This window comes from Pseudophryne corroboree, chromosome 7 (genome assembly GCF_028390025.1).
Source record: "Pseudophryne corroboree isolate aPseCor3 chromosome 7, aPseCor3.hap2, whole genome shotgun sequence".
NCBI lineage: Eukaryota > Metazoa > Chordata > Amphibia > Anura > Myobatrachidae > Pseudophryne > Pseudophryne corroboree.
The window spans coordinates 512,322,415-512,610,772 of record NC_086450.1 but is presented as its reverse complement, the minus strand read 5'-3'; the positions used below and the strand labels follow the sequence as shown (position 1 = coordinate 512,610,772).

Here is a 288,358-nt window from a genome sequence, read left to right as displayed (position 1 = left end):
TTTCAAATGTACTTAAAATCACTGTAAACAACAATGTCCTCTGACACTCAGCGTCCGTGCACTTACCACCCGTTCACTGAGTGTCCTTAATAGAAAAATTACAATATGAGTACTTATAAGACAGACATACAAATATTTAGGTGATCAAATCGAGGAGGCGTTGTTATTTGGACCCCTGGTCCATCTATGGTATCCCGGATACCTGTGCCTTTAAAGATTATATGGACCCCTGGTCCTTCTATGGTATCCCTGATACCTGTTTTATGACGCCTTAAATACGTGGACCCCTGGTCCTTCTATGGTATCCCTGATACCTGTTTATGACGCCTTAAAAAAAATCCTTTACATAAAACTACGTAACATTAAGTCTCGGACTTAAATATTACCTTGTCATGTGTTCCCGGAACACGGAGTGAGTTCAGATCCAGTAGATGGTCGCAATCCCTTAGCGGACAAGACAGACAACAAAATTCTCTATCTTACCGATCAGGGGACGATCGGCTGGATTCCGGACTGAGCCCCCAGACTGTAAGGATTATATCTCTGAACCACCTCGATTTGATGACCCCTTAGGTACCCGTGAGAGTAACTCTTAACACAAAGAGTAAGCACGCAGCTGTAGTTAAGAATCACTCTGTTTATTGTAAAAATTACAGCGTACTATATAGATAAGAAACATGGGTGTATACAATATGTGCAAGCATATGATTGGATAAATAGAAGTAGCATACGACATTACATGCAGGGTATCACGAGCTCTATGTCCATATAGGGGCTTCCGTACACGGACAGGGGTACGTGTCGAAACTAAGACATAGTTTCAGTGTGGGATGTGAAAATAGCTTTGCAAGGTCATAACCACAATAGAAAACATCGAGACATTCTTGTCTCTGTAGCAATACAGCAAGAGAAGAACATAGACCCTTTAACCCTTCAGAAACACGAACCTATATTAGTGAGGAGCAGTAAATATCTTAGTTAATGTGAAAAAGCTTGAATCAATATATATTTGCCATTTAAAGGAAGCTCCTACACCATCAAGTGTATACGGCCTATACAGCATCATACACCGGCAGAACCAGTCCCGGGGCTCTGACAATGATATTCCCCCACAGCGTTACTCAGAGATTGGATATACAGTGTATACGGGCCAATACTGCATCAGACACCGGCAGAACCAGTCCCGGGGCTCTGACAATGATATTCCCCCACAGCGTTACTCAGAGATTGTATATACAGTGTATACGGCCTATACTGTATCAGACAGCGGCAGAACCAGTCCCGGGCTCTGACAATGATATTCCCCCACAGTGTTACTCAGAGATTGTATATACAGTGTATACAGCCTATACTGCATCAGACACCAGCAGAACCAGTCCCGGGGCTCTGACAATGATATTCCCCCACAGTGTTACTCAGAGATTGTATATACAGTGTATACGGCACTATACTGCATCAGACACTGGCAGAACCAGTCCCGGAGCTCTGACAATGATATTCCCCCACAGTGTTACTCAGAGATTGGATATACAGTGTATACGGGCCTATACTGCATCAGACACCGGCAGAACCAGTCCCGGGGCTCTGACAATGATATTCCCCCCACAGTGTTACTCAGAGATTGTATATACAGTGTATACGGCCTATACTGCATCAGACACCGGCAGAACCAGTCCCGGGGCTCTGACAATGATATTCATCCACAGTGTTACTCAGAGATTGTATATACAGTGTATACAGCCTATACTGCATCAGTCACCGGCAGAACCAGTCCCGGGGGCTCTGACAATGATATTCCCCCACAGTGTTACTCAGAGATTGTATATACAGTGTATACGGCCTATACTGCATCAGTCACCGGCAGAACCAGTCCCGGGGCTCTGACAATGATATTCCCCCCACAGTGTTACACAGAGGTTGTATATACAGTGTATACGGCCTATACTGCATCAGACACCGGCAGAACCAGTCCCGTGGCTCTGACAATGATATTCCCCCACAGCATTACTCAGAGATTGTATATACAGTGTATATGGCCTATACTGCATCAGACACCGGCAGAACCAGTCCCGGGGCTCTGACAATGATATTCCCCCCCACAGTGTTACTCAGAGATTGTATATACAGTGTATACGGCACTATACTGCATCAGACACCGGCAGAACCAGTCCCGGGGCTCTGACAATGATATTCCCCCACAGCGTTACTCAGAGATTGGATATACAGTGTATACGGGCCAATACTGCATCAGACACCAGCAGAACCAGTCCCGGGGCTCTGACAATGATATTCCCCCACAGCGTTACTCAGAGATTGTATATACAGTGTATACGGCCTATACTGTATCAGACAGCGGCAGAACCAGTCCCGGGCTCTGACAATGATATTCCCCCACAGTGTTACTCAGAGATTGTATATACAGTGTATACGGCACTATACTGCATCAGACACTGGCAGAACCAGTCCCGGAGCTCTGACAATGATATTCCCCCACAGTGTTACTCAGAGATTGGATATACAGTGTATACGGGCCTATACTGCATCAGACACCGGCAGAACCAGTCCCGGGGCTCTGACAATGATATTCCCCCACAGTGTTACTCAGAGATTGTATATACAGTGTATACGGCCTATACTGCATCAGTCACCGGCAGAACCAGTCCCGGGGCTCTGACAATGATATTCCCCCCACAGTGTTACACAGAGGTTGTATATACAGTGTATACGGCCTATACTGCATCAGACACCGGCAGAACCAGTCCCGGGGCTCTGACAATGATATTCCCCCACAGCATTACTCAGAGATTGTATATACAGTGTATATGGCCTATACTGCATCAGACACCGGCAGAACCAGTCCTGGGGCTCTGACAATGATATTCCCCCCACAGCGTTACTCAGAGATTGTATATACAGTGTATACGGCCTATACTGCATCAGACACCGGCAGAACCTGTCCCGGGGCTCTGACAATGATATTCCCCCACAGTGTTACTCAGAGATTGTATATACAGTGTATACGGCCTATACTGCATCAGACACCGGCAGAACCAGTCCTGGGGCTCTGACAATGATATTCCCCCCACAGCGTTACTCAGAGATTGTATATACAGTGTATACGGCCTATACTGCATCAGACACCGGCAGAACAAGTCCCGGGGCTCTGACAATGATATTCCCCCACAGTGTTACTTAGAGATTGTATATACAGTGTATACGGAATATACTGCATCAGACACCGGCAGAACCAGTCCCGGGACTCTGACAATGATATTCACCCCCACAGCGTTACTCAGAGATTGTATATACAGTGTATACGGCATATACTGCATCAGACACCGGCAGAACCAGTCCCAGGCTCTGACAATGATATTCCCCCCACAGTGTTACCCAGAGATTGTATATACAGTGTATACGGGCCTATACTGCATCAGACACCGGCAGAACCAGTCTTGGGGCTCTGACAATGATATTCCCCCACAGTGTTACTCAAAGATTGTATATACAGTGTGTACGGCCTATACTGCATCAGACACCGGCAGAACCAGTCCCGGGGCTCTGACAATGATATTCCCCCACAGTGTTACTTAGAGATTGTATATACAGTGTATACGGCCTATACTGCATCAGACATCAGCAGAACCAGTCCCGGGGCTCTGACACTGATATTCCCCCACAGTGTTACTCAAAGATTGTATATACAGTGTATACGGGCCTATACTACATCAGACACCAGCAGAACCAGTCCTGGGGCTCTGACAATGATATTCCCCCACAGTGTTACTCAGAGATTGTATATACAGTGTATACGGCCTATACTACATCAGACACCGGCAGAACCAGTCCCGGGAGCTCTGACAATGATATTCCCCCCACAGCGTTACTCAGAGATTGTATATACAGTGTATACGGCCTATACTGCATCAGACACCGGCAGAACCAGTCCCGGGGCTCTGACAATGATATTCCCCCACAGTGTTACTTAGAGATTGTATATACAGTGTATACGGCCTATACTGCATCAGACACCAGCAGAACCAGTCCCGGGAGCTCTGACAATGATATTCACCCCCACAGCGTTACTCAGAGATTGTATATACAGTGTATACGGCATATACTGTATCAGACACCGGCAGAACCAGTTCCGGGCTCTGACAATGATATTCCCCCACAGTGTTACCCAAAGATTGTATAAACAGTGTATACGGGCCTATACTGCATCAGACACCGGCAGAACCAATCCTGGGGCTCTGACAATGATATTCCCCCACAGTGTTACTCAGAGATTGTATATACAGTGTATACGGCCTATACTGCATCAGACACCGGCAGAACAAGTCCCGGGACTCTGACAATGATATTCCCCCCACAGCGTTACTCAGAGATTGTATATACAGTGTATACGGCCTATACTGCATCAGACATCGGCAGAACCAGTCCCGGGGCTCTGACAATGATATTCCCCCACAGTGTTACTCAAAGATTGTATATACAGTGTATACGGCCTATACTACATCAGACACCAGCAGAACCAGTCCTGGGGCTCTGACAATGATATTCCCCCACAGTGTTACTCAGAGATTGTATATACAGTGTATACGGCCTATACTGCATCAGACACCGGCAGAACCAGTCCCGGGAGCTCTGACAATGATATTCCCCCCACAGCGTTACTCAGAGATTGTATATACAGTGTATACGGCCTATACTGCATCAGACACCAGCAGAACCAGTCCCGGGGCTCTGACAATGATATTCCCCCACAGTGTTACTCAGAGATTGTATATACAGTGTATACGGCCTATACTGCATCAGACACCGGCAGTACCAGTCCCGGGGCTCTGACACTGATATTCCCCCACAGTGTTACTCAGAGATTGTATATACAGTGTATACGGCCTATACTGCATCAGACACCGGCAGAACCAGTCCCGGGGCTCTGACACTGATATTCCCCCACAGTGTTACTCAGAGATTGTATATACAGTGTATACGGCCTATACTGCATCAGACACCAGTGATGGTGTAGGAGCTTCCGCAGTATAGCAAATATATTGATTCACGCTTTTTCGCATTGATTAATATATTTACTGTTAATCACAAAATGTGTTCATGTATCCTTAAATATATTGTACAGATATTCAGAAAACTATATACTCCGAATATCTTGTTTAAAGCATGAATTGTTCAAGGACATGCAACGCCAGATGTATCCGATGTGTCCAAGGCTAGTCAGACAGATCGGGAAGAATGTTTTCAGCATATGTCCGAGAGACTGATAATCACAAAGCAATAAACCATATTCAAGAATGTTCTAATTGCTAATTAGAATCTTGTATGACAATTAATGTATTTCAGGTTCTGAGACATACATGGTGTATTCTGATTGGCTAAATGTATTGGCAAGCATGATTCCTTTGTCTTTAAGCTATACAAATAAACCTGTAACGGCCCCTAAAGCAGGTCAGCTATGGTCTGTTTAGGTTACACATAATCCTGTGTCATCTTTTCATTCACTGACCTCCAACCGGTTGCTAAAGGAACAGAATTCTGACTGATTACTGAAGAGAGTTAATTTACCAGACCTGAACAGGTTAAAATACCCTAACATTTTTGGGAGCATCGTCCGGGGATTTTCCAGCATCTCCTCCACTGGCAACAAATCCGCTGACTTTCAGGAACCGCTGATAAAAAAACCGGTAGGTGAGATTTAATGTGTAGATTTCTACCTGCTCACTTGACTCAGCGCTTCTTGAATGTATCTGGGGAAGTCCAGTTGGGAAGATCAGAGAATATCTTAAAGAGCCCAGTGTCAGTCAGAAGACATTTTTTAAGGTACCATACATGTATGTTATATTGTTAAATTGTGGGTAAATATCTTCAGCTAATTTGTCACAAGTGCACAGGGGGAATTAATCAGATATCCAGGAAACTTTTACATTTTTAAAAGGTGGCGTATGGCCAAGGTGTATTCTAATGCTGATAAACAGTTTGAATTGATAAATAACCAAAGAGGTGTATGCATATCTTGTACCTGTGTTGTTGTGTTAAGAAAATACAAAGAGTCCGTAGCACAGAGATTGGTGGCAATTACAAGCACTGAAGTCTCATTTGGTTATGTGGAAAATGATGATGAATTTTATTGTACAATAGGTTGTCATTTAAAAAAGGGAATTGTTGGAACATTACATTGAGAATGATTGGTCTAACATCATAACCTATTGGCCTAGGAACCACATAATCCCAGGTCTAAGACCCATTTGCCCGTACAGCCTCAAACAGCTGCCGTGCACACAGATAACAGACATAGCAGTAAGAGGGTATCCAGAAGACAGAAAACCAGATATGAGGTGGTCGAGAGTGTCAGATATAGCACTTATTGTCATCCTTGTTTTGGGATCCTTGCACTGTTGTATGTACTCTGTCAATATGCTTTTGAAAAGGTGGGGGGGAGTCGGGTGTCTGCTAAATAATGGAACCAGTGTCAGCAACTAGATTCTCCTGCACACATTGTACTGTATATATTGATGTCCCTATGCAAGACATTTAAGGGGTAGGATTGGGTCAGTAATAAAGAACAGCTACTGTCTGAAAGGAAACACAAGGAACAACAGGGGTACTGGTACAAGCAGGAGTCTATATAGGCAGGGGGATAGACCCTTGGAGTGACTTAACAATAATATTAGGGACGCATCTCAGTGATCCAGAAAAAATAATCTATTATGCAGGTCTCACTTGGGGAGCAGTACTAATAGATTTTCCACCAATACAGGGAGGAAGGAGCAACACTACAACCCCAGTCATTTGTCCACAGATGGATTTAAGGAGCTCTTTAGGTACAAGGATAGAAGAGATTCTTCAGAGTCAGTGTCTCACAAGGAGATTTTAATTCCCTCATAAGGGGTTACTAAAATACCACATCAGGAGGGGTTCCGCGCACACACACCCAGGCAAGGGAGCGCGGTCTGTAAAGATGTCAGGGCCCGACAAACCCGTGGATATTGTTAGTAACAGGGAGGGGAGGAAAGCTCTTAAAGGAATAAGTAAAATTTTTCAAAAGAGCAGGTTTTCCGTCAGAAGGGACACTAGACCTAGAGAAATGGGAAAAATTTGCCTCCTGTAACAAGAGTTGGATAATTAAGCATAATTGTAGAGATCAAGCATCCATCTGGATCACTGTAGCAAAAGAATTGGAAGCAGAAAATAGAAGAAGAGATGAGGAAAATGATTTCCCCATTGTACCAGAGTACCCAATAGCACCACAACCAGCGTTAAACTTACTGCCTGTAATTTCAGCAACAGCACCTGCACACTATACCCCACCCCTATACTCACTCAGACATGCATGCACACCCAGGTACCCCTAGTATGAACAGAATTGGATCATCTGCAAGCTCACTAACAGTGAAATTGAAAAGAGATGAACCAGGAAAAGAGTGACGAATAATCAGCCCTATCTTGAAAGGATCTGTGGTTGAAAACCCGAATGATTTACCTGAGCTATGTGTACAGAGTATGCCCCAGTGTCCTGATACTTTATCACAAGAAACCCCAACAAGATCAAACCAAAGAAACTAGCCACCTAAAGCTCCCCTCATGTTTAAACGAGTGGTGGACACCTGGAATCAAGCTATGAGTCCAGTAAACAATAGTCCACAATCAGGAACTATAGGCGAAAGGGTGCAAATCAGGCGGAGAGGAGAAGCAAGGGGTCAAGACACAGCCTCTACAGCTTTTCATGCCCAGGTACATAATGTACAGAATAAACTGACATATTTTCCAGAAAGATTGTGTCCGGTATGTCAGTTTTGCGTTCCAGAAGGATATGAACATTGCCCAAATTGTGGAAACTGGATTTCACCCCATGAACCACCATGCCAAGATATCTATGCGACTAGAAATACTGAAAGACGGTCATCATTGCCTGTTTCTCTGTATCCAGCACAAGTACAGAGAATACGCAACCCAGATAATGCAGCCAGGACAAACGAACCATACATCGTACAGAGCCAACACCACAAACCATGGTATGGCAATGACCTCGCAAATATAGTTGCAGAGTCCCCAGATCCTAGAAAAAACCCAACAGCATATTATGCCTATATGGAAAGAATTCAAACCATATGGACACCGGCATGGGTCGACTACCACCAGTTGTGTGAGGCTATACTAGGACCAGGAACTGCCCAAACAGTAAGCACCATGTTAAAAGCAGATGCAGTAGATGATTGCCCAGCCATAACGGACGTTCCGACAGAGGAAAATAGAACAACGTTTGAAAGTGGAAAGATGTACATGACAAGACTTAAGAGATGGTGTCATGCACAGACACTCAGGGCACCAGCAGCCCCAGACTTGAAACAGGAGAAGACTGAGTCCATCAGAACTTACTATGATAAAGTCACTATACGACACATAAGATGATAGAATATGAGGGTGTGCAACTCCTGTGTCGGCAACAGTGTACTCAGTCATCACTGGCAGTTCGATAAAAGTGACTTTACCCACAGGAGACACAAGGGTTTCAAGAGCTGTTTTTATGCACAACCAGATTCCTCTACGTTTACTTACAGATCAGGCCATTGCAACGACTGGATTGGGAGGTTAAGCCCTACCCCTGCAAGAAAGCAAAGATGTAACCTGAAATACAAGCTGCTATACAAGACTATCTCTCACAGGAAAAGTAAGACAAAGAGGAACAACAACTCCCCGCATGAACATCATTATGTTAAACACCAGCCTGGGTGGACTTGGACTAAGAAGATGACATGCCAGCAGTAGTGAGAAAGAATATGCAAGTAAAGAAAGGACAAAGTATGAAGAATAATGAATGAATCATAAAGAGAGGTGATTGGAAAAAGAAAAGTTGAGAAACAATATGAAGGTCGCATGAACGTTTGGAGACTAAAGGAAGTCTGCTTTAAGAAGGACAAAGAAAGACATCTGACAAGTGGTCAGTACTACATGGCAAGATTACAGAGATAATGCAATGATTTAAAGCAACAGAAGCTCCGGGGTTTAAAGCAAATAATAAGGAACAAGACAGAAAAAGTTCCAGAAGACAAATGAATGATGCTTCTTCTGCCAATATGAAGTACAAGCTTCTTCAGGTACTCCCCAGTGAACATAATGTCTCCAGAGGAAACAGCAGAAGGTATGATTACAGTCACCTTGCCCACTGGAGAAATACGTTTGTGCCTAATGAATACTGGAGCCAGCACACGCAGAAGACAGCAGAGGGAGATACCACAAGAACTGATGATATCAGAAATTCTTAAAAGGACAGGAGATGCAAGAACTACAGTCACCAATACCAGCCCAGTTCTTGACCTCGGAGTACATGTCCAGTGACTTTGCTGAAGCACAATGTACTAAAGCTTATCCAAGGAGAATACAGTACACACCAGCAGAAGTTTAGCTTTCCAGCAACTTATCAAAGGAAAGAACAAAAAGCCATTTAAAAGCAAGTTAAAACAGAAGTTCAGTATTGGCTCATTCCCGCAGTACCAGTTGTAGAAGAAAGGAAGCAATACTACTGGACCAGGATAGCCCTGTGGAGGGGCTATATCACCAAGTGATTTATCCACAAAACACACAGCTAAATACAGGATGTGAATGAACTGCTGATTGCCACCACCACTAAAAGAAGTACCAAGAAGGGGCAGTGTCCTTAGTGAAGTTTCTGGAAGAACAAGACTGCAGAGCCTCAGAAGGAGAAATTGCAGCTAGTCAAGCAAGAGTTAATCTTCCTAGGACACTCAAGGTACCAGACATCTAACAAAAGTGAGAAGGAAAAGATTCAGACTGCAAGCTAAGATGCCAACTAGTGTCAGGCAAGTCAGATGATCATTCCTGGGCCTAGTAGGACACTACAGAACACGGATACCTCTAGCACCAGTCTACATGCAAGCATTGTATGACAACACTGAAAGGGAGGAGGGTCCGCATCCTACATACAGCAACAGATGAATTAAGCTATTGAACAATTGGAAACAGCAGTTGCCTCATCTCAAGCCCTAGAACTACCTGACTATTAAAGAAGGAGGCCATACATAGAAGTCCTTATGCAAAATCATGGACTGAGGTGAAGACCAGTGGCCTACAACTCAAGCAAGCAGACAGCGGTAATCAAAGAGCACCTACCGGCAGTGATAGCAGCAACAGTCCTAGAAGAGTATAAGAGCACAGACACAGTGATGAATCAGAAGTCCTAGAAGAGGACAAGAGCACAGGCATAGTGCTGAATCATGAACTTATCATCCAGGGTCCACATGCAGGTACAGAGAAGCTTCAACAAGCAAGAACCAGACACCTGTCAGTGGCAAGGCTGACCATGTATGAAGTAGCACTGCCAAAGTGCGACAAGTAACCATCAGAAGATGTATTACCCTCAACTCAGCAACCCTTTTCCAACATTAATCAATAAAGGTGTTGAATCTCAAGATTCAAAAGGAGGGAAAAACAGATTATCTACTGATGAATGGGAAAGCCAGAAGTTTCTAACATTCACTCACGAAGGTAAACAATATTGTTGGACACGATTACCCCAAGGGGGAGCAACCAGTCTATCAGATTTCTCAAGAGGCAAAGGCAATGGCATTAATCCTGCAGAAATGGAGACCGCACTTTACAGACTCCCAGTTAGTTCAATATGTCAATGATCTGCTTATTGCTGCACAGACAGAAGAGAAGTGAAAATAAGGAAACAGCATCACTACTCATCTTTTTGGCAGAAGAAGATTGCAGAGTGTCAAAAGCCAAACTACAGCTAGTACAGAAAAGAGTTATCTTTTTAGGACACTGCATATCCCAAGGAACAAGGCATCTTACTGATGAAAGAACAAAAGCAATAACTCAAGCAAAAACCCCAAGAACATTAAAGGAAATCAGAGTTTTTCTGGGCCTTATTGGTTATTGCAGAGAATGGAGACCCTCAGCCTCATTACTGATGCATCCCCTATATGAATTAACAAAAAAGGAGGCGTCAGCAGAAAACAGGGACACCATTGAAGAAGCAGTAAGAAAACTAAAGCAAGCCATAATAACAGCCCCAGCATTGGGATTTCCTGATTACAAAAAGCCTTTTAACCTATTCTGCCATGAAAACAGAGGGCATTCTTTAGGGGTGCTCACCCAGAAATACGGACCAAAACAAAGACCAGTGGCATACTATTCAGCCCAGCTCGATCCGATTATCAGAGGAGCACCATCCTGTGTCCGAGCAGTGGCAGCAGCAGCAATACTGAAGGAAAAGGTGACAGACCTTGTGCTTGATCATCCACTGTGTATACAAGTACCGCACGCTGTAACAGAAATACTAAGTCAAGAAAAAAGCAAGCATCTTTCCGCAGCCAGACTTACCAAATATGAAGTAGCACTATTAAGTGCCTCCCATGTCACCATCACAAGATGCACTGTACTAAACCCAGCTACACTCCTTCCCATCAACGATTCAAAAGAGGGGAGGAGAGGGGGAAATGGTAATGATGGTAAATCGTCAGATGAGGAGGATTATGCTGCTACAGACGCAGAAAATACAGCACAAACATTTCCACATGATTGCCTAGCCCTCATGGAATTAGAGACTTTACCTCTTCCTAATGTCCAAGATACACCACTGGACAATCCAGACATGAACCAGTTCGTCGATGGATCAAGATATTATGACAATGGATCCCCAAGGACAGGATATGCAGTAACAACTGAAACTGAAGTCATAGACTCTGGACCATTGCTACCAAGAATGTCAGCACAAGAAGCAGAACTCATAGCAATGACCAGAGCCTGCATACATGCTGAAAACATGACAGCTAACATCTAGTCCCAGGATTACGCTGTTATTTGGAAAAGTAGGGACTTCAAAGGTGCAAATGGAAAACCCATCAAACATGCCAGTTTGATTATGGAACTCTTCAGAGCATTGGAACTACCTAAAAGGATTGGCATAATCAAGGTACAAGCACATACTAATAGCCAAACCATGGAAGCTAAAGGAAATGCATTTGCAGATGCAGAATGCCTACCTATAGTCTTGTTCAATATTAGGACCACACCCATGAGACCTAGTAAACTGACTCCATATGAAATATTGTTTGGGTCAGCTCTAAGAACAGGTTGATATTATCCACAACAATTACAACATAATCATGGTGATTTAACAGGTTATGTACAGGAGGTCTGTAAAACATTGACTAACCTCCATTGCCGAGTGTTTTCTTCCATTCCAGACCCAGAAGGATCAGCTACGCATAAGCTAAATCCAGGAGATTGGGTCTATTTAAAGAGACATGTGAGGAAGACCTTTGAACCAAGATATGATGGTCCATATCAAGTGCTGCTAACCATGCCTACCTCAAATTAAGGTGAAAGGTCGTGATACCTGATTACATGCATCCCACTCGAAGAAGTTGACAGTGACTCTCCAGCCAGAAGAATGAAGTTGCTTATCCTTTGGTTGTTGTTAGGGGTAATCCCCAAGGTTTGGGCTATAAGTCCAGAGGACTGGTTTACTGAAATGGAATAGTTCAGGCCTAGTGTAGGTAGAATAGGGAGAAAAAGTGGAATCAAAAAGAGGGGAAATGATGGTGTAGGAGCTTCAGCAGTATAGCAAATATATTGATTCACGCTTTTTTGCATTGATTAAGATATTTACTGTTAATCACAAAATGTGTTCATGTGTCCTTAAAAATATTATACAGATATTCAGACTATACACCCCAAATATCTTGTTTTAAAGCATGAGTGTTCAAGGACAAGGCAACGCCAGATGTATCCAAGGCTAATTGGAAAGAATGTTTTGAGTTTATGTCCGAAAGACTGATAAACAAAGCAATAACCATTTTCTAGAATGTTCTAATTGCTAATTATAATCTTGTATGACAATTGATGTATTACAAGTTTTGAGACATACATGGTGTATTCTGATTGGCTAAATGTATTGGCAAACATGAATCCTTTGTCTTTAAGCTATAAAATAAACCTATTATGGACCCTAAGGCAGGTCAACTATGGACTGCTTAGGTTACACATGATCCTGTGTCGCCTTTTCATTCACTGATCTCCAACCGGTTGCAAAAGAAACAGAATTCTGACTGATGACTGCAGAGAGTTTATAGACCAGACCTGAACAGGTTAACATACCCTAACAACTGCATCAGACACCGGCAGAACCAGTCCCGGGGCTCTGACAATGATATTCCCCCACAGTGTTACTCAGAAATTGTATATACAGTGTATACGGCCTATACTGCATCAGACACCAGCAGAACCAGTCCCGGGGCTCTGACAATGATATTCCCCCACAGTGTTACTCAGAGATTGGATATACAGTGTATACGGCCTATACTGCATCAGACACCGGCAGAACCAGTCCCGGGGCTCTGACAATGATATTCCCCCACAGCGTTACTCAGAGATTGTATATACAGTGTATACGGCCTATACTGCATCAGTCACCAGCAGAACCAGTCCCGGGGCTCTGACAATGATATTCCCCCACAGTGTTACTCAGAGATTGTATATACAGTGTATACGGCCTATACTGCATCAGACACCGGCAGAACCAGTCCCGGGGCTCTGACAATGATATTCCCCCCACAGCGTTACTCAGAGATTGTATATACAGTGTATACGGCCTATACTGCATCAGACACCGGCAGAACCAGTCCCGGGGCTCTGACAATGATATTCCCCCCACAGCGTTACTCAGAGATTGTATATACAGTGTATACGGCCTATACTGCATCAGACACCAGCAGAACCAGTCCCGGGACTCTGACAATGATATTCCCCCCACAGTGTTACTCAGAGATTGTATATACAGTGTATATGGGCCAATACTGCATCAGACACAGGCAGAACCAGTCCCGGGGACTCTGACAATGATATTCCCCCACAGTGTTACTCAGAGATTGTATATACAGTGTATACGGCCTATACTGCATCAGACACCGGCAGAACCAGTCCCGGGGACTCTGACAATGATATTCCCCCACAGTGTTACTCAGAGATTGTATATACAGTGTATACGGCCTATACTGCATCAGACACCGGCAGAACCAGTCCCGGGGCTCTGACACTGATATTCCCCCACAGTGTTACTCAGAGATTGTATATACAGTGTATACGGCACTATTCTGCATCAGACACCAGCAGAACCAGTCCCGGGGCTCTGACAATGATATTCCCCCCACAGTGTTACTCAGAGATTGTATATACAGTGTATACGGCCTATACTGCATCAGACACCGGCAGAACCAGTCCCGGGGACTCTGACAATGATATTCCCCCACAGTGTTACTCAGAGATTGTATATACAGTGTATACGGCCTATACTGCATCAGACACCGGCAGAACCAGTCCCGGGGCTCTGACACTGATATTCCCCCACAGTGTTACTCAGAGATTGTATATACAGTGTATACGGCACTATTCTGCATCAGACACCAGCAGAACCAGTCCCGGGGCTCTGACAATGATATTCCCCCCACAGTGTTACTCAGAGATTGTATATACAGTGTATACGGCCTATACTGCATCAGACACCGGCAGAACCAGTCCCGGGGCTCTGACAATGATATTCCCCCCACAGTGTTACTCAGAGATTGTATATACAGTGTATACGGCCTATACTGCATCAGACCCCGGCAGAACCAGTCCCGGGGCTCTGACAATGATATTCCCCCACAGTGTTACTCAGAGATTGTATATACAGTGTATACGGCCTATACTGCATCAGACACCGGCAGAACCAGTCCTGGGGCTCTGACAATGATATTCCCCCCCACAGTGTTACTCAGATATTGTATATACAGTGTATACGGGCCTATACTGCATCAGACACCGGCAGAACCAGTCCCGGGGACTCTGACAATGATATTTCCCCACAGTGTTACTCAGAGATTGTATATACAGTGTATAGGGCCTATACTGCATCAGACACCAGCAGAACCAGTCCCGGGGCTCTGACAATGATATTCCCCCCACAGTGTTACTCAGAGATTGTATATACAGTGTATACGGGCCAATACTGCATCAGACACAGGCAGAACCAGTCCCGGGGCTCTGACAATGATATTCCCATACACTTATGATTATGCGGAGAAATGTAAGTGATTACCGCTGATGGTGATTGGAGCGCAGCTCCTGGTCTCGGGGTCACAGCGATATAATTGGCCGGTTCTATTGGCGTCCAGTCGCTGCAGGGGGGCGCTAACAATTACCCTGGAAGGAGACAATAGTCAGTGTTGGGATTGAAGGTTAGAATGCGTCTGAAGTTACCCCACATTTCATGCACAGAGCCAGAAGCACATATTCAGCCATATGCGGACAAGTGCATATCTATGTGACTGCGCCACCAGTATCTGTAAACGTTCTCACAGCCGCCATCACTATTAGAGCGCACTTACACCAGGCCAATCCATAGAACAGCGCTATCTCTGCGTAGCGCACAGTTCCATCTACGCACCATCGGAATGCCCTCACCAAACCCTGCACACCCTATTACACCCCGTTACGCCCCTGCAGCCTCATGTGGAGACGTGACTGAGTTACGTATGGTGAGCGGCGATAGAAGACCTGCGTAACTAGGCCACTTACTGTCTGAGGACCACCCCATAAGACAGAAGGAAGGTCATACTCTCTCACCATGTGTCCAGCTGTACAACCTGATATCCAAAGCTGAGGTCACTGCTCCGGAAGATGACTGGGTGCTCCGTGTCCACAAAGAGGGAGCCAGCGGCGGAGGACAGGACTGTAACAGAGAGGAGACATTACAGAAACAACACACAGGGCAGAGACACCAAGCCTCGGAGAGAGATAAAGTACCAATCAATCAGCTCTTAGCTGTCACAGACTGTAACACGACAGATAGGAGCATGTGGTGCTGTGGGCGTGTCTTGTTCCTCAGGGGCGGGCCTAGATCTTCTGAGCAGCCCTACACTGAGCATTCCCATCACCTGAGTACGGAGTGACACCAGCAGGAGTAGGTTACATCGCTTATCTATCTGTTCCTCCATCATTCATTGCCTGCTACATCCGTGTAACTGCATCACTGCATGCCTGGTTATCCCTGGTACATCCGTGTAACTGCATCACTGCATGCCTGAGTATCCCTGCTACATCCATGTTACTGAATCACTGCATGCCTGGTTATCCCTAATACATCTGTGTAACTGCATCACTGCATGCCTGGTTATCCCTAATACATCTGTGTAACTGCATCACTGCATGCCTGGGTAACCCTGCTACATCCGTGTAACTGCATCACTGCATGCCTGGGTAACCCTGCTACATCCGTGTAACTGCATCACTGCATGCCTGAGTATCCCTGCTACATCCGTATAACTGCATCACTGCATGCCTGGGTAACCCTGCTACATCCGTGTAACTGCATCACTGCATGCCTGAGTATCCCTGCTACATCCGTATAACTGCATCACTGCATGCCTGGTTATCCCTAATACATCCGTGTAACTGCATCACTGCATGCCTGACTATCCCTGCTACATCCGTGTAACTGCATCACTGCATGCCTGGGTAACCCTGCTACATCCGTGTAACTGCATCACTGCATGCCTGAGTATCCCTGCTACATCCGTATAACTGCATCACTGCATGCCTGGTTATCCCTAATACATCCGTGTAACTGCATCACTGCATGCCTGACTATCCCTGCTACATCCGTGTAACTGCATCACTGCATGCCTGGGTAACCCTGCTACATCCGTGTAACTGCATCACTGCATGCCTGAGTATCCCTGCTACATCCGTATAACTGCATCACTGCATGCCTGGTTATCCCTAATACATCCGTGTAACTGCATCACTGCATGCCTGACTACCCGTGGTACATCCGTGTAGCTGCATCACTGCATGCCTGAGTATCCTTGGTACATCCGTGTAACTGCATCACTGCATGCCTGGGTATCCCTGGTACATCTGTGTAACTGCATCACTGCATGCCTGGGTAACTGCTACATCCGTGTAACTGCATCACTGCATGCCTGGGTATCCCTGGTACATATGTGTAACTGCATCACTGCATGCCTGGGTATCCCTGGTACATCCGTGTAACTGCATCACTGTATGCCTGGGTATCCCTGGTACATCCGTGTAACTGCATCACTGCATGCCTGGGTATCGCTGGTAGATCCGTGTAACTGCATCACTGCATGCCTGGGTATCCCTACTACATCCGTGTAACTGCATTACTGAACACCTGGGTATTCCTGGTACATATAAGGAATAGCGCACCCCATACTGTACATGTAATATAAGGAATAGCGCACCCCATACTGTACATGTAATATAAGGAATAACGCACCCCATACTGTACATGCAATATACGGAATAGCGCACCCCATACTGTACATGTAATATAAGGAATAGCACACCCCATACTGTACATGTAATATAAGGAATAGCACACCCCATACTGTACATGCAATATAAGGAATAGCTCACCCCATACTGTACATGTAATATAAGGAATAGCACACCCCATACTGTACATGCAATATAAGGAATAGCACACCCCATACTGTACATGTAATATAAGGAATAGCACACCCCATACTGTACATGCAATATAAGGAATAACACACCCCATACTGTACATGCAATATAAGGAATAACACACCCCATACTGTACATGTAATATAAGGAATAACACACCCCATACTGTACATGCAATATAAGGAATAGCTCACCCCATACTGTACATGTAATATAAGGAATAACACACCCCATACTGTACATGTAATATAAGGAATAACACACCCCATACTGTACATGCAATATAAGGAATAGCACACCCCATACTGTACATGCAATATAAGGAATAGCTCACCCCATACTGTACATGCAATATAAGGAATAGCTCACCCCATACTGTACATGTAATATAAGGAATAGCACACCCCATACTGTACATGTAATATAAGGAATAACACACCCCATACTGTACATGCAATATAAGGAATAGCTCACCCCATACTGTACATGTAATATAAGGAATAGCACACCCCAAACTGTACATGTAATATAAGGAATAACACACCCCATACTGTACATGCAATATAAGGAATAACACACCCCATACTGTACATGTAATATAAGGAATAACACACCCCATACTGTACATGCAATATAAGGAATAGCTCACCCCATACTGTACATGCAATATAAGGAATAACACACCCCATACTGTACATGTAATATAAGGAATAACACACCCCATACTGTACATGCAATATAAGGAATAGCACACCCCATACTGTACATGTAATATAAGGAATAGCACACCCCATACTGTACATGTAATATAAGGAATAACACACCCCATACTGTACATGTAATATAAGGAATAACACACCCCATACTGTACATGCAATATAAGGAATAGCACACCCCATACTGTACATGTAATATAAGGAATAGCTCACCCCATACTGTACATGTAATATAAGGAATAGCTCACCCCATACTGTACATGTAATATAAGGAATAGCTCACCCCATACTGTACATGTAATATAAGGAATAGCTCACCCCATACTGTACATGTAATATAAGGAATAGCACACCCCATACTGTACATGTAATATAAGGAATAGCACATCCCATACTGTACATGTAATATAAGGAATAGCACACCCCATACTGTACATGTAATATAAGGAATAGCGCACCCCATACTGTACATGTAATATAAGGAATAGCTCACCCCATACTGTACATGTAATATAAGGAATAGCGCACCCCATACTGTACATGTAATATAAGGAATAGCACACCCCATACTGTACATGCAATATAAGGAATAGCACACCCCATACTGTACATGTAATATAAGGAATAGCGCACCCCATACTGTACATGTAATATAAGGAATAGCACACCCCATACTGTACATGTAATATAAGGAATAGCGCACCCCATACTGTACATGTAATATAAGGAATAGCTCACCCCATACTGTATATGCAATATAAGGAATAGCACACCCCATACTGTACATGTAATATAAGGAATAGCGCACCCCATACTGTACATGTAATATAAGGAATAGCGCACCCCATACTGTACATGTAATATAAGGAATAGCGCACCCCATACTGTACATGTAATATAAGGAATAGCACACCCCATACTGTACATGTAATATAAGGAATAGCGCACCCCATACTGTACATGTAATATAAGGAATAGCACACCCCATACTGTACATGCAATATAAGGAATAGCACACCCCATACTGTACATGTAATATAAGGAATAGCGCACCCCATACTGTACATGTAATATAAGGAATAGCGCACCCCATACTGTACATGCAATATAAGGAATAGCGCACCCCATACTGTACATGATTCTGGATATTAGAAGTCATTGATCTATCTTAGAAAACTAGACTGTATAACTGAAAGTTTTTAGAACAAGTCACTTACCTGCGCCCAGCAGCAGGAGGTACAGAGTGGCGTCCATGACAATTAGCAGTCACTGGCGACAGCAGAGTGTCAGCTCTGTGGGTAACTGCTGCAGTCCTGTGAAGTGGATGGGTTATGTCCGCTGGTCCCCTGTACCCTGTGATTAGGAATCAGGCACCACACTGCTTGCCTCCCTGTCCCACTTCTGCTTTCCTGCTCAGACTGTGCACAGGCAAGAATGAGAAAGGGGGACCCTACACATGTGCTGGATTGTGCTGGAGGCTTTAGTGTAAGCTCCTATATAAAGTCTATTATCACTATGTAATATGTATACACTCACTATAGCACAACCAGCGGCACCAGCTGTACCCCTTCCTCATTCACAGTGCCTGCTATAGGAGAGGATGCAAATTCATTTCTGACATCTATAACAGTTGCGTGTGCTGGGGGGGAGGTAGAGCTTTACAAATATAAAATATAGGATGTCATTCCGAGTTGTTCGCTCGTTGCCGATTTTAACAGCATTGCACACGCTAAGCCGCCGCCTACTGGGAGTGTATCTTAGCATAGCAGATTTGCTAACGAAAGCTTCGATAATTTTCTCGTTAGTATTTCCCCGCATTTCCTGAGTAGCTCCAGACTTACTCTGCCATTGCGATCACCTCAGTCCATTTAGTTCCTGGTTTGACGTCACAAACACGCCCTGCGTTCGGCCAGCCACTCCCCCGTTTCTCCAGCCACTCCTGCGTTTTCAGCTAGCACGTCTGCGTTTTTTAGCGCACTCCCATAAAACGTCCAGTTTCTGCCCAGAAACACCCTCTTCCTGTCAATCACACTACGATCAGCAGAGCGATTGAAAAGCTTTGTTACGCCGTGAGTAAAATAGCAAAGTTTTGTGTTAAACTACTTAGCGCATGCGCATTTTGCAACTAATCGCTCCGTTGTGAAAATCGGCAACGAGCGAACAACTCGGAATGACCCACATAGTACTATAAATATCTCCTTGTATTAGTGTAATCATTTTTATAGTCAAAACATGTATATACTGCTGTACCTGTGTATAATGCCCACATGTATTTACCGCTGCACCTGTGTATAATGCCCACATGTGTATACTGCTGCACCTGTGTATAATACCCACTTATATATACCGCTGCACCTGTGTATAATGCCCACATGTATATACCGCTGCCCCTATGTATAATGCCAACATGTATATACTGCTGCACCTGTGTATAATGCCCACATGTATATACCGCTGCACCTGTGTATAATGCCCACATGTATATACCGCTGCACTTGTGTATAATGCCCACATATATATACCGCTGCACATCTGTATAACGCCCACATATATATACCACATATATACCGCTGCACCTGTGTATAATGTCCATACGTATATACCGCTGCACCTGTGTATACTGCCCACATGTATATACCACTGAACTTGGGTATAATGCCCTCATGTATATACTGCTGCACCTGTGTATAATGCCCACATGTATATACCGCTGCACCTGTGTATAATGCCCACATGTATATACTGCTGCCCCTGTGTATAATACCCACATGTATATACCGCTGCCCCTATGTATAATGCCCACATGTATATACCGCTGCACTTGTGTATAATGCCCACATATATATACCGCTGCACCTGTGTATAACACCCACATATATATACCACGTATATACTGCTATCTTTTATTAAGAAAAATTGCAACATACATTACATAAATATGGTAAAACTCATAAAAATAGGACATACAATATACATTGAATTGTTGCCCAATAATCCAAACCAAAAAGCAACAAAACTTGTATAACTATACGCAATGTCAATATTGCTTAACATCTAAGCAAAAAACAACCTACTGTATTCGAACAATACATCTCATAACCATAAGCAATGAAAAGATGAATGAAGTCTTTTAGTCACATGCAAACCGCTTTAATTAAAAAAACAGAAAAAAGAAAATCTACGGGAAGGTGAAGGATAGGAAGCCATTAGATGAACAAGAAAAGGACTTCTGCTACCCACTCAAGGGGGTTTCAGGTGGCGCCAGAGCCTGGACCACCCGACAGCATCCAACCTCTTCCTATCCATATCCATCATCCTCTTAACCTCGTGCAGAATATTTCCCACCACCTCCTCACAGGGGAGGACCTTTGCTCTGAGGGAAACCTGACACGGTGCACCCCATGTGTGAAACCTAACTGCTAAACTAACTATAAAAATTGTGGTTAAATCAAACCTTCTATACCCTTTGAACGCCCCATAAACCCACTCAGGGTAACTAAGCCCCGAAAGGCACGGGATGCGTAAGGCCCTTGATACCGCTCTGTAAACCTTTATATTGAAGGGACACTCAAGGAGGAAATGGTCCATTGTCTCCACCTCCCCTAGACATTCCTCCCGTGGGCAGCCACGATCATTGGCACTTCGACACTTGAGGTTACCCCGCACATAAAGCCTCCCTTGGAAAGAAAGCCAGGCAATATCTCTGAACTTCAGTGGGATTCTTTGAGAATTAATCAAAGACAACCCATCTGAGCAGACACTGCCTGGGCAGTCTCTCAACGACAGCGGAGCATAAAAGTGAGTCCGCAAAATTCTTCTCTCCATCTCCCTTCTAGAGAAGTTTTTGACTTCACCCACCTCCAGCCCCCAAAGCCTCGTCATCTTCAAGCATAGTATAACGTAGATCGGGAGGTAGCCATGCCGGACTCGAAAGGTTTTTACTTGGCCACCATCCATCCATAACCTGAGGAAGGGAAACACCCAGGCCCTAAAACTCTCTACCCATCGGGGGGAGTTCTTAGAAACAAACTCCCTAGATTCAGTTTTAAAAACGTTGTAGCAAAAAACACCACAGGGTTGACCATACTCAGGCCCCCCTGTTCCCTCGATCTGTAGGTGATCCCTGTCTTGACCAGATTCATTCTATTCCCCCATAACATCAGGAAGAATAAAGAATTCATCTTGGTCCACAAAGACTGTGGCAAGAAGCACACATAACTGACATACAGAAAAAGCGGAATCAGATAGGTTTTGCATAAGTCAACCCTCTCCCTGAGAGAAAGTTGCCACCTTCTCCAGGACTGCACCTTCCTGGTAGCATCTTCCAGCCTTTTCTCCCAATTCTGAGTGGCATAATCACCACGGCCAAATTTGATACCTAGAATTTTTATCTCTGGACTGGCGCGGGGGAGGCTATCCGGAAGGGTAAATTTATCACCTTCCTCCCCCATCCAGAAAGCTTCACACTTATCCTGATTGATTCGGGAGCACGAAGCCTCAGAGTACTCACAGATAAGATGTTCCATGCCACGTGCCTCTGCCATAGACGACAGGACCACAGTAACATCGTCTGCGTAGGCCACCACCCTCAGCGGCAACCCAGGGCCCAGCTGAACCCCTGCCACAGCACCGCTCTCAATCCTCCGCACAAAAGGATCAATTGCAAATACATATAGAAGGGGGCTCAGGGGACACCCCTGATGGACACCCGAGTCGACCGCAAAAGCAGGGCCTACCCAGCCATTGACAAGTGGGAAGCTTTCAGCCTGATTGTAAATGACACGTAGCCAATCTACCACCCTCGCTGGAAGACCATACCTCTCCAGCACAGCCCACAGGTACTGATGATTAACTTGGTCAAAAGCCTTGGACTGATCCAATGCCAGCAAATACTTGCCCCATTTTTCAGCACAACATTGCTCCACAGCCTCCCGGATGCCAAGGACAGCACTAAAGGTGCTTCGGCCTTTTACAGTGCAATGCTGAGACGGAGAAAGTAACAGCCCGGAAACTTCCATCAGCCGATTAAAAAGTACCTTTGCCAGAATCTTTCTGTCCGTATTGAGAAGAGTGATGGGGCGCCAGTTCTCAACACGCACCGGGTCCCTACCTTTAGACAATAATATGAGAGCAGAGGATCTCATAGAGGGAGGGAGTGATCCCTTACCCAGGCTTTCATTAAATACCTCCATGAGATGAGGAGCCAATATGTCTGAAAAAGCTTTAAAAAATTCAGATGTTAACCCATCTGGGCCCGGAGATTTTTTTATAGACAAACCGTCTATGGCTCTCTTGACCTCCTCCACTGTCACATCACTGCCCAAAGAGTCAAAAGAAGGATCAAGTTGCTCAAGTCCAGGTGTCTCCCTCAGAAACTGATCCATCCTCTCTCTGATGTGTGGCTGCTCAGACAAAAGGCTGGAGTAATAGGACCTGATGACTCCCAAAATACCCTCCCTGTCTTCATGAAGAGTAACCTGGTCATCAAACAGGCCCCGGACCTCCCTCAAATCAACTGATTTTCTGCAACTCTGGTAGGGATCAGGCGAGTGGTACTTTCCATAATCCCTCTCCAGAATCAAAGAAGCCAGGCGATCGTACTGATATTCCTTCATCTGAGCCTTCACCCGGGAGATTTCCCCACTATCTCCACGCTCAGAGATCAAGAAATCCAGTTTCTTTCTCAGGCTCTGGTAGATACATCTTTTTGTCAAGTTTTTCCTGGCTACCAGCCTTTGAAAAAGCCTTCGAGTCCTCTTTTTACACTCCCCCCACCACTCAGACCTACTCCAACCAGCCTCCAGAAGTGTTTCCTGTAGTTGAAGAAAGTCTCTAAAGGACTGTCTAACTCCCTCCTCCTTTAGGAGCTCAGAATTCAAACGCCAAAGGCCCCGCCCTTTCTGAGGGGTTTCTGAGACGTTCAAAGCAACACACAGAAAAACGTGATCGGAGAACTCTACTGGCTTTGTCTCAGGAGGCAAAGTTTTCGAGGACTCCTTAACAAAAAACCTATCTATCCTAGACCTACGACTACCACAATGATAGGTGAAACCTGTGAGGTCTGGGAAATGGCGAACGTGCACATCCACCAGACCAGCCTCTCTAACCATGCTAACTAGAAAATTGGAGTCATAGCCCAGGGTCGCCTTTGTGTCCCCTCTGTCTTTTGGCCTAATGACGGTGTTAAAATCACCTCCAAAGACAATCTGCCGGGCCGTAAAAAAAAACGGTTTTATCTCCCTGAAAAGACATTTCCTGTCCCACTTTGAATGGGGCCCATAGATGTTTATTAGCCTCAGGTCATGTCCTCTCAGGTTGACATCTAAAACCATGCACCTACCTACCTGTAAATCTATAATCCTGTGCACGTTTACCATATCAGTAAAAAGCACTGCCAACCCACTGGACGCCTCGGCCGCAAGAGACCAGAAGGAAGGCCCCCGCTTCCACTGACACTTGGCCCGATGGAGTGTGGCCAAGTCACCTACCCTGGTCTCCTGCAAAAATAAAAAGTCAACATCAACCGTGTTGAAAAAATCGAAGGCCAAGAAACGAGCACGTTCAGAAAACACGGAAGCCACATTAATGGTGGCACATCGTATAGGTTGGGGATCCATGTTTCTTGGATTATAGAGGTAGGACCCCATTCACTTTTTCTTTGCTTGTCTTTTAGAATCCTCATCCGAGGATCCTACTCTTTTACACGTAACCCCGAAGGGAAGAACATCCTCATCGGACAAAGAGATTTCTTCCACCTCCCCCTCCTCCACCCCACCAACAACTGAGACCGCAGTCTCACAGAACAGACCCTTAGATCCCTGTACAACAACACCCTCCCTAATATCACACCCCTCCCCATTTGCAACCCTGTCTGGGGGAGGATCCGGATCAGGGACTTTTGGGGCAATAAAACAAGAACCGCCCCCAGGATCATCCCCACCAGAGGACGCCAAAGGAGAATAGGTAAGGCTCCCCGCCTCAAGGCTAGGAGTCTCCTCCACCACCATGACCTCTCCCGGCGATTGAGGGGCCTTCCCCTCTGAACTCTGCACTACCTCAACCTTATTTAATAACGGTACCAAGGCCTGGCTTAACCCTGTCCCTGTAGGATCCCACTCTAGATCCCCCTGAGAACTATCAGTGCTTGGTTTTGCTCTGAACTTTACCACATCCCATCTTTTCCTGTTTAGCTTTGACCGTAACTGCCACCCCATCAGCAGACAGATTAGAGGCCTGTTTTGGCTTTTTACTTTTAGAAGTATTCGGAACAAACACTAGCTCTTTTCCCCCAACCATGACTACCTCCCCCTCATCCTCATCATCAGCAGAGGACAAAATGTCAAACCTATTAGAGCATACAACGTCCACCCCCTTCTTTTTCAGCTTCTTCCTCCTGCCTTTACTCACTGCCTGAAAAGATGCTTCCCCCCTTTCGACCTGGACTTTCCCTACCCCACCAGCTTCTAGTTTCCTCAACATATCCTGATGCTGTAAAGCAACTACCAAGTTATCCTCATGACTGGGCCTGATTTCTAGTGCCTTCTCAACCACCCCTGCATCATGATTATGCAATGCTTTAGGGCACCGACTATAGGGATGGTCATCCGCTCCGCAGAGATTGCACCTCACCTTATTACACTCACGGGACCCGTGCCCCATCTGGCCACACAAAGCACATTTAACAACCGTACAATCATTACTAAGGTGGCGAAAGTCACCACACTTGTGACAAGTTCTGGGCTGCCCAGGATAGAAGCACTGAAGCCGGTCACGGCCAATATAAGCAGCAGATGGTATGTGCTTAGTCTCAGCCCCTACCTGGTGCAACCTCACAAAGGTCGAATAGGCACCACCCCAGACCCCCTTAGTGTAATCAAATTTTTCAAGTGGGGACAACACTGTGCAGGACCTGGACAACCAATATACGATATCCGCAGACGGTAGTGACTCATTGCGCACCAGAACAGTAATCTTTACCCTATCCTGCCTGGTGATGGTGTTGGTTTTAAAATGGCAGTACGGCTCCTTGGTCTTGTTCTTCTCCCATTGGGAGCCAAAAGCTTGCAAGCCATTCAGGGAGAGGAAGCTCAGATCAAAGTCAGGAGTTCTCACCGGATGGATGCACGCAAAAAGGTCTGCAGCCCTAAAACTAGAGATGAGCGCCGGAAATTTTTCGGGTTTTGTGTTTTGGTTTTGGGTTCGGTTCCGCGGCCGTGTTTTGGGTTCGACCGCGTTTTGGCAAAACCTCACCGAATTTTTTTTGTCGGATTCGGGTGTGTTTTGGATTCGGGTGTTTTTTTAAAAAAACCCTAAAAAACAGCTTAAATCATAGAATTTGGGGGTAATTTTGATCCCAAAGTATTATTAACCTCAAAAAACATAATTTACACTCATTTTCAGCCTATTCTGAACACATCACACCTCACAATATTATTTTTAGTCCTAAAATTTGCACCGAGGTCGCTGTGTGAGTAAGATAAGCGACCCTAGTGGCCGACACAAACACCGGGCCCATCTAGGAGTGGCACTGCAGTGTCACGCAGGATGGCCCTTCCAAAAAACCCTCCCCAAACAGCACATGACGCAAAGAAAAAAAGAGGCGCAATGAGGTAGCTGACTGTGTGAGTAAGATTAGCGACCCTAGTGGCCGACACAAACACCGGGCACATCTAGGAGTGGCACTGCAGTGTCACGCAGGATGTCCCTTCCAAAAAACCCTCCCCAAACAGCACATGACGCAAAGAAAAAAAGAGGCGCAATGAGGTAGCTGTGTGAGTAAGATTAGCGACCCTAGTGGCCGACACAAACACCGGGCCCATCTAGGAGTGGCACTGCAGTGTCACGCAGGATGTCCCTTCCAAAAAACCCTCCCCAATCAGCACATGATGCAAAGAAAAAGAAAAGAAAAAAGAGGTGCAAGATGGAATTATCCTTGGGCCCTCCCACCCACCCTTATGTTGTATAAACAAAACAGGACATGCACACTTTAACCAACCCATCATTTCAGTGACAGGGTCTGCCACACGACTGTGACTGATATGACGGGTTGGTTTGGACCCCCCCCAAAAAAGAAGCAATTAATCTCTCCTTGCACAAACTGGCTCTACAGAGGCAAGATGTCCACCTCATCTTCACCCTCCGATATATCACCGTGTACATCCCCCTCCTCACAGATTATCAATTCGTCCCCACTGGAATCCACCATCTCAGCTCCCTGTGTACTTTGTGGAGGCAATTGCTGCTGGTCAATGTCTCCGCGGAGGAATTGATTATAATTCATTTTAATGAACATCATCTTCTCCACATTTTCTGGATGTAACCTCGTACGCCGATTGCTGACAAGGTGAGCGGCGGCACTAAACACTCTTTCGGAGTACACACTTGTGGGAGGGCAACTTAGGTAGAATAAAGCCAGTTTGTGCAAGGGCCTCCAAATTGCCTCTTTTTCCTGCCAGTATAAGTACGGACTGTGTGACGTGCCTACTTGGATGCGGTCACTCATATAATCCTCCACCATTCTATCAATGTTGAGAGAATCATATGCAGTGACAGTAGACGACATGTCCGTAATCGTTGTCAGGTCCTTCAGTCCGGACCAGATGTCAGCATCAGCAGTCGCTCCAGACTGCCCTGCATCACCGCCAGCGGGTGGGCTCGGAATTCTGAGCCTTTTCCTCGCACCCCCAGTTGCGGGAGAATGTGAAGGAGGAGATGTTGACAGGTCGCGTTCCGCTTGACTTGACAATTTTGTCACCAGCAGGTCTTTCAACCCCAGCAGACCTGTGTCTGCCGGAAAGAGAGATCCAAGGTAGGCTTTAAATCTAGGATCGAGCACGGTGGCCAAAATGTAGTGCTCTGATTTCAACAGATTGACCACCCGTGAATCCTTGTTAAGCGAATTAAGGGCTGCATCCACAAGTCCCACATGCCTAGCGGAATCGCTCCGTGTTAGCTCCTTCTTCAATGCCTCCAGCTTCTTCTGCAAAAGCCTGATGAGGGGAATGACCTGACTCAGGCTGGCAGTGTCTGAACTGACTTCACGTGTGGCAAGTTCAAAGGGCATCAGAACCTTGCACAACGTTGAAATCATTCTCCACTGCACTTGAGACAGGTGCATTCCACCTACTATATCGTGCTCAATTGTATAGGCTTGAATGGCCTTTTGCTGCTCCTCCAACCTCTGAAGCATATAGAGGGTTGAATTCCACCTCGTTACCACTTCTTGCTTCAGATGATGGCAGGGCAGGTTCAGTAGTTTTTGGTGGTGCTCCAGTTTTCTGTACGTGGTGCCTGTACGCCGAAAGTGTCCCGCAATTCTTCTGGCCACCGACAGCATCTCTTGCACGCCCCTGTCGTTTTTTTAAAAATTCTGCACCACCAAATTCAAGGTATGTGCAAAACATGGGACGTGCTGGAATTGGCCCAGATTTAATGCACACACAATATTGCTGGCGTTGTCCGATGCCACAAATCCACAGGAGAGTCCAATTGGGGTAAGCCATTCCGCGATGATCTTCCTCAGTTGCCGTAAGAGGTTTTCAGCTGTGTGCGTATTCTGGAAAGCGGTGATACAAAGCGTAGCCTGCCTAGGAAAGAGTTGGCGTTTGCGAGATGCTGCTACTGGTGCCGCCGCTGCTGTTCTTGCGGCGGGAGTCCATACATCTACCCAGTGGGCTGTCACAGTCATATAGTCCTGACCCTGCCCTGCTCCACTTGTCCACATGTCCGTGGTTAAGTGGACATTGGGTACAGCTGCATTTTTTAGGACACTGGTGACTCTTTTTCTGAGGTCTGTGTACATTTTCGGTATCGCCTGCCTAGAGAAATGGAACCTAGATGGTATTTGGTACCGGGGACACAGTACCTCCAACAAGTCTCTAGTTGGCTCTGCAGTAATGATGGATACCGGAACCACGTTTCTCACCACCCAGGATGCCAAGGCCTCAGTTATCCGCTTTGCAGTAGGATGACTGCTGTGATATTTCATCTTCCTCGCAAAGGACTGTTGAACAGTCAATTGCTTACTGGAAGTAGTACAAGTGGGCTTACGACTTCCCCTCTGGGATGACCATCGACTCCCAGCGGCAACAACAGCAGCGCCAGCAGCAGTAGGCGTTACACGCAAGGATGCATCGGAGGAATCCCAGGCAGGAGAGGACTCGTCAGACTTGCCAGTGACATGGCCTGCAGGACTATTGGCATTCCTGGGGAAGGAGGAAATTGACACTGAGGGAGTTGGTGGGGTGGTTTGCGTGAGCTTGGTTACAAGAGGAAGGGATTTACTGGTCAGTGGACTGCTTCCGCTGTCACCCAAAGTTTTTGAACTTGTCACTGACTTATTATGAATGCGCTGCAGGTGACGTATAAGGGAGGATGTTCCGAGGTGGTTAACGTCCTTACCCCTACTTATTACAGCTTGACAAAGGGAACACACGGCTTGACACCTGTTGTCCGCATTTCTGGTGAAATACCTCCACACCGAAGAGCTGATTTTTTTGGTATTTTCACCTGGCATGTCAACGGCCATATTCCTCCCACGGACAACAGGTGTCTCCCCGGGTGCCTGACTTAAACAAACCACCTCACCATCAGAATCCTCCTGGTCAATTTCCTCCCCAGCGCCAGCAACACCCATATCCTCCTCATCCTGGTGTACTTCAACACTGACATCTTCAATCTGACTATCAGGAACTGGACTGCGGGTGCTCCTTCCAGCACTTGCAGGGGGCATGCAAATAGTGGAAGGCGCATGCTCTTCACGTCCAGTGTTGGGAAGGTCAGGCATCGCAAACGACACAATTGGACTCTCCTTGTGGATTTGGGATTTCAAAGAACGCACAGTTCTTTGCGGTGCTTTTGCCAGCTTGAGTCTTTTCAGTTTTCTAGCGAGAGGCTGAGTGCTTCCATCCTCATGTGAAGCTGAACCACTAGCCATGAACATAGGCCAGGGCCTCAGCCGTTCCTTGCCACTCCGTGTGGTAAATGGCATATTGGCAAGTTTACGCTTCTCCTCCGACAATTTTATTTTAGGTTTTGGAGTCCTTTTTTTTCTGATATTTGGTGTTTTGGATTTGACATGCTCTGTACTATGACATTGGGCATCGGCCTTGGCAGACGACGTTGCTGGCATTTCATCGTCTCGGCCATGACTAGTGGCAGCAGCTTCAGCACGAGGTGGAAGTGGATCTTGATCTTTCCCTAATTTTGGAACCTCAACTTTTTTGTTCTCCATATTTTATAGGCAGAACTAAAAGGCACCTCAGGTAAACAATGGAGATGGATGGATTGGATACTAGTATACAATTATGGACGGACTGCCACGGTTAGGTGGTATAAAAAAACCACGGTTAGGTGGTATATATTATAATAATAATACAATTATGGATGGACGGACTGCCTGCCGACTGCCGACACAGAGGTAGCCACAGCCGTGAACTACCGCACTGTACACTGGTTGATAAAGAGATAGTAGTATACTCGTAACAACTAGTATGACACTATGACGACGGTATAAAGAATGAAAAAAAAACCACGGTTAGGTGGTATATATTATAATAATAATACAATTATGGATGGACGGACTGCCTGCCGACTGCCGACACAGAGGTAGCCACAGCCGTGAACTACCGCACTGTACACTGGTTGATAAAGAGATAGTAGTATACTCGTAACAACTAGTATGACACTATGACGACGGTATAAAGAATGAAAAAAAAACCACGGTTAGGTGGTATATATTATAATAATAATACAATTATGGATGGACGGACTGCCTGCCGACTGCCGACACAGAGGTAGCCACAGCCGTGAACTACCGCACTGTACACTGGTTGATAAAGAGATAGTAGTATACTCGTAACAACTAGTATGACACTATGACGACGGTATAAAGAATGAAAAAAAAACCACGGTTAGGTGGTATATATTATAATAATAATACAATTATGGATGGACGGACTGCCTGCCGACTGCCGACACAGAGGTAGCCACAGCCGTGAACTACCGCACTGTACACTGGTTGATAAAGAGATAGTAGTATACTCGTAACAACTAGTATGACACTATGACGACGGTATAAAGAATGAAAAAAAAACCACGGTTAGGTGGTATATATTATAATAATAATACAATTATGGATGGACGGACTGCCTGCCGACTGCCGACACAGAGGTAGCCACAGCCGTGAACTACCGCACTGTACACTGGTTGATAAAGAGATAGTAGTATACTCGTAACAACTAGTATGACACTATGACGGTATAAAGAATGAAAAAAAAACCACGGTTAGGTGGTATATATTATAATAATAATACAATTATGGATGGACGGACTGCCTGCCGACTGCCGACACAGAGGTAGCCACAGCCGTGAACTACCGCACTGTACACTGGTTGATAAAGAGATAGTAGTATACTCGTAACAATTAGGATGACACTATGACGGTATAAAGAATGAAAAAAAAACCACGGTTAGGTGGTAGGTATATAATAATAAATAATACAATTCTGGTCGGACGGACTGCCTGCCGTGTGCCGACACAGAGGTAGCCACAGCCGTGAACTACCGCACTGTACACTGGTTGATAAAGAGATAGTAGTATACTCGTAACAATTAGGATGACACTATGACGGTATAAAGAATGAAAAAAAAACCACGGTTAGGTGGTAGGTATATAATAATAAATAATACAATTCTGGTCGGACGGACTGCCTGCCGTGTGCCGACACAGAGGTAGCCACAGCCGTGAACTACCGCACTGTACACTGGTTGATAAAGAGATAGTAGTATACTCGTAACAATTAGGATGACACTATGACGGTATAAAGAATGAAAAAAAAACCACGGTTAGGTGGTAGGTATATAATAATAAATAATACAATTCTGGTCGGACGGACTGCCTGCCGTGTGCCGACACAGAGGTAGCCACAGCCGTGAACTACCGCACTGTACTGTGTCTGCTGCTAATATAGACTGGTTGATATTTAAAGAGATATTAGTAGTATACAACAATACTATACTGGTGGTCAGGCACTGGTCACCACTCCTGCAGCAAAAGTGTGCACTGTTAATTAATATAATTGTACTCCTGGCTCCTGCTAACAACCTGCAGTGCTCCCCAGTCTCCCCCACAATTAATTATAAGCTTTTAATTTATACATTGATGACTGTGCAGCACACTGGGCTGAGCTGAGTGCACACAGACTGAGTCACACTGTGTGACTGACTGTGCTGTGTATCGTTTTTTTTTTCAGGCAGAGAACGGATATAGCAGAGAGAAGTGAACGGATATATTATATTAAATAAAAGTTAACTAGCTGCTGCACTGGTCACTGACTGTGGTAAACTAACTCTGTCTGCGACTCTGCACAATCTCTCTCTATCTAATCTATCTATCTCTATTCTAATGGAGAGGACGCCAGACACGTCCTCTCCCTATCAATCTCAATGCACGAGTGAAAATGGCGGCGACGCGCGGCTCCTTATATAGAATCCGAGTCTCGCGATAGAATCCGAGCCTCGCGAGAATCCGACAGCGTCATGATGACGTTCGGGCGCGCTCGGGTTAACCGAGCAAGGCGGGAAGATCCGAGTCGCTCGGACCCGTGGAAAAAAAAGTGAAGTTCGTGCGGGTTCGGATTCAAAGAAACCGAACCCGCTCATCTCTACCTAAAACCCAGCGAGAATACTATATCCAAGAACTCCGACTTTGAAGGAGCCTCCCCTTCCCCTACCCATCTAAACTGAACCACATTACGCCTTTTTATAGGCTGACCCCCACTTACCCCAAGCTGAGGACCAGTACTAGCCCAACTAGAACCCTCCAAAGTTTTGGCATATGAACCAGATCCTGGTCTAACCACAGGAGGGATTACAGGGAGACCCTTGGGTGCTTGAACATTTACCTTCTTACTGACCTCTATACCCGCACTACAAGCCCCACCAGCCATCCTAGTTTGGTTTGCCTGGATCAAGCCTACGGCCGCTAAAGCCCTCACAGGCATATCCATATCTCCGTAAACTGTTTCTACCAGTGTAGTCTCCTCAGGGGTTAAGCTGCTCTTATCAACTGCCGGCAGTCCTTGGGCCAATCTTTGCCCAGTTTTCAATATGGCTTCATACTCCGGAATTCCCATTGATGCAGGTAATGATGTCACTCGTGATGTCACACATGATGCGTCTTTGGCCCCGCCCCCCTCAGCCACCACAGCGACTAAGCCAGAGCCAGTCGCTGCTGGCTTACAGGGAGAGCCAGCCTCAGCATCTACCACGGCCCGCGCCGTCCCCATATCCGCAGCTTCAGAGACAAGTGCATCGGGAGCAAGTCCACAGGAAGCAGTAGCAGCCACCAGAGCTCCGGCACCTGCCGTCACCCCGGCAGCCACCATGCAACCTGCACTGCCACCACCCAGCACTCTCTCTGGGAGAGACGCCTCCCCCTCATGGAAAGCACAGGATGACGTCATCGCAGGGTTCCCCTCGGTATCCACGGCACCAGACGCAATCCCAGAGGTTTCACCTCCATCATGGCCCACGATATCCACCACTTCTTCCGCAGTCTGGCTGCCCACTTCCATGTCTTCCACTGGAACTATGAGGCCAGATGCCGCCACAGAACCCGCCGGGACCAGGCCGCCATCACATCCGCCATCTTGTCCTGGTATGGACTCTAGCAGTGCTTTTTCCTTTTGCAATAGAGCCTGATCCTGCAACATTTTGATCCTCTTTTTAACTGCAGCCAAAGTGTCATTCAGCTCCCAAAGTTCATCTTTCAGGGCAACTCTCTCCCATCTGCTGCTACAGTTACGCCTTCTTTTTTTATAAGTAATGCGAGAGTATATACGGTTCTGCTCCATTCTTAATTCCTCTAGACTCATATTCATGTATTTATCACTAGAGGTTGATGAATCCTCCAGGCTGCAATCAGAAACCTCAGCATCTCCACCTGCAGCACTAACCCCCGCCCCACCACAGGCAAGTTCATTCACCTTATCACCTCCCTGGGTTACCTCACCCAGAGAGCCGGCATCCTGCGGTTTGGGGGTCTCCAGTTGGGGATCCTGTTTCATCACCGGACCCACAATCACTGGAAACGCTGTACTGTACAAATCCTCCAGCACTGAGGCTTCCACTGCAATCGGTAGGTCAGAATTCCCAGGGCCTCCCTCAGGCCTTGCAGCCTGGGACTCTCCGTCATCCTCCTCCCCAGGAGGATCCATCCTCCCCTGGGAGGCTCCCAGGGGAAACACAGCAGGCTTTTAAGAAGAACCAGGGCCTAGGAGCTATACACTGTGCACCTGTGTATAATGCCCACATGTATATACCGCTGCACCTGTGTATAATGCCCACATGTATATACCGCTGCACCTGTGTATAATGCCCACATGTATATACTGCTGCCCCTGTGTATAATACCCACATGTATATACCGCTGCCCCTATGTATAATGCCCACATGTATATACCGCTGCACTTGTGTATAATGCCCACATATATATACCGCTGCACCTGTGTATAACACCCACATATATATACCATGTATATACTGCTGCACCTGTGTATAATGTCCATACGTATATACCGCTGCAACTGTGTATAATGCCCACATGTATATACTGCTGCACCTGTGTACAATGCCCAGATGTATATACTGCTGCACCTGTGTATAATGCCCAGATGTATATACTGCTGCACCTGTGTATAATGCCCACATATATATACCGCTGCACCTGTGTATAATGCCCACATGTATATACTGCTGCACCTGTGTATAATACCCACATGTATATACCGCCTCACCTGTGTATAATGCCCACATGTATATACCGCTGCACCTGTGTATAATGCCCACATGTATATACTGCTGCACCTGTGTATAATGCCCACATGTATATATTGCTGCACCTGTGTATATGTCCAATGTATATACCCTACACCTGTGTATAATGTCCAAATGTATATACCGTTGCACCTGTGTATATCGCCCACATGTATATACCGCTGCACCTCTGCATAATGCCCACATGTATATACCGCTGCACCTGTGTATAATGCCCACATGTATATACCGCTACACCTGTGTATAATGTCGACATGTATATATCGTTGCAGCTGTGTATAACGTCCACATGTATATACTGCTGCACCTGTGTATAACGCCCAAATGTATATACAGCTGCACCTGCGTATAACGCCCACATGTATATACTGCTGCACCTGTGTATAATGTCGACATTTATATATCGTTGCAGCTGTGTATAACGTCCACATGTATATACTGCTGCACCTGTGTATAACGCCCAAATGTATATACAGCTGCACCTGCGTATAACGCCCACATGTATATACTGCTATCTTTTATTAAGAAAAATTGCAACATACATTACATAAATATGGTAAAACTCATAAAAATTGGACATACAATATACATTGAATTGTTGCCCAATAATCCAAACCAAAAAACAACAAAGCTTGAATAACTATACGCAATGTCAAAATTGCTTAACATCTAAGCAAAAAACAACCTACTGTATTCGAACAACACATCTCATAACCATAAGCAATGAAAAGATGAATGAAGTCTTTTAGTCACATGCAAACCGCTTTAATTAAAGAAACAGAAAAAAGAAAATCTACGGGAAGGTGAAGGATAGGAAGCCATAAGATGAACAAGAAAAGGACTTCTGCTACCCACTCAAGGGGGTTTCAGGTGGCGCCAGAGCCTGGACCACCCGACAGCATCCAACCTCTTCCTATCCATATCCATCATCCTCTTAACCTCGTGCAGAATATTTCCCACCACCTCCTCACAGGGGAGGACCTTTGCTCTGAGGGAAACCTGACACCGTGCACCCCATGTGTGAAACCTAACTGCTAAACTAACTATAAAAATTGTGGTTAAATCAAACCTTCTATACCCTTTGAACGCCCCATAAACCCACTCAGGGTAACTAAGCCCCGAAAGGCACGGGATGCGTAAGGCCCTTGAAACCGCTCTGTAAACCTTTATATTGAAGGGACACTCAAGGAGGAAATGGTCCATTGTCTCCACCTCCCCTAGACATTCCTCACGTGGGCAGCCACGATCATTGGCACTTCGACACTTGAGGTTACCCCGCACATAAAGCCTCCCTTGGAAAGAAAGCCAGGCAATATCTCTGAACTTCAGTGGGATTCTTTGAGAATTAATCAAAGACAACCCATCTGAGCAGACACTGCCTGGGCAGTCCCTCAACGACAGCGGAGCATAAAAGTGAATCCACAAAATTCTTCTCTCCAACTCCCTTCTAGAGAAGTTTTTGACTTCACCCACCTCCAGCCCCCAAAGCCTCGTCATCTTCAAGCACAGTATAACGTAGATCGGGAGGTAGCCATGCCGGACTCGAAAGGTTTTTACTTGGCCACCATCCATCCATAACCTGAGGAAGGGAAACACCCAGGCCCTAAAACTCTCTACCCATCGAGGGGGAGTTCTTAGAAACAAACTCCCTAGATTCAGTTTTAAAAACGTTGTAGCAAAAAACACCACAGGGTTGACCATACTCAGGCCCCCCTGTTCCCTCGATCTGTAGGTGATCCCTCTCTTGACCAGATTCATTCTATTCCCCCACAACATCAGGAAGAATAAAGAATTCATCTTGGTCCACAAAGACTGTGGCAAGAAGCACACATAACTGACATACAGAAAAAGCGGAATCAGATAGGTTTTGCATAAGTCAACCCTCTCCCTGAGAGAAAGTTGCCACCTTCTCCAGGACTGCACCTTCCTGGTAGCATCTTCCAGCCTCTTCTCCCAATTCTGAGTGGCATAATCACCACGGCCAAATTTGATACCCAGAATTTTTATCTCTGGACTGGCGCGGGGGAGGCTATCCGGAAGGGTAAATTCATCACCTTCCTCCCCCATCCAGAAAGCTTCACACTTATCCTGATTGATTCTGGAGCACGAAGCCTCAGAGTACTCACTGATGAGATGTTCCATGCCACGTGCCTCTGCCACAGATGACAGGACCACAGTAACATCGTCTGCGTAGGCCACCACCCTCAGTGGCAACCCAGGGCCCAGCTGAACCCCTGCCACAGCACCGCTCTCAATCCTCCGCACAAAAGGATCAATTGCAAATACATATAGAAGGGGGCTCAGGGGACACCCCTGACGGACACCCGAGTCGACCGCAAAAGCAGGGCCTACCCAGCCATTGACAAGTGGGAAGCTCTCAGCCTGATTGTAAATGACACGTAGCCAATCTACCACCCTCGCTGGAAGACCATACCTCTCCAGCACAGCCCACAGGTACTGGTGATTAACTCGGTCAAAAGCCTTGGACTGATCCAATGCCAGCAAATACTTACCCCATTTTTCAGCACGACATTGCTCCAGAGCCTCCCGGATGCTTCGGCCTTTTACAGTGCAATGCTGAGACGGAGAAAGTAACAGCCCGGAAACTTCCATCAGCCGATTAAAAAGTACCTTTGCCAGAATCTTTCTGTCCGTATTGAGAAGAGCGATGGGGCGCCAGTTCTCAACACGCACCGGGTCCCTACCTTTAGACAATAATATGAGAGCAGAGGATCTCATAGAGGGAGGGAGTGATCCCTTACCCAGGCTTTCATTAAATATCTCCATGAGATGAGGAGCCAAGATGTCTGAAAAAGCTTTAAAAAATTCAGATGTTAACCCATCTGGGCCTGGAGATTTTTTTATAAACCGTCTATGGCTCTCTTGACCTCCTCCACTGTCACATCACTGCCCAAAGAGTCAAAAGAAGGATCAAGTTGCTCAAGCCCAGGTGTCTCCCTCAGAAACTGATCCATCCTCTCTCTGATGAGTGGCTGCTCAGACAAAAGGCTGGAGTAATAGGACCTGATGACTCCCAAAATACCCTCCATGTCTTCATGAAGAGTACCCTGGTCATCAAACAGGCCCCGGACCTCCCTCAAATCAACTGATTTTCTGCAACTCTGGTAGGGATCAGGCGAGTGGTACTTTCCATAATCCCTCTCCAGAATCAAAGAAGCCAGGCGATCGTACTGATATTCCTTCATCTGAGCCTTCACCCGGGAGATTTCCCCACTATCTCCACGCTCAGAGATCAAGAAATCCAGTTTCTTTCTCAGGCTCTGGTAGATACATCTTTTTGTCAAGTTTTTCCTGGCTATCAGCCTTTGAAAAAGCCTTCGAGTCCTCTTTTTACACTCCTCCCACCACTCAGACCTACTCCAACCAGCCTCCAGAAGTGTTTCCTGTAGTTGAAGAAAGTCTTTAAAGGACTGTCTAACTCCCTCCTCCTTTAGGAGCTCGGAATTCAAACGCCAAAGGCCCCGCCCTTTCTGAGGGGTTTCTGAGACGTTCAAAGCAACACACAGAAAAACGTGATCAGAGAATTCTACTGGCTTTGTCTCAGGAGGCAAAGTTTTCGAGGACTCCTTAACAAAAAACCTATCTATCCTAGACCTACGACTACCACAATGATAGGTGAAACCTGTGAGGTCTGGGAAATGGCGAACGTGCACATCCACCAGACCAGCCTCTCTAACCATGCTAACTAGAAAATTGGAATCATAGCCCAGGGTCGCCTTTGTGTCCCCTCTGTCTTTTGGCCTAATGACGGTGTTAAAATCACCTCCAAAGACAATCTGCCGGGCCGTAAAAAGAAACGGTTTTATCTCCCTGAAAAGACATTTCCTGTCCCACTTTGAATGGGGACCATAGATGTTTATTAGCCTCAGGTCATGTCCTCTCAGGTTGACATCTAAAATCATGCACCTACCTACCTGTAAATCTATAATCCTGTGCACGTTTACCATATCAGTAAAAAGCACTGCCAACCCACTGGACGCCTCGGCCGCAAGAGACCAGAAGGAAGGCCCCCGCTTCCACTGACACTTGGCCCGATGGAGTGTGGCCAAGTCACCTACCCTGGTCTCCTGCAAAAATAAAAAGTCAACATCAACCGTGTTGAAAAAATTGAAGGCCAAGAAACGAGCACGTTCAGAAAACACGGAAGCCACATTAATGGTGGCACATCGTATAGGTTGGGGATCCATGTTTCTTGGATTATAGAGGTAGGACCCCATTCACTTTTTCTTTGCTTGTCTTTTAGAATCCTCATCCGAGGATCCTACTCTTTTACACGTAACCCCGAAGGGAAGAACATCCTCATCGGACAAAGAGATTTCTTCCACCTCCCCCTCCTCCACCCCACCAACAACTGAGACCGCAGTCTCACAGAACAGACCCTTAGATCCCTGTACAACAACACCCTCCCTAATATCACACCCCTCCCCATTTGCAACCCTGTCTGGGGGAGGATCCGGATCAGGGACTTTTGGGGCAATATTACAAGAACCACCCCCAGGATCATCCCCACCAGAGGACGCCAAAGGAGAATAGCTAAGGCTCTCCGCCTCAAGGCTAGGAGTCTCCTCCACCACCATCACCTCTCCCGGAGATTGAGGGGCCTTCCCCTCTGAACTCTGCACTACCTCAACCTTATTTAATAACGGTACCAAGGCCTGGCTTAACTCTGTCCCTGTAGGATCCCACTCTAGATCCCCCTGAGAACTATCTAAGTGCTTGGTTTTGCTCTGAACTTTACCACATCCCCCCTTTTCCTGTTTAGCTTTGACCGTAACAGCCACCCCATCAACAGACAGATTAGAGGCCTGTTTTGGCTTTTTACTTTTAGAAGTATTCGGAACAAACACTAGCTCTTTTCCCCCAACCATGACTACCTCCCCCTCATCCTCATCATCAGCAGAGGACAAAACATCAAACCTATTAGAGCATACAACGTCCACCCCCTTCTTTTTCAGCTTCTTCCTCCTGCCTTTACTCACTGCCTGAAACGATGCTTCCCCCTTTTCGACCTGTACTTTCCCTGCCCCACCAGCTTCTAGTTTCCTCAACATATCCTGATGCTCTTAAGTAACCACCATGTTATCCTCATGACTGGGCCTGATTTCTAGTAGAGATGAGCGGGTTCGGTTTCTTTGAATCCGAACCCGCACGAACTTCACTTTTTTTTTTTCACGGGTCCGAGCGACTCGGATCTTCCCGCCTTGCTCGGTTAACCCGAGCGCGCCCGAACGTCATCATGACGCTGTCGGATTCTCGCGAGACTCGGATTCTATATAAGGAGCCGCGCGTCGCCGCCATTTTCACACGTGCATTGAGATTGATAGGGAGAGGACGTGGCTGGCGTCCTCTCCATTAGAATAGATTAGAAGAGAGAGAGAGAGAGAGAGATTGTGCAGACAGAGTTTACCACAGTGACCAGTGCAGTTGTTGTTAAGTTAACTTTTATTTAATATATCCGTTCTCTGCTATATCCGTTCTCTGCCTGAAAAAAACGATACACAGCAGTCACACAGTGTGACTCAGTCTGTGTGCACTCAGCTCAGCCCAGTGTGCTGCACATCAATGTATAAAAGCTTATAATAATTGTGGGGGAGACTGGGGAGCACTGCAGGTTGTTATAGCAGGAGCCAGGAGTACATAATATTATATTAATTTAAAATTAAACAGTGCACACTTTTGCTGCAGGAGTGCCACTGCCAGTGTGACTAGTGGTGACCAGTGCCTGACCACCAGTATAGTAGTATATTGTTGTATACTATCTCTTTATCAACCAGTCTATATTAGCAGCAGACACAGTACAGTGCGGTAGTTCACGGCTGTGGCTACCTCTGTGTCGGCAGTCGGCACTCGGCAGGCAGTCCGTCCATCCATAATTGTATAATTATATACCACCTAACCGTGGTATTTTTTTTTCTTTCTTTATACCGTCGTCATAGTCATACTAGTTGTTACGAGTATACTACTATCTCTTTATCAACCAGTGTACAGTGCGGTAGTTCACGGCTGTGGCTACCTCTGTGTCGGCAGTCGGCAGGCAGTCCGTCCATCCATAATTGTATTATTATAATATATACCACCTAACCGTGGTTTTTTTTTTCATTCTTTATACCGTCATAGTGTCATACTAGTTGTTACGAGTATACTACTATCTCTTTATCAACCAGTGTACAGTGCGGTAGTTCACGGCTGTGGCTACATCTGTGTCGGCAGTCGGCAGGCAGTCCGTCCATCCATAATTGTATTATAATATATACCACCTAACCGTGGTTTTTTTTTTCATTCTTTATACCGTCATAGTGTCATACTAGTTGTTACGAGTATACTACTATCTCTTTATCAACCAGTGTACAGTGCGGTAGTTCACGGCTGTGGCTACCTCTGTGTCGGCAGTCGGCAGGCAGTCCGTCCATCCATAATTGTATTATAATATATACCACCTAACCGTGGTTTTTTTTTCATTCTTTATACCGTCATAGTCAGTCATACTAGTTGTTACGAGTATACTACTATCTCTTTATCAACCAGTGTACAGTGCGGTAGTTCACGGCTGTGGCTACCTCTGTGTCGGCACTCGGCAGGCAGTCCGTCCATCCATAATTGTATTACAATATATACCACCTAACCGTGGTTTTTTTATACCACCTAACCGTGGCAGTCCGTCCATAATTGTATACTAGTATCCAATCCATCCATCTCCATTGTTTACCTGAGGTGCCTTTTAGTTCTGCCTATAAAATATGGAGAACAAAAAAGTTGAGGTTCCAAAATTAGGGAAAGATCAAGATCCACTTCCACCTCGTGCTGAAGCTGCTGCCACTAGTCATGGCCGAGACGATGAAATGCCAGCAACGTCGTCTGCCAAGGCCGATGCCCAATGTCATAGTACAGAGCATGTCAAATCCAAAACACCAAATATCAGAAAAAAAAGGACTCCAAAACCTAAAATAAAATTGTCGGAGGAGAAGCGTAAACTTGCCAATATGCCATTTACCACACGGAGTGGCAAGGAACGGCTGAGGCCCTGGCCTATGTTCATGGCTAGTGGTTCAGCTTCACATGAGGATGGAAGCACTCAGCCTCTCGCTAGAAAACTGAAAAGACTCAAGCTGGCAAAAGCACCGCAAAGAACTGTGCGTTCTTTGAAATCCCAAATCCACAAGGAGAGTCCAATTGTGTCGTTTGCGATGCCTGACCTTCCCAACACTGGACGTGAAGAGCATGCGCCTTCCACTATTTGCATGCCCCCTGCAAGTGCTGGAAGGAGCACCCGCAGTCCAGTTCCTGATAGTCAGATTGAAGATGTCAGTGTTGAAGTACACCAGGATGAGGAGGATATGGGTGTTGCTGGCGCTGGGGAGGAAATTGACCAGAAGGATTCTGATGGTGAGGTGGTTTGTTTAAGTCAGGCACCCGGGGAGACACCTGTTGTCCGTGGGAGGAATATGGCCGTTGACATGCCAGGTGAAAATACCAAAAAAATCAGCTCTTCGGTGTGGAGGTATTTCACCAGAAATGCGGACAACAGGTGTCAAGCCGTGTGTTCCCTTTGTCAAGCTGTAATAAGTAGGGGTAAGGACGTTAACCACCTCGGAACATCCTCCCTTATACGTCACCTGCAGCGCATTCATAATAAGTCAGTGACAAGTTCAAAAACTTTGGGTGACAGCGGAAGCAGTCCACTGACCAGTAAATCCCTTCCTCTTGTAACCAAGCTCACGCAAACCACCCCACCAACTCCCTCAGTGTCAATTTCCTCCTTCCCCAGGAATGCCAATAGTCCTGCAGGCCATGTCACTGGCAAGTCTGACGAGTCCTCTCCTGCCTGGGATTCCTCCGATGCATCCTTGCGTGTAACGCCTACTGCTGCTGGCGCTGCTGTTGTTGCCGCTGGGAGTCGATGGTCATCCCAGAGGGGAAGTCGTAAGCCCACTTGTACTACTTCCAGTAAGCAATTGACTGTTCAACAGTCCTTTGCGAGGAAGATGAAATATCACAGCAGTCATCCTACTGCAAAGCGGATAACTGAGTCCTTGACAACTATGTTGGTGTTAGACGTGCGTCCGGTATCCGCCGTTAGTTCACAGGGAACTAGACAATTTATTGAGGCAGTGTGCCCCCGTTACCAAATACCATCTAGGTTCCACTTCTCTAGGCAGGCGATACCGAGAATGTACACGGACGTCAGAAAAAGACTCACCAGTGTCCAAAAAAATGCAGTTGTACCCAATGTCCACTTAACCACGGACATGTGGACAAGTGGAGCAGGGCAGGGTCAGGACTATATGACTGTGACAGCCCACTGGGTAGATGTATGGACTCCCGCCGCAAGAACAGCAGCGGCGGCACCAGTAGCAGCATCTCGCAAACGCCAACTCTTTCCTAGGCAGGCTACGCTTTGTATCACCGCTTTCCAGAATACGCACACAGCTGAAAACCTCTTACGGCAACTGAGGAAGATCATCGCGGAATGGCTTACCCCAATTGGACTCTCCTGTGGATTTGTGGCATCGGACAACGCCAGCAATATTGTGTGTGCATTAAATATGGGCAAATTCCAGCACGTCCCATGTTTTGCACATACCTTGAATTTGGTGGTGCAGAATTTTTTAAAAAACGACAGGGGTGTGCAAGAGATGCTGTCGGTGGCCAGAAGAATTGCGGGACACTTTCGGCGTACAGGCACCACGTACAGAAGACTGGAGCACCACCAAAAACTACTGAACCTGCCCTGCCATCATCTGAAGCAAGAAGTGGTAACGAGGTGGAATTCAACCCTCTATATGCTTCAGAGGTTGGAGGAGCAGCAAAAGGCCATTCAAGCCTATACAATTGAGCACGATATAGGAGATGGAATGCACCTGTCTCAAGTGCAGTGGAGAATGATTTCAACGTTGTGCAAGGTTCTGATGCCCTTTGAACTTGCCACACGTGAAGTCAGTTCAGACACTGCCAGCCTGAGTCAGGTCATTCCCCTCATCAGGCTTTTGCAGAAGAAGCTGGAGGCATTGAAGAAGGAGCTAACACGGAGCGATTCCGCTAGGCATGTGGGACTTGTGGATGCAGCCCTTAATTCGCTTAACAAGGATTCACGGGTGGTCAATCTGTTGAAATCAGAGCACTACATTTTGGCCACCGTGCTCGATCCTAGATTTAAAGCCTACCTTGGATCTCTCTTTCCGGCAGACACAGGTCTGCTGGGGTTGAAAGACCTGCTGGTGACAAAATTGTCAAGTCAAGCGGAACGCGACCTGTCAACATCTCCTCCTTCACATTCTCCCGCAACTGGGGGTGCGAGGAAAAGGCTCAGAATTCCGAGCCCACCCGCTGGCGGTGATGCAGGGCAGTCTGGAGCGACTGCTGATGCTGACATCTGGTCCGGACTGAAGGACCTGACAACGATTACGGACATGTCGTCTACTGTCACTGCATATGATTCTCTCACCATTGATAGAATGGTGGAGGATTATATGAGTGACCGCATCCAAGTAGGCACGTCACACAGTCCGTACTTATACTGGCAGGAAAAAGAGGCAATTTGGAGGCCCTTGCACAAACTGGCTTTATTCTACCTAAGTTGCCCTCCCACAAGTGTGTACTCCGAAAGAGTGTTTAGTGCCGCTGCTCACCTTGTCAGCAATCGGCGTACGAGGTTACATCCAGAAAATGTGGAGAAGATGATGTTCATTAAAATGAATTATAATCAATTCCTCCGCGGAGACATTGACCAGCAGCAATTGCCTCCACAAAGTACACAGGGAGCTGAGATGGTGGATTCCAGTGGGGACGAATTGATAATCTGTGAGGAGGGGGATGTACACGGTGATATATCGGAGGGTGAAGATGAGGTGGACATCTTGCCTCTGTAGAGCCAGTTTGTGCAAGGAGAGATTAATTGCTTCTTTTTTGGGGGGGGTCCAAACCAACCCGTCATATCAGTCACAGTCGTGTGGCAGACCCTGTCACTGAAATGATGGGTTGGTTAAAGTGTGCATGTCCTGTTTTGTTTATACAACATAAGGGTGGGTGGGAGGGCCCAAGGATAATTCCATCTTGCACCTCTTTTTTCTTTTCTTTTTCTTTGCATCATGTGCTGATTGGGGAGGGTTTTTTGGAAGGGACATCCTGCGTGACACTGCAGTGCCACTCCTAGATGGGCCCGGTGTTTGTGTCGGCCACTAGGGTCGCTAATCTTACTCACACAGCTACCTCATTGCGCCTCTTTTTTTCTTTGCGTCATGTGCTGTTTGGGGAGGGTTTTTTGGAAGGGACATCCTGCGTGACACTGCAGTGCCACTCCTAGATGTGCCCGGTGTTTGTGTCGGCCACTAGGGTCGCTAATCTTACTCACACAGTCAGCTACCTCATTGCGCCTCTTTTTTTCTTTGCGTCATGTGCTGTTTGGGGAGGGTTTTTTGGAAGGGCCATCCTGCGTGACACTGCAGTGCCACTCCTAGATGGGCCCGGTGTTTGTGTCGGCCACTAGGGTCGCTAATCTTACTCACACAGCTACCTCATTGCGCCTCTTTTTTTCTTTGCGTCATGTGCTGTTTGGGGAGGGTTTTTTGGAAGGGACATCCTGCGTGACACTGCAGTGCCACTCCTAGATGGGCCCGGTGTTTGTGTCGGCCACTAGGGTCGCTTATCTTACTCACACAGTGACCTCGGTGCAAATTTTAGGACTAAAAATAATATTGTGAGGTGTGAGGTATTCAGAATAGACTGAAAATGAGTGTAAATTATGGTTTTTGAGGTTAATAATACTTTGGGATCAAAATGACCCCCAAATTCTATGATTTAAGCTGTTTTTTAGTGTTTTTGGAAAAAAACACCCGAATCCAAAACACACCCGAATCCGACAAAAATAATTCGGTGAGGTTTTGCCAAAACGCGTTCGAACCCAAAACACGGCCGCGGAACCGAACCCAAAACCAAAACACAAAACCCGAAAAATTTCAGGCGCTCATCTCTAATTTCTAGTGCCTCCTCAACCACCCCTGCATCATGATTATGCAATGCTTTAGGGCACCGACTATAGGGATGGCCATCCGCTCCGCAGAGATTGCACCTCACCTTATTACACTCACGGGACCCGTGCCCCATCTGGCCACACAAAGCACATTTAACAACCGTACAATCATTACTAAGGTGGCGAAAGTCACCACACTTGTGACAAGTTCTGGGCTGCCCAGGATAGAAGCACTGAAGCCGGTCACGGCCAATATAAGCAGCAGATGGTATGTGCTTAGTCTCAGTCCCTACCTGGTGCAGCCTCACAAAGGTCGAATAGGCACCACCCCAGACCCCCTTAGTGTAATCAAATTTCTCAAGTGGGGACAACACTGTGCAGGACCTGGACAACCAATATACGATATCCGCAGACGGTAGTGACTCATTGCGCACCAGAACAGTAATCTTTACCCTATCCTGCCTGGTGATGGTGTTGGTTTTAAAATGGCAGTACGGCTCCTTGGTCTTGTTCTTCTCCCATTGGGAGCCAAAAGCTTGCAAGCCATTCAGGGAGAGGAAGCTCAGATCAAAGTCGGGAGTTCTCACCGGATGGATGCACGCAAAAAGGTCTGCGGCCCTAAAACCAAGCGAGAATACTATATCCAAGAACTCCGACTTTGAAGGAGCCTCCCCCTCCCCTACCCATCTAAACTGAACGACATTACGCCTTTTTATAGGCTGACCCCCACTTACCCCAAGCTGCGGACCAGTACTAGCCCAACCAGAACCCTCCAAAGTTTTGGCATATGAACCAGATCCTGGTCTAACCACAGGAGGGATTACAGGGAGACCCTTGGGTGCCTGAACATTTACCTTCTTACTGACCTCTATACCCGCACTACCAGCCCCACCAGCCATCCTAATTTGGTTTGCCTGGATCAAGCTTACGGCCGCTAAAGCCCCCACAGGCATATCCATATCTCCGTAAACTGTTTCTACTAGTGTAGTCTCCTCAGGGGTTAAGCTGCTCTTATCAACTGCCGGCAGTCCTTGGGCCAGTCTTTGCCCAGTTTTTAATATGGCTTCATACTCCGGAATTCCCATTGATGCAGTTAATGATGTCACTCGTGATGTCACACATGATGCGTCTTTGGCCCCGCCCCCCTCAGCCACCACAGCGACTAAGCCAGAGCCAGTCGCTGCTGGCTTACAGGGAGAGCCAGCCTCAGCATCTACCACGGCCCGCGCCGTCCCCATATCCGCAGCTTCAGAGACAAGTGCATCGGGAGCAAGTCCACAGGAAGCAGTAGTAGCCACCAGAGCTCCAGCACCCGCCGTCACCCCGGCAGCCACCATGCTCCCTGCACTGCCACCACCCAGCACTCTCTCTGGGAGAGACGCCTCCTCCTCATGGAAAGCACAGGATGACGTCATCGCAGGGTTCCCCTCGGTATCCACGGCACCAGACGCAGTCCCAAAGGTTTCACCTCCATCATGGCCCACGATATCCATCACTTCTTCTGCAGTCTGGCTGCCCACCTCCATGTCTTCCACTGGAAATATGAGCCCAGATGCCGCCACAGAACCCGGCGGGACCAGGCCGCCATCACATCCGCATTCTTGTCCTGGTATGGACTCTAGCAGTGCTTTTTCCTTTTGCAATAGAGCCTGATCCTGCAACATTTTAATCCTCTTTTTAACTGCAGCCAAAGTGTCATTCAGCTCCCAAAGTTCATCTTTCAGGACAACTCTCTCCCATCTGCTGCTACAGTTACGCCTTCTTTTTTTATAAGTAATGCGAGAGTATATACGGTTCTGCTCCTTTCTTAATTCCTCTAGACTCATATTCATGTATTTATCACTAGAGGATGTTGAATTCTCCAGGCTGCAATCAGAAACCTCAGCATCTCCACCTGCAGCACTAACCCCCGCCTCACCACAGGCAAGTTCATTCACCTTATCACCTCCCTGGGTTACCTCACTCAGAGAGCCGGCATCCTGCGGTTTGGGGGTCTCCAGTTGGGGATCCTGTTTCATCACCGGACCCACAATCACTGGAAATGCTGTACTGTCCAAATCCTCCAGCACTGAGGCTTCCACTGCAATCGGTAGGTCAGAATTCCCAGGGCCTCCCTCAGGCCTTGCAGCCTGGGACTGTCCGTCATCCTCCTCCCCAGGAGGATCCATCCTCCCCTGGGAGGCTCCCAGGGGAAACACTGCAGGCTTTTAAGAAGAACCAGGGCCTAGGAGCTATACACTGTGCACCTGTGTAGAATGCCCACATGTATATACCGCTGCACCTGTGTATAATGCCCACATGTATATACCGCTGCACCTGTGTATAATGCCCACATGTATATACTGCTGCCCATGTGTATAATACCCACATGTATATACCGCTGCCCCTATGTATAATGCCCACATGTATATACCGCTGCACTTGTGTATAATGCCCACATATATATACCGCTGCACCTGTGTATAACACCCACATATATATACCATGTATATACTGCTGCACCTGTGTATAATGTCCATACGTATATACCGCTGCAACTGTGTATAATGCCCACATGTATATACTGCTGCACCTGTGTACAATGCCCAGATGTATATACTGCTGCACCTGTGTATAATGCCCAGATGTATATACTGCTGCACCTGTGTATAATGCCCACATATATATACCGCTGCACCTGTGTATAATGCCCAGATGTATATACTGCTGCACCTGTGTATAATGCCCACATATATATACCGCTGCACCTGTGTATAATGCCCACATGTATATACTGCTGCACCTGTGTATAATACCCACATGTATATACCGCTGCACCTGTGTATAATGCCCACATGTATATACCGCTGCACCTGTGTATAATGCCCACATGTATATACTGCTGCACCTGTGTATAATGCCCACATGTATATATTGCTGCACCTGTGTATATGTCCAATGTATATACCCTACACCTGTGTATAATGTCCACATGTATATACCGTTGCACCTGTGTATATCGCCCACATGTATATACCGCTGCACCTCTGCATAATGCCCACATGTATATACCGCTACACCTGTGTATAATGTCGACATGTATATATCGTTGCAGCTGTGTATAACGTCCACATGTATATACTGCTGCACCTGTGTATAACGCCCAAATGTATATACAGCTGCACCTGCGTATAACGCCCACATGTATATACTGCTGCACCTGTGTATAATGTCGACATGTATATATCGTTGCAGCTGTGTATAACGTCCACATGTATATACTGCTGCACCTGTGTATAACGCCCAAATGTATATACAGCTGCACCTGCGTATAACGCCCACATGTATATACTGCTGCACCTGTGTATAATGCTCACATGTATATACTGCTGCAACTGTGTATAATGCCCACATGTATATACCTGTGGGCATTATACCCCAGTGCAGCAGTATATAGATGTGGGCATTATACACAGGTGCAGCAGTATATAGATGTGGGCATTATACACTGGTGCAGCAGTATATACATGTGGGCATTATACACAGGTGCAGCGGTATATACATGTGGGCATTATACACAGGTGCAGCAATATATACATGTGGGCATTATACAAGTTGCTGCGGCATATACATGTGGTCATTATACACAGGTGCAGCGGTATATACATGTGGGCATTATACACAAGTGCAGCGGAATATACATGTAGGCAGTTTACACAGGTGCAGGAGTATATTTATCTGTGTATTGTACACAGGTGCAGCAGTATAAAATCCTTGAAATTTTGTTAGTTTTGATCAGAGATGTGCAAAAAGGATAGGTGGGGGGAGGGGGGGGGGGGGGGGTCACTGCCTCACGTGCCATAGACTTTTTACTCCAGAGTTTTGGCTATAAATATGATTGTAATAATAAAAAGAAGATACTTCTAACATATTCTCTGTATTATACTTTATGCAGTCAAAGCTCTGGTGCAAACGTTAGTATGACAGGACAGGTCCTGCCCCCGCTCACCGCACGTCACTGCTAGATCCCAGGGATTTGTGTCTTGCTGCAGGTGAGATATAGGCACATGCCATGACGCCTCTGTGTTAGAGGTTAGCGGAGTAGACGTTAGATGGCAGAAGCCACTTGATGGCTACAAAAACTCCAGATCCCTGCAGATGAGGCACTGAGCCCCTTCATAGCAGACTGCATGTCGCTGCGCCCGTGGGAATCGGGTGACTTATATAGAAACAGGAAACGTGCCACTTCCCGTGGTTACAGTGCAGCTTAATGACTTCTTTCTCTTTCACAAATAGAAACACGGGACCTGAAAATAGATGTAACCCCTTTTCTGCCGCGTTCACACCTTCACGCCGCTCTGACTTTATGTGACGCACCTGCACTCGCAGAACTGTGTGGGAAATGACTCTCGGCTCTCAGAGAGCTGGCCCACGTCCTAGAGGTGTTATTAGCTTATGTTACAGCAGTGGTTCCCAGACTCGGCATGTTTTCCAGGTCACCTGCAGATTTCTTTTAAATGTGACAGTTGGTCATAGACAGTGCACCTGCCGGGTGACCTGGAAAACATGGCCTGTTAGGGGTCCTTGTGGGCTGAGTCTGGGAACCACTGTGTAGATAGAGTATCACGTCTATCATCAGCGTCCACGGGCATGCAGTCCTGGACGCAGAGGGGCTCATCAGCGAGTTCAGAGCGCCGGCTTGCTTGGCCTACTATAAGCAAACTCTTACTGTGTACTCCCGCAAATAAAAACATACACCAGGTGACTCTGACGCATCATGTGGGCAGGGCCGGATTAGGCCTTGGCGGGGGGGGGGGGGGGGGCACACCTCTGGCCCTCCACATCTTGTCAGCACTGCCCCCACTTGTCATCTTGCCCGCCCCCACTATGGGACTGCACAGTGCAAGTGCGGCAGTGTGCTCCGGAGGGAGGGGGTGGTGTATATTAGATTGCATATATCAAAGTTAAACCAGTGCTGCAAACTAATGGTGTAATAGTGCCTGGGTACACATAGAAAAATAAACTCTATCATCTTGCCACATGCAAGAATAGCAGCAGCCTCTGTGCTACTTACACACTGGGACAGGACTCAGGAGGACTTTATGTGTGTCTCTCCCCAGTCTCAAATGCTCCCATCAGATAACAGGTTACACAGGAGACACCTCAATCTAGCCTGCTGGGTATGGGGGAGGGAAGCTGGGATCCCTGGGTCCTTTTTTGTAAAACACTCACTATCGCCACCCCCTCCTATGGTATTCACACAGGGGGTACAAAACCTCTGTGTTGTCAACAGTGAGGTCCATACCCCATTCTGCGGGTCCTTGGTGAACACTCCGGCCAGGAATGAATCCATCAGGTAAAGCATCTCTCGAAAGGGAACCCCTTAACAATACAAGAGGCTGGCTGAGCCCAGCTCATGCAGTCTCTGCAGGGACCCCCACCAATCTGGCTACCTCCCACTACGCCGGATAACTAAGCACCACCCCCTGTAGCTCCTGATCCGCCTCTGCCCACCACTCGGATTCCTACTCCCACCATGTACAGTGCGGGGAACTTGTATTTAATCACTGCCCAGCGACTTTCCTTCTGGAAAGACCAAAGCAGATGGTGTTATTTCTCCCCTCAGGGGTCAGTGCCTGGCTGGGGCTTCCTGTCTCTGGGAACACAGTCGCCCATTCCTCTGGCTTTTGGATGTATGTCAGACACTACAGCAGCCTCACCACACGTCCCTGCTCCACCGAAGGCCACTTATGGTGGCACAGTATATAGCTCAGTATGCGACATTGGCTTCTGAACTGGTCAGGTAACATTGAGACCTGGTTGTAGGCTTCTGGGAAGGTTCCTTCTCCTGGGAGTGACCTGCGTCTCTTCACAATCTCATACCCTTATGTATTTAAGATAATATTTGTTGCTTTACCTCTGAAAACATCCACCCAGGGCTGTTTCTTGGGGCAGGCAAGAGCAGTGCAACCGCGGCACTAACTGTGGCTCCCTGCTTCCCCCTCCTATTTCTCCCCGAGTAACCCGCACGGGGGGCGGAGTTTCACGGAATGATGCGGTGCGTCGTTACGTCACGACGCAACCCCGTCACTCCGCGAAACTCCCCCCCCCCCACCCCGAGTGGAGTACAGAGGGGGATCCAAGTTAGGAAGAGGGAAAGGCCGGCGCGAGGAGCGACTGGTGAAGCGGGCCGAAGAGCGGTAATCGCCTCTAAGTATTCTCTCTCTCTCAATGTGTAAAATGGGGACACCTGCCGTAATGTGTGAAATGGGGACACCTGCCGTAATGTGTGAAATGGGGACACCTGCCATAATGTGTGAAATGGGGACTCTTGCCTGCCATAGTGTGGGGATTTAATGTATCAAGGGCATTGCGGTGTGTGGCATAGTATGGTGCAGGGGGCATTACTGTGTGGGGCTTAATATGGTAGAATTTTTTTTTCCTGTGGTGGTCGTGATCTGTTGGAGCAGGGTCAAAAACTGGATTGTGAGGTAGTCTCTTCAGACGAGGCCATACCCATTTAGATGAGGCCACGCCCCCTTGCCGAGTGCGCGCGCAAGTTTTTTTTTTTTTTACTAGGTGTGTGTGTGGGGGGGGGGGGGACGGGACATTTTTTTATGTCATGGGGGGGGGGCGCATTTTTAAATCTCGCACTGGGAGCCAAATTTGCTAGAAACAGCCCTGCATCCACCCCTGGCCTCATCCAGCCATCAAACGCGCCCTTCAGACGTATTTGTACATTCCAGCATCCCCCTCTCCTCCTAACTCAGCCCCCTTCTCCCATTGTGTCCACCCATATCCCCTATAGATTGTAAGCTCATGGGAACAGCGCTTTCTCTTTTCTACACTAGCATGCCATGTGTTCTCTGCAGCTGTGTGAATGTATATACTGTGTGTACAGATCGGTACTTATGTATATTGTGGTCACTTTTATCTCTTGGTAAAACACTAGGGAAGGCTGGTGACACCTTATAAATAAGAGGAAATGATTCCCAAGGCGCTGTTCCTGAAACAGAATAAATAAGAATTATCGTCCAATATGTAGGTGACTACCAGGCACTTTTATTAAGGTAGGTACAAGAAAAGGAGGACTGCGCACACATCTACAACAGGTACAGCGTATGGATGGGGCCGTATAGCCGCTCAACAGGACAGGGAGATCCTGGGTATACAATCATAAAAACAGGTATTATCCCCCCTCTCACCCCATTCATAGCTGATCGCCCAATTACCATTACGCCCCCTCCCATCTTCTATCTATATTATTGCTGCTTGCAGGTTAGAGGTCTTCACGTGTAACATAGCAGCGGACACGAGAAGCTGGGGGGCAGCAGATGGCACTATATACTGTGTTGGGGGGTTTCCGTGCCCCTGGGTTCGGGAAGTGCCACAGATGAGGACTGAATTTTACATGCAATGCTGTGATCTGGTACAAAGCTGGCTAGGTAAGTAGCTTCTCATTGTGCTATAAGAGAAGGGAATGGACGCTACGCCATTCCACCACCTTCTTACAGGGCCAGATTAAGCCTTGGGGGTGCCCGGGGCACTTTAGACAGGGGGGCCCAAATGGAAGGGGGGTGGGGGGGGGGCTGTATATAAGATTGTGCACACCTCCCAACATGACCCATTCCAGGAGGGACAACATGCTCTGTACACGGACATCCCTCTTGATAAAGGATTATAGTCACCTGTGTTAAACTATTTAATTGATAAGAAAGGTGTTTCAACACAGGTGATTACAATCATAAGTTAAGAAGGAAGTCCAGGTAGAGAGCATGTTTATCTTGTCACATGCAAAAATAGCAGCAGCCTCTTTACTACTTTTACACACTGGGACAGGACTCAGGAGGACTCTGTGTGTGTGTGTGTGTGTGTGTGTGTGTGTGTGTCTCTCTAGACCCATATTAGATAACAAGTTACACAGGGATCCCACCCTCGGTCACTTACAGCTCTCTCCACCCTCCTATCTCTCCTCTTGTTGGGAAGCTCCATCGATAGTTCATGAAATCTGATACTCCTGTGTCTCTGCCTGTACTGCATACTGTCCTGCTCGCATTCTGGCTGTCTGGTTCTGCTGCTGCATAAGAGGGAAAGCTAGTGATGTCAGTGTGCTCTGGCCGGGGGGGCCCCCTGGCACAGGGGGGCCTGGGGTACAGTATGCCCTACATCCCCCCTTAACCTGGCTATGGCTTCTTACCCAGACATAACACGCTATGGATCACCCGTACACACAAGGCCCCCGGTTCATTTATGGTTGTTTTATTCACTTTTGCCTTTTATTGAAGTGTCCAAACATGGTTTCCAGCAAATGTACAAACCACACGTGAAAAAATAAAAATAGGTTAAAAATACTTCTAAAAGGATTGCAACGATTATAAAAGGAATGCAAATTAGCTAATAATACCCGTTACCAGCAATGTGTCCCAACTAGCTCACATCACACTAATTAGTCAGATTTCTTTATTATATACAGTATATAGTATTTGTACACTGCAGGTATTGTACAGCCTGGGGAAATACATTGTACTAGGCCCAACAGCCTACAAGAATAATGCAACGAGAAAATGGGGAGACAATTTGGGTGTCTTTTTGCACTGCATTTTCCCGGTCTTGTAATATCCAGAACATCTGCAGGTGACAGGTCCATGATCTGTTTGCAGCAAAACCTATCTGTATAGAGAACTGCTGACATTCCAAGCATGTGTAGACACACATGTATGTATAGACACAGGGGTGTAGGCGGGTATCCATATGAGGGGGAGCAAAAACTAGAACTACAGTAGGTGCCAACTGGAAGAATTGCCAATCTCACCATATAGGTAACAGAACGCACAACACAGACCTGTGCTAGAATTTCCAGGATTCCTATGCAGGAGCAATTGGCTTTGTGTGTTAGGTGTATGACTACAGTGTGTGAGGTTGTGAGATCGAGTCCTGGGCATGGCATGCTGTGTTGTACATACAGGAGGATGTACCTGTAGGTGCACATATTATTGGTGTATGGCCATTGTAGAGAAGTAGTTGGAGATGTTTTTGTCTCAGAAAACAAGTAGGTCTATCAGGAGGGGTTTCTGGGTACTTGGAAACCCCCCCTGCATGAACCACTGCAGCATTCAGCCATATCGGAGCAATTCCAGAAAGGATTTACACCATGCCCTGGCTGCAGTACCTCTGTACAGTCACAGTATAAATCAAAGTGCAGGTGCTCACAGCTAATTGTGACACATACTGTACGGGGGGAGAGGTATAAAACCTTAGAGAGAGATAAAGTACCAACTAACCAGCTCCTGTCATTTGTCAGCCACAGCCTGTAGAGTTAGAAACTGACTGGCTGGTACTTTATCTCTCTCAGAGGTTTGATAATCTCCCCCATATAATATATCCTCCAACATTTTACACATAAAAATCGGTACAAATTAGAAAAGAGGGCGTGGCCATGGGTAAAGGGGGCGTGGTCACACCCATTTTCCTATACTTTCAATGGAAGTTTGGAGAGCCAAAAATCGGTACAGACCAAAAAAAAAGGTCCTGTACCTGCCAAAAAGGTGCAGCTGGAGGGTATGACATAGTACTCTATTTTATAATATCACAGCTATGGCGGCTCCCCGCAGAGGGACACATCTATAGCATCTGATGAGACACTTGTAGCGCGGCCGCCGGACCCGTCAGCTGCGCTCTGGCCATGTGGCGCTATGAGTGTCTGCAGGATACAGGGGTCTCTTAGTGGGAACACGGCTGGTAATATGAGGGGCACTGATAGTGGGGGGCGGCTGGGGGGTCCCTGGGCAGCAGTGACAATGGTGGGTACAGGCGAGAGGTCGCACAGCCCACCAGCAGGCAGGCAATAGCTATTGTGTAGACGTTCTGCACACAGATAAAACACTTTATGGAGAAAATGACAATGAGCAGTTATAATGCAGCCTCTTCCTCCTCACTCCGGGGCGCCATTGCTTTGTGGTTCCTGAGCCGCCTCGTTTCCTGCGCCATCATCTCCAGGATTCTCCAGCATTTCCTTGTACTGACGCTTGAAGAACCCAAGCTGTAGAGAGAGAAGACAATGTACAGTAACACAGAGAGGCCGCAAACAGCAACCTGTGTATAAGGAAAGTCAATGTAATGAGACACAGCTGCGGTAACAGACGATCCCCCTGCAGCCGGCTCTGGTAACTGGCACTCCACTCCGGTACCCGACACTGGGGGTCATTCCGAGTTGTTCGCTCGTTGCCGATTTTCGCAACGGAGCGATTAGTTGCAAAATGCGCATGCACTAAGTAGTTTAACACAAAAGTATGTTATTTTACTCACGGCGTAACGAAGCTTTTCAATCGCTCTGCTGATCGTAGTGTGATTGACAGGAAGTGGGTGTTTCTGGGCGGAAACTGGCCGTTTTATGGGAGTGCGCCAAAAAACGCAGGCGTGCTAGCAGAAAACGCGGGAGTGTCCGGAGAAACGGGGGAGTGGCTGGGCGAACACGGGGGCGTGATTGTGACGTCATACCAGGAACTAAATGGACTGAGGTGATCGCAATGGAGGAGTAAGTCTGGAGCTACTCAGAAACTGCGGGGAAATCCTTACGAGAAAATTTGCTAAGCTTTCGTTAGCAATTCTGCTATGCTAAGATACACTCCCAGAGGGCGGCCGCTTAGCGTGTGCAATGCTGCTAAAATTGGCAACGAGCGAACAACTCAGAATCACCGCCGCTACCTGGCACTGCGCTCTGGTAGGGTGACCATATTATCCCTTTTACCTGGGACGCTCATGGATTACACAGGTTCTGTGGCTGATTAAAACCAGCTGAAGTGTAGGCTTGAAGTCAGCCAGCCCCAGAACATAATACATGAGCGTCCCAGGTAAAAGGGATAATATGGTCACTCGAGGAGCCTCTGGTATATGGCACTGCACTCCGCTACATGGCACTGCACTCCGCTACATGGCGCTCCGGTATATGACACTGCGCTCCGGTAATCAGCGCTGTGCACTCAGAGGACTCTCACAAATGTAACCATCTCCCATGATGTAGCCAATGTCTAGCTCACAGGGACAGGGGTTCTCTCTCTGCCTTTGTGCTTGGGGTCTGCTATTTGCAACATAAGGATACATTTAAAAATAAACGTATGCCCTTATTTATCAATGAGTGATACATTTCACTGTGAGTGATAAATTGCACCAGCCAATCAGCTCCTAACTGTCATTTTTTCAAACACAGGAGCAGATGTATTAAGCCTGGTGAAGTGATAAAGTGGAAGGTGATAACGCAGCAGCCAATCAGCTCCTAACTTCCATGTTACAGGCTGGGTTTGAAAAATGACAGTTAGAAGCTGATTGGCTGGTGCAATTTATCACCTTCCACTTTATCACTTCACCTGGCTTAATACATCTGCCCCACTGTCTAACATGGCAGTTAGGAGCTGATTGGCTGGTGCAATTTATCACTCACAGTGAAAGGTATCACTCATTGATAAATAAGGGCATTATTATACTAATTCTGTGTTTATGAAAACTGCTCTGTATGCTGAAAACAATGAAAGGGGCTCATTAAAGGTGCGTACACAGGGTGAGATATTGGGGCTCATTAGAGGTACATACACACGGTGAGATATTGGGGATCATTAGAGGTACATACACACGGTGAGATATTGGGGCTCATTAGAGGTACATACACACGGTGAGATATTGGGGATCATTAGAGATACATACACACGGTGAGATATTGGGGATCATTAGAGATACATACACACGGTGAGATATTGGGGCTCATTAGAGGTGCATACACACGGTGAGATATTGGGGCTCATTAGAGATACATACACACGGTGAGATATTGGGATCATTAGAGGTACATACACACGGTGAGATATTGGGGCTCATTAGAGGTACATACACACGGTGAGATATTGGGGCTCATTAGAGATATATACACACGGTGAGATATTGGGGATCATTAGAGATACATACACACGGTGAGATATTGGGGCACATTAGAGGTACATACACACGGTGAGATATTGGGGATAATTAGAGGTACATACACACGGTGAGATATTGGGGCTCATTAGAGGTACATACACACGGTGATATATTGGGGATCATTAGAGATACATACACACGGTGAGATATTGGGGATCATTAGAGATACATACACACGGTGAGATATTGGGGATCATTAGAGGTACATACACACGGTGAGATATTGGGGCTCATTAGAGGTACATACACACGGTGAGATATTGGGGATCATTAGAGATACATACACACGGTGAGATATTGGGGATCATTAGAGGTACATACACACGGTGAGATATTGGGGATCATTAGAGATACATACACACGGTGATATATTGGGGATCATTAGAGATACATACACACGGTGAGATATTGGGGATCATTAGAGATACATACACACGGTGAGATATTGGGGATCATTAGAGGTACATACACACGGTGAGATATTGGGGATCATTAGAGGTACATACACACGGTGAGATATTGGGGATCATTAGAGATACATACACACGGTGAGATATTGGGGCTCATTAGAGGTACATACACACGGTGAGATATTGGGGCTCATTAGAGGTACATACACACGGTGAGATATTGGGGCTCATTAGAGGTACATACATAAGGTGAGATATTGGGGCTGATTAGAGGTACATACACACGGTGAGATATTGGGGATCATTAGAGATACATACACACGGTGAGATATTGGGGCTCATTAGAGGTACATACACACGGTGAGATATTGGGGATCATTAGAGGTACATACACACGGTGAGATATTGGGGCTCATTAGAGGTACATACACACGGTGAGATATTGGGGATCATTAGAGATACATACACACGGTGAGATATTGGGGCTCATTAGAGGTACATACACACGGTGAGATATTGGGGATCATTAGAGATACATACACACGGTGAGATATTGGGGCTCATTAGAGGTACATACACACGGTGAGATATTGGGGATCATTAGAGGTACATACACACGGTGAGATATTGGGGCTCATTAGAGGTACATACACACGGTGAGATATTGGGGCTCATTAGAGGTACATACACACGGTGAGATATTGGGGCTCATTAGAGATACATACACACGGTGAGATATTGGGGTTCATTAGAGATACATACACACGGTGAGATAATGGACTCATTAGAGGTACATACACACGGTGAGATATTGGGGCTCATTAGAGGTACATACACACGGTGAGATATTGGGGCTCATTAGAGGTACATACACACGGTGAGATATTGGGGTTCATTAGAGATACATACACACGGTGAGATATTGGGGCTCATTAGAGGTACATACACACGGTGAGATATTGGGGTTCATTAGAGATACATACACACGGTGAGATATTGGGGATCATTAGAGGTACATACACACGGTGAGATATTGGGGCTCATTAGAGGTACATACACACGGTGAGATATTGGGGATCAGAGGTACATACACACGGTGAGATATTGGGGCTCATTAGAGGTACATACACACGGTGAGATATTGGGGATCATTAGAGGTACATACACACGGTGAGATATTGGGGATCATTAGAGGTACATACACACGGTATATTGGGGATCATTAGAGGTACATACACACGGTGAGATATTGGGGCTCATTAGAGGTACATACACACGGTGAGATATTGGGGTTCATTAGAGATACATACACACGGTGAGATATTGGGCTCATTAGAGATACATACACACGGTGAGATATTGGGGCTCATTAGAGGTACATACACACGGTGAGATATTGGGGCTCATTAGAGATACATACACACGGTGAGATATTGGGGTTCATTAGAGGTACATACACACGGTGAGATATTGGGGCTCATTAGAGGTACATACACACGGTGAGATATTGGGGCTCATTAGAGGTACATACACACAGTGAGATATTGGGGCTCATTAGAGGTACATACACACGGTGAGATATTGGGGATCATTAGAGGTACATACACACGGTGAGATATTGGGGATCATTAGAGGTACATACACACGGTGAGATATTGGGGATCATTAGAGGTACATACACACGGTGAGATATTGGGGCTCATTAGAGGTACATACACACGGTGAGATATTGGGGTTCATTAGAGATACATACACACGGTGAGATATTGGGGCTCATTAGAGGTACATACACACGGTGAGATATTGGGGATCATTAGAGGTACATACACACGGTGAGATATTGGGGATCATTAGAGATACATACACACGGTGAGATATTGGGGCTCATAAGAGGTACATACACACGGTGAGATATTGGGGCTCATTAGAGGTACATACACACGGTGAGATATTGGGGCTCATTAGAGATACATACACACGGTGATATATTGGGGCTCATTAGAGGTACATACACACGGTGAGATATTGGGGATCATTAGAGGTACATACACACGGTGAGATATTGGGGATCATTAGAGATACATACACACGGTGAGATATTGGGGATCATTAGAGGTACATACACACGGTGAGATATTGGGGCTCATTAGAGATATATACACACGGTGAGATATTGGGGATCATTAGAGATACATACACACGGTGAGATATTGGGGCACATTAGAGGTACATACACACGGTGAGATATTGGGGATAATTAGAGGTACATACACACGGTGATATATTGGGGCTCATTAGAGGTACATACACACGGTGAGATATTGGGGATCATTAGAGGTACATACACACGGTGAGATATTGGGGATCATTAGAGGTACATACACACGGTGAGATATTGGGGCTCATTAGAGGTACATACACACGGTGAGATATTGGGGCTCATTAGAGGTACATACACACGGTGAGATATTGGGGCTCATTAGAGGTATATACACACGGTGAGATATTGGGGATCATTAGAGATACATACACACGGTGAGATATTGGGGCTCATTAGAGGTACATACACACGGTGAGATATTGGGGATCATTAGAGATATATACACACGGTGAGATATTGGGGATCATTAGAGATACATACACACGGTGAGATATTGGGGCACATTAGAGGTACATACACACGGTGAGATATTGGGGATAATTAGAGGTACATACACACGGTGATATATTGGGGCTCATTAGAGGTACATACACACGGTGAGATATTGGGGATCATTAGAGGTACATACACACGGTGAGATATTGGGGCTCATTAGAGATACATACACACGGTGAGATATTGGGGATCATTAGAGGTATATACACACGGTGAGATATTGGGGCTCATTAGAGGTACATACACACGGTGAGATATTGGGGCTCATTAGAGGTACATACACACGGTGAGATATTGGGACTCATTAGAGATACATACACACGGTGAGATATTGGGGTTCATTAGAGATACATACACACGGTGAGATATTGGGACTCATTAGAGATACATACACACGGTGAGATATTGGGGATAATTAGAGGTACATACACACGGTGATATATTGGGGCTCATTAGAGGTACATACACACGGTGAGATATTGGGGATCATTAGAGGTACATACACACGGTGATATATTGGGGCTCATTAGAGGTACATACACACGGTGATATATTGGGGCTCATTAGAGGTACATACACACGGTGAGATATTGGGACTCATTAGAGATACATACACACGGTGAGATATTGGGGATCATTAGAGATACATACACACGGTGAGATATTGGGGCACATTAGAGGTACATACACACGGTGAGATATTGGGATCATTAGAGGTACATACACACGGTGAGATATTGGGGCTCATTAGAGGTACATACACACGGTGAGATATTGGGGCTCATTAGAGATACATACACACGGTGAGATATTGGGGATCATTAGAGGTACATACACACGGTGAGATATTGGGGCTCATTAGAGATACATACACACGGTGATATATTGGGGATCATTAGAGGTACATACACACGGTGAGATATTGGGGATCATTAGAGATACATACACACGGTGAGATATTGGGGCTCATTAGAGGTACATACACACGGTGAGATATTGGGATCATTAGAGGTACATACACACGGTGAGATATTGGGGCTCATTAGAGGTACATACACACGGTGAGATATTGGGGCTCATTAGAGATACATACACACGGTGAGATATTGGGGATCATTAGAGGTACATACACACGGTGAGATATTGGGGCTCATTAGAGATACATACACACGGTGATATATTGGGGATCATTAGAGGTACATACACACGGTGAGATATTGGGGATCATTAGAGGTACATACACGGTGAGATATTGGGGATCATTAGAGATACATACACACGGTGAGATATTGGGGCTCATTAGAGATACATACACACGGTGATATATTGGGGATCATTAGAGGTACATACACACGGTGAGTTATTGTGGATCATTAGAGGTACATACACACGGTGAGATATTGGGGCTCATTAGAGATACATACACACGGTGAGATATTGGGGCTCATTAGAGATACATACACACGGTGAGATATTGGGGATCATTAGAGATACATACACACGGTGAGATATTGGGGCTCATTAGAGATACATACACACGGTGAGATATTGGGGCTCATTAGAGGTACATACACACGGTGAGATATTGGGGATCATTAGAGGTACATACACACGGTGAGATATTGGGGCTCATTAGAGATACATACACACGGTGAGATATTGGGGCTCATTAGAGGTACATACACACGGTGAGATATTGGGGCACATTAGAGATACATACACACGGTGAGATTTTGGGACTCATTAGAGATACATACACACGGTGAGATATTGGGGCTCATTAGAGATACATACACACGGTGAGATATTGGGGCTCATTAGAGGTACATACACACGGTGAGATATTGGGGCTCATTAGAGGTGATATACACACGGTGAGATATTGGGGCTCATTAGAGATACATACACACGGTGAGATATTGGGGCTCATTAGAGATACATACACACGGTGAGATATTGGGGCTCATTAGAGATACATACACACGGTGAGATATTGGGGCTCATAAGAGGTACATACACACGGTGAGATATTGGGGATCATTAGAGGTACATACACACGGTGAGATATTGGGGCTCATTAGAGGTACGTACACACGGTGAGATATTGGGGCTCATTAGAGGTACGTACACACGGTGAGATATTGGGGCTCATTAGAGGTACATACACACGGTGAGATATTGGGGCTCATTAGAGGTACATACACACGGTGAGATATTGGGGCTCATAAGAGGTACATACACACGGTGAGATATTGGGGCTCATTAGAGGTATATACACACGGTGAGATATTGGGGATCATTAGAGATACATACACACGGTGAGATATTGGGGCTCATTAGAGGTACGTACACACGGTGAGATATTGGGGCTCATTAGAGGTACGTACACATGGTGAGATATTGGGGCTCATTAGAGGTACGTACACACGGTGAGATATTGGGGCTCATTAGAGGTACGTACACACGGTGAGATATTGGGGCTCATTAGAGGTATATACACACGGTGAGATATTGGGGATCATTAGAGATACATACACACGGTGAGATATTGGGGCTCATTAGAGGTACATACACACGGTGAGATATTGGGGCTCATTAGAGATACATAAACACGGTGAGATATTGGGGCTCATTAGAGGTACATACACACGGTGAGATATTGGGGATCATTAGAGATACATACACACGGTGAGATATTGGGGATCATTAGAGATACATACACACGGTGAGATATTGGGGCTCATTAGAGGTACATACACACGGTGAGATATTGGGGATCATTAGAGGTACATACACACGGTGAGATATTGGGGATCATTAGAGGTACATACACACGGTGAGATATTGGGGATCATTAGAGGTACATACACACGGTGAGATATTGGGGATCATTAGAGGTACATACACACGGTGAGATATTGGGGCTCATTAGAGGTACATACACACGGTGAGATATTGGGGATCATTAGAGATACATACACACGGTGAGATATTGGGGCTCATTAGAGATACATACACACGGTGAGATATTGGGGCTCATTAGAGGTACATACACACGGTGAGATATTGGGGCTCATTAGAGATACGTACACACGGTGAGATATTGGGGATCATTAGAGGTACATACACACGGTGAGATATTGGGGATCATTAGAGGTACATACACACGGTGAGATATTGGGGCTCATTAGAGGTACATACACACGGTGAGATATTGGGGATCATTAGAGATACATACACACGGTGAGATATTGGGGCTCATTAGAGATACATACACACGGTGAGATATTGGGGCTCATTAGAGGTACATACACACGGTGAGATATTGGGGATCATTAGAGGTACATACACACGGTGAGATATTGGGGATCATTAGAGGTACATACACACGGTGAGATATTGGGGATCATTAGAGGTACATACACACGGTGAGATATTGGGGCTCATTAGAGGTGCATACACACGGTGAGATATTGGGGCTCATTAGAGATACATACACACGGTGAGATATTGGGATCATTAGAGGTACATACACACGGTGAGATATTGGGGATCATTAGAGGTACATACACACGGTGAGATATTGGGGCTCATTAGAGGTACATACACACGGTGAGATATTGGGGATCATTAGAGGTACATACACACGGTGAGATATTGGGGCTCATTAGAGGTACATACACACGGTGAGATGTTGGGGCTCATTAGAGGTACATACACACGGTGAGATATTGGGGATCATTAGAGGTACATACACACAGTGAGATATTGGGGCTCATTAGAGGTACATACACACGGTGAGATATTGGGGATCATTAGAGGTACATACACACGGTGAGATATTGGGGATCATTAGAGGTACATACACACGGTGAGATATTGGGGATCATTAGAGGTACATACACACGGTGAGATATTGTGGCTCATTAGAGGTACATACACACGGTTAGATATTGGGGCTCATTAGAGGTACATACACACGGTGAGCTATTGGGGCTCATTAGAGGTGCATACACACGGTGAGATATTGGGGCTCATTAGAGATACATACACACGGTGAGATATTGGGGCTCATTAGAGATACATACACACGGTGAGATATTGGGGCTCATTAGAGATACATACACACGGTGAGATATTGGGGCTCATTAGAGATACATACACGGTGAGATATTGGGGATCATTAGAGATACATACACACGGTGAGATATTGGGGCTCATTAGAGGTACATACACACGGTGAGATATTGGGGATCATTAGAGGTACATACACACGATTAGATATTGGGGCTCATTAGAGGTACATACACACGGTGAGATATTGGGGCTCATTAGAGGTACATACACACGGTGAGATATTGGGTCTCATTAGAGGTACATACACACGGTTAGATATTGGGGCTCATTAGAGGTACATACACACGGTAAGATATTGGGGCTCATTAGAGGTACATACACACGGTAAGATATTGGGGCTCATTAGAGGTGCATACACACGGTGAGATATTGGGGCTCATTAGAGGTACATACACACGGTTAGATATTGGGGCTCATTAGAGGTACATATACACGGTGAGATATTGGGGCTCATTAGAGATACATACACACGGTGAGATATTGGGGCTCATTAGAGGTACATACACACGGTGAGATATTGGGGCTCATTAGAGGTACATACACACGGTGAGATATTGGGGCTCATTAGAGGTACATACACACGGTTAGATATTGGGGCTCATTAGAGGTACATACACACGGTGAGATATTGGGGCTCATTAGAGGTGCATACACACGGTGAGATTTTGGGGATCATTAGAGGTACATACACACGGTGAGATATTGGGGCTCATTAGAGGTACATACACACGGTGAGATATTGGGGCTCATTAGAGGTACATACACACGGTTAGATATTGGGGCTCATTAGAGGTACATACACACGGTGAGATATTGGGGCTCATTAGAGGTGCATACACACGGTGAGATTTTGGGGATCATTAGAGGTACATACACACGGTGAGATATTGGGGCTCATTAGAGGTACATACACACGGTGAGATATTGGGGATCATTAGAGGTACATACACACGGTTAGATATTGGGGCTCATTAGAGGTACATACACACGGTGAGATATTGGGGCTCATTAAAGGTACATACACACGGTTAGATATTGGGGCTCATTAGAGGTACATACACACGGTGAGATATTGGGGCTCATTAGAGGTACATACACACGGTTAGATATTGGGGCTCATTAGAGGTACATACACACGGTGAGATATTGGGGCTCATTAGAGGTGCATACACACGGTGAGATTTTGGGGATCATTAGAGGTACATACACACGGTGAGATATTGGGGCTCATTAGAGGTACATACACACGGTGAGATATTGGGGCTCATTAGAGATACATACACACGGTGAGATATTGGGGCTCATTAGAGGTGCATACACACGGTGAGATTTTGGTTATCTTCGATTTTGACTATTCGATATTGGCTTTGGGGGTCATTCCGAGTTGTTAGCTCGTTAAAATTTTTCGCAACGGAGCGAATAGTCGCCAACTGCGCATGCGCATGGTACGCAGTGCGCCAAGTTATTTAACACAATAGTTTGGTATTTTACTCATGGCGTAACAAAGCTTTTCCATCGCTCTGCTGATCGTAGTGTGATTGACAGGAAGTGGGCGTTTCTGGGCAGAAACTGGCCGTTTTATGGGAGTGTGCGAAAAAACGCTGGAGTGGCTGGAGAAACGGGGGATTGGCTGGGCGAACGCTGGGCGTGTTTGTGACGTCAAACCAGGAACGAAAAGGACTGAACTGGTCGCAATGGCTGAGTAAGTCTGGAGCTACTCAGAAACTGCGGGGTAATCGTTACGAGAAAATTAGCGAAGCTTTCGTTCGCAATTCTGCTAAGCTAAGATACACTCCCAGGGGGCGGCGGCTTAGCGTGTGCAATGCTGCTAAAAGCAGCTAGCGAGCGAACAACTCGGAATCACCCCCTATGTGCGATTTTGACTATACTTTGCACGGGTCTACTCCATTATACCGGCTGTCGGGATTCCGGCGCCCAGCATACCGCCGCCGGGATCCCAACCGCCGGCAAATCAACAGGGATGTATCCGTTATCTCCTGTGGGGACAGCGCTGTTCCTGGTACTGCCTTTCGCAGCTTTCACATACAATACCCAGAGTGCGTGCTGCACATGTGCCACCGCCATCTGGTAACCCCACTCGCCCTGCGCCTACATGGTGATCGTGTTTGGTTTACAGCACATACTGTATCATATAACTAGGGTCACAAAGCAGGACGTCGGCAATCAGACGACCGGAGGCGCTCACCGGGACACCGATCGCTGGGGACTGTATATTTAATGGTGATCAGCCTGTGGTCTTACTGTGCAGACAGCGCTGATCCCAGGTGCTGGCTCCTGACTGTACCCGTCACAGGGCTCCCGCTGGTAGGATTTCACATTTGTTATGTGAATGTGTGTGCGCTATATAAATAACTGGTAATTATAATAATGCTGCAGTCCCGTCTGCTTTATACATCCTGCAATGTTAGCTCTGGGGCGAGCGTTAGCGTCTTAGGGAATTACGGGTGATTCCAAGCCATGCAGATCTCCACTTGCGATAAGGCGGGTGTTACTGGGCACCACTGGGATATCCGCACGTAGGACACATGACAGAATCCGAGGCAGGCGTCCGCACAGCGAGAAATGACGCTGATCAGAGCCTCGATGCCGCCACCTCAGGAGACACGAGAGGAATAATCGCTTAGTACATTGTACAGGAGCGCTGCCTATTTCTACCTTCCTACGTGTGATTTACCCTGGCCCAACGTCTCGCGGTAACACTTACCTTGTACAGCCCGGCGGCTATCAGGGCCAGTAGTACCAGACCGCCGACGCTGCTGCCGATTATTATAGGGGCGTAATTATACGCAACGTAAATCTCCAGCACCGTCTGCGCCTGCGAGAGATAACACAATGAGGAACTGATGATAGAGGGGCTCACTGCGGAGCACAGAAAGGACAGGGCCGTGTAATCAGGATGCCGGGCGGCGATGACATCTGTGTCCATACAAGAGAAATACACAATCCTCAGCATACAAGGAGGTCCTGTCACTGTTCTATGGGGCCTATTTACTAAGAATAACGATAAGAGCAACTCTATTATTGGCACAATTCACAAACAATCGTGCGGGGTCAGCGTTACTGGCTGATCACCGGGTCTCAGGGAACCGCGCATGTGAAACCCATCTAGGTAGTTCCGGAATGGGCAGCGGAACCTTACACCCAGACTTCGTGTATAGGGCTTTCATTATACTCCCTTGGTGAGGTCCAATTGCCAGCAAGGTCCCCTGCTTAGTGAATACGGACAGAAATTACCCGCGGCCAAATATAGAAATAAGCAGCCAATCTCAGATATGGAAATAATCTCCCCACGCCATATACTGTATATAACTGGCTGACTATAGACATAAACTCAGAGGGGACTACGCCCGGGAAAGGGGAACCCCGCAGGCTGATATAGGACAGGAGTACAGAGGGTACAGTGGGGGGGGGACCCCGCAGGCTGTTCTAGGACAGGAGTACATAGGGTACAATGGGGGGAACCCCACAGGCTGATCTAGTACATGAGTACAGAGGGTACAATAGGGGGGACCCCGCAGGCTGATCTAGTACATGAGTACAGAGGGTACAATAGGGGGGACCCCGCAGGCTGATCTAGTACAGGAGTACATAGGGTACAATGGCGGGGACCCCGCAGGCTGATCTAGTACAGGGGTACATAGGGTACAATGGCGGGGACCCCGCAGGCTGATCTAGTACAGGAGTACATAGGGTACAATGGCGGGGACCCCGCAGGCTGATCTAGTACAGGGGTACATAGGGTACAATGGCGGGGACCCCGCAGGCTGATCTAGTACAGGGGTACATAGGGTACAATGGCGGGGACCCCGCAGGCTGATCTAGTACAGGGGTACATAGGGTACAATGGGGGGACCCCGCAGGCTGATCTAGTACAGGGGTACATAGGGTACAATAGGGGGGACCCCGCAGGCTGATCTAGTACAGGAGTACATAGGGTACAATGGCGGGGACCCCGCAGGCTGATCTAGTACAGGGGTACATAGGGTACAATGGCGGGGACCCCGCAGGCTGATCTAGTACAGGGGTACATAGGGTACAAAGGCAGGGACCCCGCAGGCTGATCTAGTACAGGGGTACAGAGGGTACAATGGGGGGACCCCGCAAGCTGATCTAGTACAGGGGTACATAGGGTACAATAGGGGGGACCCCGCAGGCTGATCTAGTACAGGAGTACAGAGGGTACAATGGGGGGACCCCGCAGGCTGATCTAGTACAGGGGTACATAGGGAACAATAGAAGGTACCCCGCAGGCTGATCTAGTACAGGAGTACAGAGGGTACAATGGGGGGACCCCGCAGGCTGATCTAGTACAGGAGTACAGAGGGTACAATGGGGGGACCCCGCAGGCTGATCTAGTACAGGGGTACATAGGGTACAATAGGGGGGACCCCGCAGGCTGATCTAGTACAGGAGTACAGAGGGTACAATGCGGGGACCCCGCAGGCTGATCTAGTACAGGAGTACAGAGGGTACAATGGGGGGGACCCCGCAGGCTGATCTAGTACAGGGGTACATAGGGTACAATGGCGGGGACCCCGCAGGCTGATCTAGTACAGGGGTACATAGGGTACAATGGGGGGGACCCCGCAGGCTGATCTAGTACAGGAGTACAGAGGGTACAATGGGGGGACCCCGCAGGCTGATCTAGTACAGGGGTACATAGGGTACAATGGGGGGAGACCCCGCAGGCTGATCTAGTACAGGAGTACATAGGGTACAATGGGGACCCCGCAGGCTGATCTAGTACAGGGGTACATAGGGTACAATGGGGACCCCGCAGGCTGATCTAGTACAGGAGTACATAGGGTACAATGGGGACCCCGCAGGCTGATCTAGTACAGGAGTACATAGGGTACAATGGGGACCCCGCAGGCTGATCTAGTACAGGGGTACATAGGGTACAATAGGGGGGACCCCGCTGGCTGATCTAGTACAGGAGTACATAGGGTACAATGGGGGGGACCCCGCAGGCTGATCTAGTACAGGAGTACAGAGGGTACAATGGGGGGACCCCGCAGGCTGATCTAGTAGAGGAGTACAGAGGGTACAATGGCGGGGACCCCGCAGGCTGATCTAGTACAGGGGTACATAGGGTACAATGGGGGGACCCCGCAGGCTGATCTAGTACAGGAGTACAGAGGGTACAATGGGGGGACCCCGCAGGCTGATCTAGTACAGGAGTACAGAGGGTACAATGGGGGGACCCCGCAGGCTGATCTAGTACAGGGGTACATAGGGTACAATAGGGGGGACCCCGCAGGCTGATCTAGTACAGGAGTACAGAGGGTACAATGCGGGGACCCCGCAGGCTGATCTAGTACAGGAGTACAGAGGGTACAATGGGGGGGACCCCGCAGGCTGATCTAGTACAGGGGTACATAGGGTACAATGGGGGGACCCCGCAAGCTGATCTAGTACAGGGGTACATAGGGTACAATAGGGGGGACCCCGCAGGCTGATCTAGTACAGGAGTACAGAGGGTACAATGGGGGGACCCCGCAGGCTGATCTAGTACAGGGGTACATAGGGAACAATAGAAGGGACCCCGCAGGCTGATCTAGTACAGGAGTACAGAGGGTACAATGGGGGGACCCCGCAGGCTGATCTAGTACAGGAGTACAGAGGGTACAATGGGGGGACCCCGCAGGCTGATCTAGTACAGGGGTACATAGGGTACAATAGGGGGGACCCCGCAGGCTGATCTAGTACAGGAGTACAGAGGGTACAATGCGGGGACCCCGCAGGCTGATCTAGTACAGGAGTACAGAGGGTACAATGGGGGGGACCCCGCAGGCTGATCTAGTACAGGGGTACATAGGGTACAATGGCGGGGACCCCGCAGGCTGATCTAGTACAGGGGTACATAGGGTACAATGGGGGGGACCCCGCAGGCTGATCTAGTACAGGGGTACAGAGGGTACAATGGGGGGACCCCGCAGGCTGATCTAGTACAGGGGTACATAGGGTACAATGGGGGGAGACCCCGCAGGCTGATCTAGTACAGGAGTACATAGGGTACAATGGGGACCCCGCAGGCTGATCTAGTACAGGGGTACATAGGGTACAATGGGGACCCCGCAGGCTGATCTAGTACAGGAGTACATAGGGTACAATGGGGACCCCGCAGGCTGATCTAGTACAGGAGTACATAGGGTACAATGGGGACCCCGCAGGCTGATCTAGTACAGGGGTACATAGGGTACAATAGGGGGGACCCCGCTGGCTGATCTAGTACAGGAGTACATAGGGTACAATGGGGGGGACCCCGCAGGCTGATCTAGTACAGGAGTACAGAGGGTACAATGGGGGGACCCCGCAGGCTGATCTAGTACAGGAGTACAGAGGGTACAATGGCGGGGACCCCGCAGGCTGATCTAGTACAGGGGTACATAGGGTACAATGGGGGGACCCCGCAGGCTGATCTAGTACAGGAGTACAGAGGGTACAATGGGGGGACCCCGCAGGCTGATCTAGTACAGGAGTACAGAGGGTACAATGGCGGGGACCCCGCAGGCTGATCTAGTACAGGGGTACATAGGGTACAATGGGGGGGACCCCGCAGGCTGATCTAGTACAGGGGTACATAGGGTACAATGGCGGGGACCCCGCAGGCTGATCTAGTACAGGGGTACATAGGGTACAATGGCGGGGACCCCGCAGGCTGATCTAGTACAGGGGTACATAGGGTACAATGGGGACCCCGCAGGCTGATCTAGTACAGGAGTACAGAGGGTACAATAGGGGGGACCCCGCAGGCTGATCTAGTACAGGAGTACAGAGGGTACAATGGGGGGGACCCCACAGGCTGATCTAGTACAGGGGTACATAGGGTACAATAGGGGGGACCCCGCAGGCTGATCTAGTACAGGAGTACATAGGGTACAATAGGGGGGACCCCGCAGGCTGATCTAGTACAGGAGTACAGAGGGTACAATAGGGGGGACCCCGCAGGCTGATCTAGTACAGGAGTACAGAGGGTACAATGGGGGGGACCCCACAGGCTGATCTAGTACAGGGGTACATAGGGTACAATAGGGGGGACCCCGCAGGCTGATCTAGTACAGGAGTACAGAGGGTACAATAGGGGGGACCCCGCAGGCTGATCTAGTACAGGAGTACAGAGGGTACAATGGGGGGGACCCCGCAGGCTGATCTAGTACAGGGGTACATAGGGTACAATAGGGGGGACCCCGCAGGCTGATCTAGTACAGGAGTACATAGGGTACAATAGGGGGGACCCCGCAGGCTGATCTAGTACAGGAGTACAGAGGGTACAATAGGGGGGACCCCGCAGGCTGATCTAGTACAGGAGTACATAGGGTACAATAGGGGGGACCCCGCAGGCTGATCTAGTACAGGGGTACATAGGGTAAAATAGGGGGGACCCCGCAGGCTGATCTAGTACAGGAGTACAGAGGGTACAATGGGGGGACCCCGCAGGCTGATCTAGTACAGGAGTACATAGGGTACAATAGGGGGGACCCCGCAGGCTGATCTAGTACAGGGGTACATAGGGTACAATAGGGGGGACCCCGCAGGCTGATCTAGTATAGGAGTACAGAGGGTACAATGGGGGGACCCCGCAGGCTGATCTAGTACAGGGGTACATAGGGTACAATAGGGGGGACCCCGCAGGCTGATCTAGTACAGGAGTACAGAGGGTACAATGGCGGGGACCCCGCAAGCTGATCTAGTACAGGGGTACATAGGGTACAATAGGGGGGACCCCGCAGGCTGATCTAGTACAGGGGTACATAGGGTACAATGGCGGGGACCCCACAGGCTGATCTAGTACAGGGGTACATAGGGTACAATGGGGGGACCCCGCAGGCTGATCTAGTACAGGGGTACATAGGGTACAATAGGGGGGACCCCGCAGGCTGATCTAGTACAGGAGTACATAGGGTACAATGGCGGGGACCCCGCAGGCTGATCTAGTACAGGGGTACATAGGGTACAATGGCGGGGACCCCGCAGGCTGATCTAGTACAGGGGTACAGAGGGTACAATGGGGGGACCCCGCAAGCTGATCTAGTACAGGGGTACATAGGGTACAATAGGGGGGACCCCGCAGGCTGATCTAGTACAGGAGTACAGAGGGTACAATGGGGGGACCCCGCAGGCTGATCTAGTACAGGGGTACATAGGGTACAATAGGGGGGACCCCGCAGGCTGATCTAGTACAGGAGTACAGAGGGTACAATGGGGGGACCCCGCAGGCTGATCTAGTACAGGAGTACAGAGGGTACAATGGGGGGACCCCGCAGGCTGATCTAGTACAGGGGTACATAGGGTACAATAGGGGGGACCCCGCAGGCTGATCTAGTACAGGAGTACAGAGGGTACAATGCGGGGACCCCGCAGGCTGATCTAGTACAGGAGTACAGAGGGTACAATGGGGGGGACCCCGCAGGCTGATCTAGTACAGGGGTACATAGGGTACAATGGTGGGGACCCCGCAGGCTGATCTAGTACAGGGGTACATAGGGTACAATGGGGGGGACCCCGCAGGCTGATCTAGTACAGGAGTACAGAGGGTACAATGGGGGGACCCCGCAGGCTGATCTAGTACAGGGGTACATAGGGTACAATGGGGGGAGACCCCGCAGACTGATCTAGTACAGGAGTACATAGGGTACAATGGGGACCCCGCAGGCTGATCTAGTACAGGGGTACATAGGGTACAATGGGGACCCCGCAGGCTGATCTAGTACAGGAGTACATAGGGTACAATGGGGACCCCGCAGGCTGATCTAGTACAGGGGTACAATGGGGACCCCGCAGGCTGATCTAGTACAGGGGTACATAGGGTACAATAGGGGGGACCCCGCAGGCTGATCTAGTACAGGAGTACATAGGGTACAATGGGGGGGACCCCGCAGGCTGATCTAGTACAGGAGTACAGAGGGTACAATGGGGGGACCCCGCAGGCTGATCTAGTACAGGAGTACAGAGGGTACAATGGCGGGGACCCCGCAGGCTGATCTAGTACAGGGGTACATAGGGTACAATGGGGGGGACCCCGCAGGCTGATCTAGTACAGGAGTACATAGGGTACAATGGGGGGACCCCGCAGGCTGATCTAGTACAGGAGTACAGAGGGTACAATGGCGGGGACCCCGCAGGCTGATCTAGTACAGGGGTACATAGGGTACAATGGGGGGGACCCCGCAGGCTGATCTAGTACAGGGGTACATAGGGTACAATGGCGGGGACCCCGCAGGCTGATCTAGTACAGGGGTACATAGGGTACAATGGCGGGGACCCCGCAGGCTGATCTAGTACAGGGGTACATAGGGTACAATGGGGACCCCGCAGGCTGATCTAGTACAGGAGTACAGAGGGTACAATAGGGGGGACCCCGCAGGCTGATCTAGTACAGGAGTACAGAGGGTACAATGGCGGGGACCCCACAGGCTGATCTAGTACAGGGGTACATAGGGTACAATAGGGGGGACCCCGCAGGCTGATCTAGTACAGGAGTACATAGGGTACAATAGGGGGGACCCCGCAGGCTGATCTAGTACAGGAGTACAGAGGGTACAATGGGGGGGGACCCCACAGGCTGATCTAGTACAGGGGTACATAGGGTACAATAGGGGGGACCCCGCAGGCTGATCTAGTACAGGAGTACAGAGGGTACAATAGGGGGGACCCCGCAGGCTGATCTAGTACAGGAGTACAGAGGGTACAATGGGGGGGACCCCGCAGGCTGATCTAGTACAGGGGTACATAGGGTACAATAGGGGGGACCCCGCAGGCTGATCTAGTACAGGAGTACATAGGGTACAATAGGGGGGACCCCGCAGGCTGATCTAGTACAGGGGTACATAGGGTACAATAGGGGGGACCCCGCAGGCTGATCTAGTACAGGAGTACAGAGGGTACAATAGGGGGGACCCCGCAGGCTGATCTAGTACAGGAGTACATAGGGTACAATAGGGGGGACCCCGCAGGCTGATCTAGTACAGGGGTACATAGGGTACAATAGGAGGGACCCCGCAGGCTGATCTAGTACAGGAGTACAGAGGGTACAATGGGGGGACCCCGCAGGCTGATCTAGTACAGGAGTACATAGGGTACAATAGGGGGGACCCCGCAGGCTGATCTAGTACAGGGGTACATAGGGTACAATAGGGGGGACCCCGCAGGCTGATCTAGTACAGGAGTACAGAGGGTACAATGGGGGGACCCCGCAGGCTGATCTAGTACAGGGGTACATAGGGTACAATAGGAGGGACCCCGCAGGCTAATCTAGTACAGGAGTACAGAGGGTACAATGGCGGGGACCCCGCAAGCTGATCTAGTACAGGGGTACATAGGGTACAATAGGGGGGACCCCGCAGGCTGATCTAGTACAGGAGTACAGAGGTTACAATGGGAGGGACCCCGCAGGCTGATCTAGTACAGGAGTACATAGGGTACAATGGCGGGGACCCCGCAGGCTGATCTAGTACAGGAGTACAGAGGTTACAATGGGAGGGACCCCGCAGGCTGATCTAGTACAGGAGTACAGAGGTTACAATGGGGGGACCCCGCAGGCTGATCTAGTACAGGAGTACATAGGGTACAATGGGGGGACCCCGCAGGCTGATCTAGTACAGGAGTACAGAGGGTACAATAGGGGGGACCCCGCAGGCTGATCTAGTACAGGAGTACAGAGGGTACAATGGCGGGGACCCCGCAGGCTGATCTAGTACAGGGGTACATAGGGTACAATGGGGGTACCCCGCAGGCTGATCTAGTACAGGAGTACATAGGGTACAATGGGGACCCCGCAGGCTGATCTAGTACAGGGGTACATAGGGTACAATGGCGGGGACCCCGCAGGCTGATCTAGTACAGGGGTACATAGGGTACAATGGGGGGACCCCGCAGGCTGATCTAGTACAGGAGTACATAGGGTACAATGGCGGGGACCCCGCAAGCTGATCTAGTACAGGGGTACATAGGGTACAATGGGGGGACCCCGCAGGCTGATCTAGTACAGGAGTACATAGGGTACAATGGCGGGGACCCCGCAAGCTGATCTAGTACAGGGGTACATAGGGTACAATGGGGGGACCCCGCAGGCTGAGTTAGAACAGGAGTACAGAGGGTACAATGGGGGGGACCCCGCAGGCGGATCTAGTACAGGAGTACATAGGGTACAATGGGGGGGACCCCGCAGGCTGATCTAGTACAGGAGTACATAGGGTACAATGGCGGGGACCCCGCAGGCTGATCTAGTACAGGAGTACATAGGGTACAATAGGGGGGACCCCGCAGGCTGATCTAGTACAGGAGCACAGAGGGTACAATAGGGGGGACCCCGCAGGCTGATCTAGTACAGGAGTACATAGGGTACAATGGGGACCCCGCAGGCTGATCTAGTACAGGAGTACAGAGGGTACAATGGGGGGGACCCCGCAGGCTGATCTAGTACAGGAGTACAAAGGGTAGAATGGGGGGACCCCGCAGGCTGATCTAGTACAGGAGTACAGAGGGTACAATGGGGGGGGACTCCGCAGGCTGATCTAGGACAGGAATACATAGGGTACAATGGGGGGGGGGACCCCGCAGGCTGAGTTAGAACAGGAGCACAGAAGGAATAATGGGAACATGAATCCTGCCAATACCTGGGCTCTGATGAAACGATGGTTCTGATGATACGTGCTGGAATCATATGCAATCTCTGCTGAGCTCTGGAGTGAGATCTTCTGCTGCTCTGTCTGAGACCAGAGATACAATAAATAATGACAAACTGCTCTAATCAAGCTGGTAACATTTCTCAGGTGCTGCTCTAATAAAGCTGGTAACATTCCTCAGGTGCTGCTCTAATAAAGCTGGTAACATTCCTCAGGTGTTCTCTAATAAAGCTGGTAACATTCCTCAGGTGCTGCTCTAATAAAGCTGGTAACATTCCTCAGGTGCTGCTCTAATAAAGCTGGTAACATTCCTCAGGTGTTGCTCTAATAAAGCTGGTAACATTCCTCAGGTGCTGCTCTAATAAAGGTGGTAACATTCCTCAGGTGCTGCTCTAATCAAGCTGGTAACATTCCTCAGGTGCTGCTCTAATCAAGCTGGTAACATTCCTCAGGTGCTGCTCTAATCAAGCTGGTAACATTCCTCAGGTGCTGCTCTAATCAAGCTGGTAACATTCCTCAGGTGCTGCTCTTATCAAGCTGGTAACACTCCTCAGGTGCTGCTCTAATAAAGCTGGTAACATTCCTCAGGTGCTGCTCTAATAAAGCTGGTAACACTCCTCAGGTGCTGCTCTAATAAAGCTGGTAACATTCCTCAGGTGCTGCTCTAATAAAGCTGGTAACACTCCTCAGGTGCTGCTCTAATAAAGCTGGTAACATTCCTCAGGTGCTGCTCTAATAAAGCTGGTAACACTCCTCAGGTGCTGCTCTAATAAAGCTGGTAACATTCCTCAGGTGCTGCTCTAATAAAGCTGGTAACATTCCTCAGGTGCTGCTCTAATAAAGCTGGTAACATTCCTCAGGTGTTCTCTAATAAAGCTGGTAACATTCCTCAGGTGCTGCTCTAATCAAGCTGGTAACATTCCTCAGGTGCTGCTCTGATAAAGCTGGTAACATTCCTCAGGTGCTGCTCTAATAAAGCTGGTAACATTCCTCAGGTGCTGCTCTAATAAAGCTGGTAACACTCCTCAGGTGCTGCTCTAATAAAGCTGGTAACACTCCTCAGGTGCTGCTCTAATCAAGCTGGTAACATTCCTCAGGTGCTGCTCTAATCAAGCTGGTAACATTCCTCAGGTGCTGCTCTAATCAAGCTGGTAACATTCCTCAGGTGCTGCTCTGATAAAGCTGGTAACATTCCTCAGGTGCTGCTCTAATAAAGCTGGTAACATTCCTCAGGTGCTGCTCTAATAAAGCTGGTAACACTCCTCAGGTGCTGCTCTAATCAAGCTGGTAACATTCCTCTGGTGCTATTCTAATAAAGCTGGTAACATTCCTCAGGTGCTGCTCTAATCAAGCTGGTAACATTCCTCAGGTGCTGCTCTAATAAAGCTGGTAACACTCCTCAGGTGCTGCTCTAATAAAGCTGGTAACATTCCTCAGGTGCTGCTCTAATAAAGCTGGTAACATTCCTCAGGTGCTGCTCTAATAAAGCTGGTAACATTCCTCAGGTGCTGCTCTAATCAAGCTGGTAACATTCCTCAGGTGCTGCTCTAATCAAGCTGGTAACATTCCTCAGGTGCTGCTCTAATCAAGCTGGTAACACTCCTCAGGTGCTGCTCTAATAAAGCTGGTAACATTCCTCAGGTGCTGCTCTAATAAAGCTGGTAACATTCCTCAGGTGCTGCTCTAATAAAGCTGGTAACATTCCTCAGGTGCTGCTCTAATAAAGCTGGTAACATTCCTCAGGTGTTGCTCTAATAAAGCTGGTAACACTCCTCAGGTGCTGCTCTAATAAAGCTGGTAACATTCCTCAGGTGCTGCTCTAATCAAGCTGGTAACACTCCTCAGGTGCTGCTCTAATCAAGCTGGTAACATTCCTCAGGTGCTGCTCTAATAAAGCTGGTAACATTCCTCAGGTGCTGCTCTAATAAAGCTGGTAACATTCCTCAGGTGCTGCTCTAATAAAGCTGGTAACACTCCTCAGGTGCTGCTCTAATAAAGCTGGTAACATTCCTCAGGTGCTGCTATAATAAAGCTGGTAACATTCCTCAGGTGCTGCGGGAGGGGGTTTCTCTAGACAAGAAAAACAAAGGGATTTTTTCCCACGCACTCTGCTGCACTCTTTCTATTACTACATAGTATATAGTTCTTCTTACTAACAGCCAGCAGAGTGCATGAGACCAGAGATATAAAGGTCTCATGTCAGCATATGACGCTGTATATAGACATACCATGTCATGTATGTTACATGTGTGCAGGACTCTTACTGTACATATCTCCCATTTATAGATGTATTTATTAGTAAGCTCTGAGTGTCTGCTATATATCGCTGTAGTGTGTGTGGGTGAATACAGATGTCATATATAGATACACTATCCAGGGTTACCACCTGTGTGGTCCAGGCTTTAGTCACGGAGCCACGGATCGTGAAGGTCACCGATGTCTGAGTCCCCAGATCACTGATGTTACAGACAGTTCTGAGACAGGACCCCACCGAACAATTCTGAGGAATGAGATAGAGACAGAGATACAGCGATGGATCAGACAATAAAGGTGCCAGGGGCCTCAGTACGTATCCCTGATGGGTTGCACTTTATCGGCAGAGCACAGTAAATTAATTACCTAGACGGCACCACGCTACCTGCACTGTCACCACCTGTGATAATTACAAAGGGCCACAGGTCCCCAAAATACTTTATCACCGTTGGTCAAGCTCAGCGACACAGATTACCACGCAGTTGGCTGATCTACCCTCCTGGTTATAGCAATTAAATATATTTATAGTATAAACTTGTAATCTAAGAGTCTCCTTAAAGACTGAGGCCTGGAGTGTATATGAAAGACTAATAGAAAATGTATTTACAAAAGGAGTTCAATGCAATATGATGCATGGTGTTGTGAGATACCTCATATCACTTCCGAGTGATTTCCAAATCACACCTAACCTTCGACTAGACATCAGCCATTTTTAGATGATTTTGCAGGCTCGTAGCTCTTATAGAAAATATTTTTTTTTGTCCAAACCAGATTAAATATGGTATGGCTTTTGATCTCTGCTGTATGTCTAAATACACTTGGTTTGATTAACTCTCACTGGGTTTTTCTTCCAGTCTCTGCAGACACAGACAATGGCTGTGTTTACTAACCTGGGCACCTGGTCTCCACAGTTTCATTTGTTATGAGACGTTGTTGCCTCTGATGCATGGCTGTACATTGGTGGAATTATGTGCGCTACGTCTTAGGAGTTATAGCTCGATGCTACTGTATTCCGTGCAAGTTGAAACACTTCTTAATAAATAAGATGGAGGCTGGTTTTACTCTATACCCTCAAGTAACACAGTGATTGACAGATAGAACTGGCAGATTGTCAGCTCTTCAGGCCTGATTGTAAGACAAGAATACAGAAGCTGATACTTACCAGAATCGGATTCGTTTTCAAGAGCACCTGGTAGTTTGCAGCTCCGGCTGTCTCACTCATCACGGTGCACTTAGTGAGCTGCGGCTGGAATGGATGGAAATACATTAATGTTATTTATTACTAAATCATCTGCCGTTGTCTGTACACTGTTACCCCATGTATGATGGGTGCTTTATAAGCATCAGGTATGCTGAGGGAGAAACTATTACTGTATATACCAGGTTAATAACAACGCATTGTGGTCAGCCCTGGGGCGGTGATTCCTCCTCTGTGTAGTCACGTGACCAGTTACAGCAACCGTCTCATGCAGTACTGAGAAATGTAATATAAGCAGTGCAGACCCAATAACGGCCTAATCCCAGGGAACTGTAACCTCCCCACCATGACACACGTCCGTCTGTTGTCTATGGTGTCTGCAGTCTACTTCCACAGAAGAGTTTCTGGGCCCTGTTGGTCAACGTGCCCTTCTTTGAGTGACATCTTCTGTAGCCAATCGAGTGTGTGTACTGTAACGTTAGAGTCTGGATTTCAGGCAGCACAGGATATGAGCGGCTCACACTGTTGGGCTCTAAAACATACACAAACCGTGTGTTGTCACCCATATACAGAGTCGTACAATTCCTGTAATGCATACAACTCTCTATCAGCCTGGTATACACCATATCCTCAGTGTATATCTATATTATCATCATCATCATCATCATCATCATCATCATCATCATCATCATTATCTACTTCATCACTATCATCACCATCATCATCTACACTATCACCATCATCTACACCATCACTATCATCACCATCATCTTCACTATCATCACTTTCATCACCATCATCTACACCATCACCGTCACTATCATCATAATCATCTACACCATCACTATCATCTACACCATCACTATCATCTACACTATCACCATCATCTACACCAGGCATGTCCAAACTGCGGCCCTCCAGCTGTTGTGAAACTACATATCCCAGCATGCCCTGACACAGTTTTGCTATCAGAAAATGCTAAAGCTGTGTCAGGGCATGCTGGGATGTGTAGTTTCTCAACAGCTGGAGGGCCGCAGTTTGGACATGCCTGATCTACACCATCACTATCACCATCATCTACACCATCACTACCATCTACACCATCACTATCATCTACACTATCACCATCATCTACACCATCACTATCACCATCATCTACACCAACACTATCATCGCCATCATCTTCACTATCACTATCACCAACATCCATACTATCACTATCATCACCATCATCTTCACTATCACAGTCATCACCATCATCTATACTATCACTATCATCACCATCATCTTCACTATCATCACTTTCATCACCATCATCTACACCATCACCGTTACTATCATAATCATCTACACCATCACTATCATCTACACCATCACTATCATCTACACCATCATCACCATCATCTTCACTATCACTGTCACTGTCATCACCATCATCTATACTATCATTATCATAACCATCATCTTCACTATCACTGTCATCACCATCATCTTCTTCACTATCACTGTCACTATCATCACCATCATCTACACTATCACTATTACCAGCACTATCATCACCATCATCATCATCTACACCATCACTATCATCATCATCTTCACCATTATCTTCACTATCACCAGCATCATCTACACCATCACTATTACCAACACTATCATCACCATCTACACCATCACTATCATAACCATCATCTACACCATCACCATCATCTACACCATCTCTATCATCGTCACTATCATCACTATCATATACACTGTTACCATCATCACCTACATTATCAACACTATCATCACCATCATCTACACACACTATCATCATCATCATCATCTACATTCGCTATCATCTACACCATCACTATCATCACATACACCATCACTATCATCATCAACACCATCACTATTATCACCATCATCTACACCATCTCTATCACCGTCACTATCATCTACACTCTCACTATCATCACCATCATCTACACCATCACTATCATTATCATTGTTATCATCACCATAATCATCTACACCATCACAATCACCAGCACTATCATCACCATAATCATCTACACCATCACTATCATCACCATCACTATCCTTGTTATCATCATCATCATCATCATCATCATCATCATCTACACCGTCACAATCACCAGCACTATCATCACCATCATCGTCTATACCATCATCATCATCTACACCATCACTATCATCATCATCTACACATCATCATCATCTACATTCACTATCATCTACACCATCACTATCATCACCATCATCTACACCAACACTATCATTGTTATCATCATCACTATAATCATCTACACCATCACTATCATCACCTACATTACCAACACTATCATCACCATCATCTACACCATCACTATCATCACCATCATCTACACCATCACTATCATCACCATCATCTACACCATCACTATCATTGTTATCATCATCACTATAATCATCTACACCATCACTATCATCACCTACATTACCAACACTATCATCACCATCATCTACACCATCACTATCATCACCATCATCTACACCATCACTATCATTGCTATCATCATCATCACTATAATCATCTACACCATCACTATCAGCACCATCATCTACACCATCTCTATCATCGTCACTATCATCACTATCATATACACTGTTACTATCATCACCTACATTACCAACACTATCATCACCATCATCTACACACACTATCATCATCATCTACACCATCATCTACATTCGCTATCTACACCATCACTATCATCACATACACCATCACTATCATCAACACCACCACTATCATCACCATCATCTACACCATCTCTATCATCGTCACTATCATCTACACTCTCACTATCATCACCATCATCTACACCATCACTATCATTGTTATCATCATCACCATAATCATCTACACCATCACAATCACCAGCACTATCACCATAATTATCTACACCATCACTATCCTTGTTATTATCATCATCATCATCATCATCATCACCACAATAACTATCCTTGTTATCATCATCATCACCATCACCATCATCTATACCATCACTATCATCATCTACGTTAACTATCATCTACACCATCACTATCATCACCATCATCTACACCATCACTATCATTGTTATCATCATCACCACCATAATCATCTACACCATCACAATCACCAGCACTATCACCATAATCATCTACACCATCACTATCCTTGTTATCATCATCATCATCATCATCATCACCACCACCATAACTATCCTTGTTATCATCATCATCACCATCACCATCATCTATACCATCACTATCATCATCTATACATCATCATCATCTACGTTAACTATCATCTACACCATCACTATCATCACCATCATCTACACCATCACTATCATTGTTATCGTCATAATCATCTACACCATCACTATCATCACCTACATTACCAACACTATCATCACCATCATCTACACCAGTGTTTCCCAACCGCGGTCCTCAAGGCACACTAACAGTCCTGGTTTTAGTGATATCCAGGCTTGAACACAGGTGACTTAATTAGTACCTCAGTTATTTTGATTTAACCATCTGTGCTGAATCCTGGATATCACTAAAACCTGCACTGTTGGTGTGCCTTGAGGACCGCGGTTGGGAATGCCTGATCTACACCATCACTATCATTGTTATCATCGTCATAATCATCTACACCATCACTATCATCACCTACATTACCAACACTATCATCACCATCATCTACACCATCACTTTAACCATCATCTAAACCATCACTATCATCATCATCATCTACATTTGCTATCATCTACACCACCACTATCATCATCTACACCTTCACTATTATCATCTACACCATCACTATCATTATCTACACCATCACTATCATTATCTACACTGTCACTATTACCATCAATTTCACCATCATCTACATCATCACTATGATCATCTACACCAGTGATTTTCAACCTTTTTTTACTCGCGGCACACCAAACAATATTTTAAAATTGCCAAGGCACACCACCATCAGTTCCCCACAGGAAAAAAACCAAACACATTGGCCCTCACAGTAAAAAAAAAAATCCACACATACATTGGCCTACACAGAAAAAGCAATGACATTGCTCCCACATAAATCCTATTGCTCCCCACATGAATTATTCACATTATTCCCCCCATAAATCCATAAATCCTTATTTTCCACACATAAATCCTCTTGCACCCCACAGGAGAAATAAAATAACAAATATTAGCCCCTACCAGTCAGCTGTCCTCCTCATTGTCCCTCAGTGGTGGGGTTGTTCATAGTGGAGTGCTGCGAATACTGAGCAGCGGATGGTCGGTCAGGTGTGGACATGGGTGGGCAAGGAAAGCTGTGGATGTAGGCGGGAACTGGAAGATATGCATGCAGGTGGGTGTGCTGGCTGGGTTTGAGACGCGGCAGCTGTGACCTATGATTTCACACCACCGCGTCTTCAAGGCATAGGTCACGACCCTATCACAACTGATCCTCTAAGAAGAGCCCGAGCCAACAGTTCACTCTGAAGGTGCAAGAAGTGGCTCTGGCTCCGCGGCACGCCTTGCAACTGGTCGCGGCACACTAGTGTGCCACGGCACACTGGTTGAAAAAGCCTGATCTACACCATCACCATCCTCTACACCAGGGGTGGCCAACCAGTCAGAGACAAAGAGTCAAGGAATCTTGTTAGGTACATCAAAGAGCCGACTTCGAGCCGAAGGCGCACTTGCAAAAATGGGGTGTGACCTTGTATCTGCTAGGCCACGCCCCTGGTATAAAATACATCGAAAATGCCAGATCCAACATAAAATACAGTGAAAAAGCCACTTCTAAATCAAATAATTTAAAAAGCCAGATCCGCAGAAAATATATTGAAAAGCCAGATTCACATAATACACTTCAGTTTCCCCATGTGTCACTCCAGCCAGCACCCGCCTGTGTCACTCCAGCCAGCACCCGCCTGTGTCACTCCAGCCAGCACCCGCCTGTGTCACTCCAGCCAGCACCCGCCTGTGTCACTCCAGCCAGCACCCGCCTGTGTCACTCCAGCCAGCACCCTCCTGTGTCACTCCAGCCAGCACCCGCCTGTGTCACTCCAGCCAGCACCCGCCTGTGTCACTCCAGCCAGCACCCACCTGTGTCACTCCAGCCAGCACCCGCCTGTGTCACTCCAGCCAGCACCAGCCTGTGTCACTCCAGCCAGCACCGCCTGTGTCACTCCAGCCAGCACCCTCCTGTGTCACTCCAGCCAGCACCCTCCTGTGTCACTCCAGCCAGCACCCGCCTGTGTCATTCCAGCCAGCACCCGCCTGTGTCACTCCAGCCAGCACCCGCCTGTGTCACTCCAGCCAGCACCAGCCTGTGTCACTCCAGCCAGCACCGCCTGTGTCACTCCAGCCAGCACCCTCCTGTGTCACTCCAGCCAGCACCCTCCTGTGTCACTCCAGCCAGCACCCGCCTGTGTCATTCCAGCCAGCTCCTCCGTGTGTATTTGGCTCCCTCAGTTCTCAGTCTTCGTAGTGCTGCTGCATGTCTGGCTGGAGTGCAGCGGTTTACAATCTCTTGTGGTCCACGTGACTTTGAGTGTTGGGAGCCTCATTTGAATAAAGAAAGAGCCGCATGTGGTTCAAGAGCCACGCGTTGGCCACCACTGATCTCCACCATCACTATGATCATCTATACCATCACCATCATTTACACCATTACTATGATCATCTACACCATCACCATCATCTACACCATCACTATGATCATCTACACCATCACTATCACCATCATCATTGTCTACACTGTTACTATTACCATCAATATCATCATCTACAACATCACTATGAGCATCATCTATATTCACTATCATCTACACCATCACTATCATCTACACCATCACTATCATCATCTACTCCATCACTATTATCATCCACACCATCACTATCATCATCTACACCATCACTATCATCATTATCATCACCTACACCATCACTATCATCACCATTATCTACACTGTCACTATTACCATCAATATTATCACCATCATCTACACCATCACTATCATCATCTACTCCATCACGATTATCATCCACACCATCACTATTATCATCCACACCATCACTATTATCATCCACACCATCACTATTGTCATCATTTTCTACACCATAACTATCATCATTGTTATCATCACCATCACTATCACCATCTACACCAGGGGTGGGGATCTTCCGGCCCGCAAAGCCGTTTGGTCCGGCCCACCAGCTTGTGTCAGTGAGACAAGCTGCCGCTCAGTCCGGTGGCAGCGTGTCTCAGCTGTCAGAACAGGGAGGAGAGCGCGGCTGTCGGGTGGGAGCGCGGCTGTCGGGTGGGAGCGGCGGCGTGTAGTACTTCAAACCAGCCGCCGGTCCGTGAGCCAATCAGAGCTCGCGGACCGGCAGCCAATCAGGAGCCGCGGCTGCCGGTCCGCGAGCTCTGATTGGCTCTCGAACCGGCGGCTGGTTTGGAGTACTACACGCCGCCGCTCCCACCCGACAGCCGCGCTCTCCTCCGTGTCCCGCCGAGGTAAGCAGCACGGAGGGGGGAGGGCCTCTGTATACCTGGCACTGTGGGGGCATTTGTATACCTGGCACTGTGGGGGCATCTGTATACCTGGCACTGTGGGGACATCTGTATACCTGGCACTGTGAGGGGCATTTGTATACCTGGCACTGTGGGGGCATCTGTATACCTGGCACTGTGGGGACATCTGTATACCTGGCACTGTGAGGGGCATCTGTATACCTGGCACTGTGGGGGAATCTATATACCTGGCACTGTGGGGGGCATCTGTATACCTGGCACTGTGGGGGGCATTTGTATACGTGGCACTGTGGGGGGCATTTGTATACCTGGCACTGTGGGGGCATCTGTATAACTGGCACTGTGAGGGGCATTTATTTACCTGGCACTGGGGGCATCTGTATACCTGGCACTGTGGGGACATCTGTATACCTGGCACTGTGGGGGCATCTGTATACCTGGCACTGTGGGGGCATCTGTATACCTGGCACTATGGGGGCATCTGTATACCTGGCACTGTGAGGGGCATTTGTATACCTGGCACTGTGGGGGCATCTGTATACCTGGCACTGTGGGGACATCTGTATACCTGACACTGTGAGGGGCATTTGTATACCTGGCACTGTGGGGGCATTTGTATACCTGGCACTGTGGGGGCATTTGTATACCTGGCACCGCACTATTAGGGGCATATGTGTATCACGTCCCATTTTAACTGGCCACACCCTCGCGCACACACAGTACCTCTAAGGGGCAGACCTACTTGGGGGCAGGGTAATTTTTTAAGTTGAGAATTTTTGTATGGCCCCGAAGGATTTTATAAATATCCAAATGGCCCTCGGTAGAAAAAAGGTTCCCCACCCCTGATCTACACCATCACTATCATCACCATTACCTACACTCACTATTACCATCATCATTGTCTACACTGTTATTATTACCATCATTATCATCATCATAATATACACCATCACTATGAGCATCATCTATATTCACTATCATCTACACCATCACTATCATCTACACCAACACTATCACCATCATCAACTACTCCATCACTATTATCATCCACACCATCACTATCACTATCATCTACACCAGTGGTTCTCAAACTCAGTCCTCAGGACCCCACACGGTTCACGTTTTCCATGTCACCCAGCAGCTGCACTGTGTATCACCAACTGTCACATTTTGAAAATCTACAGGTGACCTCCAAAACATGGACCGTGTGGGGTCCTGAGGACCGAGTTTGAGAACCTGTGATCTACACCATCACTATCATCTACACCATCACTATCATCATCATCTACACCATCACTATCATCATCATCTACACCAACACTATCACCATCATCAACTACTCCATCACTATTATCATCCACACCATCACTATCATCATCATCATCATCATTATTATCTACACTGTCACTATTACCATCAATATCATCACCATCATTTACACCATCACTATGATCATCTACACCATCTCTATAACTATCACTATCCTCAGCATTATCTACACTGTCACTATTATCAATATCGTCACCATCATCTACACCATCACAATCATCATCATCATCATCTACACCATCACTATCATCACCATTATCTACACTGTCACTATTACCATCATCATTGTCTACACTGTTATTATTACCATCATTATCATCATCATAATATACACCATCACTATGAGCATCATCTATATTCACTATCATTTACACCATCACTATCATCTACACCAACACTATCACCATCATCAACTACTCCATCACTATTATCATCCACACCATCACTATCATCATCATCATCATCATCTACACCATCACTATCATCTACACTGTCACTATTACCATCAATATCATCACCATCATCTACACCATCACTATGATCATCTACACCATCACTATAACCATCACTATCATCAGCATTATCTACACTGTCACTATTATCAATATCGTCACCATCATCTACACCATCACTATCATCACCATTATCTACACTGTCACTATTACAATCAATATTATCACCATCATCTACACCATCACGATGAGCATCATCTACACCATCACTATCATCTACACCATCATTATCACTATAATCTACACCATCACTATCACCATCACTATTATCATCCACACCATCACTATCATCATCATCATCATCATCATCATCTACACCATCACTATCATAATCTACTCCATCACTATTATCATCCACACCATCACTATCATCATCATCTACACCATCACTATCATCTACACCATCACTATCATCATCATCATCATCATCTACACCATCACTATCATCTACACCATCACCAACACTATCACTATCATCATCATCTACACCATCAGAATCATTATCTATTCTACACCATCACTGTCATCATCTACTCCATCACTATTATCATCCACACCATCACTATCATCATCATCTACACCATCACTATCATCTACACCATCACTATCATCATCATCTACACCATCACTATCATCTACACCATCACTATCATCATCATCTACACCATCACTATCATCTACACCATCACTATCATCATCATCTACACCATCACTATCATCACCACCATCACTATCACCAACACTATCACTATCATCATCATCTACACCATCACTATCATCTACACCATCACTATCATCATCATCTACACCATCACTATCATCACCACCATCACTATCACCAACACTATCACTATCATCATCATCTACACCATCAGAATCATTATCTATTCTACACCATCACTGTCATCATCTACTCCATCACTATTATCATCCACACCATCACTATCATCATCATCCACACCATCACTATCATCATCATCTACACCATCACTATCATCTACACCATCACTATCATCATCATCTACACCATCACTATCATCTACACCATCACTATCACCAACACTATCACTATCATCATCATCTACACCATCACTATCACTATCATCTACACCATCACCAACACTATCACTATCATCATCATCTACACCATCACTATTATCATCCACACCATCACTATCACCATCATCTACACCATCACTATCATCACCACCATCACTATCACCAACACTATCACTATCATCATCATCTACACCATCAGAATCATTATCTATTCTACACCATCACGATCATCAGTATCATCATCTTCAGCAACAGTATCATCATCATCATCATCATCTTCACAATTGTTATCAACATCATCCACACCATCACAATCATCATCTGATTACCACCCTCACTATTATTGTCATTGCTGTAATCATCATCATTAGCAATATAATCTTCTTATCACCATCACCACTGTATCCCCATCATTATGTGCCAGGTGCCACACAACTCTCTATCACAATGAGTAATAGATGAAGGTGCTCCGGATACAAGGCGCAGGTGATACTGCTGGGAGTAGTAGTGCGTGCTGCAGGTAATGAGTAATAGATGAAGGTGCTCCAGATACAAGGCGCAGGTGATACTGCTGGGAGTAGTAGTGCGTGCTGCAGGTAATGAGTAATAGATGAAGGTGCTCCAGATACAAGGCGCAAGTGATACTGCTGGGAGTAGTAGTGCTTGCTGGGGTAGGCTGCAGGTAATGAGTAATAGATGAAGGTGCTCCAGATACAAGGCGCAGGTGATACTGCTGGGATAAGTAGTGCTTGCTGGGGTAGGCTGCAGGTAATGAGTAATAGATGAAGGTGCTCCAGATACAAGGCGCAGGTGATACTGCTGGGAGTAGTAGTGCGTACTGTAGGTAATGAGTAATAGATGAAGGTGCTCCAGATACAAGGCGCAGATGATACTGCTGGGAGTAGTAGTGCGTGCTGCAGGTAATGAGTAATAGATGAAGATGCTCCAGATACAAGGCGCAGGTGATACTGCTGGGAGTAGTAGTGCGTGCTGCAGGTAATGAGTAATAGATGAAGGTGCTCCAGATACAAGGCGCAGGTGATACTGCTGGGAGTAGTAGTGCGTGCTGCAGGTAATGAGTAATAGATGAAGGTGCTCCAGATACAAGGCGCAGGTGATACTGCTGGAGTAGTAGTGCGTGCTACAGGTAATGAGTAATAGATGAAGGTGCTCCAGATACAAGGCGCAGGTGATACTGCTGGGAGTAGTAGTGCGTGCTGTAGGTAATGAGTAATAGATGAAGGTGCTCCAGATACAAGGCGCAGGTGATACTGCTGGGAGTAGTAGTGCGTGCTGCAGGTAATGAGTAATAGATGAAGGTGCTCCAGATACAAGGCGCAGGTGATACTGCTGGGAGTAGTAGTGCGTGCTGTAGGTAATGAGTAATAGATGAAGGTGCTGCCAGATATAAGGCGCAGGTGATACTGCTGGGAGTAGTAGTGCGTGCTGCAGGTAATGAGTAATAGATGAAGGTGCTCCAGATACAAGGCGCAGGTGATACTGCTGGAGTAGTAGTGCGTGCTACAGGTAATGAGTAATAGATGAAGGTGCTCCAGATACAAGGCGCAGGTGATACTGCTGGGAGTAGTAGTGCGTGCTGTAGGTAATGAGTAATAGATGAAGGTGCTCCAGATACAAGGCGCAGGTGATACTGCTGGGAGTAGTAGTGCGTGCTGCAGGTAATGAGTAATAGATGAAGGTGCTCCAGATACAAGGCGCAGGTGATACTGCTGGGAGTAGTAGTGCGTGCTGTAGGTAATGAGTAATAGATGAAGGTGCTGCCAGATATAAGGCGCAGGTGATACTGCTGGGAGTAGTAGTGCGTGCTGCAGGTAATGAGTAATAGATGAAGGTGCTCCAGATACAAGGCGCAGGTGATACTGCTGGGAGTAGTAGTGCGTGCTGTAGGTAATGAGTAATAGATGAAGGTGCTCCAGATACAAGGCGCAGGTGATACTGCTGGGAGTAGTAGTGCGTGCTGCAGGTAATGAGTAATAGATGAAGGTGCTCCAGATACAAGGCGCAGGTGATACTGCTGGGAGTAGTAGTGCGTGCTGCAGGTAATGAGTAATAGATGAAGGTGCTGCCAGATACAAGGCGCAGGTGATACTGCTGGGAGTAGTAGTGCGTGCTGCAGGTAATGAGTAATAGATGAAGGTGCTCCAGATACAAGGCGCAGATGATACTGCTGGGAGTAGTAGTGCGTGCTGCAGGTAATGAGTAATAGATGAAGGTGCTCCAGATACAAGGTGCAGGTGATACTGCTGGGAGTAGTAGTGTGTGCTGTAGGTAATGAGTAATAGATGAAGGTGCTCCAGATACAAGGCGCAGGTGATACTGCTGGGAGTAGTAGTGCGTGCTGCAGGTAATGAGTAATAGATGAAGGTGCTCCAGATACAAGGCGCAGGTGATACTGCTGGGAGTAGTAGTGCGTGCTGCAGGTAATGAGTAATAGATGAAGGTGCTGCCAGATACAAGGCGCAGGTTATACTGCTGGGAGTAGTAGTGCGTGCTGCAGGTAATGAGTAATAGATGAAGGTGCTCCAGATACAAGGTGCAGGTGATACTGCTGGGAGTAGTAGTGTGTGCTGCAGGTAATGAGTAATAGATGAAGGTGCTGCCAGATACAAGGCGCAGGTGATACTGCTGGGAGTAGTAGTGCGTGCTGTAGGTAATGAGTAATAGATGAAGGTGCTCCAGATACAAGGCGCAGGTGATACTGCTGGGAGTAGTAGTGCGTGCTGCAGGTAATGAGTAATAGATGAAGGTGCTCCAGATACAAGGCGCAGGTGATACTGCTGGGAGTAGTAGTGCGTGCTGCAGGTAATGAGTAATAGATGAAGGTGCTGCCAGATACAAGGCGCAGGTGATACTGCTGGGAGTAGTAGTGCGTGCTGCAGGTAATGAGTAATAGATGAAGGTGCTCCAGATACAAGGTGCAGGTGATACTGCTGGGAGTAGTAGTGTGTGCTGCAGGTAATGAGTAATAGATGAAGGTGCTGCCAGATATAAGGCGCAGGTGATACTGCTGGGAGTAGTAGTGCGTGCTGTAGGTAATGAGTAATAGATGAAGGTGCTGCCAGATATAAGGCGCAGGTGATACTGCTGGGAGTAGTAGTGCGTGCTGTAGGTACTGAGTAATAGATGAAAGTGCTCCAGATATAAGGCGCAGGTGATACTGCTGGGAGTAGTAGTGCGTGCTGCAGGTAATGAGTAATAGATGAAGGTGCTCCAGATACAAGGCGCAGGTGATACTGCTGGGAGTAGTAGTGCGTGCTGTAGGTAATGAGTAATAGATGAAGGTGCTGCCAGATACAAGGTGCAGGTGATACTGCTGGGAGTAGTAGTGCGTGCTGCAGGTAATGAGTAATAGATGAAGGTGCTGCCAGATATAAGGCGCAGGTGATACTGCTGGGAGTAGTAGTGCGTGCTGTAGGTAATGAGTAATAGATGAAGGTGCTGCCAGATATAAGGCGCAGGTGATACTGCTGGGAGTAGTAGTGCGTGCTGTAGGTACTGAGTAATAGATGAAGGTGCTCCAGATATAAGGCGCAGGTGATACTGCTGGGAGTAGTAGTGTGTGCTGCAGGTAATGAGTAATAGATGAAGGTGCTCCAGATACAAGGCGCAGGTGATACTGCTGGGAGTAGTAGTGCGTGCTGCAGGTAATGAGTAATAGATGAAGGTGCTCCAGATACAAGGCGCAGGTGATACTGCTGGGAGTAGTAGTGCGTGCTGCAGGTAATGAGTAATAGATGAAGGTGCTGCCAGATACAAGGCGCAGGTGATACTGCTGGGAGTAGTAGTGCGTGCTGCAGGTAATGAGTAATAGATGAAGGTGCTCCAGATACAAGGCGCAGGTGATACTGCTGGGAGTAGTAGTGCTTGCTGGGGTAGGCTGCAGGTAATGAGTAATAGATGAAGGTGCTCCAGATACAAGGCGCAGGTGATACTGCTGGGAGTAGTAGTGCGTGCTGTAGGTAATGAGTAATAGATGAAGGTGCTCCAGATACAAGGCGCAGATGATACTGCTGGGAGTAGTAGTGCGTGCTGCAGGTAATGAGTAATAGATGAAGGTGCTCCAGATACAAGGCGCAGGTGATACTGCTGGGAGTAGTAGTGCGTGCTGCAGGTAATGAGTAATAGATGAAGGTGCTCCAGATACTAGGCGCAGGTGATACTGCTGGGAGTAGTAGTGCGTGCTGCAGGTAATGAGTAATAGATGAAGGTGCTGCCAGATACAAGGCGCAGGTGATACTGCTGGGAGTAGTAGTGTGTGCTGCAGGTAATGAGTAATAGATGAAGGTGCTCCAGATACAAGGCGCAGGTGATACTGCTGGGAGTAGTAGTGCGTGCTGTAGGTAATGAGTAATAGATGAAGGTGCTCCAGATACAAGGCGCAGGTGATACTGCTGGGAGTAGTAGTGCGTGCTGCAGGTAATGAGTAATAGATGAAGGTGCTGCCAGATACAAGGCGCAGGTGATACTGCTGGGAGTAGTAGTGCGTGCTGCAGGTAATGAGTAATAGATGAAGGTGCTCCAGATACAAGGCGCAGGTGATACTGCTGGGAGTAGTAGTGCGTGCTGTAGGTAATGAGTAATAGATGAAGGTGCTGCCAGATATAAGGCGCAGGTGATACTGCTGGGTGTAGTAGTGAGTGCTGCAGGTAATGAGTAATAGATGAAGGTGCTGCCAGATATAAGGCGCAGGTGATACTGCTGGGAGTAGTAGTGCGTGCTGTAGGTAATGAGTAATAGATGAAGGTGCTGCAAGATATAAGGCGCAGGTGATACTGCTGGGAGTAGTAGTGCGTGCTGCAGGTAATGAGTAATAGATGAAGGTGCTCCAGATACAAGGCGCAGGTGATACTGCTGGGAGTAGTAGTGCGTGCTGCAGGTAATGAGTAATAGATGAAGGTGCTCCAGATACAAGGCGCAGGTGATACTGCTGGAAGTAGTAGTGCTTGCTGGGGTAGGCTGCAGGTAATGAGTAATAGATGAAGGTGCTCCAGATACAAGGCGCAGGTGATACTGCTGGGAGTAGTAGTGCGTGCTGCAGGTAATGAGTAATAGATGAAGGTGCTCCAGATACAAGGCGCAGGTGATACTGCTGGGAGTAGTAGTGCGTGCTGTAGGTAATGAGTAATAGATGAAGGTGCTGCCAGATATAAGGCGCAGGTGATACTGCTGGGAGTAGTAGTGCGTGCTGCAGGTAATGAGTAATAGATGAAGGTGCTGCCAGATATAAGGCGCAGGTGATACTGCTGGGAGTAGTAGTGCGTGCTGTAGGTAATGAGTAATAGATGAAGGTGCTGCCAGATATAAGGCGCAGGTGATACTGCTGGGAGTAGTAGTGCGTGCTGCAGGTAATGAGTAATAGATGAAGGTGCTCCAGATACAAGGCGCAGGTGATACTGCTGGGAGTAGTAGTGCGTGCTGCAGGTAATGAGTAATAGATGAAGGTGCTCCAGATACAAGGCGCTGGTGATACTGCTGGGAGTAGTAGTGCGTGCTGCAGGTAATGAGTAATAGATGAAGGTGCTGCCAGATACAAGGCGCAGGTGATACTGCTGGGAGTAGTAGTGTGTGCTGTAGGTAATGAGTAATAGATGAAGGTGCTCCAGATACAAAGCGCAGGTGATACTGCTGGGAGTAGTAGTGCGTGCTGTAGGTAATGAGTAATAGATGAAGGTGCTGCCAGATATAAGGCGCAAGTGATACTGCTGGGAGTAGTAGTGCGTGCTGCAGGTAATGAGTAATAGATGAAGGTGCTCCAGATACAAGGCGCAGGTGATACTGCTGGGAGTAGTAGTGCGTGCTGTAGTTAATGAGTAATAGATGAAGGTGCTCCAGATACAAGGCGCAGGTGATACTGCTGGAAGTAGTAGTGCTTGCTGGGGTAGGCTGCAGGTAATGAGTAATAGATGAAGGTGCTCCAGATACAAGGCGCAGGTGATACTGCTGGGAGTAGTAATGCGTGCTGTAGGTAATGAGTAATAGATGAAGGTGCTCCAGATACAAGGCGCAGATGATACTGCTGGGAGTAGTAGTGCGTGCTGCAGGTAATGAGTAATAGATGAAGGTGCTCCAGATACAAGGCGCAGGTGATACTGCTGGGAGTAGTAGTGCGTGCTGCAGGTAATGAGTAATAGATGAAGGTGCTCCAGATACAAGGCGCAGGTGATACTGCTGGAAATAGTAGTGCGTGCTGTAGGTAATGAGTAATAGATGAAGGTGCTCCAGATACAAGGCGCAGGTGATACTGCTGGGAGTAGTAGTGAGTGCTGCAGGTAATGAGTAATAGATGAAGGTGCTCCAGATACAAGGCGCAGGTGATACTGCTGGGAGTTGTAGTGCGTGCTGTAGGTAATGAGTAATAGATGAAGTTGCTGCCAGATATAAGGCGCAGGTGATACTGCTGGGAGTAGTAGTGCGTGCTGCAGGTAATGAGTAATAGATGAAGGTGCTGCCAGATATAAGGCGCAGGTGATACTGCTGGGAGTAGTAGTGCGTGCTGTAGGTAATGAGTAATAGATGAAGGTGCTGCCAGATATAAGGCGCAGGTGATACTGCTGGGAGTAGTAGTGCGTGCTGCAGGTAATGAGTAATAGATGAAGGTGCTCCAGATACAAGGCGCAGGTGATACTGCTGGGAGTAGTAGTGCGTGCTGCAGGTAATGAGTAATAGATGAAGGTGCTCCAGATACAAGGCGCAGGTGATACTGCTGGGAGTAGTAGTGCGTGCTGCAGGTAATGAGTAATAGATGAAGGTGCTGCCAGATACAAGGCGCAGGTGATACTGCTGGGAGTAGTAGTGTGTGCTGTAGGTAATGAGTAATAGATGAAGGTGCTCCAGATACAAAGCGCAGGTGATACTGCTGGGAGTAGTAGTGCGTGCTGTAGGTAATGAGTAATAGATGAAGGTGCTGCCAGATATAAGGCGCAGGTGATACTGCTGGGAGTAGTAGTGTGTGCTGTAGGTAATGAGTAATAGATGAAGGTGCTCCAGATACAAGGCGCAGGTGATACTGCTGGGAGTAGTAGTGCGTGCTGCAGGTAATGAGTAATAGATGAAGGTGCTCCAGATATAAGGCGCAGGTGATACTGCTGGGAGTAGTAGTGTGTGCTGCAGGTAATGAGTAATAGATGAAGGTGCTCCAGATACAAGGCGCAGGTGATACTGCTGGGAGTAGTAGTGCGTGCTGCAGGTAATGAGTAATAGATGAAGGTGCTCCAGATACAAGGCGCAGGTGATACTGCTGGGAGTAGTAGTGCGTGCTGCAGGTAATGAGTAATAGATGAAGGTGCTCCAGATACAAGGCGCAGGTGATACTGCTGGGAGTAGTAGTGCTTGCTGGGGTAGGCTGCAGGTAATGAGTAATAGATGAAGGTGCTCCAGATACAAGGCGCAGGTGATACTGCTGGGAGTAGTAGTGAGTGCTGCAGGTAATGAGTAATAGATGAAGGTGCTCCAGATACAAGGCGCAGGTGATACTGCTGGGAGTAGTAGTGCGTGCTGCAGGTAATGAGTAATAGATGAAGGTGCTCCAGATACAAGGCGCAGGTGATACTGCTGGGAGTAGTAGTGCGTGCTGTAGGTAATGAGTAATAGATGAAGGTGTTGCCAGATATAAGGCGCAGGTGATACTGCTGGGAGTATTAGTGCGTGCTGCAGGTAATGAGTAATAGATGAAGGTGCTCCAGATACAAGGCGCAGGTGATACTGCTGGGAGTAGTAGTGCGTGCTGCAGGTAATGAGTAATAGATGAAGGTGCTCCAGATACAAGGCGCAGGTGATACTGCTGGGAGTAGTAGTGCGTGCTGTAGGTAATGAGTAATAGATGAAGGTGCTGCCAGATATAAGGCGCAGGTGATACTGCTGGGAGTAGTAGTGTGTGCTGTAGGTAATGAGTAATAGATGAAGGTGCTCCAGATACAAAGCGCAGGTGATACTGCTGGGAGTAGTAGTGCGTGCTGTAGGTAATGAGTAATAGATGAAGGTGCTGCCAGATATAAGGCGCAGGTGATACTGCTGGGAGTAGTAGTGCGTGCTGCAGGTAATGAGTAATAGATGAAGGTGCTCCAGATACAAGGCGCAGGTGATACTGCTGGGAGTAGTAGTGCGTGCTGCAGGTAATGAGTAATAGATGAAGGTGCTCCAGATACAAGGTGCAGGTGATACTGCTGGGAGTAGTAGTGCGTGCTGCAGGTAATGAGTAATAGATGAAGGTGCTCCAGATACAAGGCGCAGGTGATACTGCTGGGAGTAGTAGTGAGTGCTGCAGGTAATGAGTAATAGATGAAGGTGCTCCAGATGCAAGGCGCAGGTGATACTGCTGGGAGTAGTAGTGCGTGCTGTAGGTAATGAGTAATAGATGAAGGTGCTGCCAGATATAAGGCGCAGGTGATACTGCTGGGAGTAGTAGTGCGTGCTGCAGGTAATGAGTAATAGATGAAAGTGCTCCAGATACAAGGTGCAGGTGATACTGCTGGGAGTAGTAGTGCGTGCTGCAGGTAATGAGTAATAGATGAAGGTGCTCCAGATACAAGGCGCAGGTGATACTGCTGGGAGTAGTAGTGCGTGCTGTAGGTAATGAGTAATAGATGAAGGTGCTCCAGATACAAGGCGCAGGTGATACTGCTGGGAGTAGTAGTGCGTGCTGCAGGTAATGAGTAATAGATGAAGGTGCTGCCAGATATAAGGCGCAGGTGATACTGCTGGGAGTAGTAGTGCGTGCTGTAGGTAATGAGTAATAGATGAAGGTGCTCCAGATACAAGGCGCAGGTGATACTGCTGGGAGTTGTAGTGCGTGCTGTAGGTAATGAGTAATAGATGAAGGTGCTCCAGATACAAGGCGCAGGTGATACTGCTGGGAGTAGTAGTGCGTGCTGCAGGTAATGAGTAATAGATGAAGGTGCTGCCAGATATAAGGCGCAGGTGATACTGCTGGGAGTAGTAGTGCGTGCTGTAGGTAATGAGTAATAGATGAAGGTGCTCCAGATACAAGGCGCAGGTGATACTGCTGGGAGTTGTAGTGCGTGCTGTAGGTAATGAGTAATAGATGAAGGTGCTCCAGATACAAGGCGCAGGTGATACTGCTGGGAGTAGTAGTGTGTGCTGCAGGTAATGAGTAATAGATGAAGGTGCTCCAGATACAAGGCGCAGGTGATACTGCTGGGAGTAGTAGTGCGTGCTGTAGGTAATGAGTAATAGATGAAGGTGCTGCCAGATATAAGGCGCAGGTGATACTGCTGGGAGTAGTAGTGCGTGCTGCAGGTAATGAGTAATAGATGAAGGTGCTGCCAGATATAAGGCGCAGGTGATATTGCTGGGAGTAGTAGTGCGCGCTGCAGGTAATGAGTAATAGATGAAGGTGCTGCCAGATATAAGGCGCAGGTGATACTGCTGGGAGTAGTAGTGCGTGCTGCAGGTAATGAGTAATAGATGAAGGTGCTGCCAGATACAAGGTGCAGGTGATACTGCTGGGAGTAGTAGTGCGTGCTGCAGGTAATGAGTAATAGATGAAGGTGCTCCAGATATAAGGCGCAGGTGATACTGCTGGGAGTAGTAGTGCGTGCTGCAGGTAATGAGTAATAGATGAAGGTGCTCCAGATACAAGGCGCAGGTGATACTGCTGGGAGTAGTAGTGCGTGCTGTAGTTAATGAGTAATAGATGAAGGTGCTCCAGATACAAGGCGCAGGTGATACTGCTGGAAGTAGTAGTGCTTGCTGGGGTAGGCTGCAGGTAATGAGTAATAGATGAAGGTGCTCCAGATACAAGGCGCAGGTGATACTGCTGGGAGTAGTAATGCGTGCTGTAGGTAATGAGTAATAGATGAAGGTGCTCCAGATACAAGGCGCAGATGATACTGCTGGGAGTAGTAGTGCGTGCTGCAGGTAATGAGTAATAGATGAAGGTGCTCCAGATACAAGGCGCAGGTGATACTGCTGGGAGTAGTAGTGCGTGCTGCAGGTAATGAGTAATAGATGAAGGTGCTCCAGATACAAGGCGCAGGTGATACTGCTGGAAATAGTAGTGCGTGCTGTAGGTAATGAGTAATAGATGAAGGTGCTCCAGATACAAGGCGCAGGTGATACTGCTGGGAGTAGTAGTGAGTGCTGCAGGTAATGAGTAATAGATGAAGGTGCTCCAGATACAAGGCGCAGGTGATACTGCTGGGAGTTGTAGTGCGTGCTGTAGGTAATGAGTAATAGATGAAGTTGCTGCCAGATATAAGGCGCAGGTGATACTGCTGGGAGTAGTAGTGCGTGCTGCAGGTAATGAGTAATAGATGAAGGTGCTGCCAGATATAAGGCGCAGGTGATACTGCTGGGAGTAGTAGTGCGTGCTGTAGGTAATGAGTAATAGATGAAGGTGCTGCCAGATATAAGGCGCAGGTGATACTGCTGGGAGTAGTAGTGCGTGCTGCAGGTAATGAGTAATAGATGAAGGTGCTCCAGATACAAGGCGCAGGTGATACTGCTGGGAGTAGTAGTGCGTGCTGCAGGTAATGAGTAATAGATGAAGGTGCTCCAGATACAAGGCGCAGGTGATACTGCTGGGAGTAGTAGTGCGTGCTGCAGGTAATGAGTAATAGATGAAGGTGCTGCCAGATACAAGGCGCAGGTGATACTGCTGGGAGTAGTAGTGTGTGCTGTAGGTAATGAGTAATAGATGAAGGTGCTCCAGATACAAAGCGCAGGTGATACTGCTGGGAGTAGTAGTGCGTGCTGTAGGTAATGAGTAATAGATGAAGGTGCTGCCAGATATAAGGCGCAGGTGATACTGCTGGGAGTAGTAGTGTGTGCTGTAGGTAATGAGTAATAGATGAAGGTGCTCCAGATACAAGGCGCAGGTGATACTGCTGGGAGTAGTAGTGCGTGCTGCAGGTAATGAGTAATAGATGAAGGTGCTCCAGATATAAGGCGCAGGTGATACTGCTGGGAGTAGTAGTGTGTGCTGCAGGTAATGAGTAATAGATGAAGGTGCTCCAGATACAAGGCGCAGGTGATACTGCTGGGAGTAGTAGTGCGTGCTGCAGGTAATGAGTAATAGATGAAGGTGCTCCAGATACAAGGCGCAGGTGATACTGCTGGGAGTAGTAGTGCGTGCTGCAGGTAATGAGTAATAGATGAAGGTGCTCCAGATACAAGGCGCAGGTGATACTGCTGGGAGTAGTAGTGCTTGCTGGGGTAGGCTGCAGGTAATGAGTAATAGATGAAGGTGCTCCAGATACAAGGCGCAGGTGATACTGCTGGGAGTAGTAGTGAGTGCTGCAGGTAATGAGTAATAGATGAAGGTGCTCCAGATACAAGGCGCAGGTGATACTGCTGGGAGTAGTAGTGCGTGCTGCAGGTAATGAGTAATAGATGAAGGTGCTCCAGATACAAGGCGCAGGTGATACTGCTGGGAGTAGTAGTGCGTGCTGTAGGTAATGAGTAATAGATGAAGGTGTTGCCAGATATAAGGCGCAGGTGATACTGCTGGGAGTATTAGTGCGTGCTGCAGGTAATGAGTAATAGATGAAGGTGCTCCAGATACAAGGCGCAGGTGATACTGCTGGGAGTAGTAGTGCGTGCTGCAGGTAATGAGTAATAGATGAAGGTGCTCCAGATACAAGGCGCAGGTGATACTGCTGGGAGTAGTAGTGCGTGCTGTAGGTAATGAGTAATAGATGAAGGTGCTGCCAGATATAAGGCGCAGGTGATACTGCTGGGAGTAGTAGTGTGTGCTGTAGGTAATGAGTAATAGATGAAGGTGCTCCAGATACAAAGCGCAGGTGATACTGCTGGGAGTAGTAGTGCGTGCTGTAGGTAATGAGTAATAGATGAAGGTGCTGCCAGATATAAGGCGCAGGTGATACTGCTGGGAGTAGTAGTGCGTGCTGCAGGTAATGAGTAATAGATGAAGGTGCTCCAGATACAAGGCGCAGGTGATACTGCTGGGAGTAGTAGTGCGTGCTGCAGGTAATGAGTAATAGATGAAGGTGCTCCAGATACAAGGTGCAGGTGATACTGCTGGGAGTAGTAGTGCGTGCTGCAGGTAATGAGTAATAGATGAAGGTGCTCCAGATACAAGGCGCAGGTGATACTGCTGGGAGTAGTAGTGAGTGCTGCAGGTAATGAGTAATAGATGAAGGTGCTCCAGATGCAAGGCGCAGGTGATACTGCTGGGAGTAGTAGTGCGTGCTGTAGGTAATGAGCAATAGATGAAGGTGCTGCCAGATATAAGGCGCAGGTGATACTGCTGGGAGTAGTAGTGCGTGCTGCAGGTAATGAGTAATAGATGAAAGTGCTCCAGATACAAGGTGCAGGTGATACTGCTGGGAGTAGTAGTGCGTGCTGCAGGTAATGAGTAATAGATGAAGGTGCTCCAGATACAAGGCGCAGGTGATACTGCTGGGAGTAGTAGTGCGTGCTGTAGGTAATGAGTAATAGATGAAGGTGCTCCAGATACAAGGCGCAGGTGATACTGCTGGGAGTAGTAGTGCGTGCTGCAGGTAATGAGTAATAGATGAAGGTGCTGCCAGATATAAGGCGCAGGTGATACTGCTGGGAGTAGTAGTGCGTGCTGTAGGTAATGAGTAATAGATGAAGGTGCTCCAGATACAAGGCGCAGGTGATACTGCTGGGAGTTGTAGTGCGTGCTGTAGGTAATGAGTAATAGATGAAGGTGCTCCAGATACAAGGCGCAGGTGATACTGCTGGGAGTAGTAGTGCGTGCTGCAGGTAATGAGTAATAGATGAAGGTGCTGCCAGATATAAGGCGCAGGTGATACTGCTGGGAGTAGTAGTGCGTGCTGTAGGTAATGAGTAATAGATGAAGGTGCTCCAGATACAAGGCGCAGGTGATACTGCTGGGAGTTGTAGTGCGTGCTGTAGGTAATGAGTAATAGATGAAGGTGCTCCAGATACAAGGCGCAGGTGATACTGCTGGGAGTAGTAGTGTGTGCTGCAGGTAATGAGTAATAGATGAAGGTGCTCCAGATACAAGGCGCAGGTGATACTGCTGGGAGTAGTAGTGCGTGCTGTAGGTAATGAGTAATAGATGAAGGTGCTGCCAGATATAAGGCGCAGGTGATACTGCTGGGAGTAGTAGTGCGTGCTGCAGGTAATGAGTAATAGATGAAGGTGCTGCCAGATATAAGGCGCAGGTGATATTGCTGGGAGTAGTAGTGCGCGCTGCAGGTAATGAGTAATAGATGAAGGTGCTGCCAGATACAAGGTGCAGGTGATACTGCTGGGAGTAGTAGTGCGTGCTGCAGGTAATGAGTAATAGATGAAGGTGCTCCAGATATAAGGCGCAGGTGATACTGCTGGGAGTAGTAGTGCGTGCTGCAGGTAATGAGTAATAGATGAAGGTGCTGCCAGATATAAGGCGCAGGTGATACTGCTGGGAGTAGTAGTGCGTGCTGCAGGTAATGAGTAATAGATGAAGGTGCTGCCAGATACAAGGTGCAGATGATACTGCTGGGAGTAGTAGTGCGTGCTGCAGGTAATGAGTAATAGATGAAGGTGCTCCAGATATAAGGCGCAGGTGATACTGCTGGGAGTAGTAGTGCGTGCTGCAGGTAATGAGTAATAGATGAAGGTGCTCCAGATACAAGGTGCAGGTGATACTGCTGGGAGTAGTAGTGCGTGCTGCAGGTAATGAGTAATAGATGAAGGTGCTCTAGATACAAGGCGCAGGTGATGCTGCTGGGAGTAGTAGTGCTTGCTGGGGTAGGCTGCAGGTAATGAGTAATAGATGAAGGTGCTCCAGATACAAGGCGCAGGTGATACTGCTGGGAGTAGTAGTGCGTGCTGTAGGTAATGAGTAATAGATGAAGGTGCTCCAGATACAAGGCGCAGGTGATACTGCTGGGAGTAGTAGTGCGTGCTGCAGGTAATGAGTAATAGATGAAGGTGCTGCCAGATATAAGGCGCAGGTGATACTGCTGGGAGTAGTAGTGCGTGCTGTAGGTAATGAGTAATAGATGAAGGTGCTCCAGATACAAGGCGCAGGTGATACTGCTGGGAGTTGTAGTGCGTGCTGTAGGTAATGAGTAATAGATGAAGGTGCTCCAGATACAAGGCGCAGGTGATACTGCTGGGAGTAGTAGTGCGTGCTGCAGGTAATGAGTAATAGATGAAGGTGCTGCCAGATATAAGGCGCAGGTGATACTGCTGGGAGTAGTAGTGCGTGCTGTAGGTAATGAGTAATAGATGAAGGTGCTCCAGATACAAGGCGCAGGTGATACTGCTGGGAGTTGTAGTGCGTGCTGTAGGTAATGAGTAATAGATGAAGGTGCTCCAGATACAAGGCGCAGGTGATACTGCTGGGAGTAGTAGTGTGTGCTGCAGGTAATGAGTAATAGATGAAGGTGCTCCAGATACAAGGCGCAGGTGATACTGCTGGGAGTAGTAGTGCGTGCTGTAGGTAATGAGTAATAGATGAAGGTGCTGCCAGATATAAGGCGCAGGTGATACTGCTGGGAGTAGTAGTGCGTGCTGCAGGTAATGAGTAATAGATGAAGGTGCTGCCAGATATAAGGCGCAGGTGATATTGCTGGGAGTAGTAGTGCGCGCTGCAGGTAATGAGTAATAGATGAAGGTGCTGCCAGATATAAGGCGCAGGTGATACTGCTGGGAGTAGTAGTGCGTGCTGCAGGTAATGAGTAATAGATGAAGGTGCTGCCAGATACAAGGTGCAGGTGATACTGCTGGGAGTAGTAGTGCGTGCTGCAGGTAATGAGTAATAGATGAAGGTGCTCCAGATATAAGGCGCAGGTGATACTGCTGGGAGTAGTAGTGCGTGCTGCAGGTAATGAGTAATAGATGAAGGTGCTCCAGATACAAGGTGCAGGTGATACTGCTGGGAGTAGTAGTGCGTGCTGCAGGTAATGAGTAATAGATGAAGGTGCTCTAGATACAAGGCGCAGGTGATGCTGCTGGGAGTAGTAGTGCTTGCTGGGGTAGGCTGCAGGTAATGAGTAATAGATGAAGGTGCTCCAGATACAAGGCGCAGGTGATACTGCTGGGAGTAGTAGTGCGTGCTGCAGGTAATGAGTAATAGATGAAGGTGCTCCAGATGCAAGGCGCAGGTGATACTGCTGGGAGTAGTAGTGCGTGCTGTAGGTAATGAGTAATAGATGAAGGTGCTGCCAGATATAAGGCGCAGGTGATACTGCTGGGAGTAGTAGTGCGTGCTGCAGGTAATGAGTAATAGATGAAAGTGCTCCAGATACAAGGTGCAGGTGATACTGCTGGGAGTAGTAGTGAGTGCTGCAGGTAATGAGTAATAGATGAAGGTGCTCCAGATGCAAGGCGCAGGTGATACTGCTGGGAGTAGTAGTGCGTGCTGTAGGTAATGAGTAATAGATGAAGGTGCTGCCAGATACAAGGTGCAGGTGATACTGCTGGGAGTAGTAGTGCGTGCTGCAGGTAATGAGTAATAGATGAAGGTGCTCTAGATACAAGGCGCAGGTGATGCTGCTGGGAGTAGTAGTGCTTGCTGGGGTAGGCTGCAGGTAATGAGTAATAGATGAAGGTGCTCCAGATACAAGGCGCAGGTGATACTGCTGGGAGTAGTAGTGCGTGCTGCAGGTAATGAGTAATAGATGAAGGTGCTCCAGATGCAAGGCGCAGGTGATACTGCTGGGAGTAGTAGTGCGTGCTGTAGGTAATGAGTAATAGATGAAGGTGCTGCCAGATATAAGGCGCAGGTGATACTGCTGGGAGTAGTAGTGCGTGCTGCAGGTAATGAGTAATAGATGAAAGTGCTCCAGATACAAGGTGCAGGTGATACTGCTGGGAGTAGTAGTGCGTGCTGCAGGTAATGAGTAATAGATGAAGGTGCTCCAGATACAAGGCGCAGGTGATACTGCTGGGAGTAGTAGTGCGTGCTGTAGGTAATGAGTAATAGAAGAAGGTGCTCCAGATACAAGGCGCAGGTGATACTGCTGGGAGTAGTAGTGCGTGCTGCAGGTAATGAGTAATAGATGAAGGTGCTGCCAGATATAAGGCGCAGGTGATACTGCTGGGAGTAGTAGTGCGTGCTGTAGGTAATGAGTAATAGATGAAGGTGCTCCAGATACAAGGCGCAGGTGATACTGCTGGGAGTTGTAGTGCGTGCTGTAGGTAATGAGTAATAGATGAAGGTGCTCCAGATACAAGGCGCAGGTGATACTGCTGGGAGTAGTAGTGCGTGCTGCAGGTAATGAGTAATAGATGAAGGTGCTGCCAGATATAAGGCGCAGGTGATACTGCTGGGAGTAGTAGTGCGTGCTGTAGGTAATGAGTAATAGATGAAGGTGCTCCAGATACAAGGCGCAGGTGATACTGCTGGGAGTTGTAGTGCGTGCTGTAGGTAATGAGTAATAGATGAAGGTGCTCCAGATACAAGGCGCAGGTGATACTGCTGGGAGTAGTAGTGTGTGCTGCAGGTAATGAGTAATAGATGAAGGTGCTCCAGATACAAGGCGCAGGTGATACTGCTGGGAGTAGTAGTGCGTGCTGTAGGTAATGAGTAATAGATGAAGGTGCTGCCAGATATAAGGCGCAGGTGATACTGCTGGGAGTAGTAGTGCGTGCTGCAGGTAATGAGTAATAGATGAAGGTGCTGCCAGATATAAGGCGCAGGTGATACTGCTGGGAGTAGTAGTGCGTGCTGCAGGTAATGAGTAATAGATGAAGGTGCTGCCAGATATAAGGCGCAGGTGATACTGCTGGGAGTAGTAGTGCGTGCTGCAGGTAATGAGTAATAGATGAAGGTGCTGCCAGATACAAGGTGCAGGTGATACTGCTGGGAGTAGTAGTGCGTGCTGCAGGTAATGAGTAATAGATGAAGGTGCTCCAGATATAAGGCGCAGGTGATACTGCTGGGAGTAGTAGTGCGTGCTGCAGGTAATGAGTAATAGATGAAGGTGCTCCAGATACAAGGTGCAGGTGATACTGCTGGGAGTAGTAGTGCGTGCTGCAGGTAATGAGTAATAGATGAAGGTGCTCTAGATACAAGGCGCAGGTGATACTGCTGGGAGTAGTAGTGCTTGCTGGGGTAGGCTGCAGGTAATGAGTAATAGATGAAGGTGCTCCAGATACAAGGCGCAGGTGATACTGCTGGGAGTAGTAGTGCTTGCTGGGGTAGGCTGCAGGTAATGAGTAATAGATGAAGGTGCTCCAGATACAAGGCGCAGGTGATACTGCTGGGAGTAGTAGTGCGTGCTGCAGGTAATGAGTAATAGATGAAGGTGCTGCCAGATACAAGGCGCAGGTGATACTGCTGGGAGTAGTAGTGTGTGCTGTAGGTAATGAGTAATAGATGAAGGTGCTCCAGATACAAGGCGCAGGTGATACTGCTGGGAGTAGTAGTGCGTGCTGCAGGTAATGAGTAATAGATGAAGGTGCTCCAGATACAAGGCGCAGGTGATACTGCTGGGAGTAGTAGTGCGTGCTGCAGGTAATGAGTAATAGATGAAGGTGCTGCCAGATACAAGGCGCAGGTGATACTGCTGGGAGTAGTAGTGCGTGCTGCAGGTAATGAGTAATAGATGAAGGTGCTCCAGATACAAGGCGCAGGTGATACTGCTGGGAGTAGTAGTGTCTGCTGCAGGTAATGAGTAATAGATGAAGGTGCTCCAGATACAAGGCGCAGGTGATACTGCTGGGAGTAGTAGTGCGTGCTGCAGGTAATGAGTAATAGATGAAGGTGCTGCCAGATACAAGGCGCAGGTGATACTGCTGGGAGTAGTAGTGCGTGCTGCAGGTAATGAGTAATAGATGAAGGTGCTCCAGATACAAGGCGCAGGTGATACTGCTGGGAGTAGTAGTGCGTGCTGCAGGTAATGAGTAATAGATGAAGGTGCTCCAGATACAAGGTGCAGGTGATACTGCTGGGAGTAGTAGTGTGTGCTGCAGGTAATGAGTAATAGATGAAGGTGCTGCCAGATACAAGGCGCAGGTAATACTGCTGGGAGTAGTAGTGCGTGCTGCAGGTAATGAGTAATAGATGAAGGTGCTCTAGATACAAGGCGCAGGTGATACTGCTGGGAGTAGTAGTGCGTGCTGCAGGTAATGAGTAATAGATGAAGGTGCTCCAGATACAAGGCACAGGTGATACTGCTGGGAGTAGTAGTGCGTGCTGGGGTAGGCTGCAGGTAATGAGTAATAGATGAAGGTGCTCCAGATACAAGGCGCAGGTGATACTGCTGGGAGTAGTAGTGCTTGCTGGGGTAGGCTGCAGGTAATGAGTAATAGATGAAGGTGCTCCAGATACAAGGCGCAGGTGATACTGCTGGGAGTGTTAGTGCGTGCTGCAGGTAATGAGTAATAGATGAAGGTGCTGCCAGATACAAGGCGCAGGTGATACTGCTGGGAGTAGTAGTGTGTGCTGTAGGTAATGAGTAATAGATGAAGGTGCTCCAGATACAAGGCGCAGGTGATACTGCTGGGAGTAGTAGTGCGTGCTGCAGGTAATGAGTAATAGATGAAGGTGCTCCAGATACAAGGCGCAGGTGATACTGCTGGGAGTAGTAGTGCGTGCTGTAGGTAATGAGTAATAGATGAAGGTGCTGCCAGATATAAGGCGCAGATGATACTGCTGGGAGTAGTAGTGCGTGCTGCAGGTAATGAGTAATAGATGAAGGTGCTGCCAGATATAAGGCGCAGGAGATACTGCTGGGAGTAGTAGTGTGTGCTGTAGGTAATGAGTAATAGATGAAGGTGCTGCCAGATATAAGGCGCAGGTGATACTGCTGGGAGTAGTAGTGCGTGCTGCAGGTAATGAGTAATAGATGAAGGTGCTCCAGATACAAGGTGCAGGTGATACTGCTGGGAGTAGTAGTGCGTGCTGCAGGTAATGAGTAATAGATGAAGGTGCTACCAGATACAAGGCGCAGGTGATACTGCTGGGAGTAGTAGTGCGTGCTGCAGGTAATGAGTAATAGATGAAGGTGCTCCAGATACAAGGTGCAGGTGATACTGCTGGGAGTAGTAGTGCTTGCTGGGGTAGGCTGCAGTTAATGAGTAATAGATGAAGGTGCTCCAGATACAAGGCGCAAGTGATACTGCTGGGAGTAGTAGTGCTTGCTGGGGTAGGCTGCAGGTAATGAGTAATAGATGAAGGTGCTGCCAGATACAAGGCGCAGGTGATACTGCTGGGAGTAGTAGTGCGTGCTGCAGGTAATGAGTAATAGATGAAGGTGCTCCAGATACAAGGCGCAGGTGATACTGCTGGGAGTAGTAGTGTGTGCTGTAGGTAATGAGTAATAGATGAAGGTGCTCCAGATACAAGGCGCAGGTGATACTGCTGGGAGTAGTAGTGCATGCTGCAGGTAATGAGTAATAGATGAAGGTGCTCCAGATACAAGGCGCAGGTGATACTGCTGGGAGTAGTAGTGCTTGCTGGGGTAGGCTGCAGGTAATGAGTAATAGATGAAGGTGCTCCAGATACAAGGCGCAGGTGATACTGCTGGGAGTAGTAGTGCGTGCTGCAGGTAATGAGTAATAGATGAAGGTGCTCCAGATACAAGGCGCAGGTGATACTGCTGGGAGTAGTAGTGCTTGCTGGGGTAGGCTGCAGGTAATGAGTAATAGATGAAGGTGCTCCAGATACAAGGCGCAGGTGATACTGCTGGGAGTAGTAGTGCGTGCTGTAGGTAATGAGTAATAGATGAAGGTGCTGCCAGATATAAGGCGCAGGTGATACTGCTGGGAGTAGTAGTGCGTGCTGCAGGTAATGAGTAATAGATGAAGGTGCTGCCAGATATAAGGCGCAGGTGATACTGCTGGGAGTAGTAGTGCGTGCTGCAGGTAATGAGTAATAGATGAAGGTGCTGCCAGATATAAGGCGCAGGTGATACTGCTGGGAGTAGTAGTGCGTGCTGTAGGTAATGAGTAATAGATGAAGGTGCTGCCAGATATAAGGCGCAGGTGATACTGCTGGGAGTAGTAGTGCGTGCTGCAGGTAATGAGTAATAGATGAAGGTGCTCCAGATACAAGGTGCAGGTGATACTGCTGGGAGTAGTAGTGCGTGCTGCAGGTAATGAGTAATAGATGAAGGTGCTACCAGATACAAGGCGCAGGTGATACTGCTGGGAGTAGTAGTGCGTGCTGCAGGTAATGAGTAATAGATGAAGGTGCTCCAGATACAAGGTGCAGGTGATACTGCTGGGAGTAGTAGTGCGTGCTGCAGGTAATGAGTAATAGATGAAGGTGCTCCAGATACAAGGCGCAGGTGATACTGCTGGGAGTAGTAGTGCTTGCTGGGGTAGGCTGCAGGTAATGAGTAATAGATGAAGGTGCTCCAGATACAAGGCGCAAGTGATACTGCTGGGAGTAGTAGTGCTTGCTGGGGTAGGCTGCAGGTAATGAGTAATAGATGAAGGTGCTGCCAGATACAAGGCGCAGGTGATACTGCTGGGAGTAGTAGTGCGTGCTGCAGGTAATGAGTAATAGATGAAGGTGCTCCAGATACAAGGCGCAGGTGATACTGCTGGGAGTAGTAGTGTGTGCTGTAGGTAATGAGTAATAGATGAAGGTGCTCCAGATACAAGGCACAGGTGATACTGCTGGGAGTAGTAGTGCATGCTGCAGGTAATGAGTAATAGATGAAGGTGCTCCAGATACAAGGCGCAGGTGATACTGCTGGGAGTAGTAGTGCTTGCTGGGGTAGGCTGCAGGTAATGAGTAATAGATGAAGGTGCTCCAGATACAAGGTGCAGGTGATACTGCTGGGAGTAGTAGTGCGTGCTGCAGGTAATGAGTAATAGATGAAGGTGCTCCAGATACAAGGTGCAGGTGATACTGCTGGGAGTAGTAGTGCGTGCTGCAGGTAATGAGTAATAGATGAAGGTGCTCCAGATACAAGGTGCAGGTGATACTGCTGGGAGTAGTAGTGCGTGCTGCAGGTAATGAGTAATAGATGAAGGTGCTGCCAGATATAAGGCGCAGGTGATACTGCTGGGAGTAGTAGTGCGTGCTGCAGGTAATGAGTAATTGATGAAGGTGCTCCAGATACAAGGCGCAGGTGATACTGCTGGGAGTAGTAGTGCGTGCTGTAGGTAGTGAGTAATAGATGAAGGTGCTCCAGATACAAGGCGCAGGTGATACTGCTGGGAGTAGTAGTGCGTGCTGCAGGTAATGAGTAATAGATGAAGGTGCTCCAGATACAAGGCGCAGGTGATACTGCTGGGAGTAGTAGTGCGTGCTGCAGGTAATGAGTAATAGATGAAGGTGCTGCCAGATACAAGGCGCAGGTGATACTGCTGGGAGTAGTAGTGCGTGCTGCAGGTAGTGAGTGATAGATGAAGGTGCTCCAGATACAAGGCGCAGGTGATACTGCTGGGAGTAGTAGTGTGTGCTGCAGGTAATGAGTAATAGATGAAGGTGCTCCAGATACAAGGCGCAGGTGATACTGCTGGGAGTAGTAGTGCGTGCTGCAGGTAATGAGTAATAGATGAAGGTGCTCTAGATACAAGGCGCAGGTGATACTGCTGGGAGTAGTAGTGCGTGCTGCAGGTAATGAGTAATAGATGAAGGTGCTCCAGATACAAGGCGCAGGTGATACTGCTGGGAGTAGTAGTGCGTGCTGAGGTAGGCTGCAGGTAATGAGTAATAGATGAAGGTGCTCCAGATACAAGGCGCAGGTGATACTGCTGGGAGTAGTAGTGCTTGCTGGGGTAGGCTGCAGGTAATGAGTAATAGATGAAGGTGCTCCAGATACAAGGCGCAGGTGATACTGCTGGGAGCAGTAGTGCGTGCTGCAGGTAATGAGTAATAGATGAAGGTGCTCCAAATACAAGGCGCAGGTGATACTGCTGGGAGTAGTAGTGCGTGCTGCAGGTAATGAGTAATAGATGAAGGTGCTGCCAGATACAAGGCGCAGGTGATACTGCTGGGAGTAGTAGTGCCTGCTGCAGGTAATGAGTAACAGATGAAGGTGCTCCAGATACAAGGCGCAGGTGATACTGCTGGGAGTAGTAGTGCGTGCTGCAGGTAATGAGTAATAGATGAAGGTGCTCCAGATACAAGGCGCAGGTGATACTGCTGGGAGTAGTAGTGTGTGCTGTAGGTAATGAGTAATAGATGAAGGTGCTCCAGATACAAGGCGCAGGTGATACTGCTGGAAGTAGTAGTGCTTGCTGGGGTAGGCTGCAGGTAATGAGTAATAGATGAAGGTGCTCGAGATACAAGGCGCAGGTGATACTGCTGGGAGTGTTAGTGCGTGCTGCAGGTAATGAGTAATAGATGAAGGTGCTGCCAGATACAAGGCGCAGGTGATACTGCTGGGAGTAGTAGTGCGTGCTGCAGGTAATGAGTAATAGATGAAGGTGCTGCCAGATACAAGGCGCAGGTGATACTGCTGGGAGTAGTAGTGCGTGCTGCAGGTAATGAGTAATAGATGAAGGTGCTCCAGATACAAGGCGCAGGTGATACTGCTGGGAGTAGTAGTGCATGCTGCAGGTAATGAGTAATAGATGAAGGTGCTCCAGATACAAGGCGCAGGTGATACTGCTGGGAGTAGTAGTGCTTGCTGGGGTAGGCTGCAGGTAATGAGTAATAGATGAAGGTGCTCCAGATACAAGGCGCAGGTGATACTGCTGGGAGTAGTAGTGCGTGCTGCAGGTAATGAGTAATAGATGAAGGTGCTCCAGATACAAGGCGCAGGTGATACTGCTGGGAGTAGTAGTGCTTGCTGGGGTAGGCTGCAGGTAATGAGTAATAGATGAAGGTGCTCCAGATACAAGGCGCAGGTGATACTGCTGGGAGTGTTAGTGCGTGCTGCAGGTAATGAGTAATAGATGAAGGTGCTGCCAGATACAAGGCGCAGGTGATACTGCTGGGAGTAGTAGTGAGTGCTGTAGGTAATGAGTAATAGATGAAGGTGCTCCAGATACAAGGCGCAGGTGATACTGCTGGGAGTAGTAGTGCGTGCTGCAGGTAATGAGTAATAGATGAAGGTGCTCCAGATACAAGGCGCAGGTGATACTGCTGGGAGTAGTAGTGCGTGCTGTAGGTAATGAGTAATAGATGAAGGTGCTGCCAGATATAAGGCGCAGGTGATACTGCTGGGAGTAGTAGTGCGTGCTGCAGGTAATGAGTAATAGATGAAGGTGCTGCCAGATATAAGGCGCAGGTGATACTGCTGGGAGTAGTAGTGCGTGTTGCAGGTAATGAGTAATAGATGAAGGTGCTGCCAGATATAAGGCGCAGGTGATACTGCTGGGAGTAGTAGTGCGTGCTGTAGGTAATGAGTAATAGATGAAGGTGCTGCCAGATATAAGGCGCAGGTGATACTGCTGGGAGTAGTAGTGCGTGCTGCAGGTAATGAGTAATAGATGAAGGTGCTCCAGATACAAGGTGCAGGTGATACTGCTGGGAGTAGTAGTGCGTGCTGCAGATAATGAGTAATAGATGAAGGTGCTACCAGATACAAGGCGCAGGTGATACTGCTGGGAGTAGTAGTGCGTGCTGCAGGTAATGAGTAATAGATGAAGGTGCTCCAGATACAAGGTGCAGGTGATACTGCTGGGAGTAGTAGTGCGTGCTGCAGGTAATGAGTAATAGATGAAGGTGCTCCAGATACAAGGCGCAGGTGATACTGCTGGGAGTAGTAGTGCTTGCTGGGGTAGGCTGCAGGTAATGAGTAATAGATGAAGGTGCTCCAGATACAAGGCGCAAGTGATACTGCTGGGAGTAGTAGTGCATGCTGCAGGTAATGAGTAATAGATGAAGGTGCTCCAGATACAAGGCGCAGGTGATACTGCTGGGAGTAGTAGTGCTTGCTGGGGTAGGCTGCAGGTAATGAGTAATAGATGAAGGTGCTCCAGATACAAGGTGCAGGTGATACTGCTGGGAGTAGTAGTGCGTGCTGCAGGTAATGAGTAATAGATGAAGGTGCTCCAGATACAAGGTGCAGGTGATACTGCTGGGAGTAGTAGTGCGTGCTGCAGGTAATGAGTAATAGATGAAGGTGCTCCAGATACAAGGTGCAGGTGATACTGCTGGGAGTAGTAGTGCGTGCTGCAGGTAATGAGTAATAGATGAAGGTGCTGCCAGATATAAGGCGCAGGTGATACTGCTGGGAGTAGTAGTGCGTGCTGCAGGTAATGAGTAATAGATGAAGGTGCTCCAGATACAAGGCGCAGGTGATACTGCTGGGAGTAGTAGTGCGTGCTGTAGGTAGTGAGTAATAGATGAAGGTGCTCCAGATACAAGGCGCAGGTGATACTGCTGGGAGTAGTAGTGCGTGCTGCAGGTAATGAGTAATAGATGAAGGTGCTCCAGATACAAGGCGCAGGTGATACTGCTGGGAGTAGTAGTGCGTGCTGCAGGTAATGAGTAATAGATGAAGGTGCTGCCAGATACAAGGCGCAGGTGATACTGCTGGGAGTAGTAGTGCGTGCTGCAGGTAGTGAGTGATAGATGAAGGTGCTCCAGATACAAGGCGCAGGTGATACTGCTGGGAGTAGTAGTGTGTGCTGCAGGTAATGAGTAATAGATGAAGGTGCTCCAGATACAAGGCGCAGGTGATACTGCTGGGAGTAGTAGTGCGTGCTGCAGGTAATGAGTAATAGATGAAGGTGCTCTAGATACAAGGCGCAGGTGATACTGCTGGGAGTAGTAGTGCGTGCTGCAGGTAATGAGTAATAGATGAAGGTGCTCCAGATACAAGGCGCAGGTGATACTGCTGGGAGTAGTAGTGCGTGCTGGGGTAGGCTGCAGGTAATGAGTAATAGATGAAGGTGCTCCAGATACAAGGCGCAGGTGATACTGCTGGGAGTAGTAGTGCTTGCTGGGGTAGGCTGCAGGTAATGAGTAATAGATGAAGGTGCTCCAGATACAAGGCGCAGGTGATACTGCTGGGAGCAGTAGTGCGTGCTGCAGGTAATGAGTAATAGATGAAGGTGCTCCAGATACAAGGCGCAGGTGATACTGCTGGGAGTAGTAGTGCGTGCTGCAGGTAATGAGTAATAGATGAAGGTGCTGCCAGATACAAGGCGCAGGTGATACTGCTGGGAGTAGTAGTGCCTGCTGCAGGTAATGAGTAATAGATGAAGGTGCTCCAGATACAAGGCGCAGGTGATACTGCTGGGAGTAGTAGTGCGTGCTGCAGGTAATGAGTAATAGATGAAGGTGCTCCAGATACAAGGCGCAGGTGATACTGCTGGGAGTAGTAGTGTGTGCTGTAGGTAATGAGTAATAGATGAAGGTGCTCCAGATACAAGGCGCAGGTGATACTGCTGGAAGTAGTAGTGCTTGCTGGGGTAGGCTGCAGGTAATGAGTAATAGATGAAGGTGCTCGAGATACAAGGCGCAGGTGATACTGCTGGGAGTGTTAGTGCGTGCTGCAGGTAATGAGTAATAGATGAAGGTGCTGCCAGATACAAGGCGCAGGTGATACTGCTGGGAGTAGTAGTGCGTGCTGCAGGTAATGAGTAATAGATGAAGGTGCTGCCAGATACAAGGCGCAGGTGATACTGCTGGGAGTAGTAGTGCGTGCTGCAGGTAATGAGTAATAGATGAAGGTGCTCCAGATACAAGGCGCAGGTGATACTGCTGGGAGTAGTAGTGCATGCTGCAGGTAATGAGTAATAGATGAAGGTGCTCCAGATACAAGGCGCAGGTGATACTGCTGGGAGTAGTAGTGCTTGCTGGGGTAGGCTGCAGGTAATGAGTAATAGATGAAGGTGCTCCAGATACAAGGCGCAGGTGATACTGCTGGGAGTAGTAGTGCGTGCTGCAGGTAATGAGTAATAGATGAAGGTGCTCCAGATACAAGGCGCAGGTGATACTGCTGGGAGTAGTAGTGCTTGCTGGGGTAGGCTGCAGGTAATGAGTAATAGATGAAGGTGCTCCAGATACAAGGCGCAGGTGATACTGCTGGGAGTGTTAGTGCGTGCTGCAGGTAATGAGTAATAGATGAAGGTGCTGCCAGATACAAGGCGCAGGTGATACTGCTGGGAGTAGTAGTGAGTGCTGTAGGTAATGAGTAATAGATGAAGGTGCTCCAGATACAAGGCGCAGGTGATACTGCTGGGAGTAGTAGTGCGTGCTGCAGGTAATGAGTAATAGATGAAGGTGCTCCAGATACAAGGCGCAGGTGATACTGCTGGGAGTAGTAGTGCGTGCTGTAGGTAATGAGTAATAGATGAAGGTGCTGCCAGATATAAGGCGCAGGTGATACTGCTGGGAGTAGTAGTGCGTGCTGCAGGTAATGAGTAATAGATGAAGGTGCTGCCAGATATAAGGCGCAGGTGATACTGCTGGGAGTAGTAGTGCGTGTTGCAGGTAATGAGTAATAGATGAAGGTGCTGCCAGATATAAGGCGCAGGTGATACTGCTGGGAGTAGTAGTGCGTGCTGTAGGTAATGAGTAATAGATGAAGGTGCTGCCAGATATAAGGCGCAGGTGATACTGCTGGGAGTAGTAGTGCGTGCTGCAGGTAATGAGTAATAGATGAAGGTGCTCCAGATACAAGGTGCAGGTGATACTGCTGGGAGTAGTAGTGCGTGCTGCAGATAATGAGTAATAGATGAAGGTGCTACCAGATACAAGGCGCAGGTGATACTGCTGGGAGTAGTAGTGCGTGCTGCAGGTAATGAGTAATAGATGAAGGTGCTCCAGATACAAGGTGCAGGTGATACTGCTGGGAGTAGTAGTGCGTGCTGCAGGTAATGAGTAATAGATGAAGGTGCTCCAGATACAAGGCGCAGGTGATACTGCTGGGAGTAGTAGTGCTTGCTGGGGTAGGCTGCAGGTAATGAGTAATAGATGAAGGTGCTCCAGATACAAGGCGCAAGTGATACTGCTGGGAGTAGTAGTGCTTGCTGGGGTAGGCTGCAGGTAATGAGTAATAGATGAAGGTGCTGCCAGATACAAGGCGCAGGTGATACTGCTGGGAGTAGTAGTGCGTGCTGCAGGTAATGAGTAATAGATGAAGGTGCTCCAGATACAAGGCGCAGGTGATACTGCTGGGAGTAGTAGTGTGTGCTGTAGGTAATGAGTAATAGATGAAGGTGCTCCAGATACAAGGCACAGGTGATACTGCTGGGAGTAGTAGTGCATGCTGCAGGTAATGAGTAATAGATGAAGGTGCTCCAGATACAAGGCGCAGGTGATACTGCTGGGAGTAGTAGTGCTTGCTGGGGTAGGCTGCAGGTAATGAGTAATAGATGAAGGTGCTCCAGATACAAGGTGCAGGTGATACTGCTGGGAGTAGTAGTGCGTGCTGCAGGTAATGAGTAATAGATGAAGGTGCTCCAGATACAAGGTGCAGGTGATACTGCTGGGAGTAGTAGTGCGTGCTGCAGGTAATGAGTAATAGATGAAGGTGCTCCAGATACAAGGTGCAGGTGATACTGCTGGGAGTAGTAGTGCGTGCTGCAGGTAATGAGTAATAGATGAAGGTGCTGCCAGATATAAGGCGCAGGTGATACTGCTGGGAGTAGTAGTGCGTGCTGCAGGTAATGAGTAATAGATGATGGTGCTCCAGATACAAGGCGCAGGTGATACTGCTGGGAGTAGTAGTGCGTGCTGTAGGTAATGAGTAATAGATGAAGGTGCTCCAGATACAAGGCGCAGGTGATACTGCTGGGAGTAGTAGTGCGTGCTGCAGGTAATGAGTAATAGATGAAGGTGCTCCAGATACAAGGTGCAGGTGATACTGCTGGGAGTAGTAGTGCGTGCTGCAGGTAATGAGTAATAGATGAAGGTGCTCCAGATACAAGGCGCAGGTGATACTGCTGGGAGTAGTAGTGCGTGCTGCAGGTAATGAGTAATAGATGAAGGTGCTGCCAGATACAAGGCGCAGGTGATACTGCTGGGAGTAGTAGTGCGTGCTGCAGGTAGTGAGTGATAGATGAAGGTGCTCCAGATACAAGGCGCAGGTGATACTGCTGGGAGTAGTAGTGCGTGCTGCAGGTAATGAGTAATAGATGAAGGTGCTCCAGATACAAGGCGCAGGTGATACTGCTGGGAGTAGTAGTGTGTGCTGCAGGTAATGAGTAATAGATGAAGGTGCTCCAGATACAAGGCGCAGGTGATACTGCTGGGAGTAGTAGTGCGTGCTGCAGGTAATGAGTAATAGATGAAGGTGCTCTAGATACAAGGCGCAGGTGATACTGCTGGGAGTAGTAGTGCGTGCTGCAGGTAATGAGTAATAGATGAAGGTGCTCCAGATACAAGGCGCAGGTGATACTGCTGGGAGTAGTAGTGCGTGCTGGGGTAGGCTGCAGGTAATGAGTAATAGATGAAGGTGCTCCAGATACAAGGCGCAGGTGATACTGCTGGGAGTAGTAGTGCTTGCTGGGGTAGGCTGCAGGTAATGAGTAATAGATGAAGGTGCTCCAGATACAAGGCGCAGGTGATACTGCTGGGAGTAGTAGTGCGTGCTGCAGGTAATGAGTAATAGATGAAGGTGCTCCAGATACAAGGCGCAGGTGATACTGCTGGGAGTAGTAGTGCGTGCTGCAGGTAATGAGTAATAGATGAAGGTGCTGCCAGATACAAGGCGCAGGTGATACTGCTGGGAGTAGTAGTGCCTGCTGCAGGTAATGAGTAATAGATGAAGGTGCTCCAGATACAAGGCGCAGGTGATACTGCTGGGAGTAGTAGTGCGTGCTGCAGGTAATGAGTAATAGATGAAGGTGCTGCCAGATACAAGGCGCAGGTGATACTGCTGGGAGTAGTAGTGCGTGCTGCAGGTACATAGAAACATAGAATTTGTCGGCAGATAAGAACCACTCGCCCCATCTAGTCTGCCCCTTTTTTTTTTTTTACATTATTTTTATCTCTAACCTTATTTGATCCTTATTTCTTTGTAAGGATATCCTAATGTCTATCCCATGCATGTTTAAATTGCTCTACAGTCTTATCCTCTACCACCTCTGATGGGAGGCTATTCCACTTGTCCACTACCCTTTCTGTGAAATAATTTTTCTGCAAATTTCCCCTGAACCCCCCCCCCCCCCCCCCCCCCTCTAGTCTCGGTGCATGTCCTCGTGTCCTATTGCTTCTCTTCATTTGGAGAATGTTTCCCTCCTGGACTTTGTTAAAACCCTTCATATATTTGAAAGTTTCTATCATGTCTCCCCTTTCCCTTCTCTGCTCCAAACTATACATATTGAGATTTCTTAGTCTTTCTGGGTATGTTTTGTGATGTCGGCCATGCACCATTTTAGTTGCCCTCCTTTGTATAGTTTCTAATGTATTAATATCCTTTTGAAGATATGGCCTCCAGAACTGAATACAGTATTCTAGATGAGGCCGTACCAATGACCTATACAGTGGCATTATTACTTCTTTCTTTCTGCTACTGATTCCTCTCCCAATGCAGCCAAGCATCTGACTAGCCTTCCTCATTGCCTTGTTACATTGCTTACCTGCCTTTATGTCACCTGAAATAGTGACTCCTAGATCCCTTTCCTCCTCAGTAGTTTCCAGTATAGTGTCATTAATACTATATTTATCCTTTATGTCACCTGTAATAGTGACTCCTAGATCCCTTTCCTCCTCAGTAGTTTCCAGTATACTGCCATTAATACTATATTTATCCTTTATGTCACCTGAAATAGTGACTCCTAGATCCCTTTCCTCCTCAGTAGTTTCCAGTTTAGTGCCATTATACTATATTTATCCTTTATGTCACCTGAGATAGTGACTCCTAGATCCCTTTCCTCCTCAGTAGTTCCAGTATAGCGCCATTATACTATATTTATCCTTTATATCACCTGAAATAGTGACTCCTAGATCCCTTTCCTCCTCAGTAGTTCCCAGTATAGTGCCATTAATACTATATTTATCCTTTATGTCACCTGAGATAGTGACTCCTAGATCCCTTTCCTCATCAGTAGTTTCCAGTATAGTGCCATTAATACTATATTTATCCTTTATGTCACCTGAAATAGTGACTCCTAGATCCCTTTCCTCCTCAGTAGTTCCCAGTATAGTGCCATTAATACTATATTTATCCTTTATGTCACCTGAAATAGTGACTCCTAGATCCCTTTCCTCCTCAGTAGTTCCCAGTATAGTGCCATTAATACTATATTTATCCTTTATGTCACCTGAGATAGTGACTCCTAGATCCCTTTCCTCATCAGTAGTTTCCAGTATAGTGCCATTAATACTATATTTATCCTTTATGTCACCTGAAATAGTGACTCCTAGATCCCTTTCCTCCTCAGTAGTTCCCAGTATAGTGCCATTAATACTATATTTATCCTTTATGTCACCTGAGATAGTGACTCCTAGATCCCTTTCCTCATCAGTAGTTTCCAGTATAGTGCCATTAATACTATATTTATCCTTTATGTCACCTGAAATAGTGACTCCTAGATCCCTTTCCTCCTCAGTAGTTCCCAGTATAGTGCCATTAATACTATATTTATCCTTTATGTCACCTGAGATAGTGACTCCTAGATCCCTTTCCTCCTCAGTAGTTCCAGTATAGCGCCATTAATATTATATTTATCCTTTATGTCACCTGAGATAGTGACTCCTAGATCCCTTTCCTCCTCAGTAGTTCCCAGTATAGTGCCATTAATACTATATTTATCCTTTATGTCACCTGAGATAGTGACTCCTAGATCCCTTTCCTCCTCAGTAGTTTCCAGTATAGTGCCATTAATACTATATTTATCCTTTATGTCACCTGAAATAGTGACTCCTAGATCCCTTTCCTCCTCAGTAGTTTCCAGTATAGTGCCATTAATACTATATTTATCCTTTATGTCACCTGAAATAGTGACTCCTAGATCCCTTTGCTCCTCAGTAGTTTCCAGTATAGTGCCATTAATACTATATTTATCCTTTATGTCACCTGAAATAGTGACTCCTAGATCCCTTTCCTCCTCAGTAGTTTCCAGTATAGTGCCATTAATACTATATTTATCCTTTATGTTACCTGAAATAGTGACTCCTAGATCCATTTCCTCCTCAGTAGTTCCCAGTATAGTGCCATTAATACTATATTTAGCCTTTATGTCACCTGAGATAGTGACTCCTAGATCCCTTTCCTCCTCAGTAGTTTCCAGTATAGTGCCATTAATACTATATTTAGCCTTTGGATTTTTGAGACCCAAGTGCATGATTTTGCATTTTTTGGCATTAAACTGTAATTGCCAGACTCTTGACCATTCCTCTAGTCTACCTAGATCCTCAATCATTTGTTTTACCCCACCTGGTGTGTCTACCCTGTTGTATACCTTTGTGTCATCTGCAAAAAGGCATACTTTCCCTTTAATGCCATTTGCAATGTCACCAATAAAGATATTAAAAATCACTGGTCCAAGTACAGATCCCTGGGGTACTCCACTGGTAACATTTCCCTCCTGTGAATGCACTCCATTTACCACAACTCTCTGTTTTCTATCCTTCAACCAAGATCTTATCCATTCAATAATCCTAATATCCAATCCCAAACTTTCAAGTTTATTTAGCAGTCTGCGATGTGGAACTGTGTCAAAAGCCTTACTAAAGTCTAGATAAGCTATATCCATGGCTCCACCTTTATCCATCACTTTAGTCACACAATCAAAAAAGTCAATAAGATTTGTTTGACATGATCTCCCCCCAGTGAATCCATGCTGTTTGGGATCCAGTAAATTGCCGGATTTGAGATAATCTACAACTCTTTCTTTTAAGAGTGTTTCCATCAATTTCCCTACTACTGATGTAAGACTCACTGGTCTGTAGTTGTTTGCCTCTTCCTTGCTTCCACTTTTGTGCAGTGGGACTACGTTTGCTCTTTTCCAGTCCCCTGGAATTACTCCTGTAGCTAATGACTGGTTGAATAATTCTGTCAATGGTGCTACTGTAATGAGTAATAGATGAAGGTGCTGCCAGATACAAGGCGCAGGTGATACTGCTGGGAGTAGTAGTGCGTGCTGTAGGTAATGAGGCACAGACTGCATTAGATACCTGTGAGCTGGTGACATTTGTCTCCTCCCAGATCAGAGATTCCCCAAGTCTAACCGGGACCAGGAATATGACGGAGAGAGGGAGCCGGCGATCCCCCAGATTATTCACCTGCGGAGGGAGAGAAATAGGGAACGTCTGACAGAGAAACACGTTCATACAAAGAGCAATACAATACAGCAGGTCCATCTGTCTATCCGTCTATCCATCTGTCTGTCTGCCTGTCTGTCTGTCCATCTATCCGTCTGTCTATCCATCCATCTGTCTGTCTGTCTGTCCATCTGTCTATCCATCCATCTGTCTGTCTGTCTGTCTGTCAATCCATCTGTCTGTCTGTCCATCCGTCCGTCTGTCTATCTGTCTGTCCATCTGTCTATCCATCCATCTGTCTGTCCATCTGTCTGTCTGCCTGTCTGTCCATCTGTCTCTCCATCCATCCGTCTGTCTATCCTTCTGTCTATCCATCCATCTGTCTGTCTGTCCATCTGTCTATCCATCCATCTGTCTGTCTGTCAATCCATCTGTCTGTCTGTCCATCCGTCCGTCTGTCTATCTGTCTGTCCATCTGTCTATCCATCCATCTGTCTATCCATCCATCTGTCTGTCTGTCTATCCATCTGTCTGTCTGTCCATCCGTCCGTCTGTCTATCTGTCTGTCCATCCATCTGTCTGTCTGTCTGTCTGTCAATCCATCTGTCTGTCTGTCCATCCGTCCGTCTGTCTATCTGTCTGTCCATCTGTCTATCCATCCATCCATCCATCCATCTGTCTGTCTGTCCATCTGTCTATCCATCCATCCATCCGTCCGCCTGTCCATCCATCCATCCATCCATCCGTCTGTCTGTCCATTTGTCTGTCTGTCCATTTGTCTATCCATCCATCTGTCTGTCTATCTATCCGTCTGTCTATCTATCCATCCATTCAATCCGTCTGTCTGTCTGTCTGTCTATCCATCCATCCGTCTGTCTGTCTATCTGTCCATCTGTCTATCTGTCTATCCATCCATCCGTCTGTCTGTCTATCCATCCATCTGTCTGTCTGTCTGTCCATCCATCTGTCTATCTATCTATCCATCCATCCATCTGTCTGTCTGTCGGTCTGTCTATCCATCTGTCTGTCTGTCCATCCGTCTGTCTGTCTATCCGTCCGTCTGTCTATCTGTCTGTCCATCTGTCTATCCATCCATCTGTCTGTCTATCCATCCATCCATCTGTCTGTCTGTCTGTCCATCCATCTGTCTATCCATCCATCCATCCATCCATCTGTATATCCGTCTGTCTGTCCATCTGTCTATCCATCCATATGTCTGTCTGTCTATCTATCTATCTATCCGTCTGTCTATCCATCCGTCCGTCCTGTCCGTCCGTCCGTCTCCCTGCCCATCTGCATGTATGTCTCTCCTGCGTGACGCTTGTTACCTGGAACGTGGCACCACTGGTCTATCACACCGTCCTGCTGATATTACTGATTTTCCACTGACTCTAAAGGATGCGCATAGTACACGCGTGTTCAGTCCATTTACACGTATGGTCTTACCTTGTACATGTATGTTCTTACCTTGTACACGCATGTCCTTACCTTGTACACATATGTCCTTACCTTGTACACGTGTTGCACGCTGGTGTCACTGGAGGAATAGTTGTGGTATTTGCTGGACTCTTCCAGGCTGGAACAGTAGGTACCAGTAAGTGTACACGTCATACACACAGAGGACAGTCTAATTCCAGGGGTAAATTTACTAAGGTGGGAGATTTCTAGAACTGGTGATGTTGCTCACAGCAACCACTCAGATTCTACTTGACATTTATCTAGCTGCTTCTAGAAGATAATAGATAGAATTTGGTTGCTATGGGTAACTTCACCAGTTCTAAAAAAAACTCCCACCTTAGTAGATTTACCCCAATGTGTCTCATCACGTCTGTATTTCTCACAGTATGTGGCTTTGGCACCTATTGTACCTCATACACTGTAACCATCTGCCGTGACATTGCCTCCTGTAACACCACACTCCCTCCACACCACCCAATAGGCCCTCTGACCTTTCTGCCCCCCGATGCCGGCTCCCACATCACCTACCTTGTCCTTGTCTCTCATTCATTTCCCCAAATCTCCCCCGGTCACTACAAGACCCACACCAAAATTTAGTACATCAGTGATCAGTTACACAGACATGTGGGGGGGGGGGCGCCCAGCACAGGGATAATTCGTCCCGCATGTCTCGCTCTGCCCCCCCCCCCCCCCACACACACACACACAGGTACAAAAGCATCACACAGATGCAGTGCTTTTGTACCTGGTGGGTAGCTCCCTACCTGCACAGCTCTGGCGGGGAGCTACTGGCCGCGTCCCGGGGCGCGGCAGCTGTGTGTGACGTCACGCAGCCGCGGCGGCCCGCCCACCCAACAGTCTGGACATGCCTCCGTTGTCCGGAACGCTCCACGCCAATGACGTTCTAACGCCACTGACTCGCCCCCTCCCGCCCCGCGACCGCCTTTGCCTGTCAATCAGGCAGAGGCGATCGCAGTCCTGAGATGCTGCTAGCAACTCACTGGGCTCCCAGGGTGCGCCAGCGCAGTGCGGCCGCTGCATATGCGCACTCCACAAAACGATTCAGACTGCGATCGCTGCCGCTGCAGCGATCGCAGTCTGAATTAGCCCCATTGTCACAGTCCGCACCTTACCGAGGTCACCAATGACCTCTCCTCGCTGCCAGATCCAATGTTCTATGTTACTATACTAATCCTCCTTCACCTCACGGTGGCATTTGATACCACTGAGCAATCTGCCCTCCTGTAAGTTCTCCATATCATCGGCCCCTGTGTCACAGCACTCTCATAGTTCACCCCTTGCTTGTCCATCCTCTCCTACTCCGTCAGCATCCCCTAGGGTTCTGTCAGTTGTTCCCGTCCTTCTCCCTCTACACCTCATCCTTCATGGAGCTTACCACAGCTCCTTCAATAACACCTGTATGCTGATCGCACCCCCAAATTTACCTCCCATCCACTTATCTTCCCCCTTATGTCTTCTCCCACATCACCATCGGTCTTTCAGCCATCTCCTGCTGGATGACACAACACTGCTCTGAATATATTTCTGGAAAGACAGAGTCATATTTCTAAAATCCAAGGTCCCATCTCTACCACCCGTCTCCCTGGGTGGGGTGTTCTAAGCGTCACATCCGCGATACGGTACATCTTGCCACACATTGCGTACATACCTTCTTACAAATGTAATGTAATTCACAAAGGTCAGTCCTCCCAATGAGAGTGGTCCTTTGCTCCAGAAGGACTTCTGGGTTTAGGACCCAGGAAACCTTCTACGCTTGCACAGACTAACGCAGATGCTGCGGGGGTTGCTAAGATTGGATCCCTCTCAGGAGAAAATACGGAAAGAAACCCATAGGCTTCTATTGGGTAAGGCCAGCTACAGCTGAGAGATCTTCATTCAGAAGTACCACCCCTCCTATCCATTATCCTGCCTCTGATGTCACCAATCACTGCAACTCTCATGCCGAAAGAGCCAACCGGGAGCATTCTCCTTCTCCCCTCACGGTCTCTTCCTATGTACATGGAATATTTGTCATGGATCCTGCATAAGTCTCTACGTACATCTGAGTGTCTACTGTCTCTATAACTCACCTGCTGATGGTCACATAGATTGCGTACAGCACTCTTATTTGAGACGAGGACATCATTAGGGCAGTCACTGCCCCCTGATTATCACTATGGAGAGATAAAAAATAGTTACCACACTTATGACAATACTGAAGTGATTTGGGTTCTGTTGTTGTGGTTGAGCCCACGGGAACAGGTCCTTATACAGTACATGTGTATTGGTTAGTCACCTGGTCACATTGGCCGTCATAGCCAGTCTGTCTCCCAACTCAGCATTTGAGGCAACATGGAAGCTGACCATGAAGACCACCTGGAAGAGACAGAGAACATGAGTGTAAGTGCCACCGGTGAGGGGAGAAGATCCATTGTGTACCTGTGACAAGGACTGGGGCGTTAGATGGTGCAGTTTGGCCTCACACGGTGTCAGGACCTTTAGGAAACGTGGAGATCAGAGCGGAGAGTCTGAGAACTTCCTCAGCATCTTCAGGCTTAGACATGTCATGGGTAACAAATACTGTATATCACACTCATCATCTCCAGCTCACATACTGAATATAGATAACTGTAGGTCACAGGAAAGGATAAATCCGTGTTTAATAAATGAAGCTGATGAAGAGGGTGATATACTGTATTAGGCACTGATCAGCCGTAACATTAAAGACACCTGCCTAATGTTGCCTAGGTCCCACTTGTGCCACCAAAGCAGCTCTCACCCATTGAGGCATGGACCTCTCAAGGTGTCTAGCACAAAGACGTGAATACCATATATATATATATATATATATATATATATATATATATATACACACACACAGTATGCATATATATATATATATATATATATATATACATATAAACTGCATGAAAGTGCCATTAATTCTAGAATGCACGTCCATTAATATTGGTGGTGATTCTGGCTAATTGTCCCTAAAGCCGGGTGGTTTTTGAGAGGAGGGGGCAGTGTGCATGCTCCGCGTGGGCCCCCTTCTCTACACTGTGTAAGTGCAGGTCACCAGGAACATGGCACCCACACCATGTTCCTAATGGCTTCTCCACTGTGCATGAGCAAATCACCGGGAAAATGGCCGCCACTCCATTTTCCTGGAGATTTCTACTACTGTATGAACGCAGGACACTGGAGAGATAAATAGTATAATTTTATACATGCACCGCACGCCCTGTGCCCGTTGAAGATATAGTATGCCAATGCCCTTATGTTCTGGTCCCAATACAAGTGTGACTCCTGAGAATTCTTATCAGATTGCTAAGGAGCCTTTCCGTCATGTTATCCCATTTATCAAAAGTTGTCACTGTATCCTCATGCAGAATGTTTGATTGTGCACAATGGATTCCACATTTTATTTAGGTGTTTTGTGATATTATACACTTGTACGCTGAGCTATAGGCTAGGTATAGGTGGCTTTTGAAGGAACATACCGATTTGCCTAATGCACAGGCTGCAGTTTCCATGCTATATAAAGGTGAAACTCAAAAAATCAGAATATTGTGCAAAAGTTCATTTATTTTAGTAATTCAACTTAAAAGGTGAAACTAATATATTATATAGACTCATCACATGCAAAGTGAGATATTTCAGCCTTTATTTGTTATAATTTTGATGATCGTGGGTACAGCTTAAGATAACCCCAAATCCAAAATCTCAGAAAATTTGAACATTACATAAAATCAATAAAAAAAAGGAGATTATATACAGAAATGTCGGCCCTCTGGAAAGTATAATCATGTATATGTACTCTGTACTTGGTCTGGGCCCCTTTTGCATGAATTACTGCCTCAATGCGGCGTGGCATGGATCCTATCAGCCGGTGGCACTGCTGAGGTGTTACGGAAGACCAGGATGCTTCAATAGCGGCCTTCAGCTCTTCTGCATTGTTCCGTCTCATGTCTCTCATCTTTCTCTTGGCAATGCCCCATAGATTCTCTATAGGGTTCAGGTCAGGCGAGTTTGCTGGCCAATCCAGCACAGTAATCCCATGGTCATTGAACCAGGTTTTGGTACTTTTGGCAGTGTGGGCAGGTGCCAAGTCTTGCTGGAAAATGAAGTCAGCATCTCCATAAAGCTTGTCTGCTGAAGGAAGCATGAAGTGCTCTAAAATGTCCTGGTAGACGGCTGCGTTGACTCTGGACTTAATAAAGCACAGTGGACCAACACCAGCAGATGACATGGCTCCCCAAATCAACACAGACTGTGGAAACTTCACACTGGACATCAAGCATCTTGGATTGTGTGCCTCTCTATTCTTCCTCCATACTCTGGGACCTTGGTTTCCAATTGAGATGCAAAAATAGGATTTTGGTACTTACCAGGTAAATCCTTTTCTTTGAATCCATAGGGGGCACTGGAGTACTCTTGGGATATGGACGGCTTCTGTAGGAAACAGGGCACTGAATATTTAAATTTAGAACACTCCACCCCTCCATATCCCCGAGTACCTCAGTGTTTTTTACTGAGCCGAACAGGAACTATAGAGAGGTTGACAATGGAGTATTACATATAACATAACGGACAACAACGAAGTTGACACATGACGTAACTGACAACTAAACAGTGGACACCATAACCGATAGAACTTTATAATTTGAACCAGTCGGTGAAAATGTGTTACCATAAGATCTCCTGAGCTTAATACAACCCAGGTAAAACTGCTCTGGGTGGGCGTCCAGTGCCCCCTATGGATTCAAAGAAAAGGATTTACCTGGTAAGTACCAAAATCCTATTTTCTTTTACATCCACTAGGGGTCACTGGAGTACTCTTGGGACGTACCAAAGCTTCCCCCGTGGGCGGGAGAGCTGTTTGACACCTGTAACACTAGGCGGCCAAAGCTAGATGCTGATGCCGCAAACGTATCAAACTTGTAAAAGCGCACAAACGTGTGTATGGATGACCATATAGCCGCACGGCAAAGCTGCGTCGTAGAAGCTCCACGACCAGCTGCCCATGAAGTTCCCACAGAACGTGTGGAATGAGCTGTTACTGATGTAGGCGGCTGTAACCTAGCATTAAGGTAAGCCTGACGTATAGTCAGTTTTATTCATCTGGATAAGGTCTGCTTAGAAACTGGCCAACCCATCTTGGCAGCATAATAGAGAACAAACAACGTATCCGTCTTACGAACTGAAGACGTTCGGGATACATAAACACGTAATGCGCATACCACATTCAGAGTTCCAGAATGTCCTGTTAACACAGGAACTACTATTGGTTGATTGATGTGAAAAGATGACACTACCTTTGGTAAGAAAGCGGGATTCGTCCGAAGTTCCGCTCTGTCATCATGAAACACCAAATACGGTGGCTTGCATGACAAGGCACCCAAATCTGAAACACGCCTTGCCGAAGCTAAGGCTAGAAGAAAAATAGTTTTCCAAGTGAGAAACTTTATATCCACTTGCCGTAAGGGTTCAAAATATGAAGACTGTAAGAAATCTAAAACCAGATTCAAGTCCCATGGCAGTGTAGGTGGAATGAATGGAGGCTGTACTCTGAGGACACCTTGTAGAAAAGTGTGTACCGACGGCAATAGAGCCAATCGTCTTTGAAAATAAAATTGACAACGCAGATACCTGCACCTTTAGTGTAGATAAACGCAGTCCTCCATCTAACCCCGTCTGTAGAAATAACAAAAGACGGGATAACTTGAAAGATGATGTCGGAAACTTCCGAGCTTCACACCAACCTATATAGGCACGCCAAATTCTGTAATAATGAGCTGCCGTAACCGGCTTCCTAGCTCGTAACATGGTTGGTATAACCGATACTGGAATGCCCTCTCTTCTTAAGCGGGCGGTCTCAACAGCCACCCCGTCAAACGCAGCCGTGCTAAATCGGGGTAAAAGAACGGACCCTGTTGTAACAGGTCTGGACGTAGTAGGAGCGGCCAAGGATCTTATGCGAGTAGTCCGCGGAGATCCGAGAACCAAGCTCTCCGAGACCAATGAGGCACCACTAGTATGACTGTGACGGACTCTCTTTTGATCCGTTTTATCAAACGAGAGAGCAGCGGAAACGGTGGAAACAGATACACGAGGCTGTACGGCCACGCGATTGTGAGAGCATCCACCGCCACTGCCTTTGGATCTCTCGTTCTGGACACATACTGGGGCGTTTGGTAATTGTGGCGAGATGCCATCAGGTCCACCTGAGGGTAACCCCACCTGTGGACCAACATGTGAAACACCTCTGGATTTAATGCCCAGTCTCCTGGATGAAAATCCAGACGGCTGAGATAATCCGCCTCCCAGTTGTCCACTCCCGGAATGAACCTGCCGACAATATCACCTGGTGGTATTCCGCCCAATTGAGGATTCGAGCTACTTCCCGCATTGCCATGCGGCTTCTCGTTCCTCCTTGGTTGTTGATGTATGCGACTGCCGTCGCGTTGTCTGACTGCACTTGGACAGTCTGAGAGTGAAGCATGTGCACTGCTTGTCGTAGTGCATTGTAAATTGCGCGGAGTTCCAGGACATTTATAGACAGCAATCTGTCGTGATCCGCCCAGAGACCCTGTCGCTGACAATTTTGAACTACAGCTCCCCAACCTCTGAGACTCTCGTTCGCCGTTAGAATTATTCAATTCCAGCCGCCGCCTGCGGTTAAATTGTGTACCTTGAGCCTCAGAGTAGACACCCTCGCCCTTGGCGACAACCTCACCCTGTGGGGAATCTGTAGATGCGAGGCCGACCACTGTGCGAGCACATGCTGTTGAAATGGACGCGAGTGAAATCTTCCGAACTGAAGCGCTTCGAAAGCCACCACCATTGTTCCTAAAAGGCGAATACACAAATGTACCGAGAGTGTGCGTGGCTTGAGCACTAATTGTACCAGATGGCGAATAATCTGTACTTTCTGTTGTAGTAGGTAAATTCTTTGATTTACCGTATCGAGAATCATACCTAGGAATTGAAGTCGTTGAGACGGAATTAGATGCGATTTCTTGAAGTTGACACTCCAACCGTGGTGTACGTTAGCAGCGCAAGTTGGAGGAGCATCTGTTGAGACGGAGCTTTTATGAGCAGATCGTCTAAGTACGGAACGATTGTCACTGCCAGGGATCTGAGATGAGCTATCATCACCAACATCACTTTGGTGAATACCCGAGGCGCTGACGAGAGGCCAAACGGTAGAGCCTGAAACTGTTAATGGTTCTGGCGTATTGCAAACCGCAAGAACCTCTGATGAGGCTGCCAAATCGGAATGTGTAAGTACGCATCCTTGAGATCTAGCGCAATCATGAACTCCCTTGGCTCTAAACTTGTAATCACTGAGCGCAGAGATTCCATCTTGAATCTGCAGTAAGTTACGTACCGATTGAGACCCTTTAAGTTCAATATTGGCCTGACCGAGCCATCCGGCCTTCGGTACCACAAACAGACTGGAATAATAACCCTGACCCTGTTGGTGTACAGGGACCGGAATCAAAACTGCTGAATCCAGTAGGGACTGAATGGCAAGTTGCAGAACCGCCCTCTTGTCGTCCGACAAAGGCAATCCTGTCTTGAAAAACCGCAGTGGCGGAAGACAGTCGAACTCTATTTTGTAACCTTTTAACACTAAATTGCGGATGCACCCATCCGCGGATGTCTGGAACCACGCCAAATGGAACGTCTGAAGGCGTGCTCCCACAATCGGAGAACCGAGATGGGCTGGTAGCCCGTCATGCCACTGGCTTGACGGTAACCTTAGCGTCCTGACGACTTGTGTTGGTTTGTTGGAAACCACGTCCACGACCACGCTGTTCCTCTGCCACGTCCGCGAAAGGACTGCGGTCTAAAGGATTTGAACGAAGGTCCAGAGTACCTTCTTGGTACCGGTGGAGGCAATGGTAAGAAAACCGACTTTCCACCCGTAGCCTCAGAAATACATGTGTCCAATTTAGGACCAAACAACTTCTTGCCATCGTAAGGTTACGCCTCTATACCTCGTTTGTCCTCTGCCTCCGCTTGCCAAGAACGCAGCCAGAGTGCTCGTCGTGCCGTAACTAGCGACGATGAAATATGAGAAGTGAGCTGACAGACGTCAGTAGAAGCTGTACAGAGATACTCCGCAGCCTCACACATTTGATCAGCAAGAAGTATAAGGTGTTCGTCATGTAGGGCAGACTTAAGTTCTGTTATCCATACTATAAGCGCCTTAGTGACCCAGATGATCTGAAGGGTCTTTAAGCGTAGTAGCAGTTGGCACTGGTATGGTTAATTTCTTCGTAAGCTTCGACACTGACGAATCAACTATTGGTGGATTCTCCCATGTACAGGTCACCGAGTCTGGAAATGGGTAACTAGACTTAAATCTGCGAGGTATAGAAAACCGTTTATCTGGAGTCTGTCGTGTTTCTACTAACATCTTATTAAGAGACTCCGAAACAGGAAAACACATTGGAGTTCTCTGTCGTTAGTAAATACGACCTGATCATTTGTGAGAGGCTCCTCAGTTTCTGTAAACTTCAGAGACTGACGCACCGCTCTGATGAGATTATCAATGCCTGAGCTGTTAAAATCCTCACTATCTGACTCCACTTCGCCCTCCTCACCCTCATCTTGTGCCGTGAGGTCTGGCATGGAATCGTCAGAATGCAACATAGCAGAAACTGGTAAATCATAAGACATATGAAATTTATCCCGTCTACCCAAAATGGATTTGGACCTTTCGCAAGGCTGAGACCCCCCATGGAGGGTCCGGGGAGGAAATTGTCTTTAAAACCGGAGCAGAATTTTTATTCGGAACCGAATCCACAAAACATACTGTACATGTGGTAGATCCATCCGGTAACACACTGCTACAGACTTTGCAATTATGCTTTTTAGTTTTTGCTGGTGCCTTACTCATTATGGCGACAGACAATACAATACACAAAACACAGACACTTGCACGACTCAGTAAAATAGCAGTAAGGTGTCTCTGTATATATATCTGGCCAAGTGCAGTACACGTGGCCAGTACTATGAAATGTGATCCCAAATTCCCTCTAACACCCCTGCGCCTCCGGTAGAGTAGAGATGTAGTACTGGAACATTCTGGAATCACAACAGGAAGACCCAGGAAGCATGGTTAGAAATGGCTGCCATGCTTACCCATATAATCACAGTGCAGGTTAAAGTGACATTTATATGAAATCCTGTGTAATTAACCCTGCAGCCTAGCATACTGCTGTTGCTGCAGGTTTTCCCTCTCATGCCGCTGATTCTGTTACATAATCACAGTGTAATGCCCCCCCTCCCCCCTGCATGCTCCGTTGCGGATGCAGTGCGGGCGGGCAGCGCAGCTTGTGGGGCCGCCAGCGGGAGCCGGGTAGCGGGACGCACAGGAACTGAGAGCGGGGAGCGCGTCTTGAAGCGCTGTGAACAGCGGCCGTGCAGCGGTGGGGGCCGGAGCAGCGGCAGCGGCCGGAGCAGCGGCGGCGTCTGCAGAGGGATCCCGGCGTCAGTCAAACAATGTCCCCAAACAGCGGGGCGGCAGCGGAAGCTGACCGCCCCGTTCAACATACCTCGACTCCTGCTGCTTGTGGTGAGGCTCCGACGGGGCTTCTCTGCAAGCGCCGGCCAGCCTGTGCTGGAGGATCTGTTTGGCTGTGAGGGTGCTCATTCAGTGAGGATCGACACACGCCACAGCTGCTATTAGCAGCTTGCACTATCCCTGACCCTGCCTTTTGGAAGGGGGAAAGGGATGTGTATAAAAAAAGAAAATCACTTAAATCAAAAAATATTCAAAAGAATCGTGGACCCAGCCACATTGACCTGTTACTACTTCGAGCACAGAAAAAACACTGAGGTACTCGGGGATATGGAGGGGTGGAGTGTTCTAAATTTAAATATTCAGTGCCCTGTTTCCTACGGAAGCCGTCCATATCCCAAGAGTACTCCAGTGACCCCTAGTGGATGAAAAAGAAATTTGCTCTCATCAGAAAAGAGGACTTTGGACAACTAAGTAACAGACCAGTTATTTTTTCTTGTCAGGAAAAGGCCATTCAAAAGTGTGGGGGAGCATCACGAGGAGTGGACTGAGGCTGGAGTTAGTGCATCAAGAGCCACCACACACAGACGGATCCTGGAAATGGGCTTCAAATGTCATATTCCTCTTGTCAAGCCACTCCTGAACAACAAACGACGTCAGAAGCGTCTTACCTGGGCTAAAGAAAAGAGAGAATCTATGGGGCATTGCCAGGAGAAAGATGAGAGACCTGAGACGGAACAATGCAGAAGAGCTGAAGGCCGCTATTGAAGCATCCTGGTCGTCCATAACTCCTCGGCAGTGCCACAGGCTGATAGGATCCATGCCACGCCACATTGAGGCAGTAATTCATGCAAAAGGGGCACAGACCAAGTACTGAGTACATATGCATGATTATACTTTTCAGAAGGCCGGCATTTCTGTATTTAAAATCACTTTCTTTATTGATTTTATGTAATATTCTAATTTTCTGAGATTTTGGATTTGTTATTTTTTTTCTTTTAAATAACAGTTTGTATTTAGGTTTCAAAAAGACAAAAACCAAGAGTAATGGTACAGTTCTCATACATTGTCCAAAAAAATAACAGAATTGAGTAAATGAGATAAGTCTACATTATTCAGTAACCCTGGGGCAGAGCGCTCAATTCGCCAAACGTGTACTTCCAATCTTGGCAACAAACAAATAAGAAACATAACAGAATGCAAAACAGAGAAAACAGCAAACAGTGCAAGTAGGGAGATAAGAAGAAAGAGTACAAGACAACGACACATAAGGGGAAACGAGAAGACTAAAGTAAAACTCTACAATATGTGTGTTCGTAGGAGCAGCATTACCAGGCATTGGTATGAGGAGATAGAAGAGGAATATCTACTACATTAAATCTAGTCAGACTGAGGGGAGTGCAGTTGTGACAAATCTGTGGAATTATTAGGAAGTATGGTATGACCCTGCCGTCCCCTAAATTCCCTCCATTTCATCCAATTTCTTTGCACCGAGGGAGGCGATATAGAATATGCACCTCCCGCTGTTTCAAACATGAAATGCTTGTGAGTGTTATTAATAATAGTTTGGATGGCAGGTATTGACTGTGATTTCCACAGTTGGCCTATTGCCGCTTTAGTGGATATGAGGATATGACCAGCAACATCAGTGGTGCACCCAGGGGGGGTTTCTGAGCACCCAGAAACCCCCCTCCACGAAAAAAAAAAATTTTTTTTTTTTTTTTGCTGCTTGAGTATTATTAATGGCTGTCTAACGTCCTCTGCAGCCTGCTGTCTTCCTGGTGGCACTTGTAAGTGCTTAATAAAAGTTTACTTTATTTTAATTATAGTACATATATATCCATGTGCATACATATATATATACACATGTATATACATACATACATATAAACACACACACATATGATATATATACATGTGTAAATATATGTGTACTGTATGTGTATGTATATATATATATATATAGATGCATGTTTAATATGCTATGTATATGTGTATATGTATGTATATATATATATATATATATATATATATATACATACACACACACACACGGTATATATATGGGGTGGTCTTCAGTATGCCGACTGATGGGATCCCGGCGCACAGTATACCGGCGCCGGGATCCCGACTGCCGGCATACCGACAATTGTTCTCCCTCGTGGGGGTCCACGACCCCCCTGGAGGGAGAATAAAATAGCGTGGCACGCATAGCGCGCCACCGTGCCCGTAGCGTGGTGAGTGCAGCAAGGCCGCAAGGGGCCAATTTGCGCTCGCCACACTGTCTGTAAGCCGGCGGTCGGGCTCCCGGCGCCGGTATGCTGGTCGCCGGGAGCCTGTCCGCCGGCATACCATAGTGAACCCTATATATGTGTAGATATGTATATATATATATATATATATATATATATATATATATACACACACAGACACACTAGTTTTACGGACCCAGCATATACTGGGTCACCTCAGTCCCCACCCCCGTGATTGGCTCCACCCAGTTCTGGAAACCCCCCCGTGCAAATCCTGCGTTTGCCACTGAACATATCTATCACAGGTCAGTAGGGCATGTGTTGAATAGTGGAATAAGGCAAACAAGGGAGTCAATGGCATCTCCACACCCAGCACTTCCCGCATAAGAGAGAACACTTCCGTCCACAGCGGCCTCAAGATCGGGCACTCCCAGAAAATATGTAAAATGTTGCCCACATGCCCACAATTTCTCCAGCATCGAGGGCCAAATGCTATGAAGCCGCTGCGGAGTGAGGTACGCCCTGTGACACAACTTATAGAACATTTCGGAATGTTGGAGATATTTAGAAATTTTGAAACACATTAATGAGATGGTGTCCCACTCCCCCTCTCGGAGAACAATGGAAAGGTCTCTTTCCCATTTAAGCTGCGAAGGAGTCTTACCCGTTTTGGTGAAAAGAACAATATACTGATACCAATTAGAAATCCCACCCCTATGACCAAGGGCGGACAGTCTAGAGCTGTCATTTTCAACCGCGACCAGTTGCAAGGTGTGCCACGGAGCCAGAGCAGCTTCCTGCACCTTCAGAGTGAACTGTTGGCCCAGGCTCTTCTTAGAGGATCAGTCATGCTCCGACCTTGACCTATGCTTTGAAGATGCGGCGGTGTGATATCATAGGTCACGGACACTGCGTCTCACCACCCAGCCAGCCCACCCACCTGCACATCTTCCAGTTCCCGCCTGCATACACAGCTTTCCTTGCCCACCCACATCCACACCTGCCCGACCGCCCACTGCTCGGTATTCGCAGAACTCCACTATGAACAACCCCCACCACTGAGGGACAGGGAGGAGGACAGCTGACCGGTAGGGGCTAATATTTGTTGTTTTATTACTCCTGTGGGGAACAATAGGATTTATGTGGGGAGAATAAAGATTTATGGGGGGAACAATGTGAATAATACATGTGGGGAGCAATAGGAGTTATGTGGGGAGAAATGTGATTGATTTATGTGTGAGCAACATGATTTATGTGGGGAGCAATGTGATTGTTTTTTCCTGTGTAGGCCAATGTGTGTGGTTTTTTTTTTACTGTGAGGGCCAATATGTGTGTTTTGTTTTTTTTCACTGTGAGGGCCAATGTGTGTGTGTTGTTTCTTTTACTGTGAGGCCCAATGTGTGTGTTTTGTTTTTTTCTGTGGGGAACTGATGGTGCGCCTTGGCAATCTTAAGATATTGTTCGGTGTGCCGCGAGTAAAAAAAAGGTTGAAAATCACTGGTCTAGAGTATAAAGGAGCATGAAGGGGAATGGGACCTCTCATCCCTCCTGCACAAGAATAAAGCTGTGGCGTATCTGTAAGTATTTAAAGAAGTCATGTTTAGGTATATTGAAATGGGATCGTAAGCTAGAGAAGGGCACTAAACTTCCTTCCGAGCAGAGATCCTTCAGAACCACAATCCCAGCATCTATCCAAGCTTCCAACGTGAGATTAGGGATGAAACTGGCAATAGTTCTGATAGGCAGGTTCGCTGCTGGCAGCGAGATAGCTGGGTCAGACGCTACCACCAGATGCCAAAGCTTCAAGGTACTTCTAATCGCTTCCCCAGGGCCCTGCCATTTTGGAACACCAGGAATAGGTAGCAAGAAGAGATCCCTTATGTCAATCAATCCCAGAAAAGACCGTTCAATAAGGACCCATGGTTTAGAGTTGTGTGTGAAGAACCAGTCCCGAGCCTGGCTGAGAAGACAGGCGGAGTGGTATGCCTCCAAACTGGGATAAGCTACCCCTCCAGCATTTTTTGGTAAAGTCAAAACCTGCCTAGCAATGCGGGGTTTAGACCCTTTCCAAATAAAGTGAGAAAAGATTTTGTTAGCCGGCACACTAAGAGGTTTGGGGAAGCTACGAGGGATAGCGCAGTGGTGCACCCAGGGGGGGTTTCCGAGCATCCAGAAACCCCCTTCCACCCTGCTGCATGAGTATTATTAATGGCTGTCTAGCGTCCTCTGCAGCCTGCTTTCTTCCTGGTGGCACTTGTAAGTGCTTAATAAAAGTTTACTTTATTTTAATTATAGTACATATATATCCATGTGCAATTTGTGCATACATATATAAATATGTATATACATACATACATATAAACACACAAACATATGATATATATACATGCGTATATATACGTGTACTGTATATATATATATATATATGCATGTTTAATATGCTATGTGTATATGTATATAAATATATACATAGGTGTAAATACGGTATATATATGTGTAGCTATGTAGATATATATATATATATATATATATATACACACACACATACATACACACTAGTTTTACGGACCCAGCATATACTGGGTCACCTCAGTCCCCACCCCCGTGCTTGGCTCCACCCAGTTCTGGAAAAAAAACTATGCAAATCCTGCGTTTGCCACTGTAGCCCTGAACAAGTAGAGGAGTTTTTTGAGTAGTATCATTTTGGTTGCAGAGCAATTTCATGTAGGGACCATTCTTTAATTAATTTTTAAAACGCACTTAATAAGGGTGTATATTTGCAATCATATAAATCCCCATCTAGCGAGAGGTGAATACCCAAATATTTAATAGATCTCACTTGCCAAGCATATCTGTATCTGTGCTTTAGCAAAGTCAATGTTTGTAGCGGAGTATGAAACGGTAGGGCTTCCGTTTTAGAAGTATTCAATTTACAGTAAGATATACTAGAATATGTATCCAGGATAGTATGTAGGGCTGGGAGGGAGGTATCAGCATGGGTTAAACAGAGCAAGATGTCATCTGGGAATAAACTGATCTTGTGATTCAATCCCCCTATCTCAGGACCTGTGTCGGTCATATCAGACCTAATAGTCTCGGCCAAGGGCTCGATAGCCAAAGCAAAAATGAGGTGTGACAAGGGGCAGCCCTGTCTAGTGCCGTTCGATATAGTAAACCCACCCAACAGACATCCATTAACAAACACCCTTGCAGAGGGAGTGGAGTACAAAGCAAAGATAGAGTCCAAAAACCTCCCACAAAATCCGAGTTTACTGAGAACAGATCGCAGATATCCCCAATGGAGTCTGTCAAACGCCTTTTCGGCGTCCAATGAAAGAATCAGAAGGGGCGTTTTATGTGCACTGCAATACTCCATGACGTTATAAACTCTCTGAGTGTTGTCCGGGGCCTGCCTGCCTGGGACAAAGCCAACCTGATCAGCGGCTATGAGAGATGGTAATAGCGGGCAGAGGCGATTAGTGATAAGCTTCGCAAAAAGCTTTACGTCTGTGTTTAACAGAGATATAGGATGGTAATTTTGGACAGATGTAGGAGGCTTACCTGGTTTAGGGATAGAAACTATCTGTGCTTCAAGCATTTCCCTCGGAAACTGTCCCACATCTGATGCCTCATTAAAAACAGACAACAGTACTGGGGCAAGTCAGCCTTGTATGTTTTATAGAAATTGGATGGGAAGCCATCAGGACCAGGGGCCTTATCTCTCGGGAGATCATCAATAGCTGCTTCTAATTCCTTTAAGGTCCAAGGGGAACTAAGGGACAGGCAGGTCGCGGAGTCCAGCATCGGGAGGGAGATTTTATTCAGAAAAGACTGAATTTCAGTCTCCAAGGGTTGGGGAGTTTCCGGGTCCGACTGCAAACTGTAAAGTTGGGAATAATATTCTGCGAAGGTGTTTGCGATATCATAAGGATCGGACACTCTGGAGCCAGTGGAGGAACAGATATAATGAATTCTGGCTTTAGCTCGTAATTTCCAGGCCAATAGTCGACCCGCCTTATTTCCAAATACATAAAATCTCTGGTTCAGGCGAGCAATATTACGTTGCCCCTCCCGAAGATAAAAAATATTCACCTTCTCCCTAGCAACGAGCAAAAGTTTAAAAACATTTCTATTTTGTGGATTAGCCTTATGCGCCAATTCAAGTCTGGCAGCTTCACTTTCAGCCAATCGTCGTTCAGCATTTTGAGAGCGTTTGAGCCGTGAAGCTGCCTGAATTGCCGATCCCCGTACTACTGCTTTAAGGGAGCACCAGTTGTTAAAGATCGAGGTGTCCTCTGGTTTGTTAATTTCTAGATATAACTGTATAGAACGTTGTATGATGAGAAATGCTTCAGGATGGCTAAGTAGGATGGTTATTTTCCTAATAGCCGCTAACGTCTCCTTATCAGTCAACAAAAGGTCAATTCTAGAGTACGAGGAGTGGACCTGCGAGTAAAAAGAATAGTCCCTAACCATAGGATGTTTAGTCCTCCACACATCGTAGAGATCATACTCCCCGAGTAAGTGGCGAAAACCAGCGGGCTTATCAGAAGCAGTCCTAATCCTAGATGAGGTAGTTCTAATGGGTCTGGATCTATCCATAGAGGGGTCTACAACCATGTTAAAATCCCCCAATATTATAACAGCCCCTTTAGCCCGATTCTGTATTAGGGAACACAATTTCCTGCAGAACGCAAGATGCCCAGAGTTCGGCGCGTAGATCAAGGTAACCACAGTATTCTCGAGACGACCTATTAATATAAAGGTACCAACCATCGGGGTCCATTAATTGGGATTCTAGATTAAAAGGACAGTTTAGGGAGAATAGTATCGTAACACCAGTCTTTTTTTAAAGTCCATTAGCCATATAGCAGGTAGGGAATCGGCTATCGTTAAATCTTGGGGGGTCTAGTTTCCTAAAATGAGTCTCCTGAATAGCGACTACATTCGCCTTTAATTTATAGAAGTAGGGCAGTGCTAATTCACGCTTCTGTGGGGAATTCAATCCCTTAACATTCAGTGATACCAACTTTACCATAGCTGAGTAACCGGGGAGCGAGCTATCCGCTTAAAGTAACATGTACATTGAAAAACACTACCGTATTCTGAACACGCTAATACATCAGAGCAATAAACATGGGGGAAGTCAAGACATACAAGGGAAACAAACATAGGGGGAAAAGAAAGAGATGACAGAAAAGAAAAAGAGAAAGCAGACCCCGTAAAGATACAGAGTCATAGTAAGGCGCCAAAACATCCAACGCCTCACACTACAAGATAGAGAGGTTAGTGGCCAACCTCCCCGCAATCAAATAACCCAAAAACACAAAACTTGGTAACCATATGGTCACACGGCATACAGAACAAATAAGGGCAAGGCAACAGTAACATGCTATCTTGAATAGATCACGGAGTTCTAGATCCAGCGAATTATCATAGTGCCTAACACAAAGATATCAATATGAAACAATTTGCATATGCCTAGCTCCTAAAATGTAACGTTAAACAATGCATAAACGATCAGAACCGGGGAATAAAAAAAAGAGAAACATGAACTCAATAACGGTAATCAGCAAAGGCAATGACCATAGCAACCCTTATAGCAAGACATTATGTAAAGATAGCACCAGCTCCATGAAGGCCGTTCTTGGCAAAGGAATGCAGCACAGGCAAGGCCCTATTTCTCAACCGTCGACCAGTCCTGCTGGAGTCGGCGGTCAGGAGAGCCGGTCCCGCGATCTCCCCCTAAATTCCATTTATGAAGAAGTCTCACACCGTCTTCTACTGAAGACACAGCAATAGTAGAACCTTCTCTAGAAATCACCAGGCGCGTGGGGAAGCCCCACCTATAAACAATGCCAGCTTTCCGAAGAGCCACAGTGAAAAGAACGTCTTTTGGTGAGGGTATACTGGGATAGGTCACCAAAGAGTTGAAGCGAACCTAAAGCCTCAGCCGTGTCAGAAGAAGGTCTAGCCGCCTTGAGCAGAGACTCCTTAATGTGGAAGAAGTGGACTCTCATTAGGACATCCCTCTATGACCCCTCAGGAGCACTGCGAGCCTTCGGAACCCTGTGAATACAGTCTAATATCAGATCCGATGAAGTGGCGGAGGGCAGGAGTTTCTTGAAGTCCTCAATAGTCTAGTCATGAAGGCTGCTATTAGAAACTGATTCAGGGACCCCCCTGAGCTTAAGGTTGTTTCTTCCAGATCCGCCACTTTATCCCGCAAGGCAGCTACTTCCCCCTCAAGGTTATCATGAGAGTCGATGAGGGTGTTATGAGAGCCCACCACCTCGCCCATTTTTGTTTCCAGCTGACCGGTTCTCTTGCCCAAATCCTCAATAGAGCTCTGACAGGATTGCAACTGTGAGGATACCGGGTGACCTGGGTATCCTGGGGTTCAGGGATCACATCGTGGAGCCGGTTATAATGAAAATCAAGGTGATCTTTATTCAGGGAGACCCAGAAATCCAGTGAACAGCAAGCAGGGTTATACTAATAATGTCCACTCAGAGTTCAGCAAAGTCCTTACCAGCTGCTCTATATCTCCTCCAGGCCAGGAACACCCCCCCTGCTGTATGCTTCTGGGATACTTCCTGTTTGTGACTTCTGCAGACTGAGGGCTTCAATTTAAGAACTCAGAACTTGGGCCATAGGATTAACTCTTTCCTTTTTAACATGAAAGCAAGTCCTAGACATACCTTTCCCTGGTCTCCTCACATACCTCCCCCTTCTTAAATCGAGGAGACAGGCATGATGCCAATGTTGGAGTCCTGACTGTTGTCTCGGCCCGAAGGTCTGCGAAGTCTGGCATTTGTTTCCTCACGTCTGGATAACCCGTCAGCATTGTGATGGTCTCGTCCCTTTTTGTGAGAAATAGAAAAGTTGAAACCTTGTAACGCCAAACTCCACCTCAACGACCTCCCATTTTCCCCTGAGGTTCTGTTTAGCCAATTTAACGGGTTATGGTCAGTAATAACAGTGAATTCTTTACCATAGAGATAAGGTTGTAGTTTCTTTAAGGCCCAGACTATGGCTAGACACTCCTTCTCAATAGTGGCATAGGCTATCTCTCGGTCAGCTAGCTTACGAGATAGATACACAATTGGGTGTTCCCTACCATCTTCTCCCACCTGGCACAACACTGCCCCAAGTCCACACCCCGAAGCGTCTGTCTGCACAATAAACTTTTTATTGTAGTCAGGGGCAGCCAACACTGGGGCTCGAGTCAGCGTGTCTTTTAAGATGGTGAAGGCTTGCTCACACTCAACAGTCCATTCGATCTTCCGAGCATATCTCTTTTTGGTCAAGTCCGTTAGGGCCTTGGCCACGGTGCTGTAATGTGGTATGAATTTTCTGTAATAGCCAGCAACCCCAAGGAAGGCCCGCACTTGCTTCTGGTTGACAGGTCGGGGCCAGTTGACAATAGCCTCCACCTTTGCCGGTTCTGGTCTAATAGATCCTCCTCCAACCCGATGTCCTAGGTACTGAACTTCAGCCATCCCCATCTGACATTTATCTGGGTGTATGGTGAGCCCGGCCTGTCTGATCCTTTTGAGCACTTCTGCCACATGAGTTAAATGGTCTGCCCAGGTATGGCTGAAGATGGCGATATCATCGAGGTAGGCTTGTGCAAAGTCTTGACATTCCTCCAGTAGGTCATTCACCATTCGCTGGAATGTGGCAGGGGCGTTCTTCAACCCGAAAGGCATGGTAGTACACTCAAAGAGTCCTATGGGTGTGATGAAGGCAGAACGCTCCTGGGCTTCTTTGGTAAGTGGGATTTGCCAGTAACCCTTGCTTAAGTCCAGCGTTGAGACGAACTTGGCCCCTCCAATCCGGTCCAGTAGCTCGTCAATACGGGGCATAGGGTAAGCATCAGTTATGGTTACTTCATTCAATTTGCGATAGTCCACGCAAAACCGTGTAGTCCCATCTTTCTTGGGAACCAACACGACCCCAGCGGCCCATGGGCTTTTAGATGGCACAATGACCCCCAAAGCTAGCATCTCTTTGATCTCAGTCTTCACCTGTCTCATAACATCTGGGGTCATTCGGTAAGCGACTTGTCGGATGGGCTTACTGTTCCCAGTGTCCACATGGTGAGTGGTCAGGTGAGTTCGACCAGGTTGACATGAAAACTGGGCTTGTTCAGCCTCTAAGATCCTCTGCATCTCTTGCTGCTGTGCCGTATTCAATTGTAGTCCCACCTGGACTGATTCCACTCCCTTATTCTCTTTAGCAGCTCCCAAAAGGTCAGGCAATGGATCAGTTTCTGGTGTCTCCATCGGAGGGCAACATACCATCATGGCCGCTACTTGACGATCTCTATAAGCTTTAATTCTATTTATATGGACGGTGCGTAGGCGCTTCCCTCCCTTATCCAGGGCGATCACATAATTGACCGGTCCGGTGCGCCTTACCACTGTATACGGTCCATCCCGGGTGGCTTGCAGTTTGTTTCTACGCACTGGGATAAGCACCATGACCTTTTGCCCTGGATTCAACTCACGGTCTTGAGCGTGGGCATCGTACCATTCCCTTTGTTTCTCTTGTGATTCCCGGAGATGCTCTTGGGTTAACTGTAGCAATCTTCTCATCCGATTCCGCATGTTCTCTACATATTGTAAAATGGGCTGCTGGTGTTCTTGGAAAGTTCCCTCCCAACTCTCTTTGACCAGGTCTAGGGGCCCCCGCACTTTCCGGCCGTACAGAAGTTCAAACGGGGAATATCCGGTAGATGCTTGTGGAACTTCCCGATAAGCAAATAGAAGCTGTTGCAGGGCTCTCTCCCAGTCCCTCCCCTCGGACTGTACGTAAGCTTGTAGGAGTCTTTTCAGCGTTCCATTGAATCTTTCACATAGTCCATTGGTCTGAGGATGATAAGGGGTGGTCCGAAGAGGCCGAACCCCCCACTTTTCCCACAGGGTTTGCATTAGTTCACCTTGGAATTGAGGCCCTTGGTCTGTGACGACTTCCTGTGGATATCCGACCCGACTGAATATGTCTGTCAGTGCTTGCGCAACATGTTCCGTGTCAATGGATGACAGGGCCACGGCTTCAGGGTAACGTGTCGTAAAGTCCACCAGTGTTAAGATGTACTTCTTGCCCGTGTGACTGGGAATAGCTAATGGTCCAACTAGGTCTATGGCAACACGGGCAAAGGGCTCCCCTGTAATAGGTAATGGGTGCAGAAAAGCTTTCTGTTGGGGCTTTCCCAGTCTCTGACAGGTATCACAGGTGTCCCGATACTGCTTAACGTCTCTAGAAATCCGTGGCCAGAAGAAATTCCGCAACAGTCGGGCCAATGTTTTCCGGGTGCCAAAATGGCCAGCTGCAGGGATGTCGTGGGCAAGAGCTAGTAATTGTGCTCTGTATTGTGTAGGTACCACCAACTGTTTAGTAGGCATGACTGCTTCCTGTCCGGGCCGAGGGATGACCACTCGGTACAGTAATTCCTCTTCCCACACTATCTTACTTCCATCAGCTGTTTCCAACCCCAGTTCGGCTGCACTCCTCAATTTGCTCAGGGAGGGGTCAGTCCGTTGGGCCTGTCGGAACTCACTCCGGTCCACCTCCCCCAAGTCTACCTCTAAAGTACTGGACAATGAACTAGAGTCACTCACCATTGTCTGGGTAGGCTGATTCTGGTCCATATCTGTAGCCTGGGTCACCTCTCTTCGTGTTTGGCTTCTGGTTACCACCTGGACGAAGCGTGTCACTAGTCCTTGTCCCAGATCATTCCCGAGGATTACCTTGGCTGGTAGCCCCTTGAGTACTCCGACTTCCACGATTCCTTGGTCAGCTCCCCAGTCCAGATGTATCTTGGCAACAGGGATATCGGCATGTTGTCCCCCGGCAGTGGCAATTCGCACATACTGTCCAGGTATCACCTGGGAGGCAGGAATCAGGTCTGGCTCAATCAACGTAAGTGAGGCCCCAGAGTCTCGTAGGCCCTGTACCTGCTGGTTCTCCACTATCACAGTCTGTAGGTGCCCTCGCATATTCCAGGGAGTCGCCTTCTCCTCCCCCAGAACCAAGTCCACAATATACACCCCACCCATCATCCCATCCATATCTGACTGGACGACCTCCTCACCATACTCCTCCGTGGGGTAACATACCACAGAGACTGGAGCCGGTCTAGCCCCAGGGAATGGCCCTCTTGTGCGTGGACAGTCCCTAAGCAAGTGTCCTGGTTGATTGCAGCGATAACACTTCCGAGGTTCTGGGTTAGCCACTCTGAATCTGGGTGGCTGATAAGTGATGTTTTTGATAGGGCCTCCTTTATTACTATCTTTGACTTGCGGTTCTTTATCAGAGAGCTTCTCCACACGTGGGGTTCTTGTACCACCTGCTGCACTGAAGATTCTCCATTGCGGACGATTGGCTATATATTCATCAGCCCATTCCGCAGCTTGTTCAGGTGTACTGGGCTTCCTGTCTGCGACCTACTCCCGTACCTCTGGTGCCATCTTAATCATTAGCTGTTCTACCACAATTAAGTTGACAATCTGCTCCACAATGGAGGCCTGTCTTCCTTCAAGCCATTTCCCACAGGCTTGCCGTAGCTGACTAGCAAACTCTTGGTAGGAATCAGTTCCACCTTTATTCAGTGTCCTGAATTTAAGACGATAAGATTCTGCAGTTATCTGGAACTTAGCAAGCAATGCTTTCTTTATAAAGGCATAGACTCCACATTCCTGGGGGGTTAGGGCCCGATAGGCTTCCAGAGCCCTGCCAGTGAGACTTGGCCCCAAGTACTTTGGCCAGTCAGCTGGCTCTATTCCATGCACCCCCATGAGATTTTCAAAGATCTGGAGGTGAGTGTCAATGTCTGTTTCATTTTCCCGAAATGTGGGAACATCCTTAAATCCCAAGCGTCGCTTCTCTTGTTCAAAACTTCGGGGGGACTCCGGAATTCCACTGCCAGCAGGAATTTGTACTCCTAGTATAGCTTGGATCACTCCAGCTCTCTCCTGTGGGGTCGCACCTTCGCCTAGCGCCCCCAGCAAGCTCTGCAGTATGGCAGGAGTGGCATCGGTCAACTCTGGTAACTTATTGGATGAATTACTACCAATGCCTGTGGGTCCCTCTTCATCATCACTCAGGTGGTCAGGATCCTATGGGTGCCCCCGATCCCACTCCAACAACCGAAGTACCAGAGTTTCCCTGGTCTCAGTCCCATCATAAACAATTCACTTCATCCTGCAAAATCCTTGTAGGTGAGGTTTCCGAGCTGTACGGTAAAACTTCTCCTGCTCTCTCATTGCATTCTCCCCTTGACTGCTGGCCACAACTGCTGGCTGACTCTCCATGCTGATATTCTGTGGTATAAGCTCCCTGGAAACTCTCTCCCTGGAAACACTACAGGAACTGTGTGATATCCCACCGCTGCCGCCAAATGTGAGGATACCGGGTGACCTGGGTATCCTGGGGTTCAGGGATCACACTGTGGAGCCGGTTATAATGAAAATCAAGGTGATCTTTATTCAGGGAGACCCAGAAATCCAGTGACCAGCAAGCAGGGTTATACTAATAATGTCCACTCAGAGCTCAGCAAAGTCCTTACCAGCTGCTGTATATCTCCTCCAGTCCTGGGCAGTAATGACAGCTGTAGCAGGGCACACAGAGTGGCTGGTCACTGATGACACTGAGAGGGGACAACACCCCAACCTCCAGTGATTCTAGCTGTGCAGCATCACCTCCACACACACACAGTCTCCTTCTCCCAGCCACTTCCTCTCCCCACAATTCCCCCTTGCTGGTTCCTTCTCTCTCCTCCTTTCTGATTGGTGGATCATGCTGTCAGTCTTTCCAGAGGGGAAGGAGGAGGGCTTTTCTAAAAGGAACACTCCCCTGCTGTCTGCTTCTGGGATACTTCCTGTGTGTGACTTCTGCAGACTGAGGGCTTCAATTTAAGAACTCAGAACTTGGGCCATAGGATTAACTCTATCCTTTTTAACATGAAAGCAAGTCCTAGACATCCCTTTCCCTGGTCTCCTCACAGCAACATGGCCCGAAATTCTGATGCCACTTCGTCCTTAAACGGGTGTAACAGAAGCTTCAGTTGCCTACCGTCAAGGCTTCGTTATCCTCCAAAAGTGGCGAGGAAGGGGAGTTATGAGTTGAGGATGCGGTCGCCATAGGAGAGGAAAGCGTAGGCGAGGGGGTCGGTCCGGACGCAGGAACCCCTGTCTCCTGAGACTTGTTCCGATAAGGAGAAGGCTTAAAAAAGGCGACTTGAGAAATCTGTTTGGAGGCTTTGTGCTTCTTCGGAGGCATGATATAGCACTTCCCAGAGAAAATGTAAACACCGGTAGAAGGGGAGTACAGCGAGGGCCTCAATACAGCAGGATGACTTCTATGCCATGTGTGAAAGCGTGTCGGTTAAAGGGACTGCGGGGAGGCACGAGGAGATCACATCCTATCATAACAACAGCAGGATATAGATGGTGGCAACAGAGCAGTCCGTGCCACAGGTGCACTGGTGCCAATCAGGCTAGGACAGCAGGATGGTTATACTGGTTATACTTAGAAAGGCGTTATAGGTTGAAAAGTTGAATAAGCTCCTGACAGCCTTGGGTGTAGAGAGTGGACTGGCTGAATTACAGCCCTGCGGCAACAGAGAGTCCCAGGTCAATGAGGCAGATGCCAGTATGTTATAAGTAGGACCTGCTGTGGCCGCCCACCCGGCTGGATCTTCACTCAGCTTCAGTCCCCGGACCCAGCGCAAGGCGGATGGAGGCTGCAGCCGCCCAGCGACGGAGGGAGCCGCTCAGCCCGCCGGCACCGCCCAGGGAGTCGCTCACAGCCGTGGACGGACTGTTGCAGGGGCGGAGGTCCCGCTCACGCCACAGGATCTCCGGGCACCAAGGGACAAGCAAGCGGGAGAGGAGCTCACTAGCCGCACGGGGCCACCGCCGCCGGACTCGTAGGGGCAACTCTTTAGCCGCCAGGTCACGGGAGAGACTCTCACGGGTGCTGCCGCAGCTCTCGTCGCGGGGAAAGGCGCCGCAGCTCCAGAACTCCGCTGCAGAAAAGGTACACTCAGCCGAGCGTCCACTCCGGGGGGAGACACACACCACAGTCCCCGGCTTCTCAGTGAGGGGAAGGCCACAACCCACAGGGACCCTTAAAAGAGTCCCCCGGTTCCGTAGCTGCAGCCCCTCGATCACACACACTGGGGGATGATTTCTAGAGACTGCGGGGGTAGCGGGAGTCCCCAATATTGTAGATACTTTGCCAAAAGTGTAGGACAAGCAGGAGCTCTCATAAAACACGTCTCCTCAGCTGGCTGGCTAGGCCACGCCCCTGGATTTGTTATTTTTTTTAAGCTGTATATCACAATCATCAAAATTATAACAAATAAAGGCTTGAAATATCTCACTTTCCATGTAATGAGTCTATATAATATATTAGTGTCACCTTTTAAGTTGAATTACTGAAATAAATGAACTTTTGCGCGATATTCTAATTTTCTGTATTCAGTATCATATCAGCAATCATTACTGAGCATCACTGAGTCTAGGGGGGTGCAATTAGTTATTACATATAGATTATATTCATATTTTACCACAATATGTGTTATTTTCAATTTGCTTTATTATCTTGTGTAGTTTTTAGTATCTAAGAGCCTATTCAACGTCTACATATGTATATATATATATATATATATATATATATATATATATATACACAACATATAACACATGTCCTAGTTAGGCGGCAAAAACTTGGCCGGGGTAAGTAGATGCTACTTTATATCTAATCAATGAAAAACTCCACTTGGGTTGTGGGACTCTTTGCTTATCTGGTGCTCAGGACCGTCACTGTGGAGGAGAAGAGGATGACCCTGCTATGGCTGGGGGGACCAGCTCCCATGGGAGATAGAGACGTGGTCTCCAGCCATAGACTATCATTGCCTTCAGCTGTATCTGGGGACAGGGCCACCAATCTCTACAGAGGGTTATATTTATTTGCTGGGTCATTGGAAAATAATGACAATTCATAAGTAATTTGCTGGTTGTGAGTCTCTAGTGGACAGGTCATGTTCTCAGGTTACATGGGGTTCCACCAGCTGTCATACATGTGCCTGTCTAAGATACTTTGCTGGTTACATACAATCTGTAGGAGAGGGCACCTAACCTAATCTGCAGATCAGAATTACAGTATTGCACATAGATTGTTGTGGCTCCCATGAGGCTCCATTTGGTCAACGTTAGGTTAACCCCCCAGAATAAAAGCCTATTTGTACGTTTATTCCATATCCACTAATGACGGGGTGGAGTAAGATGGGGGAAGGGGGCGGGTGAGGACAGATGAGTATGCTCTTCCCTCTATATGTAACATCACATGAGCCTAATAGAACAAACAGCTCCGCGATTATCACTAATTTTCCTAATGCTTATTAATGCTAAATGGGAGACAGCCAGTCCTACCTCAATCCACCCAAACCTCACCCCATGATCCCCCCCGAAACCACACCCCATGGTCCACTCAAACTACACCCCATGTTCCCCTCAAACCAAACCACAAGGTTGCCTCAAACCCCACCCCATGGTCCCCTCAAACTATAAAAGAGTCCCCCGGCTCCGTAGCTGCAGGCCCTCGATCACACACACTGGGGGATGATTTCTAGACCCCATGGTCCCCCCAAACCACACCCCATGGTCCCCCCAAACCACACCCCATGGTCCCCCCAAACCAGACCCCATGGTCCCCCCAAACCAGACCACAAGGTCCCTCAAACCACACCCCATAGTCCCCTCAAACCACACCACATGGTCCACCCAAACCACACCACAAGGTTCCCTCAAACCACACCCCATGGTCCCCTCAAACTATACCTCATGGTCCCCCCAAACCACACCACATGGTCCCCCCAAACCACACCCAATGGTCCCCCCAAACCACACCACAAGGTTCCCTCAAACCACACCCCATGGTCCCCTCAAACTACACCCCATGGTCCCCCCAAACCACACCCTATGGTCCCCCCAAACCACACCCCATGGTCCCCCCAAACCACACCACAAGGTTCCCTCAAACCATACCCCATGGTCCCCCAAACCAGACCCCATGGTCCCCCCAAACCAGACCACAAGGTTCCCTCAAACCACACCCCATGGTCCCCCCAAACCACACCCCATGGTCCCCCCAAACCACACCCCATGGTCCTCTCAAACTACACCCCATGGTCCCCCCAAACCACACCCCATGGTCCCCTCAAACCACACCCCATGGTCCACCCAAACCACACCACAAGGTTCCCTCAAACCACACACCATGGTCCCCTCAAACTATGCCCCATGGTCCCCCCAAACCACACCACATGGCCCCCCCAAACCACACCCCATGGTCCCCCCAAACTACACCCCATGGTCCCCCCAAACCACACCCCATGGTCCCCCCAAACCACACCACATGGTCCTGCCAAACCACACCACAAGGTTCCCTCAAACCACACCCCATGGACCCCTCAAACTATACCCCATGGTCCCCCCAAACCTCACCCCTTGATCCCCCCAAAACCACACCCCATGGTCCACTCAAACTACACCACATGGTCCCCTCAAACTATACCCCATGGTCTCCTCAAACCACACCCCATGGTCCCCCCAAACCACACCCCATGGTCCCCCCAAACCACACAAGGTTCCCCCAAACCACACCCCATGGTCCCCTAAAACTATACCCCATGGTCTCCTCAAACCACACCCCATGTTCCCCTCAAACTACACCCCATGGTCCCCCCAAACCACACCCCATGGTCCCCCCAAACCACACCATGGTCCCCTCAAACTTTACCCCATGGTCCCCTCAAACCACACCCCATGGTCCCCCCAAACCACACCCCATGGTCCCCCCAAACCACACCCCATGGTCCCCCCAAACCACATTACAAGGTTCCCCCAAACTACACCCCTAGGTCCTCTCAAACTATACCCCATGATTCCCTCAAACCACACCCTATGATCCACAGAAAACATAACCCATGAATCCTCCAATACTACACCCCATAATCCAAAGAAACTCCGCCATTATCCAACCAAACGACACCCCATGATCTTTCAAAACCATACCCCATGATGATCCACCTAAAAAGTGCCCCATAATCCACCCAAATCACACCCCATGATCCACACAAACTCCAGCCCATGATCCACCCAAACTGCACCCCATGATCCACACAAACTCCAGCCCATCATCCACACAAACCGCACCCCATTATCCAGGGAAACCGCACCCATGATACAACTAAACCCCCCTATTATCCCAAACAAACCATACCTTATGATCCACCCAGCCTCTCCCCCAATATCCAACTAAATAACCCATGATCTATCCATACCACACACCATAATCCTCCCAAACCAGACCCTATCCAAACATGTTCTATTCTCTATTCACTTCTGCCTAAGTTAAGACCATGTGATAGTCCATGATTTGGGAATGTTTGGGAGGTGCGGTGACTATTTCGGAATCCATAACACTGGATATCTATCTGGTGAAAGCGTTATGGTCTGCTTTTCCCTCTGTAATTTGGCACACTGGTACAGCTCTCATCACACTCACCAGATGTCTCTATCTGCACCCTCAGACACTCTCTCCTTACCATAGAGTCAGGTCTCAGTAGTGGGTTGTTCACTCCGCAGATCAAAACTCTCTGACTCTCCAGAGTTGAGCATGAAATGGTCCCTCGCTTGTTACTCTACGAGACAGACACATAAACCAAGATTTACCCTCATCCTATCCAAGGAGAGTACCCCAACAAGACAGCACCCCAGTACCTCCACAAGGGTCACCCTCCGATAAGACAGGCCCAAGGGGAAGGGGATGAGGACACGGGTGTTGTATGAATCTTCCCCCTGATTCTTCACAGAGACCGTTAGATTGACATCCAAAGACGTCCCAACCACCAGCTGTGAGAGACTGTCAAGGAAATAAAAGACACGGTTAACAAATGTTTGAAAAACACATTAGAGGTCCTTTAGAGATTGGTGAACGTGTGACCGGGCAGTAGATATGCCATCATCTGAGGTATCGCACCTACTGATCAGCAAAGCTGCCGTCTAGTCTATGTGTAGGCCAGTCAGAGGGGCTCTATGGAGGAACCATATGTCTCCACACACAAAGTGAGAGAGGCGTTAGAGGCATTGGAGGTGCAGCCAGGAGGTGAACTCTGGTTCTCAAAACTATGCCTTGTACATGATTGCCGGTTTAAAAAAACACCCAAGTTTGGCCGGGAACATGCACCTCTGGCCACCTCGGGCGTCATTACATCCGGCCTTTAGAGTCTATTCAATCATGGCCAACGAATTCTGAAAATGACAACGGATATTTTATGGTTTATTAGAACAAGTAACTGCGCACAACACATTTTATTGTCACAAACAGCGAGCGTGTTACGCTGTCAGTTGATGGTGGCGGATTTTACCTGGGGAAGGGCCGCAGTCCATAGGTAATATCCGCCACTGGTGGTGAAGGAAGGACGGCCAGTTAGTCAATGACCAATTAACTTAAGCAAACTGAGACGTTACAACAGCTGCCGGGCAGAAAATAGGGGAGGGTGGAGAACACTCAGGAGCCGGAGCAGTCACCGGAACAGCAACACGGAGAGGTGCCCCAATGGCTATCACCCTACCTGACAACCAGATATCAACTCCGCCCTGCCCTGACTCTAATGCTCCCTACTGCCCCTGCCCGGGGTATATAATATGTCCTCAAAACTCAATCACCACCAAATGGTGGACATGCACAAGGATGACATGGTCAAAAGGTCGGCACATAAATGGTCGACACGTGAAAAGGTCAACATGAGTTTTTCATGGGTTTTTTTGGTGTCAAAATTTCCCTTGCAGCACGTGGAACCCCGATTAATGTACCGCGTCCCCCTGCACGGCTCGCTTTGCTCGCACAGCTGCGCTACTGCTGTAGCAGGTTACTATTCCCATCGCAGTCCACGTGGATGGTGACGTATGAAAAAGTAGAAGAACATTGAAAAAAACCCTCATATAGACCATACGGTGATGACCCTTTAACTGTCGACCTGGATAGCGGCAGCCACACGGGTGATTCTTCCACTCCGTGTGACAGCTGCGCCGGATGCCACGCAGTACACACCCTGCCGTGTGGCAGATCCCATGGATTATCTGGTGGCTCCGGTATTGTGCGGTAATTCTGCTTTTCCGTCATTTGGGAGAAGAGATTTCCTCGCACGGCTGGCTGCTGGGTGAGGGGTTATATGTATGTACATCAGCTTCTGTTACACGAGTGTCGTGTTCACAATTGTCATCTACGAGTGCAGCACAGCGCACCACGGTACACTACATCCACCGACACACATCTGTATAAATGTATAAGGAAAATGAAACACTGAGGGCGGGATGTACTAAACGGAAAATGCGTAAACTCCCGTTTACCGCAATTTCAGAATGTACTATGCCCCAGCTGCCGGGTCAGCGCTACGGAGGGATCCGATCGGATTCCTCCCAGCATGCCCCACGCCCACACCTGTCACTTTGCGCATGCACAGACTGAGTCCCAGGGCCGAATCCCGGAAGTCAGGGAGCCGCAGGGGATGGCGGAGGACAGCTCTTATCGGAAGATCCTCCGCAATGCTGATCGCATATGTGAGTGCGTACGCAGTCAGCATCGTGGTGCTGGGCGGCGATGTCTATTAGTAAATTCCGCCCTGATACAGATGAGTGCAGAATGTTTCATACGCTGCACAGTGACCACTGTCATTACTAGTCCTCCCTTTTATACTTATTCATCCATTATGCCCTTAAATGGGATGTACAGATGGAGCCATCTTTATATTGTTCTGTAATAGGAGTAACTGAGCCAGGGCAGTCAGACTTAATCCCCTGCTGTAATGTTCTCTCTGTATTGTATTGCAGCTGAGAACAATAGATAAAGGGTTTATGCTTATAAACCTTGGTGCACCTAGGTGCAGCAGAGAAGTCAAGATAATCATGGCTTCATCGGTAGTTAATTATGTGACCTTACGTATCCCTAGAATGTAACAATGCAGAAAGCAACATGTTATCTCTCTCCAAGCTTTGATAAATATCCCCCTTACCCCGACACCAACAGACTGGCCGGGAGGAGAGGAAGCTAGCCGGGGGCTGCAGGAGGTATCACTGTGCATGTGCATCTGGAAAGCGGCTTTGTGCAATGGGGGGGATTCAGATCTCATCGCTGCTGGGCGTTTTTGCACAGCGGGCGATCAGATCCTATCTGCGCATGCGTACGCACCGCTATGCGCATGCACGTCGGACAACAACAACGGCCATCGGCGCCTAGCAATGGGATGGTGCGAAAAATCCGATCACACGGTCGTTTGCAAAGTGATTGACAGGAGGAGGCCGTTTGTGGGTGGGAACTGAGCGTTTACTAAGGGGTGTTTGGGAAAATGCGGGCGTGCCCAAGCGTTGTCAGGGAGGGTGTGTGACGTCAGCTCCGGCCCCGATCAGCCTGTTCTCATCAGACTGTAGCAGTAAGTCCTGGGCTGCGCACACACTACACACACTGGATTGTTGCAGATCGGTGTACACATAGGATCTCACACTTGCACAGCGAATTAACACTCCCCCTGGGGGCGGAGACTATCTGATCACAGGACAGCAAAGCTAGCAGCCCAGCGACCAGATCTGATCACCCCCAATGTCCGCACGGGGTAACATCAGTGAGAGATAAAGATGTACAGACTATAGATCTCTTACCCGGTGAACGTGAGGTTCACACTCAGATCATCCTTACACACCCCGTCTGCTCCACAGTTCTTCTCAAACGTGATCTGCAGAGACAAATAATAATATCACTGACCTGGAGTATAGACAGTAATGCCTCCACTGTCACTGAGCGTGTGACCTGGAGTATAGACAGTAACGCCTCCATTGTCACTGAGTGTGTGACCTGGAGTATAGACAGTAACACCTCCACTGTCACTGAGCGTGTGACCTGGAGTATAGACAGTAACGCCTCCATTGTCACTGAGCGTGTGACCTGGAGTAAAGACAGTAACACCTCCACTGTCACTGAGCGTGTGACCTGGAGTATAGACAGTAACGCCTCCATTGTCACTGAGTGTGTGACCTGGAGTATAGACAGTAACACCTCCTCCATCACTGAGCGTGTGACCTGGAGTATAGACAGTAACGCCTCCACTGTCACTGAGCGTGTGACCTGGAGTATAGACAGTAACACCTCCACTGTCACTGATTGTGTGACCTGGAGTATAGACAGTAACGCCTCCACTGTCACTGAGCGTGTGACCTGGAGTATAGACAGTAACACCTCCTCTGTCACTGAGCGTGTGACCTGGAGTATAGACAGTAACGCCTCCACTGTCACTGAGTGTGTGACCTGGAGTATAGACAGTAACACCTCCACTGTCACTGAGCGTGTGACCTGGAGTATAGACAGTAACACCTCCACTGTCACTGAGCGTGTGACCTGGAGTATAGACAGTAACGCCTCCACTGTCACTGAGCGTGTGACCTGGAGTATAGACAGTAACGCCTCCATTGTCACTGAGTGTGTGACCTGGAGTATAGACAGTAACACCTCCTCTGTCACTGAGCGTGTGACCTGGAGTATAGACAGTAACACCTCCTCCATCACTGAGCGTGTGACCTGGAGTATAGACAGTAACACCTCCACTGTCACTGATTGTGTGACCTGGAGTATAGACAGTAACGCCTCCACTGTCACTGAGCGTGTGACCTGGAGTATAGACAGTAACACCTCCTCTGTCACTGAGCGTGTGACCTGGAGTATAGACAGTAACGCCTCCACTGTCACTGAGCGTGTGACCTGGAGTATAGACAGTAACGCCTCCTCCGTCACTGAATGCGTGACCTGGAGTATAGACAGTAACGCCTCCACTGTCACTGAGCGTGTGACCTGGAGTATAGACAGTAACACCTCCACTGTCACTGAGCGCGTGACCTGGAGTATAGACAGTAACGCCTCCACTGTCACTGAGTGTGTGACCTGGAGTATAGACAGTAACGCCTCCACTGTCACTGAGCACGTGACCTGGAGTATAGACAGTAACGCCTCCACTGTCACTGAGCGCGTGACCTGGAGTATAGACAGTAACGCCTCCACTGTCACCGAGCGTGTGACCTGGAGTATAGACAGTAACGCCTCCTCTGTCACTGAGCGCGTGACCTGGAGTATAGACAGTAACACCTCCACTGTCACTGAGCGCGTGACCTGGAGTAATAGACAGTAACACCTCCTCCGTCACTGAGCGTGTGACCTGGAGTATAGACAGTAACGCCTCCACTGTCACTGAGCGTGTGACCTGGAGTATAGACAGTAACACCTCCTCCGTCACTGAGCGTGTGACCTGGAGTATAGACAGTAACACCTCCTCCGTCACTGAGCGCGTGACCTGGAGTATAGACAGTAACGCCTCCACTGTCACTGAGCGTGTGACCTGGAGTATAGACAGTAACGCCTCCACTGTCACTGAGCGCGTTACCTGGAGTATAGACAGTAACGCCTCCACTGTCACTGAGCGTGTGACCTGGAGTATAGACAGTAACGCCTCCACCGTCACTGAGCGCGTGACCTGGAGTATAGACTGTAACACCTCCTCTGTCACTAAGCGCGTGACCTAGAGTATAGACAGTAACGCCTCCACTGTCACTGAGCGTGTGACCTGGAGTAATAGACAGTAACACCTCCACTGTTACTGAGCACGTGACCTGGAGTATAGACAGTAACGCCTCCACCGTCACTGAGCGTGTGACCTGTAGTATAGACAGTAACGCCTCCACCGTCACTGAGCGTGTAACCTGGGTTATAGACAGTAACGCCTCCACTGTCACTGAGCGAGTGACCTGGAGTATAGACAGTAACACCTCCTCCGTCACTGAGTGTGTGACCTGGAGTATAGGCAGTAACACCTCCACTGCCACTGAGCGTGTGACCTGGAGTATACACTGAGCGTGTGACCTGGAGTGTAGACAGTAACGCCTCCACTGTCACTGAGCGTGTGACCTGGAGTATAGACAGTAACGCCTCCACTGTCACTGAGCGCGTGACCTGGAGTATAGACAGTAACACCTCCTCCGTCACTGAGCGCGTGACCTGGAGTATAGACAGTAACACCTCCTCCGTCACTGAGCGTGTGACCTGGAGTATAGACAGTAACACCTCCACTGTCACTGAGTCTGGAACCTGGAGTATAGACAGTAACACCTCCACTGTCACTGAGCGTGTGACCTGGAGTATAGACAGTAACGCCTCCACTGTCACTGAGCGCGTGACCTGGAGTATAGACAGTAACGCCTCCACTGTCACTGAGCGCGTGACCTGGAGTATAGACAGTAACACCTCCTCCGTCACTGAGTGTGTGACCTGGAGTATAGACAGTAACGCCTCCACTGTCACTGAGCGCGTGACCTGGAGTATAGACAGTAACGCCTCCACTGTCACTGAGCGTGTGACCTGGAGTATAGACAGTAACACCTCCTCTGTCACTGAGCATGTGACCTGGAGTATAGACAGTAACACCTCCACTGTCACTGAGCGCGTGACCTGGAGTATAGACAGTAACGCCTCCACTGTCACTGAGCGTGTGACCTGGAGTATAGACAGTAACGCCTCCTCTGTCACTGAGCGTGTGACCTGGAGTATAGACAGTAACGCCTCCTCCGTCACTGAGCGTGTGACCTGGAGTATAGACAGTAACGCCTCCTCCGTCACTGAGCATGTGACCTGGAGTATAGACAGTAACACCTCCACTGTCACTGAGCGCGTGACCTGGAGTAATAGACAGTAACACCTCCTCCGTCACTGAGCGTGTGACCTGGAGTATAGACAGTAACGCCTCCACTGTCACTGAGCGTGTGACCTGGAGTATAGACAGTAACACCTCCTCTGTCACTGAGCGTGTGACCTGGAGTATAGACAGTAACACCTCCTCCGTCACTGAGCGCGTGACCTGGAGTATAGACAGTAACGCCTCCACTGTCACTGAGCGTGTGACCTGGAGTATAGACAGTAACACCTCCTCTGTCACTGAGCGCGTGACCTGGAGTATAGACAGTAACGCCTCCACTGTCACTGAGCGTGTGACCTGGAGTATAGACAGTAACGCCTCCACTGTCACCGAGCGTGTGACCTGGAGTATAGACAGTAACGCCTCCTCTGTCACTGAGCGTGTGACCTGGAGTATAGACAGTAACGCCTCCTCCGTCACTGAGCGTGTGACCTGGAGTATAGACAGTAACGCCTCCTCTGTCACTGAGCATGTGACCTGGAGTATAGACAGTAACACCTCCACTGTCACTGAGCGCGTGACCTGGAGTAATAGACAGTAACACCTCCTCCGTCACTGAGCGTGTGACCTGGAGTATAGACAGTAACGCCTCCACTGTCACTGAGCGTGTGACCTGGAGTATAGACAGTAACACCTCCTCTGTCACTGAGCGTGTGACCTGGAGTATAGACAGTAACACCTCCTCCGTCACTGAGCGCGTGACCTGGAGTATAGACAGTAACGCCTCCACTGTCACTGAGCGTGTGACCTGGAGTATAGACAGTAACACCTCCTCCGTCACTGAGCGTGTGACCTGGAGTATAGACAGTAACGCCTCCACTGTCACTGAGCGCGTGACCTGGAGTATAGACAGTAACACCTTCTCCGTCACTGAGCATGTGACCTGGAGTATAGACAGTAACACCTCCACTGTCACTGAGCGCGTGACCTGGAGTATAGACAGTAACGCCTCCACTGTCACTGAGCGCGTGATCTGGAGTATAGACAGTAATACCTCTTCTGTCACTGAGCGCATGACCTGGAGTATAGACAGTAACGCCTCCACTGTCACTGAGCGTGTGACCTGGAGTATAGACGGTAACGCCTCCTCCGTCACTGAGCGTGTGACCTGGAGTATAGACAGTAACACCTCCTCCGTCACTGAGCGCGTGACCTGGAGTATAGAAAGTAACGCCTCCTCCGTCACTGAGCGTGTGACCTGGAGTATAGACAGTAACACCTCCTCTGTCACTGAGTGCATGACCTGGAGTATAGACAGTAACGCCTCCACTGTCACTGAGCGTGTGACCTGGGTTATAGACAGTAACACCTCCTCCGTCACTGAGCGTGTGACCTGGAGTATAGACAGTAACGCCTCCACTGTCACTGAGCGCGTGACCTGGAGTATAGACAGTAACACCTTCTCCGTCACTGAGCATGTGACCTGGAGTATAGACAGTAACACCTCCACTGTCACTGAGCGCGTGACCTGGAGTATAGACAGTAACGCCTCCACTGTCACTGAGCGCGTGATCTGGAGTATAGACAGTAATACCTCTTCTGTCACTGAGCGCATGACCTGGAGTATAGACAGTAACGCCTCCACTGTCACTGAGCGTGTGACCTGGAGTATAGACGGTAACGCCTCCTCCGTCACTGAGCGTGTGACCTGGAGTATAGACAGTAACACCTCCTCCGTCACTGAGCGCGTGACCTGGAGTATAGAAAGTAACGCCTCCTCCGTCACTGAGCGTGTGACCTGGAGTATAGACAGTAACACCTCCTCTGTCACTGAGTGCATGACCTGGAGTATAGACAGTAACGCCTCCACTGTCACCGAGCGCGTGACCTGGGTTATAGACAGTAACGCCTCCACTGTCTCTGAGCACGTGACCAGGAGTATAGACGGTAACGCCTCCTCCGTCACTGAGCGTGTGACCTGGAGTATAGACAGCAACACCTCCTCCGTCACTGAGCGCGTGACCTGGAGTATAGAAAGTGATGCCTCCACTGTCCCTGAGCGTGTGACCTGGAGTATAGACAGTAACACCTCCTCTGTCACTAAGCGTGTGACCTGGAGTATAGACAGTAACACCTCCTCTGTCACTGAGCGTGTGACCTGGAGTATAGACAGTAACACCTCCACTGTCACTGAGCGTGTGACCTGGGTTATAGACAGTAACGCCTCCACTGTCACCGAGCGCGTGACCTGGGTTATAGACAGTAACGCCTCCACTGTCACTGAGCACGTGACCTGGGTTATAGACAGTAACGCCTCCACTGTCACTGAGCGCGTGACCTGGGTTATAGACAGTAACGCCTCCACTGTCACTGAGCGCGTGACCTGGGTTATAGACAGTAACACCTCCACTGTCACTGAGCGCGTGACCTGGAGTATAGACAGTAACACCTCCTCTGTCACTGAGCGCGTGACCTGGAGTATAGACAGTAACACCTCCTCTGTCACTGAGCGCGTGATCTGGAGTATAGACAGTAACACCTCTTCTGTCACTGAGCGCATGACCTGGAGTATAGACAGTAACGCCTCCACTGTCACTGAGCGTGTGACCTGGAGTATAGACGGTAACACCTCCACTGTCACTGAGCGAGTGACCTGGAGTATAGACAGTAACGCCTCCACTGTCACTGAGCGTGTGACCTGGAGTATAGACAGTAACGCCTCCACTGTCACTGAGCGTGTGACCTGGAGTATAGACAGTAACGCCTCCACTGTCACTGAGCGCGTGACCTGGGTTATAGACAGTAACACCTCCTCCGTCACTGAGTGCATGACCTGGAGTATAGACAGTAACGCCTCCACTGTCACTGAGCGTGTGACCTGGGTTATAGACAGTAACGCCTCCACTGTCACCGAGCGCGTGACCTGGGTTATAGACAGTAATGCCTCCACTGTCACTGAGCGCGTGACCTGGGTTATAGACAGTAACGCCTCCACTGTCACTGAGCGCGTGACCTGGGTTATAGACAGTAACACCTCCTCTGTCACTGAGCGTGTGACCTGGAGTATAGACAGTAACGCCTCCTCTGTCACTGAGCGTGTGACCTGGAGTATAGACAGTAACGCCTCCTCTGTCTCTATTAGCGATTCATACCTCTCTTGATTGGTTCACATGTGAATCCTCACTTAGGACTGGATTTCCCATTAATGTGTAATTGAGGGCGACACGTAGAGGCGAGAGAGAATCATCCACACACTCCTGGGATAAAGATACATATGGTGGTTACAGAAGAGATCACATATTCTCCTTATGTAAATGTTACAGGAGAGGAGGGAGAACGGTAGCAGCATAGGAGGAAGAAAAGCAACCGCATAGGAGGGAGAACTGCAGCAGCAGCATAGCAGGGAGAAAAGCAGCAGTATAGGAGGGAGAACGGCAGCAACATAGAAGGGAGAAGAGCAGCAGTATAGGAAGGAGAACAGCAGCAGCATTGGATGGAGAACAGCAGCAGTATAGGAAGGAGAATGGCAGCAGTATAGGAAGGAGAACGGCAGCAACATTGGAGTGAGAACGGCAGCAGCATTGGAGGTAGAACAGCAGCAGCATTGTATGGAGAACAGCAGCAGTGTAGGATGGAGAACGGCAGCAGCATAGGAGGGAGAACTGCAGCAGTATAGGAAGGAGAACAGCACCAGCATAGCAGGGAGAAAATGCAGCAGCATTGGATGGAGAACAGCATTATGGGAGGGAGAACTGCAGCAACATAGGAAGGAGAATGGCAGCAGCATAGGAGAGAGAACTGCAGCAGCAGAGGAGGAAGAACAGCAGCAGCAGTATAGGAAGGAGAACAGCAGCAGCATAGGAGGGAGAACAGCAGCAGTATAGGGAGGAGAATGGCAGCAGCATTGGATGGAGAACAGCAGTATAGGAAGAAGAACAGCAGCAGTATAGGGAGGAGAATGGTAGCAGCATTGGATGGAGAACAGCAGCACTATAGGAAAAAGAATGGCAGCAGCATAGGAGGGTAAACTGCAGCGCATTGGATGGAGAACAGCAGCAGTATAGGAAGGAGAATATTAGCAATATAGGAAGGAGAACAGCAGCAGTATAGGAAGGAGAAAAGCAGCAATATAGGAAGGAGAACAGCAGCAGTATAGGAAGGAGAATGGCAGTAGCATAGGAAGTAGAACGGCAGCAGCATTGGATGGAGAACAACAGCAGTATAGGAAGAAGAACGGCAGCAGCATAGTAGGGAGAACTGCAGCAGCATAGGAGGGAGAACAGCAGCAGCATAGGAGGGAGAACAGCAGCAGCATAGGAGGGAGAACAGCAGCAGCATTGGAGGGAGAACTGCAGCAGCATTGGAGGGAGAACTGCAGCAGCATTGGAGGGAGAACTGCAGCAGCATAGTGGGGAGAACTGCAGCAGCATAGGAAGGAGAACAGAAGTAGTATAGGAAGGAGAACAGAAGCAGCATAGGAGGGAGAACAGCAGTAGTATAGGAAGGAGAACAGCAGCAGTATAGGAAGGAGAACAGCAGCAGTATAGGAGGGAGAACGGCAGCAGCATAGGAGGGAAAACAGCAGCAGCATAGGAGGGAGAACTGCAGCATAGGAGGGAGAACTGCAGCAGCATAGGAGGGAGAACTGCAGCAGCATTGGAGGGAGAACTGCAGCAGCATTGGAGGGAGAACAGCAGCAGCATAGGAAGGAGAACAGCAGTAGTATAGGAAGGAGAACAGCAGCAGTATAGGAAGGAGAACAGCAACAGTATAGGAAGGAGAACAGCAGCAGTATAGGAAGGAGAATGGCAACAGCATAGGAGGGAGAACAGCAGCAGCATAGGAGGGAGAACAGCAGCAGCATAGGAGAGAGAACAACAGCATAATAGGAAGGAGAATGGCAGCAGCATTGGATGGAGAACAGCAGCAGTATAGGATGGAGAACGGCAGCAGCATTGGATGGAGTACAGCAGCAGCATAGAAAGGAGAACACCACCAGCATAGGAGGGAGAACAGCAGCAGTATAGGAAGGAGAATGGCAGCAACATTGGATGGAGAACAGCAGCAGTATAGGAAGGAGAATGGCAGCAGCATTGGGTGGGGAACAGCAGCACTATAGGAAGGAGAACGGCAACAGCTTTGGATGGAGAACCGCACCAGTATAGGAAGGAGAACGGCAGCAGCATTGGGTGGAGAACAGCAGCAGTATAGGAAGGAGAACCGCAGCAGTATAGGAAGGAGAACAGCAGCAGTTTAGGAAGAAGAACGGCAGCAGTATAGGAAGAAGAACAGCAGCAGTATAGGAAGGAGAATGGCAGCAGCATTGGGTGGAGAACAGCAGCAGTATAGGAAGGAGAACAGCAGCAGTATAGGAAGAAGAACAGCAGCAGTATAGGAAGGAGAACGGCAGCAGCATTGGGTGGAGAACAGCAGCACTATAGGAAGGAGAACGGCAGCAGCATTGGATGGAGAATGGCAGCAGCATAGGAAGGAGAACAGCAACAGCATTGGGTGGAGAACAGCAGCACTGTAGGAAGGAGAACGGCAGCAGTATAGGAAGGATAATAGCAGCAGTATAGGGAGGAGAACGGCAGCAGCATAAGAAGGAGAATGGCAGCAGCATAAGAAGGAGAATGGCAGCAGCACTGGATGGAGAACAGCAGCAGTATAGGAAAGAGAACGGTCGCAGTATAGGAAGGAGAACGGCAGCAGCACTGGATGGAGAACAGCAGCAGCATTGGGTGGAGAACAGCAGCAGCATAGGAAGGAGAACAGCAGCAGCATAGGAAGGAGAACAGCAGCAGCATAGGAAGGAGAACAGCAGCAGTATAGGAAGGAGAACAGCAGCAGCATAGGAAGGAGAACAGCAGCAGTATAGGAAGGAGAACAGCAGCAGTATAGGAAGGAGAACAGCAGCAATATAGGAAGGAGAACGGTAGCAGTATAGGAAGAAGAACAGCAGCAGTATAGGAAGGAGAACGGGAGCAGCATAGGAAGGAGAACGGCAACAGCATTGGATGGAGAACAGCAGCACTATAGGAAGGAGAACGGCAGCAGTAGAGGAAGGAGAACAGCAGCAGCATAGGAGGGATCAAGGGATCTGCAGATATATCTACAGGCGGATCGGGCAGTGTGTTGTGCATACACACTGCCCGACATTACCAACTGTGCGGGCACTGACATTCGCCCGCCCAGTTGTGCATTCAATCAGCGCCGGCCTGTACAGCAAGTGTATTGCTGGTACACACTGGCCGATGGACCATCGATATATTGGCCGTTCAATTGAATGGCCGATATTTCGGCCAGTGTGTACCCAGCATTACAGTGCACATGTTACAGATCTCCCCAGTATCACAACTGAAATAATTAACTCCACCTGTGGATCTTTTCGATTGTGTCAGTCAGTAATGAGTACACCTGTGCACCTGCTGGAGATCAGGGAAATGTGTCAGTCAGTAATGAGTACACCTGTGCACCTGCTGGAGATCAGGGAAATATGTCAGTCAGTAATGAGTACACCTGTGCACCTGCTGGAGATCAGGGAAATATGTCAGTCAGTAATGAGTACACCTGTGCACCTGCTGGAGATCTGGGAAATGTGTCAGTCAGTAATGAATACACCTGTGCCCGTGCTGGTTGGTTCTATATCGGAGGGGCTGATGGGACCTTGTGACGTATTGAGGGGAGGAGCTACGTCACTAGGGGGAGGAGCTACGGGCGAACAGGGTACCCGAAAAGTACCCTCGCGGGCTCGCTTCGCTCGCCACGCTTCGGGCACGGTGGCTCGCTCTGCTCCGCTTCGCTCACCACCTAATTACTAAAGGTAATAGTTGGTGGCGTGGATAGTAGAGGAACTATCCCGCTGGCCTAGCTCCTGCCCCTTGCGTCGTAACTCCTCCCCCTTACGGAAAAGGTCCCTTAGCCCACTTGATTCTAGCATCTACCCTGCTGGAGATCTGTGAAATGTGTCAGTCATTAATGAATACACCTGTGCTCCTGTTGGAGATCTGGGAAATGTGTCAGTCAGTAAAGAATACACCTGTGCTCCTGCTGGAGATCTGGGAAATGTGTCAGTCAGTAAAGAATACACCTGTGCTCCTGCTGGAGATTTGGGAAATGTGTCAGTCAGTAATGAATACACCTGTGCACTTGCTGGGTGACCTGGGAAATGTCAGTGAGTAATGAGTACACCTGTGCACCTGCTGGGTGACCTGGGAAATGTGTCAGTGAGTAATGAGTACACCTGCTGGGTGACCTGGGAAATGTGTCAGTGAGTAATGAGCACACCTGTGCACCTGCTGGGTGACCTGGGAAATGTGTCAGTGAGTAATGAGTACACCTGTGCACCTGCTGGGTGACCTGGGAAATGTCAGTGAGTAATGAATACACCTGTGCACCTGCTGGGTGACCTGGGAAATGTCAGTGAGTAATGAGTACACCTGTGCACCTGCTGGGTGACCTGGGAAATGTGTCAGGGAGTAATGAGCGCACCTGTACTCCTGCTGGGTGACCTGGGAAATGTGTCAGTGAGTAATGAGTACACCTGTGCTCCTGCTGGGTGACCTGGGAAATGTATCAGTGAGTAATGAGTACACCTGTGCATCTGCTGGGTGACCTGGGAAATGTATCAGTGAGTAATGAGTACACCTGTGCATCTGCTGGGTGACCTGGGACATGTGTCAGTGAGTAATGAGTACACCTGTGCGCCTGCTGGGTAACCTGGGAAATGTATCAGTGAGTAATGAGTACACCTGTGCGCCTGCTGGGTGACCTGGGAAATGTATCAGTGAGTAATGAGTACACCTGTGCATCTGCTGGGTGACCTGGGAAATGTATCAGTGAGTAATGAGTACACCTGTGCGCCTGCTGGGTGACCTGGGAAATGTGTCAGTGAGTAATGAGTACACCTGTACGCCTGCTGGGTGACCTGGGAAATGTGTCAGTGAGTAATGAGTACACCTGTGCTCCTGCTGGGTGACCTGGGAAATGTGTCAGTGAGTAATGAGTGCTCCTGTGCGCCTGCTGGGTGACCTGGGAAATGTGTCAGTGAGTAATGAGTGCACCTGTGCACCTGCTGGGTGACCTGGGAAATGTGTCAGTGAGTAATGAGCACACATGTGCACCTGCTGGGTGATCTGGGAAATGTGTCAGTGAGTAATGAGTACACCTGTGTACCTGCTGGATGACCTGGGAAATGTGTCAGTGAGTAATGAGTACACCTGTGCACCTGCTTGGTGACCTGGGAAATGTGTCAGTGAGTAATGAGTACACCTGTGCACCTGCTGGATGACCTGGGAAATGTGTCAGTGAGTAATGAGTACACCTGTGCACCTGCTGGGTGATCTGGGAAATGTGTCAGTGAGTAATGAGTACACCTGTGCACCTGCTGGAGATCAGGGAAATATGTCAGTGAGTAATGAGTACACCTGTGCACCTGCTTGGTGACCTGGGAAATGTGTCAGTGAGTAATGAGCACACAGGTGCACCTGCTGGGTGATCTGGGAAATGTGTCAGTGAGTAATGAGTACACCTGTGTACCTGCTGGATGACCTGGGAAATGTGTCAGTGAGTAATGAGTACACCTGTGCACCTGCTTGGTGACCTGGGAAATGTGTCAGTGAGTAATGAGTACACCTGTGCACCTGCTGGATGACCTGGGAAATGTGTCAGTGAGTAATGAGTACACCTGTGCACCTGCTTGGTGACCTGGGAAATATGTCAGTGAGTAATGAGTACACCTGTGCACCTGCTTGGTGACCTGGGAAATGTGTCAGTGAGTAATGAGCACACATGTGCACCTGCTGGGTGATCTGGGAAATGTGTCAGTGAGTAATGAGTACACCTGTGTACCTGCTGGATGACCTGGGAAATGTGTCAGTGAGTAATGAGTACACCTGTGCACCTGCTGGATGACCTGGGAAATGTGTCAGTGAGTAATGAGTACACCTGTGCACCTGCTGGGTGATCTGGGAAATGTGTCAGTCAGTAATGAGTACACCTGTGCTCCTGCTGGAGATTTAGGAAATGCCTGTAAGTAATGCATACACCTGTGCACCTGCTGGAGATCCGGTAAACATGCACTGTTAGGGGTACCTGAGGACTGAGGTTGGGAAACACTGTTATATACTGTAGTATAATATCCAGGCTGTAATGTAATCCCTACTCACTGGGAGGCGAATCTTGTGTTCGGTACAGCGAGGAGCTTCTGTCAGCTGCACAGTCGTGGTCACAGTGCGGGGGACAGACTGTGGGGTATCAGAGAAGACAGCACGGGACACAGTGCGCCCCGCATCCAGCAGCAGGGTGTACTGCACTTGGGCGGAGGTTCCAGCTGTAATAGAAGGAGACAGAGTCAGTGATGTGAGGTAAAGTAGATGCAGGTCTCTGTAGCCTCCTGTGATATGGTCACACACACTCCATACCCTGCACACATACCTGCATTGTGCCCAGTAGAGGCACGGTCACACAGAGGGTGAGGAGTGTCACAGTGACAGGAAGAGAAGCCCCGCCTCTGGGTGTGGCCCCTGAGGTGTTACTAGCTAGGGAGAATGCTCTGTCTGCTCTGATGTTAATGTGGTCAGTCCTCAGTGGAGAGTATAGAACTCCTCATTGTTATCCAGCAACGAAACGCGTAAGAGACAGTGACTGTCATACTGAGAGACCCCTCAGCTCAAGATATAATGAGAGCAGATGCTACAAGACCCTTTCCTCAGGTGCAGGACAACTCATTACCAATCTAATGCAGACGATTCAAGAACTTCAAATATTGACTAAAATAAAAGTGTCACCCCAATATTATCCCCATATCACCCTCTAACCTACCTCTAGTGTCACCCCAATATTATTCCCATATCACCCTCTAACCTACCTCTAGTGTCACCCAAATATTATTCCCATATCACCCTCTTACCTACCTCTAGTGTCACCCAAATATTATCCCCATATCACCCTCTAACCTACCTCTAATGTCACCCCAATATTATTCCCATATCACCCTCTTACCTACCTCTAGTGTCACCCAAATATTATCCCCATATCACCCTCTAACCTACCTCTAGTGTCACCCAAATATTATCCCCATATCACCCTCTAACCTACCTCTAGTATCACCCCAATATTATCCCCATATCACCCTCTAACCTACCTCTAATGTCACCCAAATATTATCCCCATATCACCCTCTAACCTACCTCTAATGTCTCCCCAATATTATCCCCATATCACCCTCTAACCTACCTCTAATGTCACCCCAATATTCTCTGAACATCACTCTCTAACCTACCTCTAGTGTCACCCCAATATTCTCCCAACATCACCCTCTAACCTACCTCTAGTGTCACCCCAATATTATTCCCATATCACCCTCTAACCTACCTCTAATGTCACCCCAATGTTACCCCATATCACCCTCTAACCTACCTCTAATGTCTCTCCAATATTATCCCCATATCACCCTCTAACCTACCTCTAATGTCACCCCAATATTATCCCCATATCACCCTCTAACCTACCTCTAATGTCACCCAAATATTATCCCCATATCACCCTCTAACCTACCTCTAATGTCACCCCAATATTATCCCCATATCACCCTCTAACCTACCTCTGTCACCCCAATATTCTCCCAACATCACCCTCTAACCTACCTCTAATGTCACCCCAATATTATCCCCATATCACCCTCTAACCTACCTCTAATGTCACCCCAATATTATCCCCATATCACCCTCTAACCTACCTCTGTCACCCCAATATTCTCCCAACATCACCCTCTAACCTACCTCTAATGTCACCCCAATATTATCCCCATATCACCCTCTAACCTACCTCTAGTGTCACCCCAATATTCTCCCAACATCACCCTCTAACCTACCTCTAGTGTCACCCCAATATTCTCCCAACATCACCCTCTAACCTACCTCTAGTGTCACCCAAATATTATCCCCATATCACCCTCTAACCTACCTCTAATGTCACCCCAAATATTATCCCCATATCACCCTCCAACCTACCTCTAATGTCACCCCAATATTATCCCCATATCACCCTCTAACCTACCTCTAATGTCACCCCAATATTATCCCCATATCACCCTCTAACCTACCTCTAGTGTCACCCCAGTATTATCCCCATATCACCCTCTAACCTACCTCTAGTGTCACCCCAATACTCTCCCAACATCACCCTCTAACCTACCTCTAGTGTCACCCCATTATTCTCCCAACATCACCCTCTAACCTACCTCTAGTGTCACCCCAATATTCTGCCAACATCACCCTCTAACCTACCTCTAGTGTCACCCCAATATTCTCCCAACATCCCCCTCTAGCCTACCTCTAGTGTCACCCCAATATTCTGCCAACATCACCCTCTAACCTACCTCTAGTGTCACCCCAATATTCTCCCAACATCACCCTCTAACCTACCTCTAGTGTCACCCCAATATTCTGCCAACATCACCCTCTAACCTACCTCTAGTGTCACCCCAATATTATCCCCATATCACCCTCTAACCTACCTCTAGTGTCACCCCAATACTCTCCCAACATCACCCTCTAACCTACCTCTAGTGTCACCCCAATATTCTCCCAACATCACCCTCTAGCCTACCTTTAGTGTCACCCCAATATTATCCCCATATCACTCTATAACCTACCTCTAGTGTCACCCCAATACTCTCCCAACATCACCCTCTAACCTACCTCTAGTGTCACCCAAATATTATTCCCATATCACCCTCTAACCTACCTCTAGTGTCACCCCAATATTATTCCCATATCACTCTCTAACCTACCTCTAGTGTCACCCCAATATTCTCCCAACATCACCCTCTAACCTACCTCTAGTGTCACCCCAATATTCTCCCAACATCACCCTCTAACCTACCTCTAATGTCACCCCAATATTATCCCCATATCACCCTCCAACCTACCTCTAATGTCACCCCAATATTATCCCCATATCACCCTCTAACCTACCTCTAGTGTCACCCCAATACTCTCCCAACATCACCCTCTAACCTACCTCTACTGTCACCACAATATTCTCCCAACATCACCCTCTAACCTACCTCTAGTGTCACCCCAATATTATCCCCATATCACTCTATAACCTACCTCTAGTGTCACCCCAATACTCTCCCAACATCACCCTCTAACCTACCTCTAGTGTCACCCCAATATTCTCCCAACATCACCCTCTAACCTACCTCTAGTGTCACCCCAATATTATCCCCATATCACTCTCTAACCTACCTCTAGTGTCACCCCAATATTCTCCCAACATCATCCTCTAACCTACCTCTAGTGTCACCCCAATATTATCCCCATATCACTCTATAACCTACCTCTAGTGTCACCCCAATACTCTCCCAACATCACCCTCTAACCTACCTCTAGTGTCACCCCAATATTCTCCCAACATCACCCTCTAACCTACCTCTAGTGTCACCCCAATATTATCCCCATATCACCCTCTAACCTACCTCTAGTGTCACCCCAATATTATCCCCATATCACTCTCTAACCTACCTCTAGTGTCACCCCAATATTCTCCCAACATCACCCTCTAACCTACCTCTAGTGTCACCCCAATATTCTCCCAACATCACCCTCTAACTTACCTCTAGTGTCACCCCAATATTATCCCTACATCTCCCTCTATCCTACCTCTAGTGTTACCCCAATATTCCCCCAACATCACCTTCTAACCTACCTCTAGTGTCACCCCAATATTATTCCCATATCACTCTCTAACCTACCTCTAATGTCACCCCAATATTCTCCCAACATCACCCTCTAACCTACCTCTAGTGTCACCCCAATATTCTCCCTACATCACCCTCTAACTTACCTCTAGTGTCACCCCAATATTATCCCTACGTCTCCCTCTATCCTACCTCTGTCACCCCAATATTCTCCCAACATCACCCTCTAACCTACCTCTAGTGTCACCCCAATATTCTCTCAACATCACCCTCTAAGCTACCTCTAGTGTCACCCCAATATTCTCCCAACATCACCCTCTAACCTACCTCTAGTGTCACCCCAATATTCTCCCAACATCACCCTCTAACCTACCTCTAGTGTCACCCCAATATTATTCCCATATCACTCTCTAACCTACCTCTAGTGTCACCCCAATATTCTCTCAACATCACCCTCTAAGCTACCTCTAGTGTCACCCCAATATTCTCCCAACATCACCCTCTAACCTACCTCTAGTGTCACCCCAATATTCTCCCAACATCACCCTCTAACCTACCTCTAGTGTCACCCCAATATTATTCCCATATCACTCTCTAACCTACCTTTAATGTCACCCCAATATTCTCCCAACATCACCCTCTAACCTACCTCTAGTGTCACCCCAATATTATCCCTACATCTCCCTCTATCCTACCTCTAGTATCACCCAAATATTCTCCCAACATCACCCTCTAAGCTACCTCTAGTGTCACCCCAATATTCTCCCAACATCACCCTCTAACCTACCTCTAGTGTCACCCCAATATTATCCCTACATCACCCTCTAACCTACCTCTAGTGTCACCCCAGTATTATCATCCTAATATCACGTTGTAATCTATCTCTACTGCCACCCCACTAATAGCATCCCTACATCTCCCCCTAATCTATCTCACGTGTCACCTCACTATTATCATCCTCATATCACCCTCTAATCTATCTCTTCTGTCATCCCACTATTATCATCCCTCACATCACCCTCTTATCCATCTCTGGTGTCTTTTCCTTATTTCCATCTAAATCCATCTGTGGTGTCTATTATCTTTGGTGTGGTTGGCAAGATAATGACCAGAGAGAAGAACTCCAGTAGCTGCAGTTGCCCAAATATCATGACCGCTTGTGTCATGATCAATTTGGTTCCTGCACTAGTCTACATATCCCTGTCAAAATTTGGTGTTGGGTGACTGGAAGTAGCAATTGGAAGGAATGTCTGAAATTCCAGGCCCCAGCGGACAGTAAAGTGGAACTTTTATTGAAGCCACTTGAAAGAGACATCTGATGACTGTTATGTTGAGGCTTGTAGGTGAGAGGATGGTGAAGATGGTCTTCAAAATCTTGGGGGATGTCTATGGCAATAACGCCTCTGTCGCTCTATTACATTGGACAATTTTTTGAACAATTACAGCAAGGGGTTGTAACCCTCCCGCAATACACCAATGCTCTACAGAAAATGAAGCTGGAATTTCAGAGGAGAGAATGTCATGTTATGGGTGCCCTTCTAGATCTGGGCATCAATTTGCCAAGGGCTTACAGAACAATGCTGATGCTATAGCTAGGGATTGTGATAATAACTTGGGTCCCTATGCTATAGTCCCACAGCATGTTACCCCTGTTCCGTCAATGGTCCAATAGGAAAACCCTTTGGAGAGCTGTTTTTGGGAATTGAAGGACACACTGCTTGAGATTAAAGCAGAAGTGTCCAAACTTCATCATGAGGTATACAAGAAAAATAACTGGAGAGTTTAGAAAGCACAGTTTTATAAACTTAAACCAGAGGTACAGAGGGGAAAGGATTTAGAAGGACCATGGAGGTGATGAATGAAGGCCTCTATTTATGGAGGTGTAGGGAGTGAGGATGTAATGCCCTGAATTACCCTGAGCTGGAGAGGAACGATCCAGCTTTAATCTGTATTCTCATTTAGCAGTGGGTCCAACCGCAAGGGAAGAACACAGAAGTATCCCCGCAGCATGAGGTGGTGCTGCCCTTGAGGGTGCAGACCCCTTGGAAAGGGACAAAAGTACTGATTGAACTGCTCGTCCCTCTGGAATAGGAAGTAAGGGTAGTTGTGGCACAGACATTGGCATTCATGCTGTATGGACAGGTAGATGTCCAGTTATGTAAACTTGGGCAGGACCCCCAATTGAAACCCATATAAAGAGATATGCAGCGGGCACTTTTCGTGTTTTGTGTTTTGGTTTTGGTTCTGGTTCCATGCTCGTGTTTTGGATCTGGATTGGTTTTGCCAAAACCACCCTTTTGTGTTTTGGTTTTGACTTTGGTTTTGGATCTGGATGATTTTTGAAAAAAACATAAAAACAGCTAAAATCATAGAATTTGGGGGTAATTTTGATCCTACGGTATTATTAACCTCAATAACATTAATTTTCACTCATTTCCAGTCTATTCTGAATACTTCACAATATTGTTTTTAGGCCAAAAGGTTACACCGAGGTGGCTGTTTGACTAAGCTAAGCGACACAAGTGTGCGGCACAAACACCTGGCCCATCTAGGAGTGGCACTGCAGTGTCAGACAGGATGGCAGATTTAAAAAACTAGGCCCCAAACAGCACATGATGCAAAGAAGAAAAAGAGGTGCACCGAGGTTGCTGTATGACTAAGCTAAACGACACAACCACCTTGCCCATCCAGTAGTGTCACGCAGTGGCTGAATGTCGGTCCACTGACAGCATCTCCTGCACGCCACTGTCATTTAAAAAAAATTCTGCAATTGGTGGACTTACACGGCAGTACCCATGGACTAATACAGCAGTACCCCTGGACTTATACGGCAGTGTCACACAGGATGGCACTTTAAAAAAACACGCCACAAACAGCGCATGATGCAAAGATGAAAAAGAGGTGCACCAAGGTTGCTGTATGACTAAGCTAAGCGACACAAGTGTGCGGCACAAACACCTGGTCCATCTAGGAGTGGCACTGCAGTTCCGCTGCACTAATGGCGGATACTGGACGCACGTCTAACACCAGCATAGTTGTTATGGCCTCGGTAATCCACTTTGCAACAGGGTATAGATATATATATATACGGCAGTTTCACTGGACTGGATTTATACGCCAGTACCACTGGACTTATACGCCAGTACCACTGGACTTATACGCCAGTACCACTGTAATTATACGTCAGGATCACTGGATTTATACAGCAATATCACAGGAATTATACGCCAGTATCCTGAGAATTATATAGCAATATCACTGTAATTATACGCCAGTAACACGGGAATTATATAGCAATATCACTGTAATTATACGCCAGTATCACGGGAATTATATAGCAATATCACGGGAATTATACGACAATATCGCGTGAATTATACAGCAATATCACAGGAATTATACACCAGTATCCCGAGAATTATGCGGCAATATCACTGTAATTATACGTCAGTATGACGGGAATTATATGGCAATATCCCCTCTGTACAGTCCACATAACCTCACATTTTGTTTTCCAACATTGCTGGGTGATAATATCATACAACCCATTAAGAACCTAGCAATCTGGTGGACCATTATGTGACAGGTAGCATCTATCCTTGTGTATCTATGCCTATTTCCCTATAGATTGTAAGATTGCGAGCAGGGCCTTCCTACCTCTGTCTGTCTGTCTGTCTGTCTGTCTGTCTTTGCCCAATTTTGTTCTATAATTGTTGTTCTAATTGTAAAGCGCAACGGAATATGCTGCGCTATATAAGAAACTGCTAATAAATAAACATCACAGGAATTATACGCCAGTATCACGGGAATTATACGGCAGTATCACAGGAATTATACGCCAGTATCACAGGAATTATACGGCAGTATCACAGGAATTATACGGCAGTATCACAGGAATTATACGGCTGTATCACAGGAATTATACGCCAGTATCACAGGAATTATACGCCAGTAACACTGGATATATGGCAGCAGAGGACACCACCACTGTGACTGGTAACTGGACTGATCCTGCACAAGACACTGACTACACCGGACTGGACAGCACAACACAGCACTAGAATCACCACCCCACTTTCCCGGCAACACAGACACTGAGGACACGTCCTCTCACTACACTCTGCGAGACTGGAGTGAAAATGGCCGCTACGCGCGGCTCCTTATATGTAATCCAAATCCCGCGAGAATCCGACAGCGGGATGATGACGTTTTGCCTCGCTCTGGTTTCCGAGTTAGGTGGGAAAACCCGAGACTGACTCGGATCTGGGCTTGTGGCGTGAAGTCTGGTAGGGTTCGGTTCTCTGAGAACCGAACCCACTCATCTCTAATATAAACCACACTTGGTCAGGTGGAGGCCATTGTCGAAGGTAGTGTGCATGGTGGTAGAGAAGCAACGTTACAGCCTGACCATCAGAATTCTTGGACAGTTAGTCCAAGTCACTTAAGCGGAAGAGCCAACTTGAATGGACAGGTCAGTCGGAAACAGATGAATGTGTCCCTTGATGAATGTTATGCATCTGTACTTCAGAAGTTGGACCAAAAGCTGAGAAGGCATAAAGCCTGGGGAAAGCCACAGTCTTTGACAAGTGCGCAGGTTACAACCCTTTAGCTGCCCCTTGAGGCTATGGAGTAGGAGTGGAACAATAGTGAAGTAGTGAATCAACAAGCAGAAAATCCGAGGTCAGGGTCCCAGCCGGACAACCAGAGGTGAGTTACAGAACCAGCTTCCATATTATTCCTACAGCACATATCTCTGGTATCTCCTGTATATGTTAAACATATCTTCTTCCCTTCTTGACCCGAGTCTCTACTTTCCATTACTTCTTATTTTTGTAGTCTACACCAATTTCCACACTTACCATTAGCATTGCTGCTCCTCAGTTCCCTGGAGAAACACACCGTAATAGTTATTGCTGGGTCTTTTCTGTTTGATACAGAACAATCGTAGGTGGAAAGCAGGATTTCTCGGGGATTAGTGCTCATCGATACTGAGACAGCCAGGACCGGGCGAGAGCTGAAGGAGAGGTAATGTGTCAGACTGAGGATCAGGGAAAGGGACTGACATTTGACATCATGCAGAGAAAGAGGTAAATAACATGAAGCAGAAGACAAAGGTTCATTATAGAATCTCTAGTGAGGTCACACAATGAGCCATTATAGGACCATGAGTGACATCACACAATGAGGTATTTTTTTGGACCATGAGTGATGTCACACAAATGATCCATTATAGGACCATGAGAGACATCACACAATGAGTCATTATAGGACCACACAATGAGACATTAAAGGACCCTAAATGACATCACACAATGAGTCATTATGGGACCACGAGTGACATCACATAATGAGTCATTATAGGACCCTGAGCGATGTCACACAATGAATCATTAGAGGACCCTGAGTGACATCACACAATGAGTCATAGGTCCCTGAGTGATATCACACAATGAGTCATTATAGGATCCTGACTGACGTCACACAATGAGTAATTATTGAACCCTGAGTGACATCACACAATGAGTCATTATAGGACTCTAAGTGACATCACACAATGAGTCATTATAGGACCCTGAGTGACATCACACAATGTGTCATTATAGGACCATGAGAGACATCACACAAAGATTCATTTTAGGACCATGAGTGACGTCACTGTAAGGAGTGATACAAAAATATAAGTTTCACTATTATCAGTGTCATGCTCTCATGTGTTTTTGGCACCAAATACAAAGAATTATATGAGTGCTTTATGTTATATCTTTAGAAAGGTGGGTGGTGTTTGTTATGAATATAATATGGGGGGTCATTCCGAGATGTTCGCTCGGTAAATTTCTTCGCTTCGCAGCGATTTTTCGCTTAGTGCGCATGCGCAATGTCCGCACTGCGACTGCGCCAAGTAAATTTGCTATGCAGTTAGGAATTTTACTCACGGTTTTTTCTTCGTTCTGGTGATCGTAATGTGATTGATAGGAAGTGGGTGTTTCTGGGCGGAAACCGTCCGTTTTATGGGAGTGTGCGAAAAAACGCTACCGTTTCTGGGAAAAACGCGGGAGTGGCTGGAGAAACGGAGGAGTGTCTGGGCGAACGCTGGGTGTGTTTGTGTAATGTCAAACCAGGAACGACAAGCACTGAACTGATCGCAGATGCCGAGTAAGTCTCGAGTTACTCAGAAACTGCACAGAGATGTCTTATCGCAATATTGCGAATCTTTCGTTCGCAATTTTAAGAAGCTAAGATTCACTCCCAGTAGGCGGCGGCTTAGCGTGTGCAAAGCTGTTAAAAGCGGCTTGCGAGCGAACAACTCGGAATGACCACCATGGTGTTTTTAATATGACAAGAAGGGGGAAATATATATATTTAATACAAGGGAAATATATATATATATATATATATATATATATAAATTACAAACTGATATGTTCTATGTGTGTCAGTATTCCCGACAGGGGTATATTTCACAAGTAAGGGAAATGTCCATTGTCAGGTTATATGAGACCAAAACAAGACAAGTGTTTGGAGTTGGACATATGTCAACATTGGAATGTTTGCGTCTTCATTTGGAGACAATGGGGGTCATTCTGAGTTGATCGCTAGCTGCCGTTGCTCGCAGTGCAGCGATCAGGCTAAAAATCTGCATTTCTGCGCATGCGTATGGGGCGCAGTGCACACGCGTGACGTACTTTCACACAAAACTATGCAGTTTCACACAAGGTCTAGCGATGCTTTTCAGTTGCACTGATGATCGGTGAGTGATTGACAGGATTGGGGCGTTTCTGGGAGGTAACTGTAACTGTCCGTTTTCCGGGAGTGTGCTAAAAAACGCAGGCGTGTCAGGTAAAAACGCAGGCGTGCCTGGGGAAACGGGGGAGTGGCTGGCCGAACGCAGGGCGTGTTTGTGACGTCAAACCAGGAACCAGTCTGAAGTGATTGCAAGGTAGGAGTAGGTCTGGAGCTACTCTGAAACTGCTTGAAAAAATTTCAGCACTGTTCTGCTAACCTTTCGTACGCACTTCTGCTAAGCTAAGATACACTCCCAGAGGGCGGCGGCTTAGCATTTGCACTGCTGCTAAAAGCAGCTAGCGAGTGATCAACTCGGAATGAGGGCCAATGGCGTTTCACCTTGTGTGTTAATCTATTTAATCCATGTTACATATTGGTATTTTTATGTTATTAACTAACACTCAAAATTGAGGTAACAGTGACCCCTACTGTTTCTTAGCATTTATGTATATGTCATAATATGAACTTTGTACATATGAAATATGCTTACTCAGTAGTTCTTCAGCCTATATAAGATAGACATTTTGAATGTTAAAGCAGCCTAGACAACCTGGATGAAACACGGACTGCAGAAGTGCCGGGATGATCTGAATATAACTCAGCCTCAAGACACAGAGGGTGAGGCATCTGAGTATGCTGATGTGATTGCTGTATTGAACATCTGCTGAACTGATCAATAACCTTAGCTAAGTATACAATAAATTCATATTTATATATATTCAAGTTATTTGTTGAAGTACTTTTCTGGGAATCCACCCATCTGGGTCACCTCGAACTTAACCCACCTGTAACACATCACACACTGAGCCGTTATAGGACCACGAGAGATGTCACACAATGAGTCATTATAGGACCATGAGTAACATCACATAATGAGACATTAGAGGACCCTAAGTGTCATCAAACAATGAGTCATTATAGGACCATGAGTGATGTTACACAATGAGTCATGATAGGACCATGAGTGACATCACACAATGAGTCATTATAGGACCCTGAGTGACGTCTCACAATGAGTCATTATATGACCCTATGTGACATCATACAATGAGTCATTATAGGACCCTGAGTGACATCACACAATGAGCCATTATATGACCCTGAGTGACATCACACAATGAGTTATTATAGGACCCTGAGTGACATTAATGAGTAATTATAGGACCCTAAATGACATCACACAATGAGTCATTATAAGACCCTGAATGAGGTCATAAAGTGAGTCATTATAGAACCCTGAGTGACATCAGACAATGAGTCATTATAGGACCCTGAGTGACATCACACAATGAGTCATATAGGACCCTGAATGATATCATACAGTGAGCCATTATAGGACCCTGAGTGACACAACTCAATGAGCCATTATAGGACCCTGAGTGACATCACACAATGAGTCATAGGACCGAGTGACATCACACAATGAATCATTATAGGACCATGAGTGACATCACACAATGAATCATTATAGGACCATGAGTGATGTCACACAATGAGTCATTATAGGACCCTGAGTGAATTCATACAATGAGCCATTAGAACCCTCAGTGACATCACACAATATGTAATTATAGGATCCTGAGTGATGACACACAATGAGTCATTATAGGATCCTCAGTGATGTCACACAGTGAGTAATTATAGGATACTGAGTGATGCCACACCATGAGTCATTATAGGATCCTGAGTGACATCACACAATGAGCCATTACGACCCTGAGTGATTTCACACAATGAGTTATTATAGGACCCTGAGTGATGTCACGCAATTAGTAATTATAGGACCCTGAGTGACGTCACACAATGAGCCATTAGGACCCTGAGTGACATCACACAATGAGTCATTATAGAACCTAGAGTGATGTCACGCAATTAGTAATTATAGGACCCTGAGTGACGTCACACAATGAGCCATTAGAGCCCTGAGTGACATCACACAATGAGTCATTATAGGACCATGAGTGACATCACACAATGAGCCATTATAGTACCCTGAGTGACATCACACAGTGAGTAATTATAGGACCCTGAGTGACATCACATTGTTAGGGTCTCCTGCCCTGTGCTGCCACGTCGTCATGGCAACCGGGAGACAAGTGCTAGTGGAGTAACCTGAGCGCAGCTGATACTCCGGTTCGGGTCTTTTGCTGTGCAGTGGTTATAGGCTCTGTGCACGGCAGGGGATCCGGTGCTGGTTTTTGTGCTCACAGTCTGTGAGGTCTGAGTGGGGCGTGGACAGCACCTGCTTTATAAGGCCTCTTTTCAGGGTAAGCAGATGCTGCTGAATCTTTGTTGGTTAGTCAGTTCATGAAAGTTAGCCAGTACTGTGTAGCTTTGTATTTGTTTGTTGCTTACTGCAAATAGGCCTGGGGATTTGGTATTACACTCTGCCAATCCAGACCTAGCAGTAAGACTGGAGTCAGTCGTTTAGCTTGCTGGGGTTCTGTTACTACTCTGTGAACTTAGCAAGTTTGCGGCTGTATTCTAAGACTTGCCTGTCTAATCCTGTCTCACTGTGCTAGGTGTCAGGGGTCAGTTTAGTGGCAGTAAGCTAAAACCTGTGCACTGCAAGTGAGAATTAGGATTGTGGAGATTCTCCTTGTGTCTATCATTCCATCTCTGACCAAGGAGTTTACTGCCACACCCGTTGGTAACCCTTTAGGGTTTTGCTGTTGCCCTTAGCAACAGCATTTCGGGTTCTCTACGTATTAAAACACAACATCTTGCTTTTCCATCTGAGCAGTTCTAATACAAGGGAGATACCCAGTTCCTTAGCCTCTGGGCTTCTCTGTTCACTTTGTGTGTATTTTGTTACCCTATCACCTTCTGTGTACGTTATGTCATATCCCCCAGTTTGTCTGTGAGTCCATCTGTTTTGCATAACAGTTCAAACACCAGTACATTCCTGCAGACACTGGAGTGCATAACAGTTCTGACACCAGTACTTTCCTGCAGGCACTGGTGTGCATAACATATTCAGCAGCCTAATACTCCTGTTGAAATTTTGTGGGAATATGGAGCATACCCCTCAAAATACGTTGCAACAGGTGGTCGATCAGGTGCAGGTCCTGACTCGACAATTTAATGATTTGTCCATTAAAATGCACACCTCCCAGGCTGCTGGCGGAGCTCCCGCAGCAGCAGCACCTGCAGGGGTTAAGGAGCCGAAAGTAAATCTCCCGGATCGTTTTTCTGGAGATCGCTCGCAGTTCTTTTGTTTCAAGGAGAGCTGCAAGCTATACTTCCGGCTTAGGCCTCAGTCTTCTGGGTCGGAGATTCAGCGGGTGGGCATAGTGATTTCCTTGCTACAAGGAGACCCACAGGTCTGGGCATATGGGTTGCAGCCTGACTGTCCGTCGCTTAAAAGTGTTGATGCTTTTTTTACGGCACTGGGCATGTTGTATGATGACCCTGACAAGACGGCCTCAGCCGAGGCTCAGATTTCGATCCTTAAGCAAGGGCGAAGGCCAGTTGAGGTTTACTGTACGGAGTTTCGGAGGTTGGCCCATGATACCCAGTGGAATGACCCAGCCCTGAGACACCAGTACCGAAGAGGTCTTTCTAACCAGATAAAGGACCAACTGGTACAATATCCCTTGCCTGATAGCTTGGATCAGCTCATGCAGTTATCCATCCGGGTGGATAGACGGCTGAGAGAGCGTAGGCTTGAAAGGGAGACTGAGATTTCCTTCCTTCCCAAGGGAACCTCAGACTCTGAGGAATTTTCTGAGGAGCCTATGCAGATTGGGGCAACCCGCCTCTCCTCGCGTGAGAAGACGCGGAGGAGACAGCAGGGGTTGTGTTTGTACTGTGGGAATAAAGGTCATGTGGTAGTATCATGCCCAGAAAAGCCGGAAAACTTCAGGGCCTGAGGGTGATGGGAAATATCCTGTCAGGCCAGAAGTCAGAATTTCCCAAGAAGACTTTTATCATTCCGGTGACCTTGAAGATCCTCGGTCAAACTGTCAAGACTGAGGCCTTTGTGGACAGTGGGGCCGACGGGGTTTTTATGGACCGCCAATTCGCCCTGAAACACTCTGTTCCCTTAGTACCCTTGGCATCGGAAATTGAGATTTGTGGGTTAAACGGGGAACCATTATCCCAAGGTAAAATTACCTCTTGCACTAGCCAGATTTCTTTGTTTATTGGAGCCACACACTCTGAAAAATTGTCCTTTTATGTGACTGTCTGTACTTTTGCCCCATTGGTGTTGGGGTTACCCTGGTTAAGGGCCCACAATCCTCAATTTGACTGGGTCTCTGGGGAGATTCTTAGTTGGGGTACTGATTGTTTCAGGAGTTGCTTGAGCCTTCCAGTCAGGCTCTCGCAGCTAAGTTTGCCAGGATTGCCAGGGTGTTATGCAGATTTTGCGGACGTGTTCTCCAAAAAAGTTGCAGAGGTACTACCTCCCCATCGCCCCTATGACTGTGCCATTGATTTGTTGCCAAATGCTAAGCTTCCCAAGAGCAGGTTGTACTCCCTGTCACGTCCTGAGACTCAGGCTATGGCAGAGTACATTCAGGAGAACTTGGCTAAGGGATTTATCAGACCTTCACAGTCTCCAGTTGGGTCGGGGTTCTTCTTCGTGGGTAAAAAGGACGGTTCGTTGCGACCCTGCATCGACTTCAGGGAATTGAACCGTATCACGATTAAAAACTCATACCCACTGCCTCTCATTTCGGTCTTGTTTGACCAGCTTCGTACTGCCACCATTTTTTCTAAGATTGACCTACGCGGTGCGTACAATCTAATCCGAATAAGAGAGGGGGATGAATGGAAGACTGCCTTTAATACCCACTCAGGGCATTATGAATATTTGGTGATGCCTTTTGGGCTCTGTAATGCCCCGGCAGTCTTCCAGGATTTCATGAATGATGTGCTCAGGGAATATTTGGATAGATTCTTAGTTGTATACTTAGATGACATCCTAATCTTCTCCCATTCCCTGGAGGAACATCAGAAGCATGTACGCTTAGTCCTCCAGAAACTCAGAGACCACCGGCTTGGGGCGAAGCTGGAGAAGTGCGAATTTGAAGTTCAGCAAATCGCATTTCTAGGATATATTATCTCCCCAGAAGGTTTCCAAATGGAGGGTTCCAAGGTACAGGCAGTCCTGGATTGGGTGCAGCCCACTAGTTTGAAGGCGCTTCAGCGTTTCCAGGGCTTTGCGAATTTTTATAGACGATTTATCGCTGGATTTTCGTCTATAGTGGCGCCCTTGGTGGCACTCACTAAGAAAGGGGCGGATGTTGCTCACTGGTCTTGTGAGGCTAAAGCGGCTTTTGCCCGTCTCAAAAGGGCATTTGTTTCGGCCAAGGTGCTGCGACACCCAGATCCAGAGCGTCCTTTTGTGGTGGAGGTGGATGCCTCTGAGATGGGTATTGGGGCAGTGCTTTCTCAGATGGGAGTGTCTGATAATCGCCTTCATCCCTGTGCTTACTTTTCCCGTAAATTTTCGCCTGCCGAAATGAATTATGACGTGGGTAACCGGGAATTGTTGGCTATTAAGGATGCACTCGAGGAGTGGAGACACTGGCTTGAGGGGGCTAAGTTTGTGGTCTCAATTCTCACTGACCATAAGAATCTGGCATATTTAGAGTCAGCGAAGCGTCTCAATGCCAGGCAGGCACGATGGGCTTTGTTTTTTGCTCGCTTTAATTTTTTGATAACATATCGCCCTGGGTCAAAAAACATCAAGGCTGATGCGCTCTCGCGGAGTTTTGCTCCAATCCAGGAGACCACCGAGGAGCCGTTGCCCATTGTTTCCCCATCATGTATTAAAGTGGGCATTACCCAGGACCTCTTATCATTAGTCCTTAGAGCACAGGAGCAGGCTCCTCCAGACCTTCCGGTAGGTCTTTTGTTTGTGCCTCCTAGGTTAAGACAGCGAGTGTTCCTGGAATTCCATGCCAAGAAGTCGGCAGGTCACCCGGGTATTGCCAGAACTCGGGAGTTGCTATCTAGGGCGGTGTGGTGGCCCTCGGTGGCTAAGGATGTGGATCAGTGGGTTCGGGCATGTGACATCTGTGCCCGAAATAAGACTCCTAGAGGGGTTCCTGTTGGCCCATTACATCCACTCTCTATCCCATCTAAGCCATGGACCCACATTTCAATGGATTTTGTGGTGGACTTGCCCAAATCCTCGGGGATGACAGCCATCTGGGTTGTCGTTGACAGGTTTTCGAAGATGGCGCACTTCGTTCCACTGGTTGGGCTGCCATCAGCCAGACGCCTGTCTGAATTATTTATGCTGCATGTTGTGCGTCTCCACGGGTTGCCACTTGATGTGGTCTCTGACCGCGGATCCCAGTTTGTGGCCAAATTCTGGAGGGCATTTTGTTCCGATCTCCAGATTTCTGTCAACTTGTCGTCAGGCTACCATCCGCAGTCTAATGGGCAGACTGAAAGGGTGAACCAGTCCTTGGAGCAGTTCCTCAGGTGTTATGTCTCCAAGTGTCAGACTGACTGGGTTGCTCATCTGTCCATGGCGGAGTTTGCCTATAACAACGCGGCTCACTCTGCTACAGGGATCTCTCCCTTCCTTTGTGTGTATGGGCATCATCCTAAGGCCAATTCTTTTGACCCCCTGGACTCCACGCCTGGTGGTTCCTCTGTGGTTTCGGTCCTTAGAGGTATTTGGCGGAAAGTGAAGAAAGCCCTTGTGTCTGTGTCATTAGTGACCAAAAGGATTTTTGATAAGCGGAAAAGACCCTGCAGCTTCAAATTAGGAGACTTCGTCTGGTTGTCTACCAAGAATTTGAAGTTGAGACAGCCATCTCATAAGTTAGGGCCCCGGTTCATCGGCCCTTATAAGATCACCAGGGTTATCAATCCGGTGGCATTTCAGTTAGATCTGCCCCGTTCTTTGGGTATCAATAAAACATTTCATTGTTCCCTTTTAAAACGGGCGATTAGTAATCCTTCTTCCAGTGGAAGACCTTCCCCTCTTCTGATACGTGGCCAGAGGGAGTTTGTTGTTGAAAGGATTCTTGACTCCAAGGTGGTTCGGGGTCGGCTGTCATTTTTGGTGCACTGGAAGGGGTATGGCCCGGAGGAGCGGTCGTGGGTGCGCAGTTGTGATCTTCATGCCCCCAGACTGATACGCTCTTTCTTCTCGCAGTTCCCCGATAAACCCGGTGGTAGGGGTTCTTTGACCCCTCGTCAGAGGGGGGGTACTGTTAGGGTCTCCTGCCCTGTGCTGCCACGTCGTCATGGCAACCGGGAGACAAGTGCTAGTGGAGTAACCTGAGCGCAGCTGATACTCCGGTTCGGGTCTTTTGCTGTGCAGTGGTTATAGGCTCTGTGCACGGCAGGGGATCCGGTGCTGGTTTTTGTGCTCACAGTCTGTGAGGTCTGAGTGGGGCGTGGACAGCACCTGCTTTATAAGGCCTCTTTTCAGGGTAAGCAGATGCTGCTGAATCTTTGTTGGTTAGTCAGTTCATGAAAGTTAGCCAGTACTGTGTAGCTTTGTATTTGTTTGTTGCTTACTGCAAATAGGCCTGGGGATTTGGTATTACACTCTGCCAATCCAGACCTAGCAGTAAGACTGGAGTCAGTCGTTTAGCTTGCTGGGGTTCTGTTACTACTCTGTGAACTTAGCAAGTTTGCGGCTGTATTCTAAGACTTGCCTGTCTAATCCTGTCTCACTGTGCTAGGTGTCAGGGGTCAGTTTAGTGGCAGTAAGCTAAAACCTGTGCACTGCAAGTGAGAATTAGGATTGTGGAGATTCTCCTTGTGTCTATCATTCCATCTCTGACCAAGGAGTTTACTGCCACACCCGTTGGTAACCCTTTAGGGTTTTGCTGTTGCCCTTAGCAACAGCATTTCGGGTTCTCTACGTATTAAAACACAACATCTTGCTTTTCCATCTGAGCAGTTCTAATACAAGGGAGATACCCAGTTCCTTAGCCTCTGGGCTTCTCTGTTCACTTTGTGTGTATTTTGTTACCCTATCACCTTCTGTGTACGTTATGTCATATCCCCCAGTTTGTCTGTGAGTCCATCTGTTTTGCATAACAGTTCAAACACCAGTACATTCCTGCAGACACTGGAGTGCATAACAGTTCTGACACCAGTACTTTCCTGCAGGCACTGGTGTGCATAACACACATAGTGAATCAGAAGTAATATAAAATAATAAGAAGACTGTGTTGCAATAGATAATAGAACAGGATGGAGTCAGTGAGAGGGTGAGAGCTAATATAATAAAGACTGGAAGACGAGTTCCGGCACTCTCTGACAGATATGTACAGTATAACTCTAAGTAGCACAGGAGAATACTGTATGTATGGGACATAAGTCACAGTATTGTAGTAGGGGATGATGAGGAAAGGGATGATGAGGAAAGGGATGATGTGGAAGGGGATGATGTGGAAGGGGATGATGAGGAAAGGGTTGATGTGGAAGGGGATGATGTGGAAGGGGATGATGTGGAAGGTGATGATGAGGAAAGGGATGATGAGGAAAGGGATGATGAGGAAGGGGATGATGTGGAAAGGGATGATGTGGAAAGGGATGATGTGGAAAGGGATGATGTGGAAAGGGATGATGTGGAAAGGGATGATGTGGAAAGGAATGATGTGGAAGGGGATGATGAGGAAAGGGATGATGAGGAAAGGGATGATGAGGAAGGGGATGATGAGGAAAGGGATGATGAGGAAGGGGATGATGAGGAAGGGGATGATGAGGAAAGGGATGATGTGGAAGGGGATGATGAGGAAAGGGATGATGTGGAAGGGGATGATGTGGAAGGGGGATGATGAGGAAAGGGATAATGAGGAAGGGGATGATGTGGAAGGGGATGATGAGGAAGGGGATGATGTGGAAGGGGATGATGTGGAAGGGGATGATGAGGAAGGGGATGATGAGGAAGGGGATGATGAGGAAGGGATGATGAGTAAAGGGATGATGTGGAAGGGGATGATGAGGAAAGGAATGATGAGGAAAGGAATGATGTGGAAGGGGATGATGAGGAAGGGGATGATGTGGAAGGGGATGATGAGGAAAGGGATGATGTGGAAAGGGTTGATGTGGAAAGGGATGATGAGGAAGGGGAAGGGGATGATGAGGAAAGGGATGATGAGGAAAGGAATGATGTGGAAGGGGATGATGAGGAAAGGGATGATGTGGAAAGGGTTGATGTGGAAAGGGATGATGAGGAAGGGGATGATGAGGAAGGGGAAGGGGATGATGAGGAAAGGGATGATGAGGAAAGGAATGATGAGGAAAGGAATGATGAGGAAAGGAAAGATGAGGAAAGGGATGATGTGGAAGGGGATGATGAGGAAGGGGATGATGTGGAAGGGGATGATGAGGAAGGGGATGATGAGGAAGGGGATGATGTGGAAGGGGATGATGTGGAAGGGGATGATGAGGAAAGGGATGATGAGGAAACGGATGATGTGGAAGGGATGATGAGGAAGGGGATGATGTGGAAGGGGATGATGTGGAAGGGGATGATGTGGAAGGGGGATGATGTGGAAGGGGGATGATGTGGGATGATGTGGAAGGGGATGATGTGGAAAGGGATGATGTGGAAGGGGATGATGTGGAAGGGGATGATGTGGAAGGGGATGATGTGGAAGGGGGATGATGTGGAAGGGGATGATGTGGAAGGGGATGACGTGGAAGGGGATGATGAGGAAGGGGATGATGTGGAAAGGGAAGGGGATTATGTGGAAGGGGATGATGTGGAAGGGGGATGATGTGGAAGGGGATGATGTGGAAGGGGGATGATGTGGAAGGGGATGACGTGGAAGGGGATGACGTGGAAGGGGATGATGTGGAAGGGGATGATGTGGGATGATGTGGAAGGGGATGATGTGGAAAGGGATGATGTGGAAGGGGATGATGTGGAAGGGGATGATGTGGAAGGGGATGATGTGGAAGGGGATGATGTGGAAGGGGGATGATGTGGAAGGGGATGATGTGGAAGGGGATGACGTGGAAGGGGATGATGTGGAAGGGGATGATGTGGAAAGGGAAGGGGATTATGTGGAAGGGGATGATGTGGAAGGGGGATGATGTGGAAGGGGATGACGTGGAAGGGGATGACGTGGAAGGGGATGATGTGGAAGGGGATGATGTGGAAGGGGGATGATGAGGAAACGGATGATGTGGAAGGGGATAATAAGGAACGGGATGATGAGGAAATCTAGGATAATATGACTCACAGCAGAAGCACATAGTTCTCACCTCAATATGAGGACGTTGCCTTCGCTACCTATGGTAATATCGGGCAGGCCATCTCCAGTCATGTCCAGATTCCCAGTTACTGACTTTCCAAAGAACATCATGCCGCCTGTAAGCCGGCTTCCGGCAATGCGCTAGAGAAGAGGAACATAGGAGGACATCAGAGTACAGTGACAGAGGAGAGTGGTAACAAGAGGGAGACACTATGCTCTTAGTAAATTGGGCCTGATTCACAGATGTGCACAAATGCTGCCAATGTGTCTGCAGCGGCTGTGTGATAGTATGCCAATGTCTCAGGTGCCGGGAGCTGTATAGATACGCCCTTAACTGGCGCCTGTGATCCGCCGCTTGCGTACAAAGATGCAACCATTGGGCGCACATTTGCTGAACATTGACCATCTGGGTAACCGTAGCGTAGCATGGTCGCTGGTAGAAAGACACCAGAACCATTATAACTATGGGGGTCATTCAGACCTAAATTTGCTGTCCTGCGATCAGATAGTCGCCGCCTACATGGGGAGTGTATATTCGCCGTGCAAGTGTGCGATCCCATGTGTACGCCGAGCTGCAAAAATGCGATGAGAACAGACTGATTGGGGCCGGAGCTGACGTCACACACCCTCCCTGAAAACGCTTGGGCACGCCTGCGTTTTTCCAGACACTTCCAGTAAACGCTCAGTTGCCGCCCACAAACGGCCTCTTCCTGACAATCACCTTGCGAATGCCTGCACGGATTTTTCGCACCAGCTCGTCACTGACCAGCGATGCCCTTTGTCGCTGTCCGCCGCGTGTGCGCATTGCGGTGCATACGCATGCAAAATTAGTACCTGATTGCCCGCTGTGCCAAAACACACAGCAGCGATCAGATCTGAATGACCCCCTATATACGGGAACGCAATCGCACCACAACACCTGCATTTGGGTCGCCACACGACCCATGGCTCATCGCAGTATTCTACTGCGTACAACATCAACACTGTGCACTTCTCTGAATCTGGGCCATTGTGGAGAGGGGCCTGAAGTGATAATGGTCCAGGGTCTACAGTACTTGCTGACCAGTCAGCCAACAACAGTCTACAGCTCACTCCCTCGCCTAGCCAGACATTCCCCAATGTGACAGCTTCAGACGGGCACTGATAACCCCAACTCTCCATCGCTGCTGACCATCCGTCCTCCTAGTTCTCTACTGGTCCCCTGACCTATGCTTATTCCTAGTTCATCCTTCTGCACTTCACCTCTGAATCCCAACATCACTCAGAAATCAACTATGCTTGGGGAAGAGTCTGGTTACAGATACCGATGAATGAGATCTGACGGGAATTATCCCTGATGGAAGTTTCATTCTAAAATTAGCATTTAGGATCCAGGATGATGTGCGGAAGATTTTGCTCCTGTTGCCATGTCCTGCTCTCCCTGAGAGATACAAATCTAGATTCTGTATTTGACAACAAAAATCATCCCAGTGTCACAGTACAGTCACCTGTATATAGGAAGACCTGAAGCCCCCGACTTGGCCTGGGAAGATGTACATAGCCCCCCGGTTGTTGTCCTCAAAGGGGGCACCGATGGCCAGGTCAGGAAGCCTATCTCCTGTCAGGTCTGGTAGAACCGAGATGGCAGAACCAAAATTACTCTCAGACTGGGTGCTGTCCCCCTGCAGGGTCCGGGGACATGGGAAGGTGATGAGGGTCTTACTGGGATCCATGACCTAGGAGCAAACACACTCAGATCAGCGTCATATTCTGCTAATTATGATGGACCCTATTCAGCACGGATCGCAGAACACGCTAAAAAGCAATTGCTGCGCTCAAATAGCTGCCGCCCAGAAATAAAGGAAAAACGCCCATTGCAGAAATTGCAAATGCACTGCAATGCGCGATGTGATGACATAACCATTCGCAAATACCAGAACATCGAAGAGTTTTTCCATTTACGCCAGGAAAGGTCATCCATAATTATGCCAACATAAGAGGCAGGAAGTGGTCATCACTGATGTCAGAGACCTATCCGAAAAACGTCTTGGCATGCCTGCATTTTTACAAACACACCCACAAAACGCCATGTTTCCTCCCCTAAACGCTGGCTTCCTGTCAATCAAAATGCGATTGCATTGAAGCACAATGCGTTCGCAGAAATAATTGCAAATCGCGGAGGCCTGTTTACTTAGTTTTGCAATCCATGCTGAATAAGGTCCTACAGTATAACATGAGGACAAGGACCTCAGTTTTATAATGTCACTGCAGGTAAATCAAATTAATGGTAAAAAAGAATTTGAGATGGAGATCAATCACAGCACATTTGTTAAGTTTATTAAAACTATTTCTGATTTGTAAATTGTTTTGCCATCCAACCAATCCTCCAGCTTCCCCATCCACTCCAGCCAACCAACACTCCCCAGCCAACCAACACTCCCCAGTCTCCCGATCCACTACAGCCAACCAACACTCCCAGTCTCCCCACCCACTCCAGCCAACCAACGCTCCCTAGTCTCCCCACCCACTCCAGCCAACCAACGCTCACCAGTCTCCCCACCCTCTCCAGCTTCAGCACCCACCCCTAGCTCAGCACCCACTACACCAACTGATGCTATCCAGCTTCTCCAACCACTCCAGCCAACCGACGCTCCCCAGTCTCCCAAACCACTGCAGCCAACCAACGCTGCCCAGTCTCCCCACCCACTCCAGCCAACCGACACTCCCCAGTCTCCCTACCCACTCCAGCCAACCGACACTCCCCAGTCTCCCTACCCACTACAGCCAACCAACACTCCCCAGTCTCCCTACCCACTCCAGCCAACCAACACTCCCCAGTCTCCCTACCCACTCCAGCCAATCAACACTCCAGTCTCGCAAACTACTCCAGCTTCAGCACCCACCCCTAGCTCAGCACCCACTACACCAACTGATGTTATCCAGCTTCTCCAACCACTCCTGCCAACCGATGCACCCCAGTCTCCCACACCACTTCAACCAACCAACTAACGCTTTCCAGTCTCCCAAACCACTCCAGCCAACCAACACTACTCAGTCTCCCCACAACTCCAGCCAACCAACGCTACACAGTCTCCCCACCCACTCCAGCCAACCAACGCTCCCCACCCACTCCAGCCAACCAACCCTCTCCAGCTTCAGAACCCACCCCTAGCTCAGCACCCACTACACCAACTGATGCTATCCAGCTTCCCCTCCCACTCCAGCCAACCGACACTCCCCAGTCTCCCTACCCACTCCAGCCAACCAACACTCCCCAGTCTCCCTACCCACTCCAGCCAACCAACACTCCAGTCTCACAAACTACTCCAGCCAACCAACGCTACACAGTCTCCCCACCCACTCCAGCCAACCAACGCTCCCCAGTCTCCCCACCCACTCCAGCCAACCAACCCTCTCCAGCTTCAGAACCCACCCCTAGCTCAGCACCCACTACACCAACTGATGCTATCCAGCTTCCCCTCCCACTCCAGCCAACCGACACTCCCCAGTCTCCCTACCCACTCCAGCCAACCAACACTCCCCAGTCTCCCTACCCACTCCAGCCAACCAACACTCCAGTCTCGCAAACTACTCCAGCCAACCAACGCTACACAGTCTCCCCACCCACTCCAGCCAACCAACGCTCCCCAGTCTCCCCACCCAAGCCAGCCAACCAACCCTCTCCAGCTTCAGCACCCACCCCTAGCTCAGCACCCACTACACCAACTGATGCTATCCAGCTTCCCCAACCACCCCAGCCAACCGATGCTCCCCAGTCTCCCAAACCACTGCAGCCAACCAACGCTGCCCAGTCTCCCCTCCCACTCCAGCCAACTGACACTCCCCAGTCTCCCTACCCACTCCAGACAACCAACACTCCCCAGTCTCCCTACCCACTCCAGCCAACCAACACTCCCCAGTCTCCCTACCCACTCCAGCCAACCAACACTCCGCAGTCTCCCTACCCACTCCAGCCAACCAACACTCCAGTCTCGCAAACTACTCCAGCTTCAGCACGCACCCCTAGCTCAGCACCCACTACACCAACTGATGTTATCCAGCTTCTCCAACCACTCCTGCCAACCGATGCTCCCCAGTCTCCCACACCACTTCAACCAACTAATGCTTTCCAGTCTCCCAAACCACTCCAGCCAACCAACACTACTCAGTCTCCCCACAACTTCAGCCAACCAACGCTCCCCAGTCTCCCCACCCACCCACTCCAGCCAACCAACCCTCTCCACAGCTTCAGCACCCACCCCTAGCTCAGCACCCACTACACCAACTGATGCTATCCAGCTTCCGCTGCCACTCCAGCCAACCGACACTCCCCAGTCTCCCTACCCAGTCCAGACAACCAACACTCCCCAGTCTCCCTACCCACTGCAGCCAACCAACACTCTCCAGTCTCCCTACCCACTCCAGCCAACCAACACTCCCCAGTCTCCCTACCCACTCCAGCCAACCAACACTCCAGTCTCGCAAACTACTCCAGCTTCAGCACCCACCCCTAGCTCAGCACCCACTACACCAACTGATGCTATCCAGCCTCTCCAACCACTCCTGCCAACCGATGCTCCTCAGTCTCCCACACCACTTCAACCAACCAACGCTTTCCAGTCTCCCAAACCACTCCAGCCAACCAACACTACTCAGTCTCCCCACCCACTCCAGCCAACCGATGATCCCCAATCTCCCCACCCTCTCCATTGCCTCTGCACCTGCTACCAGCTTCACCAACCACTCCAGTCAACTGATGCTCTCCAGTCTTACCACTATCTCTATTCTTCCCACCCTTGCCATCTGCAGGATCTTCTCCTGTCGAGCAGGTGGTTTATTCACTAGTGAGACCAATTTGATGTTACCTGTGCAGCTAGCAGAATGGTATCCGGACTGCAGGTTGACAACAAAAAGGTCGACACACCTTAGGTCGACGCCAATTGTTCGACACACCTTAGGTCGACATGGACAAAAGGTCGACAGTAACAAGGTCGACATGGAAAAAGGTCGACATGAGTTTTTTATGTTTTTTTTTCTTTTTTGGAACCTTTTCATACTTAACGATCCATGTGGACTACGATTGGAGCGGTAAACTGTGCCAAGCGAAGCGAAGGCACCATGCCCGAAGCATGGCGAGGGGACGCGGTGCACTAATTGGGGTTCCCGGTCACTCTACGAAGAAAATGACACCAAAAAAACAAAAAACCCAGGTCGACCTTTTTCCATGTCGAACTTGTTCCTGTCGACATTTTGTCCATGTCGACATAAGGTGTGTCGACCTTTTTGTTGTCGACCCTGAGTCCCAGACCCAGCAGAATATCCAGAATATATGCACTGTCGGAGGGCCAAGAACCGGTGCGAGAACCGATGATGTACTGAGACGCATCTCTATGTCCTTTTATTCTGTGGTTGCAGATGTTATGCTCATTTTCTTGGATCTACAGTAGCTACTCTCTCCAGCCCCAAGTAACAACCACTGTATTACATTTATGTATGGAGGGCTTACCTGATCAGGGATGGGACACAGGTATACACGTCCACCTGGGGCGTTTGGGGAGTAGTATGTCGGGGCCCCAACCACAAGGAGAAACTTGGTAGAATTCACACGGGCCACACTCAGCACAGAACCAAAGTACGACCCAATCTGAAAAGAACAAAGTACAACACAAAAGTGAGAGGATTACTTGTGCTGGGGAAATGCTCTTGATTTGTGCACTGGGTGGGATTGTGGCTCTTTGAAGCCCTACACCAACAGTTACATGACAGATGGAGGAGGACAATAAACTGGTTGTAGAAAGTAGAGATGAGAGGGTTCGGTTCCCTGAGAACCGAACCCTATCGGACTTCACTACCCGAGCCCGGATCCGAGCCCGGCTCGGGTTTTTCCGCCTGACTCGGAAGCCAGAATGAGGCAAAATGTCATCATCCCGCTGTCGGATTCTCGCTGGTTTTGGACTCCATATAAGGAGCCGCGCGTCGCCTCCATTTTCGCTCTGGCATTGGAGAGTGTAGCGAGAGGACGTGTCTCCGTCCTCAGTGTCTGTTGGGAGGGAAAGTAGGGTGGCGATTCCAGTGCTGTCTTGTTCTGCCCAGTCCAGTGTAGTGTCTTATGCTGCATCAGTCCAGTGTAGTGTCTTATGCTGCATCAGTGCAGTCCAGTGGTGCTGTGTTGTGCTGCATCAGTGCAGTCCAGTGGTGCTGTGTTGTGCTGCATCAGTCCAGTCACAGTGGTGGTGTCCTCTGCTGCCATATGTCCAGTGCTGCTGTATAATTCCTGTCCATTGCAGTGGTGCTGTGTTGTGTTGTCCTGAATCAGTCCAGTGGTGGTGTCCCTGTGCTGCCATATATGTCCAGTGGTACTGCCATATATGTCCAGTGGTACTGCCGTATAAATGCAGTGGTAATCAGGGCCGTAACTAGGTGTGTGCGAGGGGGGCCTCGCACACAGCGCAGAGCCCTGGGGAGCGCAGTCACGGCCCTATTGAACACTGTACGGAGCATCAGAGCTCCGTACATCTCCAGTGCCCAGCCGCAGCCCGCCCAAGCACAAGCCGCCTCAGCTCCACTGTACAGACTGACTTTGTACAGTGGAGTTGAGGCGGCTTGCGGCATGTTGGCGGGTCCTCCCCACTCCCATACTCTGCACTACGAAGCATGGGAGCGGGGATGACCCGCCAACATGCCCCATCTGCAATCCGCCTCAGCTCAGAACTGGATTTTTTAAAAGGATCCCCCCCGCAGCCCCGCTACCTACCACAGATCGGATCTTTGATCAGATCTGCGGTGCTGTGCTCCCGGCAGCGGCTTCCCATTGCAGTGCAAGATGCTTGTGTGCCGCGCCACAAGCAGGGCAGGCAGCTGGGCGATGGCTGTCCCGGGCTCCCGGCTCTCCTGGCTCCCGGGACGTCTGCATCTACAAAACACTGGCGCAGCGCCGCACACCAGTGACGCCACAAGGGAGCTGAGCTACAAGCAGGGCAGCTGAGCGACGGCTCAGCTGCCCAATCATCTGTGAAGGCTGCAGGGAACAAGGAGGAGTCGGACGGCCTCTGGAGCTCTGGAGCGAGGGGTTGTGGTGTGCAGCCAGAGAAGAACTGTTGCTCTCCTATGTGTGCTAGCAGCCTGCCAGCAAAGTAAAAAAAAGTAAGGCTGGCTGCACTTAAAGTTTAGGTTATGAGTTTATATATATATATATATATATATATATATACACTGTGTGTGTGTATGTGTGTATATATATATATATATATATATATATATACACACACTGTGTGTGTGTGTGTGTGTGTGTGTGTGTGTGTATGTGTGTATATATATATATATATATACACACGATACATACATAGATTGTAATGGCGGTGGCACTCATGGTCATGCAAGAAATGTAATGTTAAATGCTTCTAATTTTCGTTTATTAAAAAAAGTTGCATTTTGCATTACATTTCTTGCATAACCGTGAGTGCCTGCCACCATTGCAATGTTTTATTTTTATTTTAGGTCTTGGGGCCCCCCTGTCTTAAGTACCCTGCGCCCTCCAAAGCCTTAATCCAGCTCTGCCTCAGCTCCACTGTACGGAGCTTCAGAGCGGGGAGGACCCGCAAGCATGCTCCAGCCGCCAGCGCCGCTCAGCTCCATTGCCCAGCCGCAGCCCACCCCAGCACAGCAGCACCAGCAAGTGTCACAGAGGACAGCGGGGAGAGATAGTAAGTGTCTGTCTCTCTCTCTCTCTATCGACGCTGTCTGCCGTAATGGTAAAAAGGGGACGCTGTTTGCCGTAATGTGTAAAAAGGGGGACGCTGTCTGCCATAATGTGTACAAAGGGGGACGCTGTCTGCCGTAATGTGTAAGAAGGGGACGCTGTTTGCCATAATGTGTAAAAAGGGTGACACCGTCTGCCATAATGTGTAAGAAGGGGACACCGTCTGGCGTAATGTGTAAAAAGGGGGATGCTGTCTGCCGCAATGTGTAAAAAGGGGACGCTGTCTTCCGTAATGTGTAAAAAGGGGGACTGTCTGCCGTAATGTGTAAAAAGGGGCACACTGTCTGCCGTAATGTGTAAAAAGGGGACGCTGTCTTCCGTAATGTGTAAAAAGGGGGACTGTCTGCCGTAATGTGTAAAAAGGGGGACGCTGTCTGCCGTAATGTGTAAAAGGGGCTCTACCTGGTGTAGTGGCACTACTGTGCGGTGTAATTTGAATAATGGAGACTACTGTGCACCGTAGTATGAATTGGTATTATTTTGTGGCCACACCCTTTCCCCATGAAGCCACGTCCCTAATTTTTTTGCGCGCGCCTAAGGCGCGCACTGCCCATGTTTTGCATAAGGGGGGGCGGGGGCGCCAATGCCGTTTCTTGCACACAGCACTAAAATGCCTAGTTACGGCACTGGTGGTAATGCCGTATATGTCCAGTGGTAATACCGTATATGTCCAGTGGTACTGCCGTATAAATGCAGTGGTAATGCGTATAAATTCAGTGGTACTGCCGTATAAATCCAGTGATACTGCCGTATATGTCCAGTGGTACTGCCGTATAAATCCAGTGATACTGCCGTATAAATCAAGTGGTACTGCCGTATAAATCCAGTGGTACTGACATATAAGTCCAGTGGTACTGCCATATAAGTCCAGTGGTACTGTCATATAAGTCCAGTCCAGTGGTGCTACCGTATAAATTCAGTGGTGCTGTCCTGTGCTGTATATTATTTACTCCAAATAAAGGTGTTATTAATATTTAATCAAAATAATTTTTACAGGGTTTGCCCTGTGTGGTGTAGAGGTACGCTCTCCTGTACCGCATATTGTGTTATATGACTCCAGAAAAATAATGGAGAACAAAAATTTGGGAGGATAAAATAGGGAAAGATCAAGAACCATTTCCTCCTAGTGCTGCTGCTGTTGTTGCTGCTGGGAGTCGATCGTCATCCCAGAGGGGAAGTCGGAATACCACTTGTTGTACTACTTCCAGTAAGCAATTGACTGTCCAACAGTCCTTTGTGAGGAAGATGAAATATCACAGCAGTCATCCTGTTACAAAGTGGATAACTGAGGCCTTGACAACTGTGCTGGTGTTAGACGTGCGTCTGGTATCCACCGTTAGTGCAGTGGGACTGCAGTGCCACTCCTAGATGGGCCAGGTGTTTGTGCAGCACACTTGTGTCGCTTAGCTTAGTCATACAGCAACCTTGGTGCAACCTTTTGGACTAAAAACAATATTGTGAGGTGTGAGGTGTTCAGATTCAGAATAGACTGGAAATTAGTTGAAATGAATGTTATTGAGGTGAATAACACCGTAGGATCGTAATTACCCCCAAATTCTGTGGTTTTAGCTGTTTTTATGTTTTTTTTCCAAAATCACCCAGATCCAAAACCAAAAACCAAAAAACACGAAAGGGTGTTTTTGGCAAAACCAATTCAGATCCAAAACACAAGCATGGAACCAGAACCAAAACACAAAACACGAAACGTGCCCGCCCCACATCTCTAGTAGAAAGCACGCTATAACTCATTTGTGGTCTTGGGAAATAGATCCAGCATTTTACAGCGGGGCAAAACTTGCTGGAGGCACAACTCTTAGGCATTATATGGGTTCTGGAGCAGCTGAGAAGACATTTCCAGGTCATGACTGCCACAGACAGAATACTGATTACCTCCATCTCCATCGTGGATTTTTGATGACACTGGGGTTTGTCCTAAATGTAATACACCTAACCCTTCACTTATCCGCTGCATGTAGGTGTGTCCCCTTATATCTCATATTTGGTGACTAAATAACCACTTTGCCTCCACCTATCTCCTTACCTCTCTTCCTCTTCCACCTATCTCCTTACCTCTCTTCCTCTTCCCCCTATCTCCTTACCTCTCTTCCTCTTCCACCTATCACCTTACCTCTATTCCTCTTGCACCTATCACCTTACCTCTCTTCCTCTTCCACCTATCTCCTTACCTCTCTTCCTCTTTCACCTATCACCTTACCTCTATTCCTCTTCCACCTATCTCCTTACCTCTCTTCCTCTTCCACCTATCTCCTTACCTCTCTTCCTCTTCCACCTATCACCTTACCTCTCTTCCTCTTCCACCTATCACCTTACCTCTCTACCTCTTCCACCTATCTCCTTACCTCTCTTCCTCTTCCCCCTATCTCCTTACCTCTCTTCCTCTTCCACCTATCACCTTACCTCTCTTCCTCTTCCACCTATCTCCTTACCTCTCTTCCTCTTCCACCTATCACCTTCCTCTCTTCCTCTTCCACCTATCTCCTTACCTCTCTTCCTCTTCCACCTATCACCTTACCTCTCTTCCTCTTCCACCTATCTCCTTACCTCTCTTCCTCTTCCACCTATCACCTTACCTCTCTTCCTCTTCCACCTACCTCCTTACCTCTATTCCTCTTGCACCTATCACCTTACCTTTCTTCCTCTTCCACCTATCTCCTTACCTCTCTTCCTCTTCCACCTATCACCTTACCTCTCTTCCTCTTCCACCTATCTACTTACCTCTCTTCCTCTTCCACCTATCTCCTTACCTCTCTTCCTCTTCCACCTATCTCCTTACCTCTATTCCTCTTGCACCTATCACCTTACCTTTCTTCCTCTTCCACCTATCTCCTTACCTCTCTTCCTCTTCCACCTATCACCTTACCTCTCTTCCTCTTCCACCTATCTCCTTACCTCTCTTCCTCTTCCACCTATCACCTTACCTCTCTTCCTCTTCCACCTATCTACTTACCTCTCTTCCTCTTCCACCTATCTCCTTACCTCTCTTCCTCTTCCACCTATCACCTTACCTCTATTCCTCTTGCACCTATCTCCTTACCTCTCTTCCTCTTCCACCTATCACCTTACCTCTCTTCCTCTTCCACCTATCTCCTTACCTCTCTTCCTCTTCCACCTATCACCTTACCTCTCTTCCTCTTCCACCTATCTCCTTACCTCTATTCCTCTTGCACCTATCACCTTACCTTTCTTCCTCTTCCACCTATCTCCTTACCTCTCTTCCTCTTCCACCTATCACCTTACCTCTCTTCCTCTTCCACCTATCTACTTACCTCTCTTCCTCTTCCACCTATCTCCTTACCTCTCTTCCTCTTCCACCTATCCCCTTACCTCTCTTCCTCTTCCACCTATCTACTTACCTCTCTTCCTCTTCCACCTATCTCCTTACCTCTCTTCCTCTTCCACCTATCACCTTACCTCTATTCCTCTTGCACCTATCTCCTTACCTCTCTTCCTCTTCCACCTATCTCCTTACCTCTCTTCCTCTTCCACCTATCTCCTTACCTCTCTTCCTCTTGCACCTATCTCCTTACCTCTCTTCCTCTTCCACCTATCACCTTACCTCTCTTCCTCTTCCACCTATCACCTTACCTCTCTTCCTCTTCCACCTATCTCCTTACCTCTCTTCCTCTTCCACCTATCTCCTTACCTCTCTTCCTCTTCCACCTATCACCTTACCTCTATTCCTCTTGCACCTATTTCCTTACCTCTCTTCCTCTTCCACCTATCACCTTACCTCTATTCCTCTTGCACCTATCACCTTACCTCTATTCCTCTTGCACCTATCTCCTTACCTCTATTCCTCTTGCACCTATCTCCTTACCTCTCTTCCTCTTCCACCTATCTCCTTACCTCTCTTCCTCTTCCACCTATCACCTTACCTCTCTTCCTCTTCCACCTATCACCTTACCTCTATTCCTCTTCCACCTATCTCCTTACCTCTATTCCTCTTGCACCTATCTCCTTACCTCTCTTCCTCTTCCACCTATCTCCTTACCTCTCTTCCTCTTCCACCTATCACCTTACCTCTATTCCTCTTGCACCTATCTCCTTACCTCTCTTCCTCTTCCACCTATCTCCTTACCTCTATTCCTCTTGCACCTATCTCCTTACCTCTCTTCCTCTTCCACCTATCACCTTACCTCTATTCCTCTTGCACCTATCACCTTACCTCTATTCCTCTTGCACCTATCACCTTACCTCTATTCCTCTTGCACCTATCTCCTTACCTCTCTTCCTCTTCCACCTATCTCCTTACCTCTCTTCCTCTACCACCTATCACCTTACCTCTCTTCCTCTTCCACCTATCACCTTACCTCTATTCCTCTTCCACCTATCTCCTTACCTCTCTTCCTCTTCCACCTATCTCCTTACCTCTCTTCCTCTTCCACCTATCACCTTACCTCTCTTCCTCTTCCACCTATCTCCTTACCTCTCTTCCTCTTCCACCTATCACCTTACCTCTCTTCCTCTTCCACCTATCTCCTTACCTCTATTCCTCTTGCACCTATCACCTTACCTTTCTTCCTCTTCCACCTATCTCCTTACCTCTCTTCCTCTTCCACCTATCACCTTACCTCTCTTCCTCTTCCACCTATCTACTTACCTCTCTTCCTCTTCCACCTATCTCCTTACCTCTCTTCCTCTTCCACCTATCACCTTACCTCTCTTCCTCTTCCACCTATCTACTTACCTCTCTTCCTCTTCCACCTATCTCCTTACCTCTCTTCCTCTTCCACCTATCACCTTACCTCTATTCCTCTTGCACCTATCTCCTTACCTCTCTTCCTCTTCCACCTATCTCCTTACCTCTCTTCCACCTATCTCCTTACCTCTATTCCTCTTGCACCTATCTCCTTACCTCTCTTCCTCTTCCACCTATCTCCTTACCTCTCTTCCTCTTCCACCTATCTCCTTACCTCTATTCCTCTTGCACCTATCTCCTTACCTCTCTTCCTCTTCCACCTATCACCTTACCTCTCTTCCTCTTCCACCTATCACCTTACCTCTCTTCCTCTTCCACCTATCTCCTTACCTCTCTTCCTCTTCCACCTATCTCCTTACCTCTATTCCTCTTGCACCTATCTCCTTACCTCTCTTCCTCTTCCACCTATAACCTTACCTCTCTTCCTCTTCCACCTATCACCTTACCTCTCTTCCTCTTCCACCTATCTCCTTACCTCTCTTCCTCTTCCACCTATCTCCTTACCTCTCTTCCTCTTCCACCTATCACCTTACCTCTATTCCTCTTGCACCTATCTCCTTACCTCTCTTCCTCTTCCACCTATCACCTTACCTCTATTCCTCTTGCACCTATCACCTTACCTCTATTCCTCTTGCACCTATCTCCTTACCTCTATTCCTCTTGCACCTATCTCCTTACCTCTCTTCCTCTTCCACCTATCTCCTTACCTCTCTTCCTCTTCCACCTATCACCTTACCTCTCTTCCTCTTCCACCTATCACCTTACCTCTATTCCTCTTCCACCTATCTCCTTACCTCTATTCCTCTTGCACCTATCTCCTTACCTCTCTTCCTCTTCCACCTATCTCCTTACCTCTCTTCCTCTTCCACCTATCACCTTACCTCTATTCCTCTTGCACCTATCTCCTTACCTCTCTTCCTCTTCCACCTATCTCCTTACCTCTATTCCTCTTGCACCTATCTCCTTACCTCTCTTCCTCTTCCACCTATCACCTTACCTCTATTCCTCTTGCACCTATCACCTTACCTCTATTCCTCTTGCACCTATCACCTTACCTCTATTCCTCTTGCACCTATCTCCTTACCTCTCTTCCTCTTCCACCTATCTCCTTACCTCTCTTCCTCTCCCACCTATCACCTTACCTCTATTCCTCTTGCACCTATCACCTTACCTCTATTCCTCTTGCACCTATCTCCTTACCTCTCTTCCTCTTCCACCTATCTCCTTACCTCTCTTCCTCTCCCACCTATCACCTTACCTGTCTTCCACCAGCAGCTGAATGGGCCGTTTGGGGATTATTCCTGCAAATTTTAAACTGCCCAGAAAGAGAGAAGACTTTTACTGATTGTGTCAGCGGTGGCTTCACAGGGATCCTCTCCCACCGGGTCTTTGCTCCTGGATAAGTTCCGTTACACCTTCTGTCTGGTCTGGCTCTACATGAAGAATGAAAGACTGAACCCTACGTTTGGGAGGTCCCTGTCCTTTGCTTTTATGAGGCAGAGAGGTTCTTTAGTGGTACTCAGTGGTATGAGATTTGCCAGCTGGTGGAGGATCCTGCCAGTATACCAGCCAATGATAATGAAAGGATGCCATATTCTCGTATTGGAATGTTGACCATACCTGGTATAAGGATGGGATTTCTCATTTACTCTTTTCTTTTTTACAGTTTCAGCCATTGTGTAAGCTCCTCAGTGTCCTGTCCAACGTTCTCTTACACAATGATTACATGCTGAATAACGTCCTTTTCCTCCATTACATGGCATACTGTATGTGAGCTCTGAGCTTCATGCCGTCCAATGTACACATAAAGTATGTTTTATATATGATTTTACTTTATTCTTTGTATTTTATTAGAGCAAATTCTACAATAGTGTATGGGATTATCGTGTCTGTGTAGGAGAACTGCATCACAGGGGTCATTCCGAGTTGATCGCTAGCTGCCGTTGTTCACAGTGCAGTGATGAGGCTAAAAATTGGCATTTCTGCGCATGCATATGCACCGCAATGCGCACGCGTGAGGTAAGGGTGCAATGTCCGTTGTGGTTTTGCACTGGTTCTAGCGATGTTTACATTCGCACTGGCGGGCGCAAGAAGATTGACAGGAAAGGGGCGTTTCTGGGTGTCAACTGAGCGTTTTCAGGGAGTGCTTAGAAAAACGCAGGCGTGCCAGGGAAAACGCAGGCATGGCTGGGCAAATGCTGGGCGGGTGTGTGACGTCAAAAGCCAACCCTCCAACGTTAGAATCACGAAGAGTAAGTACAGGGCTGGTCTTGTTTTGCACAAAAACATTTTGCAGGCGCTCTGCTGCACAGGCGTTCGCACTTCTGCAAAGCAAAAATACACTCCCCGGTGGGTGGCAACAATGCGTTTGCAGTGCTGCTAAAAGTAGCTAGCGAGCGAACAACTCTGAATGACCTCCGACGTTACTAGAATAGTGCAATTATATGTATTGTTAGCAACACCGGGCTATACGTTACCTGTGGTGACATCACTATAAGACCTGTAATATGCTGTGCTAGGTTATCTGTATCTGGGAACTGTGCAATGTGCTCCAACTCACCTGCTCTCCCTGAACCGTAGCCTTCTGGTGCCATTGTGAGGTGCTCGGGTCCATTCTGAAGATCAGGACTTTCCCCGTATGCTGGTATCTTGGGGCACCGAGGGCGACCAGGCCACTCGTCACTTGCTGCATAGCGTAACCTGGAGATGTCCAACACACACGCCGTTACACCAGTGCCTGACTCCAGTCTTCCCAGCTGGGTGTGAGGGTCTTTGGTGGTGACTATCTACAGAGGCCCCAGATCATACTTGCCTACCTGACCCTCTCCATGAGGGAGAAAATGCTCTGTTCCTGGACTTTCCTGGTAATGTATGATTGCCATCACCTGTGGTGAAACACCTTTCTTATCAATTACCTAGCTCACCACAGGTGATGGCAATCATACATTACCAGGAGAGTCCAGGAACAGAGCATTTTCTCCCTCATGGAGAGGGTCAGGTAGGCAAGTATGAATATAAGCCACCCAAATCTAACTCTCTCTGCACATGTTATATCATACTTGCCTACCTGACCCTCTCCATGAGGGAGAAAATGCTCTGTTCCTGGACTTTCCTGGTAATGTATGATTGCCATCACCTGTGGTGAGCTAGGTAATTGATAAGAAAGGTGTTTCACCACAGGTGATGGCAATCATACATTACCAGGAAAGTCCAGGAACAGAGCGTTTTCTCCCTCATGGAGAGGGTCAGGTAGGCAAGTATACCCCAGATCCATCCGCACCCTCGCATCAGCCAAATTCTCCCTCCTCCTAGATTTTTCTGTCCCGTTAAAGAAAACCAAACAAAAGAGACAAATAGTGTCCAACGGCCCTCACACTGGCCCAGGACTGATTACCAAGCTCATACCTCCCAACATGACCCTCTCCAGGAGGGACAGAATGCTCTGCTTCTGGACTTTTGTCTTAATTTATGATTGCCTGCACCTGTGTTAAACAGGTTAATGGATAGGAAAAGGTGTTTCAGCACAGGTGATGGCAATCATACATTAAGAGGGAAGTCCAGGAGCAGACCATTCTGTCCCTCCTGGAGAGGGTCATGTTGGGAGGTATGCAAGCTGTGGGACATGGCTGCTGGCTAGATGTGCAGACTGGCAACCTCTTTCATCAGTGCCTCCCGGCCTCCTGAACGTACTGGAGTGAGGCACAGGGGGTACAGATGGGATCTACTCAGCATCCGGACAAGATGCCGAAAGTCACAATACCGACAGAGGCATCCCGGCTGTGAGAATCCCGACACATTCCACCGGTAAGTACTAGGGTTAGAGTTAGGCTGAGGGAGGGGAGGATTAGGGTTAGGCTCCGGGAGTGGGTCAGGTTAGGTTTAGGGAGGAGATTTATCAAAGCGTGGACAGAGAGAAAGAACCAACCAATCATTTTTCAAACACAGCCTGTGACGTGGCAGAAGCTGATTGGTTGGCACTTTCTCTCTCTCCAAGCTTTGGAACATCTCCCCCTGGGTGAGTCAGGAAGGACGGTGGAACCATGGTGGCTGAGGGTCACCAATCATCCACACCTGCCCACTGTTATTCTTTGCCCCCTGGCACATCACATTAGTAACCAGCAAGGTCATACTCAATCCTGCTTTATTCCACACACGAGCTCTCACCCAGGTAGGAGTCCCTCATGTCAATCTGGTCCCATGTAGCATTCATAAAGGTGCCATCCTGCCGCCCGCTCCTGTAATTATTGGCCCCACCTGACCAGTCATAGGCGCCAACTGCCCCGAGGATCGCCCCGTCCTGCAGAGGAGAGAACATGGGGCAATGGAGAGAGATATTATAATACACAAACGCCCATACAATGCCATCCACCCAGGACCGGGGCACACGGGCTGAGATCCAGGATCCGCGTGGGATGGCTGCCATCTTCCCTGTCTGTTTTGGTGCCACACAGGCTGCCATATTGGGCCAAGTGTCCACTAGTGTCAGTGATATCGCAGGGTCTGTGGGCCTGATTCAGCGTGAAATGCTGCTGCGGCGGCGTACTCAGGCTGGGGCCTTTTGAAGTATGCGCACGCTTAGCAGCCGTACTGCACGCATCTCACTTGTACGATCACCTCTGACTGAATGACAGGCAGTGGTGGTCGCGGGGAGGGAGGGGACGTCAACTTGGGCGGGCCGTTTGCGGGGCAGGCTGCTGCAGCTGAGGGACGTAACACTCAGCTGCTGCAACCCGGAACATGGCGGGTAGCCGTCTGCCATTGCAGCTAGGCGGAGGGCTACCTTAAACATGCGATAGCATCACCGCCGTGCTATGCTCTCGCATGTCTGCGGTGGGGGGACTGGATCCAGCATGTGGGGCGGACTTGTCCTGTGCTGGGCATCCCCCCGCATGCAAGAGAAAAGGACATCTACTACCCATGCTGAATTAGGCCCAGTGTCAGACTTTCTGCTAATAATTAGGATAAAAGTGACCTCACAGTGGCCATTTGTTATATTAGCAACTGATACAGTGTAAGCTGCGAGCAGGGCCCTCCTACCCCTATACAGTGTAAGCTGCGAGCAGGGCCCTCCTTCCTCTATACAGTGTAAGCTGCGAGCAGGGCCCTCCTCCTTTCTATACAGTGTAAGCTGTGAGCAGGGCCCTCCTACCTCTATACAGTGTTAGCTGTGAGCAGGGCCCTCCTACCTCTATACAGTGTAAGCTGCGAGCAGGGCCCTCCTTCCTCTATACAGTGTAAGCTGTGAGCAGGGCCCTCCTACCTCTATACAGTGTAAGCTGTGAGCAGGGCCTTCCTACCTCTATACAGTGTAAGCTGCGAGCAGGGCCCTCCTACCCCTATACAGTGTAAGCTGATGAGCAGGGCACTCCTACCCCTAAACAGTGTAAGCTGCGAGCAGGGCCCTCCTTCCTCTATACAGTGTAAGCTAATGACCAGGGCCCTCCTTCCTCTATACAGTGTAAGTTGCGAGCAGGGCCCTCCTACTTCTATAACAGTGTAAGCTGCGAGCAGGGCCCTCCTACCTCTATACAGTGTAAGTTGCGAGCAGGGCCCTCCTACCTCTATACAGTGTAAGTTTTGAGCAGGGCCCTCCTACCTCTATACAGTGTAAGCTGCGAGCAGGGCCCTCCTACCTCTATACAGTGTAAGTTTTGAGCAGGGCTCTCCTACCTGTATATATTGTAAGCTGCAAGCAGGGCCCTCCTACCTCTATACAGTGTAAGTTGCGAGCAGGGCCCTCCTACCTCTATACAGTGTAAGTTTTGAGCAGGGCTCTCCTACCTGTATATATTGTAAGCTGCAAGCAGGGCCCTCCTACCTCTATACAGTGTAAGCTGCGAGCAGGGCCCTCCTACCTCTATAACAGTGTAAGCTGCGAGCAGGGCCCTCCTACCTCTATACAGTGTAAGCTGCGAGCAGGGCCCTCCTACCTGTATATATCTCCTACCTGTATATATTGTAAGCTGCAAGCAGGGCCCTCCTACCTCTATACAGTGTAAGCTGCGAGCAGGGCCCTCCTACCTGTATATAGTGTAAGCTGCGAGCAGAGCCTTCCTACCTCTATACAGTGTAAGCTGCGAGCAGGGCCCTCCTACCTGTATATAGTGTAAGCTGCGAGCAGGGCCTTCCTGCCTCTATACAGTGTAAGCTGCGAGCAGGGCCCTCCTTCCTCTATACAGTGTAAGCTGCGAGCAGAGCCTTCCTAGCTCTATAACAGTGTAAGCTGCGAGCAGGGCCCTCCTACCTCTATACAGTGTAAGCTGCGAGCAGGGCCCTCCTACCTGTATATAGTGTAAGCTGCGAGCAGGGCCTTCCTACCTCTATACAGTGTAAGTTGCGAGCAGGGCCCTCCTACCGCTATACAGTGTAAGTTTCGAGCAGGGCCCTCCTACCTCTATACAGTGTAAGCTGCGAGCAGGGCCCTCCTACCTGTATATATTGTAAGCTGTGAGCAGGGCCCTCCTACCTCTATACAGTGTAAGCTGCGAGCAGGGCCCTCCTACCTGTATATATCTCCTACCTGTATATATTGTAAGCTGCAAGCAGGGCCCTCCTACCTCTATACAGTGTAAGCTGCGAGCAGGGCCCTCCTACCTGGATATATTGTAAGCTGCGAGCAGGGCCCTCCTACCTCTATACAGTGTAAGTTGCAAGCAGGGCCCTCCTACCTCTATACAGTGTAAGCTGCGAGCAGGGCCCTCCTACCTGTATATATTGTAAGCTGCGAGCAGGGCCTTCCTACCTCTATACAGTGTAAACTGCGAGCAGGGCCCTCCTACCTGTATATATTGTAAGCTGCGAGCAGGGCCCTCCTACCTGTATATATTGTAAGCTGCGAGCAGGGCCCTCCTAACTCTATACAGTGTAAGTTGCAAGCAGGGCCCTCCTACCTCTATACAGTGTAAGCTGTGAGCAGGGCCCTCCTACCTGTATACAGTGTAAGCTGCGAGCAGGGCCCTTCTACCTGTATATAGTGTAAGCTGCAAGCAGGGCCTTCCTACCTCTATACAGTGTAAGCTGCGAGCAGGGCCTTCCTGCCTCTATACAGTGTAAGCTGCGAGCAGGGCCCTCCTACCTCTATACAGTGTAAGCTGCGAGCAGGGCCCTCCTACCTCTATACAGTGTAAGCTGTGAGCAGGGCCCTCCTACCTGTATACAGTGTAAGCTGCGAGCAGGGCTCTCCTACCTCTATACAGTGTAAGCTGCGAGCAGGACCCTCCTACCTCTATACAGTGTGAGCTGCGAGCAGGGCCCTCCTACCTCTATACAGTGTAAGCTGCGAGCAGGGCCTTCCTGCCTCTATACAGTGTAAGCTGCGAGCAGGGCCCTCCTACCTCTATGTCTCTATACAGTGTAAGCTGCGAGCAGGGCCCTCCTACCTCTATGTCTCTATACAGTGTAAGCTGCGAGCAGGGCCCTCCTACCTCTATGTCTCTATAGAGTGTAAGCTGTGAGCAGGGCCTTCCTACCTCTATGTCTCTATACAGTGTTAGCTGCGAGCAGGGCCCTCCTACCTCTATGTCTCTATACAGTGTAAGCTGTGAGCAGGGCCCTCCTACCTCTATGTCTCTATACAGTGTAAGCTGTGAGCAGGGCCCTCCTACCTCTATGTCTCTATACAGTGTTAGCTGCGAGCAGGGCCCTCCTACCTCTATGTCTCTATACAGTGTTAGCTGCGAGCAGGGCCCTCCTACCTCTATGTCTCTATACAGTGTAAGCTGCGAGCAGGGCCCTCCTACCTCTATACAGTGTAAGCTGCGAGCAGGGCCTTCCTGCCTCTATACAGTGTAAGCTGCGAGCAGGGCCCTCCTGCCTCTATACAGTGTAAGCTGCGAGCAGGGCCCTCCTACCTCTATACAGTGTAAGCTGTGAGCAGGGCCCTCCTACCTGTATACAGTGTAAGCTGTGAGCAGGGCCCTCCTACCTGTATACAGTGTAAGCTGTGAGCAGGGCCCTCCTACCTCTATACAGTGTAAGCTGCGAGCAGGGCCTTCCTGCCTCTATACAGTGTAAGCTGCGAGCAGGGCCCTCCTACCTCTATACAGTGTAAGCTGCGAGCAGGGCCCTCCTACCTCTATACAGTGTAAGCTGTGAGCAGGGCCCTCCTACCTCTATACAGTGTAAGCTGCGAGCAGGACCCTCCTACCTCTATACAGTGTAAGCTGTGAGCAGGGCCCTCCTACCTGTATACAGTGTAAGCTGCGAGCAGGGCTCTCCTACCTCTATACAGTGTAAGCTGCGAGCAGGACCCTCCTACCTCTATACAGTGTAAGCTGCGAGCAGGGCCCTCCTACCTCTATACAGTGTAAGCTGCGAGCAGGGCCTTCCTGCCTCTATACAGTGTAAGCTGCGAGCAGGGCCCTCCTACCTCTATACAGTGTAAGCTGCGAGCAGGGCTCTCCTACATCTATACAGTGTAAGCTGCGAGCAGGACCCTCCTACCTCTATACAGTGTAAGCTGCGAGCAGGACCCTCCTACCTCTATACAGTGTAAGCTGCGAGCAGGGCCCTCCTACCTCTATACAGTGTAAGCTGCGAGCAGGACCCTCCTACCTCTATACAGTGTAAGCTGTGAGCAGGGCCCTCCTACCTGTATACAGTGTAAGCTGCGAGCAGGGCTCTCCTACATCTATACAGTGTAAGCTGCGAGCAGGGCCCTCCTACCTCTATACAGTGTAAGCTGCGAGCAGGGCCTTCCTGCCTCTATACAGTGTAAGCTGCGAGCAGGGCCCTCCTGCCTCTATACAGTGTAAGCTGCGAGCAGGGCCCTCCTACCTCTATACAGTGTAAGCTGTGAGCAGGGCCCTCCTACCTGTATACAGTGTAAGCTGTGAGCAGGGCCCTCCTACCTGTATACAGTGTAAGCTGTGAGCAGGGCCCTCCTACCTCTATACAGTGTAAGCTGCGAGCAGGGCCCTCCTACCTGTATACAGTGTAAGCTGCGAGCAGGGCCCTCCTACCTCTATGACAGTGTAAGCTGCGAGCAGGACCCTCCTACCTCTATACAGTGTAAGCTGTGAGCAGGGCCCTCCTACCTGTATACAGTGTAAGCTGTGAGCAGGGCCCTCCTACCTCTATACAGTGTAAGCTGCGAGCAGGGCCCTCCTACCTCTATACAGTGTAAGCTGCGAGCAGGGCCCTCCTACCTCTATGACAGTTTGCTATTACCCAGTTTAGTGTTATCACTGTTATTTCTAATTGTAAAGTGCAATGGAATTTTCAGCGCTATATAAGAAAGTGTAAATAAACTGATGTGTAATGAAGGAACGGATCACGCTGAGCCCTGATTGGACGGAGTTACTGCGCTGACATCCTGCAGACAGCGTCACATCTGGTGTCCGACACGCAGCGGTACTGAGGCAGAAATGTGCGCTGATAGCTGTAAGTCACAGATCAGGGCAGACACGTACCGGTGCCAAGGTTCCGCTGAATCCCTCCTGAGACATCTCAAACTCAAATGAGCTTTCAGACTTAGACTGTGTCCCTGAGAGAGAGAGAGAGAGAGAGAGAGAGAGAGAGAGAGAGAGAGAGTGCAGTGAGTGACACAATACGTGGGTACAGTGGATATTGGCTCTGGCATTGCGGGCAGAGGCTGTATGAGATATGGACGCTATCTTGGGCACCAAGGCGAAAGACTGAGGAGCCAGACGAGTGAGCTGCGCCGTGCATCACGCCACGCAGCGTTGTGCTTAATCTGTGACCTCATACCAATGGCTTTGTGACATAAGTGCTCCCCCGGAGTTCCCGGTACACTATACACCACTTTGGATGCAGCTATGGTGCCACACAGATGCCAGATGAAGGTCTAGATTCCCGTGGATGAGCATGTAAGGTGCACCATGCCATATTGCAGGGAACATCTGTACGTGGAGAATGGCAGAACGTAATCATTACCTTCAATAGCAAAGATCTTGTCTTGCAGTGTGTTCTGGATATTACTGAGAGCTGAGAAGTCATCGACTCGTAGGACTCGGTCATCGGATGACGCAATGGTTTTCAGCTCTTGGAGAGCTGCCCGTTTTATGAAGGCGTTTCCCACCTGTTATCCAATCAAAGAACAAAGATTAAACCCTGGATCCTGTGATGTCATTTATTACGTGGTCTTGTGTCTTCATAATTACCCCAATGGCAAAGCGCAGGACCCCGCGTCTCTCTGCCTCAGCAACTGAATCTGTAAGCCTCATGTTGTCTCCGGCTGTCTCCCCATCAGTTATGACAATGAGCAGTTTCTGGGCGCGGTCACGTGATCCGGCTTGGGACACAAAGAGCGTCTCTCTGGGGAACGAATGTCACATATATCGTCATGAAGAACGTTTATACAAAAGGGCAGCTCCGAGGTGGTTGTGTAGGTGGAAGGTCTGAGGACGGGAAGAACATTCAGATGTGTTCCCAATGCACCGGGGCTTCAGTCCTCCCAAACAGCACTTCTTGGTGCACCAGGTCCTATGTGAGGTGGAGTGTGCTCCGCACATAGTGCTGCAGGGTAGGGGGCGCTGTTGGCAGCACTTGTCAGTTATCTGTTTTATTACTTTCACTTGCAGCTTTCCCCCTTTTTGAAGCCCAGCAACTCCTGACCGCCGCTGTCTCCAACCCTGACCCCTTCTGTCGCTAATACCTATACAATAAGCATGAACTCAACTTGAGGTTTCTTTGTTAGTCAGTCACACTGTCCTTTATTACATTTCAAGATGCTGACATACCCGGGATTCAAACCCTTTGCCTGTGGTATTGCAGTCAGACAATCTATTCATTGAGCTATCTGCCCTTACACAGAAAGGTAGATAATTCTAAGCTAGAGAAGTCTAACTATTTGAAGCTTAGCTTGTATTGTGCAGTGCGGCTGAGCAGATCTATGTAGTGTGTGGCTGCAGGGGATTGGATGTGTGGCTGCACACTACATAGATCTGCTCAATTATAATGCTGGTTATATTTTTACAAGGTACCAGTGGCTTCATATTGTGTTCATAGTTTTTATGCAGCATCACATATCTCAGTGAGTAGGGTGTTTGACTGGAATGCAACAGGTCATAGGTGTGAATCCTGGGTATGGCAGTATATTGAAATGTGTTACTTAATAAAGGGAATTGTAACTGAATAACAGCGAGCTCTCACGTTAAGTGCATGACTGTGGTATTAAAGAGGATTTGTGTCCAAATCCATTTTCTTTCAACAAAACATCATAGCATGGGCTTTCCCTGGGATCATGCCCCTTGTACATTGCAATCTTCTGCAGCGCCCCCTATGGCCTTGTGGATAATTCCACTACAGCACCCAGGGCCTGTTATCCCATTGTCCAGCGTAGCTCCAGAAGGCATCTGTCCATACTTACATCACCATGTGGATTGCAGTTGCAGTTCTGGTTGCTTGAAACATCTGTATAATATTTCTTGTCAGACGTGTGGGGTCTCTCTCAGCAGAAAAACGCTTAAAATCGAAGTGCGTTCTAAATTCGCTGGAGTACTGCATGAGGGCGAACTGGGGAGACATTGAGGAGACGTCAAAGATCAGTGGACAGTAACAAATTCCCAACACACCATTCGTAAAGCTAAATTGCTGTAGCAGCGTTTGTGGTCTGATCCCCCATAATTACAATGATTGATCGGCTAATGCAATAATCGTTTCAGCTTTATATTGTAGTATATTTATGGGGACTAATTCATTTATAAATAAAGTATCAGGAATTGTCAGGGCCGGTTCCAGACCTTGTGGCGCCAAGGGCTAAAGTTTCCTTTGGCGCCCCCCCCCCCCCCCCCCGTTGTGCCCCCTGCAGCTGTGCCCCATTAGTTGTGGCCCCAGTAGTTGTGCCCCCTGCAGCTGTGCCCCCATTAGTTGTGGCCCCAGTAGTTGTGCCCCCTGCAGCTGTGCCCCCATTAGTTGTGGCCCCAGTAGTTGTGCCCCCTGCAGCTGTGCCCCCAGTAGTTGTGCCCCCTGCAGCTGTGCCCCCATTAGTTGTGGCCCCAGTAGTTGTGCCCCCTGCAGCTGTGCCCCCAGTAGTTGTGCCCCCTGCAGCTGTGCCCCCATTAGTTGTGGCCCCAGTAGTTGTGCCCCCTGCAGCTGTGCCCCCAGTAGTTGTGCCCCCTGCAGCTGTGCCCCCATTAGTTGTGGCCCCAGTAGTTGTGCCCCCCTTAGTGTGCCCCCTACAGCTGTGGACCCAGTAGTTGTGCCCCCCTTAGTGTGCCCCCTGCAGCTGTGCGCCTGCAGCTGTGCCCCCATTAGTTGTACCCCCATTAGTTGTGGCCACAGTAGTTGTGCCCCCCTTAGTGTGCCCCCTGCAGCTGTGGACCCAGTAGTTGTGCCCCCCTTAGTGTGCCCCCTGCAGCTGTGCGCCTGCAGCTGTGCCCCCATTAGTTGTGCCCCCTGCAGCTGTGCCCCCATTAGTTGTGCCCCCATTAGTTGTGGCCCCAGTAGTTGTGCCCCCCTTAGTGTGCCCCTGCAGCTGTGCCCCCATTAGTTGTGCCCCCTGCAGCTGTGCCCCCATTAGTTGTGCCCCCATTAGTTGTGGCCCCAGTAGTTGTGCCCCCCTTAGTGTGCCCCCTGCAGCTGTGTCCCCATTAGTTGTACCCCCTGCAGCTGTGTCCCCATTAGTTGTGGCCCCAATAGTTGTGCCCCCTGCAGCTGTGCCCCCATTAGTTGTGCCCCCATTAGTTGTGCCCCCTGCAGCTGTGCCCCCATTAGTTGTGCCCCCATTAGTTGTGGCCCCAGTAGTTGTGCCCCCCTTAGTGTGCCCCTGCAGCTGTGTCCCCATTAGTTGTACCCCCTGCAGCTGTGTCCCCATTAGTTGTACCCCCTGCAGCTGTGTCCCCATTAGTTGTGGCCCCAATAGTTGTATAAAAAATACTTACCAGCCCTGTTCCCGACCACTGCACTGTCTCCGCCGCCGGCACCGCTCCTCTGATCTATGGGAGAGACGTCATGACGTCTCTCCCATAGCGCTGCACAGAAAGGTCCTCTCCGCGAAGGGAAACTAGATGCTACCTCATTGCACGTCTAGATTCCCTTCGCGGAGAGGACCTTTTAAAACCCACCGCCGCCATCCTAGTTAGTAGCGGCTCTTGCCACGGCGGCAGCGCCCCTGGGACAGCGGCGCCCGGGCAAAAGTACTGCTTGCCCGTGGCAAGAGCAACTACTGGGCATTGTGTACAGTAAAGTAACTCAGTGTAATAGCTGAGTATGAAAATCTTTGCAAGATATCTGTAAAAATTCTGGATTTTACAAAGTAGAGCCCCATTCTCTGTGCATGGCTTTATCCCAGAGCAGGTACAGTGCATCTCAAATTTATAGTAAGACACACTGAGTAGAATGGAGTGTGTGTTTGTGGGTCTTCCTCACTTCCAATGTTACCTGGTGGAGGTGGGTTGTTCATAATTAGAGATATACACCGGACATTTATCGGGTTTTGTGTTTTGGTTTTGGATTCGGTTCCGCGGCCGTGTTTTGGATTCGGACGCGTTTTGGCAAAACCTCCCTGAAATTTTGTCTGATTCGGATGCGTTTTGGATTCGGGTGTTTTTTTTAAAAAAAACCCCTCAAAAACAGCTTAAATCATAGAATTTGGGGCTAATTTTGATCCCATAGTATTATTAACCTCAATAACCATAATTTCCACTCATTTCCAGTCTATTCTGAACACCTCACACCTCACACTATTATTTTTAGTCCTAAAATTTGCAACGAGGTCGCTGGATGACTAAGCTAAGCGACCCAAGTGGCCGACACAAACACCTGGCCCTTCTAGGAGTGGCACTGCAGTGTCAGACAGGATGGCCCTTCAAAAAATAGTCCCCAAACAGCACATGATGCAAAGAAAAAAAGAGGTGCACCGAGGTCGCTGGATGACTAAGCTAAGCGACCCAAAATAGTCCCCAAACAGCACATGATGCAAAGAAAAATGAAAGAAAAAAGAGGTGCAAGATGGAATTGTCCTTGGGCCCTCCCACCCACCCTTATGTTGTATAAACAGGACATGCACACTTTAATGAACCCATCATTTCTCTGACAGGGTCTGCCACACGACTGTGACTGAAATGACTGGTTGGTTTGGGCCCCCACCAAAAAAGAAGCAATTAATCTCTCCTTGCACAAACTGGCTCTACAGAGGCAAGATGTCCACCTCATCATCATCCTCCGATTCCTCACCCCTTTCACTGTGTACATCCCCCTCCTCACAGATTATTAATTCGTCCCCACTGGAATCCACCATCTCAGGTCCCCATGTACTTTCTGGAGGCAATTGCTGCTGGTCAATGTCTCCACGGAGGAATTGATTATAATTCATTTTAATGAACATCATCTTCTCCACATTTTCTGGAAGTAACCTCGTACGCCAATTGCTGACAAGGTGAGCGACTGCACTAAACACTCTTTCGGAGTACACACTGGAGGGAGGGCAACTTAGGTAGAATAAAGCCAGTTTGTTGTGCAAGGGCCTCCAAATTGCCTCTTTTTCCTGCCAGTATAAGTACGGACTGTGTGACGTGCCTACTTGGATGCGGTCACTCATATAATCCTCCACCATTCTTTCAATGGTGAGAGAATCATATGCAGTGACAGTAGACGACATGTCAGTAATCATTGGCAGGTCCTTCAGTCCGGACCAGATGTCAGCACTTGCTCCTGACTGCCCTGCATCACCGCCAGTGGGTGGTTTTGGAAATCTGATCCTTTTCCTGGCAGCTCCAGTGGCGATAGAAAATGAAGGAGGAGCTGTTGGCGGGTTACGTTCCGCTTGACTTGACAATTGTCTCACCAGCAGGTCTTTAAACATCTGCAGACTTGTGTCTGCTGGAAAGAGAGATACAACATAGGCTTTAAACCTAGGATCGAGCATGGTGGCCAAAATCCTATCCGTTTGATAGATAGACAGTGTCTAGTTAGACAGTCAATAGATAGACACCATATGTCAGATGGACATTAGGTCGACAGGGTCAAAAGGTCGACAGGGTCAAAAGGTCGACATGGAAAAGGTCGACAGGTCAAAAGGTCGACAGGGTCAAAAGGTCGACAGGTCAAAAGATCGACATGGTCAAAAGGTCGACATGGAAATGGTCGACATAAAAAAGATAGACAAATGTTTTTTTTTAAATGTAACATGTTTTTTGATTATTTCATACTTTCTCTATCCATGTCGGCATAGAGTTGGTTATAAACCTTGTGGCGAGCGCAGCGAGCCACCGTGCCTGAAGCGTGGCGAGCGAAGCGAGCCCCGCGAGGGTATGCCTTTCTACAATTGGGGGTCCCAGATGACAAAACTATCCACACAAACCACAAAAATGCAAAAAACATGGTGTCTACCTTTTTCATGTCGACCTTTTCCATGTCGACCTTTTGACCCTGTCGACCTTCTGACTTGTCGACCTTTCCCACGTCGACCTTTTGACCCTGTCGACCTTTCGACCTTTTGACCTGTCGACCTTTTCTATGTCGACCTTTTGACCATGTCGACCTTTTGACTCTGTCGACCTAATGTCCATCTAACATATGGTGTCTATCTATTGACTGTCTAACTAGACACTATCTATCTTTCATACCGAAACCGGCCAAAATGTAGTTCTCTGGTTTCAACAGATTGACCACCTGTGAATCCTGGTAAGCGAATGAAGGGCTCCATCCACAAGTCCCACATGCCTAGCGGAATCGCTCCGTTTTATCTCCTCCTTCAATGTCTCCAGCTTCTTCTGCAAGAGCCTGATGAGTGGAATGACCTGACTTAGGCTGGAAGTGTCTGAACTGACTTCACGTGTGGCAAGTTCGAAGGGTTGGAGAACCTTGCACAACGTTGAAATCATTCTCCACTGCGCTTGAGTCAGGTGCATTACCCCTCCTTTGCCTATATCGTAGGCAGATGTATAGGCTTGAATGGCCTTTTGCCTCTCCTCCATCCACTGAAGCATATAGAGGGTTGAATTCCACCTCGTTACCACCTCTTGCTTCAGCTGATGGCAGGGCAGGTTCAGGAGTGTTTGCTGGCGCTCCAGTCTTCGGCACGCGGTGGCTGAATGCCGAAAGTGCCCGCAATTCTTCGGGCCACTGACAGCATCTCCTGCACGCCCCTGTCGTTTTAAAAAAAATTATGCACCACTAAATTAATTGTATGTGCAAAACATGGGACGTGCTGGAATTTGCCCAGATGTAATGCACGCACAATATTGTTGGCGTTGTCAGATATCACAAATCCCCAGGAGAGACCAATTGGGGTAAGCCATTCTGCGATGATCTTCCTCAGTTTCCGTAAGAGGTTGTCAGCTGTGTGCCTCTTATGGAAAGCGGTGATACAAAGCGTAGCCTGCCTAGGAACGAGTTGGCGTTTGCGAGATGCTGCTACTGGTGCCGCCGCTGTTGTTGCTGCGGGAGGCAATACATCTACCCAGTGGGCTGTCACAGGCATATAGTCCTTAGTCTGCCCTTCTCCACATGTCCGTGGTTAAGTGGACATTGGGTACAACTGCATTTTTTAGGACACTGGTGGCTCTTTTTCTGACGTCTGTGTACATTCTCTGTATCGCCTGCCTAGAGAAGTGGAACCTAGATGGGATTTGGTACTGGGGACACACTACCTCAAGCAATTCTCTAAGTCCCTGTGAACTAACGGTGGATACCGGACGCACGTCTAACACCAACATATTTGTCAAACCCTGAGTTATCTGCTTTGCAGCAGGATGACTGCTGTGATATTTCATCTTCCTCACAAAGGACTGTTGGACAGTCAATTGCTTACTGGAAGTAGTACAAGTGGTCTTCCGACTTCCCCTCTGGGATGACCATCGACTCCCAGCAGCAACAACAGCAGCGCCAGCAGCAGTAGGCGTTACACTCAAGGATACAAGAGGAAGGGATTTAGTGGTCAGTGGACTGCTTCCGCTGTCACCCAAAGTTTTTGAACTTGTCACTGACTTATGATGAATGCGCTGCAGGTGACGTATAAGGGAGGATGTTCCTAGGTGGTTAACGTCCTTACCCCTACTTATTACAGCTTGACAAAGGGAACACACGGCTTGACACCTGTTGTCCGCATTTCTGTTGAAATAATTCCACACCGAAGAGGTGATTTTTTTTGTATTTTGACCAGGCATGTCAATGGCCATATTCATCCCACGGACAACAGGGGTCTCCCCGGGTGCCTGACTTAAACAAACCACCTCACCATCAGAATCCTCCTTGTCAATTTCCTCCCCAGCGCCAGCAACACCCATATCCTCATCCTGGTGTACTTCAACACTGACATCTTCAATTTGACAGTCAGGAACTGGACTGCGGGTGCTCCTTCCAGCACTTGCAGGGGGCTTGCAAATGGTGAAACGTGCCACCTCTTCCCGTCCAGTGTTGGGATGGTCAGGCATGGCAGCCGACACAATTGGACTCTCCTTGGGGATTTGTGATTTAGAAGAACGCACAGTTCTTTGCTGTGCTTTTGCCAGCTTAAGTCTTTTCATTTTTCTAGCGAGAGGATGAGTGCTTCCATCCTCATGTGAAGCTGAACCACTAGCCATGAACATAGGCCAGGGCCTCAGCCGTTTCTTGCCACTCCGTGTCGTAAATGGCATATTGGCAAGTTTACGCTTCTCATCAGACGCTTTTCATTTAGATTTTTGGGTCATTTTACTGAACTTTTGTTTTTTGGATTTTGCATGCTCTCTACTATGACATTGGGCATCGGCCTTGGCAGACGACATTGATGGCATTTCATCGCCTCGGCCATGACTAGTGGCAGCAGCTTCAGCACGAGGTGGAAGTGGATCTTGATCTTTCCCTATTTTACCCTCCAAATTTTTGTTCTCCATTTTTTAATGTGTGGAATTATATGCCAGTAATATATCTGGAATTAGACGGCAGGAATGTCTGGAATTAGATACCACTAGATAGATACCAGATACCACTGTGACTGGAATGATGATGACCTATGCACAGTGACAGGACACTACCACAGCACTCTACAGCAGCAAGATGCAGCACAAGACACTGTACTAGTATTAGTAATGTAGTATACTGGTCACCACAATGCAGCACAAGACAATGAGCAGTTATTCTGAGCAGTGAGCAGTGATGAGGATACTAGAACTGACACTGAGTAGCAAGATGGAGCCCTGGAATATTAGTAATGTACTGTAGTATACTGAGCACCACACAATGCAGCACAAGACAATGAGCAGTTATACTGAGCATTGAGCACTGATGAGGATACTAGAACTGACACTGAGTAGCAAGATGGAGCCCTGGAATATTAGTAATGTACTGTAGTATACTGAGCACCACACAATGCAGCACAAGACAATGAGCAGTTATACTGAGCATTGAGCACTGATGAGGATACTAGAACTGACACTGAGTAGCAAGATGGAGCCCTGGACTATTAGTAATGTACTGTAGTATACTGAGCAGCACCACACAATGCAGCACAAGACAATGAGCAGTTATACTGAGCAGTGAGCACTGATGAGGATACTAGAACTGACACTGAGTAGCAAGATGGAGACCTGGACTATTAGTAATGTACTGTAGTATACTGATCACCACACAATGCAGCACAAGACAATGAGCAGTTATACTGAGCAGTGAGCACTGATGAGGATACTAGAACTGACACTAAGTAACAAGATGGAGCCCTGGACTATTAGTAATGTACTGTAGTATACTGAGCAGTACCACACAATGCAGCACAAGACAATGAGCAGTTATACTGAGCAGTGAGCACTGATGAGGATACTAGAACTGACACTGAGTAGCAAGATGGAGCCCTGGACTATTAGTAATGTACTGTAGTATACTGAGCACCACACAATGCAGCACAAGACAATGAGCAGTGATACTGAGCAGTGAGCACTGATTAGGATACTACAAATGACACTGAGTAGCAAGATGGAGCCCTGGACTATTAGTAATGTACTGTAGTATACTGAGCACCACACAATGCAGCACAAGACAATGAGCAGTTATACTGAGCAGTGAGCACTGATGAGGATACTACAAATGACACTGAGTAGCAAGATGGAGCCCTGGACTATTAGTATTGTACTGTAGTATACTGAGCAGCACCACACAATGCAGCACAAGACAATGAGCAGTTATACTGAGCAGTGAGCACTGATGAGGATACTAGAACTGACACTGAGTAGCAAGATGGAGCCCTGGACTATTATTAATGTACTGTAGTATACTGAGCACCACACAATGCAGCACAAGACAATGAGCAGTGATACTGAGCAGTGAGCACTGATTAGGATACTACAAATGACACTGAGTAGCAAGATGGAGCCCTGGACTATTAGTTATGTACTGTAGTATACTGAGCACCACACAATGCAGCATAAGACAATGAGCAGTGATACTGAGCAGTGAGCACTGATGAGGATACTAGAATTGACACTGAGCAGCAAGATGGAGCCCTGGACTATTAGTACTGTACTGTAGTATACTGATCACCACACAATGCAGCACAAGACAGGGCCGGAGCTTCCACTAGGCAGCTTTAGGCAGCTGCCTAGGGGCGCCGGGACCTGAGGGGGCGACCTGCTACAGCTGCCTGAAAAAGGTAGCGTGGTCCTATCTTACACAGCCGCTGCAATCCTCCCAGGACTCGTATCTTACAGTAGCCGTGACTGCTAAGCTCCTGTATTGCAGCCTCCAGCTCCACCTCCACCCGGCACAGGCAGTAACTTTGACAGCTCCTGGAGTCCTGGCTGGGGGTGACATGCAGCACTGCTCTTCATTCCAGGCTTTTTCACAGACTACTCAGTCCCAACTCTGCATCACAGCCTGCAGGTAGTGGCTGCACAGTGTACTCTCTGCATTTGAGTCCACTGAGGTGGGGGGGAGGGAAGGAGATGAGCAGCAGGCATGCACACAGTTTGGGGGGGATGAGCAGCAGCATGCATACAGATGGTGGGGGGGATAGGACAGCAGACTTTTAACAGAGTGGGGGGGGGGGGGTGAGAGTAGCAGGCACCCACACAGACTGGGGAGATGGGGAGAAGAGAGCAGCCATGCAACAAACTGGGGGTGGGGGAGAGCCGCAGCATGCCTTTCATCTGAAGGGTGGGTAGGGGGAAGGGGCAGTAGGCAGAAGTTTTGCCTAGGATGCCGAGAAACCTTGCACCGGCCCTGGCACAAGACAATGAGCAGTTATACTGAGCAGTGAGCACTGATGAGGATACTAGCAGAGCCGGCCCTAGCCAATTTGATGCCCTAGGCAAAATTTTGTCTGGTGCCCCCTAGCACTGCCGCTAGTTCTGCATCTGACCCAGAAACACTTAGGCAGTGGGGACCACTGAGGGTGGGGGTGGGGGGGGGGTACCCTGTTGGCCAGTTCAACCCTGCATAATGGCACACAGTGATGCGCATAATACACATAATTCCACACAGTGATGCACCTGACACATATAACCCCACATTAGTAATGCCCATAATACACATAATTCCACACAGTGATGCACCTGACACATATAACCCCACATTAGTAATGCCCATAATACCACACAGTGATGCACCTGACACATATGCCCCACATTAGTAATGCTAGTACTTTTGCTTGCTGGTGTGCTTGCAGTCAGTGTGTGCGCCCATGCAGCTCCCTGGATCCACGACTGCGTTTTGTGAGATTGGGTGGCAGTGTGAGTGCGTGCTTGCACTCGCACCCGTTAAAGGGGCACCCATACTGATGTGACCTCACAGGGTATGCCATCCTGGCAGGGGAATTTTACGGCATGGACTGACTAGGAAATAAAGTGTGAGGAGAACACTGCCCATGCAGGGCCGTCTTTTCGTATGGGCTCAATGGGCTCTTGCCCAAGGGCCCCAGGAGTATAAGAGCCCTAGGCTGATAGCTGAGGGTCCCCTCTTTCCAGGGGTACCAGATTTTTGAAAATCGGCCCTAGGGAACCAGAGATATCCGACTTCAAAGCAGTGGTCCCCATCCAAGCCTGTTAATTGCTTTTCCCAGCCAGATATCTCAGGCTCTATATGACTTAGAGTTTTTATGAGAGTACAATTCAAAAGCTGGGACTCTCCACTTTCGATGGACACTGGCAGCTTGTCTATACTATGCCAAGAACCAGAGATATCAGCCTTCCAGCAGCTGGCCCCTGCTCCAGCTCCACACGCCTAATATGCAGTTTTATATATTTCTTGGTGAATTGCTCTGGCTCCTGAACTCTGATCCCCAAGTCCCCAGTACCTCCTGACAGGTGAGACACTCTAATTTTTTATCCCATTCAAAGCTAAGAAATCTTTTTCCAGGAACTTGAGAAATCTGCAGTCAAGCAAGCTGCTGTCTCACCAGAAAATGATCAATATTAAGCCCACTCCACTATCGACCCTCCCCTACGTATTAAACACCCCCTACCACCCTGGAAGTCATGTACCGAGGCCCCTTCATTCATCCCAATGCCACCTTCTACAGTTTAGTGTTCTCCCTCCCACCCCATCTGTGCAGTAAAGGAGTAATAAGCAGAAATTACTGCTCCAGGTCCTACATGCTGAGCGGAAGATAGAACACCCCCTACTGCCCGCGGGACATCAAAGCTGCCGCTGATAGCACCCCCCACCCATGGAGGATGGGTAGGGGCCCCAGTGTATTGCTGTGCCTAGGGGCCCACACTGCTGTTAAGACGGCCCTGTGCCCATGGTATGTCCCTGCAGACACCTGGGGTTTGCACATGGATAAGGGACACACACAGGATAGCAGGGTCCCCCTCCCCCATGTGCACAAGCAGTTTAGGTGATGTCAGATTTATGTGAAGCAGTCTTCCAAATACACATGTGGTATCATAAGGATCTATCCAGTAATAACGTTATATAGTCAGTGAAAATGTCACAAGTCCAGGAATTGCAGTTACCAGGCTTCTGCTGTCTGTCTGAGGTCTCACAAGTCAGGGGCATTCAAGCATGTCGGAGGGAGTTTAAAGAACTTTAAGGGAGAGTGTGCATTTTATTTGACAAATGTGAACAGCAGTGTATACAAGTACTGATTGAATACATTTGGAAAGTAACAGTTAGTTTGCAGACTGTCCTTCCCAGCATGAGATACTGCAGGGACATGCTTGGATGCCCCCAGACATGCTTGGATGCCCTAGGCAAATGCCTAGCCTGCCTATAGCTAAGGCCGGCTCTGGATACTAGAACTGACACTGAGTAGCAAGATGGAGCCCTGGACTATTAGTAATGTACTGTACTGTACTGAGCAGCACCACACAATGCAGCACAAGACAATGAGCAGTTATACTGAGCAGTGAGCACTGACGAGGATACTAGAACTGACACTGAGTAGCAAGATGGAGCCCTGCACTATTAGTATTGTACTGTAGTATACTGAGCAGCACCACACAATGCAGCACAAGACAATGAGCAGTGATACTGAGCAGTGAGCACTGAAGAGGATACTAGAACTGACACTGAGTAGCAAGATGGAGCCCTGGACTATTAGTAATGTACTGTAGTATACTGAGCACCACACAATGCAGCACAAGACAATGAGCAGTTATACTGAGCATTGAGCACTGATGAGGATACTAGAACTGACACTGAGTAGCAAGATGGAGCCCTGGACTATTAGTAATGTACTGTAGTATACTGAGCACCACACAATGCAGCACAAGACAATGAGCAGTTATACTGAGCAGTGAGCACTAGTGAGGATACTAGAACTGACACTGAGTAGCAAGATGGAGCCCTGGACTATTAGTAATGTACTGTAGTATACTGAGCACCACACAATGCAGCACAAGACAATGAGCAGTTATACTGAGCACTGATGAGGATACTAGAACTGACACTGAGTAGCAAGATGGAGCCCAGGACTATTAGTAATGTACTGTAGTATACTGAGCACCACACAATGCAGCACAAGACAATGAGCAGTTATACTGAGCAGTGAGCACTGATGAGGATACTAGAACTGACACTGAGCAGCAAGATGGAGCCCTGGACTATTAGTAATGTACTGTAGTATACTGAGCAGCACCACACAATGCAGCACAAGACAATGAGCAGTTATACTGAGCAGTGAGCACTGATGAGGATCATAGAACTGACACTGAGTAGCAAGATGGAGCCCTGGACTATTAGTAATGTACTGTAGTATACTGATCACCACACAATGCAGCACAAGACAATGAGCAGTTATACTGAGCACTGATGAGGATACTAGAACTGACACTGAGTAGCAAGATGGAGCCCTGGACTATTAGTAATGTACTGTAGTATACTGAGCAGCACCACACAATGCAGCACAAGACAATGAGCAGTTATACTGAGCACTGATGAGGACACTAGAACTGACACTGAGTAGCAAGATGGAGCCCTGGACTATTAGTAATGTACTGTAGTATACTGATCAGCACCACACAATGCAGCACAAGACAATGAGCAGTTATACTGAGCATTGAGCACTGATGAGGATACTAGAACTGACACTGAGCAGCAAGATGGAGCCCTGGACTATTAGTAATGTACTGTAGTATACTGAGCAGCACCACACAATGCAGCACAAGACAATGAGCAGTTATACTGAGCAGTGATCACTGATGAGGATCATAGAACTGACACTGAGTAGCAAGATGGAGCCCTGGACTATTAGTGATTTACTGTAGTATACTGAGCACCACACAATGCAGCACAAGACAATGAGCAGTGATACTGAGCAGTGAGCACTGATGAGGATACTAGAACTGACACTGAGCAGCAAGATGGAGCCCTGGACTATTAGTAATGTACTGTAGTATACTGATCAGCACCACACAATGCAGCACAAGACAATGAGCAGTGATACTGAGCAGTGAGCACTGATGAGGATACTAGAACTGACACTGAGTAGCAAGATGGAGCCCTGGACTATTAGTAATGTACTGTAGTATACTGAGCACCACACAATGCAGCACAAGACAATGAGCAGTGATACTGAGCAGTGAGCACTGATGAGGATACTAGAACTGACACTGAGTAGCAAGATGGAGCCCTGGACTATTAGTAATGTACTGTAGTATACTGAGCACCACACAATGCAGCACAAGACAATGAGCAGTGATACTGAGCAGTGAGCACTGATGAGGATACTAGAACTGACACTGAGTAGCAAGATGGAGCCCTGGACTATTAGTATTGTACTGTAGTATACTGAGCACCACACAATGCAGCACAAGACAATGAGCAGTTATACTGAGCAGTGAGCACTGATGAGGATACTAGAACTGACACTGAGTAGCAAGATGGAGCCCTGGACTATTAGTAATGTACTGTAGTATACTGAGCAGCACCACACAATGCAGCACAAGACAATGAGCAGTTATACTGAGCAGTGAGCACTGATGAGGATACTAGAATTGACACTGAGCAGCAAGATGGAGCCCTGGACTATTAGTAATGTACTGTAGTATACTGAGCACCACACAATGCAGCACAAGACAATGAGCAGTTATACTGAGCAGTGAGCACTGATGAGGATCATAGAACTGACACTGAGTAGCAAGATGGAGCCCTGGACTATTAGTGATTTACTGTAGTATACTGAGCACCACACAATGCAGCACAAGACAATGAGCAGTTATACTGAGCAGTGAGCACTGATGAGGATACTAGAACTGACACTGAGTAGCAAGATGGAGCCCTGGACTATTAGTATTGTACTGTAGTATACTGAGCAGCACCACACAATGCAGCACAAGACAATGAGCAGTTATACTGAGCATTGAGCACTGATGAGGATACTAGAACTGACACTGAGTAGCAAGATGGAGCCCTGGAATATTAGTAATGTACTGTAGTATACTGAGCACCACACAATGCAGCACAAGACAATGAGCAGTTATACTGAGCAGTGAGCACTGATGAGGATACTAGAACTGACACTGAGTAGCAAGATGGAGACCTGGACTATTAGTAATGTACTGTAGTATACTGAGCAGCACACAATGCAGCACAAGACAATGAGCAGTTATACTGAGCACTGATGAGGACACTAGAACTGACACTGAGTAGCAAGATGGAGCCCTGGACTATTAGTAATGTACTGTAGTATACTGAGCAGCACCACACAATGCAGCACAAAACAATGAGCAGTTATACTGAGCAGTGAGCACTGATGATACTAGAACTGACACTGAGTAGCAAGATGGAGCCCTGGACTATTAGTAATGTACTGTATTATACTGAGCACCACACAATGCAGCACAAGACAATGAGCAGTTATACTGAGCAGTGATGAGGATACTAGAACTGACACTAAGTAGCAAGATGGAGCCCTGGACTATTAGTAATGTACTGTAGTATACTCAGCAGTACCACACAATGCAGCACAAGACAATGAGCAGTTATACTGAGCAGTGAGCACTGATGATACTAGAACTGACACTGAGTAGCAAGATGGAGCCCTGGACTATTAGTAATGTACTGTAGTATACTGAGCACCACACAATGCAGCACAAGACAATGAGCAGTGATACTGAGCACTGATAAGGATACTAGAACTGACACTGAGCAGCAAGATGCAGCACTGGACTATTAGTAATGTACTGTAGTATACTGAGCACCACACAATGCAGCACAAGACAATGAGCAGTTATACTGAGCAGTGAGCACTGATGAGGATACTAGAACTGACACTGAGCAGCAAGATGGAGCCCTGGACTATTAGTATTGTACTGTAGTATACTGAGCACCACACAATGCAGCACAAGACAATGAGCAGTTATACTGAGCAGTGAGCACTGATGAGGATACTAGAACTGACACTGAGTAGCAAGATGGAGCCCTGGACTATTAGTATTGTACTGTAGTATACTGAGCAGCACCACACAATGCAGCACAAGACAATGAGCAGTTATACTGAGCAGTGAGCACTGATGAGGATACTAGAACTGACACTGAGTAGCAAGATGGAGCCCTGGACTATTAGTATTGTACTGTAGTGTACTGATCACCACACAATGCAGCACAAGACAATGAGCAGTTATACTGAGCATTGAGCACTGATGAGGATACTAGAACTGACACTGAGTAGCAAGATGGAGCCCTGGACTATTAGTATTGTACTGTAGTATACTGAGCAGCACCACACAATGCAGCACAAGACAATGAGCAGTTATACTGAGCATTGAGCACTGATGAGGATACTAGAACTGACACTGAGTAGCAAGATGCAGCACTGGACTATTAGTAATGTACTGTATTATACTGAGCACCACACAATGCAGCACAAGACAATGAGTAGTTATACTGAACACTGATGAGGATAATACTGAGAACTGACACTGAGCAGCAAGATGGAGCCCTGGACTATTAGTAATGTACTGTAGTATACTGAGCACCACACAATGCAGCACAAGACAATGAGCAGTGATACTGAGCACTGATAAGGATACTAGAACTGACACTGAGCAGCAAGATGCAGCACTGGACTATTAGTAATGTACTGTAGTAGACTGATCAGCACCACACAATGCAGCACAAGACAATGAGCAGTTATACTGAGCAGTGAGCACTGATGAGGATACTAGAACTGACACTGAGTAGCAAGATGGAGCCCTGGACTATTAGTAATGTACTGTAGTATACTGATCAGCACCACACAATGCAGCACAAGACAATGAGCAGTTATACTGAGCAGTGAGCACTGATGAGGATACTAGAACTGACACTGAGTAGCAAGATGCAGCCCTGGAATATTAGTAATGTACTGTAGTATACTGATCAGCACCACACAATGCAGCACAAGACAATGAGCAGTTATACTGAGCAGTGAGCACTGATGAGGATACTAGAACTGACACTGAGTAGCAAGATGGAGCCCTGGACTATTAGTATTGTACTGTAGTATACTGAGCAGCACCACACAATGCAGCACAAGACAATGAGCAGTTATACTGAGCAGTGAGCACTGACGAGGATACTAGAACTGACACTGAGTAGCAAGATGGAGCCCTGGACTATTAGTATTGTACTGTAGTATACTGAGCAGCACCACACAATGCAGCACAAGACAATGAGCAGTTATACTGAGCAGTGATCACTGATGAGGATACTAGAACTGACACTGAGTAGCAAGATGGAGCCCTGGACTATTAGTATTGTACTGTAGTATACTGAGCAGCACCACACAATGCAGCACAAGACAATGAGCAGTTATACTGAGCAGTGATCACTGATGAGGATCATAGAACTGACACTGAGTAGCAAGATGGAGCCCTGGACTATTAGTGATTTACTGTAGTATACTGAGCACCACACAATGCAGCACAAGACAATGAGCAGTTATACTGAGCAGTGAGCACTGATGAGGATACTAGAACTGACACTGAGCAGCAAGATGGAGCCCTGGACTTTTAGTAATGTACTGTAGTATACTGAGCAGCACCATACAATGCAGCACAAGACAATGAGCAGTTATACTGAGCAGTGAGCACTAGTGAGGATACTACAAATGACACTGAGTAGCAAGATGGAGCCCTGGACTATTAGTAATGTACTGTAGTATACTGAGCACCACACAATGCAGCACAAGACAATGAGCAGTGATACTGAGCAGTGAGCACTGATGAGGATACTAGAACTGACACTGAGCAGCAAGATGGAGCCCTGGACTATTAGTAATGTACTGTAGTATACTGAGCAGCACCACACAATGCAGCACAAGACAATGAGCAGTTATACTGAGCAGTGAGCACTGATGAGGATACTAGAATTGACACTGAGCAGCAAGATGGAGCCCTGGACTATTAGTAATGTACTGTAGTATACTGAGCACCACACAATGCAGCACAAGACAATGAGCAGTTATACTGAGCATTGAGCACTGATGAGGATACTAGAACTGACACTGAGTAGCAAGATGGAGCCCTGGAATATTAGTAATGTACTGTAGTATACTGAGCACCACACAATGCAGCACAAGACAATGAGCAGTTATACTGAGCAGTGAGCACTGATGAGGATACTAGAACTGACACTGAGTAGCAAGATGGAGACCTGGACTATTAGTAATGTACTGTAGTATACTGAGCAGCACACAATGCAGCACAAGACAATGAGCAGTTATACTGAGCACTGATGAGGACACTAGAACTGACACTGAGTAGCAAGATGGAGCCCTGGACTATTAGTAATGTACTGTAGTATACTGAGCAGCACCACACAATGCAGCACAAAACAATGAGCAGTTATACTGAGCAGTGAGCACTGATGATACTAGAACTGACACTGAGTAGCAAGATGGAGCCCTGGACTATTAGTAATGTACTGTAGTATACTGAGCACCACACAATGCAGCACAAGACAATGAGCAGTTATACTGAGCAGTGATGAGGATACTAGAACTGACACTAAGTAGCAAGATGGAGCCCTGGACTATTAGTAATGTACTGTAGTATACTCAGCAGTACCACACAATGCAGCACAAGACAATGAGCAGTTATACTGAGCAGTGAGCACTGATGATACTAGAACTGACACTGAGTAGCAAGATGGAGCCCTGGACTATTAGTAATGTACTGTAGTATACTGAGCACCACACAATGCAGCACAAGACAATGAGCAGTGATACTGAGCACTGATAAGGATACTAGAACTGACACTGAGCAGCAAGATGCAGCACTGGACTATTAGTAATGTACTGTAGTATACTGAGCACCACACAATGCAGCACAAGACAATGAGCAGTTATACTGAGCAGTGAGCACTGATGAGGATACTAGAACTGACACTGAGCAGCAAGATGGAGCCCTGGACTATTAGTATTGTACTGTAGTATACTGAGCACCACACAATGCAGCACAAGACAATGAGCAGTTATACTGAGCAGTGAGCACTGATGAGGATACTAGAACTGACACTGAGTAGCAAGATGGAGCCCTGGACTATTAGTATTGTACTGTAGTATACTGAGCAGCACCACACAATGCAGCACAAGACAATGAGCAGTTATACTGAGCAGTGAGCACTGATGAGGATACTAGAACTGACACTGAGTAGCAAGATGGAGCCCTGGACTATTAGTATTGTACTGTAGTGTACTGATCACCACACAATGCAGCACAAGACAATGAGCAGTTATACTGAGCATTGAGCACTGATGAGGATACTAGAACTGACACTGAGTAGCAAGATGGAGCCCTGGACTATTAGTATTGTACTGTAGTATACTGAGCAGCACCACACAATGCAGCACAAGACAATGAGCAGTTATACTGAGCATTGAGCACTGATGAGGATACTAGAACTGACACTGAGTAGCAAGATGCAGCACTGGACTATTAGTAATGTACTGTATTATACTGAGCACCACACAATGCAGCACAAGACAATGAGTAGTTATACTGAACACTGATGAGGATAATACTGAGAACTGACACTGAGCAGCAAGATGGAGCCCTGGACTATTAGTAATGTACTGTAGTATACTGAGCACCACACAATGCAGCACAAGACAATGAGCAGTGATACTGAGCACTGATAAGGATACTAGAACTGACACTGAGCAGCAAGATGCAGCACTGGACTATTAGTAATGTACTGTAGTAGACTGATCAGCACCACACAATGCAGCACAAGACAATGAGCAGTTATACTGAGCAGTGAGCACTGATGAGGATACTAGAACTGACACTGAGTAGCAAGATGGAGCCCTGGACTATTAGTATTGTACTGTAGTATACTGATCAGCACCACACAATGCAGCACAAGACAATGAGCAGTTATACTGAGCAGTGAGCACTGATGAGGATACTAGAACTGACACTGAGCAGCAAGATGGAGCCCTGGACTATTAGTAATGTACTGTAGTATACTGATCAGCACCACACAATGCAGCACAAGACAATGAGCAGTTATACTGAGCAGTGAGCACTGATGAGGATACTAGAACTGACACTGAGTAGCAAGATGGAGCCCTGGACTATTAGTATTGTACTGTAGTATACTGAGCAGCACCACACAATGCAGCACAAGACAATGAGCAGTTATACTGAGCAGTGAGCACTGACGAGGATACTAGAACTGACACTGAGTAGCAAGATGGAGCCCTGGAATATTAGTAATGTACTGTAGTATACTGATCACCACACAATGCAGCACAAGACAATGAGCAGTTATACTGAGCATTGAGCACTGATGAGGATACTAGAACTGACACTGAGTAGCAAGATGCAGCCCTGGAATATTAGTAATGTACTGTAGTATACTGATCACCACACAATGCAGCACAAGACAATGAGCAGTTATACTGAGCATTGAGCACTGATGAGGATACTAGAACTGACACTGAGTAGCAAGATGCAGCCCTGGAATATTAGTAATGTACTGTATTATACTGAGCACCACACAATGCAGCATAAGACAATGAGCAGTGATACTGAGCACTGATGAGGATACTAGAACTGACACTGAGTAGCAAGATGGAGCCCTGGACTATTAGTAATGTACTGTAGTATACTGAGCACCACACAATGCAGCACAAGACAATGAGCAGTTATACTGAGCACTGATGAGCAGAGCCGGCCCTAACCAATATGATGCCCTAGGCAAGATTGTGGCTGGTGCCCCCTAACACCACCGCTAGTTCCGCCTCTGACCCTGCACCCCTTTCCCAGCACCATCACCCCCCACCCATAGCAGTCCCTTTTTTTTTTTTTTTCTACCCCCTGTAATTTAAATAAGAACAGTGTGCACATTCGGCGCACAGCCCAAAAAGGTATGTGTTTTTGCTGGCAAGGGGCATGGCCACACAATAGTACCCCCAATTCAAATTATGCCACACAGTAGTGCAACTTTATTCTCAATTTATCATACAATAGTGTCCCTTATTCACATTACATTACACAGTAGGACCACTTTACCTTATATACATTACTCCTCACAGTAGTGCCCCTCATTCACATAACATCACACTGAATTTCTCCTTATTCACATTACGCCACACCATATTATTGCTTTTTATTCACATTAGACCACACAGTAGTGACCTTTCTATACATTACGCCACACAGTAAAGCACCTTATACACATAATGCCACACATTGGTAATGCATTCATGCCCCTTACACATATGACACACATTATTAATGTCCTTATAAATATAATGCACCTTACACATTAATCTAACCCTTATTAATGCCCTTATACACATAATGTCCCTTACACATATGCCACACATTGTTAATGCCCTTATACACATAATGACACACATAATGTCCTTTACACATATGCCGCACATTATTAGTGCCCTTATACACATAATGACACATATATTTCCTGGCGTGAGTCAACTGGCAGCTCTGCTAATGTCGGGTGCCTATTTTTTATGAAAATGCATCTTACTTGCATTGATATGTGGCTAGGATGCACAAGCAGCTTCTGCTGATTAAAATGATATGCGGCATGCCTATATACTGTGTGCGACTGTGGCTGTATCTGCATACGAAATGCTACACACAGAATATAGGCATGCTGCATATCATTTTAATCAGCAGAAGCTGCTTGTGCCCCTAGGCATACCAGATGCCCTAGGCAATTGTCTAGTTTGCCTATGCCTAGGACCGGCTCTGCTGATGAGGATAATACGGAGAACTGACACTGGGCAGTGAGATGCAGCACTGGACTATTGTACTGTAGTATACTGGTCACCACAATGCAGCACAAGACAATGAGCAGTGATACTGAGCACTGACGAGGATACTAGAACTGACACTGAGCAGCAGAACCAAACCTGCTCATCTCTATTCATAATTGACTATTTTTTTTCCACACCACAGCAGAAAGGCCAGAATTTTCACCCCACCAAGACACAGCCATGGACGAAGTACCATATACAGTAGGTCCCACGTTTTTGACTTTCTTATTGCTCAAGACCTTTCTCTTCCTCCTCCTCGGAGAGCAGCCAGACAGGACGCAATAAGCGTAGGAAGGCGGAACCCTTCCTTCTGTGACCACTCCTCAAAGTCCCGTATATATTATTATTCCTCCTCAGTGATGCAGCCAGGAAACCTCTAGGATCCTCATCTCAGCTCTCTTTCAGAGTTTGAGACCTCAGGAGACTGACAACGACTCAGTGGCTTTTCCTTTTATATGTACCGTAACGTGCTTCCTCCTTCCTGCCGGAGACATGCGCCAGTCCTCTAACTGGTGACTGGCATTGTAGGTCCCAGCAACTCCTTTTCGTGCTGCTGTAGATAGCTTCCTCCTGACGACATGCAGGTGGCCTACAGCTGAGCCCCATAACCATGAATACCCATCAGACAATTTCTGCGGTCGCGGTTCCTCTGCAGCTGCAGTTCGGATGGTCAGGGCTCACTGTATGATACCTCACAAGAACAGGGTATCACAACAGAAGATTAGGTAAAACCCAAAGAATAACAAAATACCTTGCTATAACAATGAATGGACACTCAGCCTGGTTATAAGATGGGACTAACAGTTTAATCGATCGTGAACGCAGCTGATAAATTCCAATGGCCATTAGAGAGACTGTGGCGAAATGCGTTACAAGCAAATGTGTTTCGTTTTATTTCAACCACAGGTACATCTGTTACCCTAATGTATAAATTTACATCCAGCATTATACCATTAACCTACGCTGTAATTTTGTTAGGGTCGGAAGAGGTTGAGCAATTGTTTCAGCTGTGGGAAGATCCAGAGGATGTGAGCTCAGAGTCACAGTTACCACTGAGACGTACAGACTCGGAAATGTTTGGAAAGTGCATCGGGCATTCCTGGGCGGTAGGCGAGTGGGAGCTGGGTCTGAAGACACAGGTAGATGGTCCTCCTTAAGGGCGTGAGAGCATGGCTGGTTACTGAACTGGTTGCGAACTCGCGCATAGTCACCCACATAGGAGGCAGAGGATCTGCGCCTAGCTTGGGCCTGGTACATCCGGTGGTGGAATCTAAAGACGCACCAAGCTATTAAAGTGTCTAATGACCAGATTTATGAAGCCTTGGAGAGTGATAAAGTACTAACAAAGCAGCTCCTGTCATGTTACAGGCTGTGTTTGAAAAATGATATGAGCTGATTGGTTGGTACTTTATCTCAGTGCTATTTATCACTCTGCAAGGCTTGATAAATCCTAAAGATGGTCAAAGTTTGAGTGTCTCGCATTTCTCTGGCTTTTATTAAGGTGGGCTCCTGTAATTGTTCTGACGCAAACCGTTCCTTTCTCACCTCAAGGTCAGGCATACTATCAGCTCTGTATACAACGTCTCCTTCCCCTGGAGGAGGTGCCTCATTTTCATCCTCATCATCTGCTACTTCTTCAGCCATACTACCACAAGGACCAGTATACTACCAGTACGGTCAGCTGGCTCTATACTGCTCACACCTGTGACCATACGGGATTCTCAGAATTTCCAAAAATGGGGAAAGTATCTCTTTATTTTAGCATTAAGTATTAAGGGAGGGACCACTTCCATATTAACAAAGATGAACCACAAGGGGTCTCAATATTCACCTCAGCGTATTACAATGGCGGGTGTCACCACGTATGCAAGCTACAACAGTTGTTCACTGGAACTTTGAAGCATTTACCAACCCAACTTTCACAAGGGTAATTAAGCTTCCCGAGTCTAGCAATGCCTCTACAGGGTTACCTTCCATAAAAATTACACACATTTATTTTTCGGGCTCCGACACAAACATTCTGTGACATCCAAAACCAGCATCACATTGCATGGGTTCTTGAACAACGGGTAATTAGCAACAACATGCCCTGGCATATCACACCTAAAACATTTATTCACATGACTGTCAAGCCTTTAAAGTGGCTGAGACCTTCCTGGCCCCACCGGCCAGTCTCTAGGCTGAGTGCTTACAGTCTCTTAGTTTTTACGTTATCTTGACTGCTCATCACCCTTTTCCCATGGAACGGTCTTACCAGGTTGTACTGAAGTGCGCCGTCGTGGATCCAGGGGCCGCTGTGGTGTGGTCAGTAGTTCCTCTGCTGGCAGATACCTCTCCACCATCTCAGTTGTCTTAGGATCCCTATGGCACTTGCGCAAAATCATGGGCAGGAACCTCAAATAACGGTCCATGACAGCTCTTTCAACCATCTGAGGACCAGATAATGCCTCTTTCTGAGTACACCCAGTGATGCACCCGCTGAGACTGACAGTGTAACTCCCAGGTGAGTCAGGAATTCAGTGTTTGCTTCCCATAGTTCAGGGCATCTGCAGTCAAAGTCAGCTTCTTGAGGCTCTGAAAGAAAAGGTGCCACCAGCCCACTGTTCTTTAGGCCTGCTTTCACTTGCCCGTTCTCTCTCAGGTGGTCAGATACGCTTCCATGTCATCAGCCACAGTCATTTTTTAAATAAAGTGTCTAGCTCGTATGGAGCTGGAGCTGGTTGGGACATCTGAGGAAGCTTTTGCAGACCATGCCGCAAGATGCTGCAGCACCTCTTTTAAGATTGCATAGTTTTGGTTCTGTTGCCTCTGTATCTCCTCTACATTCAATTGATGTTACCGGGTGGCTTCCTGATGGACCCTGGTGACTTCCTGCTGCACTGTTATAGCCTGTTGCACGGTCTTAATGGCGTCTTCCATAGTATCAGGTTTTTCCAGCAACTTTGAATCCATTTTACCCAGTTCATGTATCAGCGCTGTTTTCCAAAAATGGAGGATCTGGCCCTTTAACTGTCCAGTTTCCACAGCCGTGCAGACAAAGCACCACTTGGACTTGTCTTTGCATGTGAGGCACCCCAGCTCCCAACATGTGTTAAGTTGTGAAAAGTCTCTGCAGAGTATCACTCCTGCAGGTTTACTCTGCGCTGTATCTATAGTCTGGCTTCTGTCCAGGCAATCACAGACCTGATTTCTGCTGGTTTCTCAAGGCTGCTGCTCCTTTCACAATGTGCAGATCTATTGCACGCCAATTCTCCGCCACGTGGTAACAGGGTTACGGAACATTTACCATTTCCTGGGTAGATGGTAGTGCACAGCAGCCGAGAGATCACACAAGTCCACGGTTTCTGGTGCAACTGGACTCAAATAGTTGTATTAAGTAGAATAAAAAAATAAAACCTCAAAATAAACACCTTGCCATCCGGCATTAACTAAACATGTCACAGAGCCTCTGCAGTCCCCAGACAGTGCGAGAGAGTGAATGATCAGGCTGATAGCCTTTTAACACCCTCAGGCAGCTGAAATCACTAATTAGCCACCGAGAGGCTAAAGGCCCTAATACCCGAACTGGGCCTAATGGAGCCCACCCTCACTCTCCATCCAAACCCCAGGAACCCTTATCCGGCGTTTACCAAAAGCTGTTAATAAGACAACTAATACCCCTTTCAGACAGAGAAAAGAACCCGGTAATTTCCCGGCTCCTGAAGGGTCGACCCGGGATTTTTTCTGTCTGAAAGGGTCAACACGGGACTGAGTTCCCGGGAATTTAACCCAGGAATTTACCTGGGTTTTTCCCGGCTCTTACACGGGTTGCCGGCTGTCTGAAAGGGTCCGACCCGGGATTTTAGAAACGGGTTGAGGCTCACAGCGCTTATTGGCTGAGCTGGCAGGGCACTGGCGATTGGCTGAGCAGCAGGGTCTCTCTGATTGGCTGAGCGGGTGTGGCACTGGTGCTGGCGTCTGAGGTCATCATTATGCTGCAGAAAATACCTCCTGTGCAAATACCGGCGAGCGCAAATGAGCCCCTTGTGGGCTCGTTACGCTGTGGGCACGGTGGCGTCCTACGCGCGCCATGCTATCTATTCTACCCCAAGGGGGAGAAAAAGTGTCAGTATACCAGCTATCGGGATTCCGGTGCCGGTATACTGGGCGCCGGGATCCCGAAACCGGCAAACTGAAGACCACCCGATCAGTCACCACCCACTTTCCTGACCTCATCTCTGTGTGCCATAAAAACAGTCCATTTTATATGATACACAAGTCTTTTGCAGGGCTGACACGGGTTCTGTCTGAAAGGGGTCAACCCGGGAAATTTCCGGGGTTTTTGTGCTGTGTGAAAGGGGGTAAAGGACTGTAACCCGGGTTTTTCCCGGGAACACAGACCTGTGAAAAATCCGGGTTTTTGAGATTTTTCTGTCTGAAAGTGGTATTACACACTTTGCTGGGGTTATAAAATACATAGGTTAGAAACCTGGGGCAATAGACCAGTGTTCTATGTGTTCTAGTCACACTAAATAATAGATATACAGTGGTATGTGTTAATTACAACAGCCAAATCCATTTCCCCTATGGATGATGTGTGATGGGTCTACCAATACAGTACACACCTGGTACACTCTGTCAGATTTTTTGGTTGGCCCGACAATCAGCCAATTTATCTGAAAATTGTAGACAACAATATCTGAGCTACACACTAAAAGAAGTTACGGATTTTCTGCCACATCACGCTGCATTTGCATATGCCCGCCCACAAGGAGGATGACATAGTGGCAGGAAAACACAGGAAATTATTGAGAATGCGCACACGCCGCTCCATATTCAGAGATTATGGACCAGATTTTTTTCTTTGGAATGAGAGATCGGAAAATTGATCGTTCGTGTTTGTGGGCAAGATTTCCCCGATTTATTTGCGCATGTGCCAATTATTGGCAAAGTGTGTATTTAGCTTCACACTTAAACCGAGTTAAGTTGGGCACACATTAGACGATGTGCACCCAGCATGACATCGCAAGTGACGGGGAGGCGACGGGGACCCTGGATCGGCAATGGCGTACCCACTTGCTGATGCAGGTAGCGATGGACAGACGGGGGCAGCCATGCAGCAGAAGATATCGCTGATAACCGTTTGAGCAAGCGTATAGTGCATACCAGCTTTCCGATTTGTCGTTCTGATCTGTCACAATCGGGTAAATAGTCCAAAAAAAAAAAGTTTAGTGTGTACCCAGCTTAAGCCCCAAAAGGCTCCCACAGTATATTTACATTGCTTATCTTACACCTGTATTTACGGGATGCATTCAATTTACCTCCAATCAAAATCCTGACGGTCGAAATCCCGACAGCAATTGACTGACTGTCAAAATCCCGACAAGGTCAAAATCCCGACATGGACAAAATACAGACATTTAAAATACCGACAAGGTCAAAATACCGACAAGTAAAATGCCGACATGAGTTTTCATGATTTTTTAATTGAAACCGTCTTGTTCATACTTAACCATCCCAGTGTACCTGGAGGGGGAATATAATAGTGCCCGAAGGAAGGTAAGCGCAGCAAGCCATGCGAGGGGACCCGGTACACTTATATGGTGTCCATGTCGACCTATGTCAACATACACAAAAAAACAATGAAAAACGCATTTTGGAATTTTGACCGGTCAGCATTTTATATTTCGGTATTTTGACCATGTCGGTATTTTAAATGTCGGTATTTTGTCCATGTCGGGATTTTGATCTTGTCGGGATTTTGACAGTCGGTCAATTGCTTTCGGGATTTCGATCGTTGGGATTTTGATTGGAGGTATTTCATACCGATCCCGTATTTACTGTGCTAGTCAGCTGTCTGGGATATATAAGGGACAAGTTACCTGGACATCCTTTTGACTGAAGGACGACATCACTGTGGACACAAATGTCAACATTCTGGTGAAGTCTTGTGACCGGACGCTGCCTGATCCATCAATGAGAAACACGATATCCAGGCTGAAGACGCTGCACTCTGCGGAGAGACCAGATAAGCCTCAGCTACAAATCAATCATATTCTGCTATTACACCTTACTTCAACATTTTCATCTAACAGAAGGTCTAGAGAGCATGGTGTCAATTTTCGCAGACGATACCAAATTGTGTAAGGTTATAAATATGGAGGGCGATGCTGAGTCTCTTCAGAACGACTTAACTAAATTGGAAACATGGGCAGCCAAATGGAGAATGAGATTCAACACAGACAAGTGTAAGGTAATGCACTGTGGGGGCAAGACAAAAAATAACACCTACATACTAAATGGGGTAATACTAGGGGATTCTGTACTGGAAAAAGACTTAGGGGTTCACATAGATAACAAGCTAAGCAGTAGTACCCAAAGTAGGAGCGCAGCAAAGAAGGCTAATAAGATATTAGCATGCATAATATGGGGAATTGATGCTAGGGACGAGAGTATTATACTCCCGTTATATAAATCACTAGTGAGGCCTCATCTTGAATACTGTGCACAATTCTGGGCACCATTTTACAAAAAGGATGTCCTGGAGCTAGAAAAGGTTCAGAGGCGGGCGACCAAACTAATCAAGGGCATGGAGACGCTGGAATACGAGGAAAGGCTTGCAAGGCTAGGCATGTTTACATTGGAAAAGAGGAGACTAAGAGGGGACATGATCAACATCTACAAATATATAAGGGGACAATACACAGAGCTTGGGAGTGACCTGTTTTCTATAAGATCAGCACAGAGGACACGTGGTCACTCGCTTAGGTTAGAGGAGAGGAGTTTCCGTACAGTGAGGTGAAAAGGTTTTTTCACAGTAAGGACAATACGTGTTTGGAATTCCCTGTCTGAGGGAGTTGTAATGGCGGACTCAGTCAACACCTTTAAGAATGGGTTAGATAAATTCCTATTGGATAAAGATATTTAGGGTCATGGTGCACAGGCACGCATTATAGTTAATTTAACTAGTCCTAACATAAAAATAACTAGTCCTATAATAATACTGCATAAGAGACCACAAATAGGTTGAACTCGATGGACAATCGTCTTTTTTCAACCTTAGTTACTATGTTACTATGTTACTATGTTACTATGTTATTAAATGCACATATAACTCTCTATATACTGTATGTGCCTGGGAGATAAAGGCGTACTCTACACAACATATTCTAATTTTTATTGCTATCAATAAAAAACATGTTGTAAATTATTACAGTACAATTATATACAATGTCATATAGTCTAACACTATATTATTATCATCCTTTATTTATATGGCGCCACAAGGGATCCGCAGCGCCCATTACACAGTACATAATCAAATGAGCAAACAAGAAAACTGCACTTACAGTACAAGACAATATAGGACAGGTATGGAAATCCCGGGGTCAGGGGCCAGAAAAGGAAAGGCACATGAGGAAAGAGGGCCCTGCTCTGGCAATCTAAAAGGTGAAGGGCTGACAGACCAGGCGACACAGAAGGGGTAGACAGTGATCATAGACAAGAGGGTTAGGAGGAGAGTTGGCTGGGTTTGGTGAAGTGGGTCTTGAGAGCCCGTTTGTAGTTCTGTAGAGAGGTGAAGAGTCTGAGGGAGAGAGGTAGAGAGTTCCAGAGATAGGGAGCAGCATGTGCAACATCTTGGAGATAGGAGTGGGAGGTAGTAATCAGAAGACAGGAGAGCCGGCGTGCATTAGTGAAGTGAAGAGGACGTGTGGGAGAGTAAAGGGAGATAAGGTCAGAGATGTAGATGGGAGAGGAGTGGGTGAGGGCTTTGTAAGTGAGTGTGAGAAGCTTGAATTAGATTCTGAAGTGGTAGGGGTGTAAATGAAGGGCTAGTAAGAGAGGAGAGGTGGACGTAGTGCGTTTGGTGAGGAAGATGAGATGGGCAGCAGCATTGAGGATATATTGGTATTGAACCAGTGGCATAAGTTCGTCCCAGTTGCCCGGAGGCAAGATAAATATTGGTGCCCCCCCCCCTTAATTTAGCTAAATATATGTATATAATATGGAGTGTTCTGAAATAAAAATGTATATACTTTATAGATACATTTAACTGTCTTTTATTTTAAAATCACATTTCTTAGCAGTCATAACCAGGATTAGAACCCATGACCTGTTACACTGACAACAGGCACCTTACTGACAGATCTATTTGCTCCTGCATAGGAAGATTGAGAAATTAAACTATATGAAGTCACGTGTAATTGTCAGAGAAGTATCTTCATATAGTTAGAATTATCATATTTCCTATACCGGCGCAAACAGCTTCATCAGTAAGGTGTCTGCTTCCAGTGTAATAGGGTGTGGGTTCTAATCCTGGGTGTGATACTTGTAAAATGTATATCTATAATAAAAAGGGTGTGATTTGTAAGGTGCAGGGACCAGAGTGGAAGTCGGCCACTGAAGAGATAGCGGCGGCTATCAATGAACTTAATAGAATGGTGTCACAGAATGAGGGAAGAGGTGCCCCCCTTCAGAGCAGGAGCCCGGCGGCAGATGACTCCGTTGCCTTCCAGAGTTACGCCTCTGTATTGAACTGTGAGTGCTGTTTTCTAGTTTGCTCATTTGTTTATGTACTGTGTAATGGGCGCTGCAGATCCCTTGTGGCACCATAAAAATAATGGATAATAATAATAATTGGAGTGGAGAGAGGTATTTTCAGGGAGGCTAGATAGGAGGAGATTACAGTAGTCCAGTCTGGAGATGACCAGTGAGTGGATAAGAGTCTTCGTAGCATCCTGTGTGAGAAAGGGTCTGATCCTGGAGATGATTTTGAGATGGAAACGGCAGGTTTGTGAGAGGTGCTGAATGTGTGGTGTGATGGAGAGGGAGGAGTTGAGGATTACTCCAAGACATCAAACTTGGGGGCTAGCAAAGATAGTAGTGCCATCAATAGATAATGAGATTGTGGGAGACGAGGTTATGTGGGAGGGAGGGAAGATGATCAGCTCTTAGACATGTAAAGTGTAAGAAAGTGCTGGGACATCCAGGAGGAGATAGCAGAGAGACAGTTGGAGATACAAGTGAGGAGAGCAGGTAAGAGGTCAGGGGAGGAAAGGTAGATTTGAGTATCATCAGCGTAGAGATGATATTGTAAGTCAAAAGAGCTAATGAGCTCACCTAAAGAGAATGTATAGAGGGAGAAGAGGACCAAGGACAGAACCTTGGTGGACACCTACAGATAGTGGAAGTGAGGGGGAGGTGGAGTCATGAGAGGAGACAGAGAATGAATGGTCAGAGAGGTAGGAAGACAGCCAGGAGAGGGCAGTATCACGCAGACCAATGGAGTGAAGGATTTGCAGTAGGAAAGGGTGGTCCACAGTGTCAAAAGCAGCAGAGAGATCAAGGAGAATAAGCAGAGAGTAGTGTCCCTTGGATCTGGCAGCATGGAGGTCATTGCATACTTTCGTGAAGGCAGTTTCAGTGGAGTGGAGAGGACGGAAGCCAAACTGGAATGGGTCAAGTAGTGAGTGTGAGCAAAGAAAGGAAGTAAGGTGGTTGTAGACAATATGCTCAAGGAGTTTGGAGGCAAAAGGGAGGAGAGAGATGGGTTGGTAGTTGGAGAGAGTGTGTGGATCAATGATAGGTTTAAGAATAGGGGAGTCAACTGCATGCATGAAGGCAGAGGGGACAGTGCCTGATGAGAGTGAGAGATTGAGTAGATGGGCAAGATGGGAATAGGCAGAAGGAGAGACGAAGCGGAGGAAGTGGTAGGGAATAGGGTCAAATGGGGAGGGGGGTGAGGTCCGGATGAGGACAATGACTTCCTCTCCAGATACGGGGAAGAAAGATGTCAGAGTTGGTAGGAGGGAAGGAGAGGGAGGTCGGGGAATGGAGGAGGGGGGTTGCTCAGGTTCTGGTGGGATGTTATGTCCTGACGAATGGAGTCAAATTTTGAATGTGAAGTAGGTGGCAAAGTCAAGAGCAGAGAGTGAAGAAGTGAGCTGAAGCGGGGGTGGGCAGAGGAGCGAGCTGACAGTAGCAAAGAGGCCACCATAAAACATATACACGTTTTTGTTTAAATAATGATAAATGGAGAGTTGGGGATTAAGCCACATACATTTATATTTAAGTCTGTATATTACACATCATCTAAAACATAATAGCAACTATACAAATAAACGAGACACACACAAGACTCGCTCTCTGTTCCTCCATTCTCACATCTCCTATATGTACCTGGATGGAGGTCAGCCCCCATTGTAGGTGTAATGGGAATCAGATACTATGAGATAAGGCGTGGCTCTCCCTCACCTATGTACCTGGATGGAGGTCAGCCCCCATTGTAGGTGTAATGGGAATCAGATACTATGAGATAAGGCGTGGCTCTCCCTCACCTATGTACCTGGATGGAGGTCAGTCCCCATTGTAGGTGTAATGGGATACAGATACTATGAGATAAGGCGTGTCTCTCCCTCACCTATGTACCTGGATGGAGGTCATCCCCCATTGTAGAAGTAATGGGATATAGATACTATGAGATAAGGCGTGGCTCTCCCTCACCTATGTACCTGGATGGAGGTCAGCCCCCATTGTAGGTGTAATAGGTATCAGATACTATGAGATAAGGCGTGGCTCTCCCTCACCTATGTACCTGGATGGAGGTCAGCCCCCATTGTAGGTGTAATAGGAATCAGATACTATGAGATAAGGCGTGGCTCTTCCTCACCTATGTACCTGGATGGAGGTCAGCCCCCATTGTAGGTGTAATAGGAATCAGATACTATGAGATAAGGCGTGGCTCTCCCTCACCTATGTACCTGGATGGAGGTCAGCCCCCATTGTAGGTGTAATAGGAATCAGATACTATGAGATAAGGCGTGTCTCTCCCTCACCTATGTACCTGGATGGAGGTCAGCCCCCATTGTAGGTGTAATAGGAATCAGATACTATGAGATAAGGCGTGTCTCTCCCTCACCTATGTACCTGGATGGAAGTCAGCCCCCATTGTAAGTGTAATGGGATACAGATACTATGAGATAAGGCGTGGCTCTCCCTCACCTATGTACCTGGATGGAGGTCAGCCCCCATTGTAAGTGTAATGGGAATCAGATACTATGAGATAAGGCATGGCTCTCCCTCACCTATGTAACTGGATGGAGGTCAGCCCCCATTGTAGGTGTAATGGGATACAGATGTTATGAGATAAGGCGTGGCTCTCCCTCACCTATGTACCTGGATGGAGGTCAGCCCCCATTGTAAGTGTAATGGGAATCAGATACTATGAGATAAGGCGTGGCTCTCCCTCACCTATGTACCTGGATGGAGGTCAGCCCCCATTGTAGGTGTAATGGGATACAGATATTATGAGATAAGGCGTGGCTCTCCCTCACCTATGTACCTGGATGGAAGTCAGCCCCCATTGTAAGTGTAATGGGATACAGATACTATGAGATAAGGCGTGGCTCTCCCTCACCTATGTACCTGGATGGAGGTCAGCCCCCATTGTAAGTGTAATGGGAATCAGATACTATGAGATAAGGCGTGGCTCTCCCTCACCTATGTACCTGGATGGAGGTCAGCCCCCATTGTAGGTGTAATGGGATACAGATATTATGAGATAAGGCGTGGCTCTCCCTCACCTATGTACCTGGGTGGAGGTCAGCCCCCATTGAAGGTGTAATGGGATACAGATACTATGAGATAAGGCGTGGCTCTCCCTCACCTATGTACCTGGGTGGAGGTCAGCCCCCATTGTAGAAGTAATGGGAATCAGATACTATGAGATAAGGCGTGTCTCTCCCTCACCTATGTACCTGGATGGAGGTCAGCTCCCATTGTAGGTGTAATGGGATACAGATACTATGAGGTAAGGCGTGGCTCTCCCTCACCTATGTACCTGGATGGAGGTCAGCCCCCATTGTAAGTGTAATGGGAATCAGATATTATGTGATAAGGCGTGGCTCTCCCTCACCTATGTACCTGGATGGAGGTCAGCCCCCATTGTAGATGTAATGGGAATCAGATACTATGAGATAAGGCGTGGCTCTCCCTCACCTATGTACCTGGGTGGAGGTCAGCCCCCATTGTAGAAGTAATGGGAATCAGATACTATGAGATAAGGCGTGTCTCTCCCTCAGCTATGTACCTGGATGGAGGTCAGCTCCCATTGTAGGTGTAATGGGATACAGATACTATGAGAAGGCGTGGCTCTCCCTCACCTATGTACCTGGATGGAGGTCAGCTCCCATTGTAGGTGTAATAGGATACAGATACTATGAGATAAGGCGTGGCTCTCCCTCACCTATGTACCTGGATGGAGGTCAGCCCCCATTGTAGGTGTAATGGGATACAGATACTATGAGATAAGGCGTGGCTCTCCCTCACCTATGTACCTGCATGGAGGTCAGCCCCCATTGTAGGTGTAATAGGAATCAGATACTATGAGATAAGGCGTGGCTCTCCCTCACCTATGTACCTGGATGGAGGTCAGCCCCCATTGTAGGTGTAATAGGATACAGATACTATGAGATAAGGCGTGGCTCTCCCTCACCTATGTACCTGGATGGAGGTCAGCCCTCATTGTAGGTGTAATGGGATACAGATACTATGAGATAAGGCGTGGCTCTCCCTCACCTATGTACCTGGATGAAGGTCAGCCCCCAATGTAGGTGTAATAGGAATCAGATACTATGAGATAAAGCGTGGCTCTCCCTCACCTATGTACCTGGATGGAGGTCAGCCCCCATTGTAGGTGTAATAGGAATCAGATACTATGAGATAAGGCGTGGCTCTCCCTCACCTATGTACCTGGATGGAGGTCATCCCCCATTGTAGGTGTAATGGGAATCAGATACTATGAGATAAAGCGTGTCTCTCCCTCACCTATGTACCTGGATGGAGGTCATCCCCCATTGTAGGTGTAATGGGAATCAGATACTATGAGATAAGGCGTGGCTCTCCCTCACCTATGTACCTCAATGGAGGTGAGCCCCCATTGTAGGTGTAATGGGAATGAGATACTATGAGATAAGGCGAGGCTCTCCCTCACCTATGTACCTGGATGGAGGTCATCCCCCATTGTAGGTGTAATAGGAATCAGATACTATGAGATAAGGCGTGGCTCTCCCTCACCTATGTACCTGGATGGAGGTCATCCCCCATTGTAGGTGTAATAGGATACAGATACTATGAGATAAGGCGTGGCTCTCCCTCACCTATGTACCTGGATGGAGGTCAGCCCCCATTGTAGGTGTAATAGGAATCAGATACTATGAGATAAGGCATGGCTCTCCCTCACCTATGTACCTGGATGGAGGTCAGCCCCCATTGTAGGTGTAATAGGAATCAGTTACTATGAGATAAGGCGTGGCTCTCCCTCACCTATGTACCTGGATGGAGGTCAGCCCCCATTGTAGAAGTAATGGGAATCAGATACTATGAGATAAGGCGTGGCTCTCCCTCACCTATGTACCTGGATGGAGGTCAGCTCCCATTGTAGGTGTAATGGGATACAGATACTATGAGGTAAGGCGTGGCTCTCCCTCACCTATGTACCTGGATGGAGGTCAGCCCCCAATGTAGGTGTAATGGGATACAGATACTATGAGATAAGGCGTGTCTCTCCCTCACCTATGTACCTGGATGGAGGTCATCCCCCATTGTAGGTGTAATAGGAATCAGATACTATGAGATAAGGCGTGGCTCTCCCTCACCTATGTACCTGCATGGAGGTCAGCCCCCATTGTAGTAGTAATGTGAATCAGATACTATGAGATAAGGCGTGGCTCTCCCTCACCTATGTACCTGGATGGAGGTCATCCCCCATTGTAGGTGTAATGGGATACAGATACTATGAGATAAGGCGTGTCTCTCCCTCACCTATGTACCTGGATGGAGGTCATCCCCCATTGTAGGTGTAATAGGAATCAGATACTATGAGATAAGGCGTGGCTCTCCCTCACCTATGTACCTGGATGGAGGTCAGCCCCCATTGTAGTAGTAATGTGAATCAGATACTATGAGATAAGGCGTGGCTCTCCCTCACCTATGTACCTGGATGGAGGTCATCCCCCATTGTAGGTGTAATGGGATACAGATACTATGAGATAAGGCGTGGCTCTCCCTCACCTATGTACCTGGATGGAGGTCAGCCCCCATTGTAGGTGTAATGGGATACAGATACTATGAGATAAGGCGTGTCTCTCCCTCACCTATGTACCTGGATGGAGGTCAGCCCCCATTGTAGAAGTAATGGGATATAGATACTATGAGATAAGGCGTGGCTCTCCCTCACCTATGTACCTGGATGGTGGTCAGCCCCCATTGTAGGTGTAATAGGAATCAGATACTATGAGATAAGGCGTGGCTCTCCCTCACCTATGTACCTGGATGGAGGTCATCCCCCATTGTAGGTGTAATAGGATACAGATACTATGAGATAAGGCGTGGCTCTCCCTCACCTATGTACCTGGATGGAGGTCATCCCCCATTGTAGGTGTAATAGGAATCAGATACTATGAGATAAGGCGTGGCTCTCCCTCACCTATGTACCTGGATGGAGGTCAGCGCCTATTGTAGGTGTAATAGGAATCAGATACTATGAGATAAGGCGTGGCTCTCCCTCACCTATGTACCTGGATGGAGGTAAGCCCCCATTGTAGGTGTAATAGGAATCAGATACTATGAGATAAGGCGTGGCTCTCCCTCACCTATGTAGCTGGATGAAGGTCAGCCCCCATTGTAGGTGTAATAGGAATCAGATACTATGAGATAAGGCGTGGCTCTCCCTCACCTATGTACCTGGATGGAGGTCAGCCCCCATTGTAGTAGTAATGCGAATCAGATACTATGAGATAAGGCGTGGCTCTCCCTCACATATGTACCTGGATGGAGGTCAGCCCCCATTGTAGGTGTAATGGGAATCAGATACTATGAGATAAGGCGTGGCTCTCCCTCACCTATGTACCTGGATGGAGGTCAGCCCCCATTGTAGGTGTAATAGGAATCAGATACTATGAGATAAGGTGTGGCTCTCCCTCACCTATGTACCTGGATGGAGGTCAGCCCCCATTGTAGGTGTAATGGGAATTAGATACTATGAGATAAGGCGAGGCTCTCCCTCACCTATGTACCTGGATGGAGGTCAGCCCCCATTGTAGGTGTAATGGGAATCAGATACTATGAGATAAGGCGTGGCTCTCCCTCACCTATGTACCTGGATGGAGGTCAGCCCCCATTGTAGGTGTAATAGGAATCAGATACTATGAGATAAGGCGTGGCTCTCCCTCACCTATGTACCTGGATGGAGGTCAGCCCCCATTGTAGATGTAATGGGAATCAGATAGTATGAGATAAGGCGTGGCTCTCCCTCACCTATGTACCTGGATGGAGGTCAGCCCCCATTGTAGATGTAATGGGAATCAGATACTATGAGATAAGGCGTGGCTCTCCCTCACCTATGTACCTGGATGGAGGTCAGCCCCCATTGTAGGTGTAATAGGAATCAGATATTATGAGATAAGGCGTGGCTCTCCCTCACCTATGTACCTGGATGGAGGTCATCCCCCATTGTAGGTGTAATGGGAATCAGATACTATGAGATAAGGCGTGGCTCTCCCTCACCTATGTACCTGGATGGAGGTCAGCCCCCATTGTAGTAGTAATGCGAATCAGATACTATGAGATAAGGCGTGGCTCTCCCTCACCTATGTACCTGGATGGAGGTCAGCCCCCATTGTAGTAGTAATGTGAATCAGATACTATGAGATAAGGCGTGGCTCTCCCTCACCTATGTACCTGGATGGAGGTCATCCCCCATTGTAGGTGTAATGGGATACAGATACTATGAGATAAGGCGTGTCTCTCCCTCACCTATGTACCTGGATGGAGGTCATCCCCCATTGTAGGTGTAATAGGAATCAGATACTATGAGATAAGGCGTGGCTCTCCCTCACCTATGTACCTGGATGGAGGTCAGCCCCCATTGTAGTAGTAATGTGAATCAGATACTATGAGATAAGGCGTGGCTCTCCCTCACCTATGTACCTGGATGGAGGTCATCCCCCATTGTAGGTGTAATGGGATACAGATACTATGAGATAAGGCGTGGCTCTCCCTCACCTATGTACCTGGATGGAGGTCAGCCCCCATTGTAGGTGTAATGGGATACAGATACTATGAGATAAGGCGTGTCTCTCCCTCACCTATGTACCTGGATGGAGGTCAGCCCCCATTGTAGAAGTAATGGGATATAGATACTATGAGATAAGGCGTGGCTCTCCCTCACCTATGTACCTGGATGGTGGTCAGCCCCCATTGTAGGTGTAATAGGAATCAGATACTATGAGATAAGGCGTGGCTCTCCCTCACCTATGTACCTGGATGGAGGTCATCCCCCATTGTAGGTGTAATAGGATACAGATACTATGAGATAAGGCGTGGCTCTCCCTCACCTATGTACCTGGATGGAGGTCATCCCCCATTGTAGGTGTAATAGGAATCAGATACTATGAGATAAGGCGTGGCTCTCCCTCACCTATGTACCTGGATGGAGGTCAGCGCCTATTGTAGGTGTAATAGGAATCAGATACTATGAGATAAGGCGTGGCTCTCCCTCACCTATGTACCTGGATGGAGGTAAGCCCCCATTGTAGGTGTAATAGGAATCAGATACTATGAGATAAGGCGTGGCTCTCCCTCACCTATGTAGCTGGATGAAGGTCAGCCCCCATTGTAGGTGTAATAGGAATCAGATACTATGAGATAAGGCGTGGCTCTCCCTCACCTATGTACCTGGATGGAGGTCAGCCCCCATTGTAGTAGTAATGCGAATCAGATACTATGAGATAAGGCGTGGCTCTCCCTCACATATGTACCTGGATGGAGGTCAGCCCCCATTGTAGGTGTAATGGGAATCAGATACTATGAGATAAGGCGTGGCTCTCCCTCACCTATGTACCTGGATGGAGGTCAGCCCCCATTGTAGGTGTAATAGGAATCAGATACTATGAGATAAGGTGTGGCTCTCCCTCACCTATGTACCTGGATGGAGGTCAGCCCCCATTGTAGGTGTAATGGGAATTAGATACTATGAGATAAGGCGTGGCTCTCCCTCACCTATGTACCTGGATGGAGGTCAGCCCCCATTGTAGGTGTAATGGGAATCAGATACTATGAGATAAGGCGTGGCTCTCCCTCACCTATGTACCTGGATGGAGGTCAGCCCCCATTGTAGGTGTAATAGGAATCAGATACTATGAGATAAGGCGTGGCTCTCCCTCACCTATGTACCTGGATGGAGGTCAGCCCCCATTGTAGATGTAATGGGAATCAGATAGTATGAGATAAGGCGTGGCTCTCCCTCACCTATGTACCTGGATGGAGGTCAGCCCCCATTGTAGATGTAATGGGAATCAGATACTATGAGATAAGGCGTGGCTCTCCCTCACCTATGTACCTGGATGGAGGTCAGCCCCCATTGTAGGTGTAATAGGAATCAGATATTATGAGATAAGGCGTGGCTCTCCCTCACCTATGTACCTGGATGGAGGTCATCCCCCATTGTAGGTGTAATGGGAATCAGATACTATGAGATAAGGCGTGGCTCTCCCTCACCTATGTACATGGATGGAGGTCAGCCCCCATTGTAGTAGTAATGCGAATCAGATACTATGAGATAAGGCGTGGCTCTCCCTCACCTATGTACCTGGATGGAGGTCAGCCCCCATTGTAAGTGTAATAGGAATCAGATACTATGACATAAGGCGTGGCTCTCCCTCACCAATGTACATGCATGGAGGTCAGCCCCCATTGTAGGTGTAATAGGAATCAGATATTATGAGATAAGGCGTGGCTCTCCCTCACCTATGTACCTGGATGGAGGTCATGCCCCATTGTAGGTATAATGGGAATCAGATACTATGAGATAAGGCGTGTCTCTCCCTCACCTATGTACCTGGATGGAGGTCAGCCCCCATTGTAGGTGTAATAGGAATCAGATACTATGAGATAAGGCGTGGCTCTCCCTCACCTATGTACCTGGATGGAGGTCAGCCCCCATTGTAGAAGTAATGGGAATCAGATACTATGAGATAAGGCGTGGCTCTCCCTCACCTATGTACCTGGATGGAGGTCATCCCCCATTGTAGGTGTAATGGGAATCAGATACAATGAGATAAGGCGTGGCTCTCCCTCACCTATGTACCTGGATGGAGGTCAGCCCCCATTGTAGGTGTAATGGGAATCAGATAGTATGAGATAAGGCGTGTCTCTCCCTCACCTATGTACCTGGATGGAGGTCAGCCCCCATTGTAGAAGTAATGGGAATCAGATACTATGAGATAAGGCGTGGCTCTCCCTCACCTATGTACCTGGATGGAGGTCAGCCCCCATTGTAGGTGTAATGGGAATCAGATACTATGAGATAAGGCGTGTCTCTCCCTCACATATGTACCTGGATGGAGGTCAGCCCCCATTGTAGAAGTAATGGGAATCAGATACTATGAGATAAGGCGTGGCTCTCCCTCACCTATGTACCTGGATGGAGGTCAGCCCCCATTGCAGATGTAATGGGAATCAGATACTATGAGATAAGGCGTGGCTCTCCCTCACCTATGTACCTGGATGGAGGTCAGCCCCCATTGTAGATGTAATGGGAATCAGATACTATGAGATAAGGCGTGGCTCTCCCTCACCTATGTACCTGGATGGAGGTCAGCCCCCATTGTAGATGTAATGGGAATCAGATACTATGAGATAAGGCGTGGCTCTCCCTCACCTATGTACCTGGATGGAGGTCAGCCCCCATTGTAGGTGTAATAGGAATCAGATATTATGAGATAAGGCGTGGCTCTCCCTCACCTATGTACCTGGATGGAGGTCATCCCCCATTATAGGTGTAATGGGAATCAGATACTATGAGATAAGGCGTATCTCTCCCTCACCTATATACCTGGATGGAGGTCAGCCCCCATTGTAGGTGTAATGGGATACAGATACTATGAGATAAGGCGTGGCTCTCCCTCACCTATGTACCTGGATGGAGGTCAGCCCCCATTGTAGGTGTAATAGGAATCAGATACTATGAGATAAGGCGTGGCTCTCCCTCACCTATGTACCTGGATGGAGGTCAGCCCCCATTGTAGAAGTAAAGGGAATCAGATACTATGAGATAAGGCGTGGCTCTCCCTCACCTATGTACCTGGATGGAGGTCATCCCCCATTGTAGGTGTAATGGGAATCAGATACTATGAGATAAGGCGTGGCTCTCCCTCACCTATGTACCTGGCTGGAGGTCAGCCCCCATTGTAGGTGTAATGGGAATCAGATACTATGAGATAAGGCGTGTCTCTCCCTCACCTATGTACCTGGATGGAGGTCAGCCCCCATTGTAGAAGTAATGGGAATCAGATACTATGAGATAAGGCGTGGCTCTCCCTCACCTATGTACCTGGATGGAGGTCAGCCCCCATTGTAGGTGTAATGGGATATAGATACTATGAGATAAGGCGTGTCTCTCCCTCACCTATGTACCTGGATGGAGGTCAGCCCCCATTGTAGATGTAATGGGAATCAGATACTATGAGATAAGGCGTGGCTCTCCCTCACCTATGTACCTGGATGGAGGTCAGCCCCCATTGTAGGTGTAATAGGATACAGATACTATGAGATAAGGCGTGGCTCTCCCTCACCTATGTACCTGGATGGAGGTCAGCCCCCATTGTAGGTGTAATAGGATACAGATACTATGAGATAAGGCGTGGCTCTCCCTCACCTATGTACCTGGATGGAGGTCAGCCCCCATTGTAGGTGTAATAGGAATCAGATACTATGAGATAAGGCGTGGCTCTTCCTCACCTATGTACCTGGATGGAGGTCAGCCCCCATTGTAGGTGTAATAGGATACAGATACTATGAGATAAGGCGTGGCTCTCCCTCACCTATGTACCTGGATGGAGGTCAGCCCCCATTGTAGAAGTAATGGGAATCAGAAACTATGAGATAAGGCGTGGCTCTCCCTCACCTATGTACCTGGATGGAGGTCAGCCCCCATTGTAGAAGTAATGGGATACAGATACTATGAGATAAGGTGTGGCTCTCCCTCACCTATGTACCTGGATGGAGGTCAGCCCCCATTGTAGAAGTAATAGGAATCAGATATTATGAGATAAGGCGTGGCTCTCCCTCACCTATGTACCTGGATGGAGGTCAGCCCCCATTGTAGGTGTAATAGGATACAGATACTATGAGATAAGGCGTGGCTCTCCCTCACCTATGTACCTGGATGGAGGTCAGCCCCCATTGTAGGTGTAATAGGATACAAATACTATGAGATAAGGCGTGGCTCTCCCTCACCTATGTACCTGGATGGAGGTCAGCCCCCATTGTAGGTGTAATAGGAATCAGATACTATGAGATAAGGCGTGGCTCTTCCTCACCTATGTACCTGGATGGAGGTCAGCCCCCATTGTAGGTGTAATAGGATACAGATACTATGAGATAAGGCGTGGCTCTCCCTCACCTATGTACCTGGATGGAGGTCAGCCCCCATTGTAGAAGTAATGGGAATCAGAAACTATGAGATAAGGCGTGGCTCTCCCTCACCTATGTACCTGGATGGAGGTCAGCCCCCATTGTAGAAGTAATGGGATACAGATACTATGAGATAAGGTGTGGCTCTCCCTCACCTATGTACCTGGATGGAGGTCAGCCCCCATTGTAGAAGTAATAGGAATCAGATATTATGAGATACGGCGTGGCTCTCCCTCACCTATGTACCTGGATGGAGGTCATCCCCCATTGTAGGTGTAATGGGAATCAGATACTATGAGATAAGGCGTGGCTCTCCCTCACCTATGTACCTGGATGGAGGTCAGCCCCCATTGTAGGTGTAATGGGATACAGATACTATGAGATAAGGCGTGGCTCTCCCTCACCTATGTACCTGGATGGAGGTCAGCCCCCATTGTAAGTGTAATGGGAATCAGATACTATGAAATAAGGCGGGGCTCTCCCTCACCTATGTACCTGGATGGAGGTCATCCCCCATTGTAGGTGTAATAGGAATAAGATACTATGAGATAAGGCGTGGCTCTCCCTCACCTATGTAGCTGGATGAAGGTCAGCCCCCATTGTAGGTGTAATAGGAATCAGATACTATGAGATAAGGCGTGGCTCTCCCTCACCTATGTACCTGGATGGAGGTCAGCCCCCATTGTAGTAGTAATGTGAATTAGATACTATGAGATAAGGCGTGGCTCTCCCTCACCTATGTACCTGGATGGAGGTCAGCCCCCATTGTAAGTGTAATGGGAATCAGATACTATGAGATAAGGCGTGGCTCTCCCTCACCTATGTACCTGGATGGAGGTCAGCCCCCATTGTAGGTGTAATAGGAATCAGATACTATGAGATAAGGCGTGGCTCTCCCTCACCTATGTACCTGGATGGAGGTCATCCCCCATTGTAGGTGTAATGGGAATCAGATAGTATGAGATAAGGCGTGGCTCTCCCTCACCTATGTACCTGGATGGAGGTCAGCCCCCATTGTAGATGTAATGGGAATCAGATACTATGAGATAAGGCGTGGCTCTCCCTCACCTATGTACCTGGATGGAGGTCAGCCCCCATTGTAGGTGTAATAGGAATCAGATATTATGAGATAAGGCGTGGCTCTCCCTCACCTATGTACCTGGATGGAGGTCATCCCCCATTGTAGGTGTAATGGGAATCAGATACTATGAGATAAGGCGTGGCTCTCCCTCACCTATGTACCTGGATGGAGGTCAGCCCCCATTGTAGTAGTAATGCGAATCAGATACTATGAGATAAGGCGTGGCTCTCCCTCACCTATGTACCTGGATGGAGGTCAGCCCCCATTGTAGGTGTAATAGGAATCAGATACTATGAGATAAGGCGTGGCTCTCCCTCACCTATGTACCTGCATGGAGGTCAGCCCCCATTGTAGGTGTAATAGGAATCAGATATTATGAGATAAGGCGTGGCTCTCCCTCACCTATGTACCTGGATGGAGGTCATGCCCCATTGTAGGTATAATGGGAATCAGATACTATGAGATAAGGCGTGTCTCTCCCTCACCTATGTACCTGGATGGAGGTCAGCCCCCATTGTAGGTGTAATAGGAATCAGATACTATGAGATAAGGCGTGGCTCTCCCTCACCTATGTACCTGGATGGAGGTCAGCCCCCATTGTAGAAGTAATGGGAATCAGATACTATGAGATAAGGCGTGGCTCTCCCTCACCTATGTACCTGGATGGAGGTCATCCCCCATTGTAGGTGTAATGGGAATCAGATACTATGAGATAAGGCGTGGCTCTCCCTCACCTATGTACCTGGATGGAGGTCAGCCCCCATTGTAGGTGTAATGGGAATCAGATAGTATGAGATAAGGCGTGTCTCTCCCTCACCTATGTACCTGGATGGAGGTCAGCCCCCATTGTAGAAGTAATGGGAATCAGATACTATGAGATAAGGCGTGGCTCTCCCTCACCTATGTACCTGGATGGAGGTCAGCCCCCATTGTAGGTGTAATGGGAATCAGATACTATGAGATAAGGCGTGTCTCTCCCTCACATATGTACCTGGATGGAGGTCAGCCCCCATTGTAGAAGTAATGGGAATCAGATACTATGAGATAAGGCGTGGCTCTCCCTCACCTATGTACCTGGATGGAGGTCAGCCCCCATTGTAGATGTAATGGGAATCAGATACTATGAGATAAGGCGTGGCTCTCCCTCACCTATGTACCTGGATGGAGGTCAGCCCCCATTGTAGATGTAATGGGAATCAGATACTATGAGATAAGGCGTGGCTCTCCCTCACCTATGTACCTGGATGGAGGTCAGCCCCCATTGTAAGTGTAATGGGAATCAGATACTATGAAATAAGGCGGGGCTCTCCCTCACCTATGTACCTGGATGGAGGTCATCCCCCATTGTAGGTGTAATAGGAATAAGATACTATGAGATAAGGCGTGGCTCTCCCTCACCTATGTAGCTGGATGAAGGTCAGCCCCCATTGTAGGTGTAATAGGAATCAGATACTATGAGATAAGGCGTGGCTCTCCCTCACCTATGTACCTGGATGGAGGTCAGCCCCCATTGTAGTAGTAATGTGAATTAGATACTATGAGATAAGGCGTGGCTCTCCCTCACCTATGTACCTGGATGGAGGTCAGCCCCCATTGTAAGTGTAATGGGAATCAGATACTATGAGATAAGGCGTGGCTCTCCCTCACCTATGTACCTGGATGGAGGTCAGCCCCCATTGTAGGTGTAATAGGAATCAGATACTATGAGATAAGGCGTGGCTCTCCCTCACCTATGTACCTGGATGGAGGTCATCCCCCATTGTAGGTGTAATGGGAATCAGATAGTATGAGATAAGGCGTGGCTCTCCCTCACCTATGTACCTGGATGGAGGTCAGCCCCCATTGTAGATGTAATGGGAATCAGATACTATGAGATAAGGCGTGGCTCTCCCTCACCTATGTACCTGGATGGAGGTCAGCCCCCATTGTAGATGTAATGGGAATCAGATACTATGAGATAAGGCGTGGCTCTCCCTCACCTATGTACCTGGATGGAGGTCAGCCCCCATTGTAGGTGTAATAGGAATCAGAAATTATGAGATAAGGCGTGGCTCTCCCTCACCTATGTACCTGGATGGAGGTCATCCCCCATTGTAGGTGTAATGGGAATCAGATACTATGAGATAAGGCGTGGCTCTCCCTCACCTATGTACCTGGATGGAGGTCAGCCCCCATTGTAGTAGTAATGCGAATCAGATACTATGAGATAAGGCGTGGCTCTCCCTCACCTATGTACCTGGATGGAGGTCAGCCCCCATTGTAGGTGTAATAGGAATCAGATACTATGAGATAAGGCGTGGCTCTCCCTCACCTATGTACCTGCATGGAGGTCAGCCCCCATTGTAGGTGTAATAGGAATCAGATATTATGAGATAAGGCGTGGCTCTCCCTCACCTATGTACCTGGATGGAGGTCATGCCCCATTGTAGGTATAATGGGAATCCGATACTATGAGATAAGGCGTGTCTCTCCCTCACCTATGTACCTGGATGGAGGTCAGCCCCCATTGTAGGTGTAATAGGAATCAGATACTATGAGATAAGGCGTGGCTCTCCCTCACCTATGTACCTGGATGGAGGTCAGCCCCCATTGTAGAAGTAATGGGAATCAGATACTATGAGATAAGGCGTGGCTCTCCCTCACCTATGTACCTGGATGGAGGTCATCCCCCATTGTAGGTGTAATGGGAATCAGATACTATGAGATAAGGCGTGGCTCTCCCTCACCTATGTACCTGGATGGAGGTCAGCCCCCATTGTAGGTGTAATGGGAATCAGATAGTATGAGATAAGGCGTGTCTCTCCCTCACCTATGTACCTGGATGGAGGTCAGCCCCCATTGTAGAAGTAATGGGAATCAGATACTATGAGATAAGGCGTGGCTCTCCCTCACCTATGTACCTGGATGGAGGTCAGCCCCCATTGTAGGTGTAATGGGAATCAGATACTATGAGATAAGGCGTGTCTCTCCCTCACATATGTACCTGGATGGAGGTCAGCCCCCATTGTAGAAGTAATGGGAATCAGATACTATGAGATAAGGCGTGGCTCTCCCTCACCTATGTACCTGGATGGAGGTCAGCCCCCATTGTAGATGTAATGGGAATCAGATACTATGAGATAAGGCGTGGCTCTCCCTCACCTATGTACCTGGATGGAGGTCAGCCCCCATTGTAGATGTAATGGGAATCAGATACTATGAGATAAGGCGTGGCTCTCCCTCACCTATGTACCTGGATGGAGGTCAGCCCCCATTGTAGATGTAATGGGAATCAGATACTATGAGATAAGGCGTGGCTCTCCCTCACCTATGTACCTGGATGGAGGTCAGCCCCCATTGTAGGTGTAATAGGAATCAGATATTATGAGATAAGGCGTGGCTCTCCCTCACCTATGTACCTGGATGGAGGTCATCCCCCATTATAGGTGTAATGGGAATCAGATACTATGAGATAAGGCGTATCTCTCCCTCACCTATATACCTGGATGGAGGTCAGCCCCCATTGTAGGTGTAATGGGATACAGATACTATGAGATAAGGCGTGGCTCTCCCTCACCTATGTACCTGGATGGAGGTCAGCCCCCATTGTAGGTGTAATAGGAATCAGATACTATGAGATAAGGCGTGGCTCTCCCTCACCTATGTACCTGGATGGAGGTCAGCCCCCATTGTAGAAGTAATGGGAATCAGATACTATGAGATAAGGCGTGGCTCTCCCTCACCTATGTACCTGGATGGAGGTCATCCCCCATTGTAGGTGTAATGGGAATCAGATACTATGAGATAAGGCGTGGCTCTCCCTCACCTATGTACCTGGATGGAGGTCAGCCCCCATTGTAGGTGTAATGGGAATCAGATACTATGAGATGAGGCGTGTCTCTCCCTCACCTATGTACCTGGATGGAGGTCAGCCCCCATTGTAGAAGTAATGGGAATCAGATACTATGAGATAAGGCGTGGCTCTCCCTCACCTATGTACCTGGATGGAGGTCAGCCCCCATTGTAGGTGTAATGGGATATAGATACTATGAGATAAGGCGTGTCTCTCCCTCACCTATGTACCTGGATGGAGGTCAGCCCCCATTGTAGATGTAATGGGAATCAGATACTATGAGATAAGGCGTGGCTCTCCCTCACCTATGTACCTGGATGGAGGTCAGCCCCCATTGTAGGTGTAATAGGATACAGATACTATGAGATAAGGCGTGGCTCTCCCTCACCTATGTACCTGGATGGAGGTCAGCCCCCATTGTAGGTGTAATAGGATACAGATACTATGAGATAAGGCGTGGCTCTCCCTCACCTATGTACCTGGATGGAGGTCAGCCCCCATTGTAGGTGTAATAGGAATCAGATACTATGAGATAAGGCGTGGCTCTTCCTCACCTATGTACCTGGATGGAGGTCAGGCCCCATTGTAGGTGTAATAGGATACAGATACTATGAGATAAGGCGTGGCTCTCCCTCACCTATGTACCTGGATGGAGGTCAGCCCCCATTGTAGAAGTAATGGGAATCAGATACTATGAGATAAGGCGTGGCTCTCCCTCACCTATGTACCTGGATGGAGGTCAGCCCCCATTGTAGAAGTAATGGGATACAGATACTATGAGATAAGGTGTGGCTCTCCCTCACCTATGTACCTGGATGGAGGTCAGCCCCCATTGTAGAAGTAATAGGAATCAGATACTATGAGATAAGGCGTGGCTCTCCCTCACCTATGTACCTGGATGGAGGTCAGCCCCCATTGTAGAAGTAATGGGAATCAGATACTATGAGATAAGGCGTGGCTCTCCCTCACCTATGTACCTGGATGGAGGTCATCCCCCATTGTAGGTGTAATGGGAATCAGATACTATGAGATAAGGCGTGGCTCTCCCTCACCTATGTACCTGGATGGAGGTCAGCCCCCATTGTAGGTGTAATGGGATACAGATACTATGAGATAAGGCGTGGCTCTCCCTCACCTATGTACCTGGATGGAGGTCAGCCCCCATTGTAAGTGTAATGGGAATCAGATACTATGAAATAAGGCGGGGCTCTCCCTCACCTATGTACCTGGATGGAGGTCATCCCCCATTGTAGGTGTAATAGGAATAAGATACTATGAGATAAGGCGTGGCTCTCCCTCACCTATGTAGCTGGATGAAGGTCAGCCCCCATTGTAGGTGTAATAGGAATCAGATACTATGAGATAAGGCGTGGCTCTCCCTCACCTATGTACCTGGATGGAGGTCAGCCCCCATTGTAGTAGTAATGTGAATTAGATACTATGAGATAAGGCGTGGCTCTCCCTCACCTATGTACCTGGATGGAGGTCAGCCCCCATTGTAAGTGTAATGGGAATCAGATACTATGAGATAAGGCGTGGCTCTCCCTCACCTATGTACCTGGATGGAGGTCAGCCCCCATTGTAGGTGTAATAGGAATCAGAATCTATGAGATAAGGCGTGGCTCTCCCTCACCTATGTACCAGGAAGGAGGTCATCCCCCATTGTAGGTGTAATAGGATACAGATACTATGAGATAAGGCGAGGCTCTCCCTCACCTATGTACCTGGATGGAGGTCAGCCCCCACTGTAGGTGTAATGGGATACAGATACTATGAAATAAGGCGTGGCTCTCCCTCACCTATGTACCTGGATGGAGGTCAGCTCCCATTGTAGGTGTAATAGGAATCAGATACTATGAGATAAGGCGTGGCTCTCCCTCACCTATGTACCTGGATGGAGGTCAGCCCCCATTGTAGGTGTAATGGGATACAGATACTATGAGATAAGGCGTGGCTCTCCCTCACCTATGTACCTGGATGGAGGTCAGCCCCCATTGTAGGTGTAATGGGATACAGATACTATGAGATAAGGCGTGGCTCTCCCTCACCTATGTACCTGGATGGAGGTCAGCCCCCATTGTAGGTGTAATGGGATACAGATACTATGAGATAAGGCGTGGCTCTCCCTCACCTATGTACCTGTATGGAGGTCAGCCCCCATTGTAAGTGTAATGGGAATCAGATACTATGAGATAAGGCGTGGCTCTCCCTCACCTATGTACCTGGATGGAGGTCAGCCCCCATTGTAGGTGTAATAGGAATCAGATACTATGAGATAAGGCGTGGCTCTCCCTCACCTATGTACCTGGATGGAGGTCAGCCCCCATTGTAGGTGTAATGGGAATCAGATACTATGAGATAAGGCGTGGCTCTCCCTCACCTATGTACCTGGATGGAGGTCAGCCCCCATTGTAGGTGTAATAGGAATCAGATACTATGAGATAAGGCGTGGCTCTCCCTCACCTATGTACGTAGATGCATGTAGTGACCATGGAGGTACCTGGTAGAGAAGCCGGTATGGTGTCTTGTGTTCTCAGGTTTCGGTCCAGCTGGTAGCAGCGTCCATTTACATAGATGTTCTGCCCACATGTCCTCTGCAGGGTCGGCCCACACGCCTGGAAGGGAGATAACACACATATTACAGAATGGCCTTCACTCTAACATCACTCACACTTTCCACAAGAATCAAATATAGTCCTCACACTACACCCCCCTATACTACTCACACTGGTACTGTACACCCTCTTACATCTGTGCTCATAGCGCCATGCAGTACACAGTTTAACCACTAGGTGGCGAATGCTCCACGGGTGAAATATACAGCACTGAAAACAATATTGTGTCAGCGGACGGTGATCCCTGATAATCCGGCCAATCACATTCAGGCAGTGTAAACAGTCACTGGGCTCGGCACCTCCTCCCAAGCTTCATCTGTATGCTGCTGTATGCCACCAAGCTGCGTTGGACTCTAAAGCGCTAATGACTCTGTAGTGCACCTTACTGTAGAAGTGACGCAAACTGGCACACATACTGTAATTTTGGTGGTTAGAAGACGCACTCTCAGCATTCACAAAATGAGTTGAATTCATGTTCAGTAACGCTCGGGCACTCTGCTGAACTCTCCCAGCATCATTCACTTCTATACAATGCCACCGCATGCTGAGCCTGCTATTGATATTGTATTGTACACCTTACATAGCATAAAGACGCACGCTTAACATCACATACTAAACAGGGGTGGCTGCAGCCATGACTGGCTTGCGTGGCTGAGTGGGTAAGGTGAGCGCGTTACGTAGCTGGTGCCTCAGGTACGCGTCCCGAACAGGGACGGTGTCATTGTGTAATTCATTCTTTTATTTTTTACTACAGTACACGACTGGCCTGCTTGTCAGGGCTTGCTATTGAATTGTATAGTATTCTGTGCTATATCCATCTGCTGCTATTGTATTCAGCACTGTAGTTTTCATTGATGGCGCAATCGCCACCCAGTGGTGAAGCTGTGTATTGCATGCTGTGGAATCTGTTGCGCCTTAGTACGCCTTACAACGCCAACCTTCGCTACAGCAAAGACGAGCATGGCTACATCTGTATATCACTACAGTATATAGCATTTGTAATGTCCTTGAAATACACCATGGTGACAGTTTAAAAACCATCACCCAGGTAATTATTGCCGTTACATGTGCACCAGTTATGTGTTCCTAGTATTTATTATACAGTAGCACTAATATGTAACTATGTGACTGATCTGCAGATTATTCTGGCGCAGACCATCTCTCTCTATGATGTGCAATCAATGGATTTACACTGAGCTCAAAAGAGCCGCTTACTGGGAGAGACGGGAGAGGAGAGATGGGAGAGGAGAGACGGGAGAGGAGAGATGGGAGAGGAGAGACAGGAGACGGGAGAGGAGAGAGGAGAGATGGGAGAGGAGAGACCTGAGAGACAGTAGAGGAGAGACGGGAGAGGAGAGATGGGAGAGCAGAGACGAGACGAGACAGGAAAGATGTGAAAGGAGAGATGGGAGAGGAGAAACAGGAGAGGAGAGAGGAGGGACGGTAGAGGAGAGAGACGGGAGAGGAGAGATGGGAGAGCAGAGACGAGACGAGACAGGAAAGATGGGAAAGGAGAGATGGGAGAGGAGAGACAGGAGAGGAGAGAGGAGGGACGGTAGAGGAGAGAGACGGGAGAGGAGAGATGGGAGAGCAGAGATGAGACGAGACAGGAAAGATGGGAAAGGAGAGATGGGAGAGGAGAAACAGGAGAGGAGAGAGGAGGGACGGTAGAGGAGAGAGATGGGAGAGGAGAGATGGGAGAGCAGAGATGAGACGAGACAGGAAAGATGGGAAAGGAGAGATGGGAGAGGAGAAACAGGAGAGGAGAGAGGAGGGACGGTAGAGGAGAGAGACGGGAGAGGAGAGACGGGAGAGCAGAGATGAGACGAGACAGGAAAGATGGGAAAGGAGAGATGGGAGAGGAGAGATAGGAGAGGAGAGAGGAGGGACGGTAGAGGAGAGAGACGGGAGAGGAGAGACCTGAGAGACAGGAGAGGACAGAGGAGGGACGGGAGAGGAGAGACGGGAGAGGAGAGACCTGAAAGTTGGGAGAGTAGACACGGGAGAGGAGAGGAGAGAGAGGAGAGACGGGAGAGATGGGAGAGGGCAGAGGAGGGACGGAGAGGAGAGACGGGAGAGAAGAGATGGGAGAGGAGAGACAGGAGAGGAGAGATGGGAGAGGAGGGACGGGAGAGGAGAGACAGGAGACGGGAGAGGAGAGACCTGAGAGACAGTAGAGGAGAGACGGGAGAGGAGAGATGGGAGAGCAGAGACGAGACGAGACAGGAAAGATGGGAAAGGAGAGATGGGAGAGCAGAGACGAGACAGGAGAGATGGGAGAGGAGAGACAGGAGAGGAGAGAGGAGGGACGGTAGAGGAGAGAGACGGGAGAGGAGAGACCTGAGAGACAGGAGAGGGCAGAGGAGGGACGGGAGAGGAGGGACAGGAGAGGAGAGACCTGAAAGTTGGGAGAGTAGACACGGGAGAGGAGAGGAGAGAGAGGAGAGACGGGAGAGATGGAAGAGGGCAGAGGAGGGACGGAGAGGAGAGACGGGAGAGAAGAGATGGGAGAGGAGAGACAGGAGAGGAGAGATGGGAGAGGAGAGACAGGAGACGGGAGAGGAGAGACCTGAGAGACAGTAGAGGAGAGACGGGAGAGGAGAGATGGGAGAGCAGAGACGAGACGAGACAGGAAAGATGGGAAAGGAGAGATGGGAGAGGAGAGACAGAAGAGGAGAGAGGAGGGACGGTAGAGGAGAGAGATGGGAGAGGAGAGACCTGAGAGACAGGAGAGGACAGAGGAGGGACAGGAGAGGAGAGACCTGAAAGTTGGGAGAGTAGACACGGTAGAGGAGAGGAGAGAGAGGAGAGACAGGAGAGATGGGAGAGGGCAGAGGAGGGACGGAGAGGAGAGACGGGAGAGAAGAGATGGGAGAGGAGAGACAGGAGAGGAGAGATGGGAGAGGAGGGACGGGAGAGGAGAGACAGGAGACGGGAGAGGAGAGACCTGAGAGACAGTAGAGGAGAGACGGGAGAGGAGAGATGGGAGAGCAGAGACGAGACGAGACAGGAAAGATGGGAAAGGAGAGATGGGAGAGGAGAGACCTGAAAGTTGGGAGAGTAGACACGGGAGAGGAGAGGAGAGAGAGGAGAGACGGGAGAGTTGGGAGAGGGCAGAGGAGGGACGGAGAGGAGAGACGGGAGAGAAGAGATGGGAGAGGAGAGACAGGAGAGGAGAGATGGGAAAGGAGGGACGGGAGAGGAGAGAAAGGAGACGGGAGAGGAGAGATGGGAGAGGAGAGACCTGAGAGACAGTAGAGGAGAGACGGGAGAGGAGAGATGGGAGAGCAGAGACGAGACGAGACAGGAAAGATGGGAAATGAGAGATGGGAGAGGAGAGACAGGAGAGGAGAGAGGAGGGACGGTAGAGGAGAGAGACGGGAGAGGAGAGATGGGAGAGAGAGACGAGACGAAACAGGAAAGATGGGAAAGGAGAGATGGGAGAGGAGAGACAGGAGAGGAGAGAGGAGGGACGGTAGAGGAGAGAGACGGGAGAGGAGAGGAGAGACCTGAGAGACAGGAGAGGACAGAGGAGGGACGGGAGAGGAGAGACGGGAGAGGAGAGACCTGAAAGTTGGGAGAGTAGACACGGGAGAGGAGAGGAGAGAGAGGAGAGACGGGAGAGATGGGAGAGGGCAGAGGAGGGACAGAGAGGAGAGACGGGAGAGAAGAGATGGGAGAGGAGAGACAGGAGAGGAGAGATGGGAGAGGAGGGACGGGAGAGGAGAGAGAGGAGACGGGAGAGGAGTGACCTGAGAGACAGTAGATGAGAGACGGGAGAGGAGAGATGGGAGAGCAGAGACGAGACAGGAAAGATGGGAAAGGAGAGATGGGAGAGGAGAGACCTGAAAGTTGGGAGAGTAGACACGGGAGAGGAGAGGAGAGAGAGGAGAGACGGGAGAGATGGGAGAGGGCAGAGGAGGGACGGAGAGGAGAGACGGGAGAGAAGAGATGGGAGATGAGAGACAGGAGAGGAGAGATGGGAGAGGAGGGACGGGAGAGGAGAGACAGGAGACGGGAGAGGAGAGATGGGAGAGGAGAGACCTGAGAGACAGTAGAGGAGAGACGGGAGAGGAGAGATGGGAGAGCAGAGACAAGACGAGACAGGAAAGATGGGAAAGGAGAGATGGGAGAGGAGAGACAGGAGAGGAGAGACCTGAGAGACAGGAGAGGACAGAGGAGGGACGGGAGAGGAGAGATGGGAGAGGAGAGACCTGAAAGTTGGGAGAGTAGACACGGGAGAGGAGAGGAGAGAGAGGAGAGACGGGAGAGATGGGAGAGGGCAGAGGAGGGACAGAGAGGAGAGACGGGAGAGAAGAGATGGGAGAGGAGAGACAGGAGAGGAGAGATGGGAGAGGAGGGACGGGAGAGGAGAGAGAGGAGACGGGAGAGGAGTGACCTGAGAGACAGTAGATGAGAGACGGGAGAGGAGAGATGGGAGAGCAGAGACGAGACAGGAAAGATGGGAAAGGAGAGATGGGAGAGGAGAGACCTGAAAGTTGGGAGAGTAGACACGGGAGAGGAGAGGAGAGAGAGGAGAGACGGGAGAGATGGGAGAGGGCAGAGGAGGGACGGAGAGGAGAGACGGGAGAGAAGAGATGGGAGATGAGAGACAGGAGAGGAGAGATGGGAGAGGAGGGACGGGAGAGGAGAGACAGGAGACGGGAGAGGAGAGATGGGAGAGGAGAGACCTGAGAGACAGTAGAGGAGAGACGGGAGAGGAGAGATGGGAGAGCAGAGACAAGACGAGACAGGAAAGATGGGAAAGGAGAGATGGGAGAGGAGAGACAGGAGAGGAGAGACCTGAGAGACAGGAGAGGACAGAGGAGGGACGGGAGAGGAGAGATGGGAGAGGAGAGACCTGAAAGTTGGGAGAGTAGACACGGGAGAGGAGAGGAGAGAGAGGAGAGACGGGAGAGATGGGAGAGGGCAGAGGAGGGACGGAGAGGAGAGACGGGAGAGAATAGAGGAGAGATGGCAGAGACGGGAGAGGACAGAGGAGGGACGGGAGAGGAGAGACGGGAGAGGAGAGAGGAAGGATGGGAGAGATCAGGAAAGGAGAGACAGGAGAAGAGAGACGGGAGAGGAGAGACTGGAGACTGGAGAGGAGAGACGGGAGAAGAGAGACGGGAGAGGAGAGACTGGATACTGGAGAGGAGAGACGGTATAGGAGAGACTGGAGACTGGAGAGGAGAGACTGGAGAGGAGAGACTGAAGAGGAGAGACTGGAGACTGGAGAGGAGAGACGGAAGAGGAGAGACTGGAGACTGGTGACAGGAGAGGAGAGACTGGAGAGAGGAGGGACGGGAGAGGAGAGAGGATTACCAGTATGTTAGATGCGCTGTCGTCAGTGGTGAGAGCGAGTCCCAGCGACATGTTATTGTCATCCTCAGATCCTGAAATACAAACTCATATAAGATATACACAGACACGGGTACACGCTTGTGATGTCATGTTGTTATCCTTACATATAGTACGTGATGATAATATATACACAGGTATTTGTGGTGATAGCGGAGGTGCTACTGCTGTGTATAGAGAATGCTGCTGAACGAAGAGACTGCTCTTCATATGAGATGTGAGTGACCCCACTGAGGGCCGTTCTCCCTCCCACTTAGGGCGTCTATACTGCCATACTGAGGGCCGCTGTACCGCCATGCTGAGAAGCGTTCTCCCTATATACTGAGGGCCTCTGTACCGCCATGCTGAGAAGCGCTCTCCCTATATACAGAGGGCCGCTGTACCGCCAAGCTGAGAAGCGCTCTCCCTGCATACTGAGGGCCGCTGTACCACCATGCTGAGAAGCGCTCTCCCTATATACTGAGGGCCTCTGTACCGCCATGCTGAGAAGCGCTCTCCCTATATACTGAGGGCCTCTGTACCGCCATGCTGAGAAGCGCTCTCCCTATATACAGAGGGCCGCTGTACCACCATGCTAAGAAGCGCTCTCCCTGTATACTGAGGGCCGCTGTACCACCATGCTGAGAAGTGCTCTCCCTATATACTGAGGGCCTCTGTACCGCCATGCTGAGAAGCGCTCTCCCTATATACTGAGGGCCGCTGTACCACCATGCTGAGAAGCGCTCTCCCTGTATACAGAGGGCCGCTGTACCACCATGCTGATAAGCGCTCTCCCTGTATACAGAGGGCCGCTGTACCACCATGCTGAGAAGCGCTCTCCCTATACACTGAGGGCCGCTGTACCGCCATGCTGAGAAGTGCTCTCCCTATATACTGAGGGCCGCTGTACCGCCATGCTGAGAAGCGTTCTCCCTATATACAGAGGGCCGCTGTACCACAATGCTGAGGAGCGCTCTCCCTATATACTGAGGGCCGCTGTACCGCCATGCTGAGAAGCGCTCTCCCTATATACAGAGGGCCGCTGTACCGCCATGCTGAGGAGCGCTCTCCCTATATACTGAGGGCCACTGTACCACCATGCTGAGAAGCGCTCTCCCTATATACTGAGGGCCTCTGTACCGCCATGCTGAGGAGCGCTCTCCCTATATACTGAGGGCCACTGTGCCGCCATGCTGAGAAGCGCTCTCCCTATATACAGAGGGCCACTGTGCCGCCATGCTGAGAAGCGCTCTCCCTATATACTGAGGGCCTCTGTACCGCCATGCTGAGGAGCGCTCTCCCTATATACTGAGGACCACTGTGCCGCCATGCTGAGAAGCGCTCTCCCTATATACTGAGGGCCACTGTGCCGCCATGCTGAGAAGCGCTCTCCCTATATACTGAGGGCCACTGTGCCGCCATGTTAGTTCTGTCTGGAATACACAATGTGTAGTAGACTCTATTTCATACCAGCACATCAAGGATCCATTATTGGGGTCTGATTGGAGAGACCGTTACTGTAAGTGATAGACTTGGGGGTTGATGTATCAGTCAGTGGAGAAGTTCCCTGTAGCAACCAGCCATCTATGATTTAGTGAAATGTACATGATAAATGCTACCTAAAAACTGATTGGTTGCTATGGGCAACTTCTCCACTCTTTAAACTGCTTGATACATCCACCACTTGGTGAGCAAACTTAGCCTTTGGTCCTGCAGAGTTAAGAACTCAGGTCCGACAGGGTTTCCTCCTCTGGTTTTATTTCAGCCGTTGCCTATAGCTCCCAGGCTTGCTTGAGATGTGAAACACGTTGGTGGATTAAGTCGGCGCTACAGGCAACGGCTGGATAAAAACCCGAGTACAGCTCGCGCCTGATGGCACTGGAAGATACAGCAGCAATCCCCAGCAAATCCCAGCATTCCTAGCTGGAGAGCCACTACAGAGGAGGAAACCCGGCCAGACCCGAGACCATGACTCTGCAGGACCGAAGCCCTTGGGTAGGGATAGTTAGGGAAAAGTGGGATATCCTATTAGCCCCAATGCCATTTCGGGCAATCAAAATGGCTGAATGTTGCGATTGGCAGTTACGGGGTGAGCTACTGCAGAGGATTGGGAGCTTTGGGGGCGAGCTTCAGCAGGGGATTGGCAACTATGGGGCGAGCTTGTACTGAGGATTGTCAGCTATGGGGTGAGCTTCTGCAGAGGATTGTCAGCTATGGGGCGAGCTTCTGTAGAGGATTAGCAGCTATGGGGCGAGCTTCTACACCAGATTGGCAGCTATGGGGTGAGCTTCTGCAGAGGATTGGCAGCTATGGGGTGAGTTTTTGCAGGGGATTGACAGCTACAGGGCGAGCTTCTGCAGAGGATTAGCAGCTATGGGGTGAGCTTCTGCAGAGGATTAGCAGCTATGGGGTGAGCTTCTGCAGAGGATTAGCAGCTATGGGGCGAGCTTCTGCAGAGGATTGTAAACTACGGGGCGAGCTTCTGCAGAGGATTGGCAGCTATGGGGTGAGCTTCTGCAGGGGATTGACAGCTACAGGGCGAGCTTCTGCATAGTATTAGCAGCTATGGGGTGAGCTTCTGCAGAGGATTAGCAGCTATGGGGTGAGCTTCCGCAGGGGATTGACAGCTACAGGGCGAGCTTCTGTAGAGGATTAGCAGCTATGTGGTGAGCTTCTGCGGAGGATTGTAAGCTACGGGGTGAGCTTCTGCGGAGGATTCGCAGCTATGGGGCGAGCTTCTGCAGGGGATTGACAGCTACAGGGCGAGCTTCTGCAGAGGATTAGCAGCTATGGGGCAAGCTTCTGCAGAGGATTGTAAGCTACGGGGTGAGCTTCTGCAGAGGATTGGCAGCTATGGGGCGAGCTTCTGCAGGGGATTGGCAGCTATGGGGTGAGCTTCTGCAGAGGATTGTCAGCTATGGGGCTAGCTTCTGCAGAGGATTGTCAGCTATGGGGCGAGCTTCTGCAGGGGATTGGCAGCTACAGGGTGAGCTTCTGCAGAGGATTAGCAGCTATGGGGTGAGCTTCTGCAGAGGATTGTCAGCTATGGGGCGAGCTTCTGCAGGGGATTGGCAGCTATGGGGCGAGCTTCTGTAGAGGATTAGTAGCTATGGTGTGAGCTTCTGTAGAGGATTAGCAGCTATGGGGCGAGCTTCTGCAGAGGATTAGCAGCTATGGGGCGAGCTTCTGCAGAGGATTAGCAGCTATGGGGCGAGCTTCTGCAGAGGATTAGCAGCTATGGGGTGAGCTTCTGCAGAGGATTAGCAGCTATGGGGCAAGCATCTGTAGACAATTGGCAGCTATGGGGTGAGCTTCTGTAGACGATTAGCAGCTATGGGGCGAGCTTCTGCAGAGGATTAGCAGCTATGGGGCGAGCTACTGCAGAGGATTAGCAGCTATGGAGCGAGTTACTGCAGAGGATTAGCAGCTGTGGGGTGAGCTTCTGCAGAGGATTAGCAGCTATGGGGCGAGCTTTTGTAGAGGAATAATAGCTATGGTGTGATCTTCTGTAGAGGATTGTCAGCTATGGGGCGAGCTTCTGTAGAGGATTAGTAGCTATGGTGTGAGCTTCTGTAGAGGATTAGCAGCTATGGGGCGAGCTTCTGCAGAGGATTAGCAGCTATGGGGTGAGCTTCTGCAGAGGATTAGCAGCTATGGGGTGAGCTTCTGCAGAGGATTAGCAGCTATGGGGTGAGCTTCTGCAGAGGATTAGCAGCTATGGGGCGAGCATCTGTAGACAATTGGCAGCTATGGGGCGAGCTTCTGTAGACGATTAGCAGCTATGGGGTGAGCTTCTGCAGAGGATTGTCAGCTATGGTGTGAGCTTCTGTAGAGGATTAGCAGCTATGGAGCGAGTTACTGCAGAGGATTAGCAGCTATGGGGTGAGCTTCTGCAGAGGATTAGCAGCTATGGGGCGAGCTTCTGTAGAGGATTAGCAGCTATGGAGCGAGCTTCTGTAGAGGATTAGCAGCTATGGGGCGAGCTTCTGTAGAGGATTAGCAGCTATGGAGCGAGTTACTGCAGAGGATTAGCAGCTATGGGGTGAGCTTTGGCAGAGGATTGTCAGCTATGGTGTGAGCTTCTGTAGAGGATTAGTAGCTATGGTGTGAGCTTCTGTAGTGGATTGTCAGCTATGAGGCGAGCTTCTGCAGAGGATTAGCAGCTATGGGGCGAGCTACTGCAGAGGATTAGCATAGCAGCTATGGGGCGAGCTTCTGCAGAGGATTAGCAGCTATGGGGCGAGCATCTGTAGACAATTGGCAGCTATGGGGTGAGCTTCTGTAGAGGATTAGCAGCTACAGGGCGAGCTTCTGCAGAGGATTAGCAGCTATGGGGTGAGCTTCTGCAGAGGATAGCAGCTATGGGGCGAGCTACTGCAGAGGATTATCAGCTATGGGGCGAGTTACTGCAGGGGATTGGCAGCTATGAGGTAAGTGCCATGGAGACCAGAGGCAGCACAGAGACAAGAGGAGCGCACCCCGCGTCAGAGTCCAGGCAGTAGGGAGGTCTGATGTGCCCAACAGGAGGAGTTTACTGCCATCTAGTGGTCACAGAGCTTACAGCAGGATATATGAGACTGAATAAATAGGGAAGATAACTTTATATCCTGTTGGCCTGCAATAATACACCTCAGAATTACAAGTAGATAATTACCGGTGATGGTGATTGGAGTGCAGTCATTGGCGCCAGGATCGCAGCGATATAACTGGCCAGTTCTATTGATCGCCACTTGCTGGAGGGGAGCGCTGACAATCACCCTGGAATGAGACATAGAAACTATAGGTCTGCAGCTTAGTGCTGGTGACTTGGTTTCTACATAATCCACCCTATAGCGGAGGGGACAGGTCACTCTCACCTTTTATCCAGCTGTACAACCTGGTATCCAAAGCTGCGAGCGCTGTTCCGGAAGATGATCGGCTTCTCAGTGTCCACAAAGAAGGCGCCAACAGAGGACAGGCCTGTAACAAAGAAGGCACATCCAGATGATATACAAAGTGTTTGACCTCACTCACTCTCACCCAGTCATCCTCTGTGACCTCGCTCACACTCACCCAGTCATCCTCTGTGACCTCACTCACACTCACCCAGTCATCCTCTGTGACCTCATTCACTCTCACCCAGTCATCCTCTGTGACCTCGCTCACACTCACCCAGTCATCCTCTGTGACCTCACTCACACTCACCCAGTCATCCTCTGTGACCTCACTCACCCAGTCATCCTCTGTGACCTCACTCACACTCACCCAGTCATCCTCTGTGACATTACACTCACCCAGTCTTCCTCTGTGCTTCTCTGTAGTATCATATGTTACTGCAGGACTACTCCCCAGCTTATGCTCTGACCCTCCTGTATCTGTGACCTCACTCACACTCACCCAGGCACCTTCTATGCTCCTCTATTGTATCGTGTTACCACAGGACTTCTCTACAGCTTACGCTTTGACCCTCCTGTATCTGTTATCTCACTCACACTCACCCAGTAATCCTCTGTGCTATTCTATTGTATCATATGTGTCAAGACTGGATGGGCGATTCACCAGTTACGTCAACCTGAGAATCGCCACCAGTGATTTATGGTTACCTTAGCATGTGTGGTTAATGTAAACCCGGTAACTGCCACCAGCAAAAGAACCACAAAATATGAACGTATGGACCCCAGACAGTCTTTTACAGCTATCTGTATCCAGAATTATTAGCTGCACACTCACATACACTTCATTAATATCTTTGGCTTCCCAGGCTCACAGATTAGATTCACCAAGAGACACAGAGAATACGCTAGAATTAATGATATTTTAATTCGAACAAAATAATCCAAGGTTTGATTATAACAAAAATATGACTACACATATGGACAGAAACACAGTACATGAATCTAAGAAAAATAATCCTGAAATAATAATTCAGAAGCCTAACACTTATGCAGAGAATTTAGGATTCTGATTTGGGGGTCTGCACAATTGAGCTTATCGATTAACTTCCAGCGTAGCTGAATCCCCACAGAGAATGAACACTTTGCTTTAAGTGAGAGGTGGAATTATACTGTGCAGCCCCACTCCTCCCTTCCACCTTTGTGTTTTTTCTTAACTAGCTCACTGCTGGACACTGGACATGTAAGGGAACGTGTCCTCCCAAGTCTTTAACTCAGTAGATAGGGGAGGGGCATTTAGCCCAGATGGAACACAGACATTCCATTCTCCTTAAGAGGTGAAATCCTCCTTTAATTTATTACTCCTGGCCTAGAGTGACCAGTTTGAGGATGAAGTATTCAGTTTTCCACCCTCAAACATGTATGACTGGTACAAGATAAGAGATCACTATCTGTCCCCTAAACATAAATGTCTTCTCCCATTTCTCTGGATAAACTTAGGTCAACTTTGGGACACAGCTACAGTAAGCAGCCACGTTGTCCCATGCAAGGGTCATTCATACACTTACATATGATACAATTCTGATATTGCTTGAGACACGACTGCATACTTAGCATGCAATACACATCTCCACCACAGGGTGGCTAATGCTCCACTAATCCAGTACTGTAGAGTGAATTGCGGCAGATTTATCTACAAGCTCTGGCAAATTGTCAGTGATGACTGTAATGTTACTGTAGACTGTACACACAGACCAATGGTCAGACGGAGAGAGTCAATAAAAAATAAATAAATATAAATAGTTTATACAGACACAAACGAATGTGTTAAAGCAATGGTCCATTGCCGTGTTACTGTATGTGAGCATCCATGTCCCATAGACAAATCAATATATAAAAATAGTGTATACAGATGCAACTAACGTGTTAAAGCAATACTGTAGTTCATTGACGTTGCCAAATCAATAAATAAAAATAGTGTATACAGTCGCAACAAATGTGTTAAAGCAATACTGTAGTTCATTGACATTAGAGGTACTGTACTGTATGTGAGCGACCAAGTCCCATATTTGTCATGAGGCATTGTGGCCGAGCGGTGAAGTGTATCACTCCCCATGCTCAGAGACCTGGGTTCGATTCCCAAAGTGCGAATGCATGGTTTTTTTTTCCTGACACTTTATTGGGGTTTTTTTCTATTGTAATATACTTTCACATTCATTAGAAATATGCACACAGGTTTTACATGAATCAGCGTCTCATTCCGCTATTTCAAATACACAGCGGCAATGGGGTCCCGTAGACAAACCAATAAATATGTATATGTAATCACAATTAAAATGAAATGTCATAGTTAGTGGCTTTTTTATTATTCTATTGGCTAACATCACGTGAGGGCTTATAATCAATCAATGAAAATAATAAAATTAGGCAGAGAGGCGGGGATGTGCCAACTCAGGTGTCCAATCAGATACTGGTCTGCTGTGATTGGTCGTTTTATGTCTAATCTTACACGTGATGTTTCTGCGGAACATGAAGCCAGTGATGTAAGGGAAAGGTGCCTCTTTCTCTTCTTCCAGCGTCTTGGTCCTCCACGCAGTTGCAGTGTTGCAATGTATATTAGCAGCGGTGCATCTGGCAGAGAAGGAGCCGGGCACACAGCTACTAGTCTACATTACAGCAGGCAATGCTGCAGCTGGTGGCGACATATACATAAGCAGAGATCGCTGGTGGAAGCGACTTATGCGCCCACAGGGCAAATGTGCTGTGTGCTGAGCACCGTCCACACCACCCTAGTTAAGACCCTGAATAAAACACACTGAGCTGATTACATCTGTGGGTGACTGTTATTGTAGCCTCTGAGTGATATCATAAGTGCACCAGCAAGATATTATACTTTTGATCGTGATTCAAGTGAAAGCCTGTCGCTGTCTCAGCTGCTGCCTATAGTGTAGAGTTGTACTTCAACGTGTAATCGTCTAGTCAGATTGTCTTCCCATAAATTGTGAGGTGAGTGAATGTGGTGCCACCATATGTCTAATCATTATGTGAGTGTGTAACACACAAGAAGTGGGGACGTGTCACGCGGGTTGTGACCTAACATGTTCAGATTAAAAAAAGAGACCAATTCCTCATATATCTAATGTGCTACATATAGACAGATTACGTCTTTATTATAGGGAATACAGGAGGATGATTTGGAGGTGGACGCTATTGGCACTGTGACGGCTTCTTTTGGATGCAGCTGCTGTGTGTAAATATGTGGAAGCCGCAGCAGGCATCTTGTGTGAAAGACATCAACCTGAGGCCTCTACCAGTGGCGTAACTAGGAATTTTTCTCCCCCAAGCCAAAACATTCTCTGGCGCCCCCCATTCATATGCAGTCCACCAGTGCCGTGCGGTGAGGTGAGGCAGAGCATTTCCTGTCATACGCCAGTATATGCCAGAGTTACAGTAGGACTATATACAGTATAAGAAAAATACAAAGAATATATTATACGTAAAAATCTTCTTTGTATTATCCTAACCATCTTAAAGTCAAAACTGTGGAGGAAAAAAAGACTCCACAATCTACTCTATAAATCCACCTTACTGCCGATATACTCCTCAGGATCTCACCCAATTCCTCTGTTATCCTCCATATACATCTCCTATACATACTGTGACAAGAACACTGGAATAGTGTTTGAGGGCAGGTATGTTTGTCCCAGGTTGTTGTCTTACATGTATTAGAAAAAATTAAAACTTCTAGGAAAATGTTTTGTTTTGTCAGAACCTTTTCAGTTTATTGGAAAAGCTGGATAATGGCCCTGAAAGAGAGATAGGGCAAGTTCCAGACTTGGGCCCAGTTCGGGTCTTTGGCCTCACAGAAGGCTAATCAGGGTTTCGGCTGTGTAAGAGTGTTATAGGGCTGCTGGCCTGATTAGTGTGTGCAGACTGCAGGAGGAGACTGGAGGATCTCTGAAGAGAGAAACACGCTTCTTTATGCAAGTGAGCCATACAGGGTTTACTGGAGAACTCTGTTTTTGTTTAGTGATAGTTAGGAACGTCCTGTGTTTAGTTAGTGCCGGACAGGCAAGGTATTTTCTTTTGATGTTTGTTTTATTTTCTGCTTAATAAAACTGGTTGTGGCCAGTTGCACCACAAACTGGACTTGTGTGATTCCTCAGCTGCTGCTTGCTGCCATTTACCCCAGGAAACGGCACCTTGTTCCCTTACAGTGTTACAACTTGGTGGAGAATGCGAGTACTCCGTTCTGCGCATAAGTGAAAGCAGCAGCTTTACGAGGCCTGCAGAAAACGGTGGTTTATGCAGATACAGCCCAGTGTGAAGTTGCTGAGACTCACCCCTGAGGGTTTGATATATGTCCTGGGTGAAAGCAGCTACAAAGCCGCCTGAAAAATCTGTCGACATGGAGGAACTGCTTAAAGCCCTGCTGCAAGCTACAGCGGCTCAGCAGGAGGCCAACAGACAGCAGCAGGTGGCAATGGAGGAAAATTGGAGACTACAGCAGGAGGCCAACAGACAGCAGCAGGTGGCAATGGAGGAAAATAGGAGACAGCAGCAGGTGGCTATTGACGAACTTTACAGGCAACAGTGTCAGGATAGAGAGGCCTTAACAGAAGTGGTGCAGAGCCTTGCAGCGCGGATTGGAGATGTGGCAGTCAGTACTCCAACCAGCTGTAGTTCTATACGGGCCAGTCACTTCCTGCAGAAAATGACAGAGGCTGATGATGTGGAGGCCTACCTGACCACGTTTGAAAGGACTGCCGAGCGGTAGATCTGGCCAAAAGCACAGTGGGCCAGTCTGCTGGTACCTTTTCTGTCAGGTGAGCCCCAAAAAGCGTACTTTGATTTAAGCCCTGCTGAGGCTCAGGACTATGATAAACTAAAGACTGAGATCCTGACCCGCCTGGGAGTCACGCTGTCAGTACGAGCACAACGGGTGCACCGTTGGATGTACGCCATGGAGAAGCCTCCTCGCTCCCAGATGCACGACCTTATTCAGCTAACAAAAAAATGGTTACAGCCAGAGACATTAACTGGTCCCCAGATGGTTGAAAGTCATCATGGACCACTATTTGAGATCTTTGCCCGTGGTCCTGCGCAAGTGGGTGAGCCATGGAAATCCGGATACTGCTGACCAATTAGTAGACATGGTAGAGAGGTATTTGGCGGCAGAGGAACTACTGATGACCACCCAGCAACCCAAAGATCCTCGACAGCGCCCTTCAGTAAAGACTGGTAAGACTGTTCTGTGAGAAAACGTTGCTGGGCGGTTAAGAGAACGCAAGGCTGGAGAAACTGTAAACACTGGCCCTGGAGACAGGTCAATGGAGCTAGAAAGGTCTATGCTGCCCAAATGGGTTGATAATCATGTGGTTAAATGTTTTAGGTGTGGTATGCCAGGTCATGTTATTGCCAATTTCCCAGTCACGCAAGAACCCATGCAATGTGATGCTGCCTTTGAATGTTGCAGAATGTCTCTTTGCTAGGTTAGCCTGTACTGTGGTACCTTCACCTGAGCTGGAAAAACAAATGTGTAACGTGTTCTTAGAGGGTAACCGGGTAGAGGCCTTGCTAGATTCAGGAAGTTTAGTTACCCTCGTGAAAGCTCGGTTAGTGAACCCCTTAAAGGTCCAGCAATTACCTATTGGGGTAACTTGCATACATGGGGATACCCAACATTATGTCACTGCTGAAGTGAATATAGGAACTTGTTGTGGGTCAGCAATTGTTAAAGTAGGACTGGTCCCCACCTTGGTGCATGAGGCCATAATAGGGAGGGATTTTCCTAATTTCCTCATTTTTGTAAACTGTGGGAATCACGTTTATCAACAGATGTGAGAAGTAAAGAGCCAGTTGATAATACCGGTGATTTTATGAATGTACGTGTGACCCATTTCCTTTTGCTAGTTTGGCTGGGGAAGTGACAGATGGGGAGTCCAGTGAGGGCCCTCTTGCTGGAAACAGAGACATAGTAGTTAGAACTGAAAGTGTGCCTGACCTGAAGGTAAAGAAGGATCTGTTTGCATCTGAACAGTTAAAGGATCCTACCTTAATAAAGGCTAGAGAGAATGTTAAGATGGTTAATGGGGAACCTGTGGTACCAGGTGACAGGGTTACGTATCCCCACATGGCCATCTGTAATGAGCTATTGTACCACATTGTCAAAAGGGGTGAGGATGTGGTGGAACAGCTGGTAGTTCCCCAGCCTTATCGGAGAACGGTACTAGATTTAGCTCATAGTCACGTTACAGCAGGACATTTAGAGGCAGAAAAAACCACTGAAAGAGTTTTACAAAGGTTCTTTTGGCCAGTGGTTTATAAAGAAGTGTCTGAATATTGTTCTTCCTGTCCTGAATGCCAGTATCATGCCCCTAGACATTTCAGGAGCCCACTAGTTCCCATGCCTATTATAGAGGTCCCGTTTGACAGAATAGCCATGGATCTCGTGGGGCCCTTGTTAAAGTCTGCTCGGGGCCATCAGTATATCCTAGTAATTATGAACTATGCCACTCGATATCATGAGGCTGTCCCTTTACGCACTATCACAACCAAGGCGATAGCTAGGGAGCTGGTGCAGGTTTTTAGTAGAAATTTTGACTGACCAAGGTACTCCATTTATGTCAAGGATTATGAAAGAATTGTGCAAATTATTTAAGGTCACTCACCTCAGGACGTCCATCTACCATCCCCAAACTGACGGGTTGGTAGAAAGGTTCAATAAAACATTAAAAAGTATGTTAAAAAAGGTTGTTGATAGAGATGGGAAAAACTGGGACTGTTTGTTGCCCTACTTGTTAATGGCCGTCAGAGAAGTTCCTCAGTCCTCTACGGGGTTTTCTCCATTTGATTTGTTGTATGGTAGACACCCCAGAGGGCTGTTGGACATTGCCAAAGAAACGTGGGAAGGACAGCCCACTCCTTATAGAAGCGTTAATGGACATGTAACACAAATGCAGGATAGGATTGCAGCCGTGGTACCTATTGTCAGAGAGCACATGGAACAGGCCCAAAGTGCTCAACAAGGGTATATAACCGGAGTGCCAAGATACAGGAATTTGCTCCTGGAGATAGAGTTCTTGTTTTGGTACCCACTGTGGAAAGCAAGTTCCTAGCTAAATGGCAGGGTCCATTTGAGATTAGGGAAAAAGTGAATGAGGTTAATTACAAAGTATACCAGCCGGGAAAGAGAAAACCAGAACAAATCTACCATGTTAACTTAATCAAACCCTGGAAAGATAGGTTGTCTCTGTCAGCGGAGTTGGAAGCTCAATGAGCATGAAAAAAGGTATGCCATTGTGGAAAAGGAGGCTTTGGCCATTAAATGGGCATTAGATACCTTGAGATATTACCTCTTGGGTAGACAATTCAGACTAGTGACAGATCATGCCCCTTTAAAATGGATGGATGTAAATAGAGGTCAGAATGCTTGTGTAACTAGATGGTTTCTAGAATTGCAGGATTTTACGTTTACTGTCGAACATAGACACAGTTGGACAACGCAGATGCATTGTCCCGCATCTTCTGTTTTGGTGCTACAAGTGTTCCGGCCCCTAGGTTGAAATAGCGGAGGGGGAAATGTGACAAGAACACTGGAATAGTGTTTGAGGGCAGGTATGTTTGTCCCAGGTTCTTGTCTTACATGTATTAGAAAAAAATGAAAACTGCTAGGAAAATGTTTTGTTTTGTCAGAACCTTTTCAGTTTATTGGAAAAGCTGGATAATGGCCCTGAAAGAGAGATGGGGCAAGTTCCAGACATTGGGCCCAGTTCGGGTCTTTGGCCTCACAGAAGGCTAATGAGGGTTTCAGCTGTGTAAGAGTGTTATAGGGCTGCTGGCCTGATTAGTGTGTGCAGACTGCCTGAGGAGACTGGAGGATCTCTGAAGAGAGAAACACGCTTCTTTAGGCAAGTGAGCCATACAGGGTTTACTGGAGAACTCTGTTTTTGTTTAGTGATAGTTAGGAACGTCCTGTGTTTAGTTAGTGCCGGACAGGCAAGGTATTTTCTTTTGATGTTTGTTTTATTTTCTGCTTAATAAAACTGGTTGTGGCCACTTGCACCACAAACTGGACTTGTGTGATTCCTCAGCTGCTGCTTGCTGCCATTTACCCCAGGAAACTGCACCTTGTTCCGTTACAGTGTTACAATACATTATCCCTATATAAGAGCAGACTCCGCACTTACCCATACAGAGGAGGACGGCAGCATCACACCAGCACCGAGTACAATGTCTCCCATACATACATTACCTCTATATAAGAGCAGACCCCGCACTCACCCATACAGAGGAGGACGGCAGCATCACACCAGCACCGGGTACAACGTCTCCTATACATACATTACCTCTATATAAGAGCAGACCCCTCACTCACCCATAGAGAGGAGGACGGTAGCATCACACCAGCACCGGGTACAATGTCTCCTATACATACATTACATCTATATAAGAGCAGACCCCGCAATCACCAATACAGAGGAGGACGGCAGCATCACACCAGCACCGGGTACAACGTCTCCTATACATACATTACCTCTATATAAGAGATGACCCCGCACTCACCCATACAGAGGAGGACGGCAGCATCACACCAGCACCGGGTACAACGTCTCCTATACATACATTATTTCTATATAAGAGCAGACCCCGCACTCACCCATACAGAGGAGGACGGCAGCGTCACACCAGCACCGGGTACAACGTCTCCTATACATACATTACCTCTATATAAGAGCAGACCCCGCACTCACCCATACAGAGGAGGACAGCAGCATCACACCAGCACCGGATACAACGTCTCCTATACATACATTACCTCTATATAAGAGCAGACCCCGCACTCACCCATACAGAGGAGGACGGCAGCATCACACCAGCACCGGGTACAACGTCTCCTATACATACATTACCTCTATATAAGAGCAGACCCCGCACTCACCCATACAGAGGAGGACGGCAGCATCACACCAGCACCGGGTACAACGTCTCCTATACATACATTACCTCTATATAAGAGCAGACACCGCACTCACCCATACAGAGGAGGACGCAGCATCACACCAGCACCGGGTACAACGTCACCTATACATACATTACCTCTATATAAGAGCAAACCCCGCACTCACCCATACAGAGGAGGACGGCAGCGTCACACCAGCACCGGGTACAACGTCTCCTATACATACATTACCTCTATATAAGAGCAGACCCCGCACTCACCCATACAGAGGAGGACGGCAGCATCACACCAGCACCGGGTACAACGTCTCCTATACATACATTACCTCTATATAAGAGCAGACCCCGCACTCACCCATACAGAGGAGGACGCAGCATCACACCAGCACCGGGTACAACGTCTCCTATACATACATTACCTCTATATAAGAGCAGACCCTGCACTCACCCATACAGAGGAGGACGGCAGCATCACACCAGCACCAGGTACAATGTCTCCTATACATACATTACCTCTATATAAGAGCAGACCCCGCACTCACCCATACAGAGGAGGACGGCAGCATCACACCAGCACCGGGTACAACGTCTCCTATACATACATTACCTCTATATAAGAGCAGACCCCGCACTCACCCATACAGAGGAGGACGGCAGCATCACACCAGCACCGGGTACAACGTCTCCTATACATACATTACCTCTATATAAGAGCAGACCCCGCACTCACCCATACAGAGGAGGACGGCAGCATCACACCAGCACCAGGTACAATGTCTCCTATACATACATTACCTCTCTATAAGAGCAGACCCAGCACTCACCCATACAGAGGAGGACGCAGCATCACACCAGCACCGGGTACAATGTCTCCTATACATACATTACCTCTATATAAGAGCAGACCCCGCACTCACCCATACAGAGGAGGACGCAGCATCACACCAGCACCGGGTACAACGTCTCCTATACATACATTACCTCTATATAAGAGCAGACCCCGCACTCACCCATACAGAGGAGGACGCAGCATCACACCAGCACCGGGTACAACGTCTCCTATACATACATTACCTCTATATAAGAGCAGACCCCGCACTCACCCATACAGAGGAGGACGGCAGCATCACACCAGCACCGGGTACAACGTCTCCTATACATACATTACCTCTATATAAGAGCAGACCCCGCACTCACCCATACAGAGGAGGACGGCAGTATCACACCAGCACCGGGAACAACGTCTCCTATACATACATTACCTCTATATAAGAGCAGACCCCGCACTCACCCATACAGAGGAGGACGGCAGTATCACACCAGCACCGGGTACAACGTCTCCTATACATACATTACCTCTATATAAGAGCAGACCCCGCACTCACCCATACAGAGGAGGACGGCAGCATCACACCAGCACCGGGTACAACGTCTCCTATACATACATTACCTCTATATAAGAGCAGACCCCGCACTCACCCATACAGAGGAGGACGGCAGCGTCACACCAGCACCGGGTACAACGTCTCCTATACATACATTACCTCTATATAAGAGCAGACCCCGCACTCACCCATACAGAGGAGGATGGCAGCATCACACCAGCACCGGGTACAACGTCTCCTATACATACATTACCTCTATATAAGAGCAGACCCCGCACTCACCCATACAGAGGAGGACGCAGCATCACACCAGCACCGGGTACAACGTCTCCTATACATACATTACCTCTATATAAGAGCAGACCCCGCACTCACCCATACAGAGGAGGACGGCAGCATCACACCAGCACCGGGTACAACGTCTCCTATACATACATTATCTCTATATAAGAGGAGACCCCGCACTCACCCATACAGAGGAGGACGGCAGCATCACACCAGCACCGGGTACAACGTCTCCTATACATACATTACCTCTATATAAGAGCAGACCCAGCACTCACCCATACAGAGGAGGACGGCAGCATCACACCAGCACCGGGTACAACGTCTCCTATACATACATTACCTTTATATAAGAGCAGACCCCTCACTCACCCATACAGAGGAGGACGGTAGCATCACACCAGCACCGGGTACAATGTCTCCTATACATACATCACATCTATATAAGAGCAGACCCCGCACTCACCCATACAGAGGAGGACGGCAGCATCGCACCAGCACCGGGTACAACGTCTCCTATACATACATTACCTCTATATAAGAGCAGACCCCGCACTCACCCATACAGAGGAGGACGGCAGCATCACACCAGCACCGGGTACAACGTCTCCTATACATACATTACCTCTATATAAGAGCAGACCCCGCACTCACCCATACAGAGGAGGACGGCAGCGTCACACCAGCACCGGGTACAACGTCTCCTATACATACATTACCTTTATATAAAAGCAGACCCCGCACTCACCCATACAGAGGAGGACGGCAGCATCACACCAGCACCGGGTACAACGTCTCCTATACATACATTACCTCTATATAAGAGCAGACCCCGCACTCACCCATACAGAGGAGGACGCAGCATCACACCAGCACCGGGTACAACGTCTCCTATACATACATTACCTCTATATAAGAGCAGACCCCGCACTCACCCATACAGAGGAGGACGCAGCATCACACCAGCACCGGGTACAACGTCTCCTATACATACATTACCTCTATATAAGAGATGACCCCGCACTCACCCATACAGAGGAGGACGGCAGCATCACACCAGCACCGGGTACAACGTCTCCTATACATACATTACCTCTATATAAGAGCAGACCCCGCACTCACCCATACAGAGGAGGACGGCAGCGTCACACCAGCGCCGGGTACAACGTCTCCTATACATACATTACCTTTATATAAAAGCAGACCCCGCACTCACCCATACAGAGGAGGACGGCAGCATCACACCAGCACCGGGTACAACGTCTCCTATACATACATTACCTCTATATAAGAGCAGACCCCGCACTCACCCATACAGAGGAGGACGCAGCATCACACCAGCACCGGGTACAACGTCTCCTATACATACATTACCTCTATATAAGAGCAGACCCCGCACTCACCCATACAGAGGAGGACGCAGCATCACACCAGCGCCGGGTACAACGTCTCCTATACATACATTACCTCTATATAAGAGCAGACCCCGCACTCACCCATACAGAGGAGGACGCAGCATCACACCAGCACCGGGTACAACGTCTCCTATACATACATTACCTCTATATAAGAGCAGACCAAGCACTCACCCATACAGAGGAGGACGGCAGCATCACACCAGCACCGGGTACAACGTCTCCTATACATACATTACCTCTATATAAGAGCAGACCCCGCACTCACCCATACAGAGGAGGACGGCAGCATCACACCAGCACCGGGTACAACGTCTCCTATACATACATTACCTCTATATAAGAGCAGACCCCGCACTCACCCATACAGAGGAGGACGGCAGCGTCACACCAGCACCGGGTACAACGTCTCCTATACATACATTACCTCTATATAAGAGCAGACCCCGCACTCACCCATACAGAGGAGGACGCAGCATCACACCAGCACCGGGTACAACGTCTCCTATACATACATTACCTCTATATAAGAGCAGACACCGCACTCACCCATACAGAGGAGGACGCAGCATCACACCAGCACCGGGTACAACGTCTCCTATACATACATTACCTCTATATAAGAGCAGACCCCGCACTCACCCATACAGAGGAGGACGCAGCATCACACCAGCACCGGGTACAACGTCTCCTATACATACATTACCTCTATATAAGAGCAGACCCCGCACTCACCCATACAAAGGAGGACGGCAGCATCACACCAGCACCGGGTACAACGTCTCCTATACATACATTACCTCTATATAAGAGCAGACCCCGCACTCACCCATACAGAGGAGGACGCAGCATCACACCAGCACCGGGTACAACGTCTCCTATACATACATTACCTCTATATAAGAGCAGACACCGCACTCACCCATACAGAGGAGGACGGCAGCATCACACCAGCACCGGGTACAACGTCTCCTATACATACATTACCTCTATATAAGAGCAGACCCCGCACTCACCCATATAGAGGAGGACGCAGCATCACACCAGCACCGGGTACAACGTCTCCTATACATACATTACCTCTATATAAGAGCAGACACCGCACTCACCCATACAGAGGAGGACGGCAGCATCACACCAGCACCGGGTACAACGTCTCCTATACATACATTACCTCTATATAAGAGCAGACCCCGCACTCACCCATACAGAGGAGGACGCAGCGTCACACCAGCACCGGGTACAACGTCTCCTATACATACATTACCTCTATATAAGAGCAGACCCCGCACTCACCCATACAGAGGAGGACGCAGCATCACACCAGCACCGGGTACAACGTCTCCTATACATACATTACCTCTATATAAGAGCAGATCCCGCACTCACCCATACAGAGGAGGACGCAGCATCACACCAGCACCGGTACAACGTCTCCTATACATACATTACCTCTATATAAGAGCAGACCCCGCACTCACCCATACAAAGGAGGACGGCAGCATCACACCAGCACCAGGTACAATGTCTCCTATACATACATTACCTCTATATAAGAGCAGACCCCGCACTCACCCATACAGAGGAGGACGCAGCATCACACCAGCACCGGTACAACGTCTCCTATACATACATTACCTCTATATAAGAGCAGACCCCGCACTCACCCATACAAAGGAGGACGGCAGCATCACACCAGCACCAGGTACAATGTCTCCTATACATACATTACCTCTATATAAGAGCAGATCCCGCACTCACCCATACAGAGGAGGACGCAGCATCACACCAGCACCGGTACAACGTCTCCTATACATACATTACCTCTATATAAGAGCAGACCCCGCACTCACCCATACAGAGGAGGACGGCAGCGTCACACCAGCACCGGGTACAACGTCTCCTATACATACATTACCTCTATATAAGAGCAGACCCCGCACTCACCCATACAGAGGAGGACGCAGCATCACACCAGCACCGGGTACAACGTCTCCTATACATACATTACCTCTATATAAGAGCAGACCCCGCACTCACCCATACAGAGGAGGACGCAGCATCACACCAGCACCGGGTACAACGTCTCCTATACATACATTACCTCTATATAAGAGCAGACACCGCACTCACCCATACAGAGGAGGACGCAGCATCACACCAGCACCGGGTACAACGTCTCCTATACATACATTACCTCTATATAAGAGCAGACCCCGCACTCACCCATACAGAGGAGGACGCAGCATCACACCAGCACCGGGTACAACGTCTCCTATACATACATTACCTCTATATAAGAGCAGACCCCGCACTCACCCATACAAAGGAGGACGGCAGCATCACACCAGCACCGGGTACAACGTCTCCTATACATACATTACCTCTATATAAGAGCAGACCCCGCACTCACCCATACAGAGGAGGACGCAGCATCACACCAGCACCGGGTACAACGTCTCCTATACATACATTACCTCTATATAAGAGCAGACACCGCACTCACCCATACAGAGGAGGACGGCAGCATCACACCAGCACCGGGTACAACGTCTCCTATACATACATTACCTCTATATAAGAGCAGACCCCGCACTCACCCATATAGAGGAGGACGCAGCATCACACCAGCACCGGGTACAACGTCTCCTATACATACATTACCTCTATATAAGAGCAGACACCGCACTCACCCATACAGAGGAGGACGGCAGCATCACACCAGCACCGGGTACAACGTCTCCTATACATACATTACCTCTATATAAGAGCAGACCCCGCACTCACCCATACAGAGGAGGACGCAGCGTCACACCAGCACCGGGTACAACGTCTCCTATACATACATTACCTCTATATAAGAGCAGACCCCGCACTCACCCATACAGAGGAGGACGCAGCATCACACCAGCACCGGGTACAACGTCTCCTATACATACATTACCTCTATATAAGAGCAGATCCCGCACTCACCCATACAGAGGAGGACGGCAGCGTCACACCAGCACCGGGTACAACGTCTCCTATACATACATTACCTCTATATAAGAGCAGACCCCGCACTCACCCATACAGAGGAGGACGCAGCATCACACCAGCACCGGGTACAACGTCTCCTATACATACATTACCTCTATATAAGAGCAGACCCCGCACTCACCCATACAGAGGAGGACGCAGCATCACACCAGCACCGGGCACAACGTCTCCTATACATACATTACCTCTATATAAGAGCAGACCCCGCACTCACCCATACAGAGGAGGACGGCAGCATCACACCAGCACCGGGTACAAAGTCTCCTATACATACATTACCTCTATATAAGAGCAGACCCCGCACTCACCCATACAGAGGAGGAAGCAGCATCACACCAGCACCGGGTACAACGTCTCCTATACATACATTACCTCTATATAAGAGCAGACACCGCACTCACCCATACAGAGGAGGACGGCAGCATCACACCAGCACCGGGTACAACGTCTCCTATACATACATTACCTCTATATAAGAGCAGACCCCGCACTCACCCATACAGAGGAGGACGGCAGCATCACACCAGCACCGGGTACAATGTCTCCTATACATACATTACCTCTATATAAGAGCAGACCCCGCACTCACCCATACAGAGGAGGACGCAGCATCACACCAGCACCGGGTACAACGTCTCCTATACATACATTACCTCTATATAAGAGCAGACCCCTCACTCACCCATACAGAGGAGGACGGCAGCATCACACCAGCACCGGGTACAACGTCTCCTATACATACATTACCTCTATATAAGAGCAGACCCCGCACTCACCCATACAGAGAAGGACGCAGCATCACACCAGCACCGGGTACAACGTCTCCTATACATACATTACCTCTATATAAGAGCAGACCCCGCACTCACCCATACAGAGGAGGACGGCAGCATCACACCAGCACCGGGTACAACGTCTCCTATACATACATTACCTCTATATAAGAGCAGACCCCGCACTCACCCATACAGAGGAGGACGGCAGCATCACACCAGCACCGGGTACAATGTCTCCTATACATACATTACCTCTATATAAGAGCAGACCCCGCACTCACCCATACAGAGGAGGACGCAGCATCACACCAGCACCGGGTACAACGTCTCCTATACATACATTACCTCTATATAAGAGCAGACCCCGCACTCACCCATACAGAGAAGGACGCAGCATCACACCAGCACCGGGTACAACGTCTCCTATACATACATTACCTCTATATAAGAGCAGACCCCGCACTCACCCATACAGAGGAGGACGGCAGCATCACACCAGCACCGGGTACAACGTCTCCTATACATACATTACCTCTATATAAGAGCAGACCCCGCACTCACCCATACAGAGGAGGACGGCAGCGTCACACCAGCACCGGGTACAACGTCTCCTATACATACATTACCTCTATATAAGAGCAGACACCGCACTCACCCATACAGAGGAGGACGGCAGCATCACACCAGCACCGGGTACAACGTCTCCTATACATACATTACCTCTATATAAGAGCAGACCCCGCACTCACCCATACAGAGGAGGACGCAGCATCACACCAGCACCTGGTACAACGTCTCCTATACATACATTACCTCTATATAAGAGCAGACCCCGCACTCACCCATACAGAGGAGGACAGCAGCCATTACACCAGCACCGGGTACAACGTCTACTATACATACATACATTACCTCTATATAAGAGCAGACCCCGCACTCACCCATACAGAGGAGGACGGCAGCATCACACCAGCACCGGGTACAACGTCTCCTATACATACATTACCTCTATATAAGAGCAGACCCCGCACTCACCCATACAGAGGAGGACGGCAGCATCACACCAGCACCGGGTACAACGTCTCCTATACATACATTACCTCTATATAAGAGCAGACCCCGCACTCACCCATACAGTGGAGGACGGCAGCATCACACCAGCACCGGGTACAACGTCTCCTATACATACATTACCTCTATATAAGAGCAGACCCCGCACTCACCCATACAGAGGAGGACGGCAGCGTCACACCAGCACCGGGTACAACGTCTCCTATACATACATTACCTCTATATAAGAGCAGACCCCGCACTCACCCATACAGAGGAGGACGCAGCATCACACCAGCACCGGGTACAACGTCTCCTATACATACATTACCCCTATATAAGAGAAGACCCCGCACTCACCCATACAGAGGAGGACGGCAGCATCACACCAGCACCGGGTACAACGTCTCCTATACATACATTACCTCTATATAAGAGCAGACCCCGCACTCACCCATACAGAGGAGGACGGCAGCATCACACCAGCACCGGGTACAACGTCTCCTATACATACATTACCTCTATATAAGAGCAGACCCCGCACTCACCCATACAGAGGAGGACGCAGCATCACACCAGCACCGGGTACAACGTCTCCTATACATACATTACCTCTATATAAGAGCAGACCCCGCACTCACCCATACAGAGGAGGACGGCAGCATCACACCAGCACCGGGTACAACGTCTCCTATACATACATTACCTCTATATAAGAGCAGACCCCGCACTCACCCATACAGAGGAGGACGGCAGCATCACACCAGCAACGGGTACAGCGTCTCCTATACATACATTACCTCTATATAAGAACAGACCCCTCACTCACCCATACAGAGGAGGACGGCAGCATCACACCAGCACCGGGTACAATGTCTCCTATACATACATTACCTCTATATAAGAGCAGACCCCGCACTCACCCATACAGAGGAGGACGGCAGCATCACACCAGCACCGGGTACAACGTCTCCTATACATACATTACCTCTATATAGGAGCAGACACCGCACTCACCCATACAGAGGAGGACGGCAGCCATTACACCAGCACCGGGTACAACGTCTCCTATACATACATTACCTCTATATAAGAGCAGACCCCGCACTCACCCATACAGAGGAGGACGGCAGCATCACACCAGCACCGGGTACAACGTCTCCTATACATACATTACCTCTATATAAGAGCAGACCCCGCACTCACCCATACAGAGAAGGACGGCAGCATCACACCAGCACCGGGTACAACGTCTCCTATACATACATTACCTCTATATAAGAGCAGACCCCGCACTCACCCATACAGAGGAGGACAGCAGCCATTACACCAGCACCGGGTACAACGTCTCCTATACATACATTACCTCTATATAAGAGCAGACCCCGCACTCACCTATACAGAGGAGGACGGCAGCCATTACACCAGCGCCGGGTACAACGTCTCCTATACATACATTACCTCTATATAAGAGCAGACACCGCACTCACCCATACAGAGGAGGACGGCAGCATCACACCAGCACCGAGTACAACGTCTCCTATACATACATTACCTCTATATAAGAGCAGACCCCGCACTCACCCATACAGAGGAGGACGCAGCATCACACCAGCACCGGGTACAACGTCTCCTATACATACATTACCTCTATATAAGAGCAAACCCCGCACTCACCCATACAGAGGAGGACGGCAGCATCACACCAGCACCGGGTACAACGTCTCCTATACATACATTACCTCTATATAAGAGCAGACCCCGCACTCACCCATACA

At 48.1% G+C, this 288,358-nt stretch overlaps 2 protein-coding genes across 2 annotated transcripts in view; both read right to left on the bottom strand.

Annotated features, from left to right (window-relative positions):
- Positions 1–15,269, bottom strand: part of LOC134945906 (integrin alpha-M-like) — a 163,832-nt gene extending 148,563 nt beyond the window's left edge. Inside the window, exon 1 of the mRNA XM_063935463.1 lies at positions 15,119–15,269. The gene's annotated coding sequence lies outside the window, so the exon portion shown is untranslated. The remainder of the gene's footprint in view (positions 1–15,118) is intronic.
- Positions 15,270–53,074: 37,805 nt separating this feature from the next.
- LOC134945905 (integrin alpha-M-like) lies at positions 53,075–287,638 on the bottom strand. Its single transcript, XM_063935462.1, has 30 exons — positions 287,598–287,638; positions 269,655–269,757; positions 269,453–269,556; positions 264,784–264,854; positions 259,344–259,458; positions 237,341–237,471; positions 211,224–211,369; positions 210,016–210,169; positions 209,789–209,933; positions 209,305–209,378; positions 204,059–204,191; positions 202,455–202,594; positions 192,922–193,059; positions 188,924–189,151; positions 187,447–187,577; positions 175,329–175,483; positions 166,931–167,094; positions 160,916–161,020; positions 154,750–154,823; positions 151,813–151,954; positions 151,638–151,733; positions 125,529–125,608; positions 125,323–125,406; positions 123,284–123,350; positions 121,688–121,795; positions 80,266–80,349; positions 79,237–79,350; positions 76,842–76,934; positions 67,928–68,038; positions 53,075–56,071 (listed from the first exon to the last, which is right to left on the bottom strand). Exons 1-30 carry the CDS (start codon positions 287,620–287,622, stop codon positions 55,964–55,966), a joined length of 3,423 nt encoding a protein of 1,140 aa, XP_063791532.1. The 5' UTR covers positions 287,623–287,638; the 3' UTR covers positions 53,075–55,963.
- Between the last annotated feature and the right edge of the window lie 720 nt (positions 287,639–288,358).

Bases quoted from the DNA above. Each gene is read 5' to 3' on its own strand.
- LOC134945905 (XM_063935462.1), bottom strand. From the start codon at position 287,622: ATGGCTGCCGTCCTCCTCTGTATGG. The intron at 210,170-211,223 runs GTAAGTATGGAC...TTCGTTCCCCAG, and splicing joins ACTGCAATCCACATGGTGAT to AGAGACGCTCTTTGTGTCCC. The intron at 125,609-151,637 runs GTAAGGAGAGAG...TGTCTCTTCCAG, and splicing joins TACTGAGACCTGACTCTATG to GTGGTCTTCATGGTCAGCTT.